The 260,311-nt window shown below is 53.7% G+C and overlaps 16 protein-coding genes, 1 long non-coding RNA gene and 1 pseudogene across 70 annotated transcripts; 9 read left to right on the plus strand and 9 right to left on the minus strand.

Moving 5' to 3' along the window:
• Window positions 1-2,895: 2,895 nt before the first annotated feature.
• ZFAND2B (zinc finger AN1-type containing 2B) lies at window positions 2,896-5,836 on the plus strand. Of its 3 annotated transcripts, none has more exons than XM_032354876.1 (9): window positions 2,897-3,162; window positions 3,431-3,525; window positions 3,766-3,897; window positions 4,030-4,181; window positions 4,439-4,534; window positions 4,594-4,675; window positions 4,767-4,834; window positions 5,159-5,231; window positions 5,441-5,836. In XM_032354876.1, exons 1-9 carry the CDS (start codon window positions 3,108-3,110, stop codon window positions 5,483-5,485), a joined length of 798 nt encoding a protein of 265 aa, XP_032210767.1. In that variant the 5' UTR covers window positions 2,897-3,107; the 3' UTR covers window positions 5,486-5,836. The 3 variants fall into 3 exon arrangements, with proteins under 3 accessions (XP_032210769.1, XP_032210767.1, XP_032210768.1); XM_032354877.1 differs by having other exon boundaries at window positions 2,899-3,162; window positions 4,615-4,675; XM_032354878.1 differs by lacking the exon at window positions 5,159-5,231 and having other exon boundaries at window positions 2,896-3,162.
• Window positions 5,837-5,960: 124 nt separating this feature from the next.
• ABCB6 (ATP binding cassette subfamily B member 6 (Langereis blood group)) lies at window positions 5,961-13,378 on the minus strand. 2 transcript variants are annotated; one of them, XM_032354850.1, is made up of 19 exons: window positions 12,447-13,371; window positions 11,995-12,132; window positions 11,557-11,743; window positions 11,258-11,359; window positions 10,906-11,089; window positions 10,169-10,290; window positions 9,578-9,687; window positions 9,169-9,234; window positions 8,860-8,985; window positions 8,648-8,724; window positions 8,496-8,559; window positions 8,297-8,382; window positions 8,044-8,101; window positions 7,724-7,828; window positions 7,160-7,334; window positions 6,901-7,013; window positions 6,566-6,660; window positions 6,423-6,491; window positions 5,961-6,241 (listed from the first exon to the last, which is right to left on the minus strand). In XM_032354850.1, the coding sequence occupies exons 1-19, from the start codon at window positions 12,993-12,995 to the stop codon at window positions 6,139-6,141; spliced, it is 2,529 nt and encodes an 842-aa protein (XP_032210741.1). In that variant the 5' UTR covers window positions 12,996-13,371; the 3' UTR covers window positions 5,961-6,138. The 2 variants fall into 2 exon arrangements, with proteins under 2 accessions (XP_032210741.1, XP_032210742.1); XM_032354851.1 differs by lacking the exons at window positions 5,961-6,241; window positions 6,423-6,491 and having other exon boundaries at window positions 6,901-7,062; window positions 12,447-13,378.
• Window positions 13,379-13,713: 335 nt separating this feature from the next.
• Window positions 13,714-23,132, minus strand: ATG9A (autophagy related 9A). Of its 14 annotated transcripts, none has more exons than XM_032354857.1 (17): window positions 22,955-23,132; window positions 22,617-22,677; window positions 21,923-21,977; window positions 21,387-21,518; window positions 21,210-21,253; window positions 20,617-20,681; window positions 19,437-19,598; window positions 19,116-19,257; window positions 18,129-18,877; window positions 17,875-18,028; window positions 17,589-17,768; window positions 17,009-17,257; window positions 16,617-16,795; window positions 16,391-16,508; window positions 15,427-15,649; window positions 15,087-15,232; window positions 13,714-14,795 (listed from the first exon to the last, which is right to left on the minus strand). In XM_032354857.1, exons 4-17 carry the CDS (start codon window positions 21,487-21,489, stop codon window positions 14,790-14,792), a joined length of 2,520 nt encoding a protein of 839 aa, XP_032210748.1. In that variant the 5' UTR covers window positions 21,490-21,518; window positions 21,923-21,977; window positions 22,617-22,677; window positions 22,955-23,132; the 3' UTR covers window positions 13,714-14,789. The 14 variants fall into 14 exon arrangements, with proteins under 14 accessions (XP_032210748.1, XP_032210744.1, XP_032210753.1 ...); XM_032354853.1 differs by having other exon boundaries at window positions 21,923-21,980; XM_032354862.1 differs by having other exon boundaries at window positions 23,031-23,116.
• A 168-nt stretch (window positions 23,133-23,300) lies between these two features.
• ANKZF1 (ankyrin repeat and zinc finger peptidyl tRNA hydrolase 1) lies at window positions 23,301-29,415 on the plus strand. Of its 2 annotated transcripts, XM_032354867.1 has the most exons (13): window positions 23,301-23,907; window positions 24,675-24,781; window positions 25,008-25,110; window positions 25,229-25,422; window positions 25,818-25,930; window positions 26,026-26,173; window positions 26,455-26,683; window positions 26,832-26,978; window positions 27,600-28,083; window positions 28,248-28,359; window positions 28,488-28,655; window positions 28,793-28,878; window positions 29,085-29,415. In XM_032354867.1, the coding sequence occupies exons 1-13, from the start codon at window positions 23,760-23,762 to the stop codon at window positions 29,206-29,208; spliced, it is 2,163 nt and encodes a 720-aa protein (XP_032210758.1). In that variant the 5' UTR covers window positions 23,301-23,759; the 3' UTR covers window positions 29,209-29,415. The 2 variants fall into 2 exon arrangements, with proteins under 2 accessions (XP_032210758.1, XP_032210759.1); XM_032354868.1 differs by lacking the exons at window positions 23,301-23,907; window positions 24,675-24,781 and having other exon boundaries at window positions 25,011-25,120.
• GLB1L (galactosidase beta 1 like) lies at window positions 29,364-39,428 on the minus strand. 2 transcript variants are annotated; one of them, XM_032354869.1, is made up of 17 exons: window positions 39,230-39,428; window positions 37,926-38,052; window positions 37,550-37,716; window positions 37,157-37,307; window positions 36,929-36,989; window positions 32,883-32,977; window positions 32,619-32,793; window positions 32,477-32,535; window positions 32,253-32,374; window positions 32,104-32,144; window positions 31,787-31,905; window positions 31,404-31,478; window positions 31,197-31,286; window positions 30,940-31,053; window positions 30,508-30,639; window positions 30,163-30,378; window positions 29,364-29,793 (listed from the first exon to the last, which is right to left on the minus strand). In XM_032354869.1, the coding sequence occupies exons 2-17, from the start codon at window positions 37,992-37,994 to the stop codon at window positions 29,524-29,526; spliced, it is 1,956 nt and encodes a 651-aa protein (XP_032210760.1). In that variant the 5' UTR covers window positions 37,995-38,052; window positions 39,230-39,428; the 3' UTR covers window positions 29,364-29,523. The 2 variants fall into 2 exon arrangements, with proteins under 2 accessions (XP_032210760.1, XP_032210761.1); XM_032354870.1 differs by having other exon boundaries at window positions 37,926-38,064.
• A 31-nt stretch (window positions 39,429-39,459) lies between these two features.
• STK16 (serine/threonine kinase 16) lies at window positions 39,460-42,952 on the plus strand. 3 transcript variants are annotated; one of them, XM_032354873.1, is made up of 8 exons: window positions 39,460-39,523; window positions 39,909-40,098; window positions 40,680-40,899; window positions 41,164-41,297; window positions 41,468-41,588; window positions 41,715-41,810; window positions 42,229-42,350; window positions 42,467-42,952. In XM_032354873.1, the coding sequence occupies exons 2-8, from the start codon at window positions 40,013-40,015 to the stop codon at window positions 42,603-42,605; spliced, it is 918 nt and encodes a 305-aa protein (XP_032210764.1). In that variant the 5' UTR covers window positions 39,460-39,523; window positions 39,909-40,012; the 3' UTR covers window positions 42,606-42,952. The 3 variants fall into 3 exon arrangements, with proteins under 3 accessions (XP_032210764.1, XP_032210766.1, XP_032210765.1); XM_032354874.1 differs by lacking the exon at window positions 39,460-39,523 and adding an exon at window positions 39,637-39,696; XM_032354875.1 differs by lacking the exons at window positions 40,680-40,899; window positions 41,164-41,297.
• Window positions 42,953-44,420: 1,468 nt separating this feature from the next.
• TUBA4A (tubulin alpha 4a) lies at window positions 44,421-48,797 on the minus strand. Of its 2 annotated transcripts, none has more exons than XM_032354871.1 (4): window positions 48,350-48,797; window positions 46,150-46,372; window positions 45,708-45,856; window positions 44,421-45,465 (listed from the first exon to the last, which is right to left on the minus strand). In XM_032354871.1, the coding sequence occupies exons 1-4, from the start codon at window positions 48,467-48,469 to the stop codon at window positions 44,494-44,496; spliced, it is 1,464 nt and encodes a 487-aa protein (XP_032210762.1). In that variant the 5' UTR covers window positions 48,470-48,797; the 3' UTR covers window positions 44,421-44,493. The 2 variants fall into 2 exon arrangements, with proteins under 2 accessions (XP_032210762.1, XP_032210763.1); XM_032354872.1 differs by lacking the exon at window positions 48,350-48,797 and adding an exon at window positions 48,122-48,238.
• Window positions 48,798-59,411: 10,614 nt separating this feature from the next.
• LOC116597327 lies at window positions 59,412-61,901 on the plus strand (annotated as a pseudogene).
• Window positions 61,902-68,761: 6,860 nt separating this feature from the next.
• On the plus strand, window positions 68,762-77,055 carry DNAJB2 (DnaJ heat shock protein family (Hsp40) member B2). 5 transcript variants are annotated; one of them, XM_032354884.1, is made up of 10 exons: window positions 68,762-68,858; window positions 69,149-69,249; window positions 69,869-69,978; window positions 71,317-71,370; window positions 71,554-71,676; window positions 72,404-72,496; window positions 72,721-72,823; window positions 73,013-73,083; window positions 73,971-74,177; window positions 76,908-77,055. In XM_032354884.1, the coding sequence occupies exons 2-10, from the start codon at window positions 69,185-69,187 to the stop codon at window positions 76,910-76,912; spliced, it is 831 nt and encodes a 276-aa protein (XP_032210775.1). In that variant the 5' UTR covers window positions 68,762-68,858; window positions 69,149-69,184; the 3' UTR covers window positions 76,913-77,055. The 5 variants fall into 5 exon arrangements, with proteins under 5 accessions (XP_032210775.1, XP_032210773.1, XP_032210774.1 ...); XM_032354882.1 differs by lacking the exon at window positions 76,908-77,055 and adding an exon at window positions 75,841-76,282; XM_032354883.1 differs by lacking the exon at window positions 76,908-77,055 and adding an exon at window positions 75,322-76,278.
• Window positions 77,056-77,563: 508 nt separating this feature from the next.
• Window positions 77,564-95,988, minus strand: PTPRN (protein tyrosine phosphatase receptor type N). Its single transcript, XM_032354885.1, has 23 exons — window positions 95,692-95,988; window positions 94,192-94,242; window positions 93,843-93,956; window positions 90,919-91,015; window positions 89,766-90,027; window positions 89,326-89,680; window positions 88,754-88,885; window positions 88,118-88,152; window positions 87,183-87,457; window positions 86,877-86,963; window positions 86,372-86,451; window positions 86,161-86,225; window positions 85,218-85,436; window positions 84,584-84,784; window positions 84,337-84,484; window positions 84,102-84,175; window positions 83,788-83,865; window positions 83,583-83,702; window positions 82,472-82,638; window positions 79,467-79,520; window positions 78,712-78,776; window positions 78,441-78,514; window positions 77,564-78,207 (listed from the first exon to the last, which is right to left on the minus strand). The coding sequence occupies exons 1-23, from the start codon at window positions 95,804-95,806 to the stop codon at window positions 78,136-78,138; spliced, it is 2,940 nt and encodes a 979-aa protein (XP_032210776.1). The 5' UTR covers window positions 95,807-95,988; the 3' UTR covers window positions 77,564-78,135.
• Window positions 95,989-109,886: 13,898 nt separating this feature from the next.
• RESP18 (regulated endocrine specific protein 18) lies at window positions 109,887-125,802 on the minus strand. The gene is given in 7 exon segments (XM_032354319.1): window positions 109,887-109,898; window positions 110,814-110,903; window positions 111,026-111,065; window positions 111,283-111,409; window positions 112,590-112,694; window positions 114,607-114,753; window positions 125,763-125,802. Coding segments are annotated over 7 exon segments (561 nt in total).
• LOC116597577 (receptor-type tyrosine-protein phosphatase-like N) lies at window positions 125,045-128,790 on the minus strand. 5 transcript variants are annotated; one of them, XR_004288671.1, is made up of 6 exons: window positions 128,619-128,790; window positions 127,656-127,706; window positions 127,378-127,482; window positions 126,238-126,370; window positions 125,959-125,998; window positions 125,046-125,847 (listed from the first exon to the last, which is right to left on the minus strand). XR_004288671.1 is itself a non-coding variant. In XM_032355505.1 (5 exons), the coding sequence occupies exons 1-4, from the start codon at window positions 128,734-128,736 to the stop codon at window positions 126,270-126,272; spliced, it is 375 nt and encodes a 124-aa protein (XP_032211396.1). In that variant the 5' UTR covers window positions 128,737-128,790; the 3' UTR covers window positions 125,047-125,847; window positions 126,238-126,269. The 5 variants fall into 5 exon arrangements, 3 of the variants coding, with proteins under 3 accessions (XP_032211396.1, XP_032211395.1, XP_032211394.1); XR_004288670.1 differs by having other exon boundaries at window positions 125,045-125,847; window positions 125,959-126,370; XM_032355505.1 differs by lacking the exon at window positions 125,959-125,998 and having other exon boundaries at window positions 125,047-125,847.
• A 9,243-nt stretch (window positions 128,791-138,033) lies between these two features.
• Window positions 138,034-157,451, minus strand: DNPEP (aspartyl aminopeptidase). Of its 6 annotated transcripts, XM_032354887.1 has the most exons (16): window positions 157,248-157,451; window positions 148,987-149,034; window positions 147,946-148,039; window positions 147,770-147,858; window positions 147,541-147,654; window positions 147,164-147,289; window positions 146,845-146,975; window positions 146,493-146,568; window positions 146,268-146,375; window positions 145,258-145,335; window positions 144,265-144,348; window positions 143,064-143,224; window positions 142,632-142,671; window positions 142,408-142,509; window positions 138,489-138,656; window positions 138,034-138,168 (listed from the first exon to the last, which is right to left on the minus strand). In XM_032354887.1, exons 1-16 carry the CDS (start codon window positions 157,305-157,307, stop codon window positions 138,118-138,120), a joined length of 1,530 nt encoding a protein of 509 aa, XP_032210778.1. In that variant the 5' UTR covers window positions 157,308-157,451; the 3' UTR covers window positions 138,034-138,117. The 6 variants fall into 6 exon arrangements, with proteins under 6 accessions (XP_032210778.1, XP_032210782.1, XP_032210779.1 ...); XM_032354891.1 differs by lacking the exons at window positions 148,987-149,034; window positions 157,248-157,451 and adding an exon at window positions 148,766-148,789; XM_032354888.1 differs by lacking the exons at window positions 148,987-149,034; window positions 157,248-157,451 and adding an exon at window positions 148,670-148,754.
• Window positions 157,452-173,139: 15,688 nt separating this feature from the next.
• On the plus strand, window positions 173,140-180,684 carry DES (desmin). Its single transcript, XM_032354894.1, has 9 exons — window positions 173,140-173,853; window positions 174,903-174,963; window positions 175,081-175,176; window positions 175,334-175,495; window positions 175,671-175,796; window positions 176,197-176,417; window positions 177,907-177,950; window positions 179,669-179,751; window positions 179,964-180,684. The coding sequence occupies exons 1-9, from the start codon at window positions 173,276-173,278 to the stop codon at window positions 180,003-180,005; spliced, it is 1,413 nt and encodes a 470-aa protein (XP_032210785.1). The 5' UTR covers window positions 173,140-173,275; the 3' UTR covers window positions 180,006-180,684.
• A 4,812-nt stretch (window positions 180,685-185,496) lies between these two features.
• Window positions 185,497-187,711, minus strand: LOC116597337. The gene is made up of 4 exons (XR_004288565.1): window positions 187,630-187,711; window positions 187,091-187,201; window positions 185,707-185,871; window positions 185,497-185,599 (listed from the first exon to the last, which is right to left on the minus strand). It is a non-coding gene; the product is annotated as an uncharacterized LOC116597337 (long non-coding RNA).
• A 269-nt stretch (window positions 187,712-187,980) lies between these two features.
• On the plus strand, window positions 187,981-243,805 carry SPEG (striated muscle enriched protein kinase). 13 transcript variants are annotated; one of them, XM_032354899.1, is made up of 43 exons: window positions 195,125-195,222; window positions 196,263-196,305; window positions 197,216-197,245; window positions 197,827-197,916; window positions 198,000-198,336; window positions 201,142-202,451; window positions 204,245-204,388; window positions 204,729-204,911; window positions 214,098-214,273; window positions 214,515-214,603; window positions 215,460-215,635; window positions 218,150-218,410; window positions 219,478-219,636; window positions 219,738-219,927; window positions 220,019-220,242; window positions 222,688-222,807; window positions 223,053-223,157; window positions 223,768-223,974; window positions 224,363-224,486; window positions 224,603-224,778; window positions 227,031-227,143; window positions 227,608-227,776; window positions 228,005-228,101; window positions 228,229-228,429; window positions 229,699-229,756; window positions 230,251-230,328; window positions 230,436-230,614; window positions 231,144-231,170; window positions 231,856-232,008; window positions 232,170-232,212; window positions 233,260-233,328; window positions 233,589-235,578; window positions 235,875-236,006; window positions 238,535-238,651; window positions 238,804-238,971; window positions 239,089-239,211; window positions 239,366-239,533; window positions 239,640-240,255; window positions 240,707-240,946; window positions 241,036-241,259; window positions 242,015-242,090; window positions 242,272-242,421; window positions 242,758-243,805. In XM_032354899.1, exons 1-43 carry the CDS (start codon window positions 195,190-195,192, stop codon window positions 242,948-242,950), a joined length of 9,561 nt encoding a protein of 3,186 aa, XP_032210790.1. In that variant the 5' UTR covers window positions 195,125-195,189; the 3' UTR covers window positions 242,951-243,805. The 13 variants fall into 13 exon arrangements, with proteins under 13 accessions (XP_032210799.1, XP_032210789.1, XP_032210798.1 ...); XM_032354898.1 differs by lacking the exons at window positions 195,125-195,222; window positions 196,263-196,305; window positions 242,758-243,805 and adding exons at window positions 187,983-188,531; window positions 242,631-242,749; XM_032354895.1 differs by lacking the exons at window positions 195,125-195,222; window positions 196,263-196,305 and adding an exon at window positions 187,984-188,531.
• Window positions 243,806-245,932: 2,127 nt separating this feature from the next.
• On the plus strand, window positions 245,933-248,132 carry SPEGNB (SPEG neighbor). Its single transcript, XM_032354244.1, has 5 exons — window positions 245,933-246,074; window positions 246,205-246,332; window positions 246,664-246,971; window positions 247,589-247,730; window positions 247,899-248,132. The coding sequence occupies exons 2-5, from the start codon at window positions 246,205-246,207 to the stop codon at window positions 248,035-248,037; spliced, it is 717 nt and encodes a 238-aa protein (XP_032210135.1). The 5' UTR covers window positions 245,933-246,074; the 3' UTR covers window positions 248,038-248,132.
• Window positions 248,133-248,757: 625 nt separating this feature from the next.
• On the plus strand, window positions 248,758-256,346 carry GMPPA (GDP-mannose pyrophosphorylase A). 8 transcript variants are annotated; one of them, XM_032354910.1, is made up of 14 exons: window positions 248,758-248,850; window positions 249,701-249,760; window positions 249,865-249,962; window positions 250,871-250,974; window positions 251,241-251,427; window positions 251,784-251,843; window positions 253,395-253,525; window positions 254,213-254,227; window positions 254,598-254,732; window positions 254,835-254,932; window positions 255,106-255,152; window positions 255,348-255,440; window positions 255,536-255,704; window positions 256,042-256,346. In XM_032354910.1, exons 2-14 carry the CDS (start codon window positions 249,721-249,723, stop codon window positions 256,140-256,142), a joined length of 1,278 nt encoding a protein of 425 aa, XP_032210801.1. In that variant the 5' UTR covers window positions 248,758-248,850; window positions 249,701-249,720; the 3' UTR covers window positions 256,143-256,346. The 8 variants fall into 8 exon arrangements, with proteins under 8 accessions (XP_032210801.1, XP_032210803.1, XP_032210805.1 ...); XM_032354912.1 differs by having other exon boundaries at window positions 248,763-248,856; XM_032354914.1 differs by having other exon boundaries at window positions 248,787-248,856; window positions 249,706-249,760.
• The last annotated feature ends 3,965 nt before the right edge of the window (window positions 256,347-260,311 follow it).

The following is a 260,311-nucleotide window of genomic DNA, read 5'->3' on the forward strand; positions in this document are numbered from 1 at the left end:
ACCCTGACTCTAAAGGGATGACTTACAACTGTCTTAAAACAGACAAAGTGAAATGAGGGGTAATGGCAGTTAGCCACAGTTTTGTCAGAGTGTAGACTTGGGAGGAGGCAAAAGAATCAGCCGTATGACTTAAGCCCATATAGGTGAGCTACAAGATCAACCTCTTTTTAGGAGGCTCACTGTGTCCCACTGTGAAAACAGAATATTGCAGATAACAATCTCTTTTCCCGTTACCCAGTCAGTATGAGAGCATGGGAGTATGGCAGAGGGCCAAACTATAGGTTATGTTACAGGCCCCATGGTTTTCTGAACATTGATTCTCTTGACCTCAATTCCAAATTTTTGGGAAAGAAACGATTGGCCAAATATTGCCAAATATAGCAGATGTTCCTAGTGCCCTGTGCCATATTTGCTCAGTCCATCTATAACCTCAGCTGCGCTGTTCACAGAAGCCCTAATGGCTTTCCACCTCAAAGCCCAGCCTTGCCATCTCTGCCTCAAGGTAAAGCCTCCGTAGCTCAGCTTGCACACATGAGCACAGGCTCGGCAAAGTGGGCGTGGAGAGTTACCACCACTGGCAGCAGCACCCAGCTGGTGGCAAACAGGAGTCTGCCCCCCACCCCCGTCTGCCCTTTAGAAAGACAATTCTGAGGTGCAGTCTGCGTGGTTTCTCCTCTGGTTGCCAGTGGAACTGAGCTCCTATTACCAATAACATTCTTTATTGGTTTTCCTTCCTTCCTTGTCTCTCCCTCTTTTTGGCTACAATTACTCCCACGTGAACCGCCTGTGCCCAAATCCTTGTCTCAGGCTATGCTTTTAGGGGAACACAAACTTAGATACCCAGTACATGTCAGGTAATCACTCCCAGACCAATCATCTTCCGGTGGGCAGAAACATCGCTGTCCTGAGCCACCCCAGGGTATGAGGGTGGGTTGAGGGAAGCAGCTGTCAGGATTTCCATTAAAGAATGGCCAAAGGTGCTCCATACACTAAACCAATGTTTGGCTGAACTTTTACATAGAGGTAAGTCCAAGTGTTTCCTGCAGATAAGGTTGGAATTTTTCTTTAAAAAATTTTTAAGTACTTTATAATTGCTCTGGGAATAGAATTCCCCCGCACCCCCATTTTATCCCTTTAGTGATACACTGGAAAGTTACTTATTTTAAAATACCTATCTCATATCTAAACTCTCTACTGAGCTCTCATTAATTCTAAGCATTGCCCCCACTCTGGTTCAGGCCATCATCATCTCTTGTCTGGATTACACCACCTCCCCCCATCTCCCTTCTTCCAATCTCATACTTCCCCTGATCTGTTCTCCACGCTGAAGCCAGAGAGATTTCCCCAAATACAACCCTGATCATGTCACTTCCCTGCTTAAAGCTATATTTTAGTCTCTTGTCATATTTATGTTGAAATTCTCAATACTGCTGTGGCCTTCACTACCAGAGCTAATTTGTCTCCTGCTAGCTCGCCAGCTTCACTTCTTACCAGACTGCTTTCTGTACCTAAGATCTAGATGCCCAAGCGTTCTTTTTGTTTTTATTTAAATTAAATAAATTTGTTTCTATTTAAATTTTAAAATTTTAATTTTAGTTATATTAGCCAACATATAGTACCTCACTAGTTTTAGATGTAGTGTTCAATAATTTATCAGTTGTGTATAGCCCCAAGCTTTCTTTCTTTTTTTTAAAGGATTTTATTTATTTATTTGACAGAGAGAGAGATCACAAGTAGGCAGAGTCGGGCAGAGAGAGGGAAGCAGGCTCCCCGCTGAGCAGAGAACCCCATGCAGGGCTTGATCCCAGGACCCAAGATCATAACCTGAGCTGAAGGCTTCGGCTTAATCCACTGAGCCACCCAGGTGTCCCCTAGCCCCAAGCTTTCTTAAAGCTCATCTGAAGGACCTCATTCCCAGTCTTATTTCGAGCTCTTTGTCCCTGCTGATTCCTCTGCCTGGAATACCATCTCCTTCCACCCTCTTCCTTTCTCCTTCAGCCTTCACCTAGCCAACCAACATCCACTCACCCTTCAGGTTTTGACTGAAAGAATACGCGCCCACCCTGGACTGGGGTATCCGAAATGGATATATATTGCCCTGTGAGTCATGTCTTGGTATATATCATCCAGTTGCTTCTTCCTATGTTTTTATTAACAAGCTCCCAGGGGCCCCTCAGCCGCTGAGCTACTGAGTTCTCTCACCTGTGAGGACAGATGAGATGATGACATCCCGACCCAACTTACTTCATTCCCGTGTCAAAACAACTTTACTTCTAAAAACAATTTTCCGAAATTGTATCAAACCCACCTAACAAAACCACAGAATCCTAGGCACTGCGCTGGGCGTCAGGGACCTAGAACAAGATAGAGGTGGTCCCTCACTGCCCCGTACACTCACGAGCGCGTGTGTGAACCGCTTACTACAAGGCGATCAAGGGCGCCAGTACACCATCGGGGAGATCACACAGCAGGTGCTCCTAACTCGGACTGGGGAGGGTCGGCGAAGTCTTACAGAAGGGGCATCTGAGGTAAACCCGGAGGAAGGATCCGCAGGTCTGGGGAGAAATCTGCACTTCGAGACAACATGGAAGTCGTCAGCTCGTGGGCATTAAGAGCAAGCCGTCTCGCAAGGGCGAGAGTAGTAGCGTGAGGAGCGGGCGCGGGACCCGATTGTGCAAAGCCCCCAGCCACCCCAACCCTCCCTCCCCAAGATACTAACTACCCAAGCCCTCGCCGGCGCTTTCGCCCTTCCGGGAGCTTAGTCAGCGCCCTCCAACCCCGAGCCGCGCGCGACCACATCCTCGCCTCACCCGGCCGGGGAGGGCGGGACTCGGCTCTGCAGGGGCGGCTCCTCCCGCCACCCAGAGACTGCGCGGGACCTGCCCGCCCTGCGCGATGACGTCAGCACGCCCTCGCGCGCCGGGGGAGGAGTGGGAGTCGCTGGCCGGGAAGGGCTGAGGCTCCGGTAGCCCCGGCAGGGAGGGGGAGAGGGAGGGGCGGGGCAGGAGCCCCCTGAAGTGCGGGATCGTGGTCCGGACCCGGAGCTAGAGACCCCTCCACACGCTCAGCGCCGTTTCTTCAGCCAGCAGGTCCCGGCCGGCTCGGCGATGGAGTTTCCGGACCTCGGAGCTCACTGTTCCGAGCCGAGCTGTCAGCGCTTGGGTGAGGGGCGGAGCGCGAGAGGGGCGGGGCCGGGCCGAGAGGGGCTTGGAGTTGCAGGTGGGGCAAAGGGTGGGCTCCCGGGCTGGCAGTGCCGGAGGAGGGCGGGGACCGAAGTTGGGGGCGGTGGCCAAGGGGGCGTGGCTTAGGAGAGAGTGGCCTAGGACTGGGTGCAGTTGGTTGCAGACCGGGAGGCGTTTTTCTTTCCCCTGAGTGAGTGGGAACGACGCTGAGGTCCCGCTGGACCTGCAATCCGACCTGCTCCCTGCAGATTTTCTGCCACTCAAGTGCGACGCCTGCTCCGGCATCTTCTGTGCAGACCATGTGGCCTACGCCCAGCATCACTGTGGATCTGCTTACCAAAAGGTGAGGGGGCGGTCTGAGGGTGGGAGGGGGCGGGTGGAGGATGCTTGCATTATCTCCGGAGTCCCTCTGTCTCCCATTTCCTCTCCTTTATTGTTTTTCTGAGGCTCAGTGCTGGAAACATTGTTTCCTTGTGTGTTTATAGGGGGTATATCCAGGTTCTTTCGGGCAGACTGTTTCAGGACCAGAGATTTGGTTTGACTGGGAGCGGGCCACAGACTGATCCCTGCTCCTTAACTCTAGGATATCCAGGTACCTGTATGCCCACTCTGTAATGCGCCTGTGCCTGTGGCCAGAGGGGAGCCCCCTGACCGCGCTGTGGGGGAGCACATCGACCGAGACTGTCGCTCAGATCCAGCACAGCAAAAACGTAAGGTAAGCGTTGGAGGGGTTAGCCATGACTCAGCTGGGACCTTGGATGCTTGCAAACCGCAACAGCTCTTAACGATGGCATTGGAGAACGAGGTCAGAGTCTCAGCAGAGACAAACCTTCCCTCTCCACCTCAGATCTTCACCAATAAGTGCGAACGCTCTGGCTGCCGACAGCGAGAAATGATGAAACTGACCTGCGAGCGGTGTGGCCGAAATTTCTGCATCAAGCACCGTCACCCACTGGACCATGATTGCTCCGGGGACAGTCACCCCACCAGCCGGGCAGGGTAATTGCAACCAGGTCCAGTACTTGCCTTTAGGAATCATCCCATCCTTTTGGAACTGACTCAGCCTCTACCGTTACAAGTTGGGGAGCTTTAAACCTGTTGCCTTTGGCTAGAGGAGTCTTTTAGCTTCCTATTCAAATACGTATTTTTCCAGGCTGTTTGGGAGAATTTCCCTCCTGATCTCCTGGGTAAGGCCTGGGAGGAGCATGCAAGCTGACTGTTCTTGGAGGCATGCCAAGAGTGTCTCTTCCCTACAGACTTGCTGCCATCTCCAGAGCACAAGGTCTGGCTTCTTCTACAAACACCATCCCCAGCCCAAGTCGGACATTGCCTTCATCTACCTCTCCCAGCAGGTAGGCACACCTGCCTGGTTCTTCTCTCCCTTTTTTTCCCTTCTCATCTCTGACCTCAGCCTCTTGAATGTCTGCCGTAGAGCAACAACCCAGTCTCCATCCTGGACAGCCCCTCCAGTGATTGCCCTGCAGAATGGCTTGGTGAGTTGGGCGGAGCTTGAGTAGACCAAAGCAACCCCCACTACTGAGAATAAAGTCCAGGGCAACTGGTTGTCTTTCTGCTTTTTTGCAGAGTGAGGATGAGGCTCTGCAAAGAGCTCTGGAACTGTCCTTGGCAGAGACCAAACCCCAGGCCCCAAGGTGCCTCCTCTGGTGAAAGAGGGTGGGGTGTGGGCAAAGGCTCAGTTTGGAGGGATGGTGGTGGGACTACTCCAACCCCACAGAGAGTAATAATTAAGAAGTTGGGCTCCAAGTTCTGCTTTTTAACTCTACGACCTTTGGCAAGTTCTTGAACCCATAAAGGTTCTTGATTTTCTCTAAAATGGGACAGAACTGCTACCTACCTTGTAGGGTTGCGTGAAGACTGAGAATACTCAGAAGCGCTCAGCACAGGGATGCTAGCAGATCAGATGCTCGTGTTTTAGATATTACTGTCATCCAACTTGCGCTGTTGCTCCCTCCCAGTTCTCAGGAGGAAGAAGACTTAGCTTTAGCACAGGCCCTATCGGCCAGCGAGGCAGAATACCGACGGCAACAGGTATGAGGATTGGCGAGGGCTCAGGGCCTGGCCAGGAGGGGAGTGGGGAGTGTGTGTGCTTTCTTCGAGTGGTAGAGAGTTTGGGAATGGTGGTTATCCTTTCGTTTTTGGTGTGACTCCAGCCCACACTAGGCTCTGAAGTGAGGACCAGCCCTCCCTTCCTTGACACCATGCCCTTTCTTCCCTTCCTTCCCCTTTCCTTGCTCCAGGCCCAGAGCCGCAGCTTGAAGCCGTCCAACTGCAGCCTGTGCTAGGGCCCTGGGCTTGGGGAGGGAGGCTCAGCTGAGGAGGACTCTGGCCCCCACACCTCTAGGGTACACAGGGTGAGGAGGCTGGGAGCAGCCAGGAGTGAAGATGAGGATGCCACCTCCGGGGAGCGTCCAGAGGAGCAGCGTGTGGAGCCGAGACTGCAGGAGGCCCCACTGGCCTCTCCAGCTGCCCAGGAGAGAGCAGCTAGAAATGTCCGGTGGGTGGGCCCTTGGCGAATGCTGGCCAGGCCCCGTACAGCCCCCTGCATTTTGTCATCCCCTTTACACTGAGGCTGCCCCCATGTGTAGGGGGCCAGGAGGGGCCTGGAAGGAATAAAGGATCTTGGCAGTCACTAAGACCTCCAGGTGGCGTGTTTCTTTCTCTTGTCCAACCGAAACCAGAGGAGTCCCATCAAGAATGCTGCCCTGACCTAACGGTAGAGGCTCCCCAGAGTACCCCACACCAGAGTTACAAGGATCCTAGTATGGTCCACACTTTTATTTCCCCAAAAAGTGCTTTTCTGAAAGGTTCTTTTCCTCTGCTATGGCTAGCACCATACCCCTTCACTGGGATGAAATGTGCCAGGAGAAGGGATACATCTTCTTCCTCTCTGAGTTCTCCTTTGGGAGGGACGTGGCTGCAGCTTTAGTCACTATCCTCACTCTGGGGGTCTGGTGTCCTCAGAAACTTCTTCTTGTCCACGCTGCTGCAGCTGCCACATGTCTGCATACATGCCGCCTCGGGACAATAGGGCCTCATGCCTGAGGTGAGGAGGAAAGTGCAAGTCCCTATTACCCGCTTAACCCTAAGAGTCCTCACCTCCAGTCCACAGAGAGGAAAGGGATTGGCCCGAGAGATCCCTCTGAAACACTCCTGGGATTTCATCTTTTCCTCGGGCCCTGTTCAGAGGCCCTGCCCTGCTCGTCATGCAGGCTTCCTTACCGTCCTCGCTCTACAATGCAGCCATCCTTAAAGACGAGGATCTGGTCAGCGTCGACCACAGTTGAGAGCCTGAGGAATCAGAGTTGAGTTAGGCAGTACACAACACAGGTGGCCACCCGCCACCCACCACCCAGGTCCCGTACCTGTGCGCCACTACGATGGTGGTGCGATTGGCGCAGACTTTGGCTAGAGAAGCTTGGATGGCTCTCTCGTTAGATGTGTCCAGTGCAGATGTTGCCTACAGAGAAGATCTGGGTGAACCTGGCCCTGCCTCCCAAAATCCCCATAGAAGGAGAATACAAGCTGTTACCTGAGGTCTTGGGAATCAATAAGGACCTTCTCTGCATTTGAGAACTGTAAGATGTCTCTATGAAGCAGGGATTCACGCTATCTATCCGTGATGGGACACTGCCCCATAGCAGCGGCCTGGGCCCAGGGAAGGAAGGAAGAAGGGGAGCAGGCACCCTCGGGCCCTCACCTCATCCAGCAGAATGATGTCTGGAGCCTTGAGGATGGTGCGAGCAATGGCAATGCGCTGCTTCTCTCCCCCGCTCAGCTTGAGTCCCCGCTCGCCCACCTGTGTCTCGTATCCTGTGAACATCGCCCACCTCCCTCAAGTCACACAGGCTACATTTGGTTTCTGTGACCAGATGAGCAGGAAGGGATGGAGCAGAGGTCAGAAGGAGGAGTAGGGCTGAATCAGGCAGGGGAGGGGCTCTCTCTGCAGGGGAGCTCACCTTCAGGGAAATTCAAGATGGCCTCATGGATGCCGGCAGCCTGAGCAGCCGCCATCACCTCCTCGTCCCCAGCAGTGATGCAGCCATAGCGGATGTTGTTGGCAATGGTGTCGTTGAAGAGGACGGTGTCCTGGGGCACGACTCCAATGTGAGACCGGAGGGAGATCTGGGTCACCTGGAGCCAAGAGACCAAATGCCCCAGGCTGTGAGATTGCCCCACACCCGCCCTCTGGCCTGGAGGGAGTGGGGCTACTAGTGGGGCAGGAGGGGAAGCACATGGGAGGGGGTACAGGAACCCTGTCACCACCGCCCCAGATCCTAGCTGTGTGGGCCAATCCCTCAACCTCCCTGAGTCTGTTTCTCTGTCTGTGAAGAAACAAGACACTCTGTGTGCCCGGACTCCCTTACTTGGGGAGGTCACACGGCACGAGGAAGGCCAAGGGCTCCAGCTGCAGCTTTTTGCAGGGGTGACATCCTCTCTCTGGACAGTGGCCAGCACTCCCCAGAGTGCCCTTCTTTCACACACAGGCCCCTAAATCACAGTCTCCTCCCTGGGAACCCTACCTGGGAGATGTCCTGCCCATCAATTCGGATGCAGCCGGAGCTGATGTCGTAGAAGCGAAACAGCAGGCGCAACACCGTGCTCTTCCCGGCTCCCGATGGGCCCACCTGGCGCAGTGGAAACAGAGGGAAGACATGTTCAGGCCTGCTGGCTCTTAAGGCTTACTGTCCAAGAAGCTGCCAGTGTCCATAGAGGCTGCTACGTTCGATCCTATGGCCTGCGTGACAGGATTTGGATTCCACTGCCTGGATCACAAACTTCCAGAAGCACTGGGAGTGGGGAAACTCAAGGAGTCTGGGCCAATACCCGGGTCTTCTCTCACCAGGGCCAGTGTCTGTCCGGGCATGACAGTGAAGGACACATCCTGCAGGGTCTCTCGCCTGCAGGGAAAGGTAGGCATGGTCAGCAGGCCTGCGGCACTCCCAGTGACCCCTTCCATCGGCAGAGCTACTCCTGGGCCCTGCCCCTCCCCAGCTCAGGCTCCCTTTCTAGGCAATGGTGGGTGAGAAGCTGGGTTGGCCACATGTAAACGGACGATGGGACAGGGGCCGGGAGATGGCAGAAGGCAGGCTCACCCACTGGAGTAGCTGAAGTGAACGTTCTCAAACTCAATCTGGCCCCTCTGGAAGCGCAGGGGCCCTGCTCCAGGCAGATCCTTCACCTAGGAGAGTGCCGCCCGTGTGTGCTGCCACCACAGGTCTGGTATCCCCGAGACACCGGGCCACCGCGCAGACCCCCACATCCTGCACGCCCCACTCCCCGCATTTCACTCACTTCTGCCTTCTCTTTCAGCAGGTCGAACATGTTCTCCATGTCGATGAAGTTCGTCTGGATCATCCTGCAAGAACAGCGCCGGCTGGGGCCCCTCCGAGGAGCGGGGGATATCAGTGAGCGCCCCAGACGGGGCAGGGTCGGAGGTCAGTTACCTGTAGTAGGTGCCGAACCAGTTGAGCGGCATGTACAGCTGGATGATGTAGGTGCCGAACAGCACGAAGTCCCCGACCTGCAGAGATCCGAGGGGAGTATGGGGTCACGGGACGCCTACGGGCTGTCACCCTGCCCACTTCCCACCCGGGCACTGGGGGCCCAGACACAGGCCCCGGGCCTCTCTTCCCTGTCCCCAGCACAGTGGCCTCACCTGTAGCTTCTGCTCGCTGACAAAGTACGCACAAAGCAGGGAGCCAGCGAGGAGCCCAAGCCCGATCACCAGGTTCTGGGTCTGATTCAGTAGAACCAGAGAAGCCGTTGACTTCCACTCCAGATCCTGGGGCGATGACATAGGGGTTCGGGGGAGGTGGAACGTCACATATGCACTCTCACCAAATCCAAACTGAGCCCAGGCAACTTAGACCTCATTTTCTCAGCCCAAAGCTGTCCTCCTCTTGGCCCTGGCAATTCCGCGTGGCTGGGCCGCTGCTCTCAGCAGGTGTCCAGCAGGCATCCTCACCTGGTACTTGAGGATGGCCTCTCGATAGCGGTCCACTTCGTAACCCTCCGCGTTGTAATACTTCACCTGACGAAGTCAAGCCACCCTTGTGAGACACGGCTGCTGCCTGAACACAGCCTGCAGCCTGGATTGTTTCTTGCACATTCCCACTGCCTCCTTCCTCGTCTTATATTTTATTTTTTTTAAACTTTTACTTGTATTTAAGTACTCTCTACACCCAACATGGGGGTCAAACTCACAACCCCGAGACTGAGTCGCATGCTCTTCGGACTGAGCCAGCCGGGTGTCTGTCTGTCCTCATTTGAAACATCACTCCCTCCCCACTGCACTCCCCGACCCCAGGTCCCCTGGCAGCCCCGCTGGCGCACACCTCCATGCCTCACACTAATACCACCAAGGCCTTCATTACCGTCTCAAAGTTTAGCAAAGAATCCACAGCTCGGGCCCGGGTAGCGTTCTCCTGTGTGTTCATGGCACGTCGAAACTTCGTTCTCCACTCGGTGACCACGATGGTCACAACTGCAGAGTGACAAGAGGGGGAGGAAGGGGAAGAAGAGAGCGTGGTGTCACTCCCGACAACAGAGACCACACGGGGATGTCTGCCACCTGCCACATACACGCGAACGGTGACCAGGGACCCAGGTACCAAAGGGAGCCCTAGGTCCCCGAGGGAAGGGGCTGTGCCCAAGACACCCATGCAACCTGTACAAGGCCTTGTGTGTGAAAATGCTGTTGGGGGCTGGCTGCATCTGGTTACACGGTTTCTCTGTGACGTGAACTCAAAGGTGACCAGGATGCCCTTCCCTGGCCCTCTGTCCAGGCCGAGCTATGGCTCCCCTGGCCGAGGAGGCCAGTCCGTCGCGCTAGGGAGCAGCCGGAGTTGATTAGAGTCCCCTCATCTACAGCCCCCCTCACTGGGCCAGCTGAGTAGGGGCAGGACTCACACCCAAGGAAGTCCCTGGAGCATTTCAGGGAGACATTTCCCCCAGGTAGCACTCACTGAGATAAAGACTCATGCAGAGGAACACAATGAGGCCAAACCAGGCGTTGAAGAACATGCTGAAGTAGATGATGCCGATGGTGATGTCAGCCAGTGTGGGGAGGATGTTGAACACCAGGTAGCTAAGGAGACAAGTCAGACAACAAAGGAAAGTTTAGAGGCTGGGAGCCAGCCGCTCTGCCCCCCGGAGTTTCCTTGTGGTTTTGTTTCTCAGTGACAGAGTAGAAGCAAGCTGAACTGCCCCTCAGCCAGTGGACGGCTAAATAAACAGGTAGCAGGCCCCAAGGACAGGATGCGCCAGGTCAGTTATGAACGAGGAGGCTCTTCATGCAGGACAGGAATAGATATCCTGCCATCCTGCCGTTTTGCTGATAAGGCAATTCTGAGAACGACACCTATGTCGTGATCCCATGCATTTTGGGAAAACCCTCCCCAGCACCCTGTTAGGGCCGTGAGGCTGTGCACATACGTATGTCAACATATCAAAAGCAGAACCCAACATCCTAGATGGGGTGGGAACCTCTGGAAGAGCGAGCAGAATTTATAAGATACTTGCTCCGTTTAGTTGTGTTACTTTGATAACATACCTATGTTTGTCTTAAAGTTAAAAAAAAAAAAAAAAAAGAATAAAACAGGACGGAGAGGCAACTGAAGCTGGGTGCTTTCTCTAGCCAGCCCCCTTCATGCCTGCTCCTCCAGCCCCGCCGCCCCTTACTCCGTTTCCGCCCTCCTGACACCTGAGCAGCCCCGTGATGCTGGATGTGCCCCGGTCCACAATCCGCAGCACCTCCCCGGTGCGGCGCCCCAGGTGCCAGCGCAGGGACAGCTCATGCAGGTGGGAGAAGAGGCGCAGCTCCACCTGCCGTGACGTGAACTGCTGCACCCGAATCCACAGGAATGTGCGCAGGTTGCTCACGAAGCCTAGGGGGAGCCGGGGGAGGCCTTGGTAGAGCTGGGGGGCCAAACACCATCAGCCCGGTACCCCAGATGAAAGGTCCGAGACCACCAAAAGGCCAGGGGAGGGGTGCTTAGGGGAGGAAGAGGGGGAGAGGCCAGTGCCAACCAGGATGACAGCAGGGTCCCTTGTACCTGTACTGCCTGTGCCACCCCCCTGGAGGAACTTGAGGATGACATAGACGGTAACGGTCCAGGCCAGGGAGCTCCAAGGGGCCTTCTCAGTCAGCAAGTTCACTACGGAGACAGTAAGTCAGAGCCCAATTCCAGCCCTGAGGACTCTGTTCAGGAGAAACTGTTCCAGGCACCAGCCACAGCCCCTTTCTCATCCTCCCACTCCTAACACTGCCCCACCTCCGTAGGTTAGGGCCTGCACCTTGCACGTGGCCCATGAAGGACCAGAAAATTGAGCTGGAACTTCTTCGTCCCCTCACCTATGTCCCTATAGAAGATGGGGACCAACACGTTCAGTCCCCGTTCCAAGCCCATGAGCCCCAGGCAGATGAGCACAATGAACTGCAGAACTGGGCTCCCTTGAGGCCACAGGTAGCCACTCAGTAGGCGGAGCTTCCTGCCCAGGTCTTGCCATGTAGATCGTGGTGGTGCCTCTGTTGACTGAACCTAGGATAGTGAAACACGTAGGGGCGGGGAGCTCAGAAGTCAAAAAGAAGTGCCCTAGGCGAACCCCTCTGGGGAAAAGGTATGGGATTACAGCTCCCAGCTATCTCAGACCCACAAGTGATCCCCAATGAGGTCAGAAAGGCTCACAGGGCACAAACTGAGATTTGGGAAAGAAATATCATGGTGGGAAAAAATGAGGACAGGCAATGAAAGTAAGACAGACCCTAAGATTCAGAAATTCATGTATATACCTCGCTCCTCTCTACATCTTGATCATCTTCATTAATTTTCAAGGCATAGGACTGGGGACGAAGTCCAGGGGCCCAGAGTCCCAGGATAAAAAGCCCTCCAGAGACCACATACCGCAGCACCCACAGGCTAAACTGAACCTAGAATAAAAACGTATCCGGAGAGCATCAAAGAAGACCAAAAATGCCATTGTTACCACTTATAACAGGACTGGGTACTGGGACAGGGCACATATCCAAGTCAGGGGCCCAGCATCAGGGAAGCTTTAAAAACATCTACAGTGACTCAGCACAGACACACCCCACCAGCTGGCTATCAGCAGCCAGGCCAGGAGGCCTCCCCCTTTTCCCTTTCTTAGGTGCATCCCAAAGTGTGGAACACTGTGCTCAGGCATATCATCCTTCTTCCCAGCCCTTGCCACTCATGATTCTCCTCTCCCCAAGAGGTCCCTTACCTGCTGGCCCAAGTCTGCCCGTGCCCACCACCACAGTGGGCTGTTCCATGACACAAGGGCCAAGTTCTCAGCTGTAAATGCCACAGTCCAGAGGAGCAGGAGACCCAAGCTGTGCCTGAACTCGATCCAGATGCCCATAGCTAGCTTCTGCCACGCCTGGTTACGTTCCACCACGAGCAGCCCCAGGCCACAGGCGCTGGCCAGAGTCCCCAGTATGGAAGCCAGCAGTAGGTAGCCTGGCAGCGGGGCGCCCCCGGCAGTGCCCACCCGGCCAACCAGGCTGGCTAGGGGCAGGGCCACCTGAAGTGTGGCCAGAAGCAGCTGCAGTACGTAGGGAGCGACAAGAGGCCCGGAGCTCCAGGACACCTCGCGGGCGCCAGCAGGCCGCTCTCGGCTCTTGCAAGGCAGGGCTAGCACCAAGGCCAGAGCCCCCAGGGCCATCAGTGTCGAGGGCGTAAGAGTGAAGAAGAAGCAAGGACTCAGGCCACCCTGCACCCAGGCCGGCCCCAAAGGCCCCTCGGCCTCGCAGTAGTTGCCCACGATCACCATGGCGATGCGTGGCCGCCGGCCGAGGCTGTGGGGACTGCGGGGACTGCGGGGACTGCAGGAAGGGCAAACGGGACCAGCTGCTCGGGGCGGAGCGCGGACGCTGGGGTGTTTCGGGTCATGGAGCCGAGGGGCGCCAAGCCGCGGGGGTCTCAGGCAGGGACACACGTGGGCCCCGCCACACTACCCACTCTTCGCGCACGCGCCGCCGCCACGCACTCACGCAGGGCACGCACGCCGTCTTCGCCCGTCAGTCCGCCCCTCGCTCGCAGCCCGGGAACCTCTTGCTGAGTCCGGGCGGGGAGGAATGCGGGGAGGAATGCTGGGCTTCAGCCACGAGCAGCTCCCTCGCGCAGCCGCCCGGCCCACCAGGGCGGCTCCACGCCTCACGTAGGGCCCCCATTGGTCAACCTCCCTGAAGGGGTGGGAGGGAGAGGGTGCACGCGGGAGAGGCAATGCACGGGGGTGGAGTCGGTTTAGTCACGTGCTCAGGGCGCGAAATCTGACCGCACGTCCAGCCAGAGACTTTGACCTCCACGGAAGCTGGGGCTGGGGAATGACTCTTCTGCTAGTCAGCTCGCTATATCCGAGTGACGGCACAGCCCCACTTTCCTACAGGGCCCGACCGGGTCCCCAGCCATCAGAAAAAATCACACACATCCCACTTGTTCCCAGAATCCTAGCAGGAAGAGACAACTAGAGGTGCAAGACACCAAGCCGCGACCTGGTCAAAGTCCCTTTTTTTATTAAGGGTTATCAAGCTGTACACAGTTCCTACGCCTTCCGCTGTGAGCTTGGGCGGCACAGTTCACCACACTCGCAGCTGACTACACCTGGGCGAGGGGTAGAGAGGAAAGTAGGAGCTGGATCCCAGCATGCAATGCGGCAGCTCAAAGCCTAGGGCGTAAGCCTCCTGTCACGCCTGTCCCTGCTCTGGGGACAGCGGGAGGCAGGCCAGAGCTCTCCTGCTGGGAGGTAGACAGCCAAGGGCACAACCAGCCCAGCCCGTCCTATGTGCAGGCAGTAAGGGGTACGTTAAGCAGCAATGAGAGCCAGGATGGCCTGTCTCCCAGGAGCCCATCCTAAAAGTTGTGAGGGAGAGGGCAGCAAAGAATTTCCATCCTGCTCCTGCCAGTTTAGAAACCTTCCTTTCTTAGTGTCAAAAGATAGTATTGGAGGAGCTGGGAGCCAGGGCCTCCGCACCAATGCAAAGCAAAAGCTGAACAGAATGGGAGCAAAGCAAACAGAACGGGAGCAAGAGGCACACATGCCAGTCCTGTGCAGGAGGCGGGAGAGAGGCGAGCAGGCTGCAGCACTGGGAGAGAACTGGGGGTGAGGTAAGCGCCACAGCCCGAGCTGCTCTTCTGTTCGGGGTCGGGGAGGGAGGTTGCAGAGGTTGAGGGCTGGGGCCCAACCTCCCCACTCCACAGTTGGCACAGGTTCTCCCTGCTTGGCAGCTTCTGTGGTGGGCAGTCCTCTGGAGACTTGCAGGGGTGGGTGCAAAGGTGGCAGTACTGGGGCTGGGCTGGGGACCAGTTTCTAGCACCACACTCTGAGCCAAGGGGGGTCCTGGGGATGAGGCTAGAGTCCTGTGCGCCTTGGTTCCTAGGCCCCCCATTTCTCTCCTGGGGCTGTGGAAAGCCCAGCGTTGGCATTTCCCTTGGCCAGGCACAGACACACAAACACCACACACGTGGAGCCAGGCAACACTCAGAGGAGCCCTCCGTGGCGGGCGGATGGGATGGCGGGGCATCAGCGGCCACCATCCTGGGACATAGGGACCCTCCTCAGCCTCATCTATACCTGTGGAGAGAAAAGCATTAGCAGCGGAGATAATCTTCAGCTATCGGCTTACCAAAAAAAGTCTTTATCAGAGATAAAGGCAAATGAAAGCTTGATTCCTGGGAAGGAAAGCGTAGGGAAAACCAAGCCTCAGATTTCAGAGAAAGAGAGGCAAGAGAGGGGAGTGTATTTTGGAGGGGGACCAACAGTATCTCTGTAGGAGAGGTCTGCCTTCCTTCACAGGAGGCTTTGATCTTGGCCTGGAAGTTACTAGTTCCAGTAGTAGTCATTGTCTGGTCCTGGAGCCCTTACCTTGTGCACCTGAGGGGGCAGCTCATCCTCTGAGCCCTCCTCGGGCACCGGCTCTGGGTGCCTGGAGGCTGCCTGCCCGTCTTCGGCCCACCCTCCGAGAGGCAACCGTGAGAAGTGAGAGGGAGCCCGGGGTACTGTGCCAGGATCTAGAGACACAAGTAAACATACTCTTAGAATGAGCACAGACAAAAATGTGGAGAAAGGTTCTGGGGCTGTTTGGGGTGAGGTGAGGCTCAGTCTCTTTGGGCCTGATCTCTCTGACCTCCTTCCTCCCCAAGAGGCCCCCCAAAAAGCCACCTTTCCCTGAAGGCTCTCTACCCTCCCGGACTTGCACTGATACCTGTGATACCCCCGTAGCGCCTCTGGAAGCCCCCCTGCAGGGCGGTGGTCTCAGGTGCTCCGGGCCGGGCTGCAGCACAGGGATAGCTGGCCGAACGGGGGATAGGTTGGGAGGCCCGGGAACCCTCTCCCCCCTCTTCAGGGGCACTCTCCCCACTCTCATCGCTCTCCCGGCGGTGCCACACGTGCCGCTCAGGTTCGGCCTGGGCCTGCTGCTTGTGGAGCTGAAAAGTGGGGGTAGGGGGTTGGGGGGGCTCATTAGTTGGGAATAGGATATCTGAAACAACTGCTCCCCACCTTGCTATCCCCCAGTTCCCATTTTCACCACCTCACCGAGAATCAATGACCCAGAGTAACTATGTTAATGGTGTGTACCACACATATGACGTCTTACAGATTAAATTCTCCGCAGATCCCTGGAACCTAGTCATTTGAATCCATTACGAATTGGCTGCACATGTAAGAAAGTGCCAGGTGCCCTTTCAAGATGCTGGGAAGACAGCAGTGAACAAAACAGACAAAAGTCCCAGCCTCTGTATGGCTTTATATGCTGGGGGGTGAAGGCAGGGAGTTAGAGACAATAAGATAAAAAAAAGGAAAAAAGTGCCAATATGTCAGATAAATGCTACGGAGAAAAATAAGGCAGGAAGATTCAGGAGGGTGGCCAAGGGAGGCTCTTTTGGTCAGAATGACCACAGACAGTCTCACGGAAGAGGTAAGAACAGACACGTGAATAAAGGAGGGAGCCATCTGCCTAGCTCAGGGAGGTGGACTCTTGGTAAGGGAAACAACAAATGTATAAAGGCCCCGGATGACAATAAGCTCGTCTATGCGGGAATGCAGATCAGAGAAGGGGAATGGCAGAGAAGGGTTCTGAACCCACGTCTTGCTTTTCCACACCTAAACCCCTCTGTCTGTCGGCGGCCTCCTCGATTCCAGGGCTCTGCCCCTTCCCACTGGCTCACCTGGTGCATGTAGAGGGCGTGCAGGCTCATCTCGGTGGATGCGTACTCCGACAGCACCAGGCTCTGCAGCTGTCCTTCCCACACACTGCTCCCGGAGCTGGCTGTCCTGGCGTCCAGCCTGTCCCATCCGGCACACACAGATAGTGGCCGTCAACATTTCTGAGCCCCGCAGAGGCTCCTGGGGGACTACTGCCATGCCCTCCCACTGCAGCCCACCTCTACTCACCCAGAGCCTGTCATGGTGCTTGGAGCTCGGGCTGTGGGCACCTGACCGGGGTGCAGAGGGGAAAAAGAGCGCAGGGCAGAGGCGACTTCGGCCCTGTGCCTGGAGCCCTGCAGGTCTCTGGGCAGTGGGGGGCCCCGGCAGGATGAGCCAGCTACCACATTTGCAATAAGGCTCAGTGGCTGTGAAAGAAAGTGGTGGGTAGGGTTCCCGGGGCAAGAGGGAGGCCACGGGGTTCCTCAGTATTCTGGACGTCGGAACCCCAGGGCACAGACTGAACAGACAGAAGGAGACTGACCAAATGGGTAGGCCCTTCCGTCCCAGGCCTGGTCCTCAACTCCCAGCACCGGGAGCCCACTCTGCCTACCGTCACCTCCCAGTCCCCAGGGACACACCTCAGACTCGGATTGTAAGGACTGGATGGACGTAAAGAGAGCATTTTCAGGAAGCAGACCCCCTTGGGCGAGGCTGGCAGCTGCTCCGTCCCGCTGAACCTGCTCCTTGAGGAAGCCGAGGAAGGCGGTGCTCTCACGTGGTGGCTGCCAGCCGGGGTTGGTGATAGCGAAGTGCATGAGTGACAGCTCTGTCTTCCCGTCCTCAGCTTGCTGGTACACCGAGGCCTCTGTCTGCCCACCGGACAGCCACTGTATAGAAGAGGCTACCGTGAGCAGGACTGCGGCATCTCGTCCAGGGCCCTGGGGCGGACCCCCGCCCCAGGAGCAGCCTCATGCTGGCCGAGTTGCTTGGTTTGTGACTTTCTCAAGCAAACTTGGCCAGAGGTGCCAGCTGAAGGCTAAAATTCAGCCCAAGCTCCTAGTTCCCCAAGCAGTGTGTACTCTGGTGCCTGGCTGCCAGAAACGGGGCCGCCTTTTCGAGATGCGCTGGCTCAGAGCGGTGTCTTTTTTGCAGTCTGCCCAAGGACACGGTGTGCCCCATCATTGCCTCTGGCCATCCGCGCCCATCCTCTCCCAGTACCTGGGGATGCCCATGCTGGCGAACATCCATCTGAGCAAAGGAGCAGGTATCCCCAACACCGACAACCTCCACGGTGAAATTGCGGAAGAAGTCTATGATCTCCAGGGCCCGTGGGCGCAGGCAAAAGATAAGGATGAGGGGCGTGACGATGGGACTCAGCAGTTCCTCCAAAATGAACACCTGAAAGGGAGGGGACTGCGGTCACAAGAAAGCTGGCGGGATCCCAGCCCTCACCAGCGAGCTATCAGCCGGTCTCTAACAGGCCCTAACTCCCAACTCCACTCACTGCCTTGTACTGGAAGAGCTGGGCAAACTCGTCCCGGGTCTGCGAGCGGTGGGCATTACCCTGCCAGTGGTCAGGCATGTAGTGAATGTGCGCGAGGATCACACGGAGCAGCTGCTCAGGGCAGAACACCATGTGCTGGTCCGGGATAAAGGACCTGCGGGAGTCGGGGCCACGGTGAGAGGGCCGCCTCTCCCAGGGGCCACTAGTTAGCTTGCTCCCACCCCCCACGCCCCACCTGCCGCCCTGGGCCGCACCTGCACACGGTCACAGTGACCCCCAGGAGTGTGACGGTGGTGAGGACATGCTCCACGGCCAACACGTCTTCGTCGTAGATGGTGAGGGCAATGAGCACGGCCAGGATGGAGCCAGCGAAGAAGGCGCCATTCTTGGCCAGCAACGTCAGCAGCGGGGACAGGAAGCAGTTCATGTACTTGGAGGCGGGCTTGTAGCCTCGGCTGAGGCGGGACTGCAGCTCGTGCTCCAGCTCGTTGAAGTGGCGGAGGTAGCAGCGGCCATAGAGGGACCAGCAGCGTGCCCCGAGGGCCCCGGGCTCCCGCTTCAGCACCTCGGCGTAGCTGAAGAAGGCGTAGAGGATCTGCCAGATGAGGATGAGGGGGCACAGCAGGAAGTTGGCAATGCCGATCCACAGGATGCGGTTGCTGAGGCGCTGGGCCAACTCCAGCCGCTGCCCCCCACGTTTGTACTCAGCCTTGAGGCTCCATTCATTGAGAAACAGAGAGCCAGGGCCCCAGAAGAGGATCAGCTCGAAGTTGTACTTGAGGCCGCGAGTGAAGAAGACAGCCTCTCCCAGGCCTGGCAGGCGGAAGCGCAGAGGCAGGAGGGACTTGTTCACCAGGGCGACCATGTAGTTCTGGAAACGGAGGATGCGGTGGTAGATGTCCAGCTCGGTCAGCTCGCGCTTGTGGATGCAGATCTGGTGCTCCTTCTGAGTCTGCACGATGCGCGCCTGTACTTCCTGCCACGTGCAGTAGGGGAGGGCAGACTGCGGGGTGGGAGAGAGGGCCGCCAGGGAAGGTGGGCTTGTGGCCCAGGACTCCTCCTCCTCACCCCGCAGTAGCTGTGAGACCCTGTGTGGAGCTGGGGAGAGCCTTTAAGCGGAGGCTCCCGGACCCACCAGGCCACGAGGGGGATGCCCGAGGCCCAGCGATCCGCCCCACTTGGCCCCAGCCGCTGAGGGCACCTTGGGCTGCAGCGCGAACAGCCCCACTTCCCAGTCTCACCATGGGGATACGCAGAGCGTGTAGGTAGAAGGAGTGGATCTCCCAGTAGCAGCAAATGTTGTAGATGAACTTGATAAGCCGATGGATCCAGAACACACCTGCGATGACCAGGATGGTGATGAGGGAGCCATTTTCCTGAATCCTGTTGGGGAAAGGAAGGGGACGAGGAGTGGCCCCTAAGGAGTCTTGGCAGACAGGATGCTATCCCAAAGGATGGCGAGACCGAGGCCGAGTCTGTGTTCGAAAGAATGTTCCTCCCACTCCGCTCCATTCCCCACCTGTTGGTGGAACTCTGGCTCTGAGGTCCTCTGAGGCCCTTACCTGGCACTACAGACCTGGGCGGGCAAAAAGGCGTCTGGCAGAGTGACCTTGACGGGCTCGGTTGGGTGAAGACTATGGTTCACCATCTTGTTGGCAAACAGGATGTCATAGTCCACGCAGCTGACCAGGAAGGTGGTGAAGGCAACCACAAAGAGGAACTGCCTGGGGGATTGGGACGAGGGTCCAAGAGTCAGAGAGGCACCAGTGAGATAGTGTGGGAAAAGGTAAGAGTCTGGAAGCAGCAGAACAAGATTAGAGAGCAGCCTTTGGGGACCAGCAGGGCCTGGAGAACTCCCAGTGGGCTCTCTCTGAGGCTCAGCCCCCGGAACTGTCTTCGGTCCAAACCAGCTCCTGCTTTTTGCTCTTAGCCTTGGGCGTCACACAATTAACCTGCTTTCCTTCCCGCTTAGTAATCTCTGCCACCACTTACTAGACTCACGCAAAGATCTTGTGATTATGGTCTCTGCTACCCAATCCTTGATTTCCTTTTGAGATAGTATTTAGAAGCCCTAAGGGGATTTACAGTCTTTTCTGATTGAAGGAGGGTTTCCCAATCGCATCCTCTTTGGCAAGGCCATATGGGTTTTTCTTTTTAGAAAGCATTCTGTTCTGCCTTCCTAGGTGTAACTAAGGCAGAACACAACACACACTTTTCTTTCCTTTTTTTTTTTTTTTTTAAGATTTTATTTATTTATTTGACAGACAGAGAGATCACAAGTAGGCAGAGAGGAAGGTAGAGAGAGGGGGAAGCAGGCTCCCCACTGAGCAGAGAGCCCGATGTGGGGCTCAATCCCAGGACCCTGAGATCATGACCTGAGCCCAAGGCAGAGGCTTAACCCACTGGGCCACCCAGGTGCCCCAAACACACACTTTTCTTAAGTGGCCGACAAGTCTAAGACCTCCTGACTGAACCACGCCCATTCCATTCGGGCTCTGACGAAATAATTAAGTCTTGAGTTCTCCTCATGGAGGAGAGAGGATTTGGAAGATTAAAAAAAAAAAAGAAGAAAAAATGAGACTATAAATTTTGGTGCCACACCTAGTCCCTGAACTCTAAAATTAGTCTGTAGGGTTTCAAGTCAGGAACTGAGCTGCACCTGCAGGTGCCAGGGCTGAGCTAAAGAAAAGGAAAGACTGAGATGCAGTCCTTTCCCACATCACCATCCCTTCTTAGACTTACATGAGCTCAAAGATCTCCCCGATGAGCATGCAAGTGAAGCCATTCTTCTGGTGTAGATTATAAACGTATAATTGTCAAGAAAAACGTGGTTGATAGAGACAGCAATTAGGAGCACAGACTTTGGGGCTCATGTGCCTGAATTTAACTCCCGGCTCTGTGACTTTCTAGCCTTTGGCCAAATTTACTTAATCTCTCTAAACTTTTGTCTGCAGTGGTACTTTGGAAAAACAGCACCTGTCTCATAGGATTATTAGGTATCAGATAATGGGTGTAAAGTATTTAACACAGAGCTGACACAGAGTAAATCAAAAGATATTAATTATTATAGTTATTAGCGTCCCATCAAAAAGAAAGATCTCCTTTAGAGAAGGTCCTTATGAACTGACACCACCAAGTGAAAGGCACGTAGCTCTTGGGAAACGCAGGGTTATCATTATCCATAATGATCATTATTTTCCCAGCCTCTTTCAACCTTAAAAGTTCCATCTCCCTTCCGGGGATTAGAATCAAACCCACCCCAACTTCCCATCCGGGCCCTGGCTTAGAGATGGGCTAAGGGTCCCAGAGCTTCAACGCAGAGACACAAAGGATATTCGAGAGAAGAAGAGGTCAAGGTTTTCGATGTGGTGCCAGGGTGCTGTGGATACAGGAGCAGAGATGTCAGAGCCCTGAAGGAACCAGAGCCCCTTGCTTCCTCAGGGCTCCTCCACCGGCTCTCTCCCCAGGCCACCCCCCGCCCCCCGGCTGCGCTGTGGGGTCAGAGAACTCACATTTACTCCCCTCAGGGACGTGCACCAGTAGGTCCTCCTCCCCAGGGGGTGAATCACTGTAGGAGGCCTCAAGGCGCTGGTATTCAGTGTCAAACTGCGCCATCACCACCGCCCCCTGTCCACTCTGTCCACCTGCCAGTAATGATGAAGAGATCCAGTTCAGACCCGGGGACTGCTTGTCTGCTGCCCTGCCTAGTAGACCACAAAGAGTGAGAAAGAATCCCTGGCCTTGGTCTCTACTCCCGGTCTTCTCGGCTCAAAGGCAGAAGAGTAGTTACCAAAGGAGAGCAGTAAGCTCAGGGTCCGGGAGCTCAGGCCTTCCCAGAGCCTTTCCTGAGTTGTCTACTGAGGTCTGGCTGGACTAAAGCAAGATTCTGCTGCTTCTGGGGGGGTGGGCAGGGAGGGCTGTTTCATCTTCTATGCAGTGGAGTTAAGGGGACTTCCCTCTCCTTCCTGAAGAAACCCAGGTCTCCCAAGAGACTAGCAGTCCGGAAGCACTTTGTAAACAAAGGTTTGAGATAAGCACATGGCCCTACCAGCTCCATGGACAGCGTCTGCTCCACTCCAGCCCTTGATGCCCAGGCTCCGCAGCTGCTGGAGGAGAAGGTGTCAGGCCCCAGAGAGAGGGGAGTGGGGAGAGAAAGAAACCCAGCCCTCCTACCAACCCAGCCTCCAGTGAGAGGAGGCCAAGCATGGGGCAGGGAGCTGTGTTGGGGAAGAGGCACTGGGCGAGGTGTCCTTCCTCGGGTTTACTATACGTAGGCCACTCATCCAACCCTAGAATCCCAAGAAGTGGCTTGTTGAGCCTGTCAAGACTGAGTCAGTACAGGCCCGAGGTCAGGCAGCTCCTCTGGACTGTTCTTCCAATGCCCCTCCTCAGCCTCTGAAATTAGGCCTCTCAGGGTCCTCAAAGCCCCAAATCCAAAACCCAAGAAAAGTCTTTCCTGAAAAGGACCTTTCTGGTCAACGTCTTCCCCTGCTTTCCTAGCACTAAAGGCAGGCATAGCTGGATGGGAAATCCTGACTGGGTCAGTGGAGACCCAGATCCTGGGTGAACTGTGGGGTCCCTAGGTCCCCAGAGCCAAGCATGTCTAGACAGCACTCACCCAGTCGGTGCAGACTCTCAGGCCATGGAACACGACCCAGCCGGATCCCAGTAGGACCCCCTGGGTTAGTGAGAGCCCTGGGTCCAAAGGAGCTGACCAAGCCCTCGGGGAACTCAACACTCACCGGGTCAGTGTGGACCCAGGCTCATGGAGCCCTGGCTGGCCGGGCCTGGGCTCAGGGGTTCCTGCGGATGGTGGAAGAATCGAGCCAGTCCGACAGCGGATCGTCCAGGTGGGCTGGGTTGCCTCCCCACACCCAGCCGCCAGGACCCGAGCCCAGAGCGCCCCAGGGTCGCCCGGCACCAGGCCAAAGGCTCGGCTCCCAACAGCGGACAACCTCGCGCGCGGCCCCGCCGCCCGCGCGCGCCCCCGCCCGCGCGCCCCCGCCATCAAAACATTCCGGCTGCGCGCCTTCGCCCCTCCCGCGACGCCCCTTTCCCCCGTTACTCGCCGTGAGCTCACTTAAGGCTCCGCGGGCAACCCCCCCGTCAGGTCCGGCCCGGGCCTTCGGAGTTCAGGAACCGATCTCGCGTTTCACCTCAGGAACCGTGACCCGAGCGACTCCAGGGGCTCGGTCGGCTCCGCTGGGTTCGTCCGGACCCGGAGCCCTAGGCCCGCCGCCTGCCACTCACTGTCACCCGCAGTCAGTCTGGCCAATGAGCATGGGGGGTGGAGACACGACGGCCAATTCTCGGCTTCGAGGGCGGGACTAAAGGTTCAAGGTGGGTTTTGGACCGTCAGAGGACCAATAGTACGCGCCATGTGGGGCGGGGCTGAGGCGCGGACGACGCCGTTTGTCCCCTTCGCTGCGCCGTAGTGACGAGATTGTTGTAGTGTTGCAGAAATCCGGACTTGGAATTGTAAACGAGCGTGCGGCTCGGCTCACTGGGGCGTTTGGTGCCGCTTCTGAGGGCGCGGACGAGTGCACGCGGTTTAGTCATTGCTGGAGCTCATCGCACGGGTATCGAGGAGCGGTCGCTTAGGGAACCTGAGTGATTTTGGCTCTACTGGACTCGATTTGGGAGTTGGATGCTTCTCCTTTCACTCTATGTGGTTCGAGACTGTGGGTTTGAGAAAGCGGCCTGGGGTCACGTATTAATCCCCAGAGCGGATTCCTGGTACCAGACTGAGGCCCGAGGTGCCTTCCGGCGTGGGGAGACCAAGTCAGGCAGGCAGGAGACCGGGCGGTAGGATCGCACTCTGGGGAGCTCTGTTTCTGTCCCCCTTTCTGCTCCAGAAGGTTCTCCTGAAGAATTTCTGCTCAGCCATGTCGCCGGTTTCAGCTGCAACCCAGGTTCCTGCGTTGGTTTCCCTCTTTGACCTCAGCGCGGATGCTCCGGTCCTTCAGGGCCTGAGCCTGGTGAGCCGCCCTTCTGGGGAGGCTCTGGCCCAGGCTCTGCGGGCTTCCTGTCCAGGTATCCGGGAAGGTTTGGGGAGGACCCACGAGGACCGTGACGGGCTAGAGCTTATTGCTTGTCCAGGGAACACATTCTTACTGATATTCCCCGGTTTAAGAGCCCTTGCTGACATCTCTTTCTACAGGATAAAATTTATTTTCAATTCCCTCAATCTCCGGGTTGTTTCCCGCACAGGCCCCCCGAATTGTTTCCAAACAAGCCTCTTGTCATTTCTTACGTCTGGTCGTGTTTACAGCACTGCCTGCAAAAAACTTCAAAATTCCTAGATACGGCCAAATTTAACTGGTTTCCAATCAAATCAGTCGTTCTTAATGAATGTAAAACAATTTTTTATTTATTTGTAAAACAATTTTTTATTTATTTTTACAACCTTAATTTGTCTCTGGCTGTTTTTCTTGAAGTTTGAAACAACCCACACTGTAACTGGAAATGGAAGCTTAAAAAATGGGCATTTGGGAAGTGGTTTTTGCAGTTAAAAATAATTTTAACGTTACCAAAAATTATTTTCTACAGGATTCCTCTAAACAATCCCTTTAGTTAACGTGCTTGATATATGTCTGTTTCACATAATATCTTTACTGAGAAAAGTGACTACTGTGCCGTTTTATCTCATGATTCCCAGATTGTAATTCTTTGAAGGAAAGGATGTGCCATCTTTTTCTTTTGTATTCTCCTTTGTATACCAGACCCTGAATGTAATTCCAGGTACTGCAGATTTGGACTCCCTTTCCCCCTCTGATTACCCTCCCCTTATTTATGTTCAGGGGAGAGAGCAAGCCCAGAAAGAAAGCCACTCCAGGGTCTCCCGGATATTTCAGAGAAATTATTTTGTTCTACTTGTGACCAGACCTTCCACGACCACCAGGAACAGGTAGAAAGCCAGGTGCAAAGCTAAGGGGTGGAAGCAAAAGTATCATGGGGTGTGAGGAGAGGGAGATGTGTGACGTGTCTTTAATTAATAAAGGTCCATGTTTTGACTGAGGCAGTTGGTATTACCTGGTCATGTTTCCTGGAATTCTATTACTGGTCTTGGGTACCACAAAGGGCCAGGCTAGGGCGTATTTCCACATTCAGCCTCTTTTTTTGCCTCCTACCAGAGGGAACATTATAAGCTTGACTGGCATCGGTTTAACCTAAAGCAGCGTCTCAAGGAAAAGCCTCGCCTGTCTGCCCTGGATTTTGAAAAGCAGAGCTCCACAGGTGATGGCTGGTAGGACATGTTGAGTAGGACATGGGGGTGGAAGAAGGCTCTAGTTTAGGAGCTTGAGGAAAGGCCAAAGATGGAACACCAAACTTGTGCACCTCATGTTGTTTTCAGGAGATCTTTCCAGCATCTCAGGATCAGAGGACTCAGACTCAGCCAGTGAGGACAGCTTGCAGATACCGGATGAGGAGAGGGCTGGGTCTGAGAAGCCCAGCAGACCCCAAGGCTTCCACCCTCATCGGGTTCTTTTCCAGAACGCTCAGGGCCAGTTTCTTTATGCCTATCGCTGTGTGCTAGGCCCTCGCCAGGCAAGTGGCAGCCCGGGTTGTGTAGCCAACTACAGCCTTTGTACACTCAGCTTAGGTCTCCCCTAAGCCCAGGCCATCTCTTTCTTTTCTTCCTGTTGGATTGGGTCTCACCAGTGACAGCACAGTCTTGGCTTGACATGGCCTGAATCTGGGGGTCAGGCGTAACGGAATTAAGTTTGGAAACAGACCCATCTAGGTTTGAATTGTTCTACCACTTGATCTTGACTACCTGTACTCTATAAGCCTCAGATTTCCTTGTCTGAAAACTGGGAGACAAGCCTCAGGATGGTTGTAGGAAATGAGATCATGCATATTAAGACACTCAGCACTGGCACTGGGTTTCTTCCTGTCAGCGAGTGCCATGGGCATGTTTGTGTTCTCCCTCTATCTTCCAGATGCCCCAACAAGAACCCGAACTACTCCTACACAACCTGCAAAACGGAGGTCCCAGACACTGCGTGGTGCTCATGGCTGCAGCTGGGCACTTTGCTGGAGCCATTTTCCAAGGGTGAGAGGGTGCTGCCTGGGGTATAAGGATGCAGTGGGTCCTGTTAGCCTGGGCGTACGGGCCAGTTGCCAGCACTGGGTCTGTGTTGTCTACAGAAGAGACGTGGTGACCCACAAAACCTTTCACCGCTACACAGTGCGGGCCAAGCGGGGCACAGCCCAGGGAATTCGTGATGCCCGGGGTGGGGCTTCTCGCTCTGCCGGAGCCAACCTGAGGCGCTATAATGAAGCCACATTATACAAGGTGAGTTAGGTGTCACAGATCTGGTGGTCTGCTCCTCTCCTTTTGTCCCCTTTCATCAAATGTTACAGTGGGGAGCTTGACGCCTGTATCCTCTGGTCTTCATTATTTCTGGGAAGGGGAAGGTAGACTAGGGATGGCTCCCCAGGAGTCCTCTCATTCTCCTTCCGCTCTACTGTCTTGTGCGTCCCATTCCTTACATGTCATCTGTGGGCCGGTGTTTTGGTTGGAGATTTAGAAATAGCAAGTGAAGCTGCACGGGGCTGAGTTACTCTCTTCTCTAGGATGTTCGTGACCTGCTGGCAGGGCCAGTGTGGGCCAAAGCGCTGGGGGAGGCTGGGACAATATTGCTGCGTGCTCCCCGCTCTGGCCGGTCCCTGTTCTTCGGAGGCCATGGGGCACCCCTGCAACGGGGGGATCCCCGACTTTGGGATATCCCCCTCGCTACCCGCAGACCCACCTTCCGAGAGCTACAGCATGTGCTCCATAAGCTGACCACCTTGCACGTCCATGGTGAGCTGCTGATCCAGGTCCTCAGACTCCCTAGACCTTTCTGTACCTTCCAGCCCAGGCCTTGGGTTCTCATGTATACTTCATTGAGAGAGACCTGGGCTGGCTTCTGCTCAGCTCAACTTGAGAAACATCTTTTGTTTTATGACAGGAGAGGACCCCTGGGAGGCAGACAGGTTGGACTCACCTCAGACACACTGGAAGAAGAGAGAGGGGAAGAAGGCTACCGAGGCAGAAAGAAAGGTCTCCAGTGATGAAAATGAGGCACTTGGGCAGAATGAGGAATCGTCCAAACAGGGTTTGAGTCCCATCTGGCAGCTGTCAACTCTCTCTGGGTGTCTGTCCCGGAAATGCAGTGTCAAATCTACTGTTGCTTCCCTCTTTATAATGAGCCCTACACAACACATAGTTCGTTATGATAAGGGGCACCTGGTAGCAATCACTGGGACTGGGTCAGGGACCTTTCCAGACTTCCTGTTCGCTTTTGTTCACTGATGTATCGCAGTACTTAACATGAAATAGTGCATGAAACATGCTGTGTGGCACAAATCTCACGTATTTGCTTTCTTACCAGATGCTGTGGTTTGGAGCTAAGGCCTGCTTTCCCGGCCTCATACTCTTAGCCTTAGTGGCTGTCACTGCCCCCATGCTCTCCCCCGTTGTGTACCATCCTAACGCGGCTCGAGGGGAGAGTCTAAGGATACTTGACCCTCCGTAGCTCCTTCTGGGTCTTTCCCGTCTGAGCTGAGCCTCATTTCTGCACGCAGTACTAATGGATACAGATCTTGGGTGACAAAATACAAATATTTCTTTTCATTTTAAGACAATCTGGATTCTTTTTATGTACATTCTTATACATCTGGGGCAGCCCACCAGTGTATTTCTTTAGGTGGACCAAACATGTCATATTTTTCCCTAGGTTCAGGGTCGGAGGAAGAGGACAGCCCCCAGGTAGAGTTGGAACTAGTAGAGTTGACAGTGGGGACCCTGGATCTTCGTGAGTTTGAGGTACTGCCAAAGCGGAGGAGGAGGAAGAGGAATAAGGAGAGGAACCGAGACCTGAAAGCTGGGACGCCCGTGACGCTTCCCCCGCAACCTCAAGGAGATGAAGCCTTCTCACAGTCTGCGCAGGCACACACGGCCCCTTTGGGGCCTTCCCTGGATGAGGCCAAGACCCCTGATCAGTCAGAGCTCTGGGACATGCTTCTAGCTGCTTGCCGAGCCGGAGACGTCGAGATGCTGAAACTCCAGCTAGCTGCCGGCCCCAGAGACCCTGGAGTTCTGTCTCTGCTCAGTGCCCCCTGGGGCTCCAGTGGCTTCACCCTCCTGCATGCAGCAGCTGCCGCTGGGAGAGGCTCAGTGGTTCGCCTGCTGCTGGAGGCAGGTGCCGACCCTACTGTGCAGTAAGTAGGGGTCTCCAAGCTGAGCCCTTTGGGGGTATAGAGAGGATCATCGGGAGGCTAACGTTGGTACTGGCTACTTGACAGAATTCCCCTTGATCTGTTTGGGTGAGGTTGGTAGATGCGAGAGGCAAGCTGAACCCATATTTGGGGCTCTTCGCACCTAGGGACTCCCGGGCCCGGCCACCATATACGGTTGCAGCTGACAGGTCGACGCGAAATGAGTTCCGAAGGTTCATGGAGAAGAATCCAGATGCTTACGATTACAGCAAGGCTCAGGTCAGCTGGAAAAGGAAGCAGCAGCACAGTAGGAAGGCAGCCTAGATCCAGGCTAAAATCTTTTCTACTTTGTTAAGAGTTTTCCCAAGGTATGAGTCTTACCTTACACCTCCCCGGAAATCCTCCAGGTGCCAGGGCCGCTGACGCCCGAAATGGAGGCACGGCAGGCTATGCGGAAAAGGGAGCAGAAGGCTGCGCGGCGGCAACGGGAGGAACAGCAGCGGAAGCAGCGGGAGCAGGAGGAGAGGGAGCGAGAAGAGCAGCAGCGCTTTGTTGCCCTCAGTGATCGTGAGAAGGTGAGGCCCAAGCTGCTCTCTTCCACAGCCGTGATTTCCTTAGAGGTCTGACTGGTTCCCAGTGTGCAGCTGCCCCTTCTTGGGTACTCTGCCCACCATTGGGGCCTTGTCCTTAACAAGACTTCTCTTTCCCTCAGAGGGCTCTGGCTGCAGAGCAGCGGCTAGCTGCCCAGCTGGGCGTCCCCACCCTGCGGACCCCCGGCTCTGTGGACCTCAGTGCTCCGTAAGTGCAGGGCCGGGCGTGATGGCTAGGCTGGGAGTGGGCAAGCAGACTGAATGCTGCAGCGTACTCAGAAAGGCCATTGCAGGGACTGGAGATGTTCTGGAAACCTTCTAGAGCCAAACCAGAAATGGCCAGAGGGGTGGGGAGAGCCTGGATTGGAGAGTTTCTGGGGTACCTGTTCAACCATCTGTCTTCCTCTTGTCCAGACGCTGCTGGAGTTGTGGGACATCCCTCCAGGGCCTCACTCCCTTTCACTATCTCGACTTCTCTTTCTGCTCCACACGCTGCCTCCGGGACCACCGCTGCCAGGCCGCCAAGCCCTCTTCCTGATCTCTCACGGCTGCGCCTGGAGCCAGCTCGGCCCTGAGAGGCTGCATTCACACTAGCCCTAGGTTTCTTCTTTCCCGTGAAAGCGGAGTATTCAGAAGATTAGGAAGGACACTCAGGAACCCAGGCAAAGACAGGGCCACAGAGGAGTGTGGAGCTGGGACTGTCTCTGGAATTTTAATCACAATAAAGTTTGGCAAGGAAACTGCACTTGGACTAGCATTTGGGCCTTGTGGCCTTTGGTTCCTTGAGGTCATCGTGGCCAGCACCAAGGAATCCTGCCCACTCCGTGTCCCAGGTCCAAGGGTTACCTTTCTCTCAGTGCCCGCTTAACTCCATTGGTTCAGGGGCACCTTGTGTATCAGCTGAGAGGGAGTAGATGTATGTCTTATGCAGGGTGCTATTTAGGATGGGCCTATCCAGAAACTGGACTTGGGGCTGAGGTGGCACGTTTTCTAGCTCTAGCAGTGTGATTTTGTTGAGGGCTCCCCTAGAAAACAGCAGGGGTCTTGGCACGTAGAGAGTCTCTTGGGGCCCCCGCTTTGTCCAGTACCGGCCCAGGTTAAACCCATTGATCCAGACTTGGCCCTGGGAAAGAGAAGAGAGAGCGGAAAATAAAAGGGTCAGCTCTCAAGGGGGTAGAATCATCCCCTTTTGGGGTTTCCTTTTTCTTTCTTCTTTCTTTCTTTTAAGATTTATTTATTTGAGAGTGAGAATGAGAGCGCGCAGCGGGGAGAGGCAGAGGGAGAAAGAGAGAATCCCAAGCGTGGAACCTGACACGGGGGTTTGATCCCAGGACCTTGAGATCACACCCTTAGCTGAAATCAAGAGTTGGATGCTCAACCAACTGAGCCACCTAGGCGCCCCTCCCTTTTGGGTTTCTAATCGGGAATAATTTCTGTTCCCCCTCCTTCCATGATACTCCTCTCATCACTCTGACCCCACTGTCAGCAGTACCTTGGTCCATCCAGGTAGAGAGAGAAAAGTGTCCCCGCCTTCTCCTAAAATTGGAAACTTTGTGGAGTAGAAGGTGGGGCCAGAGGGAACTTGAGGATGTGACCTTTTCTTCAGCTGGAGGGGAAACCACCGCTTTACAAGCTTATCAATTTTCAGAGGGAACATCAGCCACCGGCTGAGGACCGTTTGCCCCAGAACTGGTGGCTCTAATAGGCCCTGCGAAGAAGGCAAATGAAAACTCATCATTCATTAAGCTCTTGTTTGTCCTCTATTAGGCCCCTATTTTTCCAAGGGAGTCTGGTCAGTAAGGGTCCGGAGGAGACGCGGTGGGAAAAACCAACTTACCTTGAAGTCACTGCTGTTAGACCCGAAACTGAGCCTCCCCATGTTCTCCAGTAAGATGTCTAGTTTGGCCCCTACTTTCCCCATCAAAAATAGTTGGTGTTTCATGTTTCGTTCCAGAACACCCTGAAACACCTGTAGATAAGAGGAGCTGTGAGAGGAAGGCCTCAGCATCTAACTCATGGCCATGACAGAGGAAGCTACGTTAGCCCACGTATTTGGAGAGCAAAGAGAACACAGCCCATCTGTCGGTTACCCATGCATTCTGGAACCTTAGCCTCAGTTAAATTCATCCTCATCCCAGCTTATCCGAGGCCCCCCTGCAAATGTGGGCAGACAGTGGGAAAAGGCAGATACAGGGAACTTAAGGCTAAAGGATGCTGGGGAGGGGAGAAGAGACAGGCTCACAAGGGTAGCCTAGAATTAGGTCCTTACCCCATCTACCATCACATAGGCGCGGTCATGGACTCCATTGTTAGGCACCCAGAACTGTGTTGGCTCAGACACAGTATAGGTCAGATAGGTCCGGTAGAGCACAAAGCCACGGTCCTGGGTATGGAAGAGGAAGGACTTAAGATGAACTGAGAGGTAAGAGAGGATTCTCTGGGGAAGGTGTGCGGGGCAGAAGGAAACTTTGGCCATGGCTGTTGAGGAAAGCTGCCATGCCTGCTGGATGTGGGATTCTGCCTTACCTGTTTGACAGCCTCAAAGGACATTGGCAAGATTGAACTGATGGGCCCTTGGGGACACAGGAAGTCTAGGAAAGCCAGCAAATCCCCATCCTATTGGAAGAAGGGGAAGGTATTAGAATAAAAGGGAAGTTCCAGAATAGAGGGCAGGATAGGCTAGGCCATTTAGAGAACAAAGGGTAGGATCAGAAAAGATGAAGAAGAGCTTACCAGTTGTAGGGGCAAAGGTCCAAGCGTCATCTTGGGGCTGGGGGGAGGTAAAGGTCCCAGGGGAATTTCCTGGAACTGAGCCCAAATTCTCTCAGGAGCCATAGGAAAACCACAAAAACAACCCTTATTCCAAGACCCTAGCATAGGGTTCTCAACCTGGGGTCCAGGGAATGGTTTCAAGGGGTCATGAAGATCCTGTACTTTTGCACATGCTTAGGTCTATCTTCCCAGGTAGTCCCATCCGCGTAGCTGGGAAACGGTTCTTTGGGCTCCGTGGCCCAGACAACCACCAGTGATTTATGGGATCCCATTACAAACAATTTAGGTACTCCCTTTCCCCAAATTAATAAGAGCCTTGGGCGCTTAATGAAGTGGTAGGGCACCTCACTGATGACGTTTCGAAGAGCAAAAAGCTTAGGTGTGGCGTCCCCTGCTTCAGATATTGGTGCATCGTAGTCATAGCTGGTAGTAATTGGAAGAAAGCGTCCCTTCTCATCAGCACCTGGGGTCAAACCGATTTCCTTAATTCAGTATCTTTCAAATGATAGGCACTAGGCAAAGACATTCATGCAAAGAATTTTGCTGCCAGAGGGGGCAGTGGTGGCCACATCCAATTTCTAGACCTCCTAATCTACCCAGCCCTTGGATTCAAATTCCTTGATGCCTCCCAGACTCCATCCCAGGGACCCTGCGGACTCACCATTCCAGTATCCAAAGTTGGTGCCTCCGTGGAACATGTACCTGAAGTGGGGGAAGGTGGGGAGAAAGGCAAAAGCTGACCCACTGAATCGCTTCGATCCCCCAACACCCTGTTAATGGCTTCATGTTGGCCCCCATGTCTCCAGTTACATGTTCACACTGGCTCCCAGCTTCAGCATGCTTTCTAGGCCTTTGGTCACAGCCAAAACGGACCGTGTGGAGTGGTTCTGGCCCCAGTAATCCAGCCAGCCTGTGTAATACTCGGAGTTCACCTAAAATGTGGAGTGACAGCGGCTGTAAGCGGGATGGGAACTGAGCTCGACCCATTCCTACCCTGACTCCAGCTCTGACTGCCCTCCCCTCCAGCTCCTCACCAGCGGCCCATGGGGCTCATACTCCCGCAGTAGGCCAAAGATTTTGGTCATGTTGTCAGCTGCGGAAAGGAGGCAAAGATGAGAGATGAGCACAGAGGAGATGCCCAGTCCCCAGACTCCACTCCACCCCGGCTCAGGACACCTGGGCCGAAATCCACAGTGGTGTAGAGTCCCTGGAGGGAGCCACATTTGAGTCCTTCAGGCCCATCTGTGGTGAAGAGGAGGATTCTGTCTCCCAGCAGCGCACGGAAGAGCCCAGCCAGGTGCCGCATGTAGCTGAAGTCACAGGCCCTGTAGCTACCGTATTCATTCTCCACCTGCCAGGGAAAAGGAGGAGTGGAGCTCAGCTACCCAGTGGAGGTTAGGACCCCTGGCACCGCCTTCCTCTTGCCCGGTCCCCTTGTACCTGAATGCTAATGATGTTGCCCCCATTATGGTAGAGCCATGGATATAACTTGGGCAGCAAGACCTTGAACCAGGAGTCCACTGCGGCAAGAAAGGCTAAAGGAAGAAGCGGTGGTCTGCTCATTAGGACACAACCACTTTTGCAGCCCCCACCCACAGCACCAAGGTCAGCAAGCTCAGAGCTGCCTGAACCCTGGGCTACAGTTTGTATCCCACTTGTCCACAAATGACTCTGAACCCTGAGCACCTGTGAATTTGCGTGGCAAGGACATCCGAGCTCAGGAAACCTTAAAAGCAGTGTTTATAAATTTAATTTTTAAATTAAATTTTCATTTTTAAACATAAGAAGAATGTTAGAGACGCCTGGCTGGCTCAGTCGGTTAAGCGTCTGCCTTTGGCTCAGGTCATGATCCCAGGGTCCTGGGACAGAGCCCTGCATCATATCACATCAGGCTCCTTGCTCAGCGGGGAGGACGCTTCTCCCGCTGCCTGCCACTCCCCCTGCTTGTGAATGAGTGCTCTCTCTGACAAATACATAAAATCTTTAAAAAAAAAACAAAAACATTGAATTCCTTTACATTTTGTGTTCTGTGTAAGGGGTGTCCAGACTTAACTGTCTCCTTTAATCCAAGCATATGTTAAATCTCATTCAACAAATATTTATGCATGCTTCCTGTGTACCAATGTTCTAGGTGTTAGGGATACAGAGTAGAACAAAATAGATAAAAATCTCTGCCCTTGTGAAATTTCCTTCCCAGTGAGGAGGGCAGACAATAAATAAATAGCTAAAATAGTTTGTTAGTGCCAAGGAGAAAAAATAAAGCAGGGAAGAAGGATATAAAATCATGGGGGAGCTTAAATTTTAGAGAGTAGCCCAGGGCAGGCCTCATTTGCAGGAAGACGGTGGGAGCACTGAGTGCAAATACCTCAAAGGAGGACTGTGCCTGGTGGTTTTGAAAAACAGCAACGAGGCCAGCATGAACAATGAGGAAAAGAGCAGAGGTCGGGGAGATGACAGGGCCAACGAGGTAGGATCCAATAGGCCATTTTTTTTTTTTTAAGATTTTATTTATTTATTTGACAGAGAGAGATCACAAGTAGACAGAGAGGCAGGCAGAGAGAGAGGGAAGCAGGCTCCCCGCAGAGCAGAGAGCCCGATGCGGGACTCAATCCCAGGACCCCGAGATCATGACCCGAGCCGAAGGTAGCGGGTTAACCCACTGAGCCACCCAGGCGCCCCCAATAGGCCTTTTTTTTTTTTTTTAAAGATTTTATTTATTTGACAGACAGAGATCACAAGTAGACGGAGAGGCAGGCAGAGAGAGAGAGAGAGAGAAGCAGGCTCCCTGCTGAGCAGAGAGGCCGATGCGGGACTCGATCCCAGGACCCTGAGATCATGGCCTGAGCCGAAGGCAGCGGCTTAACCCACTGAGCCACCCAGGCGCCCCCCCAATAGGCCATTTTAAGGAATCCATGGTTCCTACTCTGAATGAGGTGAGAACCTGTTGGAGACGTTTAAGCAGTGAAATGGCATGATCTGAGATATGTATTTAAACTTCTATTTTAACAGGATCACCGTGTGTCGAGAACAGAGGCTAGGGGCAAAGAAGGGAAACCAGTAAGTAAGCTATTAAAGTAGCCAGGTGGGAGAGGTGGTTTGGATTAATGTGGGTGGTGAAAAGGGGCTGAATTCAATGTATTTTGAGAGTAAAGCTGCAGGGTTTTCTGATAGGTTGAATGTGAGGTGGGAGGGAGGGGCACGACGAATTACACCACAGTGCTTAGCCTGATCAGTTGCAAAATGGAGTCACCCTTAACTGAGAGGAGATCGTAGGAATGACCTGGGGAGCGGCAGGCAGAGGGAGAAGCAGGCTCTCGGCAGGGAGCGTGACACACAACTCAATCCCAAGACGCTGGGATCCTGACCTGAGCCGACTGAGCCACCTAGGCGACCCTGACTGAAGATTCCTTTTTCAGAGTCATTAGCTATTAGATGGATGGAAAGCCATGAGAATAGATGAGATTGTCTAAGGAATGAACACAGAAAAGAGAAGCGTCCAAGGCCTGAGCCCTGCAACACCCCAGCCTTTACCGGAAAGAGAACGGGAAAAGAGCCAGCATGAGACTAGGAAGGAAGGCGCCTGGGTGGTTCAGTGTGCTGAACGTCGTCCTTTGGCTAAGGTCATGGTCCCAGGGTCCTGGGATGGAGTCCTGCATCGGGCTCCCTGCTCAGCAGCAAGCCTGCTTCTCCCTCCGTACACGCCCTCATCCCCTGCCCCCGGATTCTCTCTCTCTCTCTCTCTCTGCTCAGGCTCTCCCTCTCTCTCTCAAATTAATAAATAAAATCTTTAAAACAAACAAACAAACAAAAGAGACTAATAAGGAGTGGTCAGCAAGGCTGGGGCACGGGGAAGGAGCAGGAGTCAGAAAAAGGTGGTATCCTGGAAGCCAAAAGAAGAGTGTATGTGAAAGATCGTGGGAAAAGCTGGGCTGGGAGCTCCTGACTGGCCAAGGAGGAGGGAGGCCTGGAAAGGGAGTGTGGACTCAGCAGTGAAGAGGTCACTGGCTTTCTTGAGAAAAGCAGACACCCCCTGACGGTGTTCCAGCACAAATTACCATTTCAAATGTATTTCATAGCCAGCTGAGTTGGGGAATTGCTGTGAGGGGCAGAAAGCACCCTCAGAAGTGGGACAGTCCCTGCAGGGTCCCCAGCAGATACAAAGCGTTCTTACCAGATTACCAGAGTGATCTTTTTGAAAGATAGGAATCAGATAAAATCACTCCCTTGCTCTGATGACTTCCTGTTTACACACCTGAAGTAAAATTCAAACTCCTTGAAATACTGGGCATTTCCGAGTTTAATCTTGAATTCCCATCTTTTCTCTCCCTATGCTGCTTCCTCAGGCAATGTCTCAATAGCCATGGATGTAAACGCCATCTTTAGACTGAGGAATCCCAAATTTACCTCTAGCTCAGACCTCCCCATGAGTGCCACGATCACACAGTCTGTGGCTTACTTAACATCCTCACTTGAGTGTGATGGGACAGAAATTTAACATGACCAGAACTGTTTCTCCCCCGCCAAAAAGGTGGTCCTTTGCCACCCCTAGTCTTCTCTGTCTTCCCCATGTCAGTAAATGGCACCATCACCTAGACTGGCAAGAAAGGGGACCCCTTTCCTTCCAGACCCTACCTATGCTGCCCCCACCCTTCTCCTTCCTGTCAAAATCTATCAACAAGTCCTGGTGATTTTGATCTCCAACCTGCATTTCAATTCTCCCCTCTTCTTCCCATCACCTCCCTTCTCAACTACAGTCAGAGTCTCCTGGTTAGTTTCTCCACCTTTACCCTTGCCCTGTTCCCTCCATTTTCTACATGCAGGCTAAAGTAATCTGAAAGCAAATCAAACCTGTCTGGTTAGGCTCTTTCAATGGCTTTCTGCTGTGCTTGGAATAAAATGCAAACCCTTACAGCAGCCTACCAGGTCCTGCCTGAACAGTCCTGACCTACCTCCAGTTTCACGACACATTCCTCCCTCCCTTACCCGCTATGCTCCAGCCAAGCTGGCCTCAATCAGGCCATGTTCTTTCCCACCTCTGGGCTTTAGAATAGACTGTTCCCTCTACCTGGCTGTTGTCACTTCACTCTTCATATGACCAGTGCTTTCCCTTCCCTAGAGCCAAGTGAAATGTCATCATCTCAGAAGAGCCTTTTCTGATGTCCCTACCCCAAACGGGCCTTCCCTGTTACTCATGATCTCAACTCCTTGTCTATTTCCACAGCTGGTATTTTTACAGGTTGTGCTAATCTTGCAGGTTTTGGTTTTATAAAAAGCTGTTTCTTTCACTGTAAGCTCCACTGCACAGGAGTTGGGTATGCCTGGTCCCCCAGTATGTGGCGCCTCACTAGGCATGAAGGAGACACTCAAATGTCTGCATGAATGAGCTCCAGTTTGGGGATGGTCTCTCCGGTTTGGGGCACCCAAATGACCCATTTTGTGGCTGTTGGTTGCTTTTTTTCTGTGTTAAAAATGTTGTCTCAACTCACCTGGATCTGAGGTTCTCAGATGTATGTCAGGTTTTTGAAGCAGCCAGGCTGGAAGGCCCCCCTGAGACAAACATAACGACAGCAGGTTTTGTTGTTTGAGGGGGGCGGGCGCGTAAGAAGGGAGTATGTTGAATGCAGCACTGGAAGTGGCCCTACAGTGCAGGCAGATGGGAGGCGTGGAGGAACTGCCTGTGAGTGGCTCTGGTTCTGTCCCTTCTCCTAACTCACCATGTCCCACTCTGCACAGATGTAAGGTCCTGGTCTCAGTATGACCAACAGGTTCGCTAAAGACGCCTCGTTCAGGAATGCAAAGAGGTCCCGGCTGCCATTAAAGTTATAGACGCCAGGCTGGGGCTCATGGTAGTTCCAGGGCACATAACTGAGAAAGAAAGAGGTTAACAGGGCCGAAGGTGGGGAGGTCCTGGAAGCCTAAGGGCTCAGGCCTAGCAGGGAATCTCCAGGAAGCTGCCGGAAGGAGGTCCTGGCTCACCCTTTCCCACCCTTAGCCTAAAGTCCTGGAGCTCTCATACCCAGCTGGTCTTCCTGTCCCCAAACCCCTTCTTACGGGGGTGGTAGGAAGGGTAAATCCCACCCTCCATGGCTCTCCTGAGTACTTCTTACAACTGTACAGCGTTGAGGCCACTCATTCGCATCTTGAAAAGCCGGTCTGCCCAAAGCACCCGTGGTACCCGAAAGTAGTGCAGGCTGCCAGACACGTAGCGGAACGGGGCCCCATCTAGGAGGAATCTGTCATTTTCACGATCCACTACGAACGACCGAGTGCCTGCCTGCAAAGAGAGAGAGACCATGCTCAGCAGAGGTCTGGAGTCCGGGATGGGGGGGGGGGGGTGGGGAGACGGGAGGAGGCACAGTGTCGGTAGAGGAGGTGGAACTAGCCCTGCCCATTGTTCTGTGATTTTCACTTTCCTTCTCTCCCGGGCTCTGTTTCGTCCCGCCTCACCACACCCAGCCTGCTGACTCAGTCCTGTCATTTTACCTGGGGCAGCAGCAGCGTCAGAAGTGGCAACAGCAGGGCGGGTAGGCAGAGCGGCTTCTTGGGGGCCATGGCGCTAACAGAGCTCCTCTAGTCTGAGAGGGCGGTCCGGCTGTCACGTGGCGGATTCCTGGGAGGGAACCTCAGCGAGCAAGGGGGCGGGGACCACCTCAAGTTGCCAGGCCAGTACCCTGGACTTGTCCACCCCACTACTCTACTAGTTTGTAAAAATCCTCTGTTTCTTGAATCTGCTTCATCATCGCCACCTGGGAGCTTTTTAGAAATGCAGAGTCTCAGGTCCTACCTCAGACCTATAGAATCAGAATTTGCATTTTAACAAGATTCCCAGATGATCCTAAAGACATTCCAGATTGAGAAGCACTGTCCTACTAAACTGAGCTCCCTGAGGGTGAAGAGTACCTTGTCCATCTTGAATCCTCAGCTTCTAGCACGGGGCCTGGCACATAGCAGGTTAAATCTAGACGAATGAATTCAGAACCAGGGGGGCTAAAACGGTTCAGAACCAAAAGAAACCAGATCTTCCCAGTGGTGTGAAAAGCGGGGGACCAAGTTGTAAGAGGACTCTTTTTCCCGGTGGCCCTGTACCACCTCAGCCATTCCATCTTCTTTGGATGTGCACTGCTCTTCAATTTATCCCTGCCTCCCTGTGTGAGAGATGTCAAGGACAGCTACTTGGTGCTAAGGTTTGGGAGTTTGTGAATTTCCATGACTCCTGCCTTCACAGTCCCAAGCCTGGGATGTAAGGATCAGAATAAGAAAAATAAAATAATAATAAAAATATCAGTAATTTGTTTATTGACACTGAGGGCTATGTTAGCTATTGTGCTAAGCACATCACATCTCATTTTATCTTCAAAAAACTCCGTGCAGTTGATAATTATTCCCATTTTACAGATGAGGAAATTGAGAGACAGAAATTTTAAATAACCTGTTCAAGGTCACACTACTAGTTTAACAGAGCTGGGATTTGAACTAGGCCGTCTGGCCTCACAGTACGTGCACTTAATCTTAGGTACCACTATACCTTGTTTACAATTAGGGAGACTGAGGCTCTGCGAAGTTAAGTGGTCCAAGACCACACGGCTAGTAACTAAGCTATTAACACAGGATTTAGAACCTAGTCTGGCTCAAGAGCCTAAGGTCTCAACCACTGAAACTAGGGGAGTGGGATACAGGTCAGAGCCCCCAAGATTGTACGGATCAGAGCTGTAGGGGGTAGGAGTCCAGGCCGGCAGCACGCGCCCCAGCACCCGCCCCTCGGGGCTGGACTGTAGTCAGCTTCCTACCTCCGGCATTGGGAGATGGAGGTCCTGGGGGCCTCGGGCGGAGCCCGGCTTTGCTCCCTTTTGGCGTGGGTGCCTGCGTCTTGACCACTACTGAAGGCCAGGTGCGGAACCCTCACCCGGGTCCTGGGACCCGTTCTCCCCCAGGCTTAGCCCGCCCCCGGTCTCTCAGCTCGGTGCCCCCACATTATCCCGAAGCCCAGCGGTTGCTAGGATACCGCGGGCCGTTACGCCGGCGCGGACTGATGACGTATTCACGTCTTCCGGTCCCCGGCGCTTCTTTACAGCCCGAGCCAGGTCTGTGGGGAGTCGGGGCTGGCCCTCCCGGGGCTCTGTGCGCAGAGGCCGGCGGTGGGCTTTCCTGAGGGGGTGGGCCCTGCCAGGGGTGGGTCTGGGCCTCGCACCCGGCCGGACTACCCTCTGCCCTGCGGTGGCGCCCCGATGGCCGGGGGAGCGGGCGCCGCTCAGAGGTGGGCTAGGGTTGGAGGAAGCGGCCTTGCAGTCGCTGCGTGGCCAGAGGCTTTAAGGCACCCGACCCCAGCCTTCTTGGAGCTGGCGTCGCCAAGGCCCGTTTTCTCCACGTTCCGAGACCCGAGACCCGGGCGCCAGCTTTCCACATTAGTATTTCAGGGATCGTCTGGATCGTGCCTGACCCACGACCCTGCTGTTCTTTTCCTTCCAGCATGATCCGCTGGACCCCCAGCGCATCGCCTGGAAGAGCCCACTCAACCTGGACGCAGCTGTCAGCAGCCTCAGACCGCCCTTGAGGAGGATGACTGAGACACTATGGGCCACGCGCTGTGTGTCTGCTCTCGGGGAACTGTCATCATTGACAATAAGCGCTACCTCTTCATCCAAAAACTGGGGGAGGGGTGAGTGTTTGGAAATCACTTAGCTAGTCCCCAGGGTTCGGGTGACTGAAGGACAGCAGTGTGCACATGATAGGGGCATAGAAGTTTTATTCTCTTAACCTATCCTCTTAGCTCACCTGAGAGAGCCTCTTGACATGGTCAAGGAAGTGGATTCTGGGGCGGGGGCTCCTGGATCCACCTTGTGTGACCTTGAAAAGCCATGGTTTCTTCATCTGCTTAATGGAGATAATTGTCTTTTGTTGGTGATGGAGTTGTGAGGATTAAATGAGATATTGCGTATAAAACACCTCACCCAGGGCCTGGCTCCCAGCACTTGGTAATGCTGACTGTTACTCATGTAATATTTATGGAGCATTTCTCATGTGCAGAACAGTGCATTATGACCAGAGTACCTCGAATTATGGTTTTCCTACTCTTGAGCTCAGAATGTAAAATCTTCAGACTTCTCTTGAAGCCACATCTTGGGAGGGTTTCTGCCAGCTGGGAAAGATACCCCGCTCCCCTTCTCCCCAGGGAGTTCCTCGGGGTCCAAGCAGTGTGGGAGATGACCGTGGTCCTTCACTGACCCCTTTGGCCCACAGTGGGTTCAGCTATGTGGACCTAGTGGAGGGGTTACATGATGGACACTTCTACGCCCTGAAGCGGATCCTGTGTCACGAGCAGCAGGATCGGGAGGAGGCCCAACGAGAAGCAGACATGCATCGCCTCTTCCATCACCCCAACATCCTTCGCCTTGTGGCTTATTGTCTGAGGGAGCGGGGCACTAAACATGAGGCCTGGCTGCTGCTGCCCTTCTTCAAGGTCAGAAAGTCTCCTGGCAATGGAGGGGCTTGCAACAGAATCATCTACCGAGGGCTGTGTGAGTAGTCCAGCATGTTAGGAAGCAGAGACCGTGTCCTGGGGTTGGCCGCTGCAGATTTGGGGTTTAGAGGAACCCAAGTGGGACCATGAGGTGTCTAGTGTGTGTGGTGAAAGAGTTGCTAGGCTGTGACACAGGAAAGGGATTAGGATGAGGAAGCAGAGGCTCAGAAAAGATGGCCAACTATGGGGAAATTTGTGTTGCAGAGGGGCACGCTGTGGAACGAGATAGAAAGGCTAAAGGACAAAGGCAACTTCTTGACTGAAGATCAGATCCTTCAGCTGCTGCTGGGTATCTGCAGAGGCCTTGAGGCCATTCATGCCCGAGGTTATGCCCACAGGTCAGTGGGAGGGCCCTGTGTGCTTATGGGGCAGAAAGGAAGGGCCTCACCAAAAGGAATGAGAGGTCTCCGCTCTCCTCCCGAGGAACAGTATCCATGATTCTTTTGCCCCAAGGGATTCTAGCCTCCCTATCCAGAGATGCTCATGGGCCATTTCCACTTCCCTACAGGGACCTGAAGCCCACCAATATCTTGCTTGGAGATGAGGGGCAGCCAATTTTAATGGACTTGGGTTCCATGAATCAAGCTTGCATCCATGTGGAGGGCTCCCGCCAGGCTCTAGCCCTGCAGGTAAAAGAGTGTCCAGTTTCTTTCCCATCCTGTTCTCCATCCTCAACCTTTTCTTTTGCCTGCCCCAGTTTGATCACGTGACCATGACCTGTGCCCCTCATTTGAGCTGTGGGGCCACTGTTCCAGGACTGGGCAGCCCAGCGATGCACCATCTCCTACCGGGCCCCGGAGCTTTTCTCCGTGCAGAGCCACTGTGTCATTGACGAGCGCACTGATGTCTGGGTGAGGAGCATGTGGCCGGGCACATGGCGGGGGAGGAGTGCTGTTCTGCCTGCTGTGTGATGGAGGGGTGGGACTTTGGTTTCAAAAGCATGGGGCCCCAGGAACCATGTATGTCCCCATCCCCCTCGACTTCCTTCCTGGGAACTGTCACTGACATGGTACTCAGCTGCTCAGGAAGTGGTATAATCCTGCCCTTCGAACAGACTGAGTAGAGCTAAGTGGCAAGGCTGAAGGCAGTGGTCAAGCAAGGGGTACAGAGGCCTCCAGCGAACTGGCAGTTTCTCTGGACTCTGGTGATGTCCTGTGGCTGAGGTCAGCATATTCTTTTTAGCTAAGAAGTCACCTTTCACTACAGGATAAGAGGAGAGATAATCACCTCTGTTGGTCCCCTGCCAAGGTATAACCAAGTTATGCTCAGTCCCTAGGCTGTGTGCTATACGCCATGATGTTTGGGGAAGGCCCATATGACATGGTGTTCCAGAAGGGTGACAGCGTGGCCCTTGCTGTGCAGAACCAACTCAGCATCCCCCAGACCCCCAGGTGAGCAATAAAAGGGGCACCGAAACATTTCAGACTCCTCTCTGCCATTAGCAGAGTTGGAACCTTAGCACGGGGAACAGCGACCCTCCAGTCACTGTGCCCGCCTCCTTCCACAGGCATTCTTCAGCCTTGCGGCAGCTGCTGGCCTCCATGATGACTGTAGATCCCCAGCAGCGCCCTCCTGTTTCTCTCCTTCTCAGTCAGTTGGAGGCACTGCAACCCTCAGCTTCAGGCCAGCACACCACCCAAATCTGAACGAACCAGTGGCCACATTGAGAGGGTGGCCCTGTGCCTTGGCTCCCATCCCTCAGAACCTCCATCCAGTCTCTCCAGGGCTGCTTTCTTGTCACTGGGGCAGGTGGATGGGACAGTTGACTCAGTCTTATTTCTCTGCTTCTGCTCTCTGACCTCCAAGAGCAACAACCGGACAGGGGGACTGACTGAGTTGGGGTGGACGAGGCTGGGAGTGGGGGAAAAGGGAAACGGATAGAATTATAAAGGCTCTGAGCAGGACTGCAGAGCCTACATCATGGTCTGCCTTCACATCTGGGAGCAGGAGAATGTATAAATAGAAGAATAAAGTGAAAGCAGCTTGGTGTGGATCTTAGTCTCATTGTTCCTGGAGGGAGAGAGAAGAGGGGCCAGGGGCCTGAGGTCTGGTTGCCATTTCCAAGGGAACAGACTGGGAAGAGGGACTGGCTTCGTGAGGAGTGACATGACTTCATCCTTCTGCCTAAGGAGGCAGGTGTCCTTACCGCAGACCTGGCTGGCTGGAGGAGGCATATCTTCTCCCAGCCCTGTCTCAGTCAGAAACTTACGCTGTTCTGGACCGAGTTGGCTTATGTGCTAAGAACTGGGACCATGCCCTCCCACCCCAGAAGCACATTCAGTTTGTTCTTTCCTTCATTCCCAGGAGTGGGTAGCTGAGTCAGAGCAGCCCAGCCGGTTTGCCAGGCAAGGGCTTTTGGGTGGAGACACCTGAGGAAGCTTTTGGACCGAAGCTGAGCAGGTCTCTCCCAGCCTCAGCCTGGGGGTGAGGGGAGTGGAGGTGGCAGCCATTTGGCCCAGAGTTTCTCCCAGAGGGTTCTAGCACACACATGGTTAATGATTAATGAGGCCCATGTGGCGTGGCTGTATCCAGCTGCCACTTCCTGCCCTACTCTGCTGAGTAAACAGGGGCCCTGGCTTTGCTGGGCTGAAACCTGTTCCCTAGGGAAGGGCACTGCGTCCCTGAATCACCAGGGAGGGAAGGGGAAGGGCAGGGCTGACATCTTCTGCTCCCGAGATTGAAGCTTCATCTTCACCCCCCAGCCCCGCCCCCCGCAGCCATGCTCACCCCTACATGTTGACGTCGATGTGGGTCCTGGGGTGCCTATTAGCAATGTTGGCATTTTCCCCAGGGCCCTGGCAGGAGGCTCCCTGGGCTAGCATAGAGGCTGAGGTCAGAAAGAAAGAACAAACAGAGGGGAGACGACCTGACTTTAATGGCACAGCCCTAGGCCCCAGCAATGCAGCAAGAGAGACAGCTGTGCGAAGCTGCTCAGAGGTGCGGTGACACAGACAACGCCAGGAGATTGCCCTTGTCCCTTCCCATCCCCCAAGCTCATGACTAGGCTCCATGCCCAGCAACTGTGGGCCAACCCAGTCCTGGTCCCAGGCCCTCATGACGCACAGAAGTGCCCGGGGCCAAGCTTCCAGAATTGGTGAATGAAGCAGCAGGAAGAACAGGGTGGCAGTCTAACTCAGATACAGAAACTGCTGGACTTAAACTCCTACTTGGAAAGGAAGTGAAAACTTGTGTCTTTCAACAGCTTGCAGCTGGACGCACAGGTCCGGGAGTAAGTCCTCATTTCCTGTCTACCATCCTGGGCACCCCGGGGTTCTTACATCAAGGTCCCCGGGGTCATGTTTCCTCGGGCCTGGCATGGACCCCTTGGCGGGTCTCACCTTCAGCCACAGAAGGGAAAGGGGTCACAGGCAGCAAAAATGAGGGCAGCAGCAGAAGCAGCAGGCAGCAGCGGCACAGAGAGGAAGGCAGCAGAAGCTCAAGCACTCACAGAGGGGACAAGAAACCGTGCAAGGAGACTGTTTATTTCGAAAGGATTTTGCAATAAACATAGTGAGTGGGGTCCAGGCAGTTGTTCTATTCTTCTCCCTCATCCTCGTCCTCATAGGAGTCGATGCCCACCTCCTCGTAATCCTTCTCCAGGGCAGCCATATCCTCCCGGGCCTCCGAGAACTCCCCCTCCTCCATGCCCTCACCCACGTACCAGTGCACAAAGGCCCTCTTGGCGTACATCAGGTCGAACTTGTGGTCCAGGCGGGCCCAGGCCTCGGCGATGGCGGTCGTGTTGCTCAGCATGCACACGGCGCGCTGCACCTTGGCCAGGTCGCCCCCGGGCACCACGGTGGGGGGCTGGTAGTTGATCCCGACCTTGAAGCCCGTGGGGCACCAGTCCACGAACTGAATACTGCGCTTGGTCTTGATGGCGGCGATGGCGGCATTGACGTCCTTGGGCACCACGTCGCCCCGGTACAGCAGGCAGCAGGCCATGTACTTGCCGTGGCGGGGGTCACACTTGACCATCTGGTTGGCAGGCTCGAAGCAGGCGTTGGTGATCTCTGCCACCGACAGCTGCTCGTGGTAGGCCTTCTCCGCAGAGATGACCGGCGCATAGGTGGCCAGGGGGAAGTGGATGCGGGGGTAGGGCACCAGGTTGGTCTGGAACTCCGTCAGGTCCACGTTGAGGGCCCCGTCGAAGCGCAGGGAGGCCGTGATGGAGGACACGATCTGGCTGATGAGCCGGTTGAGGTTGGTGTAGGTGGGGCGCTCGATGTCCAGGTTGCGACGGCAGATGTCGTAGATGGCCTCGTTGTCCACCATGAAGGCACAGTCCGAGTGCTCCAGGGTGGTGTGGGTGGTCAGGATGGAGTTGTAGGGCTCCACCACGGCCGTGGACACCTGGGGCGCGGGGTAGATGGAGAACTCCAGCTTGGATTTCTTGCCATAGTCAACCGAGAGCCGCTCCATCAGGAGAGAGGTGAAGCCAGAGCCGGTGCCCCCTCCAAAGCTGTGGAAGACCAGGAAGCCTTGGAGTCCCGTGCACTGGTCAGACTGAAAGGCAGGAAAGAGAAAGAGCATGTAGGTATGTCAGGGGCCTGTAGAGCTCTATCTACTGACTCCACAAATGCCTGAACCCTTTCAGGAGTCAGGGCCAAGACTAGGAAGTATCTCATAGCAGCGGCATAAGATAGTAAAATTAGAGATGACCCCCCAACATGGGTCCTGGAAAAAAATAACTTCCTGACCATTAGCATCATCTCAAAAGCCCCCTCCCTTCCATCCCAGATTCTCACCAGCTTGCGGATCCGGTCCAGCACTGGGTCGATGATCTCCTTGCCGATGGTATAGTGACCACGGGCATAGTTGTTAGCAGCGTCCTCCTTCCCAGTGATGAGCTGCTCTGGGTGGAAGAGCTGCCGGTATGGGCCATTTCGGATCTCATCTGGTAGGGCGCAAACACACCGTTAGGGCAAAAACCACAAGGCCATGCTCAGCAGGGATCGCCCTCCCCCAGCACATTAGCTGTGGTCAGATGTGTGGAAAAGCTCATCCTTCTGTTGGCCTGTGATAGCAGTGGGTGAGAAACCCAGATCCACCACCCAGGCTAGCCTTCGATCAGCTGCAAACAGGGCAGAGCTGGTAGGGCCAGGAAAGCCAGGTCTAGACACCATCCCTGCAGAGGGAAGCTTGGAGTCACTGTCTGCTCCCCTCAATTCCACCCCATCTTCATCTCACCAATCACCGTGGGCTCCAGATCCACAAACACCGCGCGGGGCACATGCTTCCCAGCACCAGTTTCACAGAAGAAGGTGGTAAAGGAGTCATCCCCTCCACCAATGGTCTTATCACTGGGCATCTGCCCGTCGGGCTGGATCCCATGTTCCAGGCAGTAGAGCTCCCAACAGGCATTGCCCATCTGGACACCTGCCTGCCCCACATGGACTGAGATGCATTCGCGCTGAGGGATAAAGAGAGGGGACACAGTATAAGCACCACATCAGCAGTCCTCACCTCATGAGCCTCTCTTCCACCCCACTGCCTACCGGCTAGGGTGATTCTGTTGGCAAAAGTGGAGGCCTGGGGCTGGGCATAGGTCAGAAGAGGCTGGCAGCCTGCCCAGGCTCCCCCACATAGGACTTGACCACTGGAGGCACCCAGTAGGGAAAAATCCCTTAGCTCACTTCTCTGTGGGGACCTTGTCAAGTAAGAACTGTGGCTCCGCATGACGCTGCCACTCTCACAGGACACTCAGGGAGGACAGAGAGGGCAAGTGCATATGAAAGACACTGCAGAAACAGACAACAGCACACAACTTCTCAGTTGTTTCCAGTTTTTTACTCCCAAAGCCAGCTTCTCCAGCCCGAGAAGGGACAGGTGTTCCAGAGGCATGAGTTTATAGCCAAAAGCCCTCTTTGAAGGTGAACTAGAATTTCTTACAACTCTCTCCCTTTCTTTCCTGTGGGCTGCAGAAAGGTCTCAGCCTTCTGATCTGGCATCAACTGACCCCACACACTGGCCATCAGGATGCCCTCTCCCCCACCTTTAAATCCCATCTGGCTCTGGAGATCAATCCCAGCTGGCTGCTCTCCCCACCTCCACCCCCGCACTCTGGGTATCTTCACCACCTTCATCCACCGCGCAGCCCTCACGGAAATAGCAAAGTGTGCAGATGGCAGGTGCAGGCAATAAGGGTTGTGGGCACTGGGGCACTAGGCGCCTTAGGCTCATCCCTGCCAGTCTGAAATTAACCCGTAAAGAGCCAAAGTGGTGCGGCGCAGGGCTCACGCAGCCTCCCTTCCTAACGCCGAAATGGCGGGGTGACGGTTTCCAAATACCCAGAAAAGGAAGTGGAACCTGGGGCGAGGCCCCAGAGGTAACCCGCCTTGCGGTGCGGAGTGTAAGCGCCATCCTGCACCAGGGCCCTACATTCGCCCCCTTCTAGATTCTTTCCAGTTACATCCCAGCCGAAAGTGAAGATAGGATTTCGGCCCCCGTTCCTGGGCTATAAATATCACCCCCCTACACACACCTCTTTCCCCTCCCCCCAACCTGGCCTGGGCCCGCACTCTCGCTCAGCGCCAGCTGTCTCTGCCCGTCCGTTCGCTCGGCTCCAGCTGGAGAGGGGCCGGCTCGCCTCACAACGCCGAACCCCATTCCCGCCACCCCTCCCGGCTCTGAATCGGGGTGCTGAGTCACGGGGGGGGGCTCTGGGTAGGAGGGATGCACACACAGTCGGAGGAAAGGGGGATGCTGGACCAAGTAATGTGACCCCTACCACCTTCTTGGGCTAAGCACGTGTTCGGTCAGATCCAGGAAGCGGGGGGGCGGGGAGGGGGACAGCGGGAGGTTGGGGCGGAGGACAGCCCAGCGGGTCTCTCTCATCCGCGGAAAGGACTGGGCGCGGGATCGCGACAACCCTTCAGGAGGATTAGGGCACAAATGCTTGCCGGAGCAGGAGGCGATTTCCAGAAGGACTCCTCTCAGTTAGTGAAGAATCCCACCCCACTCCATCCCCCTTCCCCAGCCTCCAAAAGTGGACAGCACGGCTCCGCCAAAGTAATGAGAGTGGGGGTGGGGGAATGCACAAACCCTCGCGCGTCCTCGAGCCCGGGAACATCGGATGGGGGTCCGGAGCATCTCGGAATGGAGGGTCCCGAAGGATAAGGGCAATAAGGGGAGAGCCGCGATCCCTGCGGGGCCCACTCACCATGGTGAGTCCGGGCGGTGGGTCTCACGTAGAGTCCGGGTGACGGGTCTCAGTGAGAACTGCGCTAGCTGCAGTGCCGCACCGCTCTTATAGTCGGGGGCGGGGCCCGCGCGCTGCGCTCGCCCACTAGGAGCTGAGCGGCCCGGAGGCCACGCCCCCTTATGGCAGGCGGCGCTAAGGGACGGGGTCAGGGCGGTCTCCTCCCCCTGTCCTGTCCGGGTCTCTCACCTGTCGCACTTGGGTTAGGTGTACCGATGCGGGCCTCAGCCCCTCGCTCCAGGTTTTGAGCCGACACCCTGGGTTCCCGATCTCCACGACAGGGACGCAGGGCGCGGTGCCAGGGCGCATCTCTCCTGCACCTGAATCCCCAGGGCGCCCATCGCCCAGGTGTTCTGACTTAGGCCGGGTGCTGTAGAGGCTGTCCTTGCGAAGTGGCTTCAGCCGGCCTTCGCCCGTGCCCCCCTCCCCGCCCTGCCTCCCTGGTGGTTCCCGCCAGTCCCGGGGGAACCCCTTGCAGCGGCACACGGCCTGCTGGTCCTCGGCCGGGACGGCTGGCCTTCGCCAATGCCTGTGGGCGGCCGAGGACAAGGAGCTGCACAGTCTGAGCCCCAGGGTGCCGATCCCTCAGAGTACCCCCACAGAGCCAAGCTCCGCAGCCTGTCTGCGAGGGCCGACCCCAGGAATCTGGCGCCGCTCGCCGGCTGCCGGCGGGTCAGTGGCCCCGTCATCAACGCCGTCACTATTAGCAAGCCCTCGCCACCCACACCTGCCCGCTTCCCTGCCGCCAGAACCGCCAGAGCTCTGGGCGGAAGCCCTCGGGACCTGCGTTCACAGCCGGACTGTTCTATGTGACCTTGGGCAAGTGACCTAACCTCACTGAGTCCTTGGCATATTAAAAGGAGACGATGATCCTACACTGAAAGCATTGTTGTGAGGTATCAAAATGTGCGTTGACTCTGAAGAGGAAAAAAGAAAGTGGAGATTCTGGTATCACAGCTGATTTTTGACTTTCTCATCTTCCCCTGTTTCCCGGCTGGGGCAGGCATCTGCGACCACATCTCAACCCCTTAGCGCTCAGGCAGAGGCCTCAACATCAATTACCCCTTCTTCCCACATTTCATTTCCATTTCTTGCAAGAATGGGCTTTTCCATCTACTTTTTAAAGAGATTTTATTTATTTATTTATTTATTTATTTATTTATTTATTTATTTATTGGAGAGAGCGAGCAAGAGGAGAGAGAGCACAGAGGGAGAAGAAGCAGACTCCCTGCTGGGCAGGGAGTCCTATATGGGGCTGGATCCCAGGACTTTGAGACCATGACCGCAGTAGAAGGCAGCTGCTTAACCTACTGAGCCATACAGGTGCCCCTTATCGATCTTCTGCTTTCCCTTGCATGGCTTACATTTTCTAGCTCTCTCCCCTCACTGGGGAAATCATCAGGAAGTTCCCCTTGAGCCCATCAGCATACCATGAAGAAACCTGTCTCCCAGTCTAGTTCCTTGGAAATGATTCACCTGCATCTCCATGATAGCGTTTCCTTGGACCACTATACTGTCTGACATGACAACACAGTAGGCTAAAATAACTAACAATGGCAACTTCCTGCCAACAAAATAGCTAATTGACACCTTACCTGGGCAATGCATGGAAAGGAACACAGTGAAGCATGACAAGGTCTCTCTTCCCTATGCACTTGCTGTATGGTTGGGAGAACAAGACTCATTCATAACCATGGAAAGGGGCAAGGTCGTATAGTGAAGCTGCTTTGGGAAATGGGGTCATGGTCTCTACAGAGCAAAGACCCTTGGTGATGACAGAGCATACAATCTCTTGCAGACCTTCCCGGGCCCTCCTTTTCCCTTGTGTATCCCCAATCCCTGAAGAATGAGTATGGTAAAAGACCTGAGCTCTTTCAAGCAAAACCCTAAAACTCCTTTGACCTTCAGATTCAGGTTCTTCCTCTGTGAAACAGGGATAAGTTCAGATTGTGAGGACCAGATGAACTTCGGGGCTGTGTACATACACAGCAAAGTGCCGTGTAAGCATCTGAATGGGTTCTTGGAGCATCTCATTCCTTTGCTTTAGTGCGCTAGCACACCAGGCTGCGGTTATTTGTGTACATGGCCTTCTTAGAAATTGCAGACTCATTCCAGGTAAGGATTGGATCTTATTCATCTTTGTGTCCCCAGATCCTAGCATAGTGCTTAGCACAGGGTAAGCATTGGCTAAATGTATGTCAGAAGAATTGTTTCACTTCTGAGTTGGGAATAAAATTAAGGTAGAACTCTAAGAAGCCAGAAGTTGCAAATCGGCAGCCTGGAGGCCAAGTTCCCTCTCTGAATTGTTTTGTTTGACCCTCACAGTGTTCATCCCCATAGCGGTTAGAATATATGAGAAAAAGCAGGAACTGCCTTCGTTCTGGAGCATCCCCAAGACCACCCCCGTGTCAGGAGATTTACTAGAAGGACTCAGCATAAAGTTGATAAATAACCCCCTAGCTAAGGTTTATTACTTGTTAAATAAACTATTAAGGTTTATTAGTGATGTAGGAAGGCTGCACAGCTGGATCATAAGGGGGAAAGACATGAGCTGAATCTGAAGGAATGTTTGCCCTCTCCCTCCCGGGAGGGCTCCCACAGCATTCTCTTCCTCCAAAATGGAAGAGGAGCAACATTTCCCTGCAGTAGTTCTGCCCAAGGAAGCCTGTTAGAGACTCGGCACCTAAGACTTGTTGTGAGGGCTGGTCACATAGACACCTCTGCCTTGCACGTACCCAAATTCCAGACTCCTAGAAGAAAAGCAGCTGATCAGCATAAGCCATTTTCTTTTTTAAAAAGACTTTTATTTATTTTAGAGAAGAGGGATGAGCAGAGAGAAGGGGATAGAGAGAGAATCCTAAGCAGACTCCACACCCAGCATGGAGCCCAATGAGGAGCTCAATCTCACAATCCTGAGATTGTGACCTAAACTGAAATCGAGTCAGGCACTTAACCGACTGAGTGGCCCAGGTGCCCCACAGCACAAATCACATTGTTCATACACACAGTCTAGGCACAACAAACCATCCTGGTCCTTTAACTATTGACTGACTGACACTCTAAGAGCCAAGTTCTCAATGCAGGCCAAGGGCATTAAGGTAATCTTACCAGCAGAACTAAGGGGCAGTCCCAACTGCATTAACTTTTTCTGCACAGTCATATAAAAACCTAGATTCCTAGCTTATCTTGAAAAGAATTGGAAGATCTGACTATATCAGGCTTGCATTCCCAATTAGCAACTCTGATAGTCAGAATTAATCATCCCCCAAAAATGTCCACATTTTAATCCCTGAACCCCGTGACTATGTCACCTTATGTGGCAGAACACTGCACATGTGACTAAGGTGAAGGTCTTGAGATGAGCTTATTCTCCATTTTCTGGGTGGGCCCAGTATAACCACAAAGGTCTTTATAAGTAGAAGAGGGCGACAGGAGAGACAGAGTCAAGGAAGGAGAGGTCAGAAGCAGAGGTCAAAGTGATGTGATGATTGGCTTTCAAGGTGGAAAGAAGCCATGAGTCAAGGAATATGGGCAGCCTCTAGAAGGAAGAAAAGGCAAGGAACAGATTCTCCTCTAGAGTCTCTAGAAGGAAGGCAATCTGCCAATGCCTTGAGTTTATTTATATCTTAAATAGGTTCTGGTGTTAACTCTGGGGGTGGGCTTCCCCATACACCACCAAGCAATGCTCAGACACTAGCAGGGTGTCTTAGCAATTTAACTCAATTCTGCCACTACCTACCCAGAGATAGCATCAGATTCCCCTAACTGAGGGTACAGTCCTATACAACTGCCTCTCCAGTACTCCTGTTGTTTCCTGGGCTTCTGATCAACTGGCTATAAATTAGAGGTGCCCATGAGTTCCTCTTGGGTTTGATTAATTTTCTAGAGTTGCTGACAGAACTCAGAGAGATGTTTCACTTCCTGTATCATTGGTTTATTATAAAAGGATACAAATCAGGAATGGCCAGATGGAAGAGAGGCATAGGGCAAGGTGTGGAGAAAGGACAAGGAGTTTCTATGCCTTTTCCAAGCATGCCATTCTCCCATTATTTTCACATGTTCACCAATCTAGAAACTCCAAAATCCAACCTTTGGGGCTTTTATGGAGGTTCATTACATAGACATGGTGGATGGAATCACGGACCACTGGGGTTGCTCTAGCTCCTCTCCCCGCTCTTGAGGTGAGCTTATTCTACATTTTCTGGGTGGGCACCTCTTCCCTGGAGGTGAAGAAGAGACTGACAGTTCCAACCCTCTAACACTTGGTTGACTCTACTGGCCACCTGCCCCCAACCCTAGGTGCTTTCCGAATGACACCTCATTAGCGTAAAAAGGATATCTTTAAAAAATGTTTTTTTGTTTATTCATTTGACAGACAGAGACACAAGTAGGCAGAGAGGCAGGTGGGGGGCTGGGGGAGCAAGCTCCCTGATGAGCAGAGAGGGGGGTGGGGCTTGGTGCTCGGTGCTCAATCCCAGGACCCTGAGATCATCACCTGGGCCAAAGGCAGAGGCTTAACCCACTGAACCACCCAGGCGTCCCAACAAAAGATATCTTTATCACTCTCAACACTTAATGAAATTCCAAGGGTTTTAGCAGCTGTGAGCCAGTTATCCTACACAAAGACCGAATATATATGAGGACTATATGTGTGTACAGTCATGCATGTGTGCACGTGACCTGGAGTATGTATGTATCTCCTGAATAGAGCCATAATGTCTGGGTGGGTGTACAGGCAGCAATCCATGTTGCCAGATTGAAAACTTGAACATTTTAAAAAAAGATTTTATTTATTTATTGAGAAAGAGAGAGAGCACAAGTGAGAGGACATAGCAGAGGAGAGGGGCAGAGGGAGACACACACTCCTCTCTGATGCAGGACTCGATCCCAGGACACTGGGATCACAACCTGAGCTGAAGGCAGACGTTTAACCAACTGAGACATGCAGGCACCCTGAAAACTTGGACATTCACACACATGTACAGAATCTAGAAGATGATGCTCCTCACTTCATTTTTCCAATTGAATCACTGCTTAGACTGTCTACCTTACAAGGGTGTCCTGCAGACCACTCTGTCTTTGGATCTCTTTCCCTCTTCCCTTTGCCCTTTGTTATCTCCATCTTTTCTAACTTCTTCCCAGAGTCTCCCCTCTGTCTTGGAGCCATGCAACAAGGTCCTCAAAATTTAAAATGTCTCCACTGATTCCATCTGGGAAAGTTGGAACTGAGCCTTAGTGCATATCCTTCCATTTTTTAAGACTAGAGTATCTACCAGCTGTCCTCTGTCTCACAGCACCATCTTTCCAAAGGGAGATATACACGTCTTCTCTCCTCTTCACTGTCTCTGCAGGCTTGGTTCACATTCTCTATTGAGATGTTTTTGCCAAAATCTCTAGTGACTTCCAACTGGCTAAAGCTAAAGGTCAAATTTTTACATCTTTTTCAGCCTCTCAACAATGCTTGAGATAATTGACCCTTCCTTTCTCCTTGAAAAACTTTCTTCTTGCTTCAGTGACACACCTTTCTCTTGCTTCCAGCCATTCCTTCTTGGTGGTCTTTGATGGCTTACCCCTAATGGGTGTTTCCCAAGGCTCAGTCCCAAGCTCTCTCTTTTCCTCCCCAAAGGAGGAATTGTTCTTGAAGGTAAATGTAGAGTATATGGGGTTTTATTATATTATCTCTACTTTGGGATGTATTATTAAATGTCCTTAATAAAAAGTTACTGTAACATTTTAGGGTCATTAAAAAAGGAATAGAACTAGAGTGTATACATTCACAAACCAAAGAGAAAGAATAGAATGGAAAGAAATATTACCTATGTGCTGAGAAGTCGCAAATTCATATGTTCTTTAGGACTTCTCTGAATATCAGATTCACGTGCTTATTTGCTTTTTTGACATTAGCACTTAAAAGCCTGTTAGACATCTCAAACATCACAAATTCAAAGTAAAACTCCCAATGTCCCACTCTCACCCTGCTCCCTGCCAAAAATGCTTCTGTCCTAAGGCTTCCAAGTCTTCTACCCACATGCTTACGTTAAAAACCTAGAATCATCCTACATTCCTCTTTTCCTTTCTCCTTCCTCTCTTTTTTGCTTAGAATTTTCTTGGCTGCAAATAACGGAAAGCCTAACTAACAGAGGCTTCAACAATGAGGATATTTATTATCCTGCAAGAAATCTGAGTGTAGGGCGGTTCCAGAGTTGACTCAATGATGTCACCAACAACTCCAGTATTTCCAGCTATCCGCTCTGACATCCTCAATGGCTGGTGGCATCTTCTCTTGTGATCACGAGATGACTGCAGCAGCTCCAAGTGTCATGTTCTCAGTTACTAAGGTTGGAAAGATGGATGTCCTCCCACAGTCTCCTCCCACAGGGAGAAAATCCTTGTTTTCGAGCCTCCTTGTAGACTTCCCTCATATCTTACTAGCCCCTTGCCTAAACCAGTAGTTGGAAGGAGGGAATGGAATTACCATTAATGGTTTAGAGGAATTTATACTCACACCTAGGTCTGAGAAAGGCCATCTTCCTTGAGCAAATGGAAGGTTAAATAACTATACAAATTCAGGACCCTACCAGTAAAGACAAAATAGAGGCAGGGGACAGTAAGGCTGTTAGGTGGATCTGCACACCCCACATTAACATGTCCTATAACTTTATTTCGAACCCGGCTACTTCCTACAATCCCTGCTCCACTCCAAACTACCATCCCTCATTCCTGGATGCCAAAAGTAGACTTCTAACTATTGTCCTGCTTCTACTTTTGAACACCTGGACTTGCTTACCCTTATAATGCTTCCTCCATGCAGTATCAGCAATAATTTATCTTAAACACAAAGTAGGCAAAGATGCTTGCTTATACCCTCCCATTGCCTAGTAATAGAAGCCATTCTTCCAAGACTCTTTTACCTCTGTGTTCTCATCTTGCATAGCTCCCTCCCCACCTCTCTCCTTCTCCTTGAACACACCAGACTGGCTCCTTTAGCCTCACCAGTTCTCTTGATCTAGAGCACTATGATCCATGATCCAGATGTTGTCATAGTTGACTCCTTAGCATTCAGTCTCAGTTCGAACATCTGCTTCTTCTTTTCTTTCTTTCTTTCTTTCTTTCTTTCTTTCTTTTTCCTTCCTTCCTTTGTCAAACATCAGCTACTTAGAGAAGGAAAATAGCTGTGGAGAGGGGAGAAGCACTGAGCCTGAGTCCCAGGTGGGTTTTAATTCTACCACTAATGAGCCCCCATGTGATCTTGGGCCAGACGCAAGAGGCTTCCATTTCCTTTTCTCCCTCAGGGGAATGGAGGCCCCGCCTTGCTTACCTCACAAAGCTGTTGAGGGACTCAAAGGAGATAAGGGGTGTAGCCACCTCAAGAGCCACAAAATGGGATATGAATGTGACAGAGTCACTTTTGTATTTCATAAGTTTGCCTGAGGTCATAGGGAGACGCTTGTGAAGAAGTAAGGCCAGGGTAGGCCGGCAGCCACTTGCTTAGAATAGGGAGAGGCCCTGATGAGGAACCCTGAGCCCCTGCTCCTGGTCATTCTCTCCCTGTGGAGAACAACAGCAGTTCTGGACTGAGCATTCTTTGTTTATCTGTTTTCATCCTCACCACACCACTTATCCCCATTCTACATATAAGGAAACTGAGGTGGGAAAAGACCTTAAATGCCAGAACTGGTCCTAAGACTGAGCTCTAGTTCCCTATGTCCTATAATATTCTGAGTTTCCATCCCGAAGGCCCTGAGGCTTGGTCTCTTGCCCTAGGACTCATTATTTCTGGTTCAGTGCACTCTCTTAGCGCCACCCACATTCCACTTCCAGTCCTCACCTGCCCTAAGGGTGGCCTTGCCTCTGGAGCTCAGGGGCTTTGGTTTCTGAATCCTCCCCCGCCAGTGAGCCACCAGGAAATGGGACTGAGTGAGCTGCAGACCCTGTGTACCCAGTACACAGTGGGGGGACCTGTGGGGGGGGACCGGCCGATCCCCTCCCCTACCCAACCCACCTTGCTGCCCTGTTTGAGCCCAGCCCAGCACTTGGTAACCAAGTCAACAGGCCTGCCCTCCTGGGGCAGTTTCTAACAACATTTTCCCTGCTGAGAGCTGACCGGAGAGTATAAGGAGGCCGGTGGCTGTAGGTCTCTCACAGACCTGTATCTGCCTCTCATCGAGCAGCAGACAGACAGACAACCCAAGCCAGCACCCAGCCAAGCAGCATGGTGAACAGGGGTCGGGGGCTGGGCATGCTAGTGAGGGTCCTAGTGGACCCAGGTGAGTGGTGTGAGGGATCCCTAGGATTCCAGGTGTTCCCAGGGCTCCTGTGTGCACGGTGAGATGGGGAGATGGAAAGAAACTTTCATATGTGAGCGTGCCCCCCAAAGTGTACTGGTACGTGAGAGCTCGTGCAGGGGTGGAGGACAGAGTGATGGTAACCAGGATGTGGGTCTGAGTCTCTGCTCAGGTGCAGGGCTGCTGAGAGGCTCTGGATCTAGGGGTAGGGAGGATGGAGTAAGCAGCGCTGGAACAGGAAGTACAGGCACTTTACAAACCCTGGGCCCCACAGCAGATTCATCGTTGGCCTCCCTCTGGTCCTACCTCTCCTGGCTGTCGGGACGCATCCTTGCAGCCCTGCCCAGCCAATGCATCTGATCTGACCCCTTATTTCAACAGAGAGAGTGAGGAGGAAGCGGAGAGAAAGAGAGTGTGCTCCCTCTTATCGAGAGCTGGCTGTGCGTGGGGCTCCTTTGATATCTTTTGCCAGGCTCCCCACCAGAAGGGATAGAAAAGCAGTGAAGAGCATGGTTGGAGCCAAGCTGTTCCCACTCCGAATATTACTTGTTTTGCTCATGACCTTGAGCTACTTGCTTAACCTGAGTGTCAGTTTCCTCTTGTGCAAAATGGCGTCATGAAAGGACCTACCTACAGGGTTGTCGTGAAGATGAAACGGGATGATGTATGCGGAGTGCTTAGCACAGTAGCTGGCGCCTAATTAATGCTTAGTACAGGGGAACGAAATGATGTAATGACAAAGCCTGCCAGGTGCGAGATCACACTAGTTTTACATTCAAGGAAAGGGCAGTGGAGCAGCTGAAGAGAAGGAACTTGTCTGAAGTCACAGAGGGATGGGGTTTGAGGCTGAATCTAGGTGATTCCAGGGGTTGAGTGCTTTGCCCCAAACCTGTTGCCCCACAGTAAGGGGCGTCATTTCTAATATCTCAAGCTTACCCAAGAGGTCAGAGACGCCTTGTGTGGGCCAGAAGTCATGGGGGCCAAGATGGTGTCTGGCTTTGTAGATAGAGCCCAGGGAGGCTGGAAGTTGCAACTGCCAGGGCTGGCCTTGCCAGTAGACTGGTAAACCCTGTCAGTCCTCCCTGTGGGGTATGAGGATTTCTGGAGTCCTTGTGTTCCTAAGCAATCCCCCCAGCTTAATTCATTACCTTCTCTTACTACGACAGGAGGGGTGGGGGATGGGAGTTGGTGAGGGGACCAAACAAGTATGGTGCCGCAATATGTGTCATGCAGTGAGCTAGGCGACTTCTATGCCTTCTTTCATTTAATCCTCATTGTAATTCTAGGAGGGCACTCTTATTATTGCCCCCATTCATGGGATGGAGGGAGACCCACAAAGGGGTCAACAGTCTTGCTCAAGGCAAATAGAGAAGTAATGACGATGTATGACGATGTATGATTTAATCCCGGTCCTCTCAAAATTATCAGACAAAGCTCTTGCATCATATTTTAAAAGCCAGGCAAGTGTTAAATTTATGGAGACAGCATCCTCATTAAAAATTATGAAATATTCCAGGCAAGAAAGTATAAAGAATAATATAATAAACACCTGCTACCCGGCTTAAGAAAGAGAATCCCTCTCCAACTGCATACACTGCCCTTTTCTCCCAGAGAGAACCATTGTTCCAAATTTAGTGTTAATACTTTCCCTTGCTTTCTTTATTTTTGTAAGACACACATGCTACCAGAATATATAGCAAAATATAAATTTATCTGTAAATGACGCATGACATTATTTTACGAGTTAAAGATCTTTATAAATGGTATCCTGTTGTATGATTCTTCCCTAATTTGCCTTTTTTTTTTTTTTTCCCGGAAAAAATTTTTTGGTAAGATTCTTTCTTGTAGTTCATCCATTTCAACTTCTGCGCCACTCTTTGTCCATCTTCTCCTGTTGAAGGACATTTAATCGGCTTCTGAGGCTGTGGCTCTCCGGCTTCTCTCCTTGTTCACCTGTGTGAAAACTTCTCTAGCGCAAGACCGCCATCAGCACCCCTAGATCTTGCCCATTTTTTTTCTCCAAAAGAGATGCATCAATTTAGGCTTCGAGCAGCTGTTTAAGAATTCCCATTTCTTCACACCCTCTACAAGGTTAAGCCTTCAAGCTTGGGGAAAGCTGATGGAAGTGCTCATCTTGTTTTCAAGGTCTGTGGTAATTATTTCTCAAGCAGAGCAAAAAGACTTATTCTGGTATCCCACTTACTATGCTGCCCCACATCTGTTAACGTGTGGAAGCCCCGCCCAGTGGGCTGCTGGAGGGCGCGGACCGTGCATGAGGTGCTCTGTATCTCCAGTGTCAACACATCAGGCAGAGAGAAGAGGCCCAGAATGTTTGATGAAGCAAGAGGGTCCAGCTTTCTTGATTCTCATGAGGCTCCTCTGGAAGGGCATTGAACTTTCTGATTTCCAGGACCAAGCAGTTCATCCCAGTCCTGCTTTAGGGGCCAAGCGTTCTTTGACCACCAGCCTGGAATCATGTGGGGAAGACCTTCTCCACTCCACTCCATTGCACTCCAGAATTAGCACACCCAAGAGAGGAGGGAACAGCCTATCTCCTGCCATTCCAGGCCCATTCTTCCCTTCCTTGCTGGCCTTTCAGCTGTAACATGAATCTAGAGTTCTTCCTGCTTTCAAAGCCTCTCCCTTGCTTCTGATCCCTGAAGCCTCACTTGGATCCTGCTTCTCTCACCCATGGCCCTTCATTTCTTTCTGAACACGAGTGGATTGGACTATTATGCTCTGCTGGACTCATCTGACCTCCTCAACACTCTTAAGACGCTTAGTCACTGAGTGAGACTCTATAATCTTAGAACTAACTGCCCACATCTGCTTCCTCTGAGGGTTTTGGCCCGGCCCCTGGAGCCACTGCCTGTGGGTCCTCAAGGCCACCAATAAATCCTTAGACACAGGAGGTGGGGCAAGGAGAGCAGGAACCTTTGCCCTCAGCCAGAGAACCATGCAAGAAAGGATTTTGGGCAGGAATGGTGTCCAGGCACGACAGGCTTCTCTTTGCTAAGAGTGTTCTCTGCACTTGGCCTGCTCAGTGTGAGTGCATCTCAGTCCATGTGGGGCAGGCCAGTGTGCAAATTGGCAATGCGTGCTGGGAGCTCTACTGCTTGGAACACGGGATCCAACCAGATCGACAGATGCCCAGCGACAAGACCATCGGTGGAGGGGACAACTCCTTCAACAACTTCTTTAGTGAAACCAGGGCTGGGAAGCATGTGTCCCGGGCTGTGTTTGTGTATCTGGAGCCCACGATGATTGGTGAGTGACCATCCATCTCTGTCACGTGTGTCACCTTGTCCTGGGCACCACAGCAATTCCCTCTCCATGCCTGGAGCTCTCGAATTTGTAGCTCACAGGACCGGCAGCCAGTTAAACCACAGATCCGCTGCCACTCAGCCCAAGTCTCAGGGTCACTTTGTAACCCTTTCCTTTTCATTGATGAACACTCAAAGTCAAGGGCCATAACACCTGCATGAATGGAGCTCCTCTAGGGTAGGACTAGGGGTCTGGTGGCCCTGCCCTTTCTGGGTAACTCGGGGAGTCAGGCTGCAAGGGGTAGGGGGTGTCTAAAACTCTGCCCATTGCAGATGAAGTTCAGACGGGCACATACCGCCAGCTCTTCCATCCAGAACAGCTCATCACCAGCAAGGAAGACACTGCCGATAACTATGCTTGAGGTCACTACACCATTGGAAAGGAGCTCATCGACCTGGTACTGGACCAAATTCGGAAGCTTGTGAGTGGTGGCGGGGGGCTGGGGAAGCAGGAATCTAGATTCCTGCAGTGAGGAAGTCTGGACACCAGACAGGAAGAGAACCTTCTGGGTGAGTTTTATTTTGCTTTATTTTATTTATGGATGAGTTTTAAAAGATATAGGATCAGAACCAGTGAGGGGGAGCCCTGCATATGGATCAGGGGAGGCAGAGGGTATGCTCTGGCCTGGAGCTGGGTGTCTTCTTTACCTCCTATAGCAACTGGCCCGAGGCTGGGCAGAGTGGTGACAGGGGTAAACATGACTATGAGCTGTCTGGCCTAACTGTGGAGGTCTGTAGGCATTCCCAGAGTCTCGCCTTGTGTTGCAGGGATGTGGGGAGAGGGCCCTGTGATAAAAAGGGATCCAAATAATCCTGAGCCACGTATCTGTGATTGGGTTTGGCCTCCATCAAGGATGGGGATCAGGTTTCTGGATTGTTGACTTTAGTAGGGAAGCTCTCCAGAAACATGGGAAATTAAGTCAGGAGAAAGCACGTATGGAGCTGGATGGGTTTTGATGTTATGAGGACAAAAATGACCATATCATAAGATTGTAGAGAGCTGTGTCTTAGAGACCTCAAGAGGGTTTAGAGAGGAGGAAAAACAAGAGTAGAGAGAATGGGTCTTCCCTATGAGGACCTGCTTTGCTCTTGGAAAGGATTTAAGGAAAGTTTTGGGGAATTTGAAACAGTTGGCTTTTTTCCTTTTCCTTCACTCTGCTTCGTATCCCATATTTCCCTTCGCAGCCCACTTTTTAGGCTGAGCAGTGCACAGGACTCCAAGGCTTCCTGGTCTTCCACAGCTTCGGAGGGGGCACCAGCTCGGGCTTCACCTCTCTCCTGATGGAGCGGCTCTCGGTTGACTATGGCAAGAAATCCAAGCTGGAGTTCTCCATCTACCCCACGCCCCAGGTGTCCACGGCCGTGGTGGAGCCCTACAACTCCATCCTGACCACCCACACCACCCTGGAGCACTCGGACTGTGCCTTCATGGTGGACAACGAGGCCATCTACGACATCTGCCGTCGCAACCTGGACATCGAGCGCCCCACCTACACCAACCTCAACCGGCTCATCAGCCAGATCGTGTCCTCCATCACGGCCTCCCTGCGCTTCGACGGGGCCCTCAACGTGGACCTGACGGAGTTCCAGACCAACCTGGTGCCCTACCCCCGCATCCACTTCCCTCTGGCCACCTACGCGCCGGTCATCTCTGCGGAGAAGGCCTACCACGAGCAGCTGTCGGTGGCAGAGATCACCAACGCCTGCTTCGAGCCTGCCAACCAGATGGTCAAGTGTGACCCCCGCCACGGCAAGTACATGGCCTGCTGCCTGCTGTACCGGGGCGACGTGGTGCCCAAGGACGTCAACGCCGCCATCGCCGCCATCAAGACCAAGCGCAGTATTCAGTTCGTGGACTGGTGCCCCACGGGCTTCAAGGTCGGGATCAACTACCAGCCCCCCACCGTGGTGCCCGGGGGCGACCTGGCCAAGGTGCAGCGCGCCGTGTGCATGCTGAGCAACACGACCGCCATCGCCGAGGCCTGGGCCCGCCTGGACCACAAGTTCGACCTGATGTACGCCAAGAGGGCCTTTGTGCACTGGTACGTGGGTGAGGGCATGGAGGAGAGGGAGTTCTCGGAGGCCCGGGAGGATATGGCTGCCCTGGAGAAGGATTAGATGGATAGTGTCTGGGGGGGGGGGGGGTGAATACTAGCAGAATCCTGTGTGTCTGTCCTAAATAAAGTGCTGTATCCTCACCATCTCGCAAAAGTGTCTTTTTCTCTTGGGAAAATTTGCGGAGCAGGGGTTTCTCCTTCAAGGGAGACAGGAAGGCTGGCATCTCAGCCTGGGTGCCCCAGAAACCAGATCTGGTTCCAGATTTTATTAAAGCATGTGATTCCAGGAAGAACAGGGATCCAGGAGAATACAGCAGAGAAGGAGGCAGAATTCACCCTAGGGAACATGCAGCTGAATAAACTTAGAATCAGCCCTTGGGTGAGGGGGCAGGAGAGGAAATAAAAGTGGGGAAAGGCAGGCACTGGCTTCATTCTGCCATTGCCGAAGCCTTCACCCCACAACACAGGAACTCCCCTGCACGTCTGGGTGGCACCCACTTAGGCTGCAGCATCAACAGCGAAACCCCCAAACCCCAGGGCAGGAGGGGAGTGAAGTTGGTCCCAGGCACCCAGGGCTGCAACAAGAGCGTGGCTTTCACCCAGGAGGGTATCAAGTGCGCCTTCCAGCCATCTGCCAGCGCAGGTGCTCACCAACTCCACCCCACAGATTGGCTGTTTGTCTCCTTCAGGCAGGAGGTTTGGGTATAGAGAGTCCAGAAGCTGGCATTAAGGCAGAGCAGTGGCACAGTGGCAGCAATGATGGGGAAATGGCTGGCATCTCCATCAATACTCACCACTTTTTGATAATGACAATTGACCCTTATTTCAATCCCATGCTTCGGGCTATGCAAGCACAGCTTCCAAGCCCCCACTTCCAACCAGATGGCTGGCCCTAAAATCCTTATATATGGATTTTCTGTAGCCTCTGGTGGGCTGGAGGATGATTTAACCACTGGAGGGATTGAAACTAGAGCAACCCCCCGCCCCCCACCCCCAAGAGATTCAATGCTCAGCATTGCCCTCAGCTCTGTCCTTCTCATGCTTTCCCTTTCCGAGGACGGGAGGCTGGGAAGGCAACAGAAATGTCAGCAGCACCAGCAAGACCAGCCCCCCAACCCCCCACCGTGGTGCTGGAGGAGCCAAGGGATGAGACGGTGAAGCCAGACCCTTGGAGCTGGGATGCCAGGTGGGAGCTGGAGCCACAGCAGAGCCCCCGGAGGGGGCAGGAGGCGTCAAGGAGGGAGGGACATCTGGCAGGGTCCACAGCCTCTGCCGGAGGTGCCCTCTGATTTAGAGCGAGGGAGAGGAAAACTCTGGCTTCTCCTTCCTCCCACCCTCAATCTCCGGCTAGCGGCTCCCATTCTCTGAACTCAGACGGGAGCTAGTCGGCAAGGGAGCCTAGGTACTAGGAAGGGCAGCAAGTGGGATACCAAGAGAAAGGCCGGGAAGGTGGGGGAAATGGATCTCAGAGCAAACACATACCTACACCGGGTCTAGCATTCAGGGCCTTTGGTGGATCAAATAGGAAAAGGAGAGATTCCTAGACCCCATCGCCTGTCCCTGTCTTGTCCTAATAATTACTCTGTAGTCAGCAGAGGATGGAGGGGAATCCACAGGAGGGCGAGGGTGAGTCCTAGGGGAGAAAATGGGCACGCCCAGCACAGCAGTTTGCTCCTTCCGTTTTGTAATTACCTGCCCAGGAACAGCAAGTATTCTCAACTCCTCTTCTAGGATTTAAGCTTACAGGTGTCGCTCTGTCCCAGGCAGAGAGGCCTGCAGTTTTGTGTATGTATGTGTGTGTGTGGCGGTGGTGGGAATCTTTGAATTCAGTGGGAGTATTTAGAAGCCCATTTTGGCTGAGGAGCTCCGCTGTACCCTCAAATCCACCGCCCACCCCATCCCAAAAGGGGTGACTTTCAAATCTCTACTTGATTCCTTTGTCTTTCTCTCTCTCAGCTGGTTTCAAACGTGGGAAGAAGAGAAGGGTCATTTGGAAGCCCTTTAAATCCCAAGAAACGCCATCATTTATTGAGTACCTACTATGTCCTAGGCCCTGTACCCATATCACCTTGTTTAATCCTAAGGTAAATACAGTGATACGTACTGGACTGGAAACTTCAGGGGAACAAAGTTTGTTCTGGTCGCTGCACCTAGAATGTTGCTGGATGAACATATTAGGCAACACGTGTGTTGAATATTTGTCAGACTTGCTGAATGAATGGCTCTTCTGCAGAAGAGGAGACTGCGGCTCAGAGAAGTCACAGCATTTCCCCAAGGTTACTCAGTTATGAATGGAGGAGTTGGGATTCGAACCCAGGTCAGCCTGGACAGAAACTTCCGCTGCGGTCCTCCCCTCCCTCACATGCCCTTCCCACTCCTGCCTCAGCGGTTCCAGGCACCCCTCCAGACGCCACTCTCTGAACCTGCCAGTTCTCTAATGCCCAGACAGTGACTCAGGCACCTCAAAGGCAAGGAGGGAGTGATGCCTGACACTCCCTTGCCCAGGCGCTGGGGTGGAGGGCACAGGGGAGGGGGGTTGCAGATAAACAGCTTCTGGGACCGAGTGAGGGCAGAAGCATCTTTGAGGACAGGTTTGGGGGCTATCAGTATCCTCTGGAAAGGGCCCCCGGCCCCCAACATCTCATAGAAAGTGAGGTAAGGGCTTGGGAGAGGCAAAAATGATGTGAGGTCTTCACCTGTCAGGATGTCTGGGCATCCAGTGGGGGGGCCCGGCACCCCTTCTGTCTGCTGCACCAGCCCGCCTGCCCACCCTGGGCAGTTATGTGGCCATCTCAAACCCTGCAAGGCCTTCCCAGCTAGCAACTCTGCTGGCAGCACTGGCAGGTCTCGGTTACACTAGGTGTGGGTGTGGGGAGGTGGCAACCCAGCCCTCCAAGAGGCAGCCAGGAGCGCCACCCAGCCTGGCTCCCTGGGACTCCCTCAGTGCAGGGAATGCTTTCATCCCTGATGCTTCAGGGTACAATTACCTCCTGCAGGCAGACACAAGAGACAGATTCCCAACTTGGATTTCACCCAACACATTTATTCCTTCATCTCTGGTGTGTCGGGAACATGCCTGCCTCCAAAGCTGCGTTCTCACCAGTCCCTCCCTCTGGAACGCCACCTCTCCCTGCTTGTCTCGGTATTGCCATTCCTTCCAGCTTAGATCACAGTCACCCAGAACCATCCAGCCCTGGGAAGCTCCCTGCTCGAGAGTCTCCCAGCACCTTCTGTCTGTCTCTATCACTCATTCGGTGCTTGGCATGGACTGCCTTGTATGCGGGCACTCAGCTTCTTGCCAATATCTCATTTCTCCAGCTAGATTTGGAAAAATGCTGTATATAGTCAAAGTTATTATGTGAACATGCTTCCAAATTGAAAAGGCACAAAAAAGATTTCCAAACAGCAAAAATAAGGCTATAAGTGAAAATAAGTCCCCTTCTTTTGTTCTGCTCTCGACAGCCTCCACTATTAACTTTTTTGTTCGTGTTTCTTTCCAGAGACATCTACATATGTTAATGTGTATGCAGTATGTTCAAGACATATGTTCAAGACCCCCACGGATGCCTGAAACCAGGGATAGTACTAGACTCCATATATATTATGTCTTTTGCTACACATGCATCCCTATGATAAATTTACTTTGTAAATTAGGCACAGTAAGAGGTTAACAATAATAATAAAATAAAATGAGTCTAATAATACGCTGTAACAAAAGTTAAGCCAATGAGGTCTCTCTCAAACTATCTTGTGCTATACTCCCCTCCTTCTCATGATGATGTGGATGCTTAAATACCTACAGGATGAGATAAAGCGATGTGAATGCTGTAGGTATTGTGATGTAGTGTTCGGCTACTACTGGCTTTTTTTTTTTTTAAGATTTTATTTATTTATTTGACAGACAGAGATCCCAAGTAGGCAGAGAGGCAGGCAGAGAGAGAGAGAGAGGAGGAAGCAGGCTCCCCGCTGAGCAGAGATCCCGATGTGGGGCTCAATCCCAGGACCCTGGGATCAAGACTTGAGCTGAAGGCAGAGGCTTTAACCCACTGAGCCACCAGGTGCTCCTACTACTGACTTTCTGATGGCACATCAGAAGGAGGATCTGCTTCCAGACTGTAGTTGACTGTGGGCAACTGAAACCGTGGATCAGGGGGACTACCGTACACAAACTTACATATATACACTTTGTCTTACCCTCTTTTCATTTAGCAAAAAATCCTGAAGATGGTCCTTAACAGTCCATAAAGAGGTTCCTCCTTCTTTTTGGTAACAATGTAACAATGCACTATTCTTCTAGGCAGTGTTCCCTTGCTTGTTTCACCAGGCTGCTACTGGTGAGAATTTCAGTTGTTTCCAATTCTTTACTTTGGAAACAAATTCTGGAATCCTTGTACATACTTCTTTGCCCATATGTATCAGAATCAGAACCGCTGGGTCAAAGGCTCTGAACTTTTAACTTTGATACCCACAATATTGCTCTCCCACAACCAATGTACTAGCATGCCTGTGCTCTAGAGCCTTGCCCACCCAATGTATAAAACATTTTGATCTTTGTCCATCATCTGATAAGTGAAACAAAGTATTTTATTGCCACTTTCCTTATAACTCTCTTGCTATGAATAAGGTCGAGGATCTTTTCATATATTTTCATATGTTTAAAAATCAATATCTTCTCTTCTATAAACTCTTGTCTGTGCCTTTTGCCCATTTAAAAAACTGCAGTATTTGATTTTTCTTGTGAACAAATGAAATTAACCCTTTGATTGCTACATGTGTTTGATATAATTTCCCTTGGTTGTCATTTGTCAATGTCTCAACTAGATTTTTACCCCCTGGAGTACAAGGACTGGAACGTAAACCCCTTTGTTTTCCTAATTCTTAATATAAAATCACATATACAGTAGGTGCTAGACAAACGTCTGTTGAGATAGGAGAAGTAAGAAGAAAGAGATTTGGAAGATTTTGGAGTGACCTAACCTATTCCTTCCTCTTATACTAAGGCCAGTCAGTCAAGACTCTCACTGTAAACAGCAGAAATTAGCTCTGGCAAATTAAAATAAAGGAAAAAGGCACCCCCCCCCCCACCTTCCCGCACACACATTGGAGAGACACTGGGTAGCACACAGAATTAACACAAGGGCTGCCAGATAAGATTCCGTGAATAGGTAGGCAGCAAGAAAAGCTGAGCATCCAGTACCATAGTCAAGGTCAGGGCACAGGACAGCCTGCCTAAAAGACCCCGCCCAGTTCCCTACAGAACAGGGGGCTGCAATGAGGCTTCTTCCCACCTAGGCTCTGAGACCGACATTTCCTCCTCCAGACACTAGAGGCTGCTGCTGGCTCCGCTGTCACAATTACCGCAGAAACGAATTCTCAACTGCCCCAGCTTCTCTGTGACTTGCTCCACATTCAAAGTCCCAGTTGGAGCTCTCAACTGGCAAAGATAATGACCACATACCCCTAGAGCCGACAAGTCTGGGAGAGCACGTTTCAGGGCTTTGTGACAGGGGGTGGCCAGTATCCCATCAAGGCCTACACGTTGGGAATTCCCCAAAAGTATTCGGAAGTTTCAAACTGTGGGCAGCCAGAGAAAGTGGGCAAATGCATGCCACCTTCTTTCCTCTTGTCTGGCTTAAGCCCTTCTCTTCAGAGAAGCATTTCTGGGCCACCCAGCAGAAAACACTCTTCTGGACTCACATAAGCATGACTGCTTGGGCCGGTCATGATGCCCAAAAGGTACGTACTAAGACCCAGATGAACTATGTACCACACCTCATTTGACTTTCAAACAGCCCTAGTCGTTACCTATATTTAGGTAGGAAAAACTGAGTTCTCAGAGGTTTTGCCAAGTCACACAATAGTGCCAGGTTGCAAAGCCAGGTCTGTCTGTTTTTAAAACCTTGGAATTTCCCACTGGGCTATCTTGTTGGGCTGGAATCTTATCACACTGGAGCTCTGTGAAGCCAGGGACTGGGTCATACTCTTCATTTTACATCCTGACTGCATCTACTATGTAAATGTTCAGGGGATACTTATGGATTAGCCTGAAGGATATCAAGCAGGAGCCAATTCTGGAAGGTTCTCTAACTGTCTCATGAGGCCTGAACCCAGGAATCATTTTGAGGTAAGATATATTTGGGATCACTCTGGGAGGGGGGTGGATCTCAAAAAAGCAAAAAGCCAAAAAACCTTGAATCTGGGGAATTTCCTTTTCCTTTTTTTTGTTTTCCTTTTATCCTTTAACCCCACCTTCCCTACATGTGTCAAAACTGTCAACAAGAGGTTCCGACCTGTTCATTATTTAATCATCCAACAGCTATTTTTGAACCCCACAACTGCCCTAAATACTCAAGGGGGGGAAAAAGACACAATTTCTGTCCGGTGGAATTTACATTCTAATGGGGGAGGTGAATGTCCATCAAAGAATCGAGCAGGTAAGGGCAGATTTGCAGCTCCGACGAGCGTGATGGTGTCACGAAACGCTGACAGGCAGGTCTGACCTACTCAGGGAAGTTGGGAGAGCCTCTCTTCAGGACCTGGGGCGGAAGCAGAGATCTGAAGGGGGAGGATTTAAACCCAGAGGGTTTGTCTGTGAGTCCTTGATATGGGGGATTTTTTCCGGAGTGAGTAGCCGTCAATCACCGAGCCTGTTATAGGAAAAGGACAGAGGGACCGGGGGCCGGGCGGCTCGTTGGCCCGCGAGTGCGTCACGCCAGGACGCAGCCGGCAGCCGTCTCCCAGGTCCCGTCTGGGGATGACGTCGCCCGGGAGCAAGCCCAAAATAGCCGGCTCCGCCCCCATCTCCCGGCAGCCCCTGCAGCCGTCCCCCAACCCCCTCCCCGCTGGGTGACAGGCCCGGTCGGCCTCGTCTGGGTCTCTAGTAGTTTCCGTGCCGCTGACGCATGCTTGCGCGTACAGCTGGGCCGGACGCGTCCTACGCAGCAGCCGCGAGCCGGGGCGGCCGGTGCCAGACGGTTCCGGCGGGGGGCAGGGGCGGGGCGCTGCAGGAGGCCAGGGACTCCCGACCGAGGAGGTGCGGGCGGGGGGCCCCCGGTCAAGCTGGGAGGCCCTGGGCAGGGCTGCTGGAGTCTCGGGGCTGCGATAGGGCTCACCGGGCCCTGGGCGCCGAGATAGCCCGCGGCACCGGCCTGCGGGGGCCAGATAAGGCTGCCGGAGGGAGCCTCGTCACTGGTCCCAACCAGAACCCAGTGGGCGCCGCTTCCTCCTGGGAGCGCCTCCCGCTCCCTCCGGGGGGTGGGGGTCTCCAGGCCCAGGGAGGGGACCCTGGATTCTTCCTGCCTGACTCCTCCTCCTCTCCTGCAGCCCCACGGAGGCCCATCTGACTCCTGACGAGTTGCCATGGCATCCTACTACGACATCCTAGACGTGCCGCGAAGTGCGTCCGCTGATGACATCAAGAAGGCGTAAGTGCCTCCGTTGCGCATCAGAAAACCTCTCACCCCCAAACCCCTCCTCATCACCACCATGGGGTCCTTCAGAGGCGTCGCCGAGGGACCTAGGTCCTTAGGATTGGGGGCTCCATCCATAGGAGGGAAGAAGACCCCTGGAAGAGTAGGAGAAGGTCCCTAGCATGAAGAAGTTTTGCTGGGAGCTGCACTGTGGCTCCTTCTCCAGTGGATCACACCCCCCTTCCCCATCACTCCTGCCTCAAGCGTCAGCCCCTAGGTGTGGGCTTTCTCAGGATGCCTGCAAAAATGTCCAGGCCCTGTGACCAGGAGGGTCCAGAGCCCTGTATGCCATGGCCACACAGATTTCCAACTTTTGCAGCCCCGGTGAGCTCCAGAGGGGTTAGGGATCGGGCTGTCTCCTGCCCTCGTTTTCTGCTGCTCCAAGTCGTTTTAGCACTGGCCGCAGAGGGGAGAGAGAGGGACTCCATTAAAGCTGGGCAGCAGAGGCAGCCCTAGCAACTGGGACAGAAGGGGATCTGAATGGGGAAAGGAATGGGCAAGCAGGTCTTTCTGTTTCTGGCGAGAGGTGCTTTCTCATGTCTTCTGACCTGCCCACTGGTCCCACTTCCTGCAGGTATCGGCGGAAGGCTCTTCAATGGCACCCAGACAAGAACCCGGATAATAAAGAATTTGCTGAGAGAAAGTTCAAGGAGGTGGCGGAGGCCTATGAAGTGCTGTCAGACAGTAAGGGGGGGGCAGGGCAGGGCAGCGCCTATTGCCCCCATTTTATGCCCCATCCTACTCCTTCCCAAAGACATGCTGCCACCTCCTGTCCCCTCCATGCGTGTTTTTAACCCGGCAGTTAAGTGCCCCCTCTGACAGGGGGCTCTGCAACTTTCTTTCTTTCTTTTTTTTTTTTTTTTTTGCTTCAGTTCAAGTGAGCACCTACTATATGCAAAGCACCCTCTTACTGTTTCCCTAATCCCTGCGCTCAGTGTCTGCGCCCTGGGATCTGGTATGGTAGTTGCAGCATGGGTCTTGACAAGGGGATGGGAGCAGGCCCGGTAACCTACATGTGTGCCGAGCCTTCTTTGTGCCATGCATCAGTGGGTGTAATCCCCAAGGGTCTGACAGCCATCCTGCCAGGCAGAATTTATCATCCCCACTTCATAGGCAAGGAAACAGGCTGAGAGAGATGGGGTGGTTTGCTCAAGGTCACACAGAGCTGGAATACAAATCCAGGTCTGTTGTTGGTTTTGGTTTTTTTTTTTTTTTTAAGATTTTATTTATTTATTTTAGAGGGAAAGAGAGAGTGTGAGTGAGGGGGAGGAGCAGAGGGGGAGGGGGAGGCGGGGGAAAGAGTCTCAAGCAGACTGCACACTGGGCGTGGAGCCCTATGCTGGGCTCCTTCTCAGGACCCGGAGATCATGACCCGAGCCAAAGTCAAGACAGACCGAATCCAGGTCTGTCATTTATTTATTTATTCATTCATTCAAAAAATATTCATTGAGTGTTGATGGTGCTGGGCCCTCGCTGAGTGCTGGGGAACAACGGAGGACAGACAGACACTGTCCTTGTCATCATGGGTTTATTGTGTCTTGCCCCCAGAAGCCCAGCATTAACCAAGGAAATACACAACCAACAGTATTCTGCGGGGGAGCTGCTGGGTGTTGTTGATGGGGAATACGGGCACCCTTCTTGTTACAGTGGTCACAGAAGGCCTCTCTGCAGAGGCAACATGGAGGCTAAGCCCTGATGAATAGCGTAGTAACAATTAGCTGATACTCGCTGAACACTTTACTGGGTTATCAGGCACCATGCTAAGCAGTTTCCGTGGATTGTCTTATTTAACCCTGGCAATGACCCTGGGAGGTCAGTGCTGTGATTGTGCCCATTCTCCAGATGAGAGGGAGCCACACTGCGAAGAGCTGGCACTGCTGAAACCTATGGCCCCTGTCCCCTGTGCATCCTGCTGCCCCCCACCCCAGCCTCCATCACTGGGTGATCCTCTGAGGGTCCTAGCCTAGAAGGGGAGGCCGTCATCCCAGAGGGAGGGAGAAATGATTGGGTCTCTTTTTCCAGAGCACAAGCGAGAGATCTACGACCGCTATGGCCGGGAGGGGCTGACTGGGGCTGGTAGGTGGAGCGGCAGAGGGCAGGGGGCGCCCAGGGAGGGAAGTGGGTCACAGAGGAGAGGGGAAGGGCAGGGTAGTGCTGTGGATACTTTCCTAAGGCTCCAGGCCGTGCCTTCGGTGGAGTCCCCTGGCTCAGGGCAAGAGGCACGCCCTGAGCCCCCTCTTCCTCCTGCCTCTACTCCAGGAGCTGGCCCATCCCGCGCAGAACCTGGTGGTGGTGGGCCGGGCTTCACCTTCACCTTCCGCAGCCCCGAGGAGGTCTTCCGGGAGTTCTTTGGGAGTGGAGACCCTTTTGCGGAGCTCTTTGGTGAGTGGGCTTGGGAGGCCTCTGACCAGCTCTGACTCCCGCTCCAGGCCCTGCCCTCCATCAGTCGGGAGCCCCTGAGGGAGGAGGCCGAGAGGGCAGCAGAATTCCACAGACAGAAGATTGTGTGGGGGTGGGTCTAGGGACAGCGAGGACAGAACCTGACACAGGCCTGAACCCACAGAGACTTGCTTTATGAAATGAGGGCAACAATGGTATATTGTTAGGCTTGCACAATAGCAGCCGTGAAAGCAGGACTCAGGGCACCGTGTGACCATCACAGTGACATCACACATGACAGATAGCATGCGAAGACTTTGAGCCCTGTGAGGTGGACAGTTTCTCCCCACTTACAGATGAGAGCCCAAAGGTTCTTGCAGGTAACTTGCTTAGAGTCACCCAGCCAACGGGAGAGTTGGGCCTCCCGAGACCGGGTGGGCCTCTTTTCATGCCATGCTTACCTGCCTGTGCCAAAGGAGCTAGCCAACACCCCCTTCCTCTTTCCCTTCCCTCCTTCACGGTCTACTGTGGATGGAATTTGCCAGGGATCTTTTTCACACCTAATATTAAAAAGAGATTTAATTTGTAAACAAGTCCACAATCCAAAAAAGAAAAAAAAAATCAGAAATGCTTAGCAGGCTCTATGTCAAGGCTGAAAGGCAGGGTTCACACATTTTGGGGGGAACAGCACTCTTTGCCCAATGATTTTTAATCGGCTTGCTTGTTGCAGATGACCTGGGCCCCTTCTCCGAGCTTCAGAGCCGGGGTTCCCGACACTCGGGCCCCTTCTTCACTTTCTCTTCCTCCTTCCCTGGGCACTCTGGTATGTGCTGGCCGTTAGTGTTTTTGCAAGCTCTGGGTCCTGGAACCCCCTCATCCTGACTCGTTCCTTTTCCAAGCCTCCTCTCCTGAGTGTCTGGAGACCTGTCTTCAGGCATCTCTGCGGGGAGACCCCCACAGTGGTTCCCGGCCCCCTCATGACTGCAGCATGCCAGCGCCATCTTCCCTCTGACCAGCTCTCTGCTTCCTCCCTTGTCTCCATGCCAGATTTCTCCTCCTCCTCTTTCTCCTTCAGTCCCGGGGCTGGTGCTTTTCGCTCTGTTTCTACGTCCACCACCTTTGTCCAAGGACGCCGCATCACGACGCGCAGGTGAGGGCCCCTTTGGGATCATCCCGGGGGCAGGGGTGCGGGGGTGAGGGGTAGAGGGGGAGTGGCATACGACTAGGTCAGCTGCCTGTGGGCAGAATCTGTCCTGTTCGCCACGGCATCCCAGCGTGCAGACAGGCACCTGCGGGATTTGTGCATGGCTCGCTGAGTGAACTGTGCCATCCCCCACAGAATCATGGAGAACGGGCAGGAGCGGGTGGAAGTGGAAGAAGACGGACAGCTGAAGTCAATCACAATCAATGGTGAGGAGTGGCTCTGCCACCCAGTCCCTGGCAGGAAGCTCCAGCACCAGGCCCCAGGGCCCCGCCCCCCCCAACACTGTCCTCTCTCAATTCCTTTGGGGCAGGGGAGGAATGGTGGCCACAGGCCCCACTGGCGGAATCAGAGAGGCCTGCTAAGGGGGCCGGGAACTGAGGAGTCCTGGATGCCAGGCGCCCACCATCATCCTTAGTGGGTGCCTGGTGTTTGCAGAGCATGGACGGTTTGGAAAGCACTTGTGCACAGAACATGGGCTCCATGCGGAAGCAGGCAGGGGGAGGGCAGGGTTTTGATAGCCATCCTGTTCTCCACATGAGGAGAGTTGTTACCTCAGCAGGGTTAAATGGCCCAAAGGCCCAAGTAGCCCCAGGCCCAAGGTTTTGTCCCACTTAGGAAGAGGAGAAGCAAGGAGTGACCCTCAGGACGCAGGATTCCTGGGCTGGAAGCCTTCCCCCAGCGTCCCTACCGAGTGGGATGGTCAGAAAGGACCTGACCTTCCTGGAAGGATCACAGAACAACGCCCTTCCATGCCTGTCGCCTTTCAGAGCACTGCACGCCAAGTGTGCTTTCTGAGCTGTCTTCTTTAGTTGTGGGAGTAGTTTGACAGCATAGGTGCGCTCACCACTTCCATTCTATAGACGAGAACAGGGAGGCTTAGGGAGGTTGAGGGACTTGCCGAAGGAGACGGCTCGTCCCTGCTGGAGCTGGGTACCTGCCCACACGCACGAGCACCGTGCCAGCTGCCGGAATGCGTGCATGCCAGTTCCAGAGGAGGGGCTGTAAGTGGTCCAAGTGGCCCCTGCATGAGACAGCCTGGCAGGATTCCTCTGGCCTGGGTCGGAGGGCGTTATGGCGGCCATGACTCCTGCAGGTGTCCCGGATGACCTGGCGCTGGGTTTGGAGCTGAGCCGTCGTGAGCAGCAACAGGCTGTCGCCTCCAGGTCCGGGGGCACACGGGTCCGGCAGACTCCTGCTTCCCGCCCCTCTGACAGCGACCTCTCCGAGGATGACGAGGACCTACAGCTCGCCATGGCCTACAGCCTGTCCGAGATGGAGGCGGCTGGGAAGAAACCCGCAGGTGGGCGGGGGGCGCAGCGTCGACGGCAGGGGCGGCCCAAGGCCCAGGACCGAGATCCCGGCACGGGGGGGACCCCTGAGGCTGCAAGGGGGGATGCGGCCAAGTCTAGCCCATCCCCAGAGGAGAAGGCCTCTCGCTGCCTCATCCTCTGATCACCAGGCCCAGACCACCCTGATTCAGGGTGACCGGGCGTCCTGCTCACTGCTAGGAGCAGAGGGGCAGGGCCTGAGCTGTAGGAGCTCTTCTCCACCTCAGTGCCCCCCCAGTGGGTTTCCCTCCCATGTCCACTCGCACTCCAGTGTGGACTCGGGATTTGCTCTGCTCAGCCACAGCTGATAGGTCCCTGGCGAAGCCCAGAGTGGGGGGCCTCCGGGGGGCCTCCGGGCAGTGGGAGGGCCTCCCAGGAGCCAGGATGCACTTACTCCCACTAGATGGGGAGTTTCTGAGGGGCATTAGTGGTTTGGGCCAGGCCTTTTGTGCCCAGGTCTGTGGCCACCTGTGTTGCTGATGACGTCAAGGAAGGAGGACTTGGCCTGGGGTTCCCTGGGCCGGAGTCGGCAGCTACAGCAGGGAGTCTCCCGTGCTCCTTGCCCAGCTGCAGATATCCCACCCTGGTTTCTGTGCAGCGTTGAGCTCTGACGTCTCTGTTGCTTCCCTTCTGGTGCTGCTGCTCCTCCCTCGCTCTCTTCTCTCTGCACTTGCCCGCGGGCCGCATCGCTTGCTTTCACTGCCATCTGGCTAGGACTCCCTTCTTCCCTCCCCAAGAAAGCCTCAGTGTGACCAGGAAGATGCTGTGGCCGGTAGGGCCATAAGGTCTTCTGGGGAGGCTAGCTGGGTGGGGCGGGAGCCTCTCGTCCAGATTCGGAACCGGAGCCCTCTCCTCCTCCCTTCCTCTTGCTGCCTCAGCCTGCCCCAGGCCTCGGGACTAGGCAGAGGTGAGGCCGGCTATCCCTGGAGAGGTGGGATAAGGCCAGGGTGCCCCAGGAGGGAGGCTTAGGAGGGCACCAGACCCCGTCCTACTTCACCATGCATCAGGGCTCAGGGAGAGGCCACAGGGCTAGCCCAGGTCTGCATGCTCAGCTCCGTCCTCCACGGCTTGCTGCTGACCCTGTCTCCTATCACCCCGCCCCCGCTCTCTCCTCAGATGTGTTCTGAGCTGGATGTCCGGGATCCAGAGCTGCTGCACAGTTCCAACAGGACAGCGCCTTCCCTGTGCGCTGGGAGGGGACCCACCATTCCTCTCCCTCACCCATGCTAAGCGCAGAGCTGGGCCTGGGTGGTGGGTGGGGGCCGGGTGGGAGGCATCCTTAGTCTTAGCCTGTGAACTCTTCCCTGGGTGTGTGGTGCTGTCTCTTGGGGACTACGAGTCCCAGAATGCAACACACCCTGCCTCATTTCTGATAGATCATGCTAGGGGAAGCGGTGAGTGGTTGTGGAGCTGTGCATATTGGGACATGTAGTTCCAGCCCAGGTCGGCTTGTCACTCGCTGTGAGAAGGGGAGATCTTGTCATCTGATTGGACTCTGGCGGGGGTGGCGAGAATGTGGATGAAGGGGTAGTGGACCCAGCTTCGGTTCCCCTGACGCGGCTTGCTAGCCCCGGGCTTAGAGTGTACAAATGAAAACCCTGCGGCATCTGGGAGAGGCTCTTTTCCTCTACGCAGTCGGATCCGATGGGACGGCCGAGCAGGGCGTGGCCCCGGGAGGCGACTGACAGGCGTGGGCCGGCAGAGAGCTTGGAAGGGGAGGCTTCCAGTGTGAGAGAGTGTGTGCGTGTGTGCGTGTGCGTGTGAGCGCGAGAACACGCACGCATGCGCGTGGCCGGGGCTGGTCTGTGATGGGTCCTCCGGGCATGTTGCTGCTTGTATGGCTTCCTTGGCCTCTGACCCTGCTGCCCATTCTTCTTCTCCAACACCACAAATGAGCTGCCTCTCCTCCTCCCTGCCTGGGGAACCCCGTGGCCAGGGAGGGGAGTGGTGGAAACAGGGTGTTGCCAGCCCTGTGACACGGCATCCCAGAGACCTATCAATAAGCCAGCTGGGCTGAGCTCAGACCGAGAGAGAAACACTGGAAGTCAATAAATAAAAATGTTTCGAGAGCTCGGTGGTGTGCTGCATTCCCGTGTTCTTTCTTTACGAGGTGGCCCCAAAGGGGACCCTACGGGACCACTGGGTGACATAGCCTCCTTTATTGCCCAAACACCCAGAGGTCACAAGGCTTCCCAGATGACAGCAGAAGTCCCCCGTCTGACCAGGCTGCACTCCCCAAGTACACTGTTGAGTCCCGAGAAACTCATTCTTCTGGCCTCGCCTCTTGTGGCTCCACCACTGGCCTTCCCCAGGCAGGGACCCGCTGTCCACTAGCCTGCGCCACAGCAAGGACCAGGCTAAGTTATGACTCAACCACAAGTATGGGAACGACAGAAAGTAAGGAACACGTGGTGAAAACTCGTAAAAACTCCTAAGGCCCACAGACTGAGCCCCTCCCCAGGTTCCCTCACCTCAAGGCCAGTGGCCAGTCTCAGAGGCCTGCCTCTCCCAGGTGGAGCCGTCCAAGTCCGCCCCACCCAGGGTCCAGGCCCCAAACTTGTCAGGACTCAGACGGGAAAAAGCCAGGGACCTCCTCCTCCCTTCTCTCCAGACACCTTCAGAGATGCCCTTCACGGGACAAACAACTTTCCACTGTCAAGCAGAGTGAGGTGGCTCCCTTGTGACTCTCTCTTCCATTCCAGGATAGCTGCCTAGCTTCATGTTCAACAGCCTGTATTGTACTTTTCTCAAAGCAAGGCACCAGCAAGGAAGTTCCTTGAAGAGGAACTTCAAGCCTCTATCTTGAAAGAAAGAATCTGCTGGAAGTTCGTAAAATGGCTGTTTTGCCCACTCTTGTCTTTGAGATGTCAAACATTGGATCTGAGCCTCAGCAGAGCACAGGTGAGGTGTCGGGGGTCCTGTGGTCTGCTCCGAGGTCCGTTTGCTCCCTGTGCCAGGCAGGTGGCAGTAACCCCCTGTTATTTACATGAAGGGACAGCCTTGGCAAGGTTAAGTGTTCCTAATTCCCACATTGCTCCAGGCCCACGTCTCTTTTTGCCTAATTTCTGTGTCCACCACCTTTGTCCGAGGATGCCTCCTGACATGCACATGAAGAGGACATGGGACCCTACTAGGAGAAGGGTTGGGAGAGGGGGAGGAAGTGCCCCTGCCCCCAGGTGGATGGATGCCTGTTGTGATATCTCACAGGCCTGGTGTACAGGCTGCTATCGGAGTCTGGCTAGTTTTGCTTGTGGTGTGCCAGGTGCTTGGCCTGCATGAGATTCCTTATCCTGGGGCTGAAGGGCACAAAGAGATGGAGTCTGGAAGCAGAGACGACACAAAAGTGTAGGAGTCCGGGTTGCAGCTGCACACACGACACACTAACTTTATTCACATTGATACAAAAGTAGATTTTTCTAGAAATGTTCTCTTGTGCCAGAGGGCAAGAGTGGAGTGGCACGTGGCAGGAGGGCAGGGGAGGAGGCCCTAGGGAGGCAGGGAAGGCAGGGGCCAGAGTGTGGGCCACAGAGGCAGGGCGGCAGGCAGCGGGGGATGGGCAAGCAAGGAGGGCGGGCCCTCCACGGGGCAGTCTGTACGGACATCCTGGGAGCTCTCAGAAGAACAGGAGCTGGGGGGCTGGGGAACTCGGGCAGGAGAAGGCTCTGGGTGGAGGACTTTCCTCTGCTCCTGGCTGGCTGCCAGCAACCCCCCACCCCCAAGCCCCTGCCTCCCATGGGACTTCCTGGGGACTCTGACAGGTGAGAGGCTGGGTAGGTTTGCCCCTTCCCACATCCTCTGCTTTACAACTGGCCATGCCCAAGAGGAACCCAGGCGGTGGGGTTGGGGAAAAGGAGGGGGTACACAGAGAGATGCTCACACAGGCAAAGAGGGAGCAGAGGCTGGTCTGCCCACTGAGGGGCCCCAGGGGTCTCACTGGGGCAGGGCCTTGAGGATGGCGTTCACCTCCTCCGCCACAGCTGTCAGCGCAAATTCAAACTGGTCCTGGCGAAGGGCAGGAGAGAGAATGTCATGGAGAGGACTGACCTCTGCTCTTGCCCTGTGATGGGAGGAGGGGCCTGTGGGGAGGGGGGGCTTTTGGGCAGGGGAGCCAGGGAGGTCACTTGGGCGAGGGGGAGTCCTCCTGGGGCAGGTGGGGGCAGGTGGGAGAGGCAGGCTGTTGCCAGTCTCCCTGGGCGAGGCTGGCAGCTCAGGTCAGCGCGGGGAGGAACAGTCACCTTCGAGCGGACAAGGCCAGGCCGTTGGTCACGGACGTGCTCCAGGGTGGCAGCGATGTCGATCTCCTTTACTCCTGGAGATTGGAGAGGGCACAGGGTTTGCCCAGAGGACAGGACCCAGAAAGCCTGGAGCGCCCTGGGCTGGGAGGTTTGGAGGACTGGGCAGAGCCTGGGGGTGTGATAACTGGTCCCTCCAGGAGCTCCCAGGAGCCTGGGTGCTGGGATGGCTCATCGGGGGCAGGGCTGCGGGCGCTGTGGGGAAGGTCCTCACCTTTTGCCATGCGGTTCAGTACCATGTCAATAAGGATGTAAGTGCCAGTCCTTCCTGCACCATCGCTGAAACAGGAGAGGATGACAGGCTCCGCTCAGGACCCAGCAGAAAGGGGGAGGGGTAGAGGAGACAGGGAGGCTCCTTGGGGTGGGGAAGACACTGGTGGGGCCAGTAGGCATGGTTGAGGAGGCATCAGTCAGAGCCCCGGGGGCCCCTGGGAATTGGGCCTTGAGTGGGGGGCCTGTGAGCCATGGGGTGTCACTGGGGTAGTGGGCCAGCCTAAAAGGAGAGCCCTGGCTCAGTCTTAAGGTGAAATCAGCTGGGGCAGAGGCGGGATAAGAATGGTCCTTTCCAGCCTCTGGGCAGGCTTTTGTTCCGCAATCTTTTGGTGTAAATGGTCAGAGGGTAAATATCCTCAACTTTGTGTGCGACATACAGAGAGTCTCTGTCCCACATTCTTTTTTACTTTTCTTCAACCATTTAAAAATGTGAACACCATTCTTAGCTCATGGGCCATTGAAAAAAAACAAAAAACAAAAAACAAAAACAGATGGCATGTTGAACTTGGCCCATGGGCTATTGTTGGCCAGCATCCAGGGTCCAGGCAGGCAGCATGCATGGGAGATGTGCCCAGGGAGGAGGACCAGAGAGAGGGGTGGCAATCAGGAATGCCCCACCTCAGGACCCTCTGGCCTGGGCTGTCCTGTCCCCTGTGACCCCACCCCCACCCCTGCCCCCAGCCCATCGGCACGCACCTGCAGTGCACAATGATGGGGCAGGAGCGGCCCCGGTAGCACTTGTTCACTTTCCTGCAACAAGAAGGGGGTGTGAGCGGGGGCACCAGCACACACCTGGGGGCTGCTTTTTCTTCTTGTTCTCCCCATGTGCCCAGGGCAGAGGAGGGAAGAGAGCTGGAGAAATGAGTCAGGGCAGGAGGCAAAGAACCAGGATGATGTGGGTGGCCCTGGGCTTGCCTTGTCACTTAATGAGCTTGATGCCCAAGTGACGCACCTGGGAACAACAGACTTGGCCTCTTTGAGCCTCAGTTTTCTTGTCTGTAAAATGAGGGTATAATAATAGTAACCCTCTTCTTAGGGTTCTCACCATGACTGCATGAGATAATCCATGTAAAGAATTAAGTGTGAGGCTTGACATACCTTAGGTGCTCAATAAATGGTAGTACTATTAATGATACTACATAATATTAATAGCCACCTCTGCTAAAAGTCCAGGGAGAATAGGCTTTCTGGTGACTTCAAGGGTGTTAATCTCATCACATTCCTGCTCTGCCCCTCTGCCCTCCTTTACAACTGCCCAGGCTGTTCCCCTCCCCACTCAGGCTCCTGGTGGTCCTCACTAGCAATGAGGTCGGGTAGCCCTAGGCACAAAATTCCTTTCACAAAGGGAAGACAATCTTCTGCTCTGAATGTTATACAGCTGTCTGTCTCCCTGAATCAGCCTCATCCCAGCACAGGTGTTCTGTGGTTGGGTCATATTTAGACTTGGGGTCCACTTGGACCTCAGACTCTTTTCTGTTACACTGACAGCTGCCCTCTCAGCAGGGAGCAGAGGATTTCTCCCTTCCTCAGTGGCCTAGTCTAACCTGCTCTTGTCCTTTATGACTTTCCTCCTTTGAGAATTACTTGCAGAATCCTGATACCCCCCAGTGGGCCAGGACCAGGGAGGACCACCTGAAGAGTTATTAGATTGTTTCAGGGGAAGCTTGGAATTTAAGGATCTACCATTGAGACTCCCCCAGACTTGCAAGGGCCAGGTGACTCTGAATGATTTTACCGGTATCCACATGGTTTTCTAGAAAGTTGGCTCATGTGTTAGAGAGCTGGGGTTGAACAGAAGTATCTGCAGTAGCTCCCAATCATCTAATAATGACAGTGAATCATATCTAGAATTCATTGAGCCTTTCCTATGCGCCAGGCACTTAAACAAGATTTTATAGACTTTATCCCACTGACTCTTGTAACAACCCCTGAAGTAGGGGTCATCATCCCCATTTCACAGGTAAGAAAAACAGAAATCAAGCAACTTGTTCAGAGTCACTTTTTAGCACTTAAAAAAAAAATGAGTTTGCCTTTCCTCTGTGTAGCCCTCCAACAAACCATACTTATTAAGCAGCAGTTAATTTGTTCTGGGTGTCTGCTGCCAACTGTGTTTACACCATTCTGGCCTAAAGCAAAGAAATGTAATCTTTTAGCTTACCTGTGCAGTCTTAAAAATGGTCCATGCACTAATTCTATACGGATTTTTTAAACGTGGAAAGCAAGAAATAACTCTATGACCCCTGGCATTGTTTTTGAGGACCCTGGGGCTCAGGCTCCAGGGAGCCCAGTGAGAAACCATCATCCAGAGGCTCAGACACTATCCCTAGCTGGGGCGCCTGGCTGGCTCAGCAGAAAAAGCATGCAATCTTGGGGTCCTCAGTTCGAGCCCCAGGTTGGGTGTAGAGATCACTTAAATAAACTTGAAAAAAGGAAAGAAAGAAAGAGAAAAGAAAAGAAAGAAAAGAAACTATCCCCAGCTTCTCCCCTCAGCTCTGCTCCTCTGCTCTCTGTCCAGCACCTGGAGACCTCGGGCCAGCCTGGCAAGAGGCAGAGAAGCAGGAGGAGGCTGCAGTGTGGGCGAGGGGGAAGACTGGGGATGCCGGAGGACTGGCCTGGTGGGTGTTTTGTTGTCAGAACAGGGAAAGGCCCCTAGTTAGCTTCCTGCCCAGCCGCCACCTGCTCTACTGAGTCCCTAGTAATCCTGAGATCCTCCCAACTGTCTTGGATAGTGTTTGTCTCCTCAGAGTCCCCCCACCCACCAGCTCTCCCAGCAGACTTCAGGGGGGGCCCCAGGGCCCACAAGTCCTGATTAGATTGTCCTGTCCATGCAGCGGCCACGCCTTCCAATGATCACTTTTGTGACTATGCAACTGGAGAGAGAACACTAGCTGCAGATCACAAAAATGACACTGGCAGCCGTGAGAGGGAGAGAGAGACAGAGGAGAGGGTTAGGACAGAAGGACAGAGTGGGGAGACAGACAGAGGGAGGGAAAGACAGAGAGAAGGCAGGGAGGTGGAGAAGGCAGGAAGAGAGGGGACAGGACAGCGGAGAGATGCAGGACCGGAGAAATGGAGAGAAAACAGACTCAGAGACAATGGGAGAGACAAAGAGCTGAGGGGGGAGGCAGAGGAAGGGGAGACAGAGGAAAAGGAAGGAAAGAAGGCCGGGGGAGAAATAACAGAGGCAAAGAAACAGCGAGGGAGAAAGGACAGATGGGCAGGAGGGAGTGAGATGAGGGGACAGCAGACACACGGAATATGCTGGAGATCGCAAGAGCGGCCCTGGAGGCGACGAACAGGAGAGACGGGAGCCGGGACCCAGGAGAGGGAGAGCAGGCGAGAAGAAGGGAGCTTGAACTCAGGTGAGCCCTTCTTGGGGGCGGGGGTGATGGAGGAGCCAGAAACGGGGAGGCAGGGAGAGAAAAGGGGCGAGGGGGACTCAGCAGGCAGAACAGCGGAGCGAGAGCAGCGCGGGAGCGGGAGCGCAGGGGTGGAGGGATGCGCGCAGCCAGCCAGAGCATCCGTCCGGGCTTGCGGGGTCTGGAAGGGGGCGGCTGGAGGTCAGAGGCGGAGGCTCCAGATCAGCCTGGAGCGCCCGCCTCACAAGACCGGGGCCCCCAGGAAGAGTGGTGGGATGGGGGGACGCCCAGCTCCCGGGCCCCCGCTCGCGCGCCGCTCTCTCCCCGCGCTCCCTCCCTCACCTGCGGAAGTCCAGCAGCGGCCGGGTGGACGCCGGAGTGCCCTCTGCCGGCCAGCTGAGGAAGTGGAACTGCGTGAGCGTGCGCGTCTCCTGGGTCTGCACGTTCTTCAGGTAGAAGCTGCGCACCAGGAAGTCCTCGCACCAGATGTGCTCGGACACCAGGTTCACCTGCCGAGGAGCCGGCCGGGTCTGAGGACGGCAGCGCCTCTCCAGATCCTCCCAGCCTCCGGGGCCGGCTCAAACTCTCCATCCTCCTGGAAGCTTACCCAACCGCCCGCTGCTACTGCCCCAGCTCTCCCCAGGATCCCCAGTTGTCTGCGTCACTTATTGGCTGCTCAGGACAACGAGTGGCTTTTCCACCCGGACACAGCCTCTGTGGGCGTCTTGAGGCCAGAGTTCCTCTTTCCTCTTCCTTACTGAGCCTAACACAGTGTCTGTGCTACACACACCATCAACCTGGATGAGATTCTATATTTTTATTCACTGTTTTTCTTTAACCATGAGCAACATCAATTTTAAAAAGCAGCTTTAAAAAAAAGACTGCTGGGTGCTCATCGGATGATGAAAAACTACTATTCGCTATTCGGTGCTCCCTTGGTGAGGAGAAGCTTGTTGTCTCTTAGTGTCTCCTGCTTTACAGGGGGTCACCTTCCATGGAGCAGGAATCTGTTCCTCTTTCCTCGGCTTTGCCTCTTCCCAGTACCCCCTCCCCCAATACCTATCTTCTCTCCTAATGAAAAAGTTTGTTTCTATTCTATTTATGACTGGTGGTTCTTTCTTTCCTGGCTTTGGAAACTCAGCGCTAAGTGAGGCTCGATTAACGTAGGTCTTAATGTTGGTCTTTGGTTTTACTTCTCTTCCCCATCTCACACACTCTTGGCTCCCGGCTTCTTACCTCGGTTTTGGTTGTTTTATAGTTTTATTTCTGTACCTTTCATGATAGGTCCCTACTGATGCTTCCTGGCCCTGGCTGGACACACACATGTAAACATATAGTACATGTACATGTGTGTGCACGTGTGCATATATGCGTATACAATTCACACATGTATGAATGGTTCACCATCCACTCTCTCCATTCCCTCGTCCCCCTGCCATGGGGTTTTGCTGACCTCATATACGTGGTAGAGGGAGGACCCCTCATCTGGCCAGTAGCGGTCACACTGCTTGACACCATCCTCCACCAGCGGGGTCAGCATGACAATGACGGTGCAGCCACTCTCCCACACCATCTAGGGACAGAGATTCCACTCTAACCTTTCCAGCTCCCCTCAAGGACCACTGGTCCCTGGAGAAGCCCTCCTTCCAAGAACTCACCTGCCAGAAGTCTGCGATGGTATGGGACAGCGGGCCCTGGGTGGCTATGTAGGCTGGCATCCGAGGGTCGTGCTCAATCTGGGGCAGGGGAGACACATCATGAGCCAGAATGGGAAATGCTGCTGTGGAGAGGCTTGGTCAAAGGGAGTGGGTCAGGATCTGGGAAAGCTTGAAAAATCCCCATTTCCATGCTGGGATATCAGGCCCCATAATTCCAGGACATCAGGTGGCATGGACAGTGACCATGAGGAAATGGAGTTTCCAGGCAGGATAAAAATGGGGCGGAGGAGGGGGCTGGAGCTAGGGCCACTTACAATGGGGCTGGCATTGATGTAATCACTCCGAGAAGGGCTGCTCTCCACCTTCAGCTTGATGCGCGCGTGATCATCTGCACAGACCCCACATCCCATCTCAGGTGCCCCTCCTGTTACTGGGGTCCTGGTACCCCTGCCACTTGGCCGGAGCCCGGAGCCTGGCCCTTCCCCCAAGCCCTCCAGAGCTCCCTGCAGAGAGAGGGCTGGGCCAGGCTGACCAGCAGGACTCACTCACAGGGCAGAAAGTCAGGGTGGCGGTTCTTTTTGACGTTGCCCTCCCCCTGGGCCGCGGCACAGGTGTTGGGCTCCGCCTGGTAGGCGCACAGGGCCTGCCACTCCTTGGCCAGGCGGTCCCGGTTCCGCAGGTGGTCCTCCATGTATGCCTGCAGGGATACCGCAGCCTGCCTTGGCCCACACCCCCCGGCCAGCCTCTTCCAGCATCCCGGCCCTTCACCCACCCTGAGCCCCGGGCCCGTCCTGACCAGAATCATGTGTCCCGTGGAGATGTCCATGTTGGCCTGGGCGGGCTCCTCGCACCAGGACGGTGTGCTGCTGTGGGAGCTGGGGCTGGCCTGGGCCGCGTCACTAAACTGGGAGGACACGCTGCTCACCCGAGAAGGCTCCGGGGGACCCTCTGCCCGGCTGAACAGGGACTTTGTGGCCATGTGCTGGCGGCACAAGTCCTGCAGAAGAAAGATCAGGCAGGGCCCCAGAGCCCCCCAAATCCTTTCAGCAGCGTCCTGGATTCCATTCCAGGCTCCTCCCTGACTGATTCTGTATGAAACCCCTCGGGGAGAGAGGCGGAGGCTCTGCTGCCAGGGCCCTCATTCTTTTCCAGGCTGTTCTGTTTGTGGGGTGCCTCTGACAAGCTCAGAGATGGGAATGGGATCCCAGAAGTGTGGCCCCAGGAAGAACCTTAGGGAGCATCTTCTCCCAATTCCCATCCATTCAAGATGTCCCCACAACACCGCAGCTTGGGTTTCTGTAGCCCCAGCTGGGCTACTCCCAGGGATGGGTGCCCAACCTCCATCCAACACCCCACCCTCACCCTGTGTGAGACCCAGACTCCCAAACCCCTTCTACTCCCTCTCATCTACAAGCTTTTGGGCCACACACCTGGTACTCGAAGGTGGTGTCACCATGGGCCCCCTCGGGCCCCAGGGCTGCCAGGCGCTCCTTGTCCCGCTGCCGTGCATGCTGTCGCACACACAAGGCCACTGCCAGAGCCACCAGCAACCCGGCCACGCCCGCCAGGGCCACCACAGTGAGCAGCACCGAGCGCATGGGAGATGTGCTGCGGGCTGGTCGGGGAAGGACAGCAGCTGCCTCCTCCCTCTGTGGGAGCAAGACTAGAATCAAGGAGGGCAGTGGCAGGAGGTATTTAGGAGCTGTTCCTCAACCCCTGCCCCGCACCCCGGGGCCGCAATCCCTGCTAGGGTACTTCCAAGGGCAAAGCTGATAGGGCAAGGGCATGGTGGCTCAGGCAGAAGCGCTCATTTAGACCCAAGACCTTCCTTCTCAAGTCCCATCGGACAACTGAACCACACAGCACTGCCTGAAACTTAGTGGATGACCCCACCAGGAGTTTTTGCATTTAAAAAATGAATGTAGAGAAGTTTGGAGAGTCCCAAGGAATGGCATAGTAGAAAGTAAGGCAATAGGGTTGCAGAATAGAAATATATATTGAGTTTAATGTCCTTACTGCATTGGGTTTTCCCTTGGAATTTAGAAACTTTGTTCCAGAAGGCTATGGACACCTCAGGTGGTGTTTCCAAGCTGGAGGCCTTCCTATGGAAGGGTCGTGCCCTTGAGGAGGAGGGGGAGGAGGAGGAAGGGCAAGGAGAGGGAGGAGGAAGCTGAAGGGGCGGAGGAGCAGCAGCCACTGGGGCCATCTGCTGGCCAGAAAAAGAACTGCAAGGGGAGGGCTGCTTTGGCAAAGCTGGTGGGCCCACCAAGTAGGAGAGGTTTCAGCTCTGGTTTTCCTAACAAGTTTGCCCCCATCTCTTGTGGGCAATGGCAGCCCTCTGGGGTTTCAGCTGATTCTTCATTTAGCTCATACCTGTCCCACTCCTGTCTGCAAGATCTGGAGCCCTGTCTGTGCTTCCAGTTCCGACTTCACCAGCCCTGCAGGGAAGATGTGGGTCAGACTCTCTCCAGCTCCGGGTGGTCTCCATAGGGCCCGTGTGTGTTGGGAATATTTCAAGGGGGGCATCAGCCACAGGCCTGGGTATGTCCTACTAACTCTGGGGCTGGGACCGGGCAGTATTTACCAGCTTGATGGGTCACATCGGCCAAAGACAGGTTCTGTTCATTGTGTCGGATGCGGAAGGTGAGGGCCGGTCCCACCACACTGCCAAACAGGAGCTACATTACTGCCTCACCCATCACAGACCCCAGACTGTAACAGAGAGGCCAGCTCTGGCCCTCTCCCCATGAGAGGATGAAGCTGAGGCCAAACAGAGATGCCTTACAGGAATATTGGAGAGGAATGCTGGATGAGGCCAGCATCGTGTGTGTGTGTGTGTGTGTGTGTGTGTGTGTGTGTGTGTGTGACCATGGGCCCCCTCGGGCCCCATGGCTTCCAGGCGCTCCTCGTCCTGCTGCGGCACACACAAGGTGTGTGTATTGTGCGGGGCAACTTCAATGCAGCTGGGACCCCACCGTGGCCACTTACCCGAGACTTTGTCTTCCCTTCCTTCCCCAAGCCCCTCCAGCCACCTCTCCCCTCAAGGCACCTTCTAGATCCTTTCTGCCCCAGCTAGATACCAGCCCCACCTGATATTGATGAAGCTGCCCGAGGACACGTGCACATGTTCAGCAAGGATCTCCAGCAGCTTCACTCCTGCAGCCAGACTCAGGGGCCTGAAGGTGGGGAGAAGGGAGAGGAAGGCAAGTAGGGATCCTCTTGGCCACTTTCTTGAAACAAGCTACCTCCAGGGGTGCAGAGAAGCCCACCCCCTGTCCACTTCACATCTGGATTTCTGCTCTCTGCTTCTTGCCAGGCAGGCCTGCCCCTATAACATACCCTCCTCAGGGGATGGGAGGGGGGGCTGGAAGGCTTCCCCAGGCTGAAACCCTTACTTCTGGTCAGTGACAATGTAGCCATACTCCTCTGCTGATGGCTGAGCTGACGGCTGCCTCACTGCTGGGGGCTGGCTCTGGCCCAAAGGACTTTTCTTCTCCAGCAGGACAGGTGTGGCAAGTTGGGTAGCAGCTTTGGGGGACTCGGAGGATCCAGAGCTCAGCACCTGCTGGGCTTTATTGGAAGTGGGGCTGGCAGTGGGGTATTCAGGCAGGGAGGGCGTAGGGGGTGGAGGCTCCACTGTGTTTTCACCCTGCACCTGCTCCTCTGTTGTCTGTTTAGAAGAGAGGATAGAGATATGGTCTCTGGATAGTATAGGGGGTGGGGGGATGGGAGTCTGAGGCCCCTAAAGAGGACCTTGGGACTTGTTTCTTTCTAATCCCCAGGGCCCAAGGCAGCACTGGGCACATAGAGGTTACCCAAAAAAGTGAGTCAGCTGGATGGATGAATGAATGAATGCATAAAGGATTAAATGAGTGCAACATGGTCAGTAATGATCCACAGGATGGAGCCGGAGTAGGAAGACCCTCTGGAGTGAGGGGAGGTGGTGTTAGGAGAGATGAAGGCAGGCAATGATTTTTAGACTTCTGTTTAGCCACAAAAATCTCAGAAGTCACACGTGTAGAAAAGATAGAGCTCTTCGGGCTACAGGGAGGGTCAGGAGCCTGCGTGCAACTCCCGTCTTCACCTAAGGATCCTCAGAGTAGGATCTGAAATGACTGTAGTGAAAAAAAGCAGCGAATTGAGAATTCCAGCTTCTAGACCCAGCTCTGCCATCAGCTTGAGGTGAGAGCTTAAGGGAAGGACATGTGGTCTCCGGGCCAATGAGGAGGGTTGGAAGATACAGATCTGGGTCCCAAGGCTGAGGTTTAGATTTTGACAAGGGGGGTTTGCTGCTAGGGGCACTGAGGGTCAGGGAGGTGCCCAAACTCACTTTCTTGATATCGGCTCCAACATTCACAATCCTTCCTGTAGAGACAGGAAAAACAAGACTCTGGGCAAAGGGCCAAGGTGAAGTTCCCCCCAACACAGGTAGGAGAAAGAGCCAGCGGCCCTGAGCCTGTTGCACTTGCTGTGGCCTCTTTGCCCTCAGTCAGTGACCCAGTCCTATCTTTGGTCTCATCCTAAGCATGGTCTTGTGCCTGTTTGCTTCTACCTTATGATGGTTTCCTCAGCTCTTTCTGGAGCTATTGGCCACACTTGTCAAAATTATTCGTTGTTCAGTCCCCCCCCCCATCAATTACTGGCTTCACTTGGCATTGGCCACTTCCTTCGAGGCTGTTATCAACCACTCACCTTCCCTGGTGCCTCCTAATCGCTGCTCATACCCCCTGCTGGCTTCTTCTTCCATTACTCCCATCCTCGAGTTCTTTCCCACTCTAACTCAGCTCACCACCCCAGTCCCTTGCTTCCTGCCCTTGGCAGGCAATGACCCTGTGCTCATGTCTCAAAGGAACTCTCTTCTCTGCCCCTGACCTTGCCCTCTAGGCTGCTCCATGTGGTCTTGAAATATAGGGCAAGAGGCCATCATGGAGCTGGTGGTTGCAAGTCTCTGTGCTTGGACACTCACCCAGGTTTTGTCCTGCGCCCTTGGGCAGCAGCTGCAACAGGGTTGAGAGGGTGGAGAGCTGCTCAGGGGTCAGCTGACGCAGCTCCGCCCCATAGCCCACCAGCACAGCTGCCAGTCTCTGGAGAGTCACGTCTGCTGGGAGCCAGACACAGAGCTTATGGAGAGATGGTGGCAGTGAGGTGGCGGTGGCAAGATGAACTCGTAGGAGGCATTTGGTGGGGGGAGGGTACTAGCACACTTAAGAGTTTCTTCTCAAACCCTAGGAGACTGATGCCCTCCACCTTCCAGCCCTCATCCACACTTGAGGGGAAAGGCCTTCTTAGGGCCAAGACCAAACTTCAGGCCCACCATGAACATCTTGACTCTCCAGCTGAAGAAGAGTTATGCCATCTCCACGCCCCACAGTATCCCCACTGCCTACCTAGTGCCCGGCATAGATCAGGCTGTCAGTAGGGATATTAGTTACATATATAATGACTTTAAGGACAAATTAACAAATGTGTGGGTCGTTGGGAAGGAGCCCCCGAATGCAGCCCCCACAGGAAGGGAACAGATGCCGAGAAGTCTGTTACCTGGCTGCTCTGCTGGAGAAGAAGGCTTCTCCCTGCGACCTTCTAGCCCTTCCTCCTCGTAGCCCTCTGAGGAGTCCTTTGCCCGGCTGCTGCCCCCTTGCTCTGGCAGCCTTGGTGCCCTGGCCCTACTGGGCACTGGCAGCTCCTGGGCCAGGTAGAGAAGCCCTGAGTCCTGGAAGAGTTGACCAGGCGAAGGCCCTGGAGGGTCCCCATAGGAGTGGTCAGAGTGCGCCCCAAAGAGGTCCTTGGAGGCAGTTCTGCTGAAGAGGGTAGACGGTTCGGCCTTGGGCAGGGGGCCGACACTGACCATCCCTGGTGAGCCCTCTGAGCCCCGGGAGCCATCGCGGGAGCCAAACTGTGGGGGAATCAGAGATCCAGGTAAAATCACATATCAGGGCTTGGGGACAGGTTTTGGGGTGAGGCCAGTGTTTAAGGCTCACCTGATGGAACAGGTAGGGCTGCAGCAGGGCGGGTTCATAACTCAGAGCAGGGTGCGGGGCCTGTGGGGGCAGTAGCAGGTGCTCCAAAAGAGGGGGCAGCAGCTCAGCCTGTAGAGGGGAGAGTGGAGAGCCCACCCCAGCTCCACCCCCACCCCCTGGAGGTTGAGGAAGTCGGTGCTGGGCTGCAGGGGTAGAGCCAGTAGGGATGCCCTGCAAGAGCAGCTCCCCGGCAGGACCAGGTCTCCTGGGCACCAAGCCAGATCTGGAGAAGAAAGCAAAGTGTATGTGTGTGTGTTGGTTGTGTGGAGCAAGGGCATACAGAGCCTACAGGAGGCAGAGAGGATGGGACCAGACAGGCTCAGCGGTTGAGAGTAAACTTTAGAGTAAACGTGACCTCTTACAAAATGAGCTAGCCTCAGGGGGAAGAGAGAGTAGCATGGGGAAGGGCCAGAGGGCCAAGCCTGGGCACAGGTCATTGCCTCCCCGGGAAGCATGCGCAGGTCCCTGAAACACAGCGGGGGAGGTTAGGGTTGTGTGAGATGAGGAATGGAGGAAAGAATGGGTGCAGGGAAAGGCAGCCACGTGCCCCTATAGATAAACTGGGGCTGCAGTTTGCCCCATTCCTCCTGTATTCGTGTATTCAAACACTCAGTTCAAACATTCAGTACCATCCCCCCTACTGTCCTACTGTACTCTGCCTTTTTCATCCTGCTAGCATCATCGGAGCCCCATGGCCCTCGTTGACTTTCCTCTGCTTGCAGGGTCTGAACAATGCCTTCAGAGGCCCCAACTGCAGAAAGACGATGGTCTCTGCACATACACTTCCACATAGTAATGAAAGGGAACATTAAACATTTTCCGTATGATAAAATTCTCATTTGTCTCATACTGACTCCTTTGATGTTTCTTTTAGATTATGAAAATGTCCAAGTTTTTCAAAACTTTTCCCCCCATTTTGCTGGATCCCTGGGGGTGAGCTCAGCTCATACTGAGCACGTCAACATGTCAGATGACCCCTCTTGAACCTCTTAAACCCATGCCTGAGGCTCCTGACCTTGGCGCCCACTTCCCTCCCTCTTCCCTCTGTCGGTCAGGACAAGAGCACAGACCCACCAGCCTTGCCACATTAGAGCTGTTGAAAAAGGATGCCTACCTGTCCCTTGGGCGGGGCTCTGGGGGATGAAGCCTGGGTATGCGTTCCATCTCCTGGGAGATCACATACTGGGTCAGATCATCGTGCCAGGACAATCCTGTCAGGAGACAGGATAGGGTGAGGTTGGCTCAGGAGAGTCTGAGAGCCCAGTAACAGGGACCAGTAGAAACCAAAACCGCACTCCCTAGCCTGTAGTGCATTGAGTTTGGCAGAGCAGAGGGGCAGTGGAGGTGGTCCAGAGACCTGGTGGGTGATCTGAGCTGTCCCCTTCCCACACTCAGGTACAGATTTTGAAGTCAGACTGCTGCCAGTGAGACTATGTTTGAATCTTCTGCGGTTTACTCATTGTGCAACTTTGGGCAAATTGCTAAACCTGTCTGAACCTCAATTCTCTCATCTGTAAAATGGGGGTTTATACCTCCTAAGATTGTGACAAGTGACCCAATGTAACATGGTAAGAATAGTACCTGTCACATAGTGAACTTTAAAGAGCTGTTATCATCATCATCATCATCATCATCATCATCATCATCATCACTTCTTTTTGTTGATCTTGAACCTTACTTTTCTTTGTAAAGTGAGAATAATTACATACTTCGTGGGGCTATTGTGAAGATCAAGTACAATCAGAGAAATGAAAGTGCTTACAAAGTCCTAAAGCACTATACACATTTTAAACATTCACCACCTCCACCACCATCAGTCATCTTATGACTCTTTCCTTTCATGAAACCACTCTCAGGAAAGATTAGTTACCTATTCTTAAGACATAATCTCCCACTCTCCACCTCCATTCCTTCTTTCCTGCTTCTGAGTTAACAGTCTGTACCACTCCTAACTCATATCCTAAGACTGACTAGTATCCACACCTGCCATGTCGCCTCTGGACATTAGAGAACTCATCCTATCCAAGGCCAATTCCTCCACCTGAGCACTGGATTTCACCCCTTACTACCTGCTAAAGAACATCTCTGCAATTTCTCCCTATTTCCTACATGATCATTTTCCTCTGTTCTCTACTGAATTATTCCCTTTAGCATAGAAACATGATGGAATTCTTTTCATCTTAAAAAGTTACTGCATGACCCCACATTCCTCTCCAGTGATCACACCATTTTTTTCCTTTTCTTTGCAGCAAGACTCCTTGAAGTTACCTCTACTGGCTGTATCCAGTTCTTTCCTCTCCTTCCCTCCTCACCTACTCTATTCAGGATTTTATTCCCACCTATTCTACCAAAACGATTTTCATCCAAATCACCAGTGACTTCTGCTTATCTAAAGCCAGTGGCCAATTCGTCAATCTCATCTTACTTCACTCACCATCATTATTTGACACTGTTGATCACCCCTTCCTCTGCAATACACTTCCACTTGGCTTCTAGGACACCAAACATTCTTGTTTTTCCTCCTACCTCTGTGGCTCCCCCTTCTCAGTCTTATAATTCTCTAGACTTCTTCTTCATATACACTAAAACATTTGGTTATCTCATCTACCTCATGGGTTTAACTGCCATTAATATGCCAAAAAATTCCAAATTCCTATCTCTACTCCAGAATCCTCCATCTCTCTTTCAAAATAGAATCTCATACTTTCAACTTCCCACTCTATTGGAATGAACATCTTAAATTTAGTATATTCAAAACTGAACACCCCCTTCCCCAGGTTGGTCCTTTTGCATAGCTAATGACATCTTCATTAACCCAGTTATTCAGGCAATAAAACCTGGTGTCATCCTTAACACTTCCCTTTCTTTCACAGCACTGCCCAGTATTTCATGAAGTTACACTACTTCTAAAATATATGCAGAATTCTGTCATTCCTTTCCACCTCCCTGCAACCACCTGACCCATGCCATGTTCATCTCTCACATGAGTTATTGTGGTGGCTTTTAACAATCTCCCTGCTTCTACCCTTGACTCACTTCTTTATATCATCGACAGGAACAAGCATGATTATGCACCTCTATGCTCAAAATCTTGTCCTAGGTTCTTCTTTTACTCAGAGTAAGGACAACATCCATCCATACATTCTGTTAGAAGTCTCTGAGATGATCTGCATCTCTTCCCCCAACACCCATGTGACTGCATCTTCCATTTTTCCTCTCTATCACTCCTCTACAGCCAGACCATAGAGATGTTCTCCATGGTATTCCTCAAACTTGTGCTCCTGCTTTAGTACATGTTTTTGTTCTAGCTCTTTGATCAGGTTGAAACATTGCCCCCAGATAAACTTCTGGAAAACACTTCCACTTTTGATGTCTTTGTTCAAATTTCATAGTCTCAGTAAGGTTTATCTTGACCACTAAATTTGATACTGAAGCTTTCTACCCCACCATATCTGCCCCTTTATCATGCTGTAATATTTTTTTTTCATGAAACTTATCACTTTATAACATACTATATATTTTCTAATTTATGTATTGTATTCCCCTTATGCCCCAAAATGTAAGTCCCAGTAGACAGAAATCTTTGTCTATTTTATTCCCTGATACATTCCAAGCACCTAAAACTAAGCTTGCCATGTAGTAAATACTCAATAAATAGTTGTTGAAAGAGTGAATTTGATGAGTGGGGGGTTCTCCTGGCTGAGGACTCCAGAATTCATGGTTTTGGAGCACTCAGACAGTTCCATGGAGTGGGTCAGTTCTAAGGAGATGGATGCTGGCCTCTTCCAGTGGCTCCTTTTGTGGAGGCCCCCTCTAGACTCCTCCAAAGAGTCTAAGTGTGAACAGCCCCTCTCTCTGGCTCTACCCCCACTCCTGTCTTTCCCCCTTCTCCAGCAAGGTCTGGGAAGGTAAGGTTCTAGAAGTAGGTGTGATAAGAATGTTTCATAAAGAGAAATTCTTGAGTCAGGTGGCCCCTCACTTTCCCACCCTTATCTAACAAAGCCCCCGTGTCTTCCCTTCAGTGCAGCTAGACCTCACCTTGGGACATGAGCTGTCGGAGCACACTTTGTAAGCGCTGAAGAACTGGGGAGGTGACTTGCAAAAGGGGCCGGGCCTGCCCCACTCCCACCTGGCACTGTCCAAACAAGCCATCTAAGAGCACAAAAGTAGTGTCAGCAGGAGGCTTGGACAAGAGGTTTTCCAAAGTCCAGGTTGCAAATGGGCATCACTCTCTCCATCTCCTCTCTTGACTTCAGAGAACTCTGCCCCTTCAGGCCATTCCCTCTTTTCCCCAAGACTGATACTCCTTCCCCCTTCCAGGCCTCCCATGCACTTCTTTCTTACTGTGTCCCCTGTCTGGTAAATCTTATGCCCAGGCCTCACTCACCCTGAATACAGACTTCAAGGTGAGAGCAGAGTCTGCGGTCAAACAGACAGCCTGTAGAGGGAAAAGGGAGCAGAGGCTCAGACACCCCCACACACAGAATGGTCAGGGGATGGACATGCTGGGGAAGGGGGAAACAGATGGGGTCCATTCTTTCATCCTAAGAAAGGCTTTCAGCTGGGGGAGGCAGGGTGAGTAGGGAAGAAGCCTAGAATGCTTAAGAGAAGGAAGCACAGGATCTGAGAGTCTGGATCTTTTCCTTGAAAGCCTCAGTTTGCTTAACTGAGTGATGGGGAGAAGGCTTGCAGGTGTAGGGAGTAGTGGAGGATCAAATACTCCTACTCTCATAGAATTACTATGGGGGGAATTTGGGGCCAAATTCTGAGGAAAACGGGACTTTTCTCCCCAAATCTCCAAAAGCATTTTAACTATGATGAGCTAGGGCTCAAAAAGATGGAAACCCTAACACACCTTCCTTCCATGTGGGAAAGGGGTACGGCTGAGGTGTCTCTAAAGCAAGGCTCCCCACACTGTCCCTACAGTCAGCGCCCCCACCAACAGCCAGCGCTGTCCTCGGTGCTGAACGCTGAATCTGGCACCGCCGAGGGCTACCTAGCCTGGAAGCAGTTATGGGGGAGGGAAGGTTGCTAGGGTCAGGAGTCTCCACAAGACCTGAACCCTCCGCCGTTCCAGACTTCATTTACCACCCTACCATCCCACAGCGCCACAGGAAGTACCTTGCATGGGCTTCCAACCCAGGTGGGAAAGGAGGGTGTCAGATGATGAGGCTGTGCCCCTTCCCCCACGCGCCCCACCACCCCACCCTCCCCCGGCCCATGAGTCAGCGCTGACTGTCTCTGTCCGCTCTGATGTGAGTCAGCACAGGCCTGGCTGTGGGGAGGGGGAGAGGAAAGGACCCTTCTCTCTTCACCCTCTTTTGCCGCCTCCCCGAGCCTTCCTCCTCTTACTGGCGATCTGATAGCAGTAATCTGCCTTTCAAAGCTTCAAGAGAAACCCTGGCCCCTCCTTCGGCCTGATCCTCTCCTGGGAACTGGGACCCCCCATGCTCGTGTCCCCAACTCCTCCTGCTCGGACATCAGGGCTCTCTCTTCCTACCCCTCCCTCCCACCCCCATTCCCTCAGCGCGTCATCACTTCTTTGGCGCCTCAGCGCGACTTCTCCCGTGGCCTTGTAGCCAGTCTCTAAGCCCTTCTGTCCATATGCACCCCCATTCTTCCTCCCAAACCCGCAATCTTGCCCTGAGCCTGCTTCTCTTAGGTCCCGCCCCCGTATTCCCAGCCCCACCTCCAGGCCTACGCCCCTTTCCTCTCAGACGCCCTCTCATCTTCCTCACCAACCAGTGCTAGCCCCTACCCTACTCCAGACACATATTTTATCTGAGCTTGCTACCTTCATGACACCCCTCCCCACCCCCCACCGAGTTTTGCTCCCAGCACCACACTCCATCCCCCCCCAACCCCACCCCCCTCATTTCCTCCTGACCGTGGGCACTAATGGCGCTGCAGCCTCCCGGGCGGCTGCTCAGCAGCAGGAGGCAGAGGAGCACCCGGAGACCCCCGGATCCCCCGGGACCCCCGGGCCGCCGCGGGCGCCCCATCTTTCCGGGCTCCGCGCGCTAGCTCCCCTGCCACTACCGCAGCGACGCTGGCCGAAGCCAGCCACAGGGGCTGAGGCGGGGCCTGCCACTCCCCACCCACCTACGAGGCGGGGTCTATACGCCCCTCTCGCGGCAGCTCGGCCAACCCTGGGCTGGTGGTGACGGCATCTCCACCCCCGGGTCTTACGCTTATTTGCGTCATACGTGGCGTAAGAGCTCTGGCTTACGGAGGTGCCAACCCACAGCTGTTCTCCACCAAATAGTAGGCGCTTCGCTAGAATTCCCACTTGGCCCCACCCCCTTTTGACATATGCTTCTCCCCAAGGACTACCACCTCTATCACCCAATCCCAAGGTTGGAGAAAAGGGCTACAGTTGGGTGGGGGCCAGGAAATAAATGTGAGTTGGCTGGTGTAAGCCCTAGGATGAGCTTAAAAGTGAGCAGAATAGGTACTGTTACGCATCTCACTTGATGGTACCGGTATCATCCTTAACAGCGGGGATGGTTTTGCGTGTGTGCCTGGATTCCAGCTCTAGCAATGCCACCTACTAGGAGTGTAACTTTGGGCAAGTTGCTTAACCTCTCTGCGCCCAAATTCCTAATCTGTAAAATAGATGTGCTAATAATTCCTACCTCACAAGGTGGTTGTGAGGATTCCACGAGTTAAACTCATCTGGCTCGCTTACAACAATGACTGCACTGGCGCATACTCAACACATGACACAGATTCGCTTTCGTTATTAGCCTTGACTCTCTTTTCTTTTAACCTCTTCCACCTCAAGCCTATCTACATCTTATGGTTTCTACCTGCAAAATGGATCTCCCATCTGTCAATTTCTTCTTTCCTCCTTATTCTCTACTTTATCTAAACCACTGTGCTCTTTCATTGCAAATAGTACTGTAATCATCTAACAATCTTTTGTTTTCCCTCTTCACACCCAATAAGCTAGGGAGTGAGCTTTCTAAAGCTCAAATTTGATCACTTTATTCTCTTATTTTCCATTAAAAATTTTTCAAAATACAAGAAAAGATAGGGTGCATAGTAAATACTCATATACTCATCATCTAGACTTAACAGTTATTGCTATTTTGTGAAATCTGCTTCTTTTAAAAAGTCAATTATAGACATCATATTTCCCTTATAAGTGCTTCAATATGCATGTCCAAGAAGTAAGGCTATTTTCCTACATAATCCAAATGCTGTTATGACAGCTAACAAAATTTACAATAACTCTCTAATATCATTTAATGCTCAGTTCATATTCAAATTCTCAACTTGTTTCCAAAAATGTCTTTTTCCATCTGTTTTGTTCAGAATAGGAGTAAAAAAAAAAAAAAAAAAGGAGTCAAAGACCACCATTGCATGTGGTTATGTTTCTTAATTCTCTTTAAATTAACATAGACCCCCCCCATTTTTGGCATTGTCTTGTTGAATAGACCAGGTTAGCTTTTCTTTTTTTTTTTTTAAGATTTTATTTATTTATTTGACAGACAGAGATCACAAGTAGGCAGCGAGGCAGGCAGAGAGAGAGGAGGAAGCAGGCTCCCCGCAGAGCAGAGAGTCCGATGCTGGACTTGATCCCAGGACCCTGGGATCACCACCTGAGCCAAAGGAAGAGGCTTTAACCCACTGAGCCACCCAGCACCCCCCCAAGGTTAGTTTTTCCTTACAACTCCCCACCTTCTGAATTTGTCTGATAGTTTCCATATGATAGTTTTCCCAGCATTTCCCCTGTGTATATCCTATATATTCCCTGCATTTACTGTAAACTAGAAGTTATATCTCAAATCTTGATTGGAGGCACCTGGGTGGCTCAGTCATTAGGTGTCTGCCTTAGGTTGGGGTCATGATCCCAGGGTCCAGGGATCACCCTGCATCAGGCTTCCTGCTCTGTGGGAAGCCTACTTGTTCCTCTTCCACTCTTCCTGCTTGTGTTCCCTCTCTCACTGTGTCTTTTTCTGTCAAAGAAATAAATAGAAAATCTTAAATAAACAAATAAATAATAAATATTGATTGGATCAAGTTAAACAGTTTTTAAGTAAAATGTTTTATAGGTGATGCTTATGCCTTCAATTGTCATTTCAGGAAAGGGGTAATGTCTGCCTGTCATACTCTTAGTGATGTTAAAATTGATCACTGATTTAAGATAAAGACAGATCACTGTATGTAAAATTGTGTTTCCCTCTAGTGACTAATATGTAATCCATGGGATGATATTTTGGCACTGTGAAAATATTTAGTTCCCATCAACTTTTCACCTAATGGATTTGCTATTCCTTGATGGTCCTCAACTAAATTATTTCATTAGAGGCTACTAAATAGTGGCTTTTCTAATTCTATCATTCCTTTAAAATTTATTAGCTGAGGGCGCCTGGGTGGCTCAGTGGGTTAAGCCGCTGCCTTCGGCTCAGGTCATGATCTCAGGGTCCTGGGATTGAGTCCCGCATCAGGCTCTCTGCTCAGCAGGGAGCCTGCTTCCCTCTCTCTCTCTCTGCCTGCCTCTCTGCCTACTTGTGATTTCTCTCTGTCAAATAAATAAATAAAATCTTTTAAAAAAATTTATTAGCTGATATTGTTTTATAAAGAAGTCTCTTCATCAACTGGAGTTATTTACCCTGAAATACAATTCCAACTAGAAAGGTAGCATACATTCTTATTTTTTTGGTTTACCAATCTGCAGCGTAATGAATTTAAGTATAGTAGATCTCCAACGGTGATGAATAAAATTTTAAAAAATATTTTAATGATGTTTCTTGTTTGAGCATTACTATAGAAGTATGGATTTTCATATATTCAATGTGCATCAATCAATTGCAGTAATTATTTTTTATATTCAAATTGCCTCAGAATAAGTCAGTGGAAACTCCTTTAAACTGGCCCTGGTGTTCTTCTGAAACATCCTATTAATCACTGACAGTTCTCTTGCTTTCTATCACTCAAGAGGTATCAGGTGCATCTCTTTTATTCCCTGCCCTAGACATGGAAGCAGCTATTCTTCCAAAGAGACTTGGTAGCTTTTAGTAAGGACTGATTTTAGAGATCACAGTCGGGGATTTAAGGGTAATAATAGCAACTGAGATGACATTGCTTATAGATCCCTTCAGCACCCAGAGCTAGAATATTAAGATATGCACAACAGGCACACACACATTCACACACACTCATATTTCCAATTAAAATTTAACTGTGATTTTCACTGAGCTCTTTTGATTTTGTACTTGTATCTCTTTAGCCTTACACTGAAAACGTTGGTTACTTATGGCATTAATGTAATCACTTATATGTGTAGTCCTACAATATAAATACAATAATTTACAAATAAGAATGCAAATATTACTCTACTACTAAAACAAAAAAGACAAATAAGATGTGTGGTAGTTTACCTTGTCCTTGGAATATAATTACTTAGGGTATACCATCAAAATACTGCATTCTAAAGTCATTTGAAATAGTTTGTGTTGTCATTTTTACCAATACAATATATAATTCAATTTGTTTCAGTTTGTTTTCAACTTTAGTTTTTTTTTATATATAATTTTATTTTTTTGAATATGTAAAATATTTACATTTTTCAAAAATCAAAACTATATAATAAAATATACTTCAGGAAATTCCTTGCATCTTCCACAATTTCTCCTGCCACTTTTAAAAAATACATTTATTTATTTTAGAGAGCGATGGAGAGAGAGAGCGAGCGAGCAGAGGTGGAAGGAGACGGAGAGGGAGAGAACCCTCAAGCAGACACCCCACTAAGCACGAGTCCAATATGAGGCTTGAATCCAGGACCCTGAGATCATGACCTGAGCTGAAACCAAGAGTTGGACACTCAGCCAACTGAGCTGCCCAGGCGCCCCCCTCCTGTCATCTTTATCACTTCACTCGTTTATTTTCTTTTTAAAGGCTTTGTAAATCGTGAAATAAATTTGCATAGAACAAAAATGAGTAGCTCAATAATTTATCACAAAGGGAACACCCATGTAATCCAGGTCAAGAAATAGAACATGTCTAGACCCTAGAAACCTTATTATGTCCCACAGTCATTACCTCTTCCCAAAGACAACCATTTTTTTTAAAAAAGATTTTACTTATTTATTTGACAGAGATTGAGAGAGAGAGCACAAAAGGGAGGAGCAGCAAGCAAAAGCAGGCTGAAGCATGCTCTCTGCTGAGCAGAGAGCCTGACTCCAGCTTTGTCCCAGGACCTTGGGATCAGGACCTGAGCCAAAGGCAGATGCTTAACTGACTGAGACATCCAGGCACCCCTCCCCGACAAAGGTGACCATTATTCATTTTTTTTACCATATTTCTTTGCTTTTATTTACAATTTTATAACCTAGGGATGCATGGTTAGGTTATGAAACTGTAAAGAAGAGTAAAGATATGTAGATTTTAGATTATCCCCAGTCTTGGTTTATCATGAGTAGTGTGACTATGTATACCGTTGTACATGTTCGCTGTTGCTCATGGGTACCAAGGGAAGCAGAGAGCCTGTAACAACCTTAAAGGGAGGAAGATGGGAAGAAAAACACACCCTGTTCTCATTCTCCTGGTTCCCTCCCTCTGCTCTCTCCTAGGTATTCCCATTGTCCTAACCTAACAAGAATCCAGGAGAAGAGAGAGCTCCCTGAAGTGGCCTATGCAGGTTAGCCTGTTGGGAGAGAAAATAAGGTAAAGTCAAATAGAGAGTAGAATCTAGTAATAAAGTTGAGGTCTCTGGGTATCTGCTTTTGATCCCCTCCCCCCCTTTCTCTTTCTCTTTTTGAGAAATCATCTGTCAGTATAATTGTTACTCTTTTGTAGGTAACCTGTCTTTGATTGTCGACAGCTTTACTAGACTGTGATTAGAGAGACATTTCTTTACTCTTATTCTCCTTGAAATTCAAAGAGCTTCTTGAATACATAGCTTGATGTCTTTCATCAATTTTTGAAGCATTCTCAGACATTTTCTCCTTAAATATTGATTCAACCCCATTTTCTTGTTCCCTTCTTTCTGGAACTCCAAGTAAATGTATATTGGACGGTCATGTGGTATCTTTTATGGTTCTACCTTATCTTTTGTATTGTCCATTCTTCTGTCTCTCTGTACTTAATTTTGGACATTTTCTTTTGAACTACAGTCCAGTTTACTAATTTGCTCTTCACATGTACACAGTCTGATGCCTTGAACTCAGCAAGAAACCACGGTATACTCAATCTAGTTTAACTATAGAACAATTTATAAATGTATGGACAAGTAAAGAAATATAGACCTTTGTCAACTCACAACCCATCAGGGAGGGAGCCAGAGGAATGCATACCCTGAATTCTCTCCCTTTTTGGACTCTGATGTCTTGCCAATACCTTCTATTGGCCAAATCTAACCATAAGCCAGTCAGCGAGGACCTACAGTTGATACAGTTCATAGACATTAACCTGGATCCATACAGCAGGGTGAGGAAAGATGGAGCATGAATATGATGTAAAAATGGGGAATATCTAGCTTAATCCCATCTTATACTCTTGTCATTTATTTGGATGGAAACCCTGTATTCTTATGACAAGTGACACACACATTCTTTAATTCAAGTACACTCTCATATGAAACCTAAAACATAGTGCAATGCCGCTGTTCCTGATACAAAGTAGCAGGGAAGAGAAATGGGAGGAAAAAAGAAACTACTGTGCCAAGTTATTTTAAACACAGCTGCTAAAATCCCTTCTCCTGTAGGGGATCCTGAGGCCTAAACCGACAGCTACAACTTCCTTATGCTCCCACCCATTTCATGGCTTTCTTACTGTGGTCAGCACCTTGACTGGATCAGATTTTTGAACTGGTGGGTTGAGCCCAATCTTTATTTCTGCAGGATCTGAATCTTTGATGTTTCTGGCTTTGTTTAGCTTCTACAGTTTTTTATTGAACCAGTACTAATAGGAAGAATAATACAAAGAGCCCAGGTTAATTCCTCTGGCTCCAGTTATAACCCTTTTTTTGCCCTCATGTTGTAGCAGTAACTCAACTTCTCCCTGGCAATGGAGTCAACCACTGCGGCTACTTTAGTGATACCCACATCTGTCTATCAGTTCAGTGGCATGAGGAACACAAAGTGACCAGGTGGTAGTCTCTGATTATGACTGTTGTGTAAACATTCCTTTCTTGGGCACTAGCACCTGCAAACTCATCTTTCAGGAGATGGGAAGCAAAGAATCCTTCAGAGATTTTGAGGTATAATAGGGGGCCACTTTGAACTTTACCCTTTGGCTCTAAAACTCTTGGAGATGAGTAAAACAACCACTCTTTAAGTTCACTCATGGTGAGTGAGTGTTGTCAGAAGTATTGTGGACAGAAAGGGCAAATCCATATCCAGGATATAATCTACTGCCTTTTTTCATAGCGAAAGGGGTTCAAAATAAAAATCTGTCACCAGATGTACCATATTGGGACCTCAGTATTATCCTCTGCTGCTGGCAAATTGGTATTCAATAACAGAGGTGGCTGTAATCATACCAGTCATAAGGAGGGAAATTCACGTTGGTAAGCCCATGAGTAGCCTCATTTCCTGCAACCACATCCATTGATATGTGGGCTCATTAAAAAAGTACCAGGCTGGTTGGAGAAAGAGAATGACTGATATCCACAGAATTGGTCATTTCATAACCTGATTATTGACAAGTTTTTCTATAGACTTTGTCTTTTCAAGGTTATTTACACAGGAAACCATGACTATGTTCACACTCTGTGTTCATCCCACGTGATCTCTCGCAGACTTTCTTGCCACAGATTTTCTTACATTGCTCTATTCAAACCCCAGATCAGCTGACCAACCTGTTAGTCATGAATATTGTTATCAATATAGACACATACCTCAATTCTTTTCTTCTTCAATTCCAAGTGGACCACCAGATCTACCAACAAAACTCCCCACAGTGGGGTTATTCTTCACCAATGTAATCGACCGACACTTCTGAATTGTGTTGTAATCTAGCAGTTTTTGACTTCTAGCTGACACCTGCATTTTGTGCAAACACGTGTAAATTGGCTCTGTGCTTCCCCCCCCCCCCCCCCACCTGTCAGTCTGTTATCTAGTCATAGAGAATTCGCCATAAGGCCATAATAAGGTTGTGGGAAAGGCAGTGAAGCAAGGAACGTACGTTCTCATGCAACTTATTTCATCTGGATCTTCTTGGGCCCAGTCTCGTGTACACCATTTCCATTTAACCTCCAATGTTATGCTTTAGTGGATTGGATAATACCTAATGCATAATTACTGGTTGTCCCATGGCCAGGTGTTCAGTATTCCAGGGCCTGGTAGGAAATTAAGCTGCTCTTCAAATAGAGAATAGCTGATGGCCTAAAAGGGCACCGCCTTCCTTTAAAATCCTAGGGATCTACACTCTAATAATCTTACTGGGGCTTGCCAGAGGATTCATATGTCATACAGTCTGCTGCAGATCATTCCAATGCTTCCGAGACCACTGGTTATAATTATCAAATGAAAAGACAGTTTGCATGGCAACCTAGAATTGCTGCAGAATGTTTCCTTGTTTCGGGCCATACTAAAAGCTTGATGGGTTACTGGTAAATGGGTTAGAGTAGCACATTAAAATGTGTTTTAGGTTGCCTCAAATGCCAAAGAGGCTCATTCTTCCATAAAGAGGTTTGTCTCTTTTTTATTGTGGTAGATGTTCAAGGTTAATTAATTTGTCTCACTTTAGAGAGGGTAGCTCAACATGCCACAGATAACTGAACCCTAGAAACGTCATTAATGTAGCAGGGCTCTAACCTTTCTTGACATTCTTCTTCCATGCACGTGTCTTGCGACCTCTAGGGTACATGCTGTTCTGCCCACCATATCCAGTTGCCACAATATCATCAAAATAATGGACCGTTGTGATTTCCTGTTTCCTCTGATGTCTTGGGTTGAGATCTGAAATGATGAGGGTCTTCGGCTTCTTTGGAGGACTCCTCATGCTTTTGTGTTGATTTGTGGCTTTGAGCATGTGTTTGTAAGCTGTAATAAGCACGGACTTCAGGTCAGAATTAAACAAAAGGCTTATTTGTATTACCAGCAACCCCGGTTTTATGAAATATACCTGGGAACTGGCTGTCCTACAACACGATGGCTGTTGGATCTCTTTGAGTTCCTTTACCTTCTCTCTTCTTGTGGAATCAAAGCTGAAGGGTGCCCATAGGGTATTTTCAATGAAAGTCAATCACTTGGGGCGCCTGGGTGGCTCAGTGGGTTAAAGCCTCTGCCTTCGGCTCAGGTCATGATCCCAGGGTTCTGGGATCAAGCCCCAAATCGGGTTCTCTGCTGTGCAGCAAGTCTGCTTCTCTCTCTCTCTCTGCCTGCCTCTCTTCCTACTTGTGATCTCTGTCAAAGAAATAAATAAAATCTTAAAAAAAAAAAAAAAAAGAGGGGCACCTGGGTGGCTCAGTGGGTTAATGCCTCTGCCTTTGGCTCAGGTCATGATCCCTGGGTCCTGGGATGGAGTCCTTCATCGGCCTCTCTGCTAGGCGGGGAGCCTGCTCCCTCCTCTCTCTCTGCCTGCCTCTCTGCCTACTTGTGATCTCTGTCAAATAAATAAATAAAATCTTTAAAAAAAATAAAAGAAAGAAAGAAAGTCAATTACTTATGAGCCAGCAAATTTAAATATCACTGGCTACCTCCCAATATCATACTATAATCAAAGTAAGTTTTTGTTCACCTTTGGGCAAAAAGAGATCAAGAATGAAAGTCGTATGCATGGGGAACCATCCAAGGGCCAGTGGGACAGGAAAAGTCAATATTACCTCAAATGGAAAATGTGGGGACTCATCCACGAATGTCTTTTAGGTATAGTTTCCCCCCCCCTTTGGACCACAAACTTTACCCTTTTCTGTTATGGGTGGGAATTAACCTATAAATTCTAGACGGTGAGGCAAACTTGCTGGCCTCGGCATGGTGACTGTCTGAGGATTGCGCTGTGTATCAGAAGCTGCATGGTGCCCTTGGATAGCATCTTTTACCAAGTCATAAATGTTAACTTTCAATGAAGAACTTGCTCCAATGACTATATTTATGAACTCTTTGGGTAGAGGAAAAAGAGCTTCCCTAGATTTCGAATTTGTAATAAAGGCCTATTTAAAAAGAAAAATGGGGGGCGCCTGGGTGGCTCAGTGGGTTAAGCCGCTGCCTTCAGCTCAGGTCATGATCTCAGGGTCCTGGGATCGAGTCCCACATCGGGCTCTCTGCTCAGCAGGGAGCCTGCTTCCTTCTCTCTCTCTCTCTCTCTGCCTGCCTCTCAGTGTACTTGTAATTTCTCTCTGTCAAATAAATAAATAAAATCTTAAAAAAAAATAAATAAATAAATAAATAAAATAAAAAGAAAAATGGCCTCAGGGATGTTTGAGTGGCTCAGTCGGTTAAGTGTCTGCCACCAGCTCAGGTCATGATCCTGGGCTCCTTGCTCAGGGACACCCTGCTTCTCCCTCTGACTGCCACTCCTCCCACTTGTGCTTGTTCTCTCTCTCTCTCTCTCAAATAAATAAATAAAAATCTTAAAAAAAAAAGAAAAAGAAAAAGAGAAATGATCACCACCACAACAGATAATGGACCAGTGTGATTTTCTGTGCAATATCAAAGTAAAAAATATCTTTCTAAGCTGCACTTTTACAGAGAACAGGAAACTTGGTGGAACCGTGTTTCTCTTTCACCTTTTAAAAAATGTTGAGGCGCCTGGATGTCTCAGTTGTTAAGCATCTGCCTTTGGCTCAGGTCATGATCCTAGGGTCCTGGGATGGAGCCCTGCATTGGACTCCCTGCTCTTCGGGGAGCCTGCTTCTCCCTCTCCCACTCCCCGTGCTTGTGTTCCCTCTCTAGCTGTATGTCTCTCTGTTAGATGAATAAATAAAACCTTTTAAAAAATAATAAAATAAAAAATGTGAGTACTAGAACATATTTTGAAAATTTTAAGTTACATATATAATTATAAATTATATTTCTACTGAACAACACTGATTTAGAAAATTCTTTCTTTTCCATTCTTATCAGGGAAGTTACCTGGAAGAAGTTTGTAATCACATGGCAGAGATAATAATATATCTTAAAACCGTCTTACTTCAATTGTGTTTATATATATTCTTTTTTAAAAAGATTTATTTATTTATTTTAGAGAGAGAGAGTGTACACAAGTGTGGGGAGGGGCAGAGGGAAAGAGAGAATCCCAAGCAGACATACTGGCAAGCATGGAGCCCAATGCAGGGCTCAATGTGGGGCTCAATTGAACGACCCTGAGATCATGACTTGGGCCGAAATCAAAAGTCAAAACCTTAACCAACTGAGCCACCCAGGCACCCCTAGAGTTTATAGATATTCTTAATTTAATGTACCTTCTTTTTCTTTATTTCTTGCACTTTCATTTCCTCTTTAAGAAATCTTTTGTGGGGCGCCTGGGTGGCTCAGTGGGTTAAGCCGCTGCCTTCGGCTCAGGTCATGATCTCAGGGTCCTGGGATCAAGCCCCGCATCGGGTTCTCTGCTCAGCATGGAACCTGCTTCCTCCTCTCTCTCTGTCTGCCTCTCTGCTACTTGTGATCTCTGTCAAATAAATAAATAAAATCTTTAAAAAAAGAAAAAGAAAGAAATCTTTTGTAACCATTAGGACAGGAAGGTATTCTTATATTATCATCTATTCTTTTTAAAGATTTTTGTTTTTATTTATTTACTTATTTATTAATTTGAGAGAGACACAGAGCATGAATGGGGTGGAGGGCAGAGGGAGTGGGAGAAGCAGATCCCTGCTGAGCAGTGGTCTCCATGTGGGGCTCGATCCTAGGACCCCAGGGTCATGCCCTGAGCCAAGGCAGATGCCCACCGACCGAGCCACCCAGGTGCCTCAATACCACACTTTAAAAAAAAATTACTTACTTATTTATTTGATAGAGAGAGAGAGAGCAAGAGAGGGAGCATGAGCAGGGGAAGTGGGAGAGGGGGAAGCAGGCTTCCCACCAAGCAGGGAGCCCAGTGTGGAGCTTGATCCTAGACTCTAGGATCATGATCCGAGCCGAGGGCAGATGCTTAACGACTGAGCCACCCAGGTGCCCCATCACACTTTCTTAATTACTACGGCTTCCTACTGGGTATTGATAGCAGGTAGAACAAATCATTCCATCTTCTTCTCGGAAACATCTTTTCTTGTATTCACTTTTTACTTTTTTTACTGTGAGAAGTTCTTAGTTATTATTTATTATTGAAATATATCTTATAGCTGGGAAAGTTTGTAAACTTAGGTTTATAACTATTTGATCATTAGTGTAGGCATACAACTCCATAACTCCTTAGAGAAATCCAAATCCTGATACCTGCTCACTTGCCTACATGAGTATCCAGTGAGTGTGAGAGTACTTAAGATGTATAAAGCTCTGCAAACAGGTTATTCTGGTATTCAGCTGGGCTGAGTGCAGGTGGTCAGATTACCTACTCCCTTGCAGATTTTCAGCTACCAGGAGTAAACTGGCAAGAGCCATCAAAAAAATTTTTTTTTATTTGACAGACAGAGATCACAAGTAGGCAGAGAGAGAGAGGAGGAAGCAGGCTCCCCGCTGAGCAGAGAGCCCGATGTGGGGCTTGATCCCAGGACCCTGGGATCATGATCTGAGCTGAAGGCAGAGGCTTTAACCCACTGAGCCACCCAGGTGCCCCAGCCATCAAAATATTTAATGTGTACACTTTAGTTACAGCACTTCTTGGGAGGAGGATCTTGACTCTTGGGAGGAGGATGAGTGGAGAATGGCTGGCAGGAAGACCCTCACAGAACAGCAGGGTCCAGGCATGTCAGACATGGAAAGGCAAGCGACTGGACCACACAGTGCAGGTAGGTGTGGGTGGGGAAGGCTGCATCCCAGCTGTGGTCCTTCTCTTGCTTTCCCCACTTCAGGTCACTGGAGGTGTTATGCCCCAATAATGGGTCCATGATTAAAGGAGCGAGACTGATACAAAGCGAAGGTCAAGCAAAGCTTTATTTCACGCCAAGCATCAAGAATCTAACCAACTGAACGTTCGGGGCTGCACCTCTTGCAAGAGAGAGCGACCCTTCTCTGTTTCACAGACTAGCTTTTAAGGGCAAAAGCCATGCAGTCGGACCTGGCCATGCACAGGTGGCCAACGAGATTGTAACACACACAAGAAACTCCACAGTGATGCTAGGTGACCAATTGAGTTACAATTTACCCTAGTAGACATTTGAACCAGCCTATTACAATTTGATTGGGATTGGCGCCCAAAAGGCTCCCAAAGGGCGGGGCCCATACTCCTTGGTAACCAGGGAGACAGTATGCATCCCCCCCCCACTGATCGATGTCTCCACCTGGTCTGACCCACCTTTGTATCAGGGCTTTGTTACCTGAAGCTGGTGTCTCCAAGTAAATCCCCTGGGGGAAGGGGAGCAGGGACAGTTTCTAAATAGGTCCTTACAGAGGGAAGACAAGACTGTTATGCCCGAGTAATGGGTCCGTGATTAAAGGAGTGAGACTGATACAAAGCAAAAGTCAAGCAAAGCTTTATTTCGCGGCAAGCATCAAGAATCAAACTGGCCGGCCAGGGCCGTACCTCTTACAAAGAGAGGGCGACTCTTCCCTTCCACACTAACTTCTATAGAGCAAAGTTCACGTGGTTGGGCCTGGCCACACACAGGTGGCTAATTGAATTACAATTCACCCCACAGTAGCCATAGGAACTAGCCCATCACCTTGGTAGCTAGGAGACAGTGTGCGCCCCCACTGATCGGATGTCTCCACCTGGCCTGATCCACCCTTGTATTTGAGCTTTGTTACCTGAGGCTGGTTTCTGGGACTAGTTTTTAAGTAAGTCCCCCGGTGGAAGGGGAGCAGGGACAGTTTTAGGGTTAAACAACAAAGTTATTGTTTAACCTCAATGGAAGCCTCTGGCTAAAATATAAAAATATAAAATAGGTCCTTACAAAGACAAAACCCAGCCTTCTACCAGCACTGAAGGGCTGTGTCTTTTCCGTGCACACTTCTTCGGGTCCACTCCTACTCTCTCACGTTAGGAGCTCTGGCCATGTCCAAACCACACCCATCCTGCCTCAAGACAAATCACAGAAAGAGTCTGCATGAAAGTCCACTTTAATGATCCAGATTAGGGTCATCCTAGAACCGCCCCTCTTGAGGGTAGATGGGAGGGCACTGGGGCAGAGGGGCTCCACCTGAGGTCTCAGTCAGCTGCACTGAGGTCTCAGTCAGCAACAAGACTTCAGCCCACAGTGGAGGGTGGCTCAAAGAAGCCCTAAAACAAGAAGAAACAAAGGATTGGAATCAGTATATGGGGACGTGGTCCCCTTCCTTACCTACTCTCTTTCACAAAATGCTTCAATAAGAGCCTGATTTATGTAAGGTACAGTGACTCAGCCCAACCATTGTCTGTCGTCCTCTTGGCTCCCACAAATAGTTCACCCTCCCTCCCATGCTTTTCCCCTGGGCTCTGGGCTGGAGAAGAATGGCAGCACCTTGTTTGCATTCACAGAAACACCATGGCAACCATCCCTCACAAGTGGGTCTGTCACTTAGCGCTAAATGCCTTGACCCAGCAACCAATCCAGGCTTAGGAAGACCAGCTGTCACTTGATGGAGTGAGAACAGGTTTCCTAGGAGAGCCTGAGGGGTTGGAAGCCCCCTGAGGTGCAGGTTCCTTGCAGGCTCTCAATTTTCATGCTTGCCCTTCTCACAGATATTATACCTCAATATCAGGAGAGGCGCCCTTTGAAATCCAGTATCACATTATGAAATCCCCTTCCTTGAAAGTTCACTGCACTTAAAATCCAAACTTTTCACTATGATCCATGAGCCCCTGAATGGTCATTCTGGGGCCTACTTTCCAACCTAATCTTCTGCCACTGACTTTTCCATCGATTCCTTAAAGTGAATGGTATACCTGCCTCGGGCCATTTGTCACAGCAGTGTCCTCTGCCTGGCATGCCCATCCCTTATACCTTCCTCTGGCTGCCACCTTCTTGCAATTAGGTCTTAGTTCAAACAAACAAACACACAAACAAACAAAAAGACTTTCAGCAGTGTGGAGAGTCTGACCGTTGGAACAGCCCAATTCTCACTGCAGTCCCTGAGAGGAAGGGCAGGGGCTATGCAAGGGAAAAGTCCAGGAATCAGGAGACCTGGGTCTAGTTTTGGCTCTGCCATGAACCTGCTGTGCAACTCTGAGTGAGTCCCTTGATAAGCCTAGGCCATGTCTCATCTATAAAGATAGATGGGAGTGTTAGATGAGTGTTGTTTTTTTTTTTTTAAGATTTTATTTATTTATTTGTTTGTTTATTTATTTATTTATTTAGAGCATGAGTGGCAGGAGGGGCAGAGGGAGAAGGAGAGGGAGAATCCCAAGCAGACTTTGTGTTGAGCGTGGAGGCCAACTCAGAGCTTGATCTCATAACCCTAACATCATGACCTGAGCTGAAATCAAAAGTTGGATGCTTAACTGACTGAGCCACCCAGGAGCTCAGATGGGGGTTTTAAATCTAGATTCTGAAGTGTTCAAGCATCTCAAGGAGATAAGCTAGAGCCTTGCCCAGGTCACGTTGCCCAGGTTATGGAGTCGGGCAAGGAGAGGAGGGAGTGCTGAATATGAAGGCCTCTGGGCTACCTCTCCCATTGATCCAAAGGAGCCTTCCTATCCCTTGCTATATGCAAAGGAGTATATGGAGGCAGAAGGACTTTTAGTTTAATTTTTTTTAATTTGGCAACTGTCAATGCCTATTTGAGACTCAATGTCTATGTACAATCTTTAGAGCATCTCATCCTTAGAGGCTCCTAGCATTTGCCCTCTCAGCTTCTTGTACTGCTACCCACAGGTGCTTCTGTGAGGGAGAAGGAAGATGGGATACCCTTTGATTGGGAAAGGAAAGAACTTTCCTTCAGCTTATCTGTTCACACTTCAATATCCATTCCCTTCTTCATAGGGGCCTCCCTCATGTAAACAGGTTGTTGATAATTCCAACCACCGGAGAAAAAGTAAACTCTTTACCTCAACAGGGTTGGCAACCTCTCATTGAAGGGTCTTCAAATCCACGTTGGTGGTAAAGCACTGCTCTCTCTTCACTTTGGCCATTGAGGTCTGGGAGGTGGGAAACCAGGAGTCAAGAATAAGGCAGAAAAGGATGACAGGGCTCCAGAAGGGAAAGGAATAGGACTCAAAGTCAGGGATTGAAAAATCTAGAGGAGACACATAAGTCTTACCTTGGGGAATAGGAGTCAAATTTTCTCCTCTTGCTTGCCCCTAAAGATACAGGAATGACAGACGGAAGCTAAACTTGCTAACTCCCATCTCCTCTCCCTTTGCAGATATCACTAATGGCTAATGGATTTGTTTTTCATGGATCCCAGACAGAACCTCTCATAGATCATTCTCATAGTCCTGAAGGCAGTTTTAACATCAGTTCCCTCCCTGCTCTCTGTCTGCTAGACAGTATGGACCAACCATAAGTCTCTCAAACCTTATTCCAGTGGTTTTCGTGGGAAAGGCTGCCTGCCCCTGCCTCAGACATGGATCTGTGGGGTGGAGTCTGCTGCTGTGCTTCTGGGTCATCATATCCTGGATAATGTCATCCTTCCAGAACAAACCTGCAGAGTAACAAGATGTGGTGAATTGACACCTAGGACATACTGACTGGTCCACTCCTGGAGCCAGAGTGAGACTAGCAATCCCTCTCTTCCTCAAGTAGATAAAGAATCACAACTTGCGCAGAGAACTAAATGAGCTGGTGTATAAATTTGCTTAGCATAGAGTCTGGTGTATAGTAAACCTTCAACTAGGATTGTATTCTGTTTGCTGATTCATTTGTTGCTATTGTGAGGACTAAATGAGATTTGTGGTGTACATGCTTAGAAAACTAGGCAGTGATTCTTAAACTTTAGTGTGCATCAGAATTTCCAAATTCTGGAATTTCCAATTCCAAGAAATAAGGGGTACCTGGGAGGCTCAGTCGGTTAAGTGTCTGCTTTTAGCTCAGGTCATGATCTCAGGGTCCTGGGATGGTGCCCTGAGTCAGGCGCCTTGCCCAGTGGGGAGTCTGCTTCTCCCTCACCCTCTCTCATGCACCCACCCCACTCGTGCTCTCTTTCTCGCTCTCAAATCTTTAAAAACCAAAAATCCCACAAATTACTGTTCCTCACCCCCAGAGTTTTTGATTCAATAGGTCTGGGGCGAAGCTCAAGAATGAGCATTTCTAACAAGTTCTCTGGTGATGCCGATGCTGCTGGTCCTGAGATACTCTGTGAGAACCACCACTCTAAGTCATTACACATATATTAGACAACAGTAGTAGTAGCAGTAATATGAACTCAAGGTAGATTTCCTTTCTGACCCTTCCCCCATCCATGAAATTCTACACTAAGGCAGGTCAGTCATCTGTCTCCAAGGGAATTTTCACTCCCTTTCATTCCTCCTGTCCACTTGTTATGCCATTTGCTCTGCTTCCTTCTCAGAGGCTGTGTTCCTGAGAACTTAAGGATTGCTGTCTATGAAAAAGATCAGATACCACTGGGGTTGGGATTCATCAGAAGGAATTGGATGCTGGCCTCTTCCAGGGTTTTCTTCTAGAAGTCTCTGCTGGGCAAACAGCCTACCCATCCAACTCCACTCCCCATTCCAGTCATACCCCCTTCTCCATGAGGTGAGCATGACAGGAAAGTTTCAAGTAGAGACATCTGGGGAAGAAAGCTCATCCTCAGATCAAATAGCCCCTCACTCACCCAACCTTTCTGATCATGTCCCAGCCTCTCTTCCCCAGCCCTTACCCACCTTGGGACACAATCTTCTGGAGTACAACTTTTAAGTGCTGGAAGACTGGAGTGGCAAACCCTTGGAGGGGCCAGAGCTGCCCCACTCCCACTTGACCCTGACCATCTAAGAGGCAGAATGGTGAAATCAGCAAGGAACTTGGCCAGAAGCCTTTCAGATCCCAGCTGAAGAAAAGCAGCTTTCTTCCACCATCACTCCTGTGTTTCCTTGTCTCTGCCTGCCTCACCAGACCCCTTCTTCCTCTGAAGTCCTCCTTCTTTTCATTTTTTCCTTCCCCCATCACCACCTGCCCTATTCTTCAGAATCGCATTCACCTTTGATGCCAACTTCCAGATAAGAACCAGCTTACAAGTAATGAGCAGCCTGTGGAGAATGAAGTGAAAAAGACTCAGGAAGCTATAAACATGGAATGGATAATCAGGCAAACAAATGGGGCATGGGAGGCAGGTAAACTGCATCTCAAAGCCTTGTGTGCCTGGAGGGGATTAGAAAGGAGGTCTGGAATCCTTTGAGGAAGAAAGTATTTGTATGTATAGGGTTTTTGTGTCTGGATCTTTGTCCTGAAAGCCAGTTTATCTAACTGTGCATAGGGGAATGACAGAGTGTGGGGGAGGATAATCCCTAATGCTATACCACCTTCATTAATCCAAGTAGATGGGGTAGAGTTGGCATAGAGTCCAGTTTTTATATGGTGGAATTACCATAAGTCATTGTGGACACGCGTTAAGGAAAGGGAATGGGGGGGGCGCCTGGGTGGTGCAGTTGGTTAAAGCCTCTGCCTTCTACTGGGGTCATGATCCCAGGGTCCTGGGATAGAGCCCCGCATCGGGCTCTCTGCTCAGCGGGGAGCCTGCTTCCCTTCCTCTCTCTCTGCCTGCCTCTCTGCCTACTTGTGATCTCTATCTGTCAAATAAATAAATAAATAAAATTTTTAAAAAATTTAAAAAGAAAAAAAAAAAAAGGGAATGATCCTCCGAAGTCAAATGGATTCCCATACCAATTTCCTGTTTTTCGGAAGGAGCAGAGCCTCTAGCACCCTCATGAGAAAGAAAAGAGCTTCTTCTGGAAGGGGAGATTGTTGTCTGAGGCATCGCTCCAGGACTGATAGGAAAAGTGGTGACCTAGACAGCCTCTGCGAGACCTACAGGGTGGTCGGCGCTGTCCGTGGTGCTGAGGGAGTGACAGAAGCCTGGCTTAAGAGGAGTCTGGGCGGCAGAGAAGGCGAGGCATCCCTACAGGAACGTCCCCTTACCCCGTCACACACACACATCTCTCCTGTCATCCGCCACCAGGCCTCCTCCCATAGTTCTTCGCGAGCCCTCTGTACTGGCCTCTAAACCCAAGAATCGGGCGGAGAAAGTTGGCGTCAGACTAGGAGTTTGCGCGCTCTTCCCCACACGCCTGGCACTGGAATCCTCGAGTCTGCGCAGTCGGTCTCTGGCCGCTCAGACCTGAGTCCGCGCTGGTCTACCCCGAAGGCTCAGAGTGGAGGGAGAGGAAGGATGGATTCTTACCCCCTCTATTCTCTTTTACCCTAGTTTAACAATCCCCTTTCTATCAGAAATCAGAGAGCAAATACCAGGCTCTGAAATCCTAGCTCGTTTCTCTGCCCAGCTCTGTCTGGAGCCAGGACCCGGTACCCGTGCGTCCCTGTTCCTATCGTCCAGAAATCCGGGTCCCCTTCCTGTCCCTCAGCCCTGGTCATCTCTTCCTTGGCCCCTCGGTGCGTCTTACTTCTCCTATGGCGGCATAGGCGGGGCTTACTTCCCACCGCCCACTCGTCTTTCCATCCTCCTACTGGATCCCCAATCTTCCCCTGAGGTCGCTTCCCTTAAGTCCAATCCCATATGAGGAGCCCCGTCTCAAGCCCACGTCTCTTTCTACAAGAAGCTCTCTATATTTATCTCTTTTCGCGCTCCCCAACACATCCTTTTCCTCCTGAGTTCCTAACCTTGAGACCCCCTCACCCACTTCTCTCAGGAGACTTCTCTGGCCTGCCCGCACCGCCTTTCCCTACCCGGCGGGTGGCCACTAATGTTGTTGCAGCCCCCTGGGCAGCTATTCAGAAGCAGGAAGCAGTGGAGCAGCCAGACCCCCACCCCCCCATCCCCTAGAGTACAGCAGGTGCTGCATTCTCCCCAGCTCCACGTGCTCGTCCCCCCTCCTAAATCTCAGAGAAAGTTGAGACAGCAGCTGGAGAGGCTGAGCGGGACTGTAGTTTCCCACTCGCAACGTGGCTGGATCTGCACAACCCTGCTTTGGCAGCTTGGCCAATCGAGATTGGTCCCTGCCCCTGAGGACGTGTAGCCAACTCCTCCTTCCCTTTACCACCCGCAGAGCCATCCCAACTCACCCCCAGGTGCCCGCTTCTTTACCCAGGTCCCAAGGACCACTGCCTCTACTCCCAGTCCCAAAGTTGTACAAAGGGATTGCAAGTAAGATGTGGGTGTGCATGGTACCTTCCTCATAAGCTTGTTATGAGGATTAAATATGAATAGTTCCTGGACAGTAGACACTCAATGTCATTAGTCTGTTTTTATTATCCTTGATGCTTACTTTACCCTCACCTTTTTAAAAATCTTCAACATACATGAGTTCAACCTGCAAAATATATCGCACCTCCATCCACTTCTCTCCACATCCACTACCACCATCTTGGTTTACTGTACTCTGATAATTAGCAAACAAGCTAACTGATCTTTTGCGTCCATTCTTGTTTAGTTATAGGCTAGTGTGTGAGCTTTCTAAACCATAGACTGGCACTTCAACATTGTTTTTTACATTAAAAAAATTTTTAAGTAATCTCTACCTCCATTGTGGGGCTCAAACTCATGACCTCAAGATCAAGAGTCACACTCTACCTACTGAGCCAGCCAAGCACCCCGCAATGCTTTTTTTTTTTCATTAAGCTTAACAAATTTATTATGAAAATTCTCAAATATTTAAAAAGAGAAGAATCTAATAGAACACATATATGTATCATCTAGACTTAACAGTTATTAAGATTTTGTCAGAATTGCTTTTCCTCTTGAAGTATTTAAAAGTAACTTACAGGCATCATGACATTTCGCTCCTATATAATTCAATATGTCTCTCTTAGAACAAACAATAGTTTCCTACATAACCACAATACCAGACATCTGTGGTGGGCTGAATAATGGCCCCTAAAGATGTCCACGTCGGAGTCCCTGGAACCTAAGAATATGTTACTTTATATGGTAAAAGAGACTTTGCAGTGTGATTACTCTTAGAAGTTGATTAACCTCAGAAAAGATTAGCCTGGATTTTCCAGGTATATGCCATGCAATCACGATGGTCTTTATAAGAGAAAAGCAGGAGGGTCAGAGACAGTAGTGGGAGATGGGACATTGGAAGAAGTTGGAGAGATGCCAAGAAGAGACTACAAGCCAAGGAATGCAAACAGCATCTGGAAGTTGAAAAAGGCAAGAAAATGATTCTTCGTTTAAGATTCCAGAACGGGGGGCACCTGGCTGGCTCAGTGGGTTAAGTAAGCCTCTGCCTTTGGCTTGGGTCATGATCCCAGGGTGCTGGGATCGAGCCCCCACAACTCCCCCTCCTTCTCTCATTCTCTGTCTCTCAAACAAATAAAATCTTTAAAAATAAATAAATAAAAGATAGTTAAGTATTTGAGGGACATTCGTATGTGAATTATGGGTTCGTCTCTCTGTAGCTCACTCATTTCCCAGATTTCCTCCTCAATTTCCAGTTGCTCTGGCAATTGTGTTCCAACCTGTGTTTCTGAGGGTAGTCAGATGGCCACTTTCTGCCTGATCTCTGTTTCCCCACGTGCTACAGGAAACTGTGAGGTGTCCTTAGGAGAGCCTGTGAAATGTGGGACTCACCTGTGGACTTCCTTTTTTTTCAAGGATTATATTCCCTCTAGCTTTTCTTGCTTTTGGGTGGTCTCCATACTTTCAAACAGTTATTTTTTTTTAAAGATTTTATTTATTTATTTGTCAGAAAGAGAGCAAGTGAGAGTGAGCACAGGCAGACAGAGTGGAAGGCAGAGTCAGAGGAAGAACCAGGCTCCCTGCGGAGCAAGGAGCCCGATGTGGGACTCGATCCCAGGACGCTGGGATCATGACCTGAGCCGAAGGCAGCTGCTTAACCAACTGAGCCACCCAGGCATCCCTCAAACAGTTATTTTTATATTTCGACTAGGGCATATATATTCAATGTTGGAAGGAGAATAACACAAGCTGCTTTGTCACACCAGGAACTGGAGTTTTATCTGGTTATCACTGACTTGTGTTATACATTTGGAAATTGTTTACAGAAATAATTTGAGGCCTAAGAGCAAATGGGTCTGAATCTACTTTGATTCAGGAAAGGAAAAAGGAGCATACGGGGTTTGGGGTAGTTGAGCAGAAATGGCACTGCTTCTCTCTCCCTTCTAAGATTTCAAACTGCTGAGGGAAGTAGCTAACAAAATAATAACTTATGCACGCATCGATATGGCTCTTCTTTTTGCTATTCCTCAGAGGGCATCTTAATGTTGGGAGTAATAACCTCAGAAAACCAAGCAGGTCCTCAGGTCTATTGGGCCTGGAGTTCAAAGGGAGGAATTCCCTTTCCTACGAGGAAAAAGATCACCAGAAAGTGTGGTGGGGGAGGGGGAGGGGGGAGGAAAGATGGCAATTCAGCTGTGGTTCCACCCTGCCTTGCCTTCACGTGATGAATGATGTCTGGAAGGAGAAAGGGATCAGAAGACAGGCTACCATCCGCACCATCACCACCCCAAATGTCTTCACTGTTCTTGCCCTACATATTTTACACCAGAAGCTCTGGTTGGAGCCCACCTGTCCTGCCACCAGACAAGCCCATAGAAAGAGTTTTGATAAAAACCTGCTTTAAAAATCCAGAAGCAGGGGCACCTGGGTGGCTCAGTGGGCTAAGCCTCTGCCTTCAGCTCGGGTCATGATCTCAGAGTCCTGGGATCGAGTCCCGCATCGGGCTCTCTGTTCAGCGGGGAGCCTGCTTCCCCTTCTCTCTCTGCCTGCCTCTCTGCCTACTTGTGGTCTCTGTCTGTCAAATGAATAAAAAAAAAAAAAAAATCCAGAAGCAGGTTGTCCTAGAACTTCCCTTCTAGATGGCGATGCAGGAGGTGAGGGCTAGGGATGCCTCAGTCAACTACAAAGATTTGGGGCGCCTGGGTGACTCAGTGGGTTAAAGCCTCTGCCTTCAGCTCAGGTCATGATCTCAGGGTCTTGGGATCGGGCCCCACATGGGGCTCTCTGCTCAGTGGGGAGCCTGCTTCCTCCTCTCTCTCTGCCTACTTGTGATCTCTGTCAAATAAATAAATAAAAATCTTTTTAAAAAAAGATTTGGTAAGAGAAGAAGACAGTTTATAGAGTTCTGAAGTGTAAGGAAACAAGGGATTTGGAATTTGTGTGTATATGTGCTGGAGGACTTTCCACCTACAACATAAACTACCTCTCCCCCAATAAATAATGGGCTCTAATAGCAGTCTTGATTTGGGCCCGTCCTGAAGCATAGTGACTCAGGGACTGCCTGACAGCTACTACACGTGGGTCCAGTATCTGATCTTCTCGTCCCTCCCTGATGTCCTCACAGTTTTAGAGCTAGTCAAGGACCTTGACTTGGGGAAAAGGGGTGGATTTTTTTATGTATACTTTTAGTACCATGGCAACTAGTCTTTTACTGTAGGGATGAGTCACTTAGTGCTGCTGATGTAATCACAGCAGCCAATCCCAGCAGATGAAGCACAGTTGCCATGGTGATGGGAGACAGAAGATGTTTCCTTGGAGAACATGACCCCCTGCTGAGGTTCAGGCTCTCACTGGTAGAGTACTTGGTCAGCTGGAAGTACTCAGCTCTATCTGATTGCCCAGTGCAAACTATCACAGTGTTCCCTAGGCCAAAAAAATACTTCCTCATAGTCCTTGTCTGTTCTATTCTGGCCCTGTATCAATACATTGTCCAGCAGTGCTAAGGTGTTCTTTTATTTTTTTTAAATTTTATTTTTTTGACAAGGAAAGAGAGTACAAGCAGGGTGAACAGCAGGCAGAGGGAGAGGGAGAAGCCAACTCCCTCCTGAGCAAGAAGCCCAATCGGGGGGTTGGTTCCAGGTTTGTAGGATCGTGACCTGAGCCAAAGGAGATGCTTAACCGACTGAGCCCCCCAGGAACCTCTAGGGTAGTCTTTTAAAATTGTACATCACATCATTTTGCTCATTTCCTTAAAATCTCTAGTGATTTTCCTCTGCCCTTTGTATAAAATCTAGACTCTTTGCTACCAACTGCAAGGCCCCAAATAGCCAGTTCTGGGCTTATTTCTCCAACTGCCTTTCCTACCACTGGCCGTTCTGTTTGTTCCTCTAATGTGCTATTTTATTCATTCATTCATTCACTCATTCACTCATTCTTCTATTTTATAACCCAAAATACAATAACTAAAATAAAAAACTTACTGCTCAGTAACAGAATAGAAATACAGAAGAAAGTATCAATCAACTTGAAGATTGAACAAGTGATCCAATCAGAACAACAGAGAGAAAGACATTGGGCAAAAAAGTAAACAGCCTCAGGGACCTGTGGGACAATGCTACAAGTCTAACAAGCATGTCACTGGAGTCCCAAAGAAGAGGAGAAAAGGGGGTAGTTCATTAAAAATATTTGAAGAAATAATGGCTGAAGACTTCCCAAATTTGTTAAAAGTCAGAAACCTATGGATCCAATAGTTCAGTGAACTCCAAGTAGAACCAGCAACCACAGGGTTAATGGGGCAGCTAAGCACAGCTGCAACGTCTTCACTGGAATCTGCTTGTTCTGAGACTGCTGTCCACCATCCCATTTCTATAAGATAATATCCTTGCCCGACACCATGATAACAACAGGTGTTGACTTAGTTTTGCAGAGACCCAAAGTTTCAGGAAGAAGCTGGCCAGAACCAGTCAGGACCAAAGGCCACCTCTTTGAAATGAAAAAGCAAAATGAAATGTAACTGCCTTTATTTTTTTTCAAGTTTTTATTTAAATTCATTAATGTACAGTGTAGTATTAGTTTCAGGTGTAGAATTTAATGATTTAGTACTTACATACAACACCCAGTGCTCATCACAAGTGCCCTCCTGAATACCCATCACCCATTTAGCCCATCCCCCTACCCACCACCCCTCCAGCCACCCTCAGTTTGTCTATAGTTAAGAGTCTGTTTTCTGATTTGCTTCTCTTTTTTCTCCCCACCATGTTCATCTGTTTTATTTCTTAAATCCCACATATGAGTGAAATCGTATGGTATTTGTCTCTCTGACTAATTTATCTTGCTTTGTATAATACTCTCTAAGTTCCTTTATTTTGGGGTCACAAAGCTTCTTTCTCCCTTATCCAGATGCTTTTCTGCTTGCCTTTAAAAATCCTTGACTCTCCCTCTTTGGGGAGGCAAATTTGAGGCTTGCCCTTCAGTCTCCTCACTTGGGTCGCTCTTGAATAAGCCTGCATACTCAATGTCTCAGTGACTGGCCTTCACCTGTGTCAGGCAGATGAACTTGGGTTTGGTTACACAAACAGGAGAAACTTGAAGATATCCATGCCCTGATGCATCATAATCAAGCTTCTAAAAACTAAATCAAAGATAAAATCTTGGAAACAGCCAGAGAAAAACAACGTATCACTTACAGGAAAACAATAATCCACATACTGTGGATTTTTCATGATGAACCATGATGACCAGAAGGGAATAAAATAACATTTTTAAAGTGGTGAAAGAAAAGAGCTGTCGCAGCATTCTACGTCCAACAAAATATACTTCAGGAACGAAGGTGAAACAAAGATGGAGGAAAACTATTTTGTATCCAGCAGACTTGTTCTAAATGAATTGCTAAGGGAAGCTCTTCCGATAAAAGGGAAATGATATCAGAAGGAAACCTAGAACATCAAGAATGGAGAAAGTAATAGAAATAGGAACTATCTGTGTAAACATTCGAGGCTATGCCTCCCCTCTTTGAATTACTTACAATGCATTTGATGGTTCTGACATTGTCTGATAGAGTTTCCAATGAATGTAGATGTAATTGATTTTAGTCAACAGCTATGACATAAATGCGGAAGAGGGAAGGAACATATGCTGGTAAGACCTCTGCATTCCACTTAAAATGGTGAAACAGTGATTATTTTTTTAAGATTTTATTTTTAGGTAATCTTTATACGAACATGGGGCTAAAACTCCCAACCCTGAGATCAAGAGTTGCACGCTCTACTGACCCATAAAACAGCAAGTGGAAAGTTAAATGTGTGTACTCAGATGCCTAAAGCAACCACTTAAAAAGTATAGGAAGATAATTAAAAACACAATTGATGTATTAAAATAAAATACTGAAAAGTGCTTCAATAACCCCAAGTGAGGACATAAAGGGTGCACATGATGATGGGAGTTGAAAAATCCCATGGTTTGCAGTCCGCAGGCAGAGAGCCAGGAAAGCTGTGTCCTAAGACCCGAGAACCAGGGGAACTGGTGATAAAAGTTCCAACCTGAGTTCAAAGGCCCGAAAACCAGAAGTACCGATGTCCAGGGGCAGGAGGCGATGGACATCCCAGCTCAAGCAGAGAATGCAGTCAGCCTTCCTCCACCTTTTTGTTCTGTTTGGGCCCTTGAAGGACTGGCTGATACCCACCGCATGAGTGAAGACACCTTCTGTACTCAGCCTACTAATTCAAATGCTGATCTCTTCCAGAAACATCTGCACAGACATACTCAGATATAATGTTTTACCATCTATCTAAGCATCCCTTCACCCCAACACACTGACATATAAAATTAACCATCACCATGGGCAACTGGAAATAAACCCTACTGGGGACCCCTAGGGATCTGTGCAGAACTTGTCTCAGATTTTCCCTGCTGGGAATGGATCTGCTGGAATTTTTATCCACTAAACTCGGTCCTTAACTGGTTGAGAGCTGCCTCTGAGGGTGTGGAGTCCCAGACACCTCAGAGATGTCTTGAGCACAGGTAGGCAAGATCACTGGCATTCCAGAAAACTCACATGACAAGATGCAGAGTCCTAGCTTGAGATGGGAAGCTGCTGGCATGTACAGACATGGTCTCCCTGAAGATACAGGGGAACTCAGAGATGGACTGGGGAATATATGTTGTATGTATATCTTCCTTTCCTAAGCTTCAGTTGCCTTGAGGCAGGAACCATGTGTCGTGGTGGCCAGCGACAGTGAATGTATGATCAGAAAAACTAGGCTAGATGGTAGGGGTCAACCTAACTAATAAAAACCAGATGTAGACCAATGCAATGAATTGAACATTATGCTTAGCTGTGTCCTTAGACGCACAGATGCAGGGGTTAGGACATGCACTGGCAACATGGTGAAGCCTGTATTATCAGAGGAGTGTCTCTTAATTTCCCTGGGGTCTATAAGTAGGTAGGTGTGATGGTCTGAATATTTGCATCCCCCCAAAAATTCATATGTTGAAATCCTAACCCTCAAGGTGATAAGATAGCATTTGCAAGTGGAGTCCTTGTGAGGTGATTAGGTCCTAAGGGTGGACCCCTCATGAATGGAATTAGTGCCCTTATAGAAAAAAGATCCCAGAGTGATCTGTCGTCCCTTCCTCCATGCGAGGACACAGTGAAAAGGCACCATCTATGAGCCAGAAAGCAGGTCCCCACCAGACACCAATTCTGCCAGAGTCTCATACTGGCTTCCCAACCTCTAGAACCATGAGAAATAAATTTTTATTGTATTTTGTTACAACAGTCTGAACAGACAGTAGGCTTGGTACTTTCCCAATTGTTCCTGTTTCTGAGAATCAAAGGAGTTAAGTGGCTTGAGAAATATTAAGCTTGAGGCATGGGATGCCCAGGGTTTAGAGGGATTGAGCAGTGGTAGCCAGTCCCCTTCTCCCAGCAGCAAAGTGACCACAGGTATCAGAATGTTAAACGTGCAAATCTTGTAGTCACAGAATTCTCTGTGTGGGTTCTTGGGCTTGAGATTGGCATGACTGCTCTGTAGGGGATCCTAATGCTCAGAGGGTACCATGAACCTCAAAGGCAGAGCAAGGTTCCAGGCCTGCCAAACCCTAGGTCTGGAAGGATGTAGATGGAAGAGAGACCAAGAAGACACTGCGGGTGGGGATGGCTGCCCGTCCAGCTGTGATTCCATCTTGCCTTTCATCTGCCTTAGAAATGATCTGTGAGGGGAGGAGTGATCAGAACCCAGGCATTGGGAGCAACCAGGGCTCTGCTCTCCGAATCCCACATCCCAACCTTCCCCCTGTTCTGATCTCACATCTCTCACCTCGGAGGCTCCAGTCTGTTCCAAACCCTACCCGTCCTGGCTCCAGACAAGTCTATAGAGTTTGCTTGAAAATAGGCTTTAATGATCCAAATTTGGGTCAGACCAAAGTTGTCCTTTCTAAAAAAAAAAAAAAAAAAAAAAAGTTTTTATGGGGTGCCTGAGTGGCTCAGTGGGTTGAAGCCTCTGCCTTCGGCTCAGGTCATGATCCCAGGGTCCTGGGATCGAGCCCTGCATCTGGCTCTCTGCTCAGCAGGGAGCCTGCTCCCTGCTATCTCTGCCTGCCTCTCTGCCTACTTGTGATCTATCTGTTAAATAAATAAATTTTTTTAAAAGATTTTATTTATTCATCTGAGAGAGACACAGAAATACAGCACAAGCGAGGGGAGAGGCAGAGGGAGAGGGTGAAGCAGACTCCCCACTGAGCTGGGAGCCTGACATGGAGCTCAATCCCAGGACCTGGAGACCATGACCCAAGTTAAAGGCAGACGTCCAACCATCTGAGCCACCCAGGTGCCCCTGAAACTGTCCTTCTTGAAAGCACCAAGACGGTGTGGGGGATGGGAAGCCTCCCCTTAGGCCTCAATCAGCTGTGAGGTTGTGACTCGTGACTCATGACTCAGACTAGGGAATGGCTCAAAGCCAGTCTAAAATGGGAAGAAACAAGGAATTTTCAATGAATGCTCTGAGGCAGGGATTGCAACTCCTTTTCCCACCCCTCCCCACCAAATTCAGAGCAGGTCTCCATGGCAGTCTTGATGTGAATAAGGTCTGAGACAAGGGACTCTGGTGCTCTCAGACCACAGGCCTTTCCCGGTCCCCATCTTTAATCTTATCTCCTTCCAGGGATTTTCCATGAAACACAGAGCTCTTTGGTACCCCGGGCCTGGAGAATGGCAGTTCCTTGTTTGCACACTTGGTAAAACCATGGCAACCGGTCCCCATCGTGGGGTCAGTCACAGGACCAATGATGTGGCCCAGCAACCAATCCAAGCTAAGGAGGCCTGGCTGCCATGGTGACACAGAGGAGGACCAGGTTCTTTGAAAGGGGTAAAAGGCTGAAGCGCCTCTGAGCGGCAGAGGGTGGAGTCCAGCTCAGAGCTTTCCAGCCACGCTGCCTCGACCTTAGTCCAGGGTCCTGCCTGGACAACTCGGTAGCCCCAAACAGTTTGACTTGGTTCTACTCTTATCTGTTTCATAATCCATCTTCCAGCAACATCCCTGTATCTTTTTTTTTTTTCTTTAGGATTTTATTTATTTAGCGGTACCTGGGTGGCTCAGTGGGTTAAGCCTCTGCCTTCAGCTCAGGTTAGGATCTCAGGGTCCTGGGATCAAACCCCGCATCAGGCTCTCTGCTCAGCAGGGAGCCTGCTTCCCACACCCCTCTCTCTGCCTGCCTCTCTGCCTAGTTATGATCTCTCTCTGTCAAATAAATAAAATCTTAAAAAAAAAAAGATTTTATTTATTTGACAGAGAGAAAGAGAGACACCAAGAGGGAACACACCCAGGGGGAGTGGGAGAGGGAGAAGCAAACTTCCTGCCAAGCAGGGAGCCCAATGCTGGGCTCCATCCCAGGACTCTGGAATTATGACGGGAGCCGAAGGCAGAGGCTTAACGACTGAGCCGGGCGCCCCAACATGACTGTATCTTTATAAAATATTTATCACATTGCTCTTGCTTGTCTTGCTGTCTGTTCTTCAAAGAAGCCTGCAATCTCGCCCAGGGGCAATTGTACTGGTCACCTTCTCTGACTTAGGGATTCTTCCTCCAGATCTTCCTGGGGCTGCTTCCTTGTGTCCCTTAGGTCAAAGTCCAAATGTCACCTCCTCAGGCTTTCATTAATGTGGAGAAGTCGGATGTGCGGATGTGCGAAGCAGCCCACCCTCTACCGGGGCCCTGGAGACAAAGGGTGGGGCTGGGGTGGGGGGGAAGGTGGGGTCAGGAGACCAGGTCTGGCCCTGCTCCAGGCCTGCCCACTCAGGTTGTCAGCTGGAAAGAGGGATGATAACCAAGAGGTGAGTAGTTTTCTTTCTGGGCTCCCAAGAGCTCAAGTATCCAAAGGGATGCCTGAGAGCTTTTTCCCCAGGTGACTTCTTTCACACCACAGACAATAGCAAAGGGGAGGCTGGATGTGAGGGGTTCTGAGTACTGTCCCATTTAAGGATCGTCGCTTTAGATTTATATAGAGAGGTATCTCTGTATATATGTATGTATGTGTGTGTATAGGGAAAGAGAAATTTACATAGATACATAGGGATGGATGGTTGGATGGATGGATGGGCAAGGTGAAGCTTAGGGTCATGTCATACTCAAAATTTTCTTAGAAAGACAGAGAGCCCATATTATTTTTTAGGTTGTAAAACCTCCAAAGTAGATTTCTGTGGGCCCTTTAAGCTCTGTGCCTGTGCTGGGTCTTACTTAAGAAGCCACTGGAGGCCCCCCAGTCCCTGCACCCCGCAGTTGGGGGAAATCTGGAAAGTTCTGTGAGAAAGTGGGGATGCCCTCCGGTGGGGAAAGGGAGGATTTCCCCTCAATCCAGCAACCACTGGCGTTTTTGGTATATTGTCTTTAATCCACACAGCAACACCAAGGGGTCGCCTTTATTACCATTCCCATTTTACAGATGTGGAAGAAGGGACATGAAGAGCCTAGGGAAGGTGTCCAAGGTCATAGCTGGGCAGCGCCAGAACCAGGATTGGGCTGGCTCTGTACAGAAAGCTCTGTTCTTTTCCATCCTCCAGGCCCTCTCTTCCAGAAGGTTCTCCATCAGCCTCAGTGAAGTCTTGTCATCCCTTATCAACCAGCGTCTATTCCCTCCTTTACCCTGCCTCCCTCTATAAACGGGCCCTTGGTAGGCTCAGCCTTCCTAGACAAGGCCAGGCCCTCACCTGCGGTGCTCATCTCTTGGTTCTGGAACTCTGAAACCATTTCCTAGTCCAAGCATTGTTCCTTGTTCACCTTGATCACTGGGCTCTGAGGGGAAGGAAGGCAGGAGTCAAAGGTGAAGAGGAAATGGTGAAAAGGCCCAGAGGAAAAGAGATGGGACCCAAATGAAGAATTTCTAAATTCCTGAGGGCCCCTCACCTTAGGGAACAACAGTCAGAATTTCTCTTTGCACTTGCCCCTAGAAGACAAAGACTAAGTCAGGGAATACCAAGCAGTGGCCATGTGACCCAACCCCCTCCCTTCGCAGACCACACCAGGATCATGGGATTGCATCAGGCGGAAATCAGACAGGCGCTCTCTCCATTTTATTCACTGGACGTCTGACACCTCCTACCTACAGCCCTGACACTCCTTCCCTTCCCAGTCCTTCTGTCTATCGGTCACACGCAGTGTGGACAGACCGCAGGTCTCACACACCTTGGCGTGGTGGTTTTGGTGGAAAAGGCTGTCTACCCCTCTCTCAGGCAGGTCTCTGAGGCATGGAGCCTGGGCACGTACTCCATCTTCTGGCTCTTCACTTTTTGAGGGATGTCATCCTTCCAGAACAGTCCTGCAGGAAGAAAGGGAGGAGCGTGAGGTGACACTTGGAACAGCTGGATTGGCCCACCCCAGAAACCAGAGTGTGATTAGAATTTCTGCTTTCGCCCAAGCATAAGGACCACAGGGCACCGGAAGGATCCAGAGATGGGCTAGGGTACAGGAGTTTGCCTTCTGCCCACCTCGGCATTGGAATCCCTGCTCTTCCTAGTTCTGTGGCCCTGGGAAACTTAATTAAATTGGCCGAGCTTCAGTTTTCTCATTCGCGAAACGATGAACCATTGTTGAGAGAATTACAGGAGATAATCCATGTAAGTTTCTTAGCACGGTGCTTGGTGTGCAGTAAGTGGTCAAATGTGAGTTTAACAACGGTGCTGCTACGAGGCCTGAATGAAGCTGAGGATGAACAGTGGTTTCAAAACTCTAAGGCATTACTTGCACGTTAGACACCATGATCGTTAGTAGCAGTCATGTGAACTCCAAGCGGCTCTCCCTTCTGAACCTTGCAACCATGAAACCCTGTTTCCAAGAAGGGTATGACGCTTTTCCCCCAAAAATCCGCTCCCACTCTCCACCCCACCTCTGTCGTCCCTCTATTTGCCATATACTCTGAGCTGCCTACTCTTCCCAGTTCAGAATCTGGAATATGGTGTGGGGGAGGGGAGGCGGTCTGACTGGAGCCCCCATGATTCGTGGCTCTGAGCACTTGGATAGCACAGTGGGGTGGGGTACGGGGCTAGTCCCAAGGAATTGGATGCTGACCTCTTCCAGGGACTTCGAATCGCCTCTACTGCACTCCTCTAAAGAAGGCAAGTGAGAACAGCTTCCCCACAAAGGCTAGGAGACCCCCACCCCTGTCTCGCTCTGGGTCTGGCCCGGTGAGGCTCCAACGGCGAGTGTGATGAGAAAGTTTCAGGTAGAGAAATTTGTGGAAGGTGTTTTTCATGTCAAGTTGGGGACCCTTCTCCCACCTTTGCACCTGACAGCCCAGTCTCTCTCTTTCAGCTCTTCTGCGCTCACCTTGAGGCACAAGCCGCTGGAGGACACCTCGGAAGTATGGGAAGGCCAGGCTGGTGACTTCTTGCCGGGACCTGACCAGCTGCATTCCCACTTGGCCCTGTCCCCCTAAGGACACAGAATGGCGTTAGCAGGGACGACGGCCAAAAGCCTTCAGGAGGTGCGGGTTGCAGAAAAGCGGTCCCCTTTCCACCATCACTCTCAGATCCCTCCCACTTCCCGGGTGATCTGCTCTCCCTTCATCTCTGCCCCTTGCTCTTTATCCACTGGGTCTCACTCACCCCGGGCACAGACTTCCAGGTAAGAGCAGAGTCTTCGGCCCAAGAGCCAGCCTGTAGATGGACAAGTGAGCAGAGCCTCAGAGGGCTACAAAAACTGAACGGACAGGCGAACAGGCTAGGGATGGGGGAAGAATTTCAGCTGCTTCCCAGGTGGGGAGCTGAAAAAAGTTCTGGAATCCTTGGAAGAATAAACCTGGAACCTGGGTTCAGACTGTTAGGGCAGGCAGCCCAGGTTCTCACCCTGGAAGCTACAGGATACCCAGCTGCGCGATGTGGGGAATAACCTTTCCACCACACAGACCCTCCTCAGTCCAAGTAGACAGAGTGGGGTTGGGGAGAATCCAAAAGGCCCAGGGTTCCGGCATCTGCACGGGGTCTGCCGCTCCTTCGCACGCACCCAGCTCTCCGCGGAGCGCCAGCCCGCATGGAGTCCTTCACACTGGTCTCCAAGGTCAAGGACCGGCGGAGAACAGGTGGAGGAGGAGGGAGGGACACGAGTGCGGGGAAGGCTAGGCGTCCTCCCATAGCCGCCGGGTACCTGCGTCCCCAGGCTGGAGGGTAATTAAGCCCAGGGGCCTGGCTGGGCGCAGTCATCTCCCCGAGGTCATCAGGACTGGATGCCAGAAAGGCCTGGCTCCTTCTGCCTACCGCTCGGCTCCGGCCACCTCCGCCCTGGTCCTCAGCGCGTGCTGTTTCTCCCGTGGCCTTGTGGCCCGGATCTGTATCCCCTGGACCACTCGGGGGTCCTCTCCATTCCTCCTGCTGAACCCCAGCCTCCCTTGGGGCCCGCTTCTTTTTCGTCCTACCTCCACCTTCCGATTTTCAACTCCCCTCCAAACCTCCCCACCCCCGCCTGCAAGACGCCCTCGGACTCTCCCCACCACGCACTCTTCCCGGAGCTTCGCACACCCACCGCTCCTGCAGCCCCCGTTTCCCGGCCCTCCCCCCAGCTTTCCTCCTGACCGTGGGGACTAACGGCGTGCCAGCCCCCCGGGCAGCTGCTCAACAGCAGGAAGCAAAGAATCAGACGCATCCCCACAGGTCCCCGGGCCCCCCGCGCCCGCCGCGCCGGCTGCTGCATGGCTGCTCCCGAGCGTCTGCTCCAGCGCGCGAACCTCCGCGGCCAAGGCCAGACCCCGACGACAGCTGCGAGCGCCCCCCTGCGGCAGCTCGGCCAACGGCGCGGCTTGTAACAGGGCCCCCAGCCCCAGCTCTTGGGGTCTTGGCGTCAGAGTCCTGCTTTTAAGATGGGTTGCTCCGAATATAATTGCCCTCGCTCTAGAACCCCCTCCAGACACCCCCATCACACACGACAGGAGCATCGGCCCATCTCCTTCTCTCCAAGGATTAAAGATTGGTGGGGGACAGGGGAGGTGGGTCTCAAGTGGGATTGAAAATCGGTAAACAGCACCTGGGCACCGTTCTTGAGAAGTAGGATGCCCTATTTGGGGACTCCTTAAGACCGTGTGCTGGGTAAGATTGCCTGGGGTCAAGCCCGAGCACCTGCAGGCAGCCCCTTTAACTTCTCTGGGCCCCTGGTCACCTCTAAGATGAGGATGATTCTAGTATGTAGTTCACAGTGTTTTTAGGAGGATTAATTAGTTTAATACCCTGGGGAAACATTTAGAAGTAGGACCGGACTGGCACATAGTAAGCACTCATTTAACACTGGCCAAGACTGTCTTCTGACCCTGCCTTTCTATCATTGCCCCCCACCCCACGCCCTGCCACCCCAGGCTTTGATAAGCTTTCTCCCTGCAAAAATGTTCTCCTGTCAGTCCATGTCTTTTCCAGACCCCTACCACGGCCGTCATCTCTTACCTGCTGAGACTGCTTCCCATCTGGTTGCTTGGAGTAACTGATAAACTGGGCTGTGAGCCAGGAGCCTAGAATCCACGTTGTTCCACTCTTGCCTCCCAATAATCTCTTTTATAAGCACTTGGAGGAGCTAACTAAAATAGAAATTGAAGCATGTTTCTCCATTGCTTACCCCTCTTCCATGGCTTTCCTTTACACCTCAGACTAGTTGTTGACCCCCCCACCCATGCCAAGAAGACGCAGCATGACCTAGCCTCCCCTCCCTCTCCAGGCTTTTCCTTCTCCCTCTCTCCGTGTTCCAGCCACACCAGTTTCCTCTCCATTCATGAACGCCTGAGCTCTTCTTTCCTCCTCTCCCTGCCCTCACGGTTGTCCCTCTGTTTCAGCATAAACAGCATCCTGTCAGAGATGTGTTTCTTCTCCCTACGCAGCATTACCGCCTCACTTCCGTCCCTCTTCTCCTCTGCAACGCACATCACAATTTATAGTGACTTGTTCCTTTCTGCCTCTTCCTTGGAGTGTAGTTGCAAGAGGGCGGGGAGCGGGCTGGGGGGACATGTCAGGGTCTAGCTCCAGACCCATCTCAGAGACCCATCTCCTGGAAATTCCCTTTCCCTGGAGAGTAGACTCTCAGTACACATTTGTTGAACAAACAAAAGGGACTGGGGGGGTCCAGAGACAGGTATGAAACGTCTCTGCCTCAGTGATCTCATCCGTTAGATGGGCTCCGCGTGAGGGAGCCTCGTGAGAATGGAATCCGACGCTGGATGTAAGAACAGCGCATGCTCCACAAACACGGTGGGCATGGAATTCTGCTCCACCTCAGCTTCGGCTTCCCTGGGATTCTCCCACCACAGCCCAAGCCCTACAGGTGGGAGGGAGACCTTGAGACCCAGAAGGGCAGGCCTGGTCTGGAGGAGCATCAGGAGCAGAACTGAGGAGTCCTGCTTCGCAGCTCATCCGGGAGAGGGGAGAGCCACCAGCTAGGCCCAAAGCACAGAGGCTGCCCATCCGGATGGGGAGGGGGGAACCCTGAGGCAGCCTCACCAAAGCCGGACCAAAGCCTGACTCAGAGGCTCCCTGGTAGCCTCTTGTCTGCGAGGATATTCAAGGAGTGGTGGTGGGAGAGGGGTAGAGAGCAAGGCATGGGCCTCTAGTACTGTGCCTCCTCGTGGTTATCCAGGGAAGGAGACAATATCATTGTGTTGAAGTCTGCAAAACCCTTTTTCGGGGAACAGGGTCTTCCCTCAGGATGTGATCATCCTGATGGAAATCTGGAAAAGAGGCTGGGCGCTAAGGTAGCCAGGGAGGGGGGTGGGTGGCCTCCAGTCCCGGGAATTGAGTTCAGTGGAGAGCAGCGCCCCCTGGGGGAAGCAAGGGGAGCCGGGCCAGCGAAAGGGGATTTCCAGGAGAGCCCCACCGACCCGCTCATCTAGAAGGTCAGGGCCCATCCTGACCTTCTCAGGTATATTGAGCAAGAAGGGGACATTTCTTTATATCTAATAACCCAATCATCTTGGAGGAACTCCTCTCCTCTTTCAATTTAGAATGTGTCTAATGCCAACTTTTGTGATGGGAGGACCTTACGATTCCTACACTCCTCCTTTTAAGTAGGCTCCATGCCCAGCGTGGAGCCCAACACAGGGCTTGAACTTACAACCCTAAGATCAAGGCTTGAGCTGAGATCAAGAGTTGGACACTCGACTGACTGAGCCACTTAGGTGCTCCCTTCCCCTCCCCCCCTTAATGAGAAATTTTACCTGGTGGTTATGAAAAGCAATACCATGTAAACTTAAGTGAAGAAGATGCAAGGGTGCAGCTCAACAGATTATTAGGCTGTGAACAGCCACGTCCTGCTCTCCAGGCGACAGAACGCTGCCAGGACCCGCGGAAACACCGCCTTGTCCTTGCTAGGTTCCATCTCCGCTCCTTCTCGCTGATGTTAATCACTCTCCTGACTTTAGGGACGAACTCCCTCCCTTACCTTTGTCATTGTGCAGCAATGACATGCATTGTGTAACTTAAGCACACGTTTCTAAAGAGCGGTGTTTAAAAATGTAATTATATGGTGGACTAGCTTCCTAGGGCTCCTGCAACAAATTACAAGCGTAGTGACTTCAATACATGTCAGGAACACGCTACAAAGGAGCACACACACATGGTACCTTCCCACAATGTCAGCTTCATTCAGTCATAAAGCAAAGTTAATTCGTAGTTATAAAGCAGGTTCAGGACTCCGAGCTCAGTGACATCTCACCATGTGATTAGACTCAGCTTCTTAACATACACAGCAAGGCAGAAGACAAACCACGCCACGAGCAAGGTAACAGAAGGGTGGAGGAAGGGAGTGAACCAAACGCAAAGTCAGGGTGTGGGCTCGCGGTTGAGATAAGGCCTGGGTCGGGTCAGGGTCAGCTCTCAGCGCTGACTACCTCTGACATTCAAGCACGGAAGGTTCTAGGTTCTGTTCAGAGATCGATCAGGGAAGTTGCCTTTTTTAAGTGGTCAAAGAGGGGTCATGTCTGAAGATTGTGACAGTTTGCTGCCCAAATCCTCCCCTTTTTAAAGAGATTTAATCTGTTTCGGGGACCCACAGACCTGCTCTGGTTCTGCTCATTTCTGGAGTGTCTTCTGACACTGGTCCCCGCAATATTGCCAAGCAGCAGTACCTTATCTGCTCGTGTCATTGCTTGACACAAGCCCCTGCATGACAGGAGAGACTTCATTTTGGTCGTTACAGCAAAAATGTATTCTTTCATGGTTCTGGAGGCCAGAAGTCCAAAATCAAGGTGTTGGCAGAGCAATGCTCCCTCCAAAGGCTCTGTGCAGTATCCTTGTTTGCCTTGGTCAGCTTCTAGGGACTCCTGGCATTCATTGGCTTGTGATGGCATCTCCGCTGTGTCCACATCTCTCTCTCCTTTTTCTTATAAAGACACTGATCATTGGGTTTAGAGACCACCCTAATCCAGGAGGATTTCCTCTCCAGAACATTAACCAATTATATCTGCAGGAGCCAATCTCCAAATTAGGACACGTTCTTGGGGTCCAGGGAGACAACGATTTTGGGGAGACACTATTTAACTCACTAAATTACAATATGTATTATTTTGTGCTGACTGCTCTTGTTCAACGTATTGTATTTTTTTAAAGATTTTATTTGAGAGTGTGTGTGAGCATGAGGCGGGGAGGGGCAGAGGGTGAGGGACAAGCAGACTCTCTACCAGGCAGGGACCCCAACATGGGACTTGATCTCAAGACCATGAGATCATGACCTGAGCAGAAGGCAGATGCTTCACTGACTGATCTACCCAGGCACCCTATATCTGATTTTTTTAAAGTAATCTCTACACCCACTGTGGGGCTCAAACTCCCTGAGATCAAGAGTCACATGCTCTACTGGCTGAGACAGCCAGGCCTCCCAACATTGTATTTTATTTATTTTATGTATTTGAGAGAGCATGCCCATGCTTGAGTGGGGGAGGGGCAGAGGAAGAGGGAGAAGCCAACTCCCCACTGAATGGGGACCCTGAGGTGGGTCTTGATTCCAGGACCCCGAGATCATGACCTGAGCTGCACTCAGATGTTTAACAACTGAGCCATCCAGGTGCCCTCTCTGAACATTATACTTTAAAGATTTAAAGTATATCATCAAATGAGACACTATTGTATTCATTTTCATTGCTTTATAGTCTTCCATTGTGTGATAACTTTACACTAGTATCCAGAAGCTGAAGAATCTCCAGCCTTTGGGGTCCTCCTCTTCCCAGATCCCTTCCAAGGCTCTGGGAGGAGCCCTAGCCATGTGTTCACATGATCAAATATTTTTATATGATTTGCAAAAGTAACTTGTTATATTTTCTCATTCTAGCTATGCTTTTTCTTGCCTGACTGCCCTGGATAGAAGCTCCAGTCTAATGTTGACTAAAATTGGTGAGAGCAGACTTCCTTGCCTTGTGCCTGATCCTTAAGGGGACAGCTTTTAGTCCTTCATCACTGAGTATGATGTTTATCTGTGGGTTTCTCATGGATACCCTTTATCAGGTTAGGAAGTTCCCTCCTATTTCTGGGTGTGACTTTTTTTTTAATGAAAGGATGTTGGATTTGGTCGATGCTTTTTCTGCATCTATTGAGATGGTCATGTGGCTTTTATGTTTGTCCTCATTCTTTTTGTTTGTTTGTCCTCATTGTTTTTTTTTTTAATTAAAGATTTTTTTTATTTATTTATTTATTTATTTGACACAGAGAGAGACAGAGAGAGAGTACAAGCAGGGGGAGTGGCAGACAGAGGGAGAGGCAGAAGCAGACTCTCCACTGAGCAGGGTGCTGGATGTGGAGCTTGATCCCAGGACTCTGAGATCCTGGCCTGAGCCAAAGGCAGATGCCCAACAGACTGAGCCACCCAGGGGCCCCTGTTTGTCCTCATTCTTATGAGATATTTGCTTTCATACTAAATTCTTATCTGTAATTTTGTATTCTTCTACTTAAAGAGCGTCCCCCAAATTGTATGTTTCAGCCCCCACAAAACTGGCATCTCTCCCAGTATCTACTGTATTGTGTATGGACCCTGGGGTTGTTACCAGTTTGGGAATCTTAGGAACAGTTGCTGTGAATATTTGTGGTGCACATGCAAATGCTTCTGATGCCAGCAGGCTGGGGCCAGAGACCCAGAAGAGGTCCCACAGGACCAGCCAAGGGGATTCCTGGCTGCGTGCAGGGTAAAAATCAAATGTAAGCCAGCAGGAGATGAAAGCAGAGTTTACCGAGGGCAGAGAGAGTGTGAAGGTTCAGAGTGTCTAGGAGACTCAGAAAGGAAAAAAGAGTCTCCTCTTTGCTTGAAACCCAAGGGTATTTATTGAGGACTGTGGTCCAGTGTACATGTCCTCTTAAGCATCCAGGAACCGTCTGGAACAAAGACAAGGGCCCAGGTGGGACTTGGCATTGAGATGGCTAGTGTGGGTTGTCTGGAATATGCATAGGAGGGCTTCCTCCGGTCATTCTCATCTGGTCCTTGCTTAGATGTTAGCTAGTCTGAAGAAAGCATTAACTTGGGGTGCCTGGGTGGCTAAGTGGGTTAAGCTTCTGCCTTCGGCCAGGTCATGATCTCAGGGTCCTGGGATCGAGCCCCACATTGGGCTATCTGCTCAGCGGGGGCCTGCTTTCCCCTCTCTCTTTGCCTGCCTCTCTGCCTATTTGTGATCTCTCTCTCTCAAAAATAAATTTAGGGGCGCCTGGGTGGCTCAATGGATTGAAGCCTCTGCCTTCAGCTCTGGTCATGATCCCAGAGTCCTGGGATTGAGCCCCGCATAGGGCTCTCTGCTCGGCAGGGAGCCTGCTTCCTCCTCTCTCTCTGCCTACTTGTGTTCTCTCTCTCTGGCAAATAAATAAAATCTTAAAAATAAATTTTAAAAATCTTAAAAAAAAAAAAAAAGCATTAACTCTTTGTCCCCTCCAAGGAGGGCATATGCTGTTTGCATTACACAGCATGTGTAAGTGGGTGTGTATGGTCTTAGCAGGAAGAGAAGCAGGAAAGGGAGCAAAACGTAGATTTTTACGGAGTCCTTCAGTTTCCTTATCTCAGTTCTACGGAGGTGGTCTGGGGGAGTGGAGTAGCTGTGCCAACAAGGCTAACGCTGAACTGACGTCCCAAACTGTTGTCACTTTACATTTGCACTGACATTGTCTGAGACTTCTTGTTGCTCCACATCCTTACCAACACTCGGTATTATCAGATTTTAAAATTTTAAAACCGCGTATATCACGATAGGGTGTGTAATGGTGACCCGTGGTTTTAATTTATATTAGATTAAACCACATGAAATTGCCATTTTGTAGGTCAAAATGGTCAAACATAAACAATTTCATGATTCAACCCAACATTTCTCTGATGACTGTGGAAGAAGAGCATGTTTTCATATATTTAATGGCTTTTTATTATGGAGTGCCCACTTATTTTGCCCATTCTTTTAGATATCTGACTTTTCTGTCTGTAGGTCTTATGTACTCTGAATAGGAGCTCTATGTCAATTGCATGTGTTGCAAATAAGCGTCCTTAATCCTCTTAATGATGTCTTAATTTCGATGAGGTCAAATATGTCAATATTTTCCTCTATGCTGGTGTTCTTTGTATCCTATTTAAATCTTCCCCAACCGAGATCATAGAGAGACTCTCCCTTTTTTTTTTCTTTTAAAGATTATTTATTTGACAGACAGAGACCACAAGTAGGCAGAGAGGCAGGCAGAGAGGGCGGGGGGAAGCAGATTCCCTGCTGAGCAGAGAGCCTGATGCGGGGCTCAATCCTAGGACCCTGGAATCATGACCTGAACTGAAGGCAGAGGCTTTAACCCACCGAGCGACCCAGGTTTCCTGGTACTCTCCTTTAATATTTTCTAAAAGCTTTATTTACTTGCCATCTATATTTAGATCTAAAATCCATTTGCAATCAACTTTGCATATTGTGGGAGGGAGGGTTCCAACTTAATTTTTCCATGTGGATATCCAATTTTCATAGCACAGTTTATTGAAAAGATCATCTGAATTGTCACTTACATCATAAATCAAGTGTCAGATACTCACTTGTCTCTGTTGGTTCTACTGGTCAATCAACCCTTGAACCAATTGATAGAGTCTTAATCAGTTTTGTAATAAGCTTTGATAATTGATAAGGTGATTGTCTTCAAAGTGTTGTAGCTATTTCTATATATATTATAGAGTCCACATGTCAACTTCCATTATTTATAAGTAGAGAGAAGCAAACCCATTACATTATTAGGATTGCACTGAGTCTATGTATGAATTTGAAGGATAACCAGTATTTTCACAATATTGATTTTCATATCCACAAATAACACCTATCTTCCAAATTATTGGACCTCTTCTATGGAAATCTTTTAGTACTTATTCGTAGGTACTTTTGCTTTGCAGACGTTGTCCTTTTAAATTTTTCGTTTTCTAACTATCCATTGCTGGTCTAAATAAATAGAATTAATTTTGGTATATTGATTTTTCAGCCAGCTATCTTTGGTAAACTCTTATTAATTCAAGTAATACAGCCTTTGGGTTTTCTATGTAATAAGTCATATCAAAAGGACGTTTGCTCCTCTCCTTTGTGTTCCTTTTATCCACTGTATCACTTTTTCATCAAGCTAGAGACCAACAGTACAATGTTGACTGGAAATAGAAAACCAGGTGTCCCTGTCTTATTCCAGCTCTCAAAGGAACACCAGCAGCTGACTTGAGAAATCCAAGTGCAAGGAGTTCGTTTGGGAGGTGGAGGGAAACACCTGTGGGGCTGTGGGGATGTGAGACACAGGGAGGGGGGCCAGTAAAGGGGTGTGTTATCAGGCTTAATTCTGCTGGGGTCAGGAAGCCAGGGTCAACTTCCCATGTCAGAATGATCTCCCAGGATGTGAGGGAGCTTAAGTCTTCTTGGAGCCTTGGCAGTCCCTGGCTGGTCTCTGCGGTGGGGAGCATTAGTTCCCTAGCATTTCCAAATGCCTTCACAGGGAAACTAGTCTAGCAGCAAACACGCCCCCAGGGCAAAGAAGTGCTACTGTTGGCAGGTGGGAGTTGGGCCAAGTCTACGGAATTGATCAAAGTGAGGGACACTGTGGGTTACTAAGTGTCTTCTATCAACACCGTCCACATTTTACCATTACAAAGAGCACTGGCAGTTCCCATGGGATGGCAGCGGCTGCCTGAGCCCAGATCTCTCTGGACATCCTCCAAAAATCACCGAGTTCAACCAAAGGACAAGGAAGGAAATAAAAATACTCCTACCACATGTTTACTGCAGACTGAGAAAATACTAGACTTCGTGATCAAGGGCCACCGCCTGGTCTCTGAGATGTGGAAATCCTAGGACCCCATCGACACTAGGGGGCGCTCGGTTCCAAAGCAGCCTGCCGCGGAAAGGCTGGTAACCCCAGGGTGTCCTGTGCCAGTGTCCCACACTTACACTAACATGGAAGACTGCGGGTGCTCTGGGGGAAAGCCATTAGTTAGGCGAACTGTAAAGCAAAAAAGAGGATGAACAAACCCAAGAGGAGGAGCAGGAGGAGGAGGAGGACCTGGAGGAGGAGGAAGAGGAAGAGAAAGAGGAAGGAAGGAGGGGAAAAAAAAGAGAAAGGAGAACAGACAGAAATGACGGGAAATCATTAACCAGAGAAAAAAACACCGAATAATCAGAGACTGCTTATAAAAGTTTATGAGACTGAGAGGGGCAGGGAGGGGAACAGTGCCTGGGCCTCACGCTGAGTGTGGAGACCTCATGGCATTGAGATGGAGTCCTGGACTCTTCTGGTAATGGCAGAGCACTGAGGCCACTTCCCAGAAGAGAGGACCAGGGATGGGAGAAGGACGTTCCAACTGTGGACGCACCTACCTGTCTCTGACTTCAGACATGGCCTTGAAGAAAGGATTATTTGAGATCAGGCCTCCATCCTGTGTCCAGAGCTGGGGCCTCCTCTACCTGCGCCCTCCCGTCCCCTCTGTTCTGGTTCCAGAAGTCAAGCCAGGTTCAACTCCCACCCTTGGTCTCCAAAATAAGCACCACAGGAGGAGTCTGAGTGAGAAATCCACTTTAATACTCCAGCTTCAGCTCAGCTGATCACTTCTCAAGCACAAGAGAAGTCTTTCCAAGAGGCCTCAATCCACTAAGAGGTTACGGCTCAGAGAAGGGAACAGCTCAAAGAAGCCCTAAAATGGAAAGCAACATGGGATCTGGAATCAGTGGTGGTCAGCTGGGGGTGCCCTCCGGCACACCTCCCGCCAACACGGCCCAGCCGGAGAGGCACGGTGTTCACCCGCACCTGACAACTGCCCCAGTCCTCCCATCCCCCCCACCTCCGTCCTCTCATTATCCGCTGGAGGCTGATCAGGGCCCCTGTGCCTGGAGAAGGGGGACCCTTCCTTTCCTACATGGTAGCCCCCAGCCAGCCAGCTCCCGTCACCCAAACTGGCTCCCGAGAGACAGCGACGTGCCCGGGTGTCCCGAGGACGAGTGAGGCGGGAGTCACCTTGAAGAGGGTGAGGGTCTGGAGTACTCCCGAGGTGCAGGCGGTCTCTCGGATAGAGTGCATGGCCAGCTGGGGGCTGCCTAAATCGAGAACCCGCAGCCCCAGACGAGAAGCCAAGATAGGTCCGATGGTGGTTCCACAGGGAGAGTCATTCCGGACCATGAGATCCTAGGGAGGGAAGGAGAGGCTCGTTCACCACAAAGAGGGGCTGAAAGGTGCCCACTGGTGGGGGCTGCCTCAGAGAGCAGATGGGAACAGGAAGCCTACATTAAATGGCAGGCCCAAAGCACAGAATATTCTGGATTGGTCCCATTCTCTCCGTCTGAACTACCGCCACTCTAATTCCAGCTACCACCATCTTGCCTTTCATTAAGAATCCACTCTCCACATAGCAGGGAGGGGAATTAAAAATAATAATAATAATAATAAATGTACCGTTTTTATCAGCCTCTTGCTTAACATACATTCTCTCCCTGCCCCCATACACACACAACAATCATTCAGCAGTTTCAGGGTTTGCAGAAATATTGCTGTGGCATGCTGAAACCATTCTGTTTATATTCTAGTACAGAAATAAGTAAAAAAATCATAATATGATGTTTAGTGTTAAGATTTTTCAGTGTAAGGGAACAAAGAATTATAAAACTAGATAATTAAGTAGTAACTATTATTTTTTTGAATAAGAATTATAGTATTAACTCATGGTTTCCAAAAAATACGTATTTTTTTCCAGCTATGTCAACAGAAATGACCCCAAAGCACTGTCTCCCGTGATAACAATGAACAGTCCCATGGTGCTAGACCACAGTCTCTAAAATCCCCATCCTTCCAAAGCTGCCACGCCTGGGGAGAAAAATGAACAAGATGAGCCTGCAATTTCCTGCTGAATAGAAAGCAAGAAAACTTCGAGAGTCCTGTCAAAGGACACGTGTTGAAAGGACTCCCATCTGGCAAAGTTATGATCATCTGAGGGTGAAATAAAGTGACTACAGGGGTGCCTGGGTGGCTCAGTCAGTTAAGCATCTGACTCCTGGTTTCAGTTTGGGTCATGATCTCAAGGTCATGGGATCTCAGGGCCATGTGCTGGGCTCCATGCTCAGTGGGGAGTCTCCTTGAGATTCTGTCTCTCCCCCTCCCTCTCTGCCCCTCCCTCTGCACATGCGCACTCTCCCTCAAATAAATAAAATCTTTGAAAAAAAATGACTAGGGGTGCCTGGGTAGCTCAGAGGGTTAAGGCTCTGTCTTTGGCTCAGGTCATGATCTCAGGGTCCCGGGATCGAGCCTTACATCAGGCCTTCTGCTCAGTGGGGAGCCTGCTTCCCCCTTTCTCTCTGCCTGCCTCTCTGCCTACTTGTGATCTCTATCAAATAAATAAATAAAATCTTTTTTTAAAAAATCAGTTAACTTTAAAAAAAAATTAGTACATGCCATTGGATCCACCCTGAACCAATAAAAATCTGATTTAATATCAGAAAAGGAAAAGAAAGAAACCCCTATATGTCCCCATTTGGAGTGGCTATTAACATACCACACCTTGAAAACTGGTTATTTAAGGGAAAGAACGAGCAACTATTGGGTCTTTCCAGCAGAAACCATATGTCATGATAACCAAACACCCCTAGTGGATGGGCACAAAGTTCTGCCTCCCAGAAGAATAGCCGCTAATATCTGCAAAAGGGAAGACTCGTAGAAGGGATGAACTGGGGGAACAAAATTATTGATTTCGGCAAGGATTATCAATGGGTGTCAAAACCATCAGGTGTCTGGTGGATAGGGGACTCAACATTGGTACAGGTTACCGCCCAGCCAAAGGGAGAAAGCCCTCCTATGATGGTGGGATTGGAGGACACCCCAGTCACGTGCTCGATCTTACTGTCACTAAGGGTGGATCACCCAGGTAATACGTGTATAATCCAGCATGAAGGACACACGGGTCACGATGTCTTCTGCCCAAAGATGTCTAACCTGAAGCTACCAAGCCTTTGGGTATGAATTCCAATTTAGAGGAAACACAGGGCTTAGAGGCACCAGCTAAATAACACTACCAGGAAACAACCAGACAAAGCCAGAAAGTGAGACATTATGTGGGATGATGAGCCTACATTTCTTCAACAAGTCAATGTTCTTTTATTTTTTTTAAGATTTATCTGTTTATTTGAGACAGAAAGTGAGTGAGTGCACGAGTAGGATGGACAGAGGGAGAGGGAGACAGAAGGCCAAGCACACTCCCCGATGAATGCAGAGCCCAACACGGGGCTCGATCTCATGACCCTGAGATCAGGGGCTGAGCCAAAACCAAGAGGTCAATGCTTAACAGACTGCATGACCCAGGCACCCCAAGTTGACGTTATTTTCTTTTTTTATTATTATTATTTTTAAATATTTTATTTATTTTTCAGAGAGAGAGAGAGAGAACGCACACAAGCAGGGGAAAACGGTAGAGGGAGAAACAGGCTGAGCACTGAGCCCCATGAGGGGCTCGATTTCAGGACCCTGGGATCATGACCTGAGCCAAAGGCAGATGCTTAACAACTGAGCCACCCAGGTGCCCCAAGAATATTTTGGAGATAACTAGGGAAAACTGAAATTGATCTGGGGGTGCCTGGCTGGCTCAGTTGGTAGAACATGCAACTCTTGATCTCGGGGTTGTGAGATCAAGCCCCATGTTGGGCGCAGACCTTACTCAAAAAAACACAAAACAAAAAAACAAAAAAAAACCCAAAATGATCTGTGCATTAGGATTAGATACAAATTTACTGAACCAAAAGTGTGCTAGATGAAAAGGTAGAGAATACAGAGTGAAGAAGAAGCAAACAACATATTCAAAACGATTAAACTTTTTATAAAATAGGTATTAAATATACATGTATTAAAAAAAACTGGAAGCATATATGCTAATTTCTGTGGGTTTATGTTTTCTTATTTGCATTTGTTTCCTGAATTTTTAAAGTATACATGTCCTGCTTCTGCTGTGAGTTTGATTAAAGAAATTCCCCCAATGTCTTCTCACTGCCTTAGAACGCACAGACCCTCCTCCATGGCTTAGAAGGCCCTGCCCACCAGGCTGACAGGCTGAGCAGGCTTCTCTCCCCGGCACCCCTCCCCTTGCCCTGCCTCTACTCTTCTCACTCTGTCCTGAGGCTGCTCTGTCCCCTGAGGCCGAGGGAGCGCTCCTGTGCCCCTGGGGGCCTTTGCACTCATTCCCTCTGCGGGGATGCTCTCCCTGCAGACTTGCCCACAGCTGCCTCTTCCTGGGTAGTCAAGTCTCAGCCTCAAGTGTCAGTTCCTCAGAGAGGCTTCCCAAAGAAGGGAAAGGTCAGGTCTACATGGGGCAGGGAGGGGGAGGTGTGTGGCAGAGAGGGCCCTGAGCTGGGAGACAAGAGGCTGGGGCCCTAGTCCCGACCCACCAGGTTCTGCTTGCTATGTGTCGCCAGACCCCCTGCACCTCAGTCCCTCATAGCTCTATCTCCACCTATTTCTGACGACCCGAGCCACTGCCACAGCAAGAATGAAAATGAGCAGGTGGGAGTTCCAGTCTCCCCGGCCCTGAACTTCACTTATGGAGGAGCCCAGGGTATGGGAGAGAGACACGGGGAGCTGGATGGGAAGAAAGGACTAAACCCATGTGCCATGAGCACACTGTACCTTCAGATCTCACACAAAGCCAGAAGAGGCATCATCATCAGCCTCATTTTACAAGGTGTGGAAACGGACTCTGCGAAACGGAGCGCCTAGCCCCACAGCACACCCAGCACGGATCCCAGCTCTGCCCAGCTCCAAAACCCATTCTTCTCTACTGGAACTCCATCCACCAAAGGTGGGCTCCCAGGCACTTCGCCTTCCATGGGGGCCCATCTGCTCATGCCCCCCACAACCCCATTCCCCCCATCCTGTCCTCACAGGCAGGGCCCGGCCTCACCTGCAGGGGCACCCCGACCTTATTGGCCACCTCTCGGATCAGGGCCTCTGAAACTGCATTTGAGGCGTAGCGCTGCTTGCTGTTCACCTTGATCACAGGGCCCTGGGGAGGGGGAAACCAGGAAGCCTGGGTGAGGCACACACGGCGGGCAGGCCCACAGGGAAAGACGGCGCCCAGAACCAGGCAGGCCTTCAAGTCCCTGAAGAGAAACAGGAGCATCTCACCTTATGGAATAAGGGCCGGTGGTTCTCCTCATGCTTGTCCCTGTAGGAAACCGAGTCAAGGATGGGGATGGCACACAGGTGGTGGGCCCCCCAACAGCCGCCTCCATCTATCCCTGGACAACATTCCTTCCCACCCAGTGCGGTGGGACCTGAGACACATGCCGAACACAGTGTCCCAGGCAGCCTCTAGCAGCAGGCGGAAAGAAGTCTGTAGAGTCTATTCAACACGCCCGGGTTGGGCGTTACATGACTTTGACCCACCTGGGTCTTGGCGCTGTCCGAAGGAAGCCACCACTGACCTTCCTACCAGAATGAGGGGGAAGGGGAAGGGGAAGGGAGAGAGGCTGGGGCCTGGGGCTGGGGTGGAGCCTGCAGGCAGGTTCCGCTGGGTCTGCAGCTGTGAAGACTGCACGCCTGGCCCAGCAGACTCACAGGTAGTTGGGGTGCACGGCATGGGCCATGTCTGCACTGATCATGTAGGACTTGGGGATGGCTTCCTCGAAGGCCGTCAGGTGCTGGAACGAGGCTGAGATCCGGCGTAGCACCAGCTCTGTCAGCAACGACTGGGCCCCCTGGGCGCTCTCGGAGCCCACCTGCCAACAACAGAGACTGGCTCTGGGGTCTGGGCTCAGCAGCAGAGCTGGAAGCCAGGGAGAGGGGCCCCACGCCTGGGACCACCACTGGCCCAGGACCCTGCTGACTCCGGGGATGAGGAATGCGGGGTGTTGCGAGCAACCTCCCCAATGCTGTGCCCCTGAAAACTTGATGGTGGGTGGGGGCTGGACAAATCCTATGTCACGCCTGGGGCAGAAAGAGAACTTTCTGGGGGCTTCCTGCACCTGCCTCCCCTCCTCCTCTCCTGACCTTCACATCTGGGGCTCAGATGTGCCCCACCGTGCTGGCCAATGGATCATCTTTTATGCATGTAACAGAGATTACTAACTATCCACACTATCCTGCACAAGAAAACACTCAAATTGGAGCTAAGCACGGGACTACCCAGTGAGAGAGGACACTCTAGCTTTCCCGTGCAGCTAAACACGGCCAGGACGATGGAGTTCTGTGGAACACAGGTAGCGAGGAAGGCCACCTTCGGCTTGCACCTTAAAAGGCTGGGCCCGGACTCTGCCTCCGCCCTTTCCTCTCATCCTCCTCTCTCAGTATAGACAAGATGGCAATGGCGGGGGCTGGAACAGCCAGCCAGCCTGGATCCCGAGATGGAAGCCAAGGGCTCCGGACAGCAAAGACTTGTCCAGAACTGCTCCCTCGGACCTGTGCAGTCCCAGGGGAGAGGAGGACTCGTCTGCTCAGGATCTGGGACCTGAGAGGGCATCTCACGGGAGCGCACAGAGCCAGGCCCCACCATGCCTAAGCCCTGGGCTTGCAGGATGGAGGGCAGAGTCCCTGTCCTCAAGGAGCTCACTGTGTGGCACACGCAGCAATGTGGGCAGTACAGTCACACCTCCAGAAGCAGACTCGTGCTGAGCCAGGGCAGCCAAGGGCTAAGGGAGCACAGGCAGGGCCTTCCCATCTTTGTGGCTTCTAGAACAGCCCTGGCTTACAGCGGGTGCCTGGCACGAGCCAGCTGCGGGAAGCTTCACCCAAGCGACCCTCCAAAGAGCCCTCCACGTACCTCTTCGTTGTCATAGAGCGCGATCATGCGCACGTGGGGCTCCGCGGCCAAAGAGGCAGGGGCTGAACAGGAGTCGATCAAAGCCTGTTTGGGGGGAGCAAGAGCATCCTCCTCACTCCTCCTTCTTCCGTAACCCCGCCCAGCAGCACCTGGCAGGTTCATGCTCCCCGCCTGCCTTTCTGTCACTGCGGCCGTACTGAAGCGGGCTGGGACTCGGACTGGCCTTCGTCTCTTAGGGCTCTGCCTGGCACACGGGAGACCCTTTCAGCTGGGCTAGGAGAATTCCCCCCTTGAGGTGTGCTCCCATCCCTGCCTATGTGAAAGGCAGAGGATGAATAAAATGCAGAAGTAGAATGGAGCAGCCTGGGAAGTCAAAACCTCCACACAGAGCACATAAACTGGTCGGCTCCAGTGAAAAGATCAAGGTCCACAGAGGCGACAGGGACTCCATCAGGGGGACACAGCTGGCTGGCTGACACAGGTCCCAGGCTCAGCCCTGGTCTCCCAGTATGGCCCAAAGCCTGTCTCTGAGAATAGGATGGGGGCAGGAGGGAGAGGTATGAAAAGAGAGAGAGCAGGAGGAAAGGAAGAAATAGAACTGCCTAGAGTAGAAAGAAGGCAGGGACTCTAAGGTGACCAGAAGGGATTGAGACAGGCCCCACAGAGACCCCAAGGCACAGACAGAAGGCTGGGTGGGCACAGAGGGCAGGGTGAGCAGAGGGAAGGGGGCAATGCTGCCTTAGGAGGCCCTAAGGCCTCTCCCTGAAAGCAGAGGCTAGCTGCTCATGGTTAGGAGACACCGTGACGCTCCAGCCAGCCTCTCAACCTTCCCCAACCTCAGCTGTGGCCCCTCCCCATGGTCCACCTAACACCAGCAGACGGAGGAGGTGGCCAGTGGCTCTCTTAGGACCTGCTGGGCCTTGAGGCAGTCCCCCGAGCACTGGTTCTCCTGGCCGTGTACCCCATCTGGGGTGCACCCCCCGCCCTCCTCACCTGCAGGGCACAAAAGCAGCTGTGCAGATTGTCCAGCCGAGGGGCAAAGATGAACTCCTCATAGGCACCACCTAGGACCTAGAAAGATGGGACAATCAGCCCAACCTTCAACCCTCCGTCCCAACTCATGTGCTTCTCCCTGCTCCCAGAGGCCTGGGTTGGAGTGAGCCTCCTTGGCTCTGTGTGCAAACTTGTGCCTTGCCCCTCGCCCCCCCAGCTGAGGGGATGGGGACCCTGCTGGGTAGGGCTGAGCGGACAATGGGGAATGGAGCTGGGCAGGAGCTGAGAGATGGGAGGGTGACGTCTATGTTTCCCACCAGTTCCCATGGGACCGGGAAAAGGGAGCTGAATGGACACAAGAAAAGCTAAGGAAATAAACAGAAGACGGGACCAGCCCAGAAACAGCGCACATTCAAACAGGACCAAATGTCCGAAGATTTCACAACTGGGAGGGACTTGAAGGCAGGCTCTAGAAAAAGGGGGGCTGCATCCAGGCCTTCTGCCCTCAGAGGGGCAGGGCCAGGGTCGGTTCAAAGTACACAGCGAGGGGCGCCTGGGTGGCTCAGTGGGTTAAAGCCTCTGCTTTCGGCTCAGGTCATGATCCCAGGGTCCTGGGATCAAGCCCCACATTGGGCTCTCTGCTCAGCAGGGAGCCTGCTTCCCCCTCTCTCTCTGCTGCCTCTCTGCCTACTTGTGATCTCAGTCTGTCAAATAAACAAATAAAATCTTCAAAGAACACAGCGAGCCCCGATAGCAGAAACTACAAGGTGTGGGGAAAAATAAAATCTGTAGAAGGGCTAATCTCCAGGGCCCAAACACGGATCCAAGGTGGTAGGTCGGAGAATGAAAGTGACCTTTTGAGAACCACTGGCCTGGAGGCAGAGGAACATGGTGTCTACTGGGGAAAAAGAGGGATGAGAGTAACTAGGGGACTGGCTGAAGTGGGATATACCGGAGCAGGCCAGGATCCCCGCGATCCCCACCCGTGAGTCCCTGCAGCCATGCCTTACCGCGGGTTGGGTGTCAGCAAGGCAGAGCTCCATCTCCAAGATATCCTCGGGGCTCAGTCCCAGATGGGCACAGAGAAGGGACATGAGGACCGAGTGGTGCCGGTCATCCTGCAGGGCGAAAGCATGCTGGGAGGAAGAAGGTCTGCTCTCTCCCTCCTCCCTTTCTCCAGGGAATCAGTCCTTTCCCCCTCCTCCCCCCTTCCTAGGAGCAGGGGACACTCTTACAGCAGCACTGACAGGCCCAGCCTCCGGAGTCCCCTTCTCCAGCTCCTCCTGGACTGCCGTGGCAAGAATGGGGACTCTGTGGGGAGACACATGAGGGCAGTGTGGGGCGAGCTGGAGGGCATGACACCCCTGAGCTCAGATCTCCCCATGGGAACTGTCCTTGTACCTCGAATCCCAGCTTCCCAAATGGTACAGCTAAGAGGGCCTGCTGGTATCGTCAGCTGGGTCCCAAGAGTAGAACCTGGCTGTGGCCACCATGAGGTAGTGCGGTCCCAGGTCCCACAGGAACCCTGCCATCACTTGGTGCCACAGCCATCCCTCCCGGTCACCACAGCCCTGGCCCCAGGCTCACAAGTGCATCTCCATGTTGGGCCCGAAGTTCTCGTTGACGTTGCGCTGCAGGTGGATGGCCAGGTGTGGGATGCGAAGGATGGGCCGCTCCACGTGCACCAGCCGCTGTTCCAGCTGGCCTGAGGTAGGGCACTGTGGCCCGCCAGGCCAGGTCAAACCCAGGTGCCTTTCAACCCCAGCAGGTTAATACCCCCACTTCACCCCCACTGCCCCACTCTCCCTTCCCTGCGGGGCTCCCCACAGGTACCCCAAAGGAAGGTCACTGTCAATCTTCGGGCTGCTGAAGGTGAGAACCTCCCAGGTCCAACCCCAGTTCCCACCTTGACAATGACACGTCCAGCCAAGGTCAGGTCCCGGTCAAACCAGGTGCTCCAGATCCCACCACCATAGGTCTCCACGCCAACCTGCTGGAAACCCACCTGGCTGCGGCGGGACCGCCGTTTCACCTAAGTGTGAAGATAGGAAATGAGAAGTCAGAGAAGGCCAAATGGCAGGATTTGGACACGAGACAGACAGATGGAGGCCTAAGGACCAAAGGAAGAGTATCTCTAAGAGAGAAGGGCTCCAAGTGTGGAGGAAGGGGGCGACCAGTTTGCCCCGGTCTGAGGACAGAGCCCCCAGTCCATACCTCTCCACTCCCTTTTGCTGTATATTTCCCTGATGACCCTCCTACCCCAGTGCAGCCTCAGTTCCTCACCCGGAGACAAGGGCTGTCCGTGTGGGCTCCAATGAGGCTGAAACCATTGCCAGGAACATACTGGCCTCCAACAGCAAAAGCAATGATCGTTGAGGAGTTCCTGGTCAGAAAGTACTGGGGGGTGGAGGGGGTTAAGACTGATTGATTATCTAGCCAGCTGGCTCAAAGGACTTTGAGCCCCGGCCTAGGGACCTGCTTTTCTCCCCCCACCCCACCCCACCCCACGTACCTTGCTCTCAGGCTTGATATCCCAGCTCTCCGTCTCTTTGAGTTCATGGAAGCCAGCCTGGAGGAGGCGGCTGCGGCACTCGGCCACGGCTGTAGAAAAAGAGCCCTTTCATAGCGATGGAAGCGGGTTAGGAGGCACACCGGCCACCACCCTCCTCTCCTGTCTTGGTCACTTACCGTGGAAAGGAGAGGGGCTCCGGTTCACGAACTTGAGGAGTTCCCGGGCCGCGGCCTGCACCGCCTCTTTGCGGGCCCTACCGGTCATGGCCACCTAGTGGAGGCGGGGTAGGGGGGCTGCTCAGACTCCTACCAGGTTTGGGACCCTTGATTTATATTATCCAGGCCCCGGGAACCACCTTCCCCCCACAAACCCCATCCCTGCGAAGTGATCCCTCCAGGGCTCGGACCTCCGCTTCCGTCCCTCTCCCCACCGACTACACGCAGATGCCGGGCCAAACCTCTTCCGCCGAAAGCTCTGGCCCTCCAGCCGAAGTATCAGAACCCCAGCAGCGCTCACCTCCCAGCTCTTCCAAGACGGCCCGCCTCCTAATCCGAGCTTTAGCCCGGCCCCCTAAACCCCACCCCCACGTGCCCGCCCAGCCCAGAAACCCCGGTCGGTTCCGAGCTCTAAGCTACCAAGCGGGCCCCTAACTCAAGAGCCGGCTTGCACTAAGGAGCCAAAGTCCTACTGGCCGGGGAATACCCTGCCTCCACGACCCCAGTCTTTAGCAGGCCACCCTTTTCCACCCCCCGGGAAGATCAGGTCACGGAGGCCGAACTTTCGGTTTCGCTTTGGGTCAGGCACAGCCCTCACCTCGGCGCGCTGTTGAGCTTAGGCCCGAGCGGGCTCCGAGCCGGGTCTGGGGTCGGAGTTAGAGCTGGGCGGGCGATGGACACCTACCTGCATGGCCCCCCACGCGTCTGCCCGCGTCCACTAGCCCTGCCCCCGTGCTCGGCCCGCCCCCTAAACCCGCCGCGTGCCCCGCCCCCGCCGCACCGTCTGCTCCGCCCCTCGCTGGGTCGCTCCGCCCACCCGCCCCCGCCGCGCCGTCTGCTCCGCCCCTCGCTAGGCCGCGCCGCCTACCCCGCCCTCTCTGTCCGCGTTGGCGGCGGGGGCCCTCTGCTGCCCGGGAGGTGCCAGGACAGCCGCGAGTCGCGCGCCCCCAAGCCTGCCCGGGGTCAGGGAGTAGGAGGAAAAACTCTTCCGCGCCAGCTCACCTGGTCCGACGAGTACTGTACAGAGTGCTCTCTCTCTCCACAGGCACCCTTGTGATAATAAAAGCAACAGGGCCAGTGTTCATGGAGCGCTCACGGTGAGCTTTAGCTTTATGATAAGGCTTCACGTGTTACCTGGTTATCTTCCCAGCTGCTCTATCAACTTTGTCCTTTCACTGTCCCCATTTTATACATGAACAAAACAAGTACAGAGATGAATCACCTGTCCAGGGCAGTAAATGGCAGAGGTGGGGTTTGGGCTCAATTAACTTGACCCAAGGGACCTGGAACAAGACACTCTCATATCTTTTCTGGCCCTTTTTCATACGCACCTCGGTATGTGTTAGGTGCCCCCGGGAGTCCCTGAGGGACAGAGAAGTTAATGACTTGCCCAAGATCACACGGCCATTTGGATGCATCTAGAATTTGACTCCTATCTGCACTCTTCCCACGTCTTAAAACGACAAAGTGAAACAAACTCCACATGTTCTTGGAGGCAATCCCAATATTCATATGTCAAGAGTGGTGAGTGGCAATTTAAAAAATCAAGGTACCCACCTAGTCATAGATTCTGATCATGACTCTAGGTGGCCCCTGGGTCCAAAACAAGGCCCAGCAACCAGGCGTGTTAGCACTCCAGGGATTACAGGTCAACAGCACAATCTGCCCTTTATATGCCGGGATAGGAACATTGGGAGAGGGCTGGGAAGCAGTGGGAGAGGCCCACTAGCCCTCAGGATTAGGTACTGCAGGTGTTCAAGAATATACAGGTGGTGGGGTAAATTCATGGCATTCCCTAACCGTTCATTGAAATGTCATTAGGTATAAAGTTTCAGTGCTGAGTGGGTCATGGAGAGAATATTCTTTTCCTCTGAGAGCCAGAGGCTGGCTACTAGTGAGGAAGGGACACACTCACGGACAGTGACAACTGCTGAAACAGGGTTACAATGTATAAGGGAAGGACACTTAACTTAAAAAACTTGTAATGCTCTTCTGAGTACAAAAAAAGAGTACATGCTAATGTGAGAAATTCAAATATCATCAAAATGGGTAACTTAGAAAGTGAAATAAACCTTGGATAAATTGAATATCCATTCTTGATTTAAACAACAACAACAACAAAACGAAATGCTCTTTACAAGCCAAAAGGAGAAAGGGTAAAAGCGTAACTGCAGAAATTAGTGGGGAAATAACAGAAGTGCTCCTTTAAGTCAGAAATAAGAAACTGGTGAGCTTTACTGCCGTTATAAACATGGAAAAGTAAAATGTCTCATTACATATAGATTATTTGGTTACCTAGAATCTCTAAAAATAAAAACTGACAAGCTATTTGAACTAGTAGGAAGAGTAGCCTGATTTTATTTTATTTTTTAAAAAATATTTTATTTATTTATTTGACAGAGAGAGAGAGAGTTCACAAGCAGGGAGAGAGGCAGGCAGAGAGGAGGGGAAGCAGGCTCCCCACTGAACAGAAAGCCCGACGTGGGGCTTGATCCCAGGACCCTGAGATCATGACCTGAGCTGAAGGCAGAGGCTTAACCCACTGAGCCACCCAGGCTCCCCAGTGGCTTGATTTTAAAAGTCATCAGCTTTCCTGTGCAATAATCAACTAGAAAATAAACTAGTAAAAGGGTCCTATTTACAAGAACAAGAAATACTATTAAATTTCTAGGAATGAGGGGCAACTGGGTGGCTCAGTCGGTTAAGCATCTGCGTTTGGCTCAAGTCATGAACCCAGGGTCCTGGGGTCAAGCTCCACATCAGGCTCCCTGCTCAGCGGGGCTCCCTGCTCAGCGGGGAGTCTGTTAGTCCCTCTCCTCCAGGCTTGTGCTCCCTTTCTTTCAAATAAATAAATAAAATCTTTAAAAACAAATAAATTCCTAGGAATGTGTATGAGAGAGACTTGGTCTCATTGTAATCAGGGAAATGCATGTTAATAGGAGATACCATTTTTGATTTGTCAGATTGGCAAAAATGAAAAAGATTGGTCATATGAAGTGTGGGAGAAGGTCTGGGGAAATGTGTGCCTTTATACCGATTTCTGTGCTATAATTAATCCCTGGGGCTGGTTCTAAGCTGCCAACATAAGCTGAGAGTGGAGTTGGGAGGAGACACACAGAAGCATGCCACTGGATAGATTTGTACCCTACGGACGTTATAGACATAAATAACCTTAAGAACATAGATTGATAATAAAATAGCTAGGAAAGCGATGATTTTTGAGTATTTGTTATCTGTTTGCAATATAATTTAAGTTTACATAATTGAATTTTTTTAATGAGTGCTACGTTTAGTGACGGGATCACAAAATTCCTGGCAATTTGACAGTCGTTTTCATGGGCTGGTCCGGGCCAGCTCTGACACACAGCTTCACCCATACCCTACATCTTTGCTCCTCACAGTGTGATTTCTTGACCAGCAGCATCTACAACACTCGGCAACTTTCTAGAAATGCAGAAAGAACTTCAGGGCTTACCCCAAACCTATCAGATCATAATCTGTATGTTAACAAAGTCCCTAGATAATCTGAATGCAAGTTCAAGTTTGAGAATGCCATGTGGCAGTTAAAAAACAATGAGGTTAATTTTTATGCACTATCACAGGAAAAAAAAGTGCTGAATATATTGAGTGAATAAAAAAACAATTTCCAGAATACGACTTACAAGGCAAGAGCATTTAGGTATAACTCATATAATGAACCAAATTCTGGATTTTGTGTATGTATATGTGTAAGTACATGGAAACATGTTTGGAAAGAGAATGGGAGTGCATTGGTTATGAAATGGGGGGGGAGTTCAAGTGTGGGACCTTAGCTATCTCAAAAACATTTCTGAGAATCTTCTTGCCTTTAGCCTGCTAAGAAATTCTTCCCCACCAGTCAGTAGCTGGTGTTCACGAGGCTACCATCATTCATTTCTGTTTGGCTGAACAACTACTAAAGTGCAAATGCCTGTAAGTTACCATAGCAATTGGTAACACATACTTCAGTGTAAGTAGTAATTTGTCACATAATTGTTAAGAGCGATTTGAGATACTGAAGACCAAAGCTATGGTGTAAGGAAGAGAAGGTGTGTGTGTGTGTGTGTGTGTGTGTGTGTGTGTGTACTGTCCCTATCTGCAAAAAATGATTTTGATTTCCTGATGACAAGACAGTCCTGGGTGTCTCATTGCTGGTAGATATCTTGGTTGTTTAAGCATTTAAGCATGAAAAATTTGCTTCTGGGCATAATGATAGGAGTATGCATAGGATACAATATGGTATGTCCTTCTTCAGTGTCATTGGAAGGACACTTGTTTCCAACACATGTCTTCTGCTCAAGTTCTGTTTTCCATGAAAGACTCAACTGATCAAGAACTACAAATCCCAGGATGCCTTGAGGTGAGCAGCTTCAGCAAGATTGTAATTTTCAACCAGTTATGTTCTAGGAGGGAGGCTTTAGGGGCACCTGGGTGGCTCAGTCCGTTGAGTGGTCAACTCCTGATTTTGGCCCAGGTCATGATATCGGGGTCCTGAAACAGAGCCCTGTGTGGGACTCTGAACTCAGCGCAGAGTCTGCATGTCCCTCTTCCTCTGCTCCTCCCCCTGCTCTCGCACGCGCTCTCTCTCTCTATCGTAAATAAAATCTTTTTCTTTTTTTTAATGTACTTTGTGTGGTTAAAAAGAATCCAGAACTTTTATAGGTACTGATAGGGAACAATATCCAAGATATACTAAATGAAAAAACAAGGTGCAAAATAGCAGTTATGGTTTGTTCTGTGTATAAACACGCAGACACACATATATATTCTTATACGTTTAAAGTGGTCACAAGAAATTAGTAACTGACTCTAGGATGGAGTAATTTTGGCTTAAGTTCTGTGGTAAGAGAAACGCTTCTCTTTTCCTGTAAATCCTTTTGCACTTTTTGAATTTTTTTCTATATCCATCCACATATTACCTACTTTTAAAACCAAATAGCAAATTTTAAAAAGTAACAGGTGGAAAGATGAGCTTTAAGTACTTTCTGTGACTGAAGTTTTGTTTTCTTCTGAACTCCTACTGATTTAGTAAGCAATTTGTTGGTTGGCATTTATCCCTAAAACCTTCAGTTTAAAAATGCCCACACTAAGGGGCCCTTGGGTGGCTCAGTAAGTTAAGCATCTGCCTTTGGCTCAGGTCATGATCTCAGGATTCTAGGACTGAGCCCCACTTTGGGCTCCCTGCTCTGCAGGAGTCTGCTTCTCCCTCTGCCTGCAGCTCACCCTGCTTGTGCGCTCTCTCCCTCTCTCAAATAAATAAATAAAAACTTTTAAAAAATGCCCACATAAAACTGTATTACTTCTGATTTGGAAATTGTGTCCACATGTGGAAGGGAAAACAGATGGGATACTTCTTTTTTTTTTTTAAGATTTTATTTATTTATTTGACAGACAGAAATCACAAGTAGGCAGAGAGGCAGGCAGAGAGGAAGGGGGGGGGAAGCAGTCTCCCCGCTGAGCAGACAGCCCGATGTGGGGCTCGATCCCAGGACACTGAGATCATGACCTGAGCTGAAAGCAGAGGCTTTAACCCACTGAGCCACCGAGGTGCCCCGGGATACTACTTTTGATGTTGATATTTATACAAAAAATGAACTGGGGGTGAGATAGGGAACGCTTCTGGAAAAGGTACCCAACTCTATTAATTCTTCACTTACACAGAACTATGAACAATTGATCCTGCCCCCCCCCCCCCCGCTCTAGGCTCTGCTTCCCTCCCACCCAGCATGTCATCCACTCGGTTCTCTTCATCATCCCCATGCCTTGCCACTCTGCCTTTGCTCACTTGTCTGGCAAAAACCCAACCCTGATTGCAACAGCTCCCCCGCTGCTCCGTGTCTGCACCTGGCACACAGTAGTGATACAATAAATATTTATCCAATGAATGAGATCTTTAAAATTTTTTGGTGAAAATTTGCCCTCAGAGAATACTCCCCAGCAATAAAAAGGACCAGAGTATTGAAAACTGCAACAACTTGGATGGATTTCATAAACATTAGGCTATGTGGGGAAAAAATGACAAAATTATAGAACTGGGAGAACGAATTAGTGGTTGGGCCACAGTCTAGGGAGGATGGGGGGCTAAATGTGACTGCAAAGGAGTAGCATAAAGATTATCTTTTTGGTGGGGTGCCTGGGTGGCTCAGGTGTGTTAAGCAGCTGCCTTCAGTTCAGGTCATGTTCCCAGCATCCTGGGATCGAGCCCCACATTGGGCTCCCTGCTCAGCGGGAAGCCTGCTTCTCTCTCTCCCTCTCCCTCTGCTTGTGTTCCCTCTCTCACTGTGTCTCTCCCTTCAAATAAATAAAAATCTTTAAAAAAAAACTCTTAATAAATATTGGCAAACCCTTTAAAAAAAGGATTATCTTTGTGGTAGCAGAATTGCTCTCTATCTGGATTAGAATAGTGGTTGCTTGATACCACAGGTGTGATACAGCTAACATGCAGGGCACCCAATTAAATTTGCATTTCAGATAAAGAATAATTTCCTAGTATAAGTATGTCCCAAATATTACATGGGAAATCCATCCACTAAAAACGAAACAAGACCCAAAGACAAAATTTAACCGAGCATCCTGTGTTCTTGTTTGCTAAATCTGGCAATGCTGGTTAACAGGGCATAGAACTATCCACACACTGCAGTTATTTAAGATGGGACCATGGAGGGAAAGTGGGTGAAAGGTACGCAGGACCTCTCCGTACTATTTTTTGCAACCTCCTGTGAATGATAATTATTCCAAAATTAGAAATTTTTTCAATGGCTCTCAGAAGAAAACCGACTGTCCCTGTTGGTGATAAACACAGAGATAGAGGAAGCACAAGCTAGTAACGAGCCAAGAAGTTTTATGGACCCTTGTAAACTTTTGGTACTTCTCCGGGGTCTTAAGATGTATCCCCTTTCCAATGTCAGTGGTCTCATGGAGGTTACTGACCGTGTAACACAAAGGTTACGCGTGGCGGGGGCGGGGCTTGGGATCACACCCGCCTGCGCTCAAGTGCTGGCTCCTCCCCTGCTTAGCTGGGAGCCTTGTCTGCACTTGGGATGCTGGACCCAGCCCACACCCCATGCCTCTTTTCAACTCCACGTTCAGGGACAGCGGGCTGGTAGCTTGAAACCTGCCTGGGAGGATTTACACTCCCGAGATCAGCAAACACTACAAATCAGGGTTTGTTTGTTTTTTCTTCTTCTTTCAAAGAGAGCTATTTATTACCCACATGCCATCGCACCGCAGACACCAAGCCTCAGTCAACAGGTCTGTCAAACGGGGAGAGGCAACAGTAGTAACTGCATGACGTTAGGAAGAGTCAATGAGATCCAGAATGTTCTATGAGGATTAAAAAGTGCCTGGAGGTTTCCTGTCCTTAAGTTTGTCAAATCCTAAGTGAATGATAAATGTTACCATTTGTTACTGTTTCTTTCATAGTGAACTGCTCAACTTAAGAGCACCCTTAGGCCGGCCTTATCTGGATATCTTTAGTGACTGGTTCAGGGCCTAACTCAGCAAAGTGCTGAATAAATGGTCGCTAAATTAGGAATAAATGGCAGATAATAGTGACTCCAGGTTCTCTACACCTCTGGGAAATGTGCATTTTATCAGAGGCCTTCTAGGGCACACTTCTTCTTCTTTTTTTTTTTTTTAAGATTTTATTTATTTGACAGAGGGAGAGATCACAAGCAGGCAGAGAGGCAGGCAGAGATGCAGGCAGAGCGGGGGGGTGGGGGGGGAGCAGGCTCCCCGCTGAGCAGAGAGCCTGATGTGGGGCTCGATCTCAGGACCCCGAGATCATGACCTGAGCCGAAGGCAGAGGCTTAACCCACTGAGCCACCCAGGTGCCCCTAGGGCACACTTCTTGTTTAACCTGATTTTCAGGCTGGCAGGGAGGGCTAGGGAGCACCCATATCCCCCAGGATACTGTCTGTAGGCCTGGCCATGACCCCCAGGGCTGCGATCCTGGCACGTGCCCCCAAGGTGATGGAGGCAGGCCTCCTGTCTCCTTCCTCCTGAAGCCAGGATGGGGCATTTCTGGCTCTGAGCCTGTCTGACTAGAGGTCATTTAATCCTCGCTGGATTTGTCCTGTTTATTTTAGTGAACAGGGCTGTTTACTTTCAGTTTGTATTTCTAGGGGTGCTTGCTCATTTTGCTTCCCTTTTATTTACTTTTTGCAAGTACTTGGGTTTGAGTAAATATGTCTATAAAGTTCCAGGGACTGGGTTATTCTGTGTCTGGTATTTTAATGGCCTTTAAACAGTGTCTGCTCAGGTAAGCATTTTATGGATGGATCGCGGAGATAGAGAATTCTGTTCTTAGTGGCCTCTGATTCCTTCCAAACTGACAGCCAGCCACCAGGAGCCTGTGAATCATGGCTTTTCATCAGTAATAAAAATATCAAAACCAACACCCATCTCAGACTGAGAAACTGACACACTCCGGTCAACTGACTGCCTGGTATTTAAAACCAGGACAACAAACAAACAAACAAAGAACAGACCCCCCCCCCCCCCGCCCCGCCCAAAACCCAAAACTGAAAAACACCGGGGCAACGCTTAGGGTAAGAGTTACCTAGAGTGTTTTCTAAAATGCAGATTCATGAACCCCATGCTTGACAGTTCTGCTTTGCAAGGTTTGGGCTAAGGCTCAGGAATGTGCATTTTTTTTTTAAAGATTTTATTTATTTATTTGACAGAGAGAGATCACAAGCAGGCAGAGAGAGAGAGAGAAGGAAGCAGGCTCCCCGCTGAGCAGAGACCCCGATGTGGGGCTCGATCCCAGGACCCCGAGATCATGACCTGAGCCGAAGGCAGCGGCTTAACCCACTGAGCCACCCAGGCGCCCCAGGAATGTGCATTTTTAACCTGTGCTGCAAATTCTGTCCTTAGATCACCCTGAGAAACACTAGTCTAGATTCTCAAAAACACTAGTGCCAATGGGTGAGCCACCCTTGAGGATAGCGCCTTGTGGGGTGCCACGGAGAGAAGCTGGGGGCCCAGAGAGAGAGCTGTTTGGAATGATTCTGTCAACAATTAGCACCCTGCTCCTCTAAAGCTAGCCCAGAGAGGACACAGAGGATTGAGCCAGTAAGCCTCTCGCTTACGGTCTAATTTGTCAGCAACTTGAGGGCAGGGGCTGAATCTCCCTCCTGTTACTGCCCCCCACAATGCCTAGGACGATGCTTGGCTTACAGGTTGGCACCTGCTCTGGCTCGGACACTCCCACCCAAGACAGACCTAGAAGACATGCCGGTTACCTCAGGGTAGCCTGGGAGCCAGTTGTTGGGAATGGACGTGGCGGAGAGGCTGAGCGCCATGGTCACCTGCTCACCTCCTCCCTAGATGGATGGAGTCTGTCAGAGGCTGAATAGATGCCTGGGGTGGGGGGGGGGGGGCAGCGGGTGGCTACTGCCTTTTTTGCCAGCTCCTCCCCCGCCTCTGCCCCTCTGACCTGACGCCCAGAGTCTTCAGTCCCTGTCTCCCTGGGGCCCATTGTGACATCATCAATACAGTTGGAAACCACGAGTCCCTCACAGCGCAGCTGAGCCTCAGGCTAGCCTCTAGTGGCCAATGTCTACATGGAGACCACTGACCGGGGGGTGGGGTCCTACATCCCAGAAAGCCGCAGACAGACTTCTTCACTTGAAGAATCCCACCTCTCCTTCTCTATCTGGACTCCTTTGTTTCCCTTCCCGGGGAGTGTGCTCGTTAGTCCATTTGTGAAGATTTACTCATTTATCCTCCGTTTCCTTCCCCGCAACCCTCTCCCCAACCAGAAGGTGAGCTCCGGGAGGGCCTGGCCCACATCTGCTTTTCACTGCTGGATCCCTAGTGCCTAGCACAGAGCCTGATACATAGCAAATGCTCCATAAATGCTTTTCGGGTGCAGGAGAGGCTTCACGGACTCCGGCCAGCAGATCCTTGAATCACTCGACAAGCAAGCTTTGTACATCCATTGTGCGTCTGGCTCTTGTCAACCTGAACAAGTCCTTTTCTGCCCCAGGAGCCCCCAGCCCGGTGGTGGGATGCTGGAGCCACGTCCTTCGTGTAACACACCCGGACGAGGGCTCTCTCCCAGCTCTGTGGAGATGCGGCTGCAGGCAGGATCGCGCTGTGTTCACGACAGGCTCTTAAGCCAGAGAAATGGGCTGTGGTCTGGGAGGATTTCCCCTGACCGATTCAGGGAGTCCTGCTTGCCCCGAGGCCTCTGCCTCTGCCTCGGCGGACAAGCTCGGCTGCTTGTTTGTGCTAACATTGCAGCGGGTGCTTCTATGGGAGCAATCCATAAAACACCATTTACAGCTATAACTAAACCACAAAATCAATCCCCAGTGTTCACTCCCATCAACAAACATGCTTGGAGGGCCTCCTGAGGGTTCCACAGGAGGGGCAGGGGAGTGAAATGAGGACTCAGGCCCAGGGGGCTTCTAATCTCCCTTGGGAGACACACCCCTTAGGGATGAGCCGATTAAGCACACATAATGAAAGTGTGTAAGCCAAGTAGTAAACGAACTGCGCTGCCCAGGAGAGTAGCCACTGGCCGATGTGGCTCCTGAGTCCGCGGAGGGTGACTGTCTGAATGGAGAGGTGCCACACATATAAAATAATATACACGTCAGGTTATGAAAAAAATATACATCTCAATTTTAAAACACTGATCACACGTTAAAATGTTAAAATTTTGGATACCTTGGCTTAACATACTATATTTTTAAAAAATTAATCTCACCCTGGGTTGCCTGGGTGGTGCCGTCGGTTAAGCATCTGACTCTTGGTTTCAACTCAGGTCCTGACCTCAGGGTCATGAGATCGACCCGCACCACGGGCTCTGTGCTCAGCCCAGAGTCTGCTTGTCCCTCTCCCTCGGCTGCTCTCACCTGCATGCACTCGCGCGCTCTCTCCAATTAATAAATAAAGTATTAAAAAATAAAAATTAACCTCACCTGTTACAAATTTTACAAATGTGGCTGCTTGGGGTGCCTGGGTGGCTCAGATGGTTAAGCATCTGCCTTCAGCTTGGGTCATGATCTCCAGGTCTCGGGATCGAGCCCTGCATTGCATCAGGCTCTCTGCTCAGTGGGGAGCCTGCTTCTCCCTCTCCTTCCGCCTCTCCCCTGCTTGTGTTTTTTCTGTTTCTTTCTCAGATGAATAAATAAAACCCTTGGGGCGCCTGGGTGGCTCAGTTGGTTGGACGACTGCCTTCGGCTCAGGTCATGATCCTGGAATAAATAAAACCCTTAAAAATAAATAAAAAATAAGTAAAAATGTGGCTGCTAGAACATTTAAAGTGACATAGATGTGGCTGTCATTACACTTCTGTTAGATGGGTCCAGGAATAGAGAGGACCCAAAGATGGACCTGTAGTAGCCTGTGCTGAGGCACTGGAAAGAATTCTGAGGAAATGGAAATATTAGGAACAAGCAAGGGGTGGGAAGGGACGGGAAGACATTTGAGAGGTTTGATTATGAAGGGAAAGAGAGAGGATGACAGCTCGGGGAGGCAACAGAGTCCCCGGAACAATGCACACACCGCCCACCAGCTCTTCCTCCCCAACCTGTCATCTTCCCAACAGACGAACCTTGGGCGCCTCCAGTCACCAACTCCCCCCACCCCAATGCAATGACTCTAGAGTAAAGCTCCTTTCTCTCAATCCTGGACAATGGGGAGTTGGCCAGCCGGGGCCGGTGATCTGGGTTTGGATGGTAAGTGTCAGGTAAGTAAATTGCCCATCCAGGCCATCCACTGCAAAGCTAACTCCCATCAACCCTCCCTGACTCCCAGCCCTGGGCCCTGGGCAATGGGCAACGGTGGGGGAAGGGAGGGGAGATCAGGGACCCTGGGGCAGGTGGAGCTGGGGAGTTGGTCAGCATTTGAGGTGGGGAGGATTTCTCAGGGGACCAGAGTGGCCCAGGAGGGGGAAGTCAGCCCCCAAACCTGGCCAGACAAATCTTCCTCTTTAGACGTATTTCATGAAGGGAAATCAGACAGCCTGGCTCTGATATTCTCGCCTCTGCCCTCCCACTCAGCCGCACAGAGAAGCTGTAAACACTCAAAGGCAAGGATTAACTCTGCATGTGGTGTCTGGGACATTGTGAACAACTCTCCGTGGCTGTGTGTGTGTCTGTGTTGGATCGATCTTTTTAACCCCAGCACCTAGGACGTGAAGCTTGGTACACAGCCAGTGTTCAGTAAATACTGATGGAGAAAGGAAGAAAGGAAGGGAGGGAAAGAAGGAGAAAGGGGGGAAAGAAGAAGGAAGGGTAAAGAAATGACAAATCTGTCAAAGCATAGAAGCAGCTACTTGGAATGGGCTGTACTTGGTGTGTGCTGGATTTCCGAACGTGGGTAGTAGGAGGGGTCTCTCACAGGCCAGATACCAGTGTCCAAGTCAGAGCAGAACTGATGGCCAGCGCACAGCATTCCTCCATCCTACCTCCCTGCCGCAGAGTCCCGCAGGGGCCACAGAGCCCTGGGCCCGCAGGTTTTGAGAAACAGTGTATATTCAGGCCATAGCCCTTCCTGGGCTAAAGCTCTGCCCCTGGACTCGTATCCTATTAAGTAATTCTTTAAAGCCCCTTAGGCCTCTGTAAGAGGAAAGATAATGTGAAGAATTCCAGAAGGGCTGGAAAAGCCTGGCTGGGGGTGGGGCGGGGATGGGGCTGAATTCCTTCCTAGACCAGCAAAGGAAAGGCGCCCCAAGCTCCTCAGGAAACCTGCAGTTTTCCCTTATGGCCACTGGAGGGCACTTCGACCCTGAAATACCAGCTCTCGCCCACCTTTCACATCTTCAGAGAGAAACGTTTTTAAATTATCCCAGTGATGGTTCTCCTGTGTCGAATATCCAATACAGTGCTAACGCCTTAAAAAAAAAAAAAAAGAAAGAAAAGAAAAAAAGCCATCTCATTTAACAGCTACTACACTATGAGTTAGCTTTGCTGTGTAGGAAAAAACATTTGCTCAACTAAATACCATTTGGGTGTAAGAACTTGAATCCAAGCCCCTGTGTACCAACCATAATCAGTGAATGCAAGGGGTGCCTGGCTGGCTAAGTGGCTGGAGCATATGACTCGATCTCGAGATCTTGAGTTCAAGCCCCACCTTGGGCATTGAGATTACTTGGAAAAACCAACGAATGCCCATGGAACTGATGAGGGGGCTGGCTGAATATATTCTTAGAGACAAGTGTGTGCTGCCGATGTCATTACTCAGCAATTCACACAGATACGAAATTGAAAGATGCCTTACAATTTGTACATTTCACAGGGCCATGCTTTTTTCCCCTGAAATGATGTTATAAGATAAATGACGTGTTTCACAGTTCATGGGTGTCTTAACTTGGAGGAAATGGTCATTGCAATGTAAGGCAGAAAAAGATAATTTTCATTTAATACTGAAATAGCACTTGCAACCTACCCAGAACTGTACTAAGCACTTTATTTACATAAAGTAACTCACTTACTCCTCACAGCTGCCCTCTGAGGCAGGCACTGTTATGATCCCCGTTTACAGATGAGGAAAGAAGAGGCCTCAGAGAGGTGGCACGGCTAAGTGGCAGAGCCAGGTTTAGGGACCCAGGCAGTCTGGTCCCAGAGTCTCTGGTCTGGAATTGGGGAAATCAGGCTGGAGCTAGCTTTGAGAGAGGAGGGGTAAGAGTTCCACGGGACGAGGTGCACTTTGGGGGAGAGGGTGTTCCGGGCACAGGGTAGGGCATTAACAAAGGCCCAGAGGTGGGAAACTGAGGTGAGGAGTCAGGCTAGCCTCCCGATGAGGCTACGGGGAGCCCCAAGGGCAGAGGACGTCACAGCCAGAGCTCCCTGGGGCCTCCTAGGGGTGGGAAGAAGAGAGGCACCACAGGGGCGCCGCCTTGGGGTGGGGGTGCTCTAGGGCAGGGAAGAGCTGAGGCCATCCCGCCCCCGCCCCTCTTCAGGGACCAGCGTTTGGGAAGTGCAGTGTGTGCTCAGGAAACGGTCGGCTTGGATTACAGGGAAGATTAAAGGAGCTAAATTGGGCCTGGGGCTGGGGGAGGTGTCAGAGAAGGGGACTGCAAAGGGCCAGCAGCTGGCCAGCCCGGAGAGGCTGCCAGAGGCTGCCGGGAGCTAAGGGTGGGGCCAGGGAGCCCACAGCAAGCAGGAAGCCCTTCTGACCCCAGCGAGGCCGGAATGTGGGGTCAGCAAGCAAGGGCATCCTCACTCAGAGGGAGCTGGGGGAGGGGGAAGGGCAGAGACCATGGGGGAGGTGGAGTCAGAGTGTGTGGTGGGGAGGGGGTTGGGAGGAATGGTCTGGAGAGGAAGGGAAGGGGGCAGAGACCAGAGAAGGGGAGGAAGCTGGGGGTAGAGACAGTGTGAGCCCCATCCTGAGAGGGTATCTGGCACTCCAAGCCTTGTCCTGGCTAGGAAGTGGAGGGGCGTTGTGGCTTGTAGGGTGTTGAGGGAGAGCTGGTTGCACAAAACGGAGGAGCACCCTCCCACAGCCTCTGTGCCCCTTTCTGCTCCTCTCAACCCCCTCCCCCAGCCTGACTGGCAGCACCAGCTGTGGCCCCTCCCAGCTCCCAAGGCAAGTGGTCAGTGGTCTATTCTGGTGCCCAGGGTGGCTGTGGAGCCTAGGAAGGACAGAGGGAGATCCTGGCCTGGCTCTTCAAGGCTGGATGGGGAGGGGCATCAGGGAGGCTCTTTGGGACAGTTGGGGGGTAGGGTTCTAACTGCTGGGGGCGGGGGGGGGGGGGCGGGGGGGGGGACTCCAGTGCTCTGATTTCAACAAACAGTTATCTCTCAGGATCTCTAAATTTGGGAAGGGAGGGATTATATCTGGAACATCTCTGGGTGGCTCTGAGGCCTGAGAGCTATGACAGTGGGAATCCCCAGCAGCTGACCTTGGACCCTGGATCCAGCACAGCCCCCAGTCCCAGTCCTCGAGGAGGTCTCTCTAGGACTGCCTTGTGCATGATGCTGTCTGAGGCCTGTGCCCAGGCCAGCTGGGGGCAGTCTGGGGCCAGGGTATGCTCAGGGGATCCTCTCTGACTGGCAGGGGAGCCCCAGTGCCTGGCTGGCCTGCAGGTGGCACGGGGCAGAGTGGCCCCCACGGTCTTCTTGATTCCCTAGATGGGAAATCATCAATGCCCCACAGGTCCTATAGGATGGAGGCCAGACTCCCCCAAACCTGCCCCTCTCAAAGCCCACTTGGCTTTCTGAAGACAGTGGGGTTGGGGAGAAGAGCAGGGTAGAAGGCTGGAAGGACTTCCCCACTAGATAAGGGACTTTTCAGCGCAGATCCCTGGATAGGGCTGAGTTAAAAAAAAAAAAAAAAAAAGGAAGGACTAGAACTGAACCTGCCAAGTCAATCTGTGGCAAGTCTTTAGAGACACAGAGAAATGAGCTGCATTTCGAGGAGCCATCATAAGGTTCGAATCCAAACATTGTTTTTACTTGCTGTGCAACCTTAGAGACCTTCCCTAACCTCTCTGAGCCTAGTATCCATAACTGTAAAATGAGGATAAGAGCTATTTCCTAATACTGTGAGGATTAGAGATAGAGTGATTCTGTATGGCCGGTGTCCAGAATACTATGCCCCACATAACTACTGGTTATGAAGCACCTACTGTATACTGGGCATGGTATTCTGGACACCAGCCATATAGAATTACTGTATCTCTCTAATCCTCACGACACTGGGAAGTAACTCTTATCCTCATTTTACAGATGAGTAAACTGAGGCTCAGGAAGGCGAATAACTCACCCACGAGTCCTAGATCCAATTTGAATCCAGGCAGTGGTCCAACAGCTGCTTCCCAAATCCCTACCCCCACTCCTTCCCCATCCCTCTGCAGGGTCAAATGGAATCTTGGCCATTGGCAGGCTATCGGGACAGATGGGAGAAGACAGAAGGTTGAAGGACTGGGGCTATTAAAAACACTGAGGGTCCGAGAAGGGTATCTTTTGGAACCCAAGACTCACTCTCATTGTGTACTTGGATGGTTTGAAGAATAAAGTATCCCATTCATCAGCTAGACCGGCTCTGAGTACTGAGGTGGGATGTGATCTGGACTGGCAGAGAGGGCCCTGGGGTCTGAGTGGACCCCAAGATGACTGTGACTCAGCTGGCTGGAGGAAGAGGAGGATGATCCTGTAAGGCTATAGATAGCAACTGCGCATAGTGGCCATGTGAGGTCATTGCCAGCCAGCTTAGGCCCTGTTTAAAGCATGCCACAGCCCTGGAGTGATGTAGGAAACCTGGACAGGGCCCAGGACAGCACAGATATGACCAAACTGGAGGGCTGAAACCAAAAAAGCTTATGAGGAGAGATGAAAGGAATGGGGATGAATCAGGGAAAGAGGCTGAGTGATGGCACTAGGAACCTGACAGTCTTCCAGGGAAGAGAGGAAGCTGCCTTTCTCTCTCTGGGTCCAGTTCTAAGAAAGAAGGGGCTTGCATTTCAGCAGAGGGATGATTTCGGCCTCAAGAGGCTATCTAGGGTGTGAATCCATGGGCTGGTGAAGGAGCCTGTGACTTCTCCCTGAATGGAAGTGGGAGCAGTGGCCCTGAACCCCATCTCAGGGGTTCCCAGCTTGCCCTGACAACCTCCACCCCGGTTCTCAGACCCCTTCCCCTCTTCTACCCAGATACACCCTAGTCTGGTCAAAGAGTGTTTCTCCTGTTCTGCATGGGGGTTTTGGCTAGGAGTGGGGGTGCACATCTGTGTGGGGGAAAGGGGGCTCCTCTGCCTTGGGTCTCTATCTCTTTGGGACATGGCTCAGGGCCAGACGCCATCTCGAGGAGTTCAGAAGGAGCCCCTACAAACTGCTGGGGATTGTGCAGGGTGGCTGGGGTGCCGAGGAGAGGGATATGGGGGGACAGCTGAGACCCTGAGAGCCAGTGCAGGGCAGGGGGTGGCACTGGTTTTCTTGGGCAGGACACGGTGACAAGGGGAGCCCGGGGAGAGGCAAAACGGGAGCCCCCGAGCAGTTGGGAGGAGCAGGAGGGTGGGGAGAAGCTATGTCTAAGGAGGTAGGCAATCCCATTTCTGCTGGCTGCTGTAGCTGCGTCTCATCATGGGACAGGGGCCATCCTGGAGCCGGGCCAGAGATCGGGGTCCCCCTCGATGGAGAGTCTGGGGTGAGCAGGGAGGCTCCCAGCAAGGCTGCCCAGGGAGGCACCAAAGCTTCGATTCCCAAGAAAAAGGCCTCTCTCACTCAGGTCAGAGCAAGGAGGAATGTCCAGGATATTTTACTAAGGAGAAACTGAGGCCCAGAGAATGGACACGTGCAGTCCCGCCACAAAGCTTAGCCAGAGCTGGCCCAGGCCTCTGGTCTCCCAACTCCCAACCAGCGGCCGCTCTTGGCACATCAGGATGCCTTCCCGGGGACTTCTAAGGCTACCGAAGCCCCTTCTTCTCCTTCCCTCCGCTTGGCTGGGGTCCCCATCCTCTACTTCTCCATCTCCTATTGATGCAAGTAACCCCCACCCCCAGGCATCCGGGCGGGGTGGGGTGGGGTGCTAAGAGTCCACAAACACCTTCACCTCCACCATCTCAGCAGCCCCTCCCCTTGAAGCTCAGTGTTAACACCACCGGCCCCAGCTCGCACCCCCCCCCCCCCCCCCGCCCCAGCCCTGCACTCCCTGCTCCAGCCTTCAAGGCGTCCTATTTGGTAGAAGTTGAGGCCAGGGAGGAGGTGAGATTGGCCTCAGACTTCTCCTACTTTGGCAGAAAACCCTCAGCGTTCCATGTCTGTAAAAGGAGCGTGGGGCAGGCGGGGGGGTTGGAGCCAGGCTCTGGGCCTCCCCGGGGAAGAAGCTGGGTCAGGGGCACGGGGGGCTACAAAGTGGAGGTGGAGGAGGGCTATATGGGGATGGATTGGGGGCTCCGGTGAGGTTAGGGGCCCAGAATGGGGGTGGGGTCACACGGAGAGAGCCGGTGGCCTGAAGGTCTTAAACCAGTGAGAGGCAGAGGGTGGCAGACAAGGGGTGGATGGCTGGCCCAACCTGGGGAAGGGGGTAAGCAGTGTAGCATGAGAGAGAGAGAGTTTCAGGGAGAACCCTGACGCCACCATCCTGCGGGGAGGCCCCCCAGCTCAACCTCCCCCTGGTGATATCAGGAAGAAACAATTGCTTCTGGACATTCCTTCCCTTTTACAGTCACTCCAGGCTGCTCACCACCCTGTGGAGGTTACACAGTCACTAGAGCTGAGAGGGGGTGGGGAGGGAGCAGAAGGGAAGGGGGCTGTTGGGAGGAGGGCTCTGGGAGCACTGAGGCATGGAGGCGCCAGAGAGCCAGCGCTCTGCTGGGGGCCGCTCACTGTTTGGGCTCCCTTGGCCCAGAGACTCAGGATGTCAGGAGCTGAGGGGACCTCAGAGGCCATGTTGCCTGACCCCTTTCACAGGGCATGACAGGACCAGAGAGGAAACAGGACTTGCCCAGGTCCCACAGATGATTTGTAGGTGAACCCCCAGGCCAAGCATCCATATCTAGCCTCGCCTTCCGCAACACCCCCGCGCTTGAGCCTCCTACCTCCCTACCAAGTGCTAAAGCTCAGGCAGGAACCACGGTTCGGGTTCACACCTGCCACACTGTCCCCAAGGCTCTCAGGTAATGGCTGCCTCCTGGCCCAGCCCAGCTCGGGATGGAAGCATGAGGTGCCCAGCTGGGAAACAGAAAGAGGAGGAGGATGGGCCCTGGGGAAATGAACAAAGGAGGTGGGGGTCAGTGTTTAGAGGGAGGCCCTGTGGGGAGGCATCAGCTCAGCCTCACACCGGGGATCCTGGGGTTGGATTGGGGTAGGTGAGGCGCTCCCAGACGGGGCAAGGTGGAACAGTTGCTCCTGTCCTCTCCTTTCTAATGTTTTTCAGTTTTTCCTTAGCCCAAATGCCCCATGCTGGCCAGGTCAGTGTCCCTACCCCAGCCATCCACCAATGCCAATCACCTGCCCCCCTATCTGTGCCATCTATGGGATCTGGGATGTCCTATGGGTAGCCAGGGCCCTTGTGTTCCAGGAAGCCCTCTGTGAGGTTCAGAGATCTGCCTAGCCATCCCTAAACCCTCCAGACACTGAGCTTAGGGGATGCCAGGGGACAGCAAATGCAGAGGTCTGGAGGCTGCAAAGAGCTTAGCAGGGTCCTCCAATAGAAAAGAGGGCCGTGTGGCTGAAGGAGGCTGAGCCCAAAATGAGTGAGCTGAGGTTGGTCAGGCCAGTCCCAGGCCAGTCCCAGGGAGCCTTGGAGGTCATGGAGAGTTTGGGTTTTGCTGGTTCATTAGTTCAGGGAAGGAAGAAAAAGTGAAAATGGGGAAACAGGCAAAGTGTCCCAAGAAGAAGAGTACTATTCCCAAATATTTGCCCTGTATAGGTGGGGTTCTTTTTGCTCTATTTCGCTCCCAAGTTAGAATAAGTGGCATAGCAAAGACACATCATCTGGCTTCAAATATAAGGAGATGATACATATATAAATTATATATATATGTATATGAATATGCATGTGTGTGTGTGTGTGTGTGTGTGTGTATTTTTAATAGGCTCCATGCCCAACATTGGGCTTGAATTTGAGACCCCAAGATCAAGAGCTGCGTGCTCTACTGACTGAGCCAGCCAGGCACCCTTAAGGAAATACTTTCTTTCTTTCTTTCTTTTTTTTTTTTAAGATTTTATTTATTTATTTGACAGAGAGGGATCACAAGTAGTCAGAGAGGCAGGCAGAGAGAGAGAGAGAGGAGGAAGCAGGCTCCCCGCTGAGCAGAAAGCCCAATGCGGGGCTCCATCCCAGGACCCTGGGATCATGACCTGAGCTGAAGGCAGATGCTTAACGACTGAGCCACCCAGGCACCCCTGATTTGACAAGATGTCTTGATAACACTCAGTGTACAAGACATTGTAAAACATACACAAGTTTGTAAACTGTCCCCTTTCTTTTGAAAAACCCTGAATGAAATGGTTTGTCTTAGTGGACTTTCCCATTTCCAACATCAATTAGCTCAAGTAAGAGCATGACCTTAAAATAATGTGACTATTTTAAAAAAATAGCTTATCAAAATTAAAAATCCAAAAGTGTGTCCCCAGGATATTCATAGCAGCACTGTTTATCATAGCAAAAGAATGGAAACAGTATAAGTGTCCATCAGTTAAAAATTGGCTAAGTAAATTATGGTAAATCCATACAGTGAAATACAAATGACGATATTAAGAAGAGTGACTCAAAATCTCCCAACAAAGAAAAAAACAGAACCAGATGGTCACTGGTGAGATTGACCAAACATTTCAGAATTAACATCAATCCTTCTCAAACTCTACCAGAAATTTGAAGATGAGGGCATACTTTCTAACTCATTTTATGGGCCAGCATTCCCCTGATACCAAAGCCAGACAAAGACACACAAGAAAACAAATCTACAGACCTATGTCCCTTATGAATATTGATGTAAAAAAATCTCAGTAGAACACAAGCAAACCAAATTCAGCAGCATATTAAAAGGATTATACACCGGGGCGCCTGGGTGGCTCAGTGGGTTAAGCCTCTGCCTTCCGCTCAGGTCATGGTCCCAGGGTGCTGGGATCAAGCCCCGCATCGGGCTCTCTGCTCAGCGGGGAGCCTGCTTCCCTTCCTCTCTCTCTGCCTACTTGTGATCTCTGTCTGTCAAATAAATAAAATCTTTAAAAAAAAAAAAAAGGATTATACACCATGACCAAGTGGGATTTATTTCTGGAATGCAAGGATGTTCAACATAGGAAAACCAATCAGTTTAATATACCACATTTATAGAATGCAGGGAAAACCCCACATGATCAATTTCATTTACAATAACATCAAAACAATAAAATACTTGGGAATAAACATAACCCACAGGCATAAGACTGGTTCATCGAAAACTATAAAACATTGCTGAGGTAAATTAAAGAAGACACAAATAAATGGAAAGACATTCCATAGTCTTTGGATCATAAGACTTACTGTTGTTAAGCTGTCAGTACTGCCCAAAGTGACCTAGAGTCAAAGCAATCGCTATCAAAACCCCACAACTGTTTTTTTAAGAAATGGGAAAATCCATTCTTCAAGGGAATCTCTAGGGACCCCAGATAGCCAAAACAAATCAAAAAAGAGCAAAGTTGAAGGCTTCACACTTATTGATTTCAAAACTTCTTACAAAGCTACAGTAATCAAAGCAGTGTGGTACTGTCATAAGGACAGATATATAGGCCAATGGAACAGGCCACAGAGCCCAGAAAAAAATCCTTACACATATTACTAAATTTTTCTCAGCAAGGGTACCAAGACCAAATTCACTGAGGAAAAGACAGTCTTCAACAAATGGCGCTGAGAAACCCGGATATTCGCATGTAAAACAACGAAGTTGGACCCTTACCTTACACCACCTGCAGACATGAACTCAAATTAGATCAAGGACATGAAACTGTAAAACTCCTAGAAGAAAACATTAGAACTCATGACATTGAGTTTGGCAGTGATTCTTGCATATGACACCAAAGTTCAGGCAATGAAAGAAAAAATAGATAAATTGGACTCATCAAGATGAAAACGTGTTGTGAACCAAGCATACAATCAACAGAGTGAAAAGCATACAATCCCACTGAATGGGACCCCTTGACCTCTGTGCCAAGTACATTATCCACCCAGATACATTATTAATATTTTTAGTGTGTCCAATTCTAAGTAGTCCCCTGGGGAGGCAAAACTCTGACTCCAGGGGTGCTGCCCAGTTCAGAACGTGTTTTGGAGCACTCTTCTTTCACCTGCTGTCCGAGGTTTGGAGTGTTGTTTTGCTGCCCTCCATGGTAGCAGATTCTCAGGGTTGGAACTGAAGTTTGGAAATGGCCCCAAGTGGTTCAGAGCCAAGTCTGGTAGATGTTCATTTTGACTAGAGAATAAGTGACATAATTTATTTATTTGTTTTCTGCTTCATTTCACCACGGAACTGAGGCATTGGACTGGTCCGAACAGCAATTTCCTTATGTGGTCTGGAGACGGTTCACAGAGAGGACTCCCAACAATGTTCTGTCCTCCCTAGTATTGTGGAAATGGGTGCACCCTCTCCTACAAGAGATTGGTCAGGAATGCTTTGGCTACAAGTGAGAGAAGCCAGCACCAAGTGCCTTAAGTGGGGGGGGGGGGAGGAAAAGTTTATTGGCCCCAAAGTCAGGAAGGACATGGGGTGGGGGGAGCTCGCAAAATCAAGGGTAGGGCTGCAGAACGAGGTCCCCCCCACCCCAGTAGCTGGAATTGAGGATTTCCTGCCCTGCATTCTCTCCAGGTGTCTCTGCTTCTCCTTGTATGTTGACTTCCCTTTCCTCCTAGTGCAGGAATGACCCCACGGGGAAAGAAACATAGTTGCCGCAGGCTCTAGCTGTTTCATCTATAAATTCCAGGGAAGGTCTCTGATTGGCCCTTCTCAGGTCCAGGTCACCCCTGAGCCAATCCCTGCAGCCAGAGGGATACAGTTGTTAAGACTGGCTGGGAACTGGGTCATCTGTCCACCCATTGTGTGTATTCTGTGTGTGTAGCCTTTGTAACCAAAATAAGGGAGCGGGAAAGAAAGCTTGCAGGCTACTTGGAACTACAACAAGGATGCTTGTTGCCTGGAATATGCTAAGGATCCACATGGTCTCTCAAATTCTCCAGGAGCCTACAATCTAGTTTGGGAGACAAGACACAAAAATAACCAGAACACAACAGCTTGCACTGACTTGAAGCCTGGATAAGAATATCTGGAACCCCCCACCCACCTCATAGGCCTGCTGCTGCCCCTTGGAACAATTTGTTACTTAAACTGTAACCCCTGGAGGATTTTACTAGTTACCAAGCACATTTAGATATGGCCTTCAGAAATACATATACTGACAACAGGTCTTTGGGGAGAAGGGCGATATACGAACTGTGAAGCCGGGCAGCCGGGAACGCCCGGCCCGCCCAGGGCAGAACGCCCCCTGCTTCAGCGGAGCCGAGCACCCGGGAACCCCCGGTCAGCTCAGGGTGGAACGAAAACCGCCTGCTTCCCTTATCCGTGATCGCTCCTTTCCCATCCCAGAAGTGCCCGTTGTTAGTTAGATGAGTCCTTTGAATGTGCTTGTTTAACTATAAACTTTATCCTTGCTTGTCTGCAAGACGGGATTAACGTTTGACCTTCATTGATCCTTCTATTGGCTATTGTTTTCTATCTAATAAAAGTGAGTGTGGAGTTGCTCGTGGCAGCAGTCCTTTTCGACTGTTGTCCCCTGCTCCCAGTCTTTTGCAGCTGACTTGTTTGTACCTAATTCTTCTCTCGTCGCCGACTGGAAGCGGCATAGGCCTGTCTCTTGGATAAATCTTAGATACTTAATGTGGAAAGGCTTTGAGAAGACACAGCAGTAACAAAGCCCTTTATAGTTCACCTGGCATATTCACATCCATTCCAGGGGGCCAAGCACAGCTCTGGAGTCGGACTGCCTCAGCTTCCTGAGCTGCAAAATGGAAAAGATTACTAGTTTCTGCCTCATAGGGTTGTTGGGGATTGGGGGTGTTCACACTGTGTGGCACACAGTGGGGCTCAGTGTAAGGGGTTATTTGTGTCTTGTTATATTTTGGGGCGCAGCAGGGAGGGAGACAGGGAGAGAGAATCTTAAGCAGGCTCCACACCCAGCATGGAGCCCGACACGGGGCTTGATCTCACAGCCCTGGGATCACAATCTGAGCCCAAGTCAAGAGTCAGAGGCTTAATGGACTAAGCTACCCAGGTGCCTCTTCGCATTGTTATTCAAGCCTCTTCAGAGCCTGTAGGGTAGGTATGGCAAGGCTGACCACTTCCACTTGCTAGGGGAGGACACGGAAAAGTGAAGGTCTTGCCTGCTAGTAACTGGGCCTCTTGGTGATGGCAGAGCTGGGGTAGGACCTGCGCTGTATTCCAGAAGCTGGCATTCCAGAAGGGTCAGGTCTAAGGGAGGCCTGCAGTGTGCCAGGTGAAGGTGTAGGGAGACAGCCAGTGTTCATGGAGAAGTGGGGATGTCCTCAGGGGTCAGCCAATACCTTGTGCTGAGGAGGAGGAAGGCTATGAAGGTGGGACTCCATTCTGGCGAGGGGCTTGGGGCATTGGGGGGGTGGGAGGTGATTGGGGCTTAGCTCCCCGAACCTGCCTGGGCCATCTGAAACCCACGCCTCCCCAGGTACCCGGCCCCCCACCCCCCAGAGCGCCTCTCCCGTGTGCCTGTTTCCCAGACTGATGCCTTCTTCTCTATAAATACCAGCTCTGGTATGCCGGGCTGGCAGCTGTTGCTGCCAGAGAGATGGCTAGGCTGACACATTGCTCCTGACAAAATACAAACCCCTGGTGTGTGTGGGTGTGGGTGATGGGAGTAGGGGGGTGAATCAGAGAAGGCGTGGGGGTGGGCACAAGGGGGCAGAAGCCCGGTAAAGTTGGCGTGTGGGGGTGACTATGCATAGTAACTGGAAACTGAGAGGCTCCCGGGCTCTTTCTGGAAATCACCCTGTTGTTTATAAACTTGAGGCTTTGCCCTACCCTGAAGAGGGGGAGGAAAAGAGCTTACACTAGCCCAGAGGGAAACTGAGGCTCAGGGTTAGAATCTTGGTGCCAGTGGACATACCTGAGGAGGCGCCTCTGGCCAGGACTGCTCTCTGACCCCTCACGCCCCTCCGGGCTACTCCCCCACCCTCCCTCCTTGCTTAGAGACTCTCTTGCTCCATGCCTGGCTGGAGGGTGCCAGTCTTTCCTGAGTTCTCCCAACCCTCTGTCACTTCTAGAGAATCCTTAGGGAGGAAAAAAAGTACTTTGGAGGCTTTCTGGGGACTAGGCCTTGTTCCTCCAGGAAATTTCACAAAGTCTCCCCTCCAAACGAAAGGGACACCCTCAAACCAAGGGGAAACCTCTGTTCCATTCTCTCCCCTGACTATCCCCCAGGGCGAGGCGGGCACCCAAGGGCAGAAAGAGGCTGCCTAGGGCTTCCAGACAGGCTTGCTTCCTCGGTGAAAGGGTTGGCAGGCCTGCCCATCTTCTGCCCTCCTAGGTCCTCCAGCCTGTCCCACACCTCTTGCGGGCCCCTTCCCACCCGCGAAGGGGCGCAGGCCTCTTGCGGGGGAGCTGGCCTCCCCGCCCCCACGCCAGCGGCCGCCCTTCCTGGCAGGACAGCGGGATCCTGCAGCTGTCAGGGGAGGGGCGGCGGGGGCTGATGTCAGGAGGGATACAAATAGTGCAGACGGCTAAGGGGCCCTGTCTCCCCTCGACGCATCCACTCTCCAGTCGGCCGCCTCCCGCAGCCGCTTCCTCCGTGCCGCCCAGCCTCGCCCGCGCGCCGCCACCATGAGCCAGGCCTACTCGTCCAGCCAGCGCGTGTCCTCCTACCGCCGCACCTTCGGCGGGGCCGGGGGCTTCCCGCTCGTCTCCCCGCTCGGCTCACCGGTGTTCCCGCGCGCGGGCTTCGGCACCAAGGGCTCCTCGAGCTCGATGATGTCCCGCGTGTACCAGGTGTCGCGCACGTCGGGCGGGGCAGGGGGTCTGGGGGCGCTGCGAGCCAGCCGGCTGGGGTCGGCCCGTGCGCCCTCCTCCTATGGCGCGGGCGAGCTGCTGGACTTCTCGCTGGCCGACGCCGTGAACCAGGAGTTCCTGACCACGCGCACCAACGAGAAGGTGGAGCTGCAGGAGCTCAATGACCGCTTCGCCAACTACATCGAGAAGGTGCGCTTCCTGGAGCAGCAGAACGCAGCGCTCGCCGCCGAGGTGAACCGACTCAAGGGGCGCGAGCCCACCCGGGTTGCCGAGATCTACGAGGAGGAGCTGCGCGAGCTGCGGCGCCAGGTGGAGGTGCTCACCAACCAGCGCGCCCGCGTGGACGTAGAGCGTGACAACCTGTTGGACGACCTGCAGCGGCTCAAGGCCAAGTGAGGACCTGGCGCTCCCGGAACCCCCTTTCCGCGGGCTGGGAGCGGGATGAGGCCTGGGGGTTGGGGGGCAGCTGTCAGCAACTATCTCCCCAGCCCCACGCACCGGGGACTCTCTCCCACCCTCCTGCGGGGAGAGAGTCATCTACTGGTGTTCCCCCAGGAGAGATGGACTCCCGGGTCTCTCCCTCGTGTTCTTACTCTGCAAAGCACTTTTCTTGGGGACATCATAGGGTGCAAATGGAAAACCTGAGGCCTGTGGACAGCCCCTTAAAAGGGTCTTAAGATGTCAGGGTGGTGTCCATGGGGGACTGGCAGATGAGCAGAGGGAGGAGGCCCGGGTACAGTCAGAGGGAGAGGGGGTTTGATAGGAGACAAGGAAAATCTGGGGCAAGCTGGGAAGGGCAAAGGGTGGGGAATCTAAGTGGTAGCTCTCAGCTCATCTGTGATCAGACTACCCCAAACCCCGGGGTGAGGGGAGGTGGATAGAGAGCAGATCTCAGTCCCTAGGCTGGGCTGAGGCTGTGCCATTTCACTAAGGGAACGGATAAGCTAGAGGAAAGGGGAGGGAGCAAGCCGCAGGCTCCTGAAAGCTTCCAGAGCCTGATAGCGGGCTCCACCAGGCTTCCAATAGGAAAAGTCAACAAGAATAGAGCAAGTACTCCTGGGTCCTGCTTCTGACAGCAGGAGTGAGCGGAATCAATGTCCTACCACCCCTGTCACAAACAATAATTGAGCACCTATGTTGGCCAGACTGGGGCTGAGAACCAGGAACGTGGAGGTGGATAGAATAGACAGAGTCGCTAATCCCAGGGAGGTCACAGTCTGGTTGGGGACATAGACTTCCGGGGTGTGACTCTGGGGAAGAAATTGGGCCACTTCCTGTCCCCTCCCGGGGTGGGCAGGGCCTCTCGTGTCTACCCTGGAGCCAGGCCTCCTCTGGGTGGCCTGAGCCCCACTCCCTGGGCAGCCCCCACCAGGCCTATCCCCACAGCTGGTTTTATCCTCACCAACCGTCTCTTTTCTGTCTGTCTGTCTGTTCTGGCCAGGCTGCAAGAAGAGATTCAGTTGAGAGAAGAAGCAGAGAACAATTTGGCTGCCTTCAGAGCGGTGAGCCCTCTTTGGTCCCCCAGCAGCTTTACCCCCTCTGACCCCAGGGGCCCCTGGTCTCCCTCTGCCCTGCCTGGGCTCTTAGTGACCCTCTCCCTCTCGCTTGACCACTCCCAGGACGTGGATGCGGCTACTCTCGCTCGGATTGACCTAGAACGCAGAATTGAATCTCTCAATGAGGAAATCGTGTTCCTCAAGAAAGTGCATGAAGAGGTATGCCTCCAGCCCTCCTCCTCAAGGTCCTTAGACTCTAGTAGGAGTAGCTGGAAAGGAGGAGGGGCAGTGCAAGGCTGGGGAATAGGGGAGGGGGTGTGAGGGTGCTGTGTGGGTGGGGCCTGGCAGAGCCCTGAAGCCCAGCTATGCCCTACAGGAGATCCGAGAGCTACAGGCCCAGCTTCAGGAACAGCAGGTCCAGGTGGAGATGGACATGTCCAAGCCAGACCTCACCGCCGCGCTCAGGGACATCCGGGCTCAGTATGAGACCATCGCGGCCAAGAACATCTCAGAAGCTGAGGAATGGTACAAGTCAAAGGTGGGTAACCTGGCTCGAGGGCTCTGGCCCCTCCGTTCCCCTTCGTTTTTATCTGGAGGTGCTTCCTGTGGCTCTCTCCGTGGGGAGGAGAGTGAGCCAGGGTCTCCAGGCTCCCTTACCATCCCTGCCCTGCGTCCTGCAGCCTCCTCATCTCGGTCCCACTCCCTGCCCGCAGGTGTCCGACCTGACCCAGGCAGCCAACAAGAACAACGACGCACTGCGCCAGGCCAAGCAGGAGATGATGGAGTATCGACACCAGATCCAGTCCTACACCTGCGAGATTGACGCCCTCAAGGGCACCGTGAGTGCCTGCCCACCTCGCCCCACCCAGTCCTTCCAGCCTGCCGCTCCCACTCTCAATCTGAGACTCTCTCTCTGGGCCTCTATCTCCTCAAACCTCCCACAGGGGTGAAAACAGACAGGTGGCTTCTCAGTTGAACTCTCAGGAGTCAGGGGGCTCCTAGGTGAGGGTGGAGAGGAAGGACACGGATGCTTCCTTTTATGACTTCTATTCTCTGGGTCTCCCCAGAAGACTTCACTTGAGTTTAGGATTCCCTAGCTCAGAAGAGCGTGCCAACTCCCGGACCTGACCATGTGGGGTTGCACCCCAGCTCCAAGGCTGTGTCTGTCCCCGTCCTGAGCCCCTACCCTGGTGCCCACCCCTCCATGACTCTCCTTACCTGGGTGTCCCTCTCCTGCAGAACGATTCACTGATGAGGCAGATGCGAGAGATGGAAGACCGCTTTGCCAGCGAGGCCAGCGGCTACCAGGACAACATCGCGCGTCTGGAGGAAGAGATCCGGCACCTCAAGGATGAGATGGCCCGTCATCTGCGAGAGTACCAGGACCTGCTCAATGTCAAGATGGCCCTGGATGTGGAGATTGCCACCTACCGGAAGCTGCTGGAGGGCGAGGAAAGCCGGTGAGGGGCTGGCGCTGGGATTCTGGGGAGTGCCGAGGGGTGCATTCCTGCACCCCCACCCCATACCCCTGGGGTTGGGGAGGGGCTCAGGATCACCAGCGAGATCTGGAAACAATTTTATACAGGAGGCCACCACACCACTAATTGCAGAGAATTAACCAAGGCCACCTGGGTAAAAAGTGACTTAATTAATAGCTTTTATAAAAAGAGAAATAGAAGTATTCCCTCATCCACCTTCAGAATTAAGAGCCAGAAGCATAAAACCATGTTCAGCAACCACTAATAAAATATTACTGCCAGTCAAGGGAGAGATGAGAGCAGAGTGGGGAATGATGAGCAAGGAGAGGGAGGGGGCTGAGAGAGACAAAGAGAGAGCCTGAGACACAGGTTAAGAAGGAGAGGGCAGACTTGTGCCAGAGGGCGCATGCGTGCGTGCACACACACACACACACACACACACACACACACACAAGCTTTTAGGAAAAGATAGCATGACGTGCTCAGAGCAACTCACTTCTAGACACCAAAAATGACATATGACTAAAAGGCAATGCGAGGCAACTTTTCTGGGGCGTTGGAAATGTTCTGTATCTCAATTTAGACTAATAGTTCCGTTGATGTAGACGCTGATCAAAACTCATTGCAGGGGCACCTGGGTGGCTCAGTGATTAAAGCCTCTGGCTTCGGCTCAGGTCATGATCCCAGGGTCCTGGGATGGAGCCTCACTTCAGGCTCTCTGTTCAGCAGGGAGCCTGCCTCCTCCTCCTCTCTCTCTCTCTGCCTGCCTCTCTGCCTTCTTGTGATCTGTCTGTCAAAAAAATAAAAATCTTTAAAAAACAAAAAAAACTCATTGCAAAATTGCAGACTAAGATCTGTGTATTTCACTGTAGGTAAACCTAATCAGTTTAACACAGGTCAATTACTCAAAAAAATGACGCTTATGGATACTCATAAAAACGATGATGTCTAAAGTTTAAAACAATCAGCAGACATGCTTAAATACAGACTTGCGCACAGAGAGAGATCAGAGTTCATAGAATTACATCTACACGTAATGACCTTTCAAGGCAGCTGGAGATGTGTTGCATTTCCCCCGCACTAGTCATAAACGGGGATGGCATTTACCCTGGAACTCGCCCTTCTGTGGGTGGGCCAGCAGTTCCCAGCCTGGTGGGCATGCACAATGGCTGTGGCCTACAATTGCTATCCGTATACCCTGAATTACCTGAGGAAGGAGATCCTGCTGACCTAGAGAGGGCAGGGGTGTTGGGAGTATGGATGTCAGGCCAGCAGTTCAGAGATGGAAAGGGACAGTCCTGGGAGAGCTGGAGTTGCCCTTTGACCCCATGCTCTTAGCCACGTGAAAGGTCAGTGGGACAGGGACAGTTGACAGTGGCCTTTGTTGAGGATCAGGGCAAGCTTTGATGCGTGGTCACAGGGAGATATAGAGAGCCCTAACCCTTTGGCGGCTTGATCTCTCCCCTTTCAGGATCAACCTCCCCATCCAGACCTTCTCTGCTCTCAACTTCCGAGGTGAGTGCATGTTGGCAGGTGGACACTGGAATGGCAGGGGGCAGGAGTCCAGCCTGGGCACTGCCCAAGGCCAGCCTGGGAGGGGGAATGGAACCAGGGGGATGGAGCTGGGGTCTGGGACAGAGAAAGGGAGCAGCTGCAGGTGGTTGGGGAAGTTTAGGTAGAGGCACCTTCTAACAGAGCCTTTTAAATATTCCATGGTATTATACTGTATTGAGCATGTCCCCAGCACCTTCTGGGAGTCTCAGACATCGGCAAACAGCTTCGATTCCCAATATACCCAAACTCTGAAGGTACCAGGGCTGGCCTTGGGGGTCTGGCAGCATCTAGAACCATACACCCTGGACTACAAGGCGCCCCGCCACCAGCCATTGTCTGTTTGGCAAATTGCCAAGCACCCCCCTGCACCCCACCCCACCCCACCTCCCACCAGCTGCTTGCTGAACACCTCCAGTTTGCTGGAGCAAGATGTTGGACACAGGCTTTAAAAGAAAAAAAAAAAGAAGCCAAACCTTAGCAAAGCCAGACAATTAAAAGAAGGAGCTCCAGGGGCATTCTGCCATTCTGACATTAGTAATATGCAGATTGAGTGGCTTTCCAATCCCAGAGAACAGAAAAACACACTATAATGAAACATTAGGAAAGCAAATCGGACTCCTTGGCTTGGCAGTGTCGCCTTTCCTAGATCAAACCTTTTTTGTCTTCAGTGTTCGTTCCTGTCGGGAAAATTACATGCTGTGCCCCACCAAGTTATGACATTCGTCACAGGCTAGCGGCTCGCTAAGGAAATTCATGAACACCAAACTCATAATACCCAGGACTTAAATTTGACCCGCCCTAGAAAACTCAGAACCTCTTTTTTTTTTTCAGTAGTTTATGCAGACACCCAAGTGTGAGCCTTGCAATTGAAACTGCTTAATGCTTTTTCAAATCAGTGGCTCTGTGGCCAAGATAGCACATCGTGACTGGTGTTTCGCGGCAAAGAAACTGAGGCATAGAGAGGCAAGGGACTGGCCGCCAGCACAATGAATCCATAACCGACTCCTGTCTGTCTCTCTTTCATTAAGACACAGTTTATTCATCTGGCCTCTCTCTCTCTCTCTTTAAGATCTATTTATTTATGAGAGAGAGAGAGAGAGAGAGGGCAGGGGGCAGAAGGAGAGAGAGTCTTATGCAGACTCTGCATCAAGCATGGAGCCCGATGTGGGGCTGGATCTCACAACCCTGAGATCACAACCTAGGCAAATCCAAGAGTCCGAAGCTTAACAACTGCACCCCCGCTAAGGCACCCCTCATCTGGACTCTTAAAGAGGGGCTGGGTACCATGAGGCCCTTCCAAAGAGTATCTTGGGACTGGGTTTGGGGTTCTGTCAGGGTACAAGTTCACACAAGGCTGTGCTGGAGCCCAGCGGTGGAGGTCGAGTGAGGGCATGTGTGAGGAGTGGGAATGTTGGATGGCCTGGGGCCTCAGGGGTCCTCCTCTCTCCTGAATCAGCGTCTCTTGGCTCCTGAGCCTGTCTCAGCCATGGGACTGGCCCCCGGCATCTGTAGAGCTCAAGGACAGGCTATAAAGTCTTGCTGAAAAAGTCATAGACCCATCTTGAGGGGGTAGGAATGTTTTGGGCTCCACCCCATGGGACGAGGGAGGGACTCCCAGTCCCTGGAGTGGCCCAGGCCTGGACTTGGTCAGGCTGAGTGTGTGGATGGGTCTGTTACAGAAACAAGCCCGGAGCAAAGAGGTTCTGAGGTCCACACCAAGAAGACGGTGATGATCAAGACCATCGAGACCCGGGATGGGGAGGTGAGCCATCTGCCTGCTTCCCTTAGCCTGGTGGGGGCTCTGGGGTATGTCTGTGAGGCGGTCAGCCAGGTGCCTTCCACCAGCTGTGCTGGTTCAAGGCCCTGCCTGGAGGGAGAGGGGGTCCTGCTACATCGGAGTCGGGGGAGGACCCAGGGCTGGGGCCCCTTTCTCCTGTTGGCGCTGGTTTGGACTGGGCTTCTCTCCCTCCCCAGGTTGTCAGCGAGGCCACACAGCAACAACACGAAGTGCTTTAAAGCCAGAGACCCCTCTGCCCCCCGAGACCGTCCTGGCCCCTGTCCTCACTGCCTCCTAAAGCCAGCCTCCTTCTATCCCAGGGCACCACACCCAGCCACAATGCTCCCCTCACAGCCTCTGACACTGGCTCCCCCACCACCACACATGGCCCCCACAGGGGACATGGCCCCCCCCTGCCCAGGCACAGGCAGCCCCAGCCGTGTGAGTCCTGGATGTTGGAAATGTGTGAGCCTGGCTCCTAGCTGCCTTTCGCGCATGCTGGGCAGGACCAATGTGGAACCAGAGCAGACCGGTCCCCTCCCACTTCTGGGACGTCAGGCCCTAGCCTCTACCTTTGGAGAGGGCCCCAGAGCAGGGCGTTGGGACCTCACAGGACCAAGGATGGAGCCTGGAGACCTCCCCACTCCCTACTCCCTAGCCTGGGGCAGAGAGAAAGGGCAGCCTCCCCAGCAAGCCTGGCAGGTGACTAGAGGACTAGCCCCTGTGGGAATGGGGGCTTGACACGGACCCCGAGGCCCCTTCCTTTCCCAGGGTGGGCTTAGAAAGCAGGGGCTGCAAGAGGGAACCCCCGAAGGTGCCATTTGTGGGAGCAGGAGATTCAGAAGGAGAGAGGGTGGGCGAGATGCTGGAGAGGAGAAGTGAGGAGAGAGGCAGAGAGCGGTCTCAGGCAGGGGAAGGGGTGCCCCCCTCTGTGCCCACCCCTCCCCTGCAGCAGGGGCCTCTGGACAGAAACAATAAAAAGAGAAGTACTAGCCTAGCACGTCCCTGGCTGTTTGACTGCCTGGTCGCCTCTGGGGGCCCCCAGGGCCCTGCTGCCCCACCCCTTGGGATGGATGCTGCCTTCCTGCCGCCTCAGAGCTCAGACCGTCCCCCAGGGCCTGTCACCCCTGCTGTTCCCAGAAACTCCCAGCCTTGCTGTGTGTATGTGGCCTAGGATGGGAGGGTAGTTGGGCAGGGGGCTTTCGTTAGGGAGCCTTGAATACCTCCTGTTAGGCCCCAATTTCTGGAATGCCCCCTTGGGCCCCGTTTGGGCCTTCAGATCATCAGGCCCCAGGGACACCACCTGCTGTTCTTTCTGAAGGGCATCGCCTGGCTCCGAAATAGGGCTCTCCTATTCCCCAAAACAGCTCACAGCCCCTTCCTGTTAAACCTGCCTGAGCACCTTCTGGGGACAAGGACCGATTCAGGAAAAACAACACTGTTAAGAAAAATAGAAAGTTCTATCTTATTTTCGGAGAAGATGAAATTCTCTGAAGATATCATTTCAGTCTATGTTAACCAAGACTTTGAATGCAATGCAATCTCAAGGAAAATACAAAAGGGAAATTTGGGGAGAATTTGGTAAGCATGGGGGAGGGGAGTGGAGGACATACAAAAAAAAAAAAAAGGAAATCCTGGAACAAAATATTAACATGGATATGTTAAAGGTTTCTGTGGGGGATGCTTAATGATTCAATATATAGACTTGGGGGCCGTTGGGTAGCCACGGGGGGATGGGAGTGAAGCCTGTCTCTCTTCACTCCTTCTAAAAAATAAATTTCAGATGGATCCAAGATTTAGGAAGCTTGATAGATCCATATAGGCTTCCACCTTCAACTTAGTCCTCACAGATCAAGGAGGTAACTCTTTAAAAGAGAGGGGAAGAGGGTAGAAATCATAAAAATAGTAAATTCAGACAATCTGTAGGAGCGGAAAAAAAAAAAAAGAATCCAAAACCCAATAGAGCTTTAGTCTTAAGTTCCTTAGTCTGACTTTCCTAACTGGCCTTTTCCAGAAACTTCCAAAGCCTCTCTGGTGTGTCTATTTTTCTCCCTCTCCTTGGATGCTCCCTTTGCTCGGAAATCACCCCTTCCCTCTGGGCTCAGCAGCTCGTCCCTATAAGAAGGCCCCCTTCTCTGTGGTACTCTTCAGCTTGGCCTGGGGAGCATCGCGGACACATCCCGGGTCTCCACCCTCTGCCACTGGCGACCCGTGATCATTTCTTTCCCCCTAGTGCCCTAGTGGGATGAACACTGAAAACCCTAGAAGTACTCCCATCAACCCACAGTGGAATTCCAAGTGAAATTACAAGTAGCATTGGTCATGTCTTTACCCTGGGATATAGGAGGAGGGACAGTGGGGGGCTTCCCATCCCTGAGCTGGTCTCTCTGTGAAAGAGATGTCTGGGTGAGGCTGGGCTAGGGTGGCTAAGAGGTGGTGTATGTATCTGCGAGTAATTTCAGGAGCCTCTCAGCGATTTCTTCTTTCCCTTGAATGAGTACACTCACTCATCTAACTCATCAAGCCCATAAAGCACAAAGGGGTGCATAGGTCAGGGAAGGTCTTAGAGGCAACCCTACCCTCCAAAAAAGCTGAGGTGCAGACTAGTCACTGAAGTGGGAAGAATCTAGGAATCTTAGACTCTCAGAGTCAGATGGTAAGTCCCCCAGGGAGTGAGGTCCGTAACACAGAAGTCGTCTCCCAGCCTCACCCTAAATCAGCAGTCACCGAGCTGGGCTTCAACGTCTCTGGTCGGAGAACACACTATCTCCTGAGCCCTTGGAGCTGGGGGTAGCTCTGTCTGTCAGAAAGCCTTCCTCCTCGGCACACATCTGTCTCCTGTGACTATTGCCCACTTGTTCAGAGAAGAGAGGAGGCTCAGACCCAGCCTGTGTCCCCGCGGAAGCATTCTCTGAGCAGAGCCTTGCCGGGACTAAAAGACCTCTGATGCCGGGTGCCTGGCTGGCTCAGGTGGTAGAGTGTATCTGCCTCTTAATCTTGGGGTTATGAGTTCAGGCCTCACGCTCGGTATAGATAGAGATTACTTAAAATCTTCCAAAAAAAAAAAAAAAAGGGCGGGGGGGGGTGTGGGGAGACGCCTGAATGGCTCAGCTGGTTAAGTGTTTGCTTTCAGCTTGGGTCATGACCCCAGGGTTCTGGGATCCAGTCCCACGTGGAGTTCCGGGCTCAGTGGGGAACCTCCCTCTCCCTCTGCTTATGTTCTCCCTCTCTGGGACGCCTGGGTGGCTCAGTCAGTTAAGCGGCTACTTTCGGCTCAGGTCATGATCCCAGTGTCCTGGGACCGAGTCCCACATCGGGCTCCTTGCTCCGCAGGGAGCCTGCTTCTCCCTCTGCCTCTGCCTACGACTCTGTGTGCCTGTGCTCTCTTTCTCTCTCAATCTAACAAATAAATAAATAAAATCTTAAAAAAAAAAATCTTAAAAACAAAACAAAACAAAACAAAACCATAAAAAAAAAACCCAAGTAGAAGTTCTCTGGTTCTAAGTCTTCTGCTTTGGCTATCTTCTTGGGAGCTGGACTATGAGGCAGGGACTCTAGGGCAGGGGAACATGGCTCTATGGTGCTCCTCAAAATGGACAAAATAAGCCAAAAAAGATGTGGGTTCCATATGGTCATACATACGCACCCCATCACCTCCATGGCGAAACCCCTGCCTGTTCTTGGGACACTCACACTTGCATCCTCTCCTGTAAGATTCCAAACATCACAAGGAAACAAGAGAGCTCATGGAGGCTGACTAGCTTCTCACTGGACCCAGAGGACCCATTCTAGACCAACTCAGTCCCCATGCAAGGGGTGAGGTAGGAAGGATCATGGGAGGCAAATGTGTCCCTAAACCAAGAACTGAGGGCTCAGTGGACACTGTCCTGCTCTCTCTGTCTACTCTTTCCCCTGCCCCCCGAGCCCTCTCCTCCCACCCACTCACCCCTCCCTCTTCTTCCCCTCACCTGCTTGCCCAGGACACTTAGGCTCAGGTTCAGCACCAGAATGCCAGCTAACCGAGGGGAAGGTTTTCATCGTTTTCCTCATCATCGGTTCCCTGGTGCCGGGGAGAGGGCTCGCTCCATAGAAGGTGCTCATTAAATATTTAAGTACTTGTTGAATGAATACCCACTGAGCACTTTTATTTACTTTTCCCTAAATTAAATATTTACTGGGAAGGCAGATGGCCCCCACTTCATTTCATGGATCCAACGAACATTCACTGACCTTTCACCATGTGCCAGGCGCACAGTGCCTCATGTGACCGGCAGCCCAGAGAGGTGAGGGGAACTGCCAAGGTCTCACAGCATTACTTGTGGCCGAGGAGAACCAGCCCCAGGCTCCTTGGCCTCTGGAGTCCAGATCTCTTTCCATGACACCATAGGCTTGTGATCTCGAGGCAGGGCTGACTGGCAGCACACACCCAGCCCGGCGCCAGGTCGCAGGGCACTATGGGGCCCATTCTGAGGGACAGATGAGCGCCTTGCAGCCAGCTGCCCTGGGTGGCAGGCGTGGCCAGAGTCTGAGGGTCACAGCTAGTGTGGGCTCCTCCAGGAGAGGGCACCAGCGATTCACCCGGCCGGTGCCCTCCCTACCCAGGCCCACACAACCCCAGAGCACACATCAGTGGATGCCCCCATTCCAGAAACTCAGCCAGGAGATACACAAGCCATGTTCCTGGCCCTGTGCCAGGCCCTTTTAAATAGTTAATATTCATTTTAATATTTAATATAATAATTTAAAGCCATCACAACAACCTAAGTCAGATCATGTAATTCCTCCGCTCACAATCCTCTCAGATGACTTCCGGTTTTCACATGGAACAAAAGTGCCATGGCCTACAAGATGCTAGGCTTTCCGACCCCTGCTACCCACCTGACCTCATGTTTCTACCCTCCTCACCCCTCCCTCCAGCCCCACTGGTGCCATGGTTTTTGTCGGAGCCTGCCGGGGACATTCCCCGCTCTGCCTGAAGCAGTCCGGTCCAGACATCTGCACCATTTGCTTCCTCAGTCCTTTAAGATGGGCTCAGTCATTCCCAGGGAGGCTCCAGCCATCCTATTAGAAAGTGCAAGCTCTGTCATTCTCCCATCTCCCTTCCCCTGCTCCGTTTTCCCCATAGGGACAGGAATCCTTGTCTGTTTTGCTCACTGCTCTATCCCTACTGCCTAGAATAGTACCGGGCACAAAGGAGGAACTCAAGAATGTTTGTGAAATGAATGAAAACACCCTGAGTCGAGCTACCTCATTTTATAGATGAAGAGACTGAAGCTGAAGGATGCTCAGTGACTCACTCAGGACCACACAGTTCGTGTATTCAACCGACCAGCCCACCAACCAATCAAGCAAACTTTACAGACCACCCACCGCATGCATTCTGAGCAATTTTGTTGAGGTCCAGTGCTAGATGGCTTTGGGTTTTATTATTTTTTTTTTTAAGATTTTATGTATTTATTTGACAGACAGAGATCACAAGTAGGCAGAGCAGCAGGCAGAGAGAGAGTGAGGAGGAGGCTCCCTGCTGAGCAGAGAGCCCGATGCGGGGCTCGATCCCAGCACCCTGGGGTCATGACCTGAGCTGAAGGCAGAGGCCTTAACCCACTGAGCCACCCAGGTGCCCTGGGTTATTGTTTGTTGTTTTTGTTTTTAAGATAGTCTTGGAGCATCTGAGTGGCTCAGTCCATTGGGTGTCAGACTCTTAGTTTTGGCTCAGGTTATGATCTCAAGGTCCTGGGATGGAGCCCTGCCTCAGGTTCTATGCTCAGCAGAGAGTCTGCTTGAAGATTCTCACTTTTTGGCTCTTCCTGACTCATGCACACACGCGCTCTCTCTGTAAATAAAGAAATAAATCTTTAAAAAAAATTTTAAAAATGAAATAGTCTCTTCCCTTGTTCTTGATGTTCCATCTGCTTGTGAAGCCTTCCCCCGCGTTTTTACCTTTTAGAATTACATTCATGCGTAAGACTTCAGCTTATCCTCAGTGGTTGCCGGGGGTGTGGTCGACCACAAAGGGGATGTTCAGGGAAATATTTAGGGTGATGTTCTGTATGGTCTTGAGGTAGAAGATGCACAATTTCTCTGCATCTGTCAAAACCCGAAGAACTGAATAGCACAAAGAGTAGGTTTAAATGCATTCAAACAACACAGAAATTTCATTCTTCAAGGTTTTTAATCCCCGTGGATGTAATTCAGTGCTTCAACGGTCTCTTCTGTACCCTCCGCATTCACACACACAAGCACACTTGAACTTCAGTCTCCGTGAGTGAGGGTGGGGATGAGGTGACATTGTGAGGCCCTTTTTCCATCTCAGAATGACTCAGGGCTCCTCCCTTGGCTCCTCTCTGCCTTCCCAGGCTTCACCCCTTCAGGCTCAAGGTCAAGTGTAGGTCTCTCACCTGAACTTTTGTCTAACTTTTTAATTTTGCGATAACTATAGATTCATGTGGAATTATAAAAAATAATACAGACAGCTTTCCCCAGTCCGTGCACATTCTTGTGTAACTACAGTACCATATCACAACCAGGAAATTGCCATGAGTCCGCCCACCTTCCTGAGATTTTACCACTTTTACACGCACTCGTGTGTGTGTGTGTGTGTGTGTGTGTATAATTCTATCTGTGCATTTACCACATACACAGATTCATGTGACCCCCACCAGTCCGGGTATGGAATGGCTCCATCACAAGTCTCACTTGAACAGGGGCACCTGGGTGGCTCATTGAGTTAAAGCCTCAGCCTTCAGCTCAGGTCATGATCTCAAGGTCCTGGGATTGAGCCCTGCATTGGGCTCCCTGCTCAGCAAGGAGCCTGCCTCTCCTCCTCACTCTCTGCCTACCTTTCTGCCTACTTGTGATCTGTTTGTCAAACAAGTCTCACTTGAACTTTTATTCTATTTTTGTTTGGTTGGGTTTTTTTGTTGTTGTTGTTTCTAAGTGGGGTGGGCTCTGGGCCCATTGCAGAGACCAAAGTGGGGCTTTAACTCATGACCCTGAGATCAGAACCTGCGCTGAGGTCAAGAGTCAGACGCTTAACCCAATGAGCCACCCAGGTGTCCCTCGCTTGAAATTTTATTTTATTTTTTTATTTTTTTTTTTAAAGATTTTTTTTTATTTATTCATTTGACACAGAGAGATCACCAGTAGGCAGAGAGGCAGGCAGAGAGAGAGAGAGGAGGAAGCAGGCTCCCCGCGGAGCAGAGAACCCGATGCGGGACTCGATCCCAGGACCCTGAGATCATGACCTGAGCCGAAGGCAGCGGCTTAACCCACTGAGCCACCCAGGCGCCCATCGCTTGAAATTTTAAAAGCAGCAATGTCCTACCTTGATATTTGTCGAAGTGCAACCCGTTGAAGCACCACACTGCAACTGGCCTCCAACTGCCCCGTCATCTCCAGTTCACCCTCTGCACCATGGTTCCAAAGGGGGATCCTTCTAAAACACAGCTCTGACTATGTTAGCCTGCTGCTTAACACCCTCCAGCAGCACCCACAGCCATCAGACCTTAGCGAGCCAAACAAGCACCTCCACTCACCCCACCCCTCCTGCAGGTCAATCCCTCCAAACTCCTCTGACTCTAGAACTTGTCATCTACTTTCATCATGCTCTGATTTAGATCATGCTGTTCCTCTGCCTGGAATGCCCTTCCCACCCTTCTCTGTCTGTTGCAACCTTTGTCCAACTATCCATTTTTACAGATGAGAACTTGGATGTTGAGAGACATTCGATGTCACCCACCACGTAAGGGCAGGACCATCTGGGAGCCTCAATCCACCCAACTCCCTGCTCCTAGGCTCACAGTTCACCAGGCTGGCGTGGAGGCTGGGGAGGCCACTGGTCCTTCTTCCCAGCTATCTGCTCACCTCCACTTGGGCCTGCTTCCCCATCTGCCTCTTAGACATGTCATCCAGCACCTCCTCTCCCTCTCCTCCAGCTGGGAATCAGAAGCCTGAGGACTGGGTGGCAGGGCCATGGGATAAAGCCCAGGGGTAACCCGACTCCAGACTCCTGAGTGGGCTGGAGGCCAGGTCACCCTAGGGGATGGGACCTGGACTAAGTGCTCAGGGACCCCGTTGGAGCAGGGGCTTGGAGATAGGGGCTCCTGGACAGTGGGAAGGAGCCGAGGAGTCCAAGTCCCCTCCTCTGCTGCCCCCTCCCTCCACTGCTCACTCGCAACCCGAGCCGGGGGGCCTAAAAATAGCCCCCGAGGCGCAACCGCCGCCCTGGTGACCTTCTGGGTAACACAGGCCGAAGGCGGGCGGGCAGCAGGAAGGCAGGGCGCCGGCCCCCCAGGACTCATCTCCCAGGGCACCATTCCCACGGCGGGTGCCCCCGTGGCCGTCAGGTTCCAGAGACCCACCCCCTCCAGCCCAGCTCGCAGAGGCCATGCAGAAAGCCCGGGGCACGCGAGGCGGGGACGCGGGCACGAGGGCACCCCCCAGCCCCGGGGTGCCCCCCAAGCGAGCCAAGGTGGGGGCCGGCGGAGGGGCGGTGGCCGGGGCTCCCGCCTTCCTGCGGCCCCTGAAGGACGCGGCGGTGTTGGCGGGCAGCGACGTGCGGCTGCGGGTGGCGGTGAGCGGGACGCCCCAGCCCAGCCTCAGCTGGTTCCGGGACGGGCAGCCCCTGCCCCTGCCGACCCCTGAGCCCAGCTGCCTGTGGCTGCGGAGCTGCGGGGCGCGGGACGCCGGAGTGTACAGCTGCAGGGCCCAGAATGAGCGGGGCCAGGCCTCCTGTGAGGCTGTTCTCACGGTGCTGGAGGTCGGAGGTAATGGGGAGGTGGGGGGAGGGGAGGGGAGGGGAGGGCGGCGAGTCTGGTGGGCTGGGGTGCTCAGAGCCCGGACCAGGGCTGCAGGAGCCACGTGGGGAGGTTGCCGGTTCATCCAGCTCTCTTCCCAGGAGCTCTGGCTTCTGGCCCCGCAGACCCAGAAGTGCCAATCAAGAGGAAAATGTGTGTTTTCGGGGGCAGGGAGGGGTGTCAAAGTAGAGAGACTCCTCACAGGAAGGTCAGAGGTCAAGGGTCAGCATTTGGTAAGCAAATACCTGAGCCCCCACTAAGGCCTCTCTGGAATTTCAAAGTGAAAGGCCTCCTCATTTTCCTGTCGGGAGAGAAAATCTTCTGGAGAAAATTGTCTTTATCAGCTCGGGTAACCTAGAATTGAGATACCTCATGGGTCTGCACACGTCTGAAAGAGGGGCAAGCTCCCCGGGTCCCACTGTGATGTTGAGGGGTGGGTCTGAGCTCCAGTGGGGCGTGTGGGTGTGATCCGCGCCATGCTAGTTGGAAGAAGCCAGTGGATAGACGAGTATGAAGAGGGTACAGAGCACCAGGAGGAGGACCTAGGCCTGGGGGCTCCCCAGTGTGTATGAGAATCCACATGCTTGAGGGCTTGAGAATCCATAAGAAGCCTGTGTGTGTGTGCATGGGGGGGAGGCTGTGTGCATGTGTGCGCATGTGTGTGTGTGCTTGAGTGTGTGTGTGTACCTGTGCAGGCTGTGGAAAGGCTTGGTGGTACACGCAGTTGAGGGACGAGGGTTTGTGGAGTATGGTATGAAAACCAATGGGCCATGTCTGCCTGAGATTCAGAGGGCAGGAAAGGGGGATGCTCAGGCTGGTGCTTGGGACCCTCCCCATGTCGGGGTACAGTGCCAGGCTCATGGGTGAAGATCTGAGGCAGAAGAGAGGGGACCAAGAATGGGCCTGGTACTGAGGGTCCTGCTGGGGCTGGTATGGGGCTCAGGCCCCCGGGGCAGATTCTCCTTGGGTCAGTATCTGCATTTCCTTTTTAATTTTCTCAGCCCCTAAGCCAGCCAGTTGTTCCGCAGGCCTCAGACAGAGCCTCAGACAGAGCTTTGGACTGACTGAGTGTTGAGAAGCAGAATTCTGGGGGAGTAGGTTATGGCTGGCAAAGAGCTTGGGGATCACTGAGTGTGTCCCAGGCGTTTTCAAGAGAGAGTTCTCACTCCAGCTGGGTGGCGTTGGTGGGGGTCCATCCCTGGAGGCCGAGGAGAAGGCACAAGGAGGATAGACCTCCGTAGCTGGAGGGGAAAGGAGGGGCGGAGAAGCAGAATGTCAGGAGATGCGGCAGGGGCTCAGCTTCTGTGTGTCAGCACCTCCGCTCTCTCCCTCACCCCACACCGCCCACCCTCCCACCATCTTCAGCGCTGCTTCCTCAGAATCCCTGTGGCCAAGCCTGGGGCAGAGAGAGTCAAGGTTGGCTTTTCTTGATCGGCTTTGTACTTGGCCAGGTACAGGCCATCCCAGCCTGGAGTCGGGGAAGGGACCCATCCTCACAGGGCTGTGAGCTGAGGAAGGATCAGACTCCTTGGGGATCTTAGCTCTTGTCCTCTCCGGCCAAAGGGAAATGAAAACAGAATATTAATCAAATCAAAGGATATGATAGATTGGTGAGAATACAGTCTAGGGGAGAGAGATTTCATTTTATTTTAAAAAAATGTTCATTTTTTTTTTTAAGATTTTATTTATTTGAGAGCAAGTACGAGCAGCAGGGGGAGGGGTAGAGGGACAAGTAGGCTCCCCGCTGATCAGGGAACCCAGTGCAGGCCTTGATCCCAGGATCTCCAGCTGAGCTGAAGGCAGACACTTAACTGCTTAGCCCACTCACTGATCCCTGACCCAACTGAGCTACCCAGGGGCCCCGTGGAGAGAGCTATTAGGGAAGGATAAGGAAGCCTTGAGGAGTGCCATGTTTATCTCAACTTGAAATGACCACAGAGAACCGCAGCTCCAAATGCAAGCTTTCGCAGGTGAGGACACTGTGGTCCAGAACAGAGGAAGATCTGCCAGAAGACATATTGCTAGTTATGGCCACTCCAGAATTAAGAACCCATTCCTTCTGGTTTCCACCCTACTCAAGGAATTCTGGAGGGAGGAGAGAGAAAAGGAAAAGGAGGGGAGCTGTCCATTGTATGGCCAGTAGCCCAGGCCTTCTTTCTGGGAGGAGAGCCCCCTAACCTGCTAGGGGTCCCCAAAAGTAAGGAGCGTGATAGGAGGCTGGACCCCCTCCCCCCGAACATGGCTGTGTTTCCCTGCAAGATGTGTTTTCTACATCCCTCTATAAGCTGGGTAACATGGTTGGCAGGGCTGAATGCCACTGGGCCTATCCAGACAGAGGCCACAAAGGCAGTCTCCAGGCTACTTTGCAGGAATAGCATGTTTGAGAGGCGTGGGCAGAGGAAAGGACCCTGGGTGTCATGAGGACTGGATCTGGGGCCTTTTGACAGTCATGTTAATACAGCAAGAGGATTGCGCTACAGCAAGTCACATTTGAGAACTTTTTCTCAAATGGTGAAATCTTTGCCCCAAGACCAGTCTTAGAATTATTACTAATTGGTAATAATTCTTAGCTTATGAATATAACTACACGCTACTGTGTGGCAGGTGACATACCATCCCATCTTCTGATATATCATTTAAGTCCCACAGCACCCCTGGGGAAGCTGGTAGAGAGGATTAAATGGCAATTCTTGTGGTACAGAGAGAAGGTGGCTGAGCGGGGATGGAAGGAGGTCTGTCCTACTGCAAAGAACTATGCATTTAACTACTACGACTCTCCCACATATTTTGGGGAGGGCAGGGCTTTGCTTTGGTGATGGTGGGGACTGACTGTGTGAGCCTGGCTTCTTCCTCTTCCTATTGTCCCTCCCCCTCAACCAGTACCTGCCCAGTTCCGGGTCTTGGTCAGGGGCAGCTGGACAGGCAGCTCAGCATTGCTCAGACTTACTCATGGAACACTTTCTCAGTTGGGATCCACAGCAGGAGAACTTCAGGGATCTCGAGGAAACCCAGCCAGGCCCTGGCTGCAGAAGGAGGCAGTTTCCTGGCTGGGATTGCTGTCTGGCTCGGTGATGCTAAGGTTCCTGGCACTCCTGAAGCCTGAGATGTTCGCTCAAGGATGGAGGGATATCAACCTGGCTTGAGGAGGGCGGGGCCTCGAGAAGACAGGTGGGCTGCCGGCTGGAGAATCTGGAGGATGGGACACAGGAGGGTGGGATGTAGGGTGTAGAAATGAGGAAAGCATAAGAATAGTGAAGACAGCAGATGGGCAGGCTACTTGGAGAATCCTTAATGTGGGTACAGCACCCCATCTCATTTCATTATTTAATCTTCTAAACCCAGATTACTGTAGTGATGGTTATGCGTAGGAGAAAATGGGAGTCCCAAGAGGGAATTTACCCGAGGTCGCATGGCTAATGGGGTGACAGAGCCAGAACTATAGGGGTTCAGGTCCACGTTGCCTGTCCTCAGAAAGAGAAGAATGGGAAGACTAAGGCAAGGATTTTTCATCATGAACCATCCTTCTCCCAACCCTATCCCCGAAGCCATCTCCTGGCCCTGTCTCCAAGGTAGGCAGGCATTCATCTCCTTCAGAATATCTGAATACCTGTGTGGGCTGAGGAGCTGCGGGCAAATCAAGTGACCAGAACAAGTGTCACTCTCAACACTTGGGACATGTGTGGCTGGGGGGTGGTTTAAAGGACAGGTGGTAAAGAGGAGAGGGCACAGCTAAGAGAAGGGGCAAGCTGACAGTGCTTGCCTCATTAGCTGGATATTTCATAGTCTTCTGGAAGACTCTGCTTTCAATGGGAAGGGCCAAAGATCAACAGGTAGGCATGAACCATGCTGGGGACTTGAGGCCATGAAGAGGAGAGGAAAGGTTGAAGACAGGGAGAGAGGGCAAGGAAAAGGTGGGGGTATGCACCAGAGCCTGTGCTGAGGGATATTCTGCAGTTACTTTTTTCCACCAGACCTTGGTACGTCTGGATGAAAAGCCAGGAGGAAAGTGAGTATGGAATTGGGGTGGGTAGGGAGAGTGCCATCCATTCAGGCCCAGTCCTCATCAGGGAGGGGAGGAGGAGCCAGAGTGGGAGGAGCGCACAGGAGCAGAGAAGCCCCCAAGTAGCCAAAGCCCACGCAGGAGAACTTTTCTGAAGCCAGGGCAGGCTCTCCCAGGAAGATCCTGAGTGGCACTCGAGATGGCCACTTCTCCAGCTATTTCTTAGAAAAGGCTCTGGGTCAGGACGGAGGAGGGAGGATGGCTGGATGAATGAGCTGTTCCAGGAAGATTTACTATCCTTATCCCTGCCGCCCACAGCTCTGCCACTCCCTCCTCCTTTATCTAGTGCCTACTGTGGGCCTGTCACTGCTCTAGGTGCTGGGGCTACATGGGGCAGGGGGATCCCTCAAGTTCCTGTCCTCCTAGAGATCACATCCTAGTGAGAGGAGATAGACAACATGGAATAAACATGATAAGTAAGTAAAAATGTTACTGTGTGTCAGAAACGCAGAGCAAGATAAGCAAAAAGGGGGAAGGGAGAAATTGGACTTTCCAGGCAAGAAAGAAAGGATGCAAAGAGAAGGGGAGTGGGTTCACCTGGCTCAGAGGAAGGTCTGTGTGAGAGATCAGGCCTGGCATGATGAGATAGGTTTTTTCTGGAAGGGTAAAGGCTGGCGGTGCAGAAATTGGGAGTCTGGGTTTGAGGAAATAGCAGAGGGGAACAGCTGTCCAGCCACGGAGGGGAAAAGATGGCAATCTAGGGCCAGCTGGGGGTGGCCCACCCTGTAAGCATACCCCAGGCCAGCCCAGTGGGGGTGAGCGGTGCAGACCCAGAGCAGGAACACAGAATCCCACAGGCCTGTCCTCGGCCCAGCTGTCCCGTCACTCACGCCCGCTGCCCATTGGTTATTTTTGCTATGGAATGTGCCAGCCCCTCGGATTCTCCTGGGGAACAGGGGCTCAAGTTACCCCCTCTCCTCACTCAGCTCCCCCATCTGTGAGTGGGTGTATTGGGGGGTGGGCAGGGAGAGCGCCTGAGGGTGTCCAGAGTCCTCTGGCTGGGACCGACATGGACACACACATGTCCGCTCTCAGTGCTTGTCCCGAGTCATGTGTCTGTACGTGTGACATCTGCTTTTGAGGGTCTGGGAAACAGGACCACCTGAATGCACCCAGAATGTATAAGATATGCCTTTAAACTTAAAAAGGGGGGGAGTCCGTAAACTCACATAACTTCAGAAGCCAAGTAAAATCTGCTAACAGTGAGTGGCACTGCTTGTGTATGCTGGGATGAGGACTTGGATGGAGAGGACAGTTGGAGACGCAGAACCTGTGTGGCTTTGGCTAAGTGATAGGCTGTCTCTGAGCCTTAGTCACTTGTCAGTTAAATGGAGGCAGTTCAGTGTTCGTAAGAGGTTGTTGTGAATGAGGGAACATTTTTTTAAAAACTTATTTATTTGACAGAGCACACAGGCAGGCAAAGAGGCAGTCAGAGGGGGAGGGGAAGCAGGCTCCCCTCCGTGCAGAGAGCCTGATGCCTGGCTCAATCCCAGGACCCTGAGATCATGACCTGAGCAGAAGGGAGCCGCCCAACCTACTGAACCACCCAGGCACCCCTGGGGGAACATTTTTAAAGTGCCTGGCACTCAGTTAATGCTTAAGAAACTTAGTTATAATGATTGTTGGGGGGGAGGTGAGAATTGAGTTTCGGGTTGCAAAATGTGCACAGTGGTGCGGTGCCGAACGGGAGGAGGACAAATAGAGTTTGGTGAGTATACACACCCATGAGTGAGAAGGTGGGTCATATTTGTGGCTAGTAGGAGAATCTCTGGGCACCTTAGCTGGTGTGCTCGCGCGTGCGTGTGTGTGTGCGTGTGTGTGTGTGTGTGTGTGTGTGTGTGTGTGGCAGGGGGCAAGGACAGAGGACCTACCATCTGGAAACTCCAGGCCTCTCTCTGGCTCTCCTGAGGAGCCTGGGGGGTTTCATAGTCTCAGTTGCTTTCAGCACGGAACTCCCTCCCACCTGGGCCCTTGTCTCGTTTGTGACCTAGGCGCCCCCACCCGGTGCTGTGGCCCTGCGGCGTGTTCCGGCCGCCACGAGTTCGGTACTGCCTGGCACAGGGTAGTGTGCGCATGTTTGTGGAGTGAGCAAGTCGAGATGCGGCTGACCTTCCAGAGCGGCCCCACGGGGAGCGAGTGGGGGTGGCGTGAAGGCCGCGTCAGGCTGCCAATGAGAGGGTGGCCCGAACTCTCATAGGGACCGCTGCACCCCCTTCTGTGCCTCAGTTTCCCCATGTGCCCAGGGCCCAGGAGGCAGGTGCGGGGTGGGGGTACGCGGAGGCAGGTGAGCACCGCCCCGGGGGTCGCAGGGGAACAGGCCAGGGAAGGGGCGCCAGGTGGGGTGCAGGCCGGCGGGGGAGGGGCGGGCTCTAGGCGCCGCCGCTGCCACCGCCGCCGCCGCCGCCGCCGTCTTCCCCCCGCCCGGGCTCCCGCGGCCCCGCGGCTCCTTCCGCCACCGGCGCCGGCTCCAGCCCGCTCCCCAGCTCGCCCCCGGCCCCGCCTCCGACTCCGCCCCGCCCCCGCCCGTCCCCTCCTCGCCCGGCCGCCGGCGCGGCCCCCTCCCCCGCCATGAAGAAGCTGTGGGTGAAGAAGCGTTTCCAGGTGAGGGCTCCGGGGGCGGGCGGCGCCGGGAGGGGGCGGGAAGGGCTGGGCGCCCCAAGGGAGGGCGGGTCACCGCGGCCGGGCCCCGGGGGAGGGGGCGCCGGGGCCGCGCCCGCCCCACCCAGCGGCGGAGGGGCAGCCGCCGGGCACGCTCTGGGGGGCTCCCGGGCCAGTGTGCCGAGGGCGGCGGCCCCTGCCCGCACCGAAGGGCAGACCACCCCCAGCAGCCAGGCCCCGTCGTCCGCAATCCCCCGCGACCCCTCGGGGAGGCCCCGGCCGCAGCTTCGGCGTGGGTTGTCCACTGGCTTCTTTGCCACCTGGTCTCCCCTCTCCTCCATCCAACCCCGGCCCCCCGCCCCGGCTTTCCCCAGCCCCCCAGTCTGGAGCCTTCCATCTTCCCGAGCTCCTGGAAGCCACGCACAGGGATTGAGCTCAATAAATTCCTGGAGCCCTGCCCTGTTCTCCGCGTACCCAGGCCTCCTTTCTGCATTCGTGAGGCTCTGGCCCTTGTTGGACCTTGCCCTCTGGTCCCCCATCAGCCTCCCTGCCCGGTTGACACCTATTTCAGGTATCTGTCCTCCCCATCCGCCCCTCCCCCAGCAGGAATCTGTGTCCTCATCCCTCCATCTCCCAGTCATCCAAGCACCCCCCCCCACCCCCATCTCTTCCTTCACGGCAGTCAGCCTGCTATCTTGTCTCCTAGCTTCTACTCTGGGGTGTCCCTCAGGTCTCCAGTCCTGTGAGCCTCTGTCGGATTCCCAGCATTTGACGGAAGCTTTGCTGTCCTCTCTTCTTCCTTCTCTGCTCCTCCCCAGAGCCAAGCTGGGTAGCCTGGAGCTCCTGCTAGAAGGGTTGAAAGGCAGGGAAGAGTGGAGACATTCCTTGCAGGGAAAGCTGTGCATTACCTCTGTGCGTTACCTTCCTCCTCCTCTCCAAGCCCCTGGAATGAATTTCTGTTTAATACAGAGTTTGGTTGGGAGGTAAGGGACAGCAGGAGTGAGCCTTCCTCTCAACAACTCATTCTGGCTTTTCTCTTTCAGAAAACCGGCCACTCCCGCCGGGCCTTTGGCCGACTCACCCATGGTGCGTGGACCACAGGCTACCTGCTCTAGCCCATGCCCACTCCTTCTCTTGGTGCATGTCTCTTCATGCTTCATGCCCAGGCCCTAAAGACAGCCTATGAGATGTGGGCTCCCCCAGTACACATCCATACTCACTCAAGGGGGTGCCCTGTACCCTGTAGCTGTGGGGGGAGGGGTCGAGGGGGGGGTGTCACTAGCACACCCCACCATGGACCTTGACTCAGGGTACTCCATCTGTGCGACCAAGTGGAGATGAGCTCACTGCCATGCTTTGGAACCCAGCACATGGCTCCTGCTTGTCATGGCACTCATAGAGAAACTGAGGCACAGAACCTGCTAGGAAATAGGCCAAGGAAACTTTGCGTAGCCTAATCACTGGGCACTTTTGAGGCCAATTCAGCAGTAGAAGAAAAGGATTAGGAAGAGAGTACCAGTCCCATCATGAGGCAGTTTGGGGGTTTGGTTTGCTAAGAAGGGTCAAAGCACAATGCAAATATTTTAAGAGAGGGTGGGCCTGACCCCTAATGGGTGGCCTGGGTCTGCGAGGCCTGACCACAAGTAGATGTGCGTGTGTGTGTGTGTGTGCGTGTGTGTGTATGTAAGTGTGCACACGTGGCCAGGGGCAGCAGTGAGAGTGCCAAGGGTATAGAATGGCTAGGGTAGTTGGAATTACCAGCCAAAGCATGTGTGCTCCCCAGCTGGGCACAGTGGGAGCCTGCAGGCTGTCAGGACTGGAGATGCTCTGCCCATTCCAGGTGTCTCCCTTCCCCTGCCCCATCCCCACAGGGCATTTCTGGACACTGGGTACCCTCATGCCCCCTTTGTCCTGTCTACCCACCATGCCCTGCCCCACAAACGCTCTGATAACAGTCTGTCCATGTCTCTCTCCTGCTGCTCCTATGGAAGCGAAGTTTTCCGCTCCTGCAGAAAGCAAAGTTACGGTAGGAAACTGGCTCTGGCCCTAGCCCTCCACTCCCCCCACCTCCCTGCCCGACCCCGGCCTCTCCTCACCCTGCCTCAGCTGCGCCCTGATGCATTCCTGCTGGTTCGGGGTGGAGGACAGGCCGGCCCTGCAGTTGGCCCAGTGCCCTGACCGTACGACTCTGAGGTGACTCCCTTTTGTTCCTGGGGTACCGGAACCCAAAATTTAGAGCCTTGGAACCTAGGATCTTGTTATTTGGGGGCTGTACAGGAACCTACACTATCACTAATGGGCAAGGATGGGGAGGGCTGAGACTCTGGTAATCTAGTAAGTGGCTGGGAGGGGCGGTGGCGGGTGGTTTTCAGGGCCAAGGAGCAGGGGTGAGTCGCCAGGGACCCCTAGGTGAAGCCACTGGACTGGCCTGAGTAACCCCATCTCGGCCGGGGGATTAGGTGGGTAAAAGAAGGGGAAGAGAAGTGTGGCAGCCCCCGCTGGTGGTGGTAAGATGGAGCCTGCTGCGGGGGAGGCAGGAGGAGACACAGGGAAGAGTTGGAGTCGGAGGGAGGAGGGCCCTGCCCACACAGACCCCTTCTTCTCCAGACTCGGAGACGGGCGAGGATGACATCAGCGATGTGCAGGGGACCCAGCGCCTGGAGCTTCGGGATGACGGGGACTTCAGCACCCCCACAGGTGAGCTCTCTGGGCTGCTCTAAAAGCAGGCAGGCGGGCTTCCCTGGGGAGGTGCCTGGGCTTCACCCTGCTCCTCTCTCTAGGGGGCTCCGACACCCTGGTGGGCACCTCCCTGGACACACCCCCGACCTCCGTGACAGGCACCTCAGAGGAGCAAGTGAGCTGGTGGGGCAGCGGGCAGACGGTCTTGGAGCAGGAAGCGGGCAGCAGGGGTGGCACCCGCCGCCCCCCGGGCAGCCCAAGGCAAGCACAGGCAACCGGGGCCGGGCCACGGCACCTGGGGGTGGAGCCGCTGGTGCGGGCGTCTCGAGCTAATCTGGTGGGCGCAAGCTGGGGGTCAGAGGATAGCCTTTCGGTGGCCAGTGACCTGTATGGCAGCGCATTCAGTCTATACAGAGGACGGGCGCTCTCCGTTCACGTGTAAGTAACGGCCTTCCCCGGGCCCGCGCTCTTCCACCTCACCGTGCCATCCCGCACTGCCCCTCACCGCTCCGTCGGCCTCCACACCTCTCTCCCCTGCACCATCCGTCCCTCTGTCCCTCTGTGCACTTCACCGCCCCTGCTGCCACCCCGGCCCCGGCTACCTACTCTGTCCTCCCACACCGCAGCCTCCCTCCTCCTGTGCCGTCACCACCCACAGCCTCCTGCTCCCACCTGTCCTGGCTCCCTGTGCCATCACCATGGTCTCGTGGACCCTTCTGTCCCTTCCTCATCCCCTCCAAGATCTCCACTTTCCCAGGGGCCCTCTCCTACCTCGCCCATTCAGGCTCCAGTTGTCCCCAGGATTCCCCCCCCCACCACCACCACTAGGGCCCCCTCCGTGCCTGCTGTCTCAGCAGCTGCTGCCTTTTCTTCTCTCTGCACATTCCTGTTCCCATGTGGGCCTTTTTCTGGGAGGAACGGAACCTTTCTGCAAGGCAGCTCCCGAGAGAGCAGGAGAGCAAGGGAGCAAGAGCGCGGCCGGGAGAGAGAAGAGAGTGAGGTGGTCAGGGAGTAGCTGGGGCCAGGGGCCTGGGCAAGCAGGATCCAGTCGGCTGTGTGGGAGGCAGGGGCAGGCAGACAGGGCTGGAGTCAGGGGGCTGGGGTGGAGGCAGCGGGCTGGGAGTGATGCAGGCAGGGAGCATGTGAGGGCCTGGTGGGAAATGCCTGTGCATGGGCGGGGTTGGGGGGTGGTAAAGATTGTCCTGGCAGGGGGTGGCAAGGAGCCCTGAGCCGGAGGTGTTGGAGTGAGGCGTCGGAGCCATTTTTGGAGATTGGGGGGCTGGCAGATACAGGAGGGAGTGCTATAGTAGAAGAGGGGAGTGGCTGATGATGGAGGTATTGGGGGACATTTGGGGAGCTGAGAGGGACCTAACTTGTGGTGGGTATGGGTGCGTGGGGGAGGGACCATCTCCTCATCATGGAGGAGAAGGAAGGAGCCTTGGGGGGCAGGGCAGGGAGGCTGTTTTGGAGGTGATTGCAATGGCTAGTGGTAGGCAAGGGAGAGGTCTGGGGCAGGGGAGGCTCCCTGGCTTTATCTGGTTTGCAGGAACCAGGCGCTGCTGAGCCCTGGACTGGCCTTTTCCTTCCCTGCTTTCCTTTGCCAGGCCTCAGCCTGAGCCTGGAGTTGCTATGGCAACTTCTGAGGAACCCATTTCCTTAGTGATGTCTGTGGTACAGAGGCTGGCCCAGGGCTCGGAACTGCTGGCAAGAGGCCTCCACTGCTGTCCCCAATTTCCCTCGGATTTCTCTAGGAGCCTCATCCAGTTCCCAGAGGCCATTCCTCGGGGACTCTGCTGTCCTTCCCCCAGAGTAGACCCTGCCTCCCCTCAGGTGGCTGGTTGAGGTTCTGTTCCCTCAGGGCACCGTGGATTGCCACTCTACCCCTCACCTCTCTCCCCCCAGTCAGCGGTGGGGCCTGCAGGGGCTGGGTGTATGCATGTAATCTGAAATGGCCTTCCACTCAGGCACCCCTAGAACTTCTGCTGTGGCCAGTACCCTATTTCTCGTGCCTTCCGTGACCTCAGAATCCTAGACACTTGGAAGGAAAAAGGGCTCAGGAGTCAGACTGCCTAGGTGTTGGTCCTGGCACCAGCCATTTCCTAGCTGGATCACCTTGGTGAGGCACTTTACGTCTTGAGCCTCAGTTTCTTCATCTGTAAGTGGAGAGCGCTCCTAGCTCAGAGAACTGTTGGGAAGATACCGGGAGGGAATGCATTTTAAGCCTTTAGTACACGCCTGGCCCCCAGTAAGGATTCAGTGAGCCATTTCCTGATTCATTAAGCTCTTCCTAATGTGTCAGGTATGATGTTAATATCTCAGATTCCTTTCCTGGCTCATCTTTCTGCTCAAGAGTCCAGAGGGGGAAACTGAGGCCCAGCTCTTGGGCAGGAAAGCTCTGTGGGGGAGAGGGGTACTCTGAGCTGACCAGTTTCTTCCCTCTTCCTCTTCTCCCACACCCCTTCTTCAGGCCCACGCAGTAGTTATTTCTGAGCTGAGTTATTTCTGAGCATACCCCTTTGGGGGAGCTTCTGAGCTGGGGGGGTGGGCGGCGAGTCGGGCAGAGATGGTAGGGTGGTTTCAAAGGACTCAAGTTAATTTTCCCAGAAGCAGGACCGTGTCAAAGGCCTGTAGTGGAGGCAGATTGATCAAAGGGAAGGGGAACCTGGTTCTTCTACTCCCACCCCAGGGACCTCAGCTGCCACCTGCTGTGTGGAGCGCTGCTGAGGGGCTAGGTAGTCCCAGAGATAGGGTGTGGCTCCCAGAAGGGACTGCCTGTTCTTCTAGGGGTGTGTCCTGCTGAGGCTGGGCAGGGCTGTGGGGGCCAGCTGGGGGCAGGAATGAGGGGGAGGCTGCATTCCCGAGAGGGCCCCTCCCCACCTACCCCCCCCCCCTTTCCTCACGTTTGGGTCCTAAGCTCATTCTTTTCTCTCTCACCTCGCTGTTGTCTTTCTGCTGTTTCCCAGCTTCCGGGGCTGGGGGGAGGGGGCTGGCCAGAGCCCTGGGGGCTGAGTCTGTACTTGGGCCCAGCTTCCAGCCCAGTCTTCTGGTGCCAGGGCTGCCAGCCTCTCCCCAGCACCTGCTCTGGCTGTTCCTTACTCTGGTGGGTGGGGAGGGGGAGCCGGTCTGACCCATGTCACCCCCAAGCCTTCCCAGCATGCCCCACCGTCCAAATCCTGTCATGAGCTGAAGGTCTGGGAGGGGCGAGCCCTAAATCTTCTACCCCTCTTCGTCTTGGTTCTGCAGCAGTGTCCCTCAGAGCGGCTTGCACAGGGAGGAGCCTGATCTTCAGCCTCAGCCGGCCAGTGAAGCCCCCCGTCGCCCCGCCCTACCGCCTCCCTCCAAATCCGCACTGCTGCCCCCACCGTCCCCTCGGGTGGGCAAGCGGCCCCCGCCCGGACCCAGCGCCCAGCCCCCGGCCACCCCCACATCACCCCACCGGCGCACGCAGGAGCCGGTGCCGCCCGAGGACGCCACCGCCGAAGACAAGCGAGGGAAAAAGTCCAAGTCGTCGGGGCCCTCGCTGGCGGGCACTGCGGAGTCCCGGCCCCAGACGCCACTGAGCGAGGCCTCGGGCCGCCTCTCGGCACTGGGCCGCTCGCCCAGGCTGGTGCGCGCCGGCTCCCGCATCCTGGACAAGCTGCAGTTCTTCGAGGAGCGACGGCGCAGCCTGGAGCGCAGCGACTCGCCGCCGGCGCCCCTGCGGCCATGGGTGCCCCTGCGCAAGGCCCGCTCGCTGGAGCAGCCCAAATCCGAGGGCGGAGCGCCCTGGGGCACACCTGGGACCTCCCAGGAGGAGCTGCGGGCCACGGGCAGCGTGGCCGAGAGGCGCCGCCTGTTCCAGCAGAAGGCGGCCTCGCTGGACGAGCGCACACGGCAGCGCAGCCCGGCCTCCGACCTTGAGCTGCGCTTCGCCCAGGAGCTGGGCCGCATACGTCGCTCCACATCGAGGGAGGAACTGGTGCGCTCGCACGAGTCCCTGCGCGCCACGCTGCAGCGCGCCCCGTCCCCTCGAGAGCCTGGCGAGCTCCCACTTTTCTCCCGGCCTTCCACCCCCAAGACCCCTCGGGCCGAGAGCCCCGCCGCCGCTGCTGCTCCCCAACCGCCTCCTCCGAGCGTCGCCGGGAAACCCGGGGACGAGCAGGGGCGGCCCAAGAGCCGCGGGCCGGCCGGCAGGACGGAGCTGGGGGAAGGCCCGCAGCAGGAGGTTAGGCGCCGGGACCAGTTCCCGCTGACCCGGGGCAGAGCCATCCAAGAGTGCCGGAGCCCCGTGCCGCCCCCTGCCACCACCGATCCCCCTGAGGCCAGGACGAGAGCACCTCCGGGTCGGAAGCGTGAGCCCCCAGCGCAGGCGGTGCGCTTCCTGCCCTGGGCTGTGCCGGGCCAGGAGGGCGCTGCTGTGCCTCAGACCTTGGAGAAGAACAGGGCGGGGCCTGAGGCTGAGAAGAGGCTGCGCAGAGGGCCTGAGGAGGATGGTCCTTGGGGGGCCTGGGATCGCCGGGGTCCCCGCGGCCAGGGCAGAGGTCGTCGGGCCCGGCCCACCTCGCCTGAGCTGGGTAAGGCCTCGGCGAGGGCCGAGAAGGTGCGGAGAGCCGGGTGGGAGGGCGTTTTGGGAGAGCTGCTGGGCAGTTGTGAGGGTGCGGTTTTACCGGGAAGCTACAGACCCAGGTTTCAGTTTGAGTGACGGATTGTGAAGGTCCTTGTGCTAGAACCTGCTGGCTGGTGAGGCAGTATGCAAGTGTGTTTTGGTGGAGGCTGAGTGGAGCTGAGACCTGACCAAAGAAAGGTCCCAGATGCTTGCATATGTGCCCTGGGTCCATGGGGCTGCAGGAGCAAGGATCTAACCCAGGTGGGAGGTGGTGGTGGAAACCTAAGGAATCCCACTCCTCTGTGTGGGAAGAGACGGAAATCCATCTCAGTAAGTAATTGAGGTCAGGTCCCCAGGAGAGGCGAGCTCTGGTCCAGCCAACTCAGCCCAGTACTGTCCCCTGACCCATCCATGGCCATGACTGTTGGACCCAGTCTTTCAAGCTAGCCTCTCCCCCATCCTTGAGTCCTTGTATGGCTGTGCTGACTGTAGGCACATGCCAGCCTGTGTGTCGTGTCTTAGTCTTCCTGGGGACGGTGGCCAACAGCAAGAATGCTCCCCTGTACCTAACTGCTTACCCTGAACTCCAGCTCAGGATCTGCTCCTGGATGGAGGCAGAGGCCTCTGCTCGCTGCACCCAGGACACCTGGTCAGGGTCTCTCATTGCGCTTACCACCCTGGGTTTTTCGTCATTATATTTTTCGTGGAAGGAGTTATTCTATTTCTGTCTTTTTCGTGGAGTATCATCTCAACGTTTTTAGAGATAATTAGGTACATGTCCATCATCCTAGTAGCCACATTATTTTACCCCACAACACAGGCACTGCATGAACCAGGCTTCGGGGTTCTATTTTAACCTGTTTGCCTGCTCTGCAAGAGGTTGGGTGTTAGTTATCAGCTCCATCTTCCAGATAACGAAAGAGAGGCGCAGAGATGTTATCTAATTTGTCCAAGGTTACGGAGCTGGAAAACAGCTTAGTTGGGATTCTCACTGCTCTTCTGGCCATCTACCAGACTGTACCTTGTCTGGCTTAGAGAACATCAGGGGTGGAAAGCGCCCAGAGGGGTCCACTACAGTGGAGCTTCAGGATACTTTGTTTGCACGAGCTTCCTGTAAACGCTTCTTATGTCTGGCTGTCTCCCTGGTACTCAGACAAGCTTAGCATGCCGTGGGCGCGGTGTTACTGCTTGGTGCACGGATGGAATCAAAGCCCATTCATGAGGCTCTCAGACGGCTCCCGGACACACCTGCTGCTCCCTCTTTTGAATCCAGTGGCATCACTAATATGACAACTTACCTGATGTTTGCCCTGTGACAGCGGTGTTAACCGCTTGAGGCTTCGGTCACTGTTAGCTTGTACTGTCTCTTTGGAATCTGGTAACACCTTGTGCTGTTCTAAGAGCACTTCCATAAAACAGGGGCTGATCTACGCAGTGACTGATTTGTATAAAGACAGGCATGACACAGTCTGGGCCTTCCACCACAAACCTCAGTGACCATGGCTGAGGTTGGGAAGCCAAACTAACATGGAGTCCTGGCTGCCTGTTTGAGAACCACCCCCCTCCCACTGCTTCTGTCTTTTCTTCCCTGTCTCAGGACATTCAGGAGAGAGACCCCTTAATCCCCCAGCCCCCACCTTCTAGAAGCCCTTCTCTCTGGGTTTGGCTTTCTAAGATCCGAGGATACCATTATCCCCTCTCTCCCTGAGTCATCCCCACAGGGACCTTGTCCCCTTACCCTGTTACCCATGTCTCTGGCAGAGTCTTCAGATGACTCATATGTGTCTGCTGGGGAAGAGCCCCTCGAGGCCCCCGTGTTTGAGATCCCCCTGCAGAATGTGGTGGCGGCCCCAGGGTCAGACGTGCTGCTCAAGTGTATCATCACTGCCAATCCCCTGCCCCAAGGTGAGCTCTGGGGCTGGGCCCAGGCTGAGGTTGAGACAGCGAGTGGGAAGTCTCCCGCTCAGTCCTTGGAGGAGAGGGTAGGGGAGGAGGGACATTTGCTCCTTGGGGCTGTGTGTGTGTGTGTGTGTGTGTGTGTGTGTGTGTGTTAGGAGAGCTTTCCCAGAATCCCCCGGGAGAGGGGAGGGCAGACCTGGGCTTCTGTGAATGAGATGGGGGAGCCCTCAGAATTCCCTAGGGTGGGGAGCGGAGTGGTTTGGGCTCTGTGGAGGGGGAGGGGAGATTTGCCCCCAGTGGACTACTGTGGACCATGGCCACCAGTCATCCCGCTCCTTCCCCACAGTGTCCTGGCAGAAGGATGGGTCCGCGCTGCGCAGTGATGGCCGCCTTCTCATCCGGGCAGAGGGCGAGCGGCACACCTTGCTGCTCAGGGAGGCCCGGGCCGCTGATGCCGGGAGTTACACAGCCACCGCCACCAACGAGCTGGGGCAGGCCAGCTGTGCCGCCGTGCTGGCCGTGAGACCTGGTAGGGAGCCTGTGAGCCCGGGGCCCTGGGTGGGATGAACCTCGACCCTTCCCTCTCCCAAACCTAGAGCTCAGGCTCTGGGCCAGGGGGCATCGTCTGTTCTCACATGTCGGCTGCTCTGCTGGAAGCATTCTAAGTGGCCTGGCCTTGGAGCCCGGGCCAGATTCCCAAAGGCACACACAATGCTGGCCAATTCATGAAGTCGCTGAGATTTGTCTTCACATATCCTCTAAATGCCATCCTCCCTTGGCATTTCCCTAAAAATGGTCCTATGGGGAAAGCAAATTATCCTTGAGTCTCTGAGAAAAAGACTCTCCCAGCTCAAAGGGCTTAAAAGCCATCAGGAGCCTTCTGAGGTCATTTCCTGTAGAACAGTACCCCCTCCCTGCCAAGCAAAAAGGATGCTTTTAAGTGCCACAACCCTTCCCCACACCCTTGGTCCTTCTGTTGAACCCAAAGCCTTACAAGACAGGGAAGCTGAGAGCACCTCGCTGGAGATGGCTGTGGCTGAGGCCGCCTTGCTTTCTATTTTTACGAAAGCCCTCACTTGGTGTTGGACTGCTTCCTTTGGGTGTAAGCCCAGTTTCTTTCAGGTTTAGGGTAGGGCTGGATGGGTGTCAGTGGGCATGGCTAGTTCTGCCCATTCAGGTTGCTGGGTCTGACGGTGTGCTGACCCTGGGCAGTGGGGGCAGGGGAGGTGAGGCTGGGTTGGGGGGGCTGTCCAGAAGGAAAAGACACAGAATCAACCCTCCAGGATATTAGCACTGGGTCATCAAGCTAGATCAGAGGACCTGGGTTGGAGGACAGAGGAGCATCAAGCCATGGGTCAGATTTATGGGGTGCTGGGTTGAGAGGCGCAGGGGCCCTGAAGGCCATCGGGGTGTAGAGAGGCAGCAGGAGGCTCTGGGCATGGGACAGCACGCCCAACGGCACATGCTGCTCGGTCCCTTTCACTGGACACAGCCTGTCTTGCTGTGGGCCCAGGACTTTTGGACCTTTACCATAAGGGTGATTTTGGTGCTATCTACCCTAAGCCCCCGTCCTGCATTTGATTCTTTTGTTTGCGCCCATCTGGCTCTGCAGAATAGCAAGCCTTCCTTAGCTCCCATACCCCTCCCAGGAGCCGGTGTTTCAGACATTCTCCTTTTCCTCGCCCCTCCCTCCGCGCTGATTCATGCTGGCCCTCCACGCGTGCTTCCGTCCTTCTGTCACCTCTGGGATCTGGCCTGTGACTCAGCTCCCAGCTCTCCTCAGGGGGCCTGGGGCTAGCTCCAGGACTCTGGTCAATATCTGGCTTGGGCTGAGATCTGGCAAGGAGGATGGGGGGGGGGGTGTTCCGATACCGGCCTGTGGCCACTGGGAGCCTTTTAAGGTTGGGAAGAAGGCTTGGGGCAAGGCAGCTGTCCGGACTTGACTGGGAGCTCTGTGTTTGTCGTACTCAACCTCCCTGCCCTTCAGTTTCCTCCTTTGTGTGATTCTACCGCCTCACGAACAAAAGCAAATGGTTGAGCAGGCTTTATGTGAAGCAGTAGGCAAATGTTAGCTGTTAGCGTTATTAACAGGTGCCGTTGTGCCCAGGTTTCCACGAGACTCCAGGAATCTGCCTTTTCCTTTTCTGCCCATTCTTCAGACTGTCTTAGGGATTCCTCCCCTGCTTTTACCAGGCCCGCGGCCCCAGCTTTTCCCTATTTCCCAGCCTTTGGGTCCTCAGCCCACTGTGGCATGTCTGTGTCTCCCCGCAACCCCGCCCACCCTGGGGAGCCAGACAGGCTTCATCGCATTAGTCTGTGGCACTGGGCTTTGCCCCCAGAGAGCAGCCCCCATAAGTCATGCTGACTCCGCCCCAGGGCTCTCTTGGCGGAAGCAGACTTTATTCCCCTACAAGGCACTGTTTGGTCCGGCGCAGTTGGACAAGGGCCAGTGGACCTGGAGAGCAGCAGAGTGGGCGGAACCAGGGGGTGGCACAGACTTTTGGCCAGGACGGGGGTCTCAGGCCTGCACTGTGTGCGGAGTGAGGGGGTGGGAATAAGAAGGGGAGTCAGGCAGTGTGGCCCTGTGACTGCAGGGGCGGGGTAGTGGGGGGCAGGCAGGAAGGCGGGGGAGTCAGACGAGGGAGGGAGTGTGTAGTGTCTGATAGGAAGAGGTCTTCTGGAACGACCTCCCTTTCTTGTTCCTTAACCCCCCACCCACCCTGTGGCCCTGGCAACCAGGCCTGGCTGCACAGTGCCCTGTTGGGGTGCCCACCCCCAAAGAGTGTGCTTTGGAGAGCTCCCAGAGCTCAGTTCCTGGTTGGGAACCATGGGTAACTAGACAGCGTAGTTGCTCAGGCATTGGAGGGCAGCATCTGGTTCTCATCACCCCTGCCCCGGGGCCCCTTCTAGCCTGCCCCAGCCAGCCCACTGAGGACTTCTGCTGCAGCCACAGTTGTTCTCCCAAAGGGGGTATGTGTGTTGGGGCGGGTGGCTGGGGAGAGTGAGAGGTATGCTTACCTGGAGCTGAGCATTCTTAACTACCCACGTCTGTCACACGACATTTACTGATACGGCCTGGCTGCCAGCTTGGAGAAGGAGATGATAGGTGGTGATACACCCATTTTACAGATAGGAAGACATAAACATGGAGAATGAAGCGACATAGAGCTAGCCCAAGGCCCGCCACCTTTACTGAGCAGCTATAACTGGCCTAGGAACGTCATACGCAGCAGGTGATTGGCGGTGCTGGAAATGCGCTCAGGTGGTGGCGGAACAGGAGGGCATAGATGGGCATTTCCTGAGCGCTCCCTGCGTACCCAGCCCTGTGTCGCTTGCCTTACCACATTTACTCTTGCCCGGGTTTTGTTGTTATGCCCACATTACACACGAGCGAGCTGAGACTTGGAAAGCCCCCCAGCAAAGTGCGTTAGAGAAATGCTGATCAGTAGAACTTTTTGCCATGAGGGAAATGTTCCAGATGCACCTAATCCAGTATGGTAGCCACTAGCCACGTGTGGCTGTTGAGCTCCTGAACTGTGGCTAGTTCGATCACGGGCACTGGATTTTTCTTTTCTTTATGTTTTAATGAAGATGCGTGTAAGTAGTCTCAGGGGCCTAGGGCCTATGCTGTTGGGTGCTCAGCTCTAGGAACAGAGGGCCACTTGGGGGCTGATGGTGATTCGAAGCCCTGTCCTTGGGTCTCCCAAGCCTCCACTTTTCAGCGTTAAGAAAGAATTTGTGCTCATGAGCTCCCGCTGGTTGGGGAGCAGGGTGAGGGGAGGAAGGCAGATGCCCTCGTTGGGTGGGTCTCATGGGGGCTTTTCTGTCCTTCCTCCCTGCGCTCCCCATCTCCACTGTGGCGATGATCCTGCTTTGTCTCCCTGCGTGCATGTGGGATCACGTTTGGCTCATCTCCACCTTGGGTCTGACAGGAGGCCCTTTGGGTGCTGGTCAGGAGGAAGACGGATATGGGGGCTCCATCCTTTTGCCTTCGGTCCTCCCTCAAGCATAGATCTTGTATATTTGAACCTAAGGTTCTAGCATTTTCTGGCTGAGACCTTGGCCTCTTCCTCTTTCCTTAGCTGGCTATAGTTTTATCACCTGTGAGGTGAGGGTCTGTATGTCCCCTGGGCTTAACTTACTGGGTGAGATTTATGAGGCCCTGTGGGGATGAGGGGTAGCTAAGGACTTTTGGGCCAGAGGATATGGCTTTTCAGAGCTCCTTCTGGCCCTCCCATAGGAATGACACCATCATAACAGGACAGACTTTGGTTATAGGGGCTCAGGAGTATAAAGGGAAAGGCACCAGCATCTGCCTGTGCCTCTTCTCCTGGCTGTGGCTGCCACAGTCACAGCCTCTCCCTGTGAAGGCAGGAGCTGCCAACGGAGGCGACCTCGGAATGCCACATGACCCCGTTGCCTATCCTTGAAGGGGTTTGGTCATCATCTGAAAGAACAGTGTAGGCCCCTTGACCAGACTCAACCCTTCCTTCCTACTCCTGGCTTCCAGAAGCAAGTTGGCCCCAGGGGGTGTCTCCCAAGGCTGCTCCCTCACGTGGGTGTTGTCACATTCAGCCCCACAGAAGAATGGACACCTAGTCCACTTTGGGCGCCAGTGCTTTGTCCAGCACAGAGCATCTCCTTATAATCACGCGTGGGGAGTTAACGGTTGCTGTGGCTAGGTCAGACCAGCTGTGGCAAGTTCTCTTGGCTTCTTCATCCATTGAAACCAAAACAGAAACCTCTTCTCCTCTGGAAGGGGCCATACCCGCTGCAGGCCTACTTGCATCTCCCTCTGCCCTCGGGCTCGCTGACTTGCACAGTGGCGCGAGCACAGCGGACGTTTAGAGGAACCCGCTCTGGAGACAGTGCCTGTGGAATGCGGGTCGGGAATGGCCGGGCCCCGGATGAGGGCTTGCTGACTCTGCGTGTCACCCCGTCCCTCCGAAGCCTTGAGGAGTTCCCCTTGGCCTTCAGAGTGAAGGCCCCGCTCTAGTGCCCATCTGGACCTGAAGACCTGGGACGTGGGAGCCCCTGCTCTAACTCTGTCAGCTTTACTCAGTTTGGGGGCCAGCAGTTTGAGCTACGATCGTCTGCATGTTCTTTTTTTTTTTTTTTTAAGATTTTATTTATTTATTTGACAGACAGGGATCACAAGTAGGCAGAGTGGCAGGCAGAGAGAAAGGAGGAAGCAGGCTCCCTGCTGAGCAGAGAGCCGGATGCTGGGCTTGATCCCAGGACCCTGGGATCATGACCTGAACCGAAGGCAGAGGCTTTAACCCACTGAGCCACCCAGGCGCCCCTCGTCTGCATGTTCTTGCTGTCTCTGAATATTTGCTCCCGCAGCTTCCTCCTCTGGAAAGACTTTTTCTCTTTTTCTCCTGCTTCAGCCAAACTCTTAATTCCTGTACTACCCTTTCCCTCAGTTACCCTGTCTTCCCTGAGCCCAGAGGAATCTGCTCTCTGCGCTCTGTGGCCCTCGTCTGCCCTTCTCTTGCCTCCTCATTATTCCTGCTCACTGTTCTGGTTGTGTATGGAGGGGATCGTCGTCCTGCCAGCCACAAGGCTCCTGAGATCAGGACCATGCTTTGGCCCCTTCTTAACCCCTGCAGCCGCATCTGGGGGCCTTCCTGGATGGTCCAGGACCATGTGGACTGCAGGATTGTGTGTGAGATAGTGGGGTGGGGGTGGGGGGGTGGAGATCTAGGTGGCTTTCCCAGCCCCGGGAACAGCCAGAGTGACATGGAGAGGCTTGGCCAGACAGGCATCTATGGAGGGTACTGCTGAAGACCTGCTGAAGAGTGGGGGAGCTTGGGTTAGCTGAGAAGTCCCCAGAGCGGCAGTCTTCCGAGTGTGGTCCCCAGACCAGCAGCGTCCACATCACTATGGGAATATGTTAGGGATGCACAGTAATGTACTCGGTGCATCAGAAACTCTGGGGGTGGGGCACAGCAGTCCGGGATTTAAGCCCAATCCTAAGGCACCGTGAGCTTTGAGAACCTCTGCTAGAGAGTCAGGGACCTTGCTCAAGATGGGAGGCCAGATGTTGCTGTGGGAAGTGCCTGGGCTGTGGAGCCAGACCTCTGAGGTTCTGAACCCTGCCCCCAAGTTTAGTGGCCAGATAAGATGGAACTTGCCTCTAGGGTCATCTTCCTCCCATGAGGATCACAGGGGTCCCTAAACTTTCATGTACATAAGAGTACATGTACTTGTACTAGAGTGCTTGGATCACAGGGGTCCCTAAACTTTCACGTACATAAGAGTACATGTACTTGTACTGGAGTACTTGTACCTGGAGTGCTGTTTAATAAGATTTTATTTATTTGAGAGAGAGAGTGAGCGCGCGCAAGTGCACAGGAGCAAAGATGCAGAGGGGCAGGGAGAAGCAGGTTCCCACTGAGGCTGGTGCCTGATGTGGAACTCAATCCCATCATAACCGGAGCCGAAGGCAGACACTTAACCCACTGAGCCACCCAGGCGCCCCCCCGGAGTACTTTCTAAAAATGTAGTTTTCTGACCTCTGTTTTAGGAAATCTCATTCTTCAGGTCAGGGTAAGTAAGGCCCAGGAATTTATGGTTTAAACAGGCTCCCAGGCGGTCCCGATATGGGTGGCTGAGAAGCCCGGGTGTAGAAAGCCTTTCATTGTAGGTGGCTGTGACTCTCTTTACCCTTAGAATGTCTCAAGGCATGTTGGGACCAATGTGCTGGTCTAGGTGGGAAGAGACCCCCCACACACACACACACACTGAGGGCTCCCTCACACCTGTATTTTCATCAAGTGAGACCAAACTGGGAGCACTGTTGAAAGGCCACACACATGCACAGAGTCAACGTATCTTGAGGGTGATGGGGTATGTAGGGGCAGCACTCACATGGTGGGCCTATGTGCCTGTTAGGTTTGGGGACACCTGCTCCCTACTTCCTGGCTGGTGTAACGGTATTTCCCACAGTGAGAGCCCGGCTTGTGGGTGGAGCAGGACTGAGGTACAGGGACTGGCTGCAAAGATGGTTTTGGTGGTGGGGCCGGTAAAAAGTGGGGTGGCACCAGAAGCTGGCGTAGAACCCCAGAGGTTTTGGGAGCTGGAGACAAGAGATCCTCCATCTCTGAGGAGGCCTGAGGACCCTGATGCAGGTGGATTCTCGCAGCATGCAGTTCCCCCAACCACCACCAGGGGTCTCCAAGGCTCCCTGCAAGCGTTGCCAATCTGCTCAAATCTCTGAGGTCCCTCCCTGGGCCTGTGAGTGCCTACAGCGCCATCCAGTCTAGAGGTGACCCTGGAGGTCACAGGCTCCATGACAGGGAGGGGGCTCCCACCTCCAGGGGCCACGCCTGGCATCTCAGCATCAGCTGGTGGCCCAACTCCTGGCAGATGTTCACCAAATGCCATTCTGACTTGCCTTCCCACCTCCACCTCAAGACAGCCAACCTGAATGGTGGCCCCATCCTCTCCCAGTCCCCCCCTCCTTCTTCTCTGGCTGGGAAACACAGGTCATAGCTTGGGAATGTGGCACTGGGTCACGGGGAGTGGAGGGTGATAGGAGGGGGAGTGTCTGAGTAGCTCAGTCGGTTGGGCGTTCAGCTCTTGATTTTAGTTCGGGCTGCAGGGTCATGGGGTCGAGCCCCACAATGGGTTGCTGGTGGGGAGTCTGCTTGGGATTCTCGCTCTCCCTCTCCGTCTGCCCCTCCCCATCATGCATGCGGTTGCGTTTTCTCTCTCTCAAATAATAGACGAATAGATCTTTTAAAGGAGTGAGGGAGAGAAGGCCATGTGACCTCTCTTCAGCAGCTCCCCTGTTCTGCTGTTCATCTCCAAGCCCCTTCCGCAGTCCCAGTCCAGATGGCTGCTCATTGTGCGGCATTACTAGAAGCAGCCCTTGCCTCATGACCCTTGGCCCTGGGAGGCGGCCAACAGGGTGAGACACTATTGCCAACAGTGCCCCCGTCCAAGCTGGTAGGACGAGAGGTGGGTGCAGGACCAGTGCCCCCGGGTGGCGCTGGGCCAAACCTGCCGTGGTAGTAGTGGGGAGGCAGATGTGGGATTTGGGGCGCTCTCAGGTGGAGGGGGTATTTCTGGGAAGGAGGCCGGAGGTCCTGACAGTTCTGTGATTGTCAGCACCACAGAAGAGGGTATGGCCTGGCCCCAGTATTTGAGGCTGATCAGCACATTCCCACATGGGGCTCTTGGTTGTTTGGTCTGAGCAGGGGCGTCCTCCAGGCCATCTGTCATCATTGCCTCCCTCGGTGGGTGCTTTGGAGGGAGCGGCTCGAGGCAGGCATCCATGTGCTGCTGCGCACCTCACCCCTGTCTCCCCTGGGGCTGAGGCCTGGCACTTCAAGTGGAGACACCAGTGAGGGGCTTTGCTCTTGTCAGGGTCCAGAAGCTGTAAGGAGAGAAGAAGCAGATCCTGCTGCTGGGGAGCGAGCAGGGTGGCTAAATACAGCCAGGCCAAGCGTTCTGCCCCTCCCCTCTCCTCCCCCTCCACTCCGGCCTCGGCCTCCCTTGGACTGCTTGTGGTCTCAGCAGGCACCACCTTCCCGGCCAGCTGCCTGCCTGCCACCCAGCCTGGCCCTGCCTGGCCGGCCCCCACCTCCCCCCCTCCCCTCCCCCAGGCCCTCCGTGTGGAGCCTCAGCAGGTCAGCAGTGGGAGTTGGCCGAGTAGGGCTGGGCGGGCTGGGCTTCTGCTCCCTGGGGAGCCGGCTGGGGTGGGCAGTGGGTAGGCGGCAGGAGGGCCCGGTGCCAGGGCAGAGCCTTCAGGACAGGCACAGCCTGGGGTCTGTGCTCAGAGTCTCGGGTGAGTTGGGGTGCAGCCCTGTGGGGGGCCGGGCCACAGGGGCTTGGGGTGGGGGAACCAGGAGGAGGGGCCAGGGGGCTGTGGCGGATTCATGTCTGTATTTGGTAGTCGGACAAGAGCCAGCTCAGTGAGGCTGGGCCCCTGGCCAGTTGCAGGGGAGGGCATCAGGGCCCTGGGGACACCCCTCCCCCAAAGCGAACCCTGGTGCCCCCCTCCCCTTCCCCAGTCTGAGTTGCCCTTCTCTGTGGATGACTCAAACCGCTTTTCCATCCCCTGAGAGTTTTGGGGTCCGTGTTCTAGGGCTGGGGCCAACAGGTGCCCCTGGGGTATCTGGGGCAGGAAGCTGAGAAGGGAGAGGGGGAAGGGCGGGCTGGACAGTGCCGCCTCACTGGCCCTGGCACTGCTGGGTTGGGGCTTGTCTGAGGTGTGTGTTCCTCTGCACCAGGCCCAACTCACCCAAGAGACGGGTGCCCGGGCTGTACCGCTCTGGGGACCATCTGCGTTAGAAGCTTGCAGTTCCATGCCAGGAATGTGGGTTCCCTGCTCCAGTAGAATTTCAGGTCTCCCAGCAGGCCCAGGCCCTCTGCCACTTGAACCCCTTCTCCCAGGCTATTTGCTATGGTTCTCCTACTCAGGGGGTTCAACAGTATCAGCGTTAGGAGAGTCTGGGGCAGAGCAGGATTTAGGGGCTTGGGGACAGGAGACATCTGAGCGAGGTCACACAGCACGCAAGTAGGAGCCCCAAGAAGTAAAGTCAGGGCAGGACTGGTCTTCCTCCTACCTAGGCTGTGTGAAACATTCTAGACCTTATCAGGTCGTTGATCTGGGGCTGATCTCTCTAGCTGTGTCATTCTCTCTGTCCCCCCTTCCTCCCCTGGAGTCTCTCTCTTTGCCACTGTCTCTCCTTTCTCTCTTTTCCAGGCGGGTCCACGTCACCTTTCAGCAGCCCCATCACCTCTGACGAGGAATACCTGAGCCCCCCAGAGGAGTTTCCGGAGCCTGGAGAGACCTGGCCCCACACCCCCACCATGAAGCATAGTCCCAGCCAGAACCGCCGCTCCTCTGACACTGGCTCCAAAGCACCCCCCACTTTCAAGGTCAGACTCCTGAGGCCAGAACCCAGCCCTTGGGCACCCCCATTCCTTCATGTGGGCCCTTGTTCTTGGGGTCCCACCAGGTTCTAACAAGACCTAGAGTTTGGCCCCATTAACCCTTCTAATATGGAGTCAGCCTCAGTCAGCCCAGTGTGGAAGAGGCCTCTGTCGCAGAATCCTCTGGCCCCCGGGAGCCACAGCTGGACCCTGAATATCTCCCTTGACACTTTGGGGTCCCCTTCAGGTCTCACTTATGGACCAGTCAGTAAGAGAAGGCCAAGATGTCACCATGAGCATCCGTGTACTGGGGGAGCCGAAACCAGTGGTTTCCTGGTGAGTAGCAGCACCCCTGCAAGCTTCTTCCACTGAGGCCTGGCCTCTGGGTAGAGGGCAGGGGGCCATTTGTGGACTTGCCTGTGACCTGCCCAGGGGTCTCATCCCAGGTCCAGTGGTGCTGGTCCCTGAACATGCCCCCGCCCCTTTGTTCAGGCTCATTCAGGGCTTCTCCTTCTTGGTGGGGGTGGGGGGGAGGGTTGGGTAACAAAAGGTCTCAAGGCTGTCCTGCTGAGGATGAATGGGCGGAGTCATCTCTCACAGGAGGCTGCCCTCGTGCACCCCCATCAGGCGACAGCCCTGTGATTTTTGAGGCCTGCTCTGCACCCAGCCCTGTGCTAGGCCCAGGCATAACAGTTTGTTTCTGCGCTGCCAAAGCCGGGGGCTGAAGGCTACAGTGCTTTATCCCGGGTGCCTGGGACCCTGATTCCTGTTTGCTTAGGTTCTTAGTAGTTTAGGTCCCTGAGTTTTCATTTGTCATTGATTGGCCAGTGCCGTGTGTGATTTTTTTTTTTTAACATTATAAGTTATTTCTCATCCCTTTCAGGAAGTGGGAAAACTGTTTATTATAGAAAATAAAAATAAAACACAAAGATAAAATAAATAGATAAAAATAAAACACGTTTCAGAACTATTAAGAGCTGAATAGTTGTGGTTAGGTTCCAAGAAGGGCAAGTTCCTAGTAGGCAGAGGTGTTCTGGAAATTGCTGGTGGAGGTCTGGGATGGTAGAGTGAGGGTGAAAACTTGGCCCTGTAGCCCAGAGGACAGATCAGGGAAGGGGGTAGATGATGTGAGGCGCCTGTAGGGGCAGGTCAGGGCCTGGGCCCCCAGAGTGAGTTCCTGTCCCTCCGACAGGCTGAGAAACCGGCAGCCTGTGCGCCCAGACCAGCGGCGTTTCGCCGAGGAGGCAGAGGGTGGGCTGTGCCGGCTGCGGATCCTGGCGGCCGAGCGGGCCGATGCTGGCTTCTACACTTGCAAAGCAGTCAACGAATATGGCGCCCGGCAGTGTGAGGCCCGCCTGGAGGTCAGAGGTGAGTGCCTCCCACTCTCCATGAACCCCCCGACCCCCCCCCCCCCAGCCCTGGCCACATCCCTGCTCAGGTGCCAACTTTGACAGAACCTCAGATGGAGGATGTCACAACAGGCCTTAGAGATCCCATAGTTGGTTGCTTCTATGGTAGCTGAGTAAACTGAGGCACAGAGAGGGGAAGGGACTTGCTCAAGGCCACACAGCAAGTTCATTGCTCAGCCTACTACACAGTATGGCCTTCCCTGTGCTCAGTCACACCTGTCCCTGATGCTAGCCCCAGAGAGAGACCCTGCTTCTTGCTACCAGCTGACCCCTCCCCACCCTCTTCCAAGCTTTTGTCACTTTGCCCTTTCCAGGCTCCTCCCTCACACCCACCCTGCCTCTCCCCTATTGCCCCTTTGCCCTCCTACCCATCCCATTGCTGTGCAGAAGCGTTGTGGTTGGAGGGGGCAGTGGGGAGAGTCTGATAGCTGGACCCGTTCGGAGGGGCCCTTGGGGTGACTTGGGCTTGAAGCACTGGAGGGACCCTAGGGGTGCCAGGGTGAGCAGGACCGTGGAAGGTGGAGAGGGCTGGGCCCCCGGAGTTGGGGCAGAAGGGCAGCGGACCTTTCAGGCAGATAGCAGGCAGGCCTCAGCCAGGCTGCCCTTGGGGGACTGGTGGTTTTCCTCCCTAGGGCTGGTCATCAACCTTGCCTTCTACTTCCCCCTTCCCTGTGAGCAGCTCACGGCTGGGAGCCCCTCCTTAGCTCCACACTCAGCCATCATCCCTCCCTTCCTGGTAGAGGCCAGCTCGGAGAGCTTTGCAGATACCTCTAGCCCCTGCTGGAGCTCCGACTCTCACGGTCATGATCACCTCCACTGGGCACTGCCTGCCTTAGTCACCTGCCCAGTGCCTCCCATTCTTGGGGCTGCCACTTCCTTGGTTTCTGAAACCTTCAGCTCTCCCTGCATCCGTATCTGGCCCCCATTCCCTGGCCTCTTCCTTCCCCTCCAGGGTCTGGCTCTGCCTCGCTTCTCTGTGTTAACCCGTGTCTCGGTGCTTCTTTCTTTGGGGTTCCTTCTGACATCCCCTAGGCTTTGGGTGCCCCGATGCCTGTGGATGCCCTTTCCCTGGTTGCCCATGGCCTCTGCCTGTCCAGGAACCCCAGAGACCCTCCCAGCCTCTGGCTGGCTGCTGGCCCCTTATCCCCAGGCTGATGTGGGGGGATCTGAGAGTGGCAGGGTGCCCTGGCCATTTTAGAGACCACTCTCCATGCAGAGGGGCCCTAGCCAGGTCTGCGTGGCATGCGTGTGCGTGCGTGTGCGCGTGCTGCACTAACCTGCCGCTTGCTGACTGAGGTTTTTGTCTGTACACAGGCGAGTGAGCTCAGGGGGCCGCCTGCGCTCCCCCCGCTGCCCTCCGAGCTGCGCCCCTGTCTCAGGCACCTCTCGGACCTCGCTGTGTTTCACTGCCTCCTGCCCACAGGCCCTGCCGGCCCGCCGGCCCGGACCCTGTCCCAGCCTCCCATTCCATCCCCTCCCCACCTTGTGCAGCATCCTGGGATAGCCCGTGGGCCCCTAGGGACCCTTCCTCCCCAAGTGGACATAGGGCTGGGCGGGCTGGGAGCCCCCACATGGACTGAGTGCCAGCAAGGGGCTGCCAGGAGGGCTATGAAGACTCCCCCCACCCCCGGTCTCTCCCTGCAGGGGAGCACCCAGCGAGCGCATGTGCTACCGCTGCTGCAGGCCCTGTCTGTCTATCTGTCTGTCTGTGTGTCTGTGACAGTCAGGGAAGGATGCGTCGGAGCTGATGTGGGCAGAGGCAGGGCGGGAGAGGACAGGGCAGAGCACCCACAGGCTGGAGGGGCCTAGAGAGGCAGGAGGCTGTTGACAAGGGGCTCATGACGCAGGGAACCGGGCACTCACCATTCCAGAAACGGGTTTCAGATGGCACAACGCTTTCTGTTTCACAAGACACTAAAAGCCAGAGGCCCTCAGGCCCTACGCTGATGAGGAGGCCTGACCCAGTCCCGCTCTGGGCAGGTTCAGGGCTCATCTGGGACTCCCCTGTTCACTGTCAGGGCCCAGGATGCTCTGTCTGGGAATGAGGGTGTTAGCCAGGGTTGGCCAAAGAGTAAGGGCCTGTTGTCGTGGGTGTGAAGACATTTGAACAAAGCTGTTTCTTAGCTCAAATAAAGTCCAGTTTGTACCCAGCTGGTGTGCTGTGTTTTGTTTTTTTTTTTTCCGCCGCCGTCTCTGCCCCTACGTGGCCCTCTCAGATTCCCTGCCCTCGAGTCCTTCCTGTTTCCCCTGAGTTCACCCTCCCTGGCCCAGCTTGGATGGCCCTCCTGAAGCCAGGCTCTGGAGCTCTTTGCTGGGCTGGCCGGGCAGGCGGGCTTTCCCTGTCTCCAAAGGAACAAAACGCATCTCTCTCTCTGTATCTGTCTGTCTCTTTGTGTGTGCGTGTGTATGTCTCCCTCGCCCCGTTGTGTCTCTGTTCCATGCGTGCCCCCTGTGGCCGCTTCCCCCCTGCCAGCACACCCTGAAAGCCGGTCCTTGGCCGTGCTGGCCCCCCTGCAGGACGTGGACGTGGGGGCCGGGGAGATGGCGCTGTTTGAGTGCCTGGTGGCGGGTCCTGCCGACGTGGAGGTCGACTGGCTCTGCCGAGGCCGCCTGCTGCAGCCAGCCCTTCTCAAGTGCAAGATGCATTTCGATGGCCGGAAATGCAAGCTGCTGCTCACGTCTGTGCATGAGGATGACAGCGGTGTCTACACCTGCAAGCTCAGCACGGCCAAAGGTAACTGCGCTCTTGGGCCCTGGGGCTGCTGGGGGGGCCCCCGAGAGCCGCAGGTTGGGGGCTGGAGGGGTGGGAGCGGGGGAGCTAAACAAGATAAGGCAGTGCACCTGTGTGGGTAGAATCTGCCTGGGGAGTGGCCTCTGGCACAGCGCGCCTCCTCCCATGTCCCTGCGCACTGGTGACCCCAGAGACAGCCAGTCTGTTGTGGTCTAGCCAGCCCACCCGGACTTGGGTTCCAGTTCCCGCCCTGCCACAGACAGCCACATGACTTTGGACAAGTCACTTCATCTCTCTGAGCTTCAGACTCTTTGTCTGGAAAAAGGGATCGTGAGACAAGCTCCCGTGTAGGGGGACCGGTGGGATTAATGAGCTAATGTGTGTCATGCGCGAAGTACAGCACAAGCCCGGCAAAGGGTGGCATTATAAATGTCAGCCATTACTATTATAAATGACATCTCTGACCTGGTCCCCGTCCTCCTTTGAAAAGCAGAGATCATGCCTCCCCAGCGCGTGGTGATGAGTGCCTAAGGTGACACTGGAAGCCTTTGAAAGCAGGAGAGGATCAGGGCAGTGGAAGGGGCTCTCATTTGCCCCAGAAGACTTCTTGTGGGCTGGTGTCTTAGGGCCAAGGAACATTGCTCTGGTCTGGGATGGGAGGGACGGAGTGTGGGCCCCAGCCAGGCACAGAAGAAAGCTTCCCCAAGGGCAAGGGAAAGGTGTGGAGGAGGAGGAACTGGGTTTGGCTTCCAGACCTCTCTCTTAGAGCCCAGCTGAGCTCCATCCTGACTGGGCAAGGGGCGATGAGGAGGGCCCCCCGTGGTGGTCCCGGCAGCCATGGCTTCCCTGCCACCCACCCTTGCCAACCTCTACCCTCCTGAGAAAGCCAGATCTTAGGGTCTCACCCACTGCCTCGCTGCTCCAGTGTCTGGGGACCTTGCTGGGCTGTGTTCATTCCCAGCTCTGAGCGCAGGTCCCCGTCCCTGCCCGGTATGCGGGTGGGCCCTTCGGGTTGGGGTGCTTGGGGCTCCGTGGCCTTCCCTGCCACAGCGCCGCCCCCTCTCCACTAGATGAGCTGACCTGCAGCGCCCGACTGACCGTGCGGCCCTCGCTGGCGCCTCTGTTCACTCGGCTGCTGGAGGACATGGAGGTGCTGGAGGGCCGCGCGGCCCGCTTCGACTGCAAGATCAGCGGCAGCCCGCCCCCGTCGGTCACCTGGACTCATTTTGGTACGGCCCTCCACCCTGCAGATGTGGGGGGAGCCCTCAGGTCCAGAGGCCCCGGGCCCCTGGCTGAGCCTGCTCAGCACTCCCGCCCCGTCCTCCCCCAGGCCGCCAGGTGGAGGAGAGCGAGAACTTGCGGCTGCGGCAGGATGGAGGTTTGCACTCCCTGCACATCGCCCACGTGGGCAGTGAGGACGAGGGGCTGTACGCGGTCAGCGCGACCAACACGCACGGCCAGGCCCAGTGCTCGGCCCAGCTCTATGTGGAGGAACCCCGGACGGCCGCCACCGGCCCCAGGTAGGGGGTGCTCCTGGGGAAGCCAATGCGGCCTCTGCGGTGCCCAGGTCCTGTGGTGGGAGACCTCTGGGCAGCCGTGTCGTTCTTCCAGCTCGAAGCTAGAGAAGATGCCATCTATCCCTGAGGAGCCGGAGCAGGGTGAGCTGGAGCGGCTGTCCATGCCCGACTTCCTGCGGCCACTACAGGATCTGGAGGTGGGCCTGGCCAAGGAGGCCATGCTGGAGTGCCAGGTGACTGGCCTGCCCTACCCCACTATCAGCTGGTTCCACAATGGCCACCGCATCCAGAGCAGCGACGACCGGCGCATGATGCAGTGTATGTGTTCAGGGAGGGACCCTGGGGAGCATCCCCTCCGGCACCCTCTTTGTTCGTGGTGCCTTCATGCTCTCCCTGCCTTCGAGCCTTCCTTCTCTAGCCTGCGCGAGGGCAGGGTGCCTGTGGGAGGGGGCGCAGAGGGGCTGTGCGGTCAGGGTCTCCTTCTTCGAGCTGCACAGCCCCGTCGGCGGAGTCGCCGCTCCAGGCCTGGGTGTCCCCCTTAGCACGTACTGGACGGGTGTACAACTTGCTGCTGACCAGCAGCAGCAGCACAAGGGCAAGGTTACGGAACCCCTCGGTGCCTCGGTTTCCCCATATCTGCGATCTATTCCCCATATCTGCAAGCCTATCTGCAATAGGCTCACCATAAGGATGAAATCGGTTAATACGCACAAAGCACCTAAGGGGGGCCTGGCGAATAGCGAGTAGTCAGCGACCGCTTATCTTATTGTTACTGCTGTTGTGGCTGCTTGTTCATAAAGCAAGGCTCTTGATGCCCTCCTTGAGAAGTTTCGGTGAAAAGGCCAGCCTGGGCAGTGTCTGGCTTTGAGAGGCTGCTAGGCCAGGGTTGTTAAGGAGCACAGAGGACCGGATTCAGGACCCTGTGCTTTCCGCCTGGGGCTGTTTCTCTTGGGAGCGTCTCAGTTCCATCCTCGAAGGAATCTAAGTCTTGAGATAGGTTCCTCTTACAGCTGCAGTGCGGCAGAACTCCCCTCTCTCAAACACTGTGTGAGTGCCGGGTCCGTGCTCAGCTTCCTCATCAGGGGCCTGGAGGGCAGGGACTGGTACCCGTGTTTGCAAACAGGAAAACAGAGACTTACACAGGGATGGGGACTTACCCGAAGTCAGGAACAGCCCCTTTGACTCTGAGGCTACCTCCTAAGCACGCTACCGACCCCTGCCCCCCATGTCCCCACCCCATTCTCCAGAGTCAGCTCTGTGGCTCTGACCCGTCCCCTGGCCACCGCCACCACCCCACCACCGCCACCATCACCACCACCTCAGGCTGTCTGCTCAGCCCACAGGCTTCCTGTCTCATTCTGCTTGAGGCCCAGGTCGGGTGTCTGTCTCGGGAGCCTGAGCTGGCGTCCCCGCTCCTCTCTGTATCTGGGGTGGGTGGCAGCCTCTGGTCTGTCTTCCTTTATAAATAGTGTCAGCAGAGATAAATGAATGGGTGACTGTTCCATGGGGAGATAACTGGTCAGAGAAGGGAGGGGTGTTTGGGGATGGTTGTGACGTGCAGGAGGACAGGCCAGCCTCTTCCCCTTCACATCCCCGCCTGAGATGGCCTCCTTATCATCATTCAGGGATCACAGCACCGAGAGGGAAGTTCAGAAGCAGAGGGAAGCAAGTTCAAGGCATGGCTCCATCATTTATTAGCTGTGTCGCCTTAGACAAGTCCATTAATGTCTCTGATCTCATTGGTAAAATTAGGATAATTTTGCAGGGTTGTTGAAAGGATTATGGAAAAAAAACCGTACATCTAGTAGCTGGCGTTCCCTGGGCCCAGAACAGACAACTCCTATTATCATTTGTAATATAACATCCTTAGCACTGACTACGTGTAAGGCATCAGGGTCCGGGCCTGACGGGACATGTCGGCTCTGTCTTTAAGCAGCCATGGCACACGCGAGTAGAAAGGGAGGGCCGCCCTATGCAGTGTGGGCCTGGCGCTGGAGGTCCTGGGGAGGCAGTCAGGGATGGGGGTACAGAGAAGTCCTCCCAGGCTGGCACTTGCTTGAACTGTGACTTGAAGGAGAAGGCCTTAGGTGGGAGAGGAAGAGTCCAGAAGGGAGGAATTTTGTGAGCAAAAGCCTGAAGATGGAACTTCTGTGTGTGTGCAGGACCCTGAAGGCTTGTCGGGGTTGGAGGAATCACAGGAGGAAGGGCAGGAGACGGGGCTGGATGGGCTCTTGGGCTGAGGCTCTGGATGCTCGCCCACATGCAGGGGGCACCTTAAAGGTTTCCAGGTCGAGGGGTAACATGCAGGGCCATTGGCGGAGTGTGGACTGCACTGGTGGAGGTCGGTCATGGGCGCTGAGCTGCAGGGGGACAACAGCAGCCATGGGGATGGAGAGGGGACTGACGGAGGGGCCTTAGGGACAAAATCCGGTCAGTACTTTGATGCCGAGATGTGAACGCGAAAGATGCAGAGATGAGGGGCTGTCAACGGGACAGGAGCTCGGAGGCAGAATCAGTGTGGGCGGAGCATGAGAAGTCATTGGAGGGACAGGCAAGAAGGGACGTGCCTGCAGGTATAGCCTTGGCAGCCTGGACTTTGGCTTTGCTGTGAGGTGGACACGCTTCTTGCCATCTGCCCCACTCTTGCCCCCTCGTCTGCCCCCTACAGCCAGTAAGGAGTAAAGGGCCAGGCCTCTGGGGACATGGGCCCACCCAGTATCCTCCTGGCTCAGGCCCGGTATCATTGTGTCCCCCACCCCCCAGACAGGGATGTCCATCGCCTGGTGTTCCCTGCTGTGGGACCTCAGCATGCCGGCGTCTACAAGAGTGTCATTGCCAACAAGCTGGGCAAAGCTGCATGCTATGCTCACCTCTATGTCACAGGTGAGGGTCACGTCTTCCTGGTCTGCTATATCTGCAGCCTAGCCACTGGCTCTCCCCAGGGGCCTGGGTGAGGGCAGGGCCTCTACCCCGGCTCCCTTACCCTTGGACCCCGGGGAGCTGTCTGGCCTTGCCCCCCGCACTGTGGCTGTGCCTCCAGTCCCTGGCCCACCATCCCGAGGCCTGGTGAACCTGCAGAGCCATGGGGCCCTGAGGAACATGGCAGACCCCCGACCTGTGGCTTTCAGATGTGGTTCCAGGCCCCCCAGATGGCGCCCCACAGGTGGTGGCTGTGACTGGCAGGATGATCACGCTCACGTGGAACCCTCCCAGGGGTCTGGACATGGCCATCGGTGCGTCAGGCCCCACGGGGCTCCTGGGTGGGGATGGGGTGCAGTCAGGCTCAGGCAGGGGCACCAAAGGAGCCAGGCTGGGGGGCAAGGCCCAGATGATCGTACTGGTGGAGGGTAAGCATGGAACCCTGGGAACATGGCCAGGAGCTGCTTGGCCAGTCTCCTCTTCAAGGTGGATAAAGCCATGGCTGTGTGTCAGGAGAGGCCATGAAGGAGTGGCCCATTCCCTTTCTCGGAGGGACTGGGTGCTTGGCTCATGATCCTGGGAATGCCCTCCCCTTCCCTGGGCATGACTTCTTCCTGCGCTATGCCTCAGTTTCCCCACCTCAGGCAATAACAAGGAATTGGGATATGAGCTAAGCTCCCTCCTTCCATGTCTGTAGCTGGACCCATGCCTGGCATATTGTTGGCTCTGAGCATGGCTGGCCAGGTCAGTGGTTGGAAAGAGCAGATCGGGGGCGGGGGGGTGGTGCAGGCAGAAGCAACAGGAGAAATTGAGGCAGGTCCTCAGAGCAGGCTAATGAGGAGTTTCTAGGTCCTGAGCCAGTTGAATGGGGGGCTGGGGGGGTGTCCCAGCAATGCTCACCTCCAGCAGCTGCTTTCCCCCCAGACCCAGACGCCCTGACCTACACTGTGCAGCACCAGGTTCTAGGCTCGGACCAGTGGACAGTGCTGGCCACAGGCTTGCGGGAGCCTGGGTGGGCAGCCATGGGGCTGCGTAAGGGGGTCCAGCACGTCTTCCGAGTCCTCAGCACCACCATCAAGAGCAGCAGCAAGCCCTCGCCCCCCTCCGAGCCAGCACAGCTCCTGGAGCGTGGTGAGTCTGGGTGTCCCTCTGGAGGTGGGGTGGAGGCTACAGGGCCGGAGAACCAGCTCTTGGTGGTGGAGGCTCAAGGGCTGGTCTGGACCTGCTATGTCTGGGAGTGACCTCCGCCAGTCCGAGCATTTCTTTCTCCTGATGGCAGCACACACGGTGGGTGAGGCTGAGGCTCTGGGATCAGACAAGCGGACGGGGGATGGGGGGGTGCAGTCCCAGCTCCGCCACTTCCTGGCTGCGTGTCCTAGACAACTTGCTGAACCTCTTTGAACGTCACTTCCTCGTCTGTAAACATGGAGCTCCGGTAGTGGTTAGGAGGGTAAAAACGTAGAGTGTGCTAAGTCCCTGGTGTCAAGTATGACTTCAGCCTGCACTCTCATCTGGCCAGGCCCACCCCTGGAGGAGGCACCTGCCGTGTTGGACAAGCCAGATGTCGTGTATGTGGTGGAGGGACAGCCCGCCAGCATCACGGTCACCTTCAACCATGTGGAGGCCCAGGTCGTCTGGAGGAGGTAGGGCCCCACCTGGTGTGCCTCACTTCCCACATGGGGCCGTCCAGCTCTGGCCATCCTGGCCTGACTCCCCTGTGGCTGGATCCTGGTTGACCTCCCTGTCGTGTGTCCCTTAGCTGCCGAGGGGCCCTCCTAGAGGCACGGGCAGGGGTGTATGAGCTGAGCCAGCCAGATGACGACCAGTACTGTCTTCGGATCTGCCGGGTGAGCCACCGAGACATAGGGCCCCTCACCTGCACAGCCCGTAACCGCCACGGCACACAGGCCTGCTCAGTCACCTTGGAGCTGGCAGGTGGGTGACAGCGGGCCTTCTTCCTTCTCCTCCTCCTGAGGCCCACAACCCTCTCCTCATGCCCACCTGTCAGACCTGTCCATCAAATGGCTGTTATACCAGGGCTAGTGGAAGTAACAGAGATAGTACTCATCAGATGTTTACTGAGGACACCTGATACATGCCAGGCTCAGCATGAAGGACCTTCCATGTATCACCTCAAGGAATGTTTACGTTAACCCAGTGAGATGTGGTTGGTTATCCTCATTTTACAGAACACGAAACTGAGCCTCAGAAAGTACGCTAGGTCACAGGCCCAGGTCCCCCAACCTCCTAAGTACAGGAACTGGGATTCAAGCCTGGGTGTATGCTTGAGTCCAGAGCCAGAGGGTGCTCCTAACATCCTATGTTAAACACAGCAGGATATAGGACCTCAAATATAACAGGCATGGGGCGACCAAGTCAATTTCAAAAAGAAAAGGCCCCAAGCGGGCACCACTGATCAGCAGTCCCCCAGATCTGGGCCCCCTGCGCACCCTTTTGCACAAGCCCTTTTGACAGAGCCTCCCAACCTTTGCGGTGAGGACCCTTTGTATAATTTTTCCTTTAAAGATGTCATCTCTCAACCGGAGGCATGCATTAAGTAGTAATTGTCTTGTTTTCCGGTTTGTTAATTAACTCTAGACATATGTAACTGCCACTCAGAACTTCAGATCAGCATGAGCTAAACAGTGTTACCTGCTGAGTAGATACAATTCCGACCAAACACAAAGAAAGTGACATTTTAGGGAGCACAGGCAATCCTATGGTGGAGAAGTGCATCTTTGCTGGTGCTTTTAAAAAACTGTTCAAGTTCACTTGAAACCTTCCAGTACTTTCACCCTCACAGAGCGGCCCCCACGACCTCTAAACTAGAAACCAGATTCCTAGAGGGGTGGGAAGGGATCTTTAAAGTAGAAGACAAGTGGCAGGGTGTGTGAGGGAGAGATGGGGGAGCCCTGCTGGCCCTGATGGAGATGGAGGGGGGGCGGCACCAATTGTCTGGGTCCCTGTCTCCTCCCTGCCCCAGCACCCCCTCCAACACACCTCCTGGCACCTCGTACTCAACCTGCCACTCTGCTCCTGGAGCATACCGTCAGCAGGACTCCTTTCTCTTCCCACATATAGGAAAAGCCCTCGGGTTTGGGGAGACCCTGGCCACCAAGAGCCCTGTAGCCCAGACTGGCTGGGCCAGTGACCAAGATAGAGAGTGAGAGAGAGAGACAGACAGACAGCGTCCCAGCCAGCCAGAACTAGAACAGGCCTGGGATTGGATCTTATAAACTGCAGACCCTGTGCCTACCCCTGACCCCAGTCTCCAGGCAGGGCCCGTGGAATGGCTTCTTCCCACCATATCTGTCCCCACGGTAGTGTCTCTTATCTGTATAAAATTAGGTTACGTGCCAGGGATGGGTGGCGGTCCCTGCCCAGCGCCTGGCTCATCCCTCCAGGCTACTCTCCCACGCCTCTTAAAGCTGAGCTCCTCAAACACGCTCAGGAGGCAGGGCGCTGGGAAGTCACTGCTTCCTCCACAAAGCACGTTGGAATATGTATTTAATTCCATCCTGAGAATTAGAAGCCGCTTTGCCAGGAAATAACACGACCGCATGATATGCTTAAAGAATGAAATCACAGTCATGTGCGGGAGAGCTAAACTGAGAATCGGTACCTGTTTGTTGGTCTTGCCATCTCCCGGATGGTAAAAGCCCGCTTAAACATTTAAATAAGATTCAGAGAGAAAACCTCAAGGTAGAGGCAGTGCCACTTTTGATTTGAATTCAGGTGCACAGCCTGAGCTGCCTAAAGCCAGAGACAGGGCCATGCAGAAGGGCGATCACCCACAGGGGGCAGCATCGAGCCACTCCACACCAGCCCATTAATGCAGCGAGGGAAGAGGCTCAGGGTTGCCCAATCCTGATTTTTCCAGAGAGGCAGGAAATCCAGATTTCTTTTGTGTGTAAAAATCTAGTTTCAAAGCTGGCAGATGAACACGGAGGGTCCAACAAAGCAAGGCTGCACGCCATGGCTTCGGTCTTTTGAGATTTGGAGAACATCATGTGTGGATGTACGGGGGCCGGGGGGTTGGGTAGTTCTTGGGACTCAGTGGGGGTGGGGTGCTGGCTGGTGTTCTGCCTGGGCCCGTTGCTGAGGGAGGACTTGGAGAGGGACTTGAGAAGACAGAACCTCATGATCCCAGTGTTGTTGCCACCCCTCCCCTGGGCTGTGTGTTTCAGAGGCCCCTCGGTTTGAGTCCATCATGGAGGACGTGGAGGTGGATGCTGGGGAGACCGCTCGCTTCGCTGTGGTGGTGGAGGGGAAGCCATTGCCAGACATCATGTGGTACAAGGTCAGAGGGTGGCGGGGGGGGGGGGTCCTAGCATGGGGCCAGCTGGGAGCCTGCAGGTCAGGGAGGACAGATTTCTGCACAGGAGGAGTCTTGGCCACCTTAGGAGGAGGGGAACCTGGACAGAGAAGAACCGAGGTGTTGTCAGAGGTGTGGCTAGGAGAAGAGAGTGGGACCCAGAGTTCCATGTGATGCTGGTACATGTTTCAGGAACCAGGGGACTAACTGGGAGGCACAGGGCTATCAGTGGGAGATAAAAGTGGAGCTGTTTCAGGGTACTGAAGGGAGCAAGGCTCCCGGGGCTGTGAGCAAAGCCCTTGGGACAGAGATAATATTGGGGCTTCGGGGCCGAAGAGTTCCCGGGCCCGCGGTGGGGATGAGACTGGGTGTCAGGCATGGAGATGGAGGTGGATCAAGGGGGGCCGTAAAGCCAGGCCTGGACAGTAAAGCCTCGGCCGCCTCTGCAGGACGAGGGGCTGTTGACCGAGAGTAGCCACGTGAGCTTTGTGTACGAAGAGAACGAGTGTTCCCTGGTGGTGCTCAGCGCGGGGACCCAGGATGGAGGGGTGTACACCTGCACCGCCCGGAACCCCGCCGGGGAGGTCTCCTGCAAAGCCGAGCTGGCTGTGCGTTCAGGTGCGCATGCAAGGGGAGGAGGGCAAAACGCTTACTCTCAGGGAAGGCGATGTGAGCCCTGGGCCAGGAGCCACTCGCCAGACCCTTCGCCCCTCCACCACCCCTCTCTTCCAGCCCTGGCACCCCACCCCAGGCTGACATTCTTGCTCTTGTTTTGTCTCCTCCATCCGCCCTGCCTGGCCCTGTCTCTGCCCTCATCCCTCTGTTGCCTGCCCCACCTAACACCAGTTCAGACAGCCATGGAGGTAGAGGGGGCCGGGGAAGCCGAGGAACAGCGAGGAAGGAGACTCAGCGACTTCTACGACATCCATCAAGAGATTGGCAGGTGTGGGGCTCGGAGGGGGCGCGGTGCCTGGGAGCCAAAGGGGGCCTGGTTCTGAGGCTCTCAGGCCATGGAGTGCTGGGGTGGGGGGTGTGCCGTGAGCCCCTCACCTCCCTGTGTCATCGCCCAGGGGTGCCTTCTCCTACCTGCGGCGCGTGGTGGAGCGAAGCTCCGGCCTGGAGTTTGCGGCCAAGTTCATCCCCAGCCAGGCCAAGCCAAAGGCATCAGCGTGGCGGGAGGCCCGGCTGCTGGCCCGGCTCCAGCATGACTGCGTCCTCTACTTCCATGAGGCCTTTGAGAGGCGTCGGGGACTGGTCATCGTCACCGAGCTGTATCCTGAGATAGGCCGGGTCGGGAGGGGACATGTGTCCAATCAGCAACACGTTTTACACTTTACAAAGAGGCCCCATTGACAGGCTGCACCGGCCCCCTTTTGGGAAATGTTCCCATGGACGGCTGGGAGTTCTGAAGGCATCTTGTGAGGACTTTACAGAGCAGATTCTGGAGACTTCTGCAAAAACCAGCCGTTTTTAGCCCCTGTCCCTCCACTGCCTTTTCTTAGCTTAAACTTACACAGCACTCAGTGTATGCCTGGCAGCCGCTAAGAGTTCAACAGCTATTAACCTACTTAATCCTCCTGTGTGATCTCGTGCAATCTTTTTATGCCCATTTTCTTCAGAATTTTTTAAATTTATTTTAGGGAGACGGGGGGAGGGGCAGAGGGAGAGGGAGAGACTCCCAGCCAGACTCTGTGCTGAACGTGGAACCTGACACAGGGCTCAATCCCACAACCCTGAGATGGTGATTAGAACCGAAACCAAGAGTCAGACACTCAACCGACTAAGCCACCCAGGCGCCTCCATTTTATCCCCATTTTATAACTGATAAAACTGAGGTATAGAGAGGTTAAGTGACTCATCCAAGGTCACCCCGCTAACAAAAGGCATGTGCACGAAATGCAGGACAGTCTATCCAAACATTCAGAGTGACTCCGTTTCAGATGGGCCTCGGCACCAGCTGAACTGGGGAGGTGGTTTGCACGAAGAATGGATTTTAGACTCTCATGAGACCTTGGGTTCAACAGAGCCACACTGTGCGTAGCATGCTGGGTGGTCCGCTTGTCCCTCCCATTAGCAGGGTGACCATATCCATCATCCCCGCCTCCCAGTCGGCACTGTTAGAACCCAGACCTCAGCCACATGCCCCTCTTACCTGTCATGGGTTTCTGGGTCATTCTCAAATATAGGCAGGAAGGTCCATCCACAGTCAACAAAATTCTGCTCTAACTTGATCTTTTTAAATATTTAACAGGGTCACTGAGAGATGTCATCCCCATTTTACACCTGAGGGAACCTAGGCTCAGAGAGGTTGGGTGACTGGCCTGAGATCCTGCAGCAAATGAGAGATCGAGCAGGATGGTCCCATCTGTGCACCCATATGACAGTGGGGGGTGGTGCTGGAGACACAGTGGTGGGCTGGTGTTAGCTGTGCTTTAAGGGGAAGGAGAAATATGCAGAGCTGGGATCTGCCTTGAGCTCTAGGGATGGAGGGATGGCCCAGAAATCGGCACTGTCACTCTTCTCCTTGATCGGGGATGCAGATGCACAGAGGAGCTGTTGGAGCGAATGGCCAGGAAACCCACCGTGTGTGAGTCTGAGGTGAGGGCAGTGGGTGGTAGGGGTTGGGTTGGGCACTGGTGTTTACCCACCTGAGCTCTAAGAACTGAGGGGCGGGTCCTGGGCCTGCCATCTATGCCGTGAATAGGTCAGGGGTGGTGGTGACACCTACCTCTCTTGGTTCCCAGTCTCCTCAAATAAGCATTCCCCAGACATTTCTCTCCAAAAGAGCCCCATCTAGACTCTATTCAGTCTCACTGCTGTCCTGCCCTGTAGGGCAGTATAAATTGTATACTGCACAGTTCTATTTATTATAATATAGATGGTTCCCTCCTATAATTGTGCTGTGCACAACCTGTGCAGCTGTACTTGGAAGCCCTAGATCTCAGAAATCCCAAATCTATGTTTCAACCACCTTATCAGCCATCTGAAGACCACTTCTCAGGCATAGCCTGACTTCTTGCCACGGCTCTGGCAGTGATCAAACATAATCTCCCACCCTTTCCCCACGGACGTTGGGCCTCCCGTATCCACAGATCCGGGCGTACATGCAGCAAGTGCTGGAGGGAATATGCTACCTGCACCAGAACCATGTGCTGCACTTGGATATCAAGGTGAGGTGCAGGTGGGGAGTGGGGAGCAGGCAGCCCCTGGGGAAGGCAGGCGGTGGGGCATCCTTCCCGCTTCACTTAGCTCCCATGATTTCCCTGCTGTTCTGCAGCCGGAGAACCTGATGGTGTGGGATGGTGCAGAGGGCGAAGAACAGGTGAGGATCTGTGACTTTGGGAATGCCCAGGAACTGACTCCAGGAGAGCCCCAGTACTGCCAGTACGGCACACCTGAGTTCGTGGCCCCCGAAATCGTCAATCAGACCCCTGTGTCTGGAGTCACCGACATCTGGTAATAAGGCTGGCCCACAGAGCTGAAGGGGTGGCCTGGGCCCGCTTCCCTCCGTGTCATGCTGGGTGGGGACTTGCGTGCTGGCAGAGAGAAAGTTCACCAAGCCCAGCTTCCTTCTCTGAAGTAGGTTGGTGGCATAGCTCACGGGGACCTCTTGCCCATGTTACTACCTGCCCCTCACCAGAATAGACCCAGTCACTCGAGGTCTTAGCCCTGTCCAGCCTCAGCTCCTGATCACCCCTAGGTGTGGAACCTTCTCTGTAGCCACCTGGCCTCCCCGCAGTGAGGCACACACAGCCCCTTGGTTCCCAGACTCCTCTGGGCTTCCTGGGCTGGCCCTGCCATGACCCTGACTCTTCCAGAGAAGTTGGGACCTCTTGGTTGAGAGTCCTCCCTGGAGGAGGCATCCTTGTGCCCATCTGACCCAGTGAGGCCCCTCCTCACTAGACTGGTGGTAGCGGAAAACGATGGCCTTCTCGTGGGAGGTCGGCTGTCCACTCACCCATCTATTACTCTCCTTTCCTCACAGGCCTGTGGGCGTTGTTGCCTTCCTCTGGTAAGGACCCCTCTGCACTCAGGATCCCGGTTTTCAATGAGCGCCTAGCAGGCCGACCCCTAACATTTCCAGAGCCTGGGACAGGAGAGCAATTTGGGGCCTGCAGCCCACCGCTTCTCCTCCAGACCCCTGCCCCTTGCTGCACTGCAGGAGGCCTCATGCGTGAAGGAGGGGGGTGCCCTAGCCTACGAGCCTAAGCTCTCTCTGTCACTGTGCTCATCCGTATAGGGCGGGCACACTGGCAGCCTCCTTCAGAGGCTGGACAGAGAGAGGCCAGTACTGGCTTCGTGCCATCTAGGCAGCAGACTGTGAGGCCCTGAGTGTTCAGAACAGCCCCTGGAAGGGGGAGGCTCAAGTTCAGGGTCGCTTATCCCCTCGGCACAGACTCCTCACCTCAGGGACAGGCCATGCCTAGAGGGACACAACAGGTCCTCCAAAGCATGGGCCCAGGACAGGGAGCTGGGTGCCCAGTTCTCAAGGCAGGACTCACCTACTGGGGGCTCGGGGTGGGGCAGGACAGGCAAGAGTCTGAAAGACTACCTTCTGCTTGGATCCCCCGGCCTCTACCTTCTCCATAGCCCCGGGGGGCCTGACCCTGTCCCTAGACACTGGCATCCCTCAGAAGCCCCTGCCTCAGCTCCAGGGCCCTGTCCCTCTCTCACACGAGTCCCCTCTTCCTCTGCAGTCTGACGGGAATCTCCCCCTTTGTTGGGGAAAATGATCGGACAACATTGATGAACATTCGGAACTACAACGTGGCCTTCGAGGAGACCACATTTCTGAGCCTGAGCAGGGAGGCCCGGGGCTTCCTCATCAAAGTGCTGGTGCAGGACCGGCTGTGAGTGCAGGGCCCTGAGGAGCCCCCAGCCTGCAGAGTCCCTTTGTGCCAGCCCCCACTCCTGCCCCAGCCTCTGTCCTTAAGCATTCAGTCTCCCAACTCCTTACAGGCCCTGTGTTCCCATTTATTGGTTGGCTCACTTAACCTGCATTCCTTTACAGGAGGCCTACCGCCGAGGAGACCCTAGAACATCCTTGGTTCAAAGTGAGTCTAGTCTTGCAAGGCAATGGTACAAGAGGTGGGAGGAGGGGGAGCATTGTTAACAGCTACATTTATTGAGCACCTACTGTGTGCAGTAGTCATTATAGGCAGTTTATATACACATGGTCTGTTAGTCTCTCAACAACTCCATGAAGGAAGACATTATTACTTCTCTTTTGCTGCTAAGGAAACTAAGGCTCAAGCTGGGATATCATGGCCTCCAAGGCACAGGCCTGGGCACCCTTCATCTTGGGGCTTCATCAGCAGGCTCTTCCCTGCCTCTTGAGACCAGCCCTGGTCCTCCTCTCTCCTGCGCGTCCCCCTCTGTCCCGCCCTGCAGTTCGTGGGTGGCCTGGCTGGCTTGGCCTGGTGATTTTGAGCTCTGTGCAGCCAGAATGCTCACTCATTCATCTTCAAACCCCAGCAGTGCAGGGGACAATGCCAGGCAGAGGGGTGGGGTTCAGCAAATGACCCAGAAAGAGTGTCTGAATAAATCATCCATTGAGTGTTCTGCTGGGTCAACTGAAGGTTGAGGTCATTCTGGTATCTGTCCTTAGGAGTAGGAGCCTGGGCTCTCAGATCATAAATGAGCTCTGAAAAGGACAGCCTGGGTGGGTGGCTGAGGGAAGCATCTGTGTTGGTCTGGCCCACCAACGCTCCAGATGTCTGGGATGTTGGATCTCCACAGGGACAGATGGTGAGCTGGGGAGCAGAGCCCACACCAGGGGCCAGAGCCCCAGCTCCTGAGGGCAGCCAGTGAACAGGACAGGGCCATGAGCCCTGATGTAAGCCCCAAAGCCCAGCCCGAGAACCACTGAGGTTCTGCCGCTCCAGTTAGGCTCAGGGATTTTGTCCCTACATAGGCCCCTTGACTGTGGGAGTTGTCAAGGGGCAAGTGACAGATCTGAGGGGGAAGGGACCCCCAGGATCCCAGACTCAAGGCTGCTCAGTCCACTGTCCCCTCCTGTGGACTTTGTCTCTCCACTGCCAAACTCTGAGGGTCTAGTTGATGGGGGACTTTGACTCAGGCCCTCTTTCCTGGGTTTGCAGACACAGGCCAAGGGCGCAGAGGTGAGCACGGATCACCTGAAGCTGTTCCTTTCCCGACGGAGGTGGCAGGTGAGTGTCCCTGGGTCCTGCTTCTGGGCCTCCCTCGTTCTCCCTCCGCACTTGTTCCCTCTATCTGCCGTTTTCCTATCATGTGCCTCACTTTCTGCTCAGCTGTCTTCATCCAGTTTTTATTGTCTCAGTCCCCAGCTTCACCTCTGTTCCCTGACCCTCCGCCTCTCTCCCTGGCTCCTGGGGCTGAGGTGGGCTCGCGTGGGCCAGGCTGGCACCAGGGGCCCCTTTCGGGTCTGACCCCAGGACCCTGTCTCCAGCGCTCCCAGATCAGCTACAAGTGCCACCTGGTGTTGTGCCCCATCCCGGAGCTGCTGCGGGCACCCCCAGAGCGGGTGTGGGTAGCTGTACCCAGAAGACCACCTCCCAGCGGGGGGCTCTCCTCCTCCTCTGACTCTGAAGAGGAAGAGCTGGAGGAGCTGCCCTCGGTGCCCCGACCGCTGCAGCCTGAGTTCTCGGGCTCCCGGGTGTCCCTCACCGACATTCCCACGGAAGATGAGGCCCTGGGGACCCCTGAGGCTGGGGCTGCCACCCCTATGGACTGGCAGGAGCAGGGACGGGCCCCCTCTCAGGACCAGGAGGCCCCCAGCCCTGAGGCTCTCCCCTCCCCAGGCCAGGAGCCCCAAGCTGGGTCCAGCCCCCAGCGGAGGGAGCTCCGGCGGGGCAGCTCTGCTGAGAGCGCCCTGCCCCGGGCCGGGCCGCGGGAGCCGGGCCGGGGCCTGCACAAGGCAGCCTCTGTGGAGCTGCCGCAGCGCCGAAGCCCCAGCCCGGGGGCCACCCGCCTGACCCGGGGTGGCCTGGGAGAGGGCGAGTACGCCCAGAGGCTGCAGGCCCTGCGCCAGCGGCTGTTGCGGGGCGGCCCCGAGGATGGTAAGGTCAGTGGCCTCAGGGGCCCTCTGTTAGAGAGCCTGGGGGGCCGCACCCGGGATCCCCGCCTAGCCCGGGCTGCGTCTAGTGAGGCCGCACCGCGCCACCAGCCTCCGCCTGAGACATGGGGCCTGCAGAAGAGCAGCAGCTTCTCACAGGGGGAGGCAGAGCCCCGGGGCCGGCACCGCCGTGCTGGGGCGCCCCTTGAGATCCCCGTGGCCAGGCTTGGGGCCCGAAGGCTCCAGGAGTCTCCTTCCTTGTCTGCCCTCAGCGAGGCCCAGCCACCTAGCCCTGCGAGGCCCAGTGCCTCCAAATCCAGCGCCCCTAAATCCAGTGTTCCCAAGTCTTTGAAGCCTCCTGCCACCACACCCAGTGATGCTCCACAACCCTTGGCGCCCCAGCCTGCCCAAGAGAAGAGCCCAAAGCCCAAGCTAGAGCCAGTCCCAGCCCCCAAGCGTACACAGCCCCCAGCGGCTCCGCAAAGCCCAGTGCCCCCTCTCACACCCTATGCCCAGATTATGCAGTCGCTCCAGCTCTCAGGCCACACGCAAGGCTCCCTGCAGGGCCCTGGGGCGCCTCCCTCCGAGCCCAGACCCCACCCGGCTGTGTTTGCCCGGGTGGCCTCCCCAGCTCCAGGAGCCTCTGAGAAGCCCGTGCCTACAGCTGGGGCGCACCCGGTGCTGGCGGAGAAAGCTCGGGTCCCCACCGTGCCCCGCAGGCCAGGTAGCAGTCTCAGTAGCAGCATCGAGAACCTGGAGTCGGAGGCCGTGTTTGAGGCCAAGTTCAAGCGCAGCCGAGAGTCGCCCCTATCAAGGGGGCTGCGACTGCTGAGCCGCTCGCGCTCGGAGGAGCGCGGCCCCTTCCGCGGGGCTCAGGAGGAGGACGGCATGTACCGGCCCAGCCCAGCGGGGACGCCCCTCGAGCTGGTCCGACGGCCCGAGCGCTCCCACTCCGTGCAAGACCTCAGGGCGGTCGGGGAGCCAGGCCTCGTCCGCCGCCTCTCGCTGTCGTTGTCCCAGCGTCTGCGGCGGACCCCGCCGGCCCAGCGCCACCCCGCCTGGGAGGCCCGCGGCGGGGACGGGGAGAGCTCGGAGGGCGGCAGCTCGGCACGGGGCTCACCGGTGCTGGCGGTGCGCAGGAGGCTGAGCTCCACGCTGGAGCGGCTGTCCAGCCGGCTGCAGCGCAGCGGCAGCAGCGAGGACTCGGGGGGCGCGTCGGGCCGCAGCACCCCGCTCTTTGGCCGGCTGCGCAGGGCCACATCGGAGGGCGAGAGTCTGCGGCGCCTCGGCGTGCCGCACAACCAGCTGGCGGCCCAGGCCGGCGCCAGCACGCCTTCCGCCGAGTCCCTGGGCTCCGAAGCCAGCGGCACGTCGGGCTCCTCAGGTGAGGGAGCGGGGCCAAGGGGCGTGGCGGGTGACTGCAACACACGGGTGTCTAGGCCGAGCGTATGGAGCGGGGATGCAGGCGCGGAGTGCGGAGGAGCTTGGAGTGCTGGGGCGGGGCTCTGGGAGAAAGAGCTGGACGCCGTAAGGATGGACTTGGCGGAGGTGGGCGGGGAGGGGTGTGTGGTGTGGTGTGTGTGGTTACAGGTTCGTGGCTTCCCTGGGCCCAGGGCCGCTGGGAGGCGGGAGCTTTCAGGGACTGGCTGGGCCAGTGCTTCTGGGTCTGGATCTTCACAGGTCCTCGGGAAGGCCGAAGCCGGCGGCGCTGGGGCCTCTCCCGGCTACGAAAGGAAAAGGGCTATTCACAGCCAAACCTCTCTGCCAGTGCTCAGGAAGATTTGGGTCACCAGTATGTGCGCAGTGAATCAGGTAGGCCTGCTGGGTGAGTAGCTGCCTCCCTGCCCCAGGGTCAGTGACTGCTGGTTGGAGCCCCCATTGAAGAGCCCTGGCGGTAGCGGAAGGGACCAGAGATCAGGAAAACAGCAATAATAACAGAATTAACTAATTCCACGAATGAGAAATGCTGATCCTAGTAAGCGTTTCTCCTTACCACGCTCACTGTTTCCTGGTGAGGAAGCAGCCTGAGTCTCGTTAGGAGCTCGGCCAAGTCACCGAGCTGGTATAGTACGCGGCAGCAGCCAGGGGCCTGGGCTTTGTGGTCCCCTGCAGCCAGACCCCAGAGGTGGCTTTGGGACGCCAGACTTACACCTTCCTTTGGCTAGCCTCCTCCCTCCTGAGAGACCCTCAGAGGCTGTAACAGGGCGGAGTTCTGAAAGGAGCACAGGCTAGGGTGCCCCTGCCCCCACAGCCCCGCCCCACACGCGGGTATGCTGGAATGGGCACCCAAAGACACTCTTTCTCTCCCAGCCCAGAGGCCCGCAATCTGGGTGGTGCCCCCAACTCTCCATTCCTCAATAGATCTGAACACCCTTGCTGTCCTTCCCCATCCTCCCTGCCCCCACAGGGGGTGGGGGGGCAAGCAGCCTTCAGGGCTCTTTGCTGAGGGGAGGAGGACTTGGGATAGGCGCTGCTCTGTTTCTCTGCACAAGTGTGCAGGGAGAGAGATATTCTCCACCTGGGGCCACCCCAGCCCCCTACTTGGGGAAGGATCGTTACTCAGGGAGCGCAGGCCCTCCAGGCCAGACTGTGCAGGATCTTTATCCATCTCCAGTTTCCTAATAGAACTCCCCAGCCCCGGTCCCACCGTGCCTCTGCTGAGATTGAGGTGACCATGTCCAGCTCTGGCCAGGGGAGCTTCGGTGTCTTCCCCAAAGCAGGTGGGGCTGTAGCAAGCAAGGAGGGAGGAAGGAGGCCAGCCCGTGGAGGCAGGTGTGGAAAAGGCGAGAAAAGAAAAAGAGAAGCCAGCCCTGAGGCCTGGGGACAGCTGAGTCCTTCCCACTGGGGCTCCTCTCCCAGCTCCATTTTGCTTGTGCAGCTGATTTCCTGCCGAGGCAGTGTCCCCTTACCTTATCCTCTTCCCCTCCCTGCAGGAAGAAGGCTGTCCCTGTCCACTTTACCAACTAGGGCTGGCCTCTGGGGGAATAGGGCGGGACTGGCAGGGCTGAGCTGGGGTCACCTTTCACCTCTCCTCCCGGCCCGCCCCCTCTCCCCCTACCCAGTACCCTCGCTTGGTCAGGAGGCAGCCGTAGGTGAAAATATATTTACTTTGCGTCGTTGGACCCTTGGTGCGGGCCCCTCCTCGGGGAACACTGGGGTGGAGCACGAAACTGGGGGAGAGGTCATGCTGGCTCTCCTGATACTCACTCCAGCAGAGCATTTCTCCCCTGCCCAGCTTATCCCCACCTCCACTCCCTCCCAGTTCCTCAGACAGGCAGTAGCTGGGGCTCCCAGATGTGTGGACCCCTCAGCTCTCTCTGCCCCCCTTACCCCACGCCCCCAGTGGCTGGGACCAGATTGAGAGTTTTCTAAAGAGACTTCCCAGGGAGCAGGAAGGCAAATCCTCGAAACACCAAAGAGCCACCTGGCCTGCGGAAATGCAGGGAAGACCTTGGCCTGTCCACAGCCCAGCTGTGGTTGCATTCACCAGCCTGAGGCCGGCTTTGCTGGAAGAGCCTCTTTCTCTGGCGGGTCTGTCCCTAGCTCCTCTCCTGAGCACATCAGCGATAGAAGCTAACCCTTAGGAGCACCGGCCATATGTTAGACACACGCGAAGCCCCTCACATACCTCTCAGTCCTCACAGCAAGCCTAGAGCTTCGTGTTACGGTTTCCCTCCGTTTACAGAAAAAACATGGTCCAAGGTCGTTCAGGTGCTGTCTCTTGTCCCTGCAGAAGCTCTCACTACTTAGCTGACCTGAAGGAGTATGTATTTGGTCCAAGGCTGTGTCCCCAGACCCCAAAAGGGACGAGGGGTTGGGGAGACTGACACACTTCCAAGGTGTGCCCTGAATTTGCCTTGACTTTAGGTCTTTGGAGACGACACATTTTGATTGAATGTAACGTTCAATCCCAGGAGTCTCAGCTCAGGTCACTGACTCCTGCCACTTGCCCTGTGGTGCCTCAGGGGGAGTGGGTATTACAGAATCTTAATCAGCCTAGTGCTTCCATATTTGTTTTTATTTTACTTAACCCATGATTATAGAGCACTCACGTAGTGCCAGGCCCCACTCTGGGCGGTTCACATACCGCGGAGCTCCCAAGCATCCTCCAAGGTCAATGAAAGGAAAAGATAGTTCTGCACCCTGGAGAGTGATACTCACCCCAGAGAAAACTCTCGAAGGCACGGCATGGGGTTCTCCTTCCCACATCTGACTGGGAAGAGATACCCTTTCCCTCTGTTCCTGCTGGCAGCACCAGCACTCTCAGGCACCTGCCTCCCTCCGTGGCCAGCGAGCCGGGGTTCCCGCGGATCCATGGCTGTCTTTGTCTTCTCCCCCAGATTTCCCCCCAGTCTTCCACATCAAACTCAAGGACCAGGTGCTGCTGGAGGGAGAGGCAGCCACCCTGCTCTGCCTGCCCGCGGCCTGCCCTACCCCCCACATCTCCTGGATGAAAGGTGAGAACTCTTCTCCCCCAGAGAGGGGGTAGGCAAGTGGGCCCAAGGCCAAGGGATGCTTGAGGGAGGTGGAAACTGTGGGGGGAGAAGGAGCCTGGAGGACCATGTGTGCTATCACACTCAGCAGCCCCCTGTGCCCCTCCCGGCCCTAGACAAGCAGTCCCTGCAGTCCGAGCCGTCGGTGATCATCGTGTCCTGCAAAGACGGACGGCAGCTGCTGAGCATCCCCCGGGCGGGCAAGCGACACGCGGGGCTGTATGAGTGCTCAGCCACCAATGTCCTGGGCAGCATCACCAGCTCCTGCACTGTGGCTGTGGCCCGTGAGCCTGGGCTGGGAACTTGGGGCGGGGGGGGGCAGGGATGACACATGGTGGGTAGGGCTTGAAGGGCTCTAAGCTGAGTATAGAGGCTCACTGGGGCTCCCCTCCACTTGCCAGGCATCCCAGGAAAGTTAGCTCCTCCTGAGGTGCCCCAGACCTACCAGGACACGGCGTTGGTGCTCTGGAAGCCGGGAGACAGCCGGGCACCTTGCACGTACACGCTGGAGCGGCGGGTGGATGGTGAGGGACAGGGCAGGCGGGGGAGCGGGGGAGGAGGGGGCAGAAGATGCACAGGCCCAGGACATGATCACCCTCCCTGGGTTCCTCACGGATAGCCCTGGGAGCTTGGGTCTCCCCTTCTGTGGCCTCAGTCCCTCCTCCATGCTGCCCACAGGGGAGTCTGTCTGGCACCCTGTGAGCTCAGGCATCCCCGACTGTTACTACAACGTGACCCACCTGCCAGTCGGTGTGACCGTGAGATTCCGTGTGGCCTGCGCCAACCGGGCAGGGCAAGGGCCTTTTAGCAACCCTTCTGAGAAGGTCATCGTCAGGGGCACACAAGGTCAGTGGGATGAGGTACGGGGGTGGCCAGAGAACAGAGGGGCCGCTGAGCACCCCAGTTTCAGCCCGGGGGCATCAGGATGATGCTTTTCTTTGTCTTCACTTAGATTCCTCAGTTCTGCCATCTGCTGCTCACCAAGATGCCCCTGTTACCTCAGGGCCGGCCAGGGCCCCGCCTCCTCACTCTCCTACCTCACTGGCCCCACCCCTGACCCCCAGCCCAGCTCCCACTCCCCCAGCCCCTCAGCCAGCTGCTCCCGGCCCCTCACCTCCCCCAGCGCCCCCCAGCCAGGCCTTGTCCTCACTCAAGGCTGTGGGTCCACCACCCCAGACTCCCCCACGAAAGCACAGGGGCCTGCAGCCTGCCCAGCCAGCAGAGCCCACCCCACCCAGTGCCCAGGCCACCCCTGGTGAGCCCCAGTCTTCCGTCCCTGACACTGGGACCCCAACCCCAGCCTCTACCCTTCAGGGGGTGAAGCCAGGATCTTCCTCTACTCCCCTGTATATGGTAACCTCCTTTGTGTCTGCGCCCCCAGCCCCTGAGCCCCCAGCCCCCGAACCCCCTCCTGAGCCCACCAAGGTGACTGTACGAAGCCTCAGCCCGGCCCAGGAGGTGGCCAGCTCCCCTGTGGGTGGTCCCCACAGCTCTCCTGGGCCAGAGGGCACCACTCTTCGGCAGGGGCCCCCTCAGAAACCCTACACCTTCCTGGAGGAGAAAGCCAGGCAAGTGGGTCCAGGAAGGGAAGAAGGACCGAGGGGGCAGTGAGTGGGGTGCAGAGAGAAGACCAGACTGCCCTGGACTGGGCTGGGGAGGGGCTGGGGAGGGGCTGGTTTCTGGGTGCCTAGCACTACTGGGTTCAAATTTCCTTGGCTGGCCCCGTGCTGAGCTCTTTAACCATATGATGTCATTTACTCTTCACAACTCTGAGAGACAGAGAGATGGCACTATCATCACCCATTTCACAGACAGGAGAACTGAGGTTGGAAAGGTTATGGGATTTGCCCGAGGTACAGAGCCAGTGAGGGGCAGAGCTGAGCCACAGGCCCAGGTTCCTAGGATCTGGCTTCAGAGGACGCCCTCAAAACCACTGCATCCTTGCTCCCTGGGGCCCCTGCTCCCCCCAGCTCCTTTCCTCTGAGTGTGTGGTGTGTCCCCCCCACCTTATCCCGACAGGGGCCGCTTTGGTGTGGTGCGAGCGTGCCGGGAGAATGCCACCGGGCGGACGTTCGTGGCTAAGATCGTGCCCTATGCAGCCGAGGGCAAGCGGCGCGTCCTGCAAGAGTACGAAGTGCTGCGGACACTGCAGCATGAGCGGCTCATGGCCTTGCACGAGGCCTACATCACCCCGCGCTACCTCGTGCTCATCGCCGAGAGCTGCGGGAACCGCGAGCTCCTCTGCGGGCTCAGTGATCGGTACCTGGGGGACCTGGGCACTCTGGCGGGGGCGGGGGGGGGAGCTGAGCTGGGACGTCACCGGCTTCGCTTGGCTACCCCCCCACCAGGTTCCGGTACTCGGAAGACGACGTGGCCACCTATGTGGTGCAGCTGCTACAAGGGCTGGACTACCTCCATGGCCGCCATGTGCTGCACCTGGACATCAAGCCTGACAACCTGCTACTGGCCCCCGACAACGCCCTCAAGATCGTGGACTTCGGCAGCGCCCAGCCCTACAACCCCCAGGCCCTGCGGCCCCTCGGCCACCGCACGGGCACGCTGGAGTTCATGGGTGAGGGCGCCGCACAGGCCTGGGTCGGGGTGGGGGTGCGGCTGGGGCTCCCACTGGAGGGGCAGCCGCCGGGGCTCGCTCTGTTTCACTCCCTCACGTGGCCTTTAGTGAGTGCTTGCTGTATGCAAGCAGTGAATCATGGTAGCCCTGGATATTGGCATAACATTATCCCCATTTTGCAGACAAGAAAGAGGTATGGTGAGGTGCCCTATTTGTCCAATATCGGGTATGAATGCTAGAGCCAGGGTTTGATCAAACGGGACAGGATCCATTGTTAATATATATACATGAGGGAAACCAGCTACCACTTAGTTCATCAGCTGTGCTCCTCGGAGTTACTCTACAAGCCCCACTTCACAGATGAGGAAGTGGGAGAGCCAGACGGGCTTAGTACTTGCCAGCATCCCATAGCTAGAAGGGACAGGCCTGGGATTAGAGCCAGCCAGGCTGATTTCCACAGCGCCTCACCCTGCTGTTGGCTGTGTTCTTTGTGAATGGGTGTCCTACCTCAGAGGCGATCAGGGGGAGCTGGTGCCTGTGTAGTTCTGAGGACCCCACCATTCCATACCTGGGCTGATTCCTCAGATGGCCCCCACCTCCTCTGGGGGCCACCCCCACTCCCCTACTGCCTGCTAGATCTGTGGTCTTGTGACCTGGGCCTCATCCTGATCCTCAGGCCCCCAGGGGCCTCCCTCATCTCTCCCGCTCCCCTGCCATCGGGAAGCTGGTTCAGCTTGACCTCTGTTTCCTGTCAGCTCCTGAGATGGTGAAGGGAGAACCCATCGGCTCTGCCACAGACATCTGGGGAGCAGGGGTGCTCACCTACATCATGTGAGTGTACCCGGGCTGCACCTGCGCCTCTCCCTGCTCCCCACTCCTCCCGCCTCCCCCCCACATAGGTGCACGGCCCCGCCCAGATCATCGAGCCCCTCTGAGCCCCCACATTAATGTTCCCTGGGACGGTGAGCAGACCTTCAGTGCATACGTGTCAACGGAGCTATCTCCACGACAGGCTCAGTGGACGCTCCCCATTCTACGAGCCGGACCCCCAGGAAACAGAGACTAGGATTGTGGGGGGCCGCTTTGATGCCTTCCAGCTATACCCCAACACCTCCCAAAGCGCCACACTCTTCTTGAGAAAGGTCCTCTCAGTACACCCCTGGTGAGTAGGCCCCGTACTTGCCAAGCCCCTGGCACTCCCTGCACCCCCCAAGACTTCCCTGGCCAGGCCCTAGCCAAAGAGCCCCCCAGTTCCTCCCGGGCCACCATGAACATCCCACTCCACCGCTGCTACCACTAAATGGTGGTTCTACCTACCATTGATGCTTCTAAGCCCTGTGAGGTTGGGCAGAATCGCCTTCCCCATTCCAGAGATGGGGAAAGGGAACCCCAGAGTTGGCCAGGATCCCTCGCCCAGGGACGCGGCTCCGGGACCCGGACCTGGGTCTGTGGGAGGCAAGATCCTCGCGGGCTCACCATCCCTGGTGGGGCCTGGCAGGAGCCGGCCCTCCCTGCAGGACTGCTTGGCCCACCCGTGGCTGCAGGACGCCTACCTGATGAAGCTGCGCCGCCAGACTCTCACCTTCACCACCAACCGGCTCAAGGAATTCTTGGGCGAGCAGCGGCGCCGCCGGGCCGAGGCTGCCACCCGCCACAAGGTGCTGCTCCGCTCCTACCCAGGCAGCCCCTAGCGGCTCGGACCACAGCCCGGCCTCGGGCTTCCACTCGGGGTTCCGCTGAGGCCGCGGGACATTCCAGGGCCCATCCCGAGCCACACGGGGGGCTTCGGACACCACCAGCAGCAACATCCAGCCGGGCTATTACCTCACGGACCCGCAGGGACAGAGGCCCCAGGCTTTGCCGATGCCACCCAGGCCAGAGCCAGAGGGGGAGACCCGTGGGCCAGGCTGGGTGGGGATGGGGGCGCAGGAGCAGAGAAGCAGAAGGGGGGCAGGAAGGGAATGGGGAAGAGATCAGGAAAAGAAGCCAAGGGACAGGGAGAGGAGACTTGAGGAAGGTTCTGGGGGAGCACCAACTGGGAAAGGTGTGAGTAGTTGGGGAGGAGGAAAAGGAAGGAGCCCAGGGTGTCGGGGCCATGGGCTGGAAGTCAGTGGTGGTGAAGCAGCGACAGGACACAGAGACAGGGCTAAGGAGCAGGAGCCAGCATGTGAAGAAGGGCAGCAAAGTGGGGGAAGGAGAGGAGAGGACTCAGGTGGGGTGGGTGGATGGGCGAGCTGCCAGCATCCCCAGGAGAACCTGGAGGGCTGGGGGCTGGAGGTGGTGACTGCTGGAGCCAGCGCTCTCCTGTCCTCCTCCAGCCCAGTGGAGGCAGCTCTGAGCACTCCGTGCTGGCCCCAAGATGTCCCCACCACCCCTCTGTGGCCTTCGCCCTTCTTCCCGTTCATATTTATTTATTTATTGACTTTTATGAAATTTCCCTTCCATCCAATTCCTATTGCCCGTGTTGTCCTGACCACCCCCACCCCACCCCAGCCATCCAGCTGTCTGTCTGTCTGTCACAAGGAAAATAAAAACGGCAAGCTGCAGGACCTATGTGTGGTCTCTGAGGAGGGATGGCTGGGGGTACTGGGACAGGGGCATTTCGGCCTTCTTTGGACCAGGGAGAGCTGAGCTATAACAGCTAACACCTTCAGACTGTGGCTCCTGACCCTGAGCCTCCGGGGCCCCACGTCTCCCTTATTCTTAGAGGGAGGAGGGACTTCTGACTCTACTGAAGTTTCTGGAGTCCCAGCAGGACTCCACCACTACCATCTAACCAGACTCTGGTGGTCCCCTCCCTCCTTATGCATCTTCTGTCATTGCAACTTGGAGGATGCTAGGCTCTGCAAGGCACCAGCCCACACCCCAAGGCTGGCACTGCCTCCTTCACTCTGCCCAGGAGACAAGCCAGCACGGAAGGGGTTTCGTCATGATGACTGGCGAGATTGTGATGACGGTGTGAAGGGCCACAGAAGAAACCAGAACAGCCTCTCATGCATGCTTTTGTGTTAGGGCACACGGGCCACCAGCTGCATGACGCTCTCTCTGGTCGGTGAGTCTGCTGAGGTGGGGCCACAGACAAGCATCTTCCTAGAGCCACGGGACACATCAACCTGGACATTCCTGTCCCTATGGCCTGCTAGGAGTCTGATGGGTGCTGAGTGTCCTTGGCTCCAGCTGCTCCCCTGCAGAACCACAGCATGCTCACGGGGTCCTACAACTGAGATGCCCTGAGTAGAGGTGGAGGGGAGGTTGGAGCCTTGTGTCCAGGGGGACGCTGTTTCCCACATCTCCCCAGCTTGGAAACTCTGTTCTTGGCAAAGTGGAAGGAATAAATTCTCCTCCTACCATGAGCCAAGAGGGCTAGCGATGGTGTGTTGCTGATTGAGTTTGAGGGCCCCTTGGCTGTGGCCCAAACAACCTTTTGCCCATCCTTGCCCAGCCTGGCCTCTTTGGCGTCTCAGGACCCCGGGGAAGAGGCAAGCCCCATCATCATAAAATAACAGGATGTTCAAGTCAGCTGGAAGGGACTAGAGAGGGGTCTTGCCCACCTGTCATTTTAGCGATGAAGATACACAGTTTACCTGTGAGAATCTTTAATCCCCTACTCACCACAAGTGTTTTCATATAAAGATGAGGTGCCCGAACTCATATCTTGATAAATGGTAAAATTCCTCTCCCATCCCCATTCTGATCTTGAGCTCCTTTCCCATCTCCATTGAAAATGGCATGTGAACTGCTTGTTCCAAACCCGGAGGAGCAAAGGTAATTTATGTCAGCAGAGCTGTGTCAGAATTCCTCTGATCAAAAGGTGACAGCACTCCCCACCTGGGCGGGCAGTTACAATGTATGGAAGCAATGCTCTATCTGGTGTCCTGGGTTGGGTAGCCTGGGCTCCAGGCAAGTCCCAGAGGGGTGAACTGAACCCCTTTTCTTAGGCTGCCTGATGCTTCTGTGCATGCTTTTTGGGGCTTGGGCAAATCTCGAACTCGGGAGTCATTATTAATGCCGGTCTCCAGCAACAGTCCAGACCCAGCCCAGTCAGACGTATCATGTCACATGGAGGGAAGTGAGCGGGACTGCGGCAGTAACGGGGAGATGCTGTTCTCAAAAATCTTTACCGTTCCCTCTAGGTTGATCGCTCTTTACCGCCAGGGGGCACAGTGCAGAAATGGCAATCCTAGACTCCCGGAGCCTGGGGAGTGCTTCCGAATTGGTCTTAACAGCCACACTGCCCTCTCATAATTGGCTGGATGGACAGTGAAGTCCCTCCCCTGTCCGTGCTACTCTGGCTTCATTCGGGGACACCCCCACAAACACTTGCACCCTTTAACCAACAGTGTCCTGGGAATGGCATGTTGTCCAACTGTCTGGGGACTGACCAGAGTGCAAAGCCGCCCCAGCAGGGAGCTGAATCTCTTGCCAGCCTGGGCCCTTGTCTGATACCAGGAGTGGGAGGGTTACCCCCTGCCCTGGGAGGGGATGGGGCCGCATCCAGCTGCCCAGCTGTCCTGGTGCTGACATGAAGTGCACCCCAGAGCTGCTCGGGTTTCCCCCCGGGCCTGCCCCAGCGGCTGAGCCAGCATCCTAAACATCCTCAGGCTAAATAAGGAGCCTGCTTAGGTCAGGGGGCGGGGCTGGGGTCCCCGGGGGGCTTGGGGCAACCAGGCCAAACAAGGCAAGGAGCAGAGCGATGTATAAAACCAGGGCCCTGGGCTGAGCACCTGCCCCTGCCCCTACTGTGCCTTCCAGAAGGGCTCTGACTCACCTGCTATCCAGCTAGTGGACTCAAGCCGCCAGGTCGACCCGCCCACGGTGAGTCCCTATTCTCAGACCAGTCCCAGACACTCCCATCCCCAGGATGTTTTGAACAGACAGGGGAGAAAGGCTGAAAGTCAAAGTCTCTATGTCAGCCTAGACCTCATGTTTGTTTTGCACTCCCCAGATGTCCAAGGCAACTTCCGCCAAAAAAACGGCGGCTGCGGCCCCACCTCCGGGATGTACCCTGGATATCAACGACCCCCAGGTCCAGAGCGCGGCCATTCGCATCCAGGCCTCTTACCGGGGCCATAGGTGAGGGGGAGCCCGGAGCCCTCAGGAGGAGGGGAACAGGAGCTGCAGAAATCGCCCTGACCTGCAGCGTGGGCGTGGGGGGGAGCTGAGCAGTGTTATGGACTGCTGGGGTCACTGGACTTAGGGAAGAGAGTTTGACGAGGTGTGGAAAGGTGGCCGACAAGATCAAATCATTTCATCAGGGTAACAGTTCAAGAACAGCACCCCCCCTCCCTACCCACCCGCTCAATTGAAGTTGTAGCGGGCCGAGGGGGTGGGGGCAGGGGATTCGGTACTGGCGGTCCAGATCCGCGTCGTGGGAGCTCTGGGCCCTGACCCGGCTCTCGGATAGGTCCCGGAAGGAGCTTCGCGAGAAGGGGCCGCCACGAGTGCTGGAGCCGCTGAAGGACGTGGTGCTGATCGAGGGCAGCGCGGCCAAGCTGACTTGCCGCATTTCGGCTTTTCCGGACCCCTTCATCCGCTGGAGCAAAGACGGCAAGGAGCTGCGCGACGGGCCCAAGTATCGCTACGTCTTCGAGGACCCTGACGTGGTCGCCCTGGTGGTGCGCGACGGCGAGCTGGCAGACCTGGGCCAGTACAGCATCAACGTAACCAACCCCTTCGGCCAGTGCTCTGACTCGGCGCGCATCCTCGTGGAAGGTACGCGCGTTTCCCGTGCGGCGCCACCGAGAAGAGCATCACCGCCTCCCCGCGCCGCAGCCGGGTCCCTCCAGCGAGCGCCTACCGCTGGGCCTGGCCGAGTCCCGATGGGGTTGAGGACACAGCCTGGGGCGCAGCGGCGCGCGGGCTGGCTAGCCCTTCCTGCCTCAAGATCCCGCCCTCACCCGCCCCCGCCCCAGACCGAGAAGTCCGCTTTGGGCTCTAGTCACTCCACTCCAGCGCCCCAAGGTCACAGCGAGCCAGAGGCAGAGCCAGGGTTAGGGCCCAGGTCTTCTGGCTCCGCCCCAGGGCAGTGTTCACTGCTCGGAACTATGTCCATCCAAGGCACTGAGATGTGTAAACGCTCCCGATCTTTCACTCAGCGTATTTCTTTTCATTCCCCCATCCCACCGTGGGCAGGAGCAGGGCCAGCTATTAGTCCGGTTTAACAGCGGAGGAAATGAAGCCCCAAAGAGGGTAGACTTGTTCAACGTCCCACTACGGGCTTAAATATATCTCATATTTAGGGCCGGGTATTATCTGGGGACGTGATGCCCCTGCTCCGCCTCACCCCTAAGGACCCCTCCCCGGGTCGCATGCCCTTTCCCTTCTTCTAGTCCCTGCGAAGATTCAAAAGGGACCGGATAACACTAAGGCACGCAAAGGCGCCACCGTGACGCTGACCGCGGAGATCATGGGCGAGCCTGCGCCTGACGTCGGCTGGACCAAGGACGGGGAGGACATCGAGGAGGATGACAGGCGAGGGCGGGGTCCTGCAGCCGGGGCGGAAGAGGGCCCAGAACCCTGGCGGGAGTGGGCCGGGAGCGGGGAACGCGAAGCGAGGACCAGAGCTGGCTAACCAGCCTGGCCCCGGGCGCCTGTAACCTGACCGCCGCCCTCCCTCCCCGCTCCCCCTCTCCCTGCCAGGGTGTTCTTCGAGATCGGCAGTACCACCACGACGCTGACCATTCGCCGGGCCACGGCCCAGGACAGCGGCAAGTACGAGGTGTACGTGGAGAACAGCCTGGGCATGGACCAGAGCTTTGCTCGCGTGGACGTGGCCTGAAAGAAACGCTCGGATCTTACGCCCTGGCTCCAAGCCCTGGGGTGCGTGGGACCGACGACCCCCCCCCCCATCTTGCTTAATAAAACTGCTCTTTCTGACCCTCCGCGTGTTCTGGTCTTTGGGGACGCCGTTTCTTCTTCCCTGAACTCGCACCCATGCTTACTCCAGACCCACACACTAAGGTCACAGTATGTGGGGGTGGGAATGTTTGGAGAGTGCCTGGTTTAGTGCTTTACGTTACAGACTGCAAATCTGAGATAGGCTTTCTCTCACCCTACCGAGCTCCTTCATTTCCCCGCGGGACCGCGCCAGGAGCTCATGACCCCGCCTCCTCTTTTTCCGTCTACCTCAGGCCCCACCCACTCGCCACGGTCGGCGCCCTCGCCACGCCCATTTCACGGCTGGCCGCACCTCCTCTCGTCTCTAGGCCCGCGTCTTCCTGGGACCCTGCTCCTACCTTGGCGGCTACTCTGGGGCCCATTCCCAGACAGTGCAAAGTCCTAATCTCGGTTTCCCTCCTCTGCCTCTTAGGCCCCACCCTTCTTCTCTTTAGCCCCGCCTAGATCCCTTGGCCATGCCCCTTGTTCTCCCATAAGTCCCACCTCCCTCCTCTCCTGTAGTTAGAAACAAGCGGGCGTGGGGGGCGGGGGTGGGAGGGGCGGATAGAGGAGAGGGCTGTGGGAAACGACGGAATCGTAAGAACTACTATTCCCGGCATACTCCGCGAAAGAGTTCTCGCGAGTCGCGAGAAGACACGTGCGCGGAAGGAGCAAGCAGTAGCGGGCGACAGAGCTGGAATAAAGGGAGCTAGTGGTAAAGGTTGCTGATGGAGGGGTGGCGAAAGGGGTAGAGGGCAGGGGACGGCCCCTACACTGAGGGCTGCTCGGAGGTCCCGGCTGGCCCTTCGGAGGTCTGCTCTTGTGTTGGTCCCACAATCCCCTGGCTACGCAAGGCTAGGGTTTATTAGACAGAGTCAGTTGTGGCGTTCAGAGGGTCAGCAATCATTGCTTCGACTCGAGTTTCAGACTTGTCTCCAGTATTGGGACCCAGGGGGAGATAGATTCCGTGTTTGAGATGCCAAGGGAATCTGTCTTTTGATTCAGGGTTCATCACTTAAAGGTTAGTTTTAGGATTCAAATTCAGCATATAGGGGGGTTTTTTGCTTGGACTTGGGACTCACCAGATACGTTATTACTTAGGATTCATTCTTAGGATTGCAGTTAAATATGTGGGGCTCACTCAGGATTTGAGATTCAGTATTCAGGGTTCACTCTTGGGATCTGGGGCTTAACATCTGTAGCATAAGAATGGAACAGTTGGGAATCAGTGGGTTTGGGGTCTAAGGTCTGTTGCTGAGTTTCTGAGTTTGCTGAATGTGTTTATGGCCAGAAGGAAGTCTGATGGATCAAATGATGGGGTGTGGATTTCAGGATTTAGCAGAAATCACTGTGGGGTTTTAAGGCTGGTTGGAATCTGGATTGGGGTTTCAGATGTATGGGATTTGTGAGATGTGTCCAAGGAGGGACTCTATTGAATTTCGGATTTACATCCTGTGAGAGGGCTAAATGTTGCTATTTGGGGTTTGGGGTTTGCTTGGGATGTGAGTGGGGTTCTTGGGCTGGGGTGTGAGATCTGAGCCGGATTTCTCTGTTGGGATTTGAAGTTTAGGTAGCAGTTGCCATCATGCTCAAAGCTGTGATCCTGATTGGAGGCCCTCAAAAGGGTGAGGAACCCAGGGAAAGGGGTAGGGAGGTTGGGCTGGACTGACTGGGGAATGGAGGAAGAGGGAAGCAGGAAGCTAAAATGTGCTTCTCTCTTCTCTCTCAGGGACCCGCTTCAGGCCCTTGTCTTTTGAGGTGCCCAAACCCCTGTTTCCAGTAGCGGGGGTGCCTATGATCCAGCATCACATTGAGGCCTGTGCCCAGGTAACCCCAGAGGTTCCCCCTCCCACCTAGCTTCCTGTTCATCTTCATGCTCTATTCCCCCTCCAACCACGTCGTGTTCGGACCAGGCCTAACTCCAGGGACTACCATTTATAAATGACAGTGTGAATGGTGTCCCTCGGAGCTGTGCAGTGCAGCCGCCCTGCTCTCTTCGCTAATCTGGTTTCTCATCTGGCCTCTTCTTGTTCAGACTTCACTCCTATTTTTAAAGCATGGAATGCAAGATCAGGCAGGAATCTTCGAGACCATTTAAAGCTATAGTCCAAGGAACCTGAATGATAGCAAAGCATGGAACTCAAACCCTTGCTCACTGTGGAGCTAATTTCTTTATTGCTCTTGGCATCAGGACAGGCAAGGTTTTACCTGAATCCAGTCTCTGCCTGCTCTAAGGACTTGAGTAAATTCCTCACCCTTTCTGAGCCTTAGTTTTCTTACTGGTCGAATGGGGTGATTAAGCCTGCTTTGGGGGGATGGCAGGACTTAAGAGATGATGTGGTGAAGTGCCTAGTGCAATGTAGGCACTTGATAAATGGTACCCTTATCTCACACTGATCTCAATCTCAGACTGACAGATAATAAATATGGGAGAAAATGAATGGATGATCTTTCCATGCAGCTTGGTAGGCAGGATCTTTCAAAGCTAGGGTGATCCTCAGATGCGGGGATGGGGTGGGTGAACAAGAGAATCATATAAGATTGAAAGAACAGGGACAGACTTCCTCTAGGTTTCTTTTTGTCTGGAAGAGAACACAGACCAGAGTGGTAAAGTGAGTGCGTAGGGGCCCCACAGCTAAGACCAAAGCTCTGGCCTCTGGACTCCTGGGCCTGTATTGTCCTATCGGATATGTTCTTTTTTCCTCCCAACCTCTTCCCTCCCAACCTGTTCTCAGGTCCCTGGGATGCAGGAGATTCTGCTCATTGGCTTCTACCAGCCTGACGAGGCCCTTACCCGATTTCTAGAGGCTGCTCAGCAGGAGTTTAACCTCCCCATCAGGTGTCTGTGCGGTATGGGGGCTATGGGGCGTATGGGGAGTGGGAGCAGTGCTCAAGGCCTCAGAGTTCTTGTGAGTGGGTTGAGTCAGCATTCGGCAGACTTTGCCCTTATATATTAGGAGGGGTCTTATTTGGGAATCTCTGAATCCTTGAGGATATTGGCCTCAGGCAGGTGTATTTCTGGGAGCAGGAGGAGTCAGGTGCCCAGGCTCATGCTATCTGCCTCCTCTCATCTCACTGAGCCGGCTTTGGGGTCTCCGGGGACAGGTACCTGCAGGAATTTGTGCCCCTGGGCACAGGAGGTGGTCTCTACCATTTCCGGGACCAGATCCTGGCCGGGGGCCCCGAGGCCTTCTTTGTGCTCAACGCTGATGTCTGCTCGGACTTCCCCTTGACTGCTATGTTGGATTCCTATAGACACCAGCCTCACCCTTTCTTGCTCCTTGGCACCACGGTGAGGGGGCCGGGAGGGCTGGAGGGGGTAAAGGGGGGTGATCCAGAGAAGTTCCTGGAATGCAGAGTGTCGAAGAGGCAGAGGCAGCCCAGTGAGCTAGAGGGAACGGGCATCAGCAGGGGAATGTGCCAGAAATCCCAGCAAGTAGCAGAGGAGGTGGTGGCGGAAGAGACCTGAGCCCTTTGGCTGCTCAGAAGGAAGGAGGGGGAGGGCCGCTGTCAGTTCTCCCCCGCTGAAGGCCTGTCAGTGGCGGAAATACGTGCCAGGTGCTACAGGGGAGAGAAAGAAAAAAAGAGAAAACAGACCTCACCACCCTGGAGCAGGCGGGTCATTGTTTTGGTGTGTCTGTCTTTCAGGCTAACAGGACACAGTCCCTCAACTACGGCTGTATTGTAGAGAACCCACAGACACACGAGGTGAGAGCAGAGACAGGGCTGGCTGGGTTCTTACTCTGTATCATCATGTCCTCTCCCCTCTGCCTCTAGAGAATGCTAGAATGCTATTGGGTGGGCTCCAGTGCTGTCAATCAGGTGGGGCATACCCTTGGCTGTTCATCTTCCATTCTAGGGAGACTGACAAAGAGCAGAGACTAAGAGTTAATTTCCATGGGTGCAGCACCCCGATGGCTGTATGGTATTCCGTGCGGTGTTCTGTGGGAACATGAAAGGAGGCCCACCCCAGCCTTGCCTGGGTGGGGGCAGGGAGAGCTCCCTGGAGGAGGCAGGGCCAGAGTTGGGTTAAATTCATGGAGATGAAGGAGACAGGAAGGCGTTGCTGTTGGAGGGAATAGGCTATGCAAGGGCACAGAGGCAGGAAACAGTATGAGGCCTCTGGCATTCCCGAGGTGGGAGTGGGATGGCCAGGTAGAGGGTCTCAGTCCTAGTTTGTGAAACTCCCTACCCTGAGCTCCACTTTCATACAGCCCTCTTATTTGCTCAAGCATTAGTATCAAAAATACACTTAAAACAGGCACACGCAGGGGCCCTGGTGGGCTCAGTCGGTTAAGCGGCTGCCTGCGGCTCAGGTCATGATCCCAGGGTTCTGAGATCGAGTCCCACACCAGGCTCCTTGCTCAGCAGGGAGTCTGCTGCTCCCTCTGCCTGCCGCTCCCTCTGCTTGTGCCATCTCTCTCTCTCTCTCTCTGACAAATAAATAAATAAAATTTTAGGGAGCACCTGGGTGGCTCAGTGGGTTAAATCCTCTGCCTTCAGCTCAGGTCATGATCCCGAGTCCTGCGATTAAGCCCTGCATCGGGCTCTCTGCTTGGCAGGGGGCCTGCTTCTCTCTCTCTTTCTGCCTGCCTGTCTATTTGTGATCTCTGTCAGTCAAATAAATAAATAAAATCTTTTAAAAATAAATAAATAAATTTTTAAAAGAAAAAACAGGCACGCACACATAGATATGTGCAATTTTTTTTTTTAAGTTTTCTACTAGGCATTAGCTAGATATGAAAGAAACAGAGCCAAAGAAATAGAATCCCTGCCACTCAGGAACACCCCCCCTCCCCAAACACACACACACAGTGGGAAGGACAGTCAGAAATCAACCATGGCAAATGACATAAGGGCCACAGTGACGTGTGGCCAGAAGCCAGGGGTTCCCAGACCTGAGAAGGTCTGCATAGTGCGGGACAAACACAGGTTCACGGAGGAAGTGGCAAGGTCGACCGGGTTTTGAAAGCTGAGTTTTCCAGATGAATTGCCGAGAAAGGGCATTCCAGGCACAGGCATGCAAGGGCAGTGAATTGTGTGCTGGGGGTGCTGGGAGGTGGGGACAATGAGGAGGGAAAAGGCATGCCATTGGGATTTGTCGTGAAGGTGAAGGGCAGGGACTCTGCATTTTAGGAAGACCATCCTAGCAGCAGGGAGTAGCTGGTGGTGAGTAGGTCTTAGGGGATGGTGGCAGAGTGGAGGGTGGAGGGCTGGGGAGGGGGCCCCTCTGCTGGACCCAGCCTGCTCTGTCCTCAGGTCCTGCACTATGTGGAGAAACCCAGCACCTTTGTTAGTGACATCATCAACTGTGGCATCTACCTCTTCTCCCCGGAAGCCCTGAAGCCCCTTCGGGATGTCTTTCAGCGTAACCAGCAGGATGGGCAACTGTGAGGCGGGCCCCATGGCCCTGTAACCCCAAGTCCCCCAGTCACAGAGCACACCCCCATCCCCAGGCTCTCCAGGCTCTTCACCTGCTCACCTTCCTCCTCCCTTTTCCTTTCCACTTGTCATCCCTAGCCAAGCCTTCCCAGTCCCCTCCCCTTCTAACCTCATTCTGTCCCTCTTCCTTATCCATCCCAGTTCCTCCTCTGTCACTGCCTGCCCACTCCCCTTCTGGTCCATTTCTCTCCAGCCCTGAGTGTCCCGGAGATGTCTTTTGGAACAGACGGCAACACGCACACTTGGGCGCACACACGCTTGGGTGCAGAGACATGCAGAGAGAGAGAGAGAGAGAGAGACACACACACACACACACACACACACGCACTCACTCACTGTCAGGCTGAGGCTCCCCTCAGCGCATACCACATAGAGCCCTGCTGGCCACAATCCCCTCCCCAGGTCATCCCTGTAAGGCCCCGGACCTGATAGGGGCCCCCGCCCCGTCCCTGTCCCCGCGGGTCCTGGCCTTCACTCCCTCCTCCCCACCGGCTCCCTGTCTCATGCTCCACTCACTCCCATCCATCTCTGCTTCTCTCTCCATCTCTTCTGGCCTCTGTCTGTTTCTGCTAAGTTGGCATCTCTACCATCTCTCTCTCTCCCTCTCTTTCTGTGACTGTCTCTGCCCTCACCAGCTGTCTTCCTCTGGGGTGAGTGTCTGTGTTTCATTCCATCCTGTGAGAGGGAGGGTGACCCGAGGTGGGGTTTGGAGGAGTGGATGGGGAGGAGAGGGAAATGGGGGGGAAGCTCCACCCGGGCGAACTCCCTGGGCCTGGGGCAGAGATGGGGGATCGGTCCATGCCTGGGGGTCCCCTGGGATCGCACCCCAGGTGGGGGTGGGAGGATGATGTGGGTAAGGAGGGTACTGGCAGTGTTTCCTGGGACATGAGCGTCCCTTTGGAGAAGATCTAGCCAGGCCTGGAGAGTGGGATTCCCTGGGATCACTATCCCTGAGACACCGCTTTGGCCTCCTGGGCGGGCTCAGCTGGGGAGCTGATGTCCGCGTCTCCTCTCTGCCAGGGAGGACTCCTCAGGCCTGTGGCCAGGGGCAGGCACCATCCGCCTAGAGCAGGACGTGTTCTCCGCCCTGGCTGGGCAGGGCCAGATCTATGTGCACCTCACTGACGGGATCTGGAGCCAGATCAAGTCCGCAGGGTATGCCTCATGAGGTGGCTGGGGCACCTGGGAGCTGAGATTTGTGGGGGGTAGGCACCTGCTGGCCCCTGAATCCTCCATCCCCCCTCGTGGCTCCCCCAGCTCAGCCCTCTATGCCTCCCGCCTCTACCTGGGTCAGTACCAGCTCACTCACCCAGAACGCCTGGCCAAGCACACTCCCGGGGGTCCACGAATCCGAGGTATGTCCCCCTGCTCCCTTCCTCATCTTTGCCTCCAACCCCAGCCCCCTGTGCCCTCTGAGCCAGGACTCCTGACCTCAGATTCAGAGGTGAAGCCCCAGTCCCTGCCCCGCCCCCCCACAACCAGGTATGGTGTGGGGTAGCTGCCCCCAGGTCTTCTCTTCTGCTTCTAGGAAACGTTTACATCCACCCCACAGCTAAGGTGGCCCCATCAGCCGTGGTAAGTGGGGGGCCAGGCTGGCAGGATGGGTGGGATGACGCAGAGAACTTCTGAGCTCAGAAGGTGGGGCTCTGCTTTGTGGCCACCCATTGTGCAGGCTCAAGCAGGTCCCTTCCCTCTTACCTGTTCTAGAAGGGGCTGGATTCTGGTTTCTCCAAGGCCCCCAGGGCTTATGGGATCTGTTCCTCTCCACAGCTGGGCCCCAATGTCTCCATCGGGGAGGGGGTGACCGTGGGCGAGGGCGTGCGGCTCCGCGAGAGCATTGTCCTCCATGGGGCCACGCTGCAGGTAGGCACCCTGTGGCTGGCTGGGAGGGGGTGGCCCCCGTGGGCTCAGCATCTGGGCCCTTCTCCTCCCTCACCGCACACTGTCGTGTTTGGCAGGAGCACACGTGTGTCCTGCACACCATTGTGGGCTGGGGGAGCACTGTGGGGCGCTGGGCCCGTGTGGAGGGTACTCCCAATGACCCCAATCCCAACGACCCCCGAGCGCATATGGACAGTGAGAGCCTCTTCAAGGACGGGAAGCTGCTGCCTGCCATCACCATCCTAGGTATGGCTTCCTGGGGGACTAGGGCTGGGGAAAACCTCCACGGGTGCTGGCCTTGCCCTGTGGGGATGGGACACACGTGTGTGTGTGTGTACGTGTGCGCGCATGTGTACGTATGCTTATGTTTATTCCTTTAGCAAACATTTACAAAGTGCTTGCTGTGTGCCAGGCCCTGTTGAGCCACTGGGAGTCTGAGGCCAGGGCGCAGATGGGCAGGGAGGGATGCCTCCCGGATGGCCGTGGCCCCAGCTCCTTGCCTCTGGCCTCCCCTCCCCACGGCTTCTTGCGGGGGGGGGGGGGGGGTGCTTCCTCCTCTGGGTGCTCTCGTTCCCGGTTGCAGGCTGCCGCGTCCGGATCCCTGCTGAGGTGCTCATCCTGAACTCGATTGTTCTGCCACACAAGGAGCTGAGCCGCAGCTTCACCAACCAGATCATCCTCTGAGGGGGACTCCCAGAAGGCACCCCCCCCCCAACTCCCAACTCCTACCTGCTTCCCTCGAGGCTCCTTCCTGCAGGGTCGGCCTCTGTCCAAAAGGACCAGAGGAAGGCAGGCAGGATCTTCACGTGCCAGGCGCAACGTGGGTGGCTGGGGGACTCCTGGCCTCCCTCTTCGGTCCCTAATAAACCCGGGTGGACCTTGGAGCCAGCACGGACTCCCGCTTGTGCCTGGGCTGGGGGTGAGGGCGGAGGGGGCGGGTAGCTGAGCCAGGCCCCCCCACATTAGCATTTAAATTGGAGTCGTTGCTGCGGGCTCATGAATAATGAATCTGGAGCCCTGGTAAATCTCCCCCTCCCACTGCCTTTAGCCTCTTGCGCCCACTCTGCTTGGGAGGAAAGCCCCCAAGGCTCCCAGCCTGTCTGGCCCCTGCCTTCACCCCTGCTCCAGCACTGAGGGCTCGCCCGCCTTCCTGTTCCTCTTCACTGGGCCTGGCTCGAGCTCAGAGTGTAAGGATTCCAAAAGGAAGGGTGCAGGATTCTGGCTGGGCTGTGGGACGCTGGCGGTGGGCTCAGGGACCGAGAGCCATGGGCCTGATACTGGGTCACCAGTGGCTGCTTTTCTCAGTTCCTGCCCAGCCCGGCCCCAGCCTGTTTTCCGCTTTGCCAGCTCCATCTGCTCCTAGCCTGGCTTTTGGCGGAGTGGGGGTTCTCCCCACCCGAGGCCTGCGTGGTGTCTGTCTCTTACTCCCCTGGCAGGTGGGGCAGACCTAAACTGGTGCCTCATCCTCTCCAAGTCCGGGAGTGTGTGTGGGGGACTCGTGCTGGGAGGGGAGGGGGCCCTGGCCACCTCCCACCACCCTGACTCCGTCCTTTGGGAGATCTTAGTCCTCTCCACATTCCCCTAGCCCCAGAGCAACCCAGCCATCTCTCATGTTTGCCCATGACCCCCATGTGCCCCCTCTTGGTACCCCCCCTTTCCCCAGCTGTGGGTGCAGAGCTTAGTTGCCAGATGAGCTGGTAATGATCGTAATCTGCTAATTGAGAGGAATCTAATTACCCAAAGAGAATGGGGGGGCAGGGCGTGGGTGGGAGGGAGGAGGGGGTCCTGGCAGCAGGCAGGGGTGGCAGGCGGCGGGGCGCCGGGACCTCGTTATCAGCACCGGAGTCTGGGATTTCATAGCTTCTTAGCTGGACCATGGGGAAGACCCGCTCCCCCAGTAGCCGGGGTGAGGGTAGTGTGGGGATTGGGTTGGATTTGTGCTCCTGGGCCCCCTCCGGCCCAGCAGGCTGCATGAGAGCAGGCGTGAAAGGAGCCAGGCTTCAGCGGCCCAGACCTACAACCTGCCTGTGCTTAGACTCTTCCCCATCTCCCGGCCCTACCTCCAGCCCAGATCTTCCATTTGCATGGGGTGGGGAGGGGGCCACAGATGCCTCCTCTGGGCCTGGGGTCAGCTCCCTGAGGGAGAAGCCGGGAGACGAGAAGGCTGGGCTATGTGTCTGGGGCCGGGGTCTCTTCCCTGCCCCCCACCCCAGTCCTGACCCTTCTGTTCCAAGTGGTTGGCAGAGGCCATGGCAGTTCCATCATAAATATGATAATTTAATTATTTTCTCAGCAAAACACCGTGAAATCCAATAAGTCTGTGTCAGGCCCTGGCCCCCGGGACCCCCCTCCTAGGCCCAGTGGGGGTGGGGAGAGGCACTGGAAGGGGAAAGGGTCAGTGTTTGGGATGGGGGGATAGCTAGTGTAGCTGGGATCTTTGAAACCTGTCCCCTCCCACCAGGCTGGCAGAGTCCCTATCGCGGGCTCCTGGGGAGGTGGGGGAGGTCTTAGGAATTGTAACGCCCTCCACTCCTCTCCGGCGCTTGTCTGCCCTGGGAAAGACTGCGCGCCCATTCATCTCTGAGGCCACAGCTCAGGGCCCACGATGTGGGAGCCCCCTGCTCCTCCACGTCTAGGTCTTCATTGGCCCTGTATGGGTAGGAGGGTGCTGGTCCCCAAAGGGTTTGAGGAGAGAAAACCAAGGGAACTGGGGTGGGAGGTGGGGGGATGAGCGGGGGAAGGGATGCGGGGGAGGGGTGCGCTCCTGCCATTAGTGCTTTTTTAGGTTTCCATAAAAAGATTATTCTGTAAAATCAGTGAGGGGGAGCAGGCTTGTGGAGGGGGGGGCAGGTCCCTGGCGCCGAGCTGGATGGGGCGATGGGAGGAGGGCTGGGGATGGGGACTGAGCTTGGAGAGAAATTTGGATGGGCTTCAGGAGCCAGCGAGGGGAAGAGGCCGAGCCAAGAACACAGATTGGGGGGAGGTTGGCCGGGGTGGGGTGGAGTGGGGGCAGGGCCCTCCTCTCCCTCCTGTTCCCTTTGGCGAGGCTGACCTGGGCCCCAGTCCCACCCCAGTCTCCATCCCCTCCCCCTGGCGCTTAGCAGCCATTATCGGGGGAGCAGATTGCCACCCCCTCCCCCTCACCGGGAAGCAGGCACAGCTGGGGCCCCGCCACATCTGCCGCATCAGCACCGAGCACAGCTGGGTGTGCCCAGAGCCGCGCTCCCCAAAACACAAAGGGGAGGGCGGGGGCCAAGGAGAGCCTAGACCCCGGAGACAGACACACTGACACCTCTGCCAACAGACACACTCCTCAGGGTGAAGCTACACCCACCACCACCACACACGCGCTCCCTCCTGTGCAGACAGGAGAACTGACAAACACGCAATTACTCTGCCCCGCCCGCCACCCCCGCTCCCCTCCTCCCGCCCCTTCTTCCTCCTCCCCTTCCTTCCCTCCAGGCTCCCCTCTGCTGCCTGGGCCACCTCGGTTCTTCTGGAGGGAGCAGGGGCCTCCCCTTTACCGAGCGCCCCTTTCTGAGAGGCCTGGAGAGCAGGAGGTAGTGAGGGCTGCAGGTCTAAGCGAGGAGCCTGGGCAAAGCCGCTGTCCTCCCTCCGTGCCCATACTCGCCACAAAGAAATCCCCTGTGGAGCTCTGGTTCGTGCCTCTTTGGGTGTGATGGAGTCTCTATCCCAGGGCCAGCTGGCTGAGCACCCTTGACTGGTGCTCCCCGTGACGGTGTTCCATCAGCCACCTCAAGGAGGCGCTGCTTCTGTAGCCTGGAGCTCAGAGGCTCCCCGGGCTATTCCCTGCCACCCCCCAATCTGGCATGCACTCCACTGCTTAGCTCTGCTACCCTTGGCGTGTGCAGGGCATGAGGGCTCGCCAGTGGTGGTCAAGTCCCTATCCCCAGAGAGATGAGCAGGGACCCCTTCTTTCCTGTCTTTGCCAGGAGATAGCCACCTTCTGGCCCCCTGATTTAATCTGGCCCCTTTCCCAGCCCTCGCTTCTCCTGCTCATCTTCTTGGTCCTGATGTCCTGCCCTCAGCCCTCTCCTTCCTGCCCCGCACCCCAGTCCCCCGTCCAGCGCCGTGCCCCCGCCCCTGCCCCTCAGAGCTTTAATCCCTCCTGCTGCTGTGCCGCCTTATCTGCTCCCAGCAGCTTTCACTGCTGCAAAGCCCTCTCCCCCTCCTTCTCTGGATCTTCTCCCCCTCCTTTCCTGGCTCCCTCTTCTCTCTGACCAGCACCCCCACTCCCAGCCTCTCTCTGCCTCTCAGGCTCCCAGGATGGCTTCTAGCTGACACCAAATTTGCACTCCAGTACCCTTTGCCCTGTCTGCACGCTCCAGTCTGAGGTTGCCCACCCACGCCCACTCAGGTCCCTTCCTCCTCCCAACCTGCACCCCCCCCCCCCGCAACCCTGCAGGCCCCACAGACTTGGGCAGCTTCTGCCTCGCCAAGATTTTTTCTTCTTTCCGTCTTTCTTCCCTGCTCTCCCTTTTCTGGTCCCCTCCTCAGTTCCTCCAGCCACTGGCCCCTCGATCTTGGGCCTGGTGCCCTTCAGCCCCCAGTGATCCATGGCCTCAGCTTCTGGCATCCCCAGAAGAGGATGGGATCAGGCCAGGCTGGCCCTACGTAGGACGGGGTAGGGGGTACAGAATGCTGGCCAGCAGTGGGGGCAGGGCCTAGCGGTGGGACGCTAACCCTCTTCAGTCGCCTCCGATCACGTCCTGGCCTCCCCACCCCCCTTCACTGGAACTCTCATTAACCGCTTCTCCTGCCTCGTCCGCAGCATAAATAACCCAGATAAATCAGCCGCCGTCCGCCCCCCGCCCCTCGGCCCCCGCACAGCC

The sequence above is a fragment of the Mustela erminea genome, chromosome 8 (assembly GCF_009829155.1).
Source record: "Mustela erminea isolate mMusErm1 chromosome 8, mMusErm1.Pri, whole genome shotgun sequence".
NCBI classification, from domain to species: Eukaryota; Metazoa; Chordata; class Mammalia; order Carnivora; family Mustelidae; genus Mustela; species Mustela erminea.

Bases quoted from the DNA above. Each gene is read 5' to 3' on its own strand.
- ZFAND2B (XM_032354876.1), top strand. From the start codon at position 3,108: ATGGAGTTTCCGGACCTCGGAGCTCACTGTTCCGAGCCGAGCTGTCAG. The intron at 3,526-3,765 runs GTGAGGGGGCGG...CCTTAACTCTAG, and splicing joins GTGGATCTGCTTACCAAAAG to GATATCCAGGTACCTGTATG. The intron at 5,232-5,440 runs GTATGAGGATTG...TCCTTGCTCCAG, and splicing joins CAGAATACCGACGGCAACAG to GCCCAGAGCCGCAGCTTGAA.
- ABCB6 (XM_032354850.1), bottom strand. From the start codon at position 12,995: ATGGTGATCGTGGGCAACTACTGCGAGGCCGAGGGGCCTTTGGGGCCG. The intron at 10,291-10,905 runs GTGTCAGGAGGG...TTGTCTCCTTAG, and splicing joins AGCATCACGGGGCTGCTCAG to CTACCTGGTGTTCAACATCC. The intron at 7,335-7,723 runs GTAGGGTTCCCA...TCTTGGCTCCAG, and splicing joins ATGGGCAGGACATCTCCCAG to GTGACCCAGATCTCCCTCCG.
- ATG9A (XM_032354855.1), bottom strand. From the start codon at position 21,489: ATGGCGCAGTTTGACACTGAATACCAGCGCCTTGAGGCCTCCTACAGT. The intron at 19,258-19,436 runs GTAAGGGCCTCA...TTTCCCCAACAG, and splicing joins GCCCAGGTCTGTAGTGCCAG to GATTCAGGAAAATGGCTCCC. The intron at 18,878-19,115 runs GTGAGACTGGGA...CCCACCCCGCAG, and splicing joins ACGCTCTGCGTATCCCCATG to TCTGCCCTCCCCTACTGCAC.
- ANKZF1 (XM_032354867.1), top strand. From the start codon at position 23,760: ATGTCGCCGGTTTCAGCTGCAACCCAGGTTCCTGCGTTGGTTTCCCTC. The intron at 25,111-25,228 runs GTGATGGCTGGT...TGTTGTTTTCAG, and splicing joins TGAAAAGCAGAGCTCCACAG to GAGATCTTTCCAGCATCTCA. The intron at 26,979-27,599 runs GTTTGAGTCCCA...ATTTTTCCCTAG, and splicing joins TGAGGAATCGTCCAAACAGG to GTTCAGGGTCGGAGGAAGAG.
- GLB1L (XM_032354869.1), bottom strand. From the start codon at position 37,994: ATGGCCCCCAAGAAGCCGCTCTGCCTACCCGCCCTGCTGTTGCCACTT. The intron at 37,717-37,925 runs GTAAAATGACAG...CTCTCTTTGCAG, and splicing joins TGACGCTGCTGCTGCCCCAG to GCAGGCACTCGGTCGTTCGT. The intron at 32,145-32,252 runs GTAACTGGAGAC...CCCCCACTTCAG, and splicing joins CTGGGAGCCAGTGTGAACAT to GTACATGTTCCACGGAGGCA.
- STK16 (XM_032354873.1), top strand. From the start codon at position 40,013: ATGGGCCACGCGCTGTGTGTCTGCTCTCGGGGAACTGTCATCATTGAC. The intron at 40,099-40,679 runs GTGAGTGTTTGG...TTTGGCCCACAG, and splicing joins ATCCAAAAACTGGGGGAGGG to TGGGTTCAGCTATGTGGACC. The intron at 41,589-41,714 runs GTAAAAGAGTGT...CCACTGTTCCAG, and splicing joins GCCAGGCTCTAGCCCTGCAG to GACTGGGCAGCCCAGCGATG.
- TUBA4A (XM_032354871.1), bottom strand. From the start codon at position 48,469: ATGCGCCCTGGCACCGCGCCCTGCGTCCCTGTCGTGGAGATCGGGAAC. The intron at 46,373-48,349 runs GTGAGAGACCCG...TTTATCCCTCAG, and splicing joins ACCTAACCCAAGTGCGACAG to CGCGAATGCATCTCAGTCCA. The intron at 45,857-46,149 runs GTGAGATGAAGA...GCGCCCTACCAG, and splicing joins TCTGGAGCCCACGGTGATTG to ATGAGATCCGAAATGGCCCA.
- DNAJB2 (XM_032354880.1), top strand. From the start codon at position 69,185: ATGGCATCCTACTACGACATCCTAGACGTGCCGCGAAGTGCGTCCGCT. The intron at 69,979-71,316 runs GTAAGGGGGGGG...CTCTTTTTCCAG, and splicing joins CTATGAAGTGCTGTCAGACA to AGCACAAGCGAGAGATCTAC. The intron at 72,824-73,012 runs GTGAGGGCCCCT...CATCCCCCACAG, and splicing joins CGCCGCATCACGACGCGCAG to AATCATGGAGAACGGGCAGG.
- PTPRN (XM_032354885.1), bottom strand. From the start codon at position 95,806: ATGGGGCGCCCGCGGCGGCCCGGGGGTCCCGGGGGATCCGGGGGTCTC. The intron at 86,964-87,182 runs GTAAGGGTTTCA...CCCCACCTTCAG, and splicing joins TACATTGTCACTGACCAGAA to GCCCCTGAGTCTGGCTGCAG. The intron at 78,515-78,711 runs GTGAGGACCTTC...TCCAATCTCCAG, and splicing joins ACTGAACCGCATGGCAAAAG to GAGTAAAGGAGATCGACATC.
- LOC116597577 (XM_032355505.1), bottom strand. From the start codon at position 128,736: ATGCAGCAGCCGGCGCGGCGGGCGCGGGGGGCCCGGGGACCTGTGGGG. The intron at 127,483-127,655 runs GTGAGTGAGACC...CTGTGTCCTTAG, and splicing joins CCTGGAAGTCTGTGCCCGGG to GGGGACAGGGCCAAGTGGGA. The intron at 126,371-127,377 runs GTGAGCGCAGAA...TTCTTCCTGCAG, and splicing joins CCAGCGGCTTGTGCCTCAAG to GACTGTTCTGGAAGGATGAC.
- DNPEP (XM_032354887.1), bottom strand. From the start codon at position 157,307: ATGGCGCTCAGCCTCTCCGCCACGTCCATTCCCAACAACTGGCTCCCA. The intron at 146,976-147,163 runs GTGGGAACTGGG...GGCGGGCCACAG, and splicing joins CTGGACGTGTCATTGTCAAG to TGCCCTACCTCAGGCCAGCT. The intron at 144,349-145,257 runs GTGAGGAGGGCG...CCCCCCAAACAG, and splicing joins GCTGCTTTTGTGCCCTGCAG to GCTTTGATCGACTCCTGTTC.
- DES (XM_032354894.1), top strand. From the start codon at position 173,276: ATGAGCCAGGCCTACTCGTCCAGCCAGCGCGTGTCCTCCTACCGCCGC. The intron at 174,964-175,080 runs GTGAGCCCTCTT...GACCACTCCCAG, and splicing joins ATTTGGCTGCCTTCAGAGCG to GACGTGGATGCGGCTACTCT. The intron at 177,951-179,668 runs GTGAGTGCATGT...GGTCTGTTACAG, and splicing joins CTCTGCTCTCAACTTCCGAG to AAACAAGCCCGGAGCAAAGA.
- SPEG (XM_032354895.1), top strand. From the start codon at position 188,153: ATGCAGAAAGCCCGGGGCACGCGAGGCGGGGACGCGGGCACGAGGGCA. The intron at 227,777-228,004 runs GTGCGCATGCAA...ACCTAACACCAG, and splicing joins CGAGCTGGCTGTGCGTTCAG to TTCAGACAGCCATGGAGGTA. The intron at 232,213-233,259 runs GTGAGTCTAGTC...CTGGGTTTGCAG, and splicing joins TAGAACATCCTTGGTTCAAA to ACACAGGCCAAGGGCGCAGA.
- SPEGNB (XM_032354244.1), top strand. From the start codon at position 246,205: ATGTCCAAGGCAACTTCCGCCAAAAAAACGGCGGCTGCGGCCCCACCT. The intron at 246,333-246,663 runs GTGAGGGGGAGC...GCTCTCGGATAG, and splicing joins GCCTCTTACCGGGGCCATAG to GTCCCGGAAGGAGCTTCGCG. The intron at 246,972-247,588 runs GTACGCGCGTTT...CCCTTCTTCTAG, and splicing joins GGCGCGCATCCTCGTGGAAG to TCCCTGCGAAGATTCAAAAG.
- GMPPA (XM_032354910.1), top strand. From the start codon at position 249,721: ATGCTCAAAGCTGTGATCCTGATTGGAGGCCCTCAAAAGG. The intron at 250,975-251,240 runs GTGTCTGTGCGG...CTCCGGGGACAG, and splicing joins GAGTTTAACCTCCCCATCAG to GTACCTGCAGGAATTTGTGC. The intron at 254,933-255,105 runs GTATGTCCCCCT...TTCTGCTTCTAG, and splicing joins CGGGGGTCCACGAATCCGAG to GAAACGTTTACATCCACCCC.